The following is a 232,577-nucleotide window of genomic DNA, read 5'->3' as shown; positions in this document are numbered from 1 at the left end:
AGCTTTGGAGCAGGATTGAGTTTACTGCCAACCCCTCCCCCCTTTGTTCAGTGCAGACATTCCAAGCAGAAATGGAATTAAATATATTAGATCTCCATATTCATATCTATTTGAAATGTTTTAGTAGTGAAGGGTTACAATTCTTACAGATTTAGACACTAAAGTATCTGAAATGGCACCAGTCACCTTTTAAATAAATCCAAAGTTATGAAAATAATTCCCATTCCCTGATTTTCCTTGACCATTTCCTTCCATGAAGGTTTCAATAGTTAGCTGAACACCACATATTTGAGGATGTAAAAAAAAAAAAAACTTGGAGAGAGTGACCTCAGGATCCCTAGGGGGAAAACACAGTTCACCCTCTTTCTCCAGACATTGTTACAGAATCCAGGCTAACAGATATGTGGATAATAGCATTGGCGGTAGAAATCTGGTAGATGAGACTCTTTGAGCTGATTTGGGGATACTAATGGTGGTAGGGGCAGAATTCTTCTGTGGTTGAAGTTCAGTGAAGTCAAAGAAGTTAAAATGGGAGTGAATATGGCCTATTTCGCTTTGCTCTATGTCTTTCCGAAATCTAGTGATGTCTGAGAGTAGGATCACCAAGGGACTTAGGCGTTGCAACGCTGAGCATCCTGGCGTCTAACTTTTAGGTGCCTAGAAAACACTGGAATAGCAATGAGGTACACAAAACCAAGTTAGGTGCCTAGGCTTCCTGTAGAATACATGGGGAGAGATAGGCACCTAAGAACATGATCCACAAAAGTCAGCATGCTAGATAGCTCACTGCCTAAAACTAGCCAAGGGGAGATGCTGAAGAGAGGAGTATGTGCTAAGCCCCCACCCTGCTCTTAGACACAGGCACCTAGGTGGGGGCCATAGGGTGGTGATTATCTCAGTTTAGTGATCCACCACTGGAAACCTGTTGCCTGGAATCAGGTGACTTAGGCATCCAAGATGCTTTGAGGGAATGAATTAGGCATCTGCCTCACTCCACGCAAAACACTTGGAAGAAGAGGAGGTAGTGCTCGCCTTATCACTGTTAGCTCAGCAGTTGGAGCACTCATGTGGGATCAATTGCCCCTCTCTGCCAAAGGGGGAAAAAGGATTTAAACAAGATTCTCCCATATCTCAGGAGTGTTCATTAACTGCTGAGCTGTGGGATATTCTGCTGGGGAGATTCCTCAGTCACTCCAGGTGAAACCATTGCACTCTCAATAAATACTGGAAGAGGTGATTGGAGCAGGGGCCTGGACCCAGGGTCTCTCACCTTACTAGTGGGTCCCTAACAGCTAGGACTACATCATCATTCTCTCTCTCAGCCAATGATTATTTAAGTATTTATCCACAGTGGAACAGTCATTAGGACCAAGAGAAGAAGTGACACAGTCCACTGAGCGTTAATATTAACTCCACTCCTCATGGGAAAGTAGGCCAGGGATATCACTATTTTAATATACAAAATAGGCTTATTAGAATTTGATTTTTTCGTAATTGCAACAGATGCCAATTTTTTATTTTTATTGATTTAAAATTTTCACTTGCTGGAAATTTAATGACAGACACCTCATGCCTGCATTCAGACTGCAGGGTGACTCCTGCTTCCCAGTTGAGGTAGGGACAGATGCTCTCCATCAACTGTGGAGTAACTAGTCAAGCAGCCAACCCATTCAGAGTCTTTGGAATAATTTCAGCTGCTGGCTGGTTTCTTTGGCAGAAAGACCTCTCATATCTATTGGTATGCAGGTACACTTGTACCTTGGGCAGTTCCTATTGATCACGCTATGCTTTCCCCCTGAGGTAGCAGATACATAGTTAAGGGCATTTAATGCTAGTGTTTGTGGGAAGATGTATGTTTTAGTTTTGTTTTTGACCTGAGTTCTGATGCGAGTGGATGGTTAAGGAAGAGGATTAAGAGCGCATCATCAACACTAAGGAAAGGGCTGTAGTCAGTTGCCTAGGATCTCACCTGGATCAGAATCAGCATTTACATACATGTTCAGTAGCATTTACCACTTAACCCACAGAAAAGGCCATTGTGAAGTTGTATTCCACCCCCACCCCTTGTCCATCTCCCCTTAATTATCAGAGATAGCCAAACAGCTTAAGAATGGAAAACAGCATTTATTGAGAGTAATCAGTTGATCAATTCAGGCAGCAACACACATTACCATTCCTACCAATACCCACACAAATATCATTCACTATTATTGTACTCCAGTTGAGTGAGGACAATTGTTGCATTTGTACAATTTTAAGAAGTTACAGAACTTTCCTGCATGTAGTTTGGTTTGTCAGATGAGGCTGGTTACTCAATAAAGTGAAGGAAATAAAATTGCAGGTTAAGCCAGTGATGTGAAGGGCTTAATGGTCAGTGAGTTGTGTAGAAAAGTAATCAATAGCATTAAAATAGTTCCCAGCAAGACTAAAAACCCCTAGAAAGATGTTATAAATGTAGATATTGTTTTACATTGTAGATACATTTGCAGCAATTTCAGATGCAGAAGGATGCACATTCAGCCAAGCCCATAGTTAACAGTGTAGAATTGTAGAAGGCATTCCCCCAACTCAGCAGATATGCTCTCTGCATTACATCCCTACTTCATGGAACAGCCATATGAGCACAAATGCAATGGAAGATCAGGAATCTGGTCAACTGAGCAATATGCTTCTTTTTAAGTGGCAAAGCCCAGTCTGTCCATTTCACTCTGGCTCTGCTATATTTGCATTAGAGCCACTTACTGGACCATCAAACAAAGTGAGTCCCTCTGCTGGACCTGCATCCTCCACAGCCAAAGGAGGAGAGTCAGCCATGTCCCTTGACGGAGATGCTACTTCACAATTGATAGGTCTGGAGTCTAAAACTTGGGCCATTTTACCTTGAGTTGCAGGGGCTGCAGGAGTCTCAGCCTACCCTGGTCTTCTGCTCTCAGCTGCTTCATGCACTGGGGCTTCTAGAGGTGGGGAATTTTCATTGCCAGGCTGTGGAGCTTCAGAGGCCTCACTACTGGTGGCGGCAGGAGCCAGCATGAGCTCCTCTTGTTGTTCAGGAGCCAGTTGTTCCATTAGCTGCTGCGACTCTGGCTTTGCTACTACAGTAGCCTCCCTTTCAGCTGGCTGAGCATCCTCAGGAATTGCCAAGTCTTGCTCTCCTGCCTCATTGCCACCTAGGGCACTAGGGGGCTGGGAATCTGGGTGACTCTGCTGAGTCTGCTTTGCCTTCAATTCTGGGGTCTCTGCAACACAAAAGGTTTCTGTCTCCTGTGCAGCCCGTAAAGTAGGCTGGGTCTCTTCACTAGGGAGAGTCACAGCCTCCATTGTATCCTCTTGGAAGGCTCTGGGTACTGCAGAGATGACACCAGTGTCTTGGACAGTCAGCTGATGCAATGTGCACTCTGCAATAGCCTGCGGGGTCTCTTGCAGGGTCCATACAGCAGGTGGAGCCTCAGATTCCTGGGAAGCAGCATGGGCCTCAAGAGATAACTGCAGAGATGGTTGAGCTTCCATCTCGTCTGTAGCCCATGCTGTGGGCTGGGTCTTGATCTCATGTTCAATATGTGTAAAATGCTGCATCTTAGTTTCCTGCACAGTCTGCAAAACAGAGTCAGCCTCCCCCATCTCTTCCATGTCATGTGCAACAGCAGGGCACTCACCGGTTCTTTGGGTGGTGGCTTCTTGCAGCCTATGACACAGAGCAGTGACTTTTCTACCCTGATGCTGCATCTTCGTCTCTTGGTCAATTGCTGCTGCATCAGACTTTGCCACAGTTTCTCTAGTATTCTCTGCTGGGATCTCTGTAATGGGCTGGGCCACCCCTGTGCCTCGTGTGACCAGTACAGTCATCTGGGCCTCAGACTCTTGACAGATCTTCAGAGCAGGCTCAGCTTGAGCAGAGGAGCACTGAGTCTCTTGCACAGTCTGTGTAGGAAGATAGGCATCAGCCTCCTCTGTGGTCTGTGTAGTAAATTGATTGAGCAAAAGCCTGATGTCTGTCATTCCAGTGTGATGGGCTGCAATTCCTTGTACCATCTGCAGAGCAGGCTGGGTTTCAGGAATATGTTGTGCGGCACCTTGAGTGGCAGGTGCAGTCAACTGTCCCTCAGTCTCTGCTGCAGGCTGGGCTTCAATTTTGCTTTGTGCAGCCTGTATCTCTCCTACAATCTGAGTAATCATCTCTTGTACAGTCTCAAAAGCAGGCTCAGCCTCCTCAGTCACTTCTGCAGCAGGTAGGGGATCAGCAATCTCTTGTGTGGCCTTAGTGCGGGCAGCACAATCTCCATCATGTGGAATACCTATAAAAGGCTGGGCCTCAGTCTCCTGATAAGCCTGGAGAGCAGGAAGAGCCCCAACCACACTGGTAGCCACTGCAGCAGGTCGGGCCTCTTGGTTCTGTTCAATCATCGGAGTCTCAGCCTCTTGCACATGCTGCGGAGCAGGTTTGGTTTCAGCGTGGCCCTCTAGAATCTCTTGCATTGTCTGCACAGTAGTAGGCTGAGCTTTACACATCTCTTGTGTGACCTGTGCCTCAGGCCGAGTCTCATATGCAGGATGGGAAGTGTCTTCTGTGCACTCTCCTACAGATTGGGCTTCTTGTTCGTGCATCGTTTGGGCCTCGGGCTCTTTGGCCCATGTTATCTGGGAACTAGACTTGGCCTCGGTCTCCTGTGGCATCTTAGCATCAGGATGGGTGTCGCCCATGTCTTGCAGTGCCTGTGTGGCTTGTCTCGTCATCTGGCCCTCAGTCTCTTGCACACTCCACAGAGAAGGCTGGGCTCCTAAGTTCTCTTCGGTTGTCTGTGCAGCAGATTCTCTGTCCAGCATCACCTGTGGAAGAGGATCGCCCTCACCAGTGTCTTGCCCTGTCTCTGCAGCAGGCCGGGCCTCCCTAGTGTTGTGTAGAGTCTCTTGGGTGTTCTCTATGGGAGAATGGCTCTCACCAGTCCAAGTTGAAGCATCGCAAAAGGCCCTTGCAATAGGATGTGGCTGCGTAGTTGCAGCAGCTCCCTCCTTAGCCTTCTGGTCCATCACTTTCCCACAAGTCACACAGAACCTCTTCTTCTTGCTCAGTTTGTTCCCCATGCTGAGAGTCGATAGCAGCAGCTGGGGCAGAACCACTCTTAAGTAGCTTCAGTCTTTGGCACTGAGGGATAGTACATCCAAGGTCTTGGTTTAGTGGCAGATGGGTAGGGAACTGAATTTCTGCTTTGTGTCAGGAGTTTCCTAGTAATCAGCAATAAGCATCTCACCTGCAAGATAGCATGAGATTCATTAGAACACCCACACCTCAGCCCTGGTATGTGGGCCAAAGCCCATCAGACACTAGGGTCCTATTTACCTTTTGTAAGTCTTACTATGAGATTTGGACACTGCTACTACATCCAAATTGACAATATTTGAAAGATTACATGTGCAGAGCTGGTTGCAATTTTGTGATTGATTTTTTTTCCTGCTGAAAAGTTGTTTCTCACAAATTCTTTAAAGTTTCAAACCAAACATTTTAGTTTGAATTTTTGTTAGATGTTTGGGAAACTGAAGTTGTGTAGTTTTGTTTGTGAGTGTGTTTGCATCTTTTTCATTTTTACTTACTCTTTTGTAATGGGAAAAAAGGCAGGTGAGGAGGAATCCCTAAACATTAGTTCCCCCACCCCCGAAACATAGAAAAAATGAAATTTAAAGTCAAACATTCTTGTTTGAAAATAAAAATATATATTTTTTGTAGCAAATATTGATTTGATCAGTGTTAAACATGACCCATACATCTTATTTAGTCATCTCTAAGTAACTATGTGAATTAGCAACACTTGGTCTTCAATGATTCATAGTTATGGTAATTTACCTGATTAGTTAGTCAAACGGTTTATTTAAAGCTATAAAACTGAACACAAAGCTACATTTTTAATATTTTCTCTAATCGGAGCTTTCCTTTAAAAAAAAAAAAAGTACACAGGTGTAAAACACAAACACCCAACCCACCAAGAGGCAAAATAGGATTTAACTCACTCTTGAATGGTTGCATTGGCTCTGCGGCAACAATGAAGAGAGTCTGGTGTTTATGAAGCAATTTGGAAATTGATATTGATTCCACAATGTAAACACACTAAGACATAACATTAATCTGCCATTATGGAATGGTCTTTTCCTGTTTGAGGCTGGCTAATATTTTAAGAGCATTTAAGTTAAGTGACTTCATAGCTTAAATCCTATTGATTTTATGTGATACTTAGGCACTTCTGAAAATTTACCTTGAACCTTTGTTATTCAGAGAAGTTTGTATTCAGATAGGGTACTTTCCATAGGCCCATTAATGTTTAAAAATAATGAAATAAAGAAAGAAGATAGACCCCCTTTAATTTGAGACCAGTAACGGCTGCATCCAAGGTCTCACCTAATTGCTTTACAGGACTAAGAAGTGAAAAGCAGTAACCTTGTGATTATAGTCTATAAACTGCAAGAAGTAAAGAAAGTTTCTTCTGATATATACTGTTATTGCTATTAAGTTGCAATTAAGTTACACTTGCTCCCATTAAATCACAACAATAGGCTTACTACTGCCTGAGGATGAAGTTTGGCTCTGCAATACCTTGAGGAGAAAATAAAAGACACATTATAATAAATGATCAAGGAAAGTATAAGAACTTAAATGGAAAGATAATACGGATAAACAAGTATCTCCTTACCAACTCAATATGAAATTTCTTCCAAACAATTTTAATAGCTCTAAAACTACAGCCTATGCCAGTCCACAACACCTGTCTTGAAAATGTCAGACTGGTCTTAAACAGGGTTGGGTAGTCACACAGAACCCCTTCCCCCAGCTCCATGAACATTAGTTCCACTGAATTACTATTCCTTTGCAGCATGTTTCCTGTCTAAATGGTGAAGGAGCAGAATTCTATGGCTTTTGGAACATCCTGTGGCTCATCCCCTTAAATTCAGATTGTAGATTTTTGTGTATGTGACCACCGTGTATTTAAATATTACAAAAAAAGTAAAACTGAAATGCAACATGGTGCCACATTTGTCCATGCAAATCAATGACTTAACAATGCATAAAGTAAATTAACAGATTAGCGGCTGTACAACAGTTGATATGTAAGTGGGTTTATAATTAAGGGATGATGTTTGTGAAACTATAGCCTGTGGTTTTATTCTACCCCAAGGAGTAAGGATTGAAAATTAATCCCTGTCACCTGTTTTCTTCCATCTGAAAGTGTCAGAGTCATGTAATTATACATTTTACTGTGGTTGTACAATAGATTGACATCCCCAGCCTCAGATGATGGCCTACTATTGGATATGGCAGGATTGCAGATATCGCACAAAATTTAGGGCCTGTCTAGAGTTGATCCTGATTAACTCCATGTGTGAACACTCTTATTCTGGAATGAGAGTGATTTATTAGTGCTTTTATACCTTAATTCACTCTGAAAATGGGTTCAGCAGAAAAGAAACAAGGCATTGTTGTTCCAGAGTATGTCTCTCCACCCAGGAAGTTGCTCAGGAACAGCTATTGCTCTTTAAACATGTATCCTACCTTAATGTCATTTGCTATCAAGTGTAGACAAGCCTTTACTCTGTTCACTGGTAGAAAATGAGATGTAAGCATTAAGCACATCATATGTGAAAAATGCAAAGACAAATCTTAATTAAAAAAACAAATGAACCACAAATGGAAAAATGGAAGACAAGTCTTCCTTCCCCTCCACACTAAAACCAAGATGGATTTAGGAATGGGCTCCCAAAATGTGTGGTGCCAAAACTGATCTTAGGATCCTGCACAATCATTCCCTTTCATGACCCTTTGCTATGGAAATGTAGAAACAGGTTTCAAGCTATTTTTAGCCTTTATTCATCCCTACCCACTTCCTGCTTTCTGGTGTGGTTTAGAACCTATCTTGCTTAAAACCAAATGGGCCACCTGGCTCTAATCTGTGACTACAGTTGTTTTCTAGATTATTTTTGACACTTACTCAAATGCTTTTGTATATTTGCAATTGGGTTTCAATGTAATTGAAGGACAGAGTGAGCAGATGAATATGGAAAATATCTGGCAATTAACAATTGAAGTTACTTCATAGTTTGCTAAGTCTAAGGTACTGGTGGAGAATTCACAGAAACTGGAATAAATCAGCAGTTTGCAAAGTGTGGTATCCAGAGTACTGCAGGCCCAAGCAGCACTTAGTGGTGCTCTGCACAGAGCTGTTTGATTGCAAGGTTCTGGCATTTCCTCCTTCTTTCTAGCTGCTACTGCAGAAGTGCATGCTCTTCACAGAAGGGGGGAGAGAAAGTCTACAGACCTGTAAAACAAAAGTTGCAAAAATCTCAGGTTTCACAGCCTCTAGTACTAGCCACAGCTAAATTATAACAAAAGTGGAAACAGGAGATGCTCTTCAGGACTAAAGAAGCCAATGGATCAGTTAGAAATCATTAGAGCCCAGATCCAAAGACATTTAGGATCCTAACTTCTACTGAAATCAGTAGGAGTTAGGAGCCTAAATACCTTTGGGAACCCAGGCCAAAATACTTTCCCAAGAGCATGAACATGAGAGGAACACTGTCCATGAGAGCTTGTTTTTATGAGACACACTCTGTATTAAGATTTGGTCCTCACTGGGAAAATGTTTGAGAACTGCTAGATTAAATTAATTGGTTGACTATATATAGTTAGAATACATTGGTATGGTTTAGTAAAAAAAAAAGTTATTTATGAAAACAGTTCCTATAATAGCTGCTTTTTTTTTTTAAGAAGATCTCACAGTACATTATAAATAAGAACATAAGAATGGCCATATTGGGTCAGACTGTGCTGCTGGTGGGCCATCAGTCAGCAGCCGCCACTCTCCGGCTGCTCCGCTCTGAAGGCAGCAGTGCAGAAGGAAGGGTGGCAGGGTATTGCCACCCTTCCTTCTGCACTGCTGTTCGTGGGCTGCTGCCTTCAGAGCTGGGTGCCTGGCCAACAGATGCCACTCTCTAGCCACGCAGCTCTGATGGCAGCCCAAAAGTAAGGGTGGCATTATTATGATGACCCCCCCCCACACACACACAAATAACCTTGTGACCCCTTGCAACTCCCTTTTGAGTCACAACCCCCAATTTGAGGAACACTGGTATCCCCTGTGAAGACTGTAGTACAAGCTAAAAGCACACAGAAGACTAGATTTCACGGTCCCTGAGGTGTTTTTAATGGCTGTGAATTTGGTAGGGCCTTAGAAATACAACAAGGTGACCGGGTCACAAGTAGGGCTGCTCAAAAAATTGCAAATGATTTATTTCCTGGCAAAGTGAGAGACCACTCTCTCTGGGCAAGGTAGTCTGACTCAGAAGCCATGTCTAACAGAGGAAGCGTGTGGGACCTAGAAATACAACTGCCACATGGCACTATGACAGCTTCAGCCATAGACTAAGGCTACATATATACACACTGTGCCACACAGGTTTGTGAATTACAGAGTACATTTAAATGGTGCATTCTAACTAACCCCTATGGGCACTGCTGGCACAAACTCAAAGGTACCCACTTTGCATTAATTTAGTGCTCTTTTTTAAAAGGATGCATTAATGTGAACTAGGTACTTTTTAGTTTGCACCAGCAACATCCGCATGGGATACTTAAGAGTACAACATTTTGGTGCACTCTGTAATGTACACATACATACTCTGCAATGCAGGGCAGAGGAATTTTGAGATTAACGTTAATCTGTCCCAAACCATTCTGCTTTAGGAAAGCAGACATTTTGTTTAGGGAGTAAGTGTGTGGGGTGGTGGGTTGGAGTATTTTGAAATTTCTCCAATCAAGGTTTCCTGAACATTTTGTTCCTGGAAGAGCAATTGACTTTTCATCCCCTTTAGGAAGAAAAGGAATGTCCAAATTTCACACAGGAGGGAAACTTTTTCCCCCAGCCCCAATCATTACTAGTTAGACTGATGATGGAACAGTCATTGCTTTTAAAAACAATAAAGAATTCTAGCACTGAAATTTGCAGCAGTGAGCCATAAGAGATGCTTTTTGTTGCCATCAGAATTCAGTAACAGTAAGTACATGAAGTGTTCAGGTGTGATGCCAGCCCCATTCCTGATAGAAGCCTAAGGCAGAGTGGGATCACTTGGTTTGTAGTTTCATACATCTTAGGAACCAGCTACATTGTGTTTGCATGCACACTGCTCAGTGTGGAGGACACCTATGCCTTGTAGAGGCAGAGTTGAATGTTGTCACCTGCAGAGAGATAAGTGCTAAAGCAAACCTTCTCCCCCATTCTTCCCTTTCTGCCCAAGAAACCAGCTAGTGGCTGAAACTAATCCAGAAAGAAAGGAGTTTTTTTTTTTTAAAGCCCTTCTATTGGTAAGAGAGCACATGTTTGTATTTGTTAATTCTGTATATCCAGCTATCACATTAGAAAGGTCACAGCAATATACATGTTCAAGTACAAGAGACAAGAGACAAATTAAACATGCGATACTGAGAAGCAGGCACAAGCATTAATGATCAGTAAAGACATTTATTGAGAGTCAAACATTAAAATGTTACTTGAGATTGCTAAAGGATTTCTCCATTCACTAATACTGTATAGCAGCTGTGCAGACACCCCCCCCATTTGTACCACCTAAAATAAGTTAAATGGTTTTAATGCATCCAACAGTGGTAGTTTATTCTTTCCATATAATATATCTAACTATAAAGACAAAAGCAGACTCTCCTACAAGTAATGGGTTAAAACACAGAGTTATACCCCAAAAAACTTTGTTAGCAGCATTCAGATTAATTTAGATATTAAACAGTGAATGGGATAGGGGGAACAACATAAGGGACAAAAAAGCATTCCCTGACTACACTAAAGTGTGGATCTATAAAAAAAAACCCCACACAAACACAACACACCATTGTGTATGTGGATCTGATTGGCTTGGCCCAAATGGAAAACCAGGCTCCCAAATCCACATTAGAAGAGTGGAAAATGCAGGAAGATGCACTGCAAATTTGGACAGTCATAATAATTTACAAGACATTAAGAAACTATGGGCATTTCCCCTGTGGCATGCTTGATATCTGCCTCCCAGCCTTACTGTGTGGGACAATGGTTTTGAGCAATTATGGTTGAAGAGCAGGAATTTAATGGAGAGAAGTGGCATTAAATATCAGTGTTCAGTTTGTCCATTTTACTCTGACTCTAATTGTGATTCAGCTGAATCACAATTAGTTACTGGAACTTCAGGTGCAACAGGTCCTTCTGCATAGGCTATAGGGCTCAGACATGGAGTCAGTTACTTCTGTTCCCTGGGGCTCCTCTGAAGCAAGTGCAGTGTCACTGCTAGCTGTGGAGTCTGATGCTAGGGCCATTTCACCCTCAGATCCTTGGGTTTCTGAGGGTATGGGAGTCTCAGCATTTTCAGCCTCCTCTTCCCATTTGCTCTTGCATGCTTTGGGCACAGAGCTGTCCAAAAGCTGGTACTTTTCTACATGATTTTCAGGGACATGAGAAAATGGCAGTTCTTCTTGAGGAGGTGCCAGTTGCTCCACGTTCAGCTGCTGCTGCTCTGGTTTTGGTACCTCAGTGACCTCTAGTTCAGGTGCCTGATCTTCCTCCTCTTGAATTGCAGAATTCCCCTGTCTCTCCTTGTATCCTGTAAGATCACTAGGGGACTGGGAATCCACATCATTCTGCTGACCCTGGTTCTCCTTCAATTCTTTGGTCTGTGCAGGATGTAGAGTCTCCATCTCTTGTGTGACCTGCGCAGTAGGCTGGGTCTTTTCTATTGTTAGTTTAATAGGAACGGTCACAGGTTCCAGTGGACTCTCTTGAGAAGCCTTGGGTTCTGCAGGGCCCACACTAATGTCTTCCATAATCTGCATGTTTTTAGTAGTACCTTGTGGAGCCTCTATGGTCTGTATAGTTGGCTGGGTCTCAAGTGGACCTTCTGCTACAAGCTGGGCTCCAGTTTGCTCTTTGGTTTGTGCAGCAGGGTAGGCCTCAGCTGCATCCTGTACAGTCCAACTTTCGCTTGTACTGCATGCAGTGGTTTGGATCTGCTCCTCTTGTGCAGTCTGCAAAGCAGGTTCAGCCTGCTTAGTCACATCTGTGGTGCATGCAACCGACAGACACTGGGCAGCAGGCTCTCTGTCCTGTGTAACAGAATGGGCCCTAGACTCTTGTACTCTGTCTGCATCAGGCCAAGCCTCAGTTTCTTCTGTTCTCTTTCCAGCAGACTGAGTCTCACCAGCCTCTTGTTCAGACTCTACAGCAAGTAATACCTCAGTCTCTGAAGCAGGTTGGGTCTCCCCAGTGCCTTCCGTGGCCTGTGCAGAAGTCTGGATTTTTGCTCCTTGCAGTCTTTTTCTAGCAGACCGTGCTTCAAGAGGGTGATGTGGGATCTCTTGCATGCTCTGTGTAGTAGGTTTAGCCTCACCAGTGTTTAGTGCATCCCATGCAGCAGCCTGTGCCCCCTCAGTGATCTGTACAGCAGGCTGGTTCTCAGCAGTCTCTTGCTCAGTCTCAGATACGGGCTGGACCTCTCTTTCTTGAGCTGTCTGTAGAGTAGGCTGGGTTTCACCAGTGTATTGGGGAGTCTCTTGTATGTTCTCTGCAGTAGGTTGGACCTCAACAATCTCCGCTGTTGTCTGTACAGTAGTGTCCATCTTACCAGCTTCTTGCATTGCCTCAAGTGCAGGCCGATCTTCTATGTAGTCTTCTGTAATGCATGAAGCCAGCTGCCAGTCCTGTTTAACAGGTTGCCTGTTCTGTGTTACTTTTGTATTAGGCTCAGCTTCTCCCATCTCTTGCTCCATCTCTGCAGCAGGCTGGGCATCAGTGTCCTGGGAGGCCTTTCCTGTGCTCTGTGCAGTAGTCTGGGCTTCATAGCCTTGTACAGTCTGCAGAACAGACAGGATTTCTTCAGTGTCTTCTGGTGTCTCCTGTGAGCTGGGTGCAGCAGGCACCCCATCACACCTCATAGGCTGTGCTTCAACAGTGGCTTGCTCAGTGTCTTTCCTAGTCCCTGTGAAAGGCTGGCTCTCGGTGCATTCAGAAGCCTCCTGTGAGGTATGTGCAACAGCATGTGTCTCATTAATCTCAGCAGCTCCTTCAGCCTTCTGGTCCTTACATTTCTTACAAATCCTGCAGAACCCTTTCTTCTTACTGAGTTGGCACCCCATGCTGAACGCCTACAACAGCAGCACAGCTAGAAATATTCAGAAGTGGCTTCACTCTTGTTGATGCCCTCAGTACAGTGCTTTTCCTGGAATAAAGGAGGGTGTGAAAGGCTCTTGCTTTCCGTTCCAGAAGTATCCTAGTAGCCAGTCAACATCCCACCTGCAAGATATTAACAAATTCATTAACACCCATGGAGTTTGGCTACTTAGGCTTGCAAAATAAGATTAAAGTTTAGGCAAGGGTGAAATAGTCATTTAGTTCTTTTGTTTTATCCTTTTGCACCCCATGCTAAGTATCTTTGGGTGAATCAATTAATTGACCCAAACAACTTCAAAATAAAGCATTAATCATCTCCTGTCATGGGATCTTGGGGCAAAAGGGCTTACAGCTGTCAATTACTGGTGGGTTAATATGTTTAGTAGGTAAGAGGGCTGTAGCACAGAGATCCAATCTAAAGGGGTAGGATCACAGTTTCACCCAGCCAAAGGTGTCATTAGCAAAATCTGTCCCCAAAGGGATATACCTGAGAGGACCTAAGAGGGATTTCAAGCACAGTGTGGCCTGCAATTATGACCATTACATAGAATAGGAATGTGTTCACTGCCTGCCTCTCATCTCTTTAGCCCTCCCCCCCCCAAAAAAATTTAATCTGCATAACCCCTCTATATTAGAGATGCACTGTATCTAGTTATAGTCTCATGGATTTACATGTTAAGAGGTTAAAGCTTTAAACTAGCAACTCTTCCTGAAGAGTTTTAAACCAATCTCGGGTTGTCTCATAGCAAGATGAGCAATAAAGCCTGTGTAATTAGCTCTTATGATGCACTGAGGCTACTCTCCCACAGCTGAATTGTCTCTGCAGAGCCAACCCAATAGCAGTTTTGCGTTAAGCAAGCTGGGGTACTGTTTCACATGACCACTTCCCAAATGGCAGACAGACTGAGATACAGAGTTATTCTGTCATTGCACAGGATAGGGTACTTAACCTCAAACAGGAGCAAGCCTACATCATTAACATTAGGCAAAACATTTTCAGGCACAAGACATCAGTAAGGGCAGTTATAGTTAGCAAAGCAAGCTTAAGGAAGGCAACTCTTTATTTAAATATAGCTTTGTACATTTTTTCAGAATCTTATCTGCCTACTTTAGTGACAAGGAAGTTATTGCTTTTCACATTTCATCTCTGCAAAGTCAGTCCAGCTGAGAGGCAGAGGAATTGTCTGCTGGTTCAGGCAAAGAGGAACTTTTTAGTAACTTACACTTGCAGGAGTAAATTGTGACTCAGACAACCCCTGTACAAATCAATTTGCCATTTGGCAAGACAATAGGGCACCATGAATATAACTAAGCAGGAATTAGCTTTACAACCCTTCCCATTACAGAAAATGCATATGCCTCCCAATATTATATTTACAGAATCATTTTTCAGATAACCAGCCACACAACCAAGATCCTTTCTCACAGTGTCTAAAATACCACATATATCCACACATATTATTATTAGAACATTAGGCTTCAGACCCAATCAAGAGAACCACATCCAAAAATATATGCCTTGCCCCTTTTTAAATCTGTAATGAAAGATCTAAAGAAGTGCTTGATTAATCACATAAATATCCACTTACCAAAAGTTTCACCCTGTAAAATAATGATAGGCTTTAACTCTACAGTTTCAGTTAATCCCTCAACATCTCTCTGTCCCTCAAGCTGGATTTAAATAGGGCTGTGTAGCACCAAAATCACTTTCCCCCGAGTCCCTGAACATTAGTTCCTCTGAATGACTGTTCCCACACACCATGTTCCTTATTTGTGTATAGTCTGAAAATGGAGATGAATGTCCCATATTATAACCTTGTGTGGCTGCTTCTCTATGTTTAGGCTACAAAGATGGATCACTTGATGATTACTTGTTCTATTCATTCTCTTTGAAGCACCTGGCATTGGCAACTGTAGGAAGACAGGATACTGGGCTAGATGGACCGTTTGACCCATTATGGCCGTTCTTATGATCTTAAATATTTTTGGTCACTCTGTATTTAGCTTTAAAAGTTAAAAATGAAGGAAGAACAATATGTAACATGTACTGACATTCATACAGACTGAATGATGTTTGAAAACTATGCAAGGACACTGGCATGTAATATTGTCCTATGCAGGAAAAGCCAGTGACAATATCCTGCACCAAGCAGTTAGGTTTTCTGATCTCTACAATTGTCCTGTCTTGCAGAGTTAGGCCCTGATCCTGCAAAGCTTTAAGCACGTAGCTGAAGTTGCGTAACTTAAATTGATTTCCCTCCCGTACTGTAGACCATGCCTTAGTAACTCCTGTACTCCAGCTAAGGCTGTACACTATTTCTGAAAGCAGGTGAGTCAAAACATGTGGCCAAGTAGTCAAATCCATTTTTAAACTGCTCTTGGGTATCATTTCAGCTGCTAGGTGGTTTCTTTGGCAAGACAAGAGTTTCTTACCAGTGTTGTATTATTACCAGTGTATGCTCTATATCTGAAATTTTATATGCCCTCTTATGTGATGTTTCTAAGCTCTCTTTCATGGTACTACTTCTGATTTTGTGAATGTAGCTTAACAGACTGTTTTAAGGGATATTTTGTAATTTTAGACTTCAGTTTGGCTATATGCAGAGCCAGGGGCGGCTCTAAGAATTCGGCCGCCGCAAGCAGTCATGCCTGCGGGAGGTCGAATGGAGCCGTGGGTCCCGTGGCTCCAGTGGACCTCCCGCAGGCATGACTGCGGAAGGTCCGCCGGAGCCAGCTGCCGCCCTGCCGGCATTTTGCCGCCCCAAGCGCGCTTGGCGCGCTGGGGTCTGGAGCCGGCCCTGTGCAGAGCAAATGCTTATCTACAGGTTAGAATTACTATTTTGGTAGCATTATTAGAGCTCAGGAAAATGCTGCCCTCTGAGATGAGACAGGTTTCTTGATGTAGAATGACACCCCAGCAGCCCATAGGAATAGTTCTGCCACAGCAAGGTGGTGTAAGTAGGAGACTTCAGAGAGCAAATGCTGTAGGGAGCCATTTGTCATGACGCTACTGAGTGGAGTATTGGAGATGTGTCCCCTCCCCTCTTTTTAAGATCTGATTGTGCACTATAGACTCTCTCATATTTATCATTTGGACACACTTTTTTTCTTGGAAATGTAAACATGCTTAGCAGTGAGACAGGGGCTTTTAAGAGTTTCCTATCTATGCTTTAATTTCATATGTCCTCAGCATTCAGAAGTGGTGAAGTTCTGCTGAACTATGTGACTATTCAGCTTGTAAGGAAGAAGTTTCTGTAAGTTGGTCACTGTCTTTTTGCTGCCCATTGACAACCAGAACCATTGAAGTTTATTTCACTCTCTTCCTTAAACCACTCAGTAAGTGAGAACTTACAGAGACATTATATACTGAAGTGATCATAAAATAGTTATTGACAGTTTCAAACATAAAAAAGTCTCCAAGTTTTGTGACTCCACTACCCCTCATCCCAAAAATGCACAATGTCATATGAGGCCTGGCTTGTCCACTTCTAATCCCCCCAAAATATGAAATCAGGCACAGGACTCTGCATTTTTAGTCAGCTTAGCCGGTACTTGGCTTTAATCTGCACACCTTCTATGAGATCTAATGCCTGCCACAGAAAGTACTAAATCAGCTTCCCTATCTCTAGTATCTATGATGTCTCTAAAGAGCTCACCTAAATCACATGCCCATACTAAATGGGGAGAGGTTGCTCTGTAGGGCCTTTATATAACTCTTCTTCAAATGCTTTTATGTATTTGCTGTTGGGCTTCAATTTAAGCAAAGAATGTAAGCGGCAGATGATTGAAATTGACCACAGAATGCACTCTGCAATGAAAAGCTGAAATGGCCATTACCCTTCCCTGCACCCTGTCTCCCATTACTTCACAGAGAAGCCTTTCACTTTTTCACATATATTTCATTGAGATCCTTAACTCACTTAGACTTACTCAGGAAGGAAAGAAAATTTCACTTCCTTCCATATGATATTCTGATTTCCCCCAGGCAATGTGATATGATCAGTGGTGCAACAAGGTCTCGGTGCAAGAATAGATTAGGAACCCCCTCCTAATTCTGAAATCTGACCCCCACCCCCAGGCCAGTACCCCTCAACCTCCCAACACTTGTCTAGATCCCTGCAGTCGCAATCCTGCCCCGTTCCAGTTCCCCTCCAACTCTAATTCATCCCATCCACCCCCAACCCTAGCTCCTAGAGGTCATTCAAGACAATCCGCCATGCTAGAGAATAATTCAGTGTACCCCCCCCATGCCACTCAAATTTTGGCCTAGCCACTCTTCAGTCAGGCATTGTGACCAGGGGGTCGCAGCACCACTCACTCAAATATGGCCCAACCACCACACTGTCATGATGGAGGGGCAGCTGGGTCAAACCTGAGCTGTGATGTAACCCTGTGTGCCAGGGCACAATGTCTGGAGCAGGGAGCTGGGCCCAGCCCGATGGGACACAAGAGCCACCGCTATAGGATGAACGCAGGATGGGTTTGTTGCCAACTCCTGGGCCCAGATCGTCTCTGTTGGTCCCTCTGGGTGGGCACCCGTAACTTCTTTGATCTAGGCATGACTACACCATTGTAGTTAAGCTATTGGTGAAATGTTGTTCACCAGGAAATGGGCATAACCCCACAGGATCATGACCAAAGTATGTGACACAAAACGTAGGTGCTAAGTTCAGCTGGTAATGTGAATGAAGTAAGTGTAACTACACCAGGGATAAAGAGATACATTTATTATTCACTTTACAGATAGTTTAGTAATCAAAGAGATTATATTGTGCATCTTTTGCATTGACAGCAGCAGGGTCATTTAAGAGGGCTGGGAGTGATTATAACTTATGTGACACTGTGCACTGCAGGGCAAGTGTAAATATGTGAAATGAGTCATAAAATGCATTCCACTCTAGTTGGGTAAGCCATGATCAGTGAGGGAGTTCTTAATTTGGGGAAGTGGTGTTAACCCCACCACTGGCCACAACGGTACCCTTAGTCTCATTAGGTATGGGCATTTCAGCACCATCTACAAGCACAACCAATTAGAAGTTTTTGGCCAATCTCTTTGTTTCATTAAGCCCCATAAAGTAAAAGTCACTGGCAAACACTCTGGCCTAGAAACTAGAACACTAGACTAGGACTCAGGAGACCTAGTTTCTTATCTTTGTTTTGTAACTGACCTGCTGGGTGACTATGGGCAAGTCACTTCACTGCTCTGTGCCTCAGTTTCCCCACCTGTAAAATGGGGGTAATGATAGTGACCTCCTTTGTAAAGTACATAGAGACTTACTGATTAAAAGTGATAGATCAGAGACAGGTATTAGGAGTCTGAACAAGGATTCTTGTATTTATTCAGTGGGGACTTTGAGGTTGTTTCTCAAAAGCAGAGCATAGACAGATAACCAAATTAGTCCCTCTCCAGACTTGTCTCCTCTCTTTGGGTACCCCTCACCCAAGCAGAGGTGTCTTTGTAAATTTTGGCAGGGCAGAATCAGGCTATCAGCATTCTAAAGTGCCATTAACAGAGCACCATTGTATAAGCAACAACTCATCTGTTGACCCAAGCTACAGGTCCAAGCTCAGCAGTAGATTGTTTGGTATAAACAGCTAAATGGTTTAATCAAGCACACATTGTGATTTGCATAACAGTAATAGTCAACTTTCATTACAGAAAAGCCAAAGGATCCCAAGTGGGAATGGGGATCTATCATCCTGGGAGATGTACAGGGATTCTCTCCATGGGAGAGTTCACAACCTAAAAGACCCAAAGAAAAGTAAATTGGAGAAACAATTTATGAGAAAGACATATAGAACAGGTTACAGTACAGCCTCTCCACGGCTGGGGGGAAAAAATCTTTAGATAGAGAGAAGATAAGGACCTGTTTCAAACTAGCTAGGCAGCAGCAGAGCTTGAACTAGAACTCAGGGTCCGTGAGATAGTCCTCATGCAAAATTTGAGCCAACAGTGACCCTCAGGACTGACTGGGAAAGGAAAATATAGGCAGTAGGCATAAAATGACAATTATCAGGGGAAGGAATGAACTTTAACTATAAGCTGAGCAGCACTTGGGCTTGTTTCTAAGGCTGATAGCTAGAGCCAAGGAACAAAGGCGTATACAGGTAGAGCTTGGGGTGTGTGTGAGCGGAAAGCAGAAGTCAAGGTTTTCATGCTACGCTAGTACTGCAGAGGCAGTTCCCTTCCCCTTTAACACCACCACTCAAAAGACCTCCCCACTGAGGTGAGGTCACAGCTTCCGTGATCCTGGAAGCATACTAGTCCATCTTACTCTGCCACAGCACTGCAGAGCCAATTCAGTCAATGGCAGGGAAGAGTTGGGTTTGCACTAAATTAAGCCAGTTTGTGCACACATCAATGTTAACAAGAACTCTCCCTACTTCTGAATTTAAGTACAAGAAGATGTGAAGCACAGGATGTTGCACCATGGTGGCACATAATTCTAAACATGGAATTTCCTAAAGCCAAACTCATCAAAAGTAGACTGTTTGACCAATTGGCTTTGTGCTCCTAGATTACTTAAGGTAAGTTTTCTATATGTACTCTAGTGTTGCAACATCTAACCCCTAGACACCCCATTGCTTTGTGAAATTCAGTGTCATTTAAGCTCCCAGGCATGAAAGAAGCCAGCAAGCAACCAAATAAGCTAGGCATGAGAGTCAGAGGAAAGGATAGGGATCAGGGCCAAGAGCAATGGGAGTTCAGCACCAAGGTGCCAGAAAGACAGGTGAGAGAAGCACCTCCCTCCTCTCAGGACTCTCAGTCATGGAGGGAGACATGTAAAGCAGGTTGACCCTTTTCCCCAGGAAAGAGCTTGGACTGTCCCATAGTCAGGGCACTTATCTGGGATGAGTCAAACCCACCTTTGGATTCCCACTCTGCTCAATATGGAAGAGGGATTTGAGCCCAGATTCCCACCCTCCAGGGAGTGTCCTAAACACAAGGCTATTGAGTATTCTGGGGTGGGACTTGCAATCTCTTGAAGCTGTTCTACTTTGTGGAAGTATTTAAGTATTCCTTGGGCCAGAGGGAGACTCATGTTCAATCCCTGCTCCAAATCAGGCAGAGTCTAGATTCAAAGCAGGTCTCCCACATCTCAGGTGAATGCCCTAGCCACTGGGATATTGGATATTCTAGTACAGAAACCTCTCCCACCCTGGCTCTTGTGGGGAATGCTGTCAGAGCACCTACAGAATTAAGCCCCAATGGCAAGACAGGCAGGGAGACACCTAGTTTGAGAATTCCACTTGGAGGCCACCAGGAATTTGGCTTGCAGTATGGCTCCTTACAGCTTGTTAACTTTGGGGTGACATCAGAACTTGGGTCTTTGCAAATGCTGATGAGTGAAAATTTCAAGTGCCTACAGGGTTAGGCAGCAACTGAGCAGTTGTTCTAAGAATGTGGCTGCTGCCTAAACCTTGGCCCAAAGCATCTCTCTCTTTAGGTGCCTAAGTACCTTACTCATGTTGCCTCTTACTATCTATGTTCAGAAACACCTAGCTCCTGCCCCTATGTCCTACACCAGGCTGTGACTATGAAATCTGTTTGAAGACGACAAGGGTTAAGAAGATCTACAGACCTTATACATTGCAGCAATCATAAAATAGTATTTATTGGCAGTTACATTAAGACAATATTGTGACTTCAGGTTGTAATACATGATTCCATGCCCCATTACTCCACATACCCACATGCAGGGAATACAGTGTTGTCTGGTTGCACTATTTACAGTTGCATAGCTTCAATACACCCATTGTACATTATGCTCAGTGATTGATCATTTAAGTCCCATAAAATAGAGCCGAAATTGTCATGAACAGACCTGTTAACAGAATGATAGTAGATTCAGTCAAGCACAGCTACATGCTAACTCATGGGAACACTGCAAAGAAAATTTGAATGATATTGGTTTACAAAAGGAAGATTAGCTTATTTAAGTAATGTTCACTAAGAAACCCCTTCCCCAGTCAGCCACTGGTTTACATTATAGCATTATTTTAAGACCAATCCCCATCAGACTACTGTTAGATATTAATGGGATCATCTCAAAGGGTAAATTCAAGTGCATCATTCCAGTCCTCCATCATAACAGAAGTACATTCTCAGCAGCTCAGACACCAGGGAAGCTGCAGTTTAAGCTGGGACTTCATTTAAATAGTTAAGGTAACTCATGGTGCACAATGCATTCTTTTAACTCCTTTCCCCATTGCACAAGTTATTCTCCTTGGGAAGACATGTGGCTTGAGGTCAGAACTATGAATGCACAAAGTGCAGCTCATAGACATATTATTTTAAATGTTAGAGCTCCAGCTGTGCATTCACTGTAGCAGAGCCAGAGTGAAGTTTCTCAAATGGATTGAGTTCTGCTGGATTGCAGACCCCAAGTCTACAGGAATGAAGTCAAATACTTGGGTTACAGGGTCTGTGATGAGGGGAAAAAAAGCTGTTATTTCTAACAAATCTTGCTTGAAGCTGGAGTCTCTCCACACTTGATTCCTTGGGATTCAGAAGTTGATCTCTTCAGCCTTGCTTTGATCTCTGCTCTCTTCTACTTTAGGAAGAGTGACTTCCTGAGGAAGGGGTAGATCAGCCTCAATGTAAGCAGCAGAAGCCACCAGTTCCTCTTCAGTGTGCTGCTGCATCTCTGGCTTTGCATTTGTACTTCCCTCTGATTCCTTGCACTCTGCAGAATCTCCCCTGCTTTCCTGATCTTCCATCTGGGACTCTTTGCCACACTCTAGGTCTATGGACCCTGCTGCAGGCTGGGCCTCACCTGTATCTTTTGGTGTCACTTCTGCAACTTCTCCCTCATCCTTATGATCTTCAGCTGTCTCTTCGGTTGCCCTGATCCCCTTCTTGCCAAGTTTGCCTCCCATGGTTGGCACTGGAGCAGCACAATAGTTAGGAACAAAATACTCCACCTCTTCACAGCAGTACCAAGAGGTACAGAAAAGGCTGCTTGGCTTCTGTCTGTCAGGAATATTCTAGTGACCACCAAAAAGCATCTCAACTGTAAAGACAGAAGGAGCAACATAAGCAGCCATGCATTTTAGCTACTTAGCCCATATAACTCTAAGCAAACACATTACCCAATACTATACCATGCCAGTTAATAGAAGCCCACTTGCTAATGATGATTGGACAACTACTGCTGCATTTCCTTATTTCAGCAGGACCAGATAGAGAAAGCAGGTAATTATCTTTACAGTTAGTATTCAAATGACTAAAATTGCAGACAGAACTTTACTGCCACTGACCAACAGGTGTCCACACATTCTAACCCTTTAAAATTCAACTCCATCTTGGTCCTGTTATTGATAGCAACTTTATCAAATCAGAGGTAGTTTTCCTTCTGTTGTTATCAACAGCTCAACCAACAAACTAAACTAGGTTTTATAATATCACTAACCATAGAAGAGATAGCTCTCAAGTCAAAGACTGAATTATATTGTGACTACACATGGAGAGAATCTAGCCTTTTCTCCCATTACTCAGACAGCCCCTTATCCTACACACTTGCCATACATTCTTAGAGAAACAAGCTAACCCAAAAGTTCATCTTTTGAAAGTACAGCCTGCAGTAATTTAAGTTTCTTCTCCTTTTAATCTACAAGACCATTCAGGGAAAAATAATATTTTTGTTTTTAAAACTTTGTTTCAATTATACTGATTGTTAACAAAAACAAAAACCCCTACTCAGTCCCATTGTGCATTTTGTGTGTGTATATATAAAGATACCATTAAACTACACACAAAACTAACAAAAGAGCCAGGAAACATTTAAAACAGATAAATAAAAAAAGGAAAAATCTCTTACCAACCTACAAAAACACCAACATCAGCAACCTTGCAGTAGGTCCTCATGAACAATCTTCTTTATTAGGAAGGCTAACCTTATATAGAGCTAGGTGGCCACAAGGAAATACTTCCCCACAATTCCCTGAACTTTAGTTCCACCAAATCACTGTTCCATTTCTCTTATTGTTCATTGTTATATCATCTAAAGAATGAGGATGTCTGTTACACTGAATGGCTTTTTAAAACTTGTGTGGTTGTATCTTTTATGTGCAGACTTCAGACTTCTTTTGCCCATTCCTATTGTCTTTTGTTTTGAAATAATAATAATTAATAATAAAAACAAACTTAAAAAATAGATGGACCATACATATATAGATCCTGGTGCCCTTTCCTGTATTCTTGGCTGGCTTGCTTTTTGAGTTTCCAGCATGCTGTATTGTATGGTATTATATGTGTTCATTCAAATATTTGGCCTGATTTACAGCTCCTAAAACTCCCAGTGAAATCAATGAGAGCTACAAATGCTTAGGAGCTCTGAAATACTTAGCAACTAGTGTACAGGCAGATTGTTGCATAGTAAGATAGGTGAATATATAACTTACTCATGTCCCCCTTTGTGGAATGTGATCCACAGAGGGGACAAGTCTGTTACAGCTCTCACCTAGAGAGTTTGGGTGTTTAGTTTGAGAGGAAGAGGTGGCTACGTGTTCGCTAGTACAGTTACAATATTTTGGATACAAAGAGGCTTGCAGATTTCACCATCTTAAAAACGAACAAACAATTGAGACCAAGTTTCCATACAGTGTCCATGCTACACCTCTACCCCAATATAACATGACCCGATATAACATGAATTCGGATATAACGTGGTAAAGCAGCGCTCCGCGGGGAGCTCTGTAGCATAGTATAGCTAGAAGCCTACTGGGAAGTGGCCAATGAGAGCCATTTGCTTTGCTTTGCTTTGCGATTCACCAATTAATGCCTCACAAGACAGGGTCTTTGTTGAGGTAAGGAATGCAGGAGGGGAGGGAGAGGGGAGAAAAACACCAAGCTTCTGGTAAGTATTTCATCAATATCATGGCAGTTGGCAACATCTGACCTGAAAAATAGAGAGAAAAATTTATTATCACCCGCACACCTTAGCCACTTGATCAATGCAAGAAGTCACCTGGTGAATGGGGAAGGGTACATCAGATACTTGCCTATGCACATCAGTTTTAAGTGCTGATGCTCAGTAGTACTTGTGCCTCTCTGCTACTGCATTAGTCAGTATAAAATGGAATTTACTTTCATGCAAGTCACTTAACCAGTTGTTTCACATAGATTCCATGTGGTAAATCTTTTAAGATGCTGATATAGGAAGAAAAAGGAATTCAGAATATCACGAAGCTCCTTATTTATGCTCCCTCAGACTCAATGGGACTTTGCTAGATTTATGATTCATAAAGCTGATGGCTACTGGCAGCACTATAAAGACAGCCAGAACACCTGAAAACCAAGCTAGGATTTGTCTCTTACAGAACACTAGGTAGTGGAGATTCTACAGCAAGAGTTTGTCAGTTTTTGTTGTCAGGCAAGAAGATAGAATCTAACTGGGTCTTCCATAAGAGAGTTGCCTCTATAGTGCAGACAAATGAAAGCGTGTTTTTGGGTCAGCAAGCTAAGCAGGTGTTTCAGTACATCCAGTTTCCTGATCACAGGATTGTTAGGCTTTCACCTTATTATAAGCCTACACCCTGAACAGCAGGGAAAACTGACAGGCACAGATCATACCTTTATAGAAAAGCACTATCTATCACTATGTCAAAAGAGAAACAAACAAAAACCCACCAGTAAATCTTGCTTACTTCCCTCCCTAAGATACTGTTAGTGCAGCCTGAGAAGTGAAGCCATGGATATCTCCACCAGGGGATGAGTGTATATCTAGACCAGTGGTTCTCAAACTATAGGGTGGGCCTCCTAAGGGAGGCATGGGCATAGGCATCAACTCCATGGGTGCTCTGGGCCTGGTGCACCCATGGGGAAAAAGTAGTGGGTTCTGAGCACCCACCAGCAACTCCCCTATCAGTTCCCCTCTTCCCCCCAGTGCTTCCTGGCCCCACCAATCAGCACTTCCCCCGCACATTCCGCCTGCCACGATCAGCTGTTTTGCGGTGTGCAGGAGGCTTACGGGGGGGAGTGGGGGAGAAGTGAGGGTGTGGCATGCTCAGGGGAGCGGGTGGAATGGGGCATGAAGAGGTGGGACAGGGGCGGGGCCTTTGGGGAAGGGGTGAAGTGGGGGCGGGACCTGGGACAGAGCCACGGTTCAAGTACCCCCTTGCACATTGGAAAGTCGGTGCCTGTGGAAATGTGTCAAGGAAGATGCGAGCTGTGTGATTTTTTTAATGTTTTAAGAGCTGAGGTGGCTGAGGCTTGTTCAGATGGGCCATGCACACCCAGGAGGCGGGGATAACGGAGGCAGCCAGAGCCCTGCTGCCCCATAGCTGACAACCGGAGCCCTGCCACTTGGGCTTTGGCTCTCCTTCCCCTTGGCACCCCAATCCCTCAGCAGAAGCCAGCCCAGGCTCGGGCTCTCCTCTCTCACCCCAAATCCCTCACTTGGAGATGGTGGAGTTCTGTCTGTCAGCCCCAGGGTGGCAGAAGCAGCACAGAAGTAAGGGTCGCAATGGGGCACTAACTCTGTTGTGAAAAGTGGTATTGACAAATAGCACTTTTCACATTGGCTTCCTTACTTCTGTGCTGCTGCTGTTGGCATGACGCTGCCTTCAGAGCTGGGTGCCAGGCCAGCAGCCGCTGAGCTCCGCTCTGCCTTCAGAGCTGGATTGCAGTATATGTACTTGTGTGTGGAGGGGGTGTAAATGACTACAGACACAAAGAAGGGGGAGCATTTGAGAACCACTGCTCTAGACACATCTGACTTCTGGCGGTTTTGTACACTGAAGGGCAATTTTACACATGATGAGATTATTCCGCAGCGTGGTTGCTCCTTCTAGGAAGACATTTGTGGTTGTATGAAGTTAGAAGCGGTCTTTTAATCCATTGTTGAAGTGTTAACCACCCTGCTGACTGTAAAATAGCACCTATATCAGTGAAACTAGTTTTATTAGCTATAAATATCAATTAGTACAGTGCTGCAAAACTGTGGGGTCTGTCTGCCAATGTGTGGTTTCAATGAGTCCTGGGAAGAGAAATGCTCACCATGGGATACTGGCTAATCAGAAAAAAGTCCTTGAGTATGGTATCTCTGGATATTAATTCTTTTTAAGTAGAGAGAGGCAATAACAAAAGTGGGGACTGTTCATGAGCGTAGATGAGCATAACAGAAGGTACAAGAAGAAAAGAGCCAGTCTCCATGATTCCCCACAGCATTCTTGGACGGAGAATTCTCCATGGGGGACAGCCCACACTACTGGCACTGGGAGCCATCTGGTGTCCTCCTCTCCCCAGCCATGTGGACTTGGGGAAAAAGAACTGCAGGGAGGTGCCAGCCAGAGACTGAAGCTGGCAGTTGAAGCCAAGCCCATCAGACCCCCTGAAATTTTCCTCAATATTATCTTGCTTGTTCTAAGTGGCTGTTTACTTCACTCCCCTCCATTCCACTTAGCTAGTCCTCTGTTAACCTAACATCATAGAAAGGATTAAAAAAGAGTGGAATGAACATGACATTTGTCGCTATTGAATTGCTCACTCTGCTTGTATTTTCTGTCCCTTTCCTGAATTTGTCATTTTTATTTAGACTGTAAATTGTTCAGGGCAAAAGCTGTTTCTTATTCGGTGTCTACAGTGCCCAGCACTATGGTTCATAATTTCCATTTGGGCCCTACTAGGCACTATCATAATAGTGAGATTACAAAGGCTGCAGAACTAACGCAGCTGTCAGTAGTATCCACTGTTGTATGCAGTGTTGTTGAAACTGTGTTAGTCCCAGGCTATTAGAGATGCGAGGGACAAGACCTGAAGAAGAGTGCTGTGGAGTTTGAAAGCTTGTCTCTCTCACCTGCAGAAGATGGCCCAATAAAATATTACCTTACACAGCTTGTCTTTCAATGGTACCCAATGGATTTGTGTTATACTCACCAACATAGTATTTCTGCACCCTGGATGACAGGGAAGCTAGAAAGAAGAAAGTGAGCAGGAGGAAAGTATATAAGAAATTCTCAAGTTAAGCTTCTTGGTGGCAGGACGTCTATGAGGAGTCTCAGAAACAGCTGCATAAGAGAGATTGGATACTTAGAGAGCTACAGTTGGCAATAATCACAAAGGTGGAAATTAAAAACGTGGGAACATGCAAGAACATGAACTGAAAAGAGAATAAGAGGACCCTGAGGGCTGCCATTTGAATCAGGTTTGGGATCTTGCAATTTTATCTATCCATTCTGTGTTAGACCTCATCCTCAAATGAGGGTGGAGGAATAGCCCAGTGGTTTGAGCATTGGCCTGCTAAACCCAGGGTTGTGAGTTCAATATTTGAAGGGGCCACTTAGCGATCTGGGGCAAAAATTGGTCCTGCCTAGTGAAGGCAGGGGGCTGGACTTGATGACCTTTTGAGGTCCCTTCCAGTTCTAGGAGATTGGTATATCTCCAATTATTACCTTTTTTGGGGGGTTGGACTAGATGACCTCCTGAGGTCCCTTCCAACCCTGAGCTTCTATGAAATGCAAAGAAGTCTATGGTTTCCAGACTTAGAGACACCTTAATGGGCAGTATAGAATATATGGTATATGCCTGTCTCATGTTCTGGTCCAAAACATTCCTTGATTTATTGAAAATAAACCTATAATATAATATCTGTACCGATTCTGGCCATATGTCCTAAATCACTTCCTGCAAGGGCTATTAACCCACACTAAATATAAAGTTATCACAGATGTGTAGGTTTCTTGTGTAACTCTTCTGCAAATGTGCTTAAGTTTTTATTGCTGGGTTTCAGTTCGTTTAAACAGTGTAAACAGCAGACACATAATTATGTCATAGATAGAGCTGGCAATTAACAACTAAAACTGCGAACAAAAGAGCCCAATGTCATGCTTCTTCTCTGACTAAAAGAAGTTGACTTTTGTCACAGATATTTGAGTGAGATGATCAGTAAACCTGAAAGAAATGGTCTTGGGAATTCTGGTGGAGGAGCAATTATCTTTTATGTTATTGCTAATACACCATGGGAAAGCATGCACCAAAGAGTGGGCATTTAACACAGGATCTTAGAAGAGTCTGATGAGATTAATGCAGCCCAAAAGCATAATATCTAATGCACTAAATGTTTGGAGACCCAGTAACATACAAAGAAACTGATGGTACATAGTTTAATCATTTAGAAGGGCTGAAATTTTCTCATATTTGTTGGAAAAACTGTTCTTTGGAAAACAATTGCAAATTGTGTCACAATAGTCCTAACAAAAGTGAATGTTGGTTGTAGTGATATGAACCATTACCTTACTGCTGTGTACAAAGGAACCGCTCAGTCCAGTGAAGGCTTTTTGGTTGTTTTTTCCCTAGCTACAATTGCTATCAAACTACCGTAGCAAGTGGATGATAGTCCATCAAAGTTTGGTGGGTCGAGTGATTTTTGTGAAGCAAAATAGCAAACTGGAGGATACTAGTTGCTTAATAAGTCTCTGACATAGTATGTAGTTCAACTTGGATACCATTTATCTCACACAAAGATCAGACAAGCAGCCAACCTTATTACCAGTCTTTTCACCTCATTTTGAACACTATTAATAGGTAGGGGTTTCTCTGGGGTATTTGGTAGAACAAGATAAGGAGACTTGTACATGAATGTACACTCAGACATCCACCAATGAATAATTGACAACTGTGTTGCATGAGATGGTCTTTCTATATTATTGCCTTAGCATAGAATATCTCTTCATATCTGGCACATATGACTAAGTGGATGCTCTAATTTTAAGCTTGTGGAATGAAGAGTGAGTGTAAAGGTACAGGCCAGAACGATTAAGCTTTTAGGTAGCAACATTAACAATTTTGTTGGTTCTCATATAGAGCTTTAAGGTTAACAGCTAAGATGAGAGTTTAAATAAGAAGGCTGAGGAAACATCTGTGTATGAAAGATGCCAACATAGGAAAATACAAACTGGTTAGAAACTACCAGCTGCTAACCATGAAGGCATGTGAAATTGCAGTTAGGCTACTGACTAGCTAAAAGTTATGCCTAGCACTGGTCTTTGCTAAACAGCCTCTTATTTTTGTTGCCCAGTCCTTATTCTCCCCTCTCCAGTTTTCATGCCTTGATTTTTTTTAAACCTATAATCACCCTAGGCCAGGGATTATCATTTACTATATATGTGTACACATAACAGTCAAGGTGGTTGAAGATTACACACGGGACAGCATACTTGAGAATATAAATTACCCTAACACACACATTAGCATGACAAGAAGAGGAAAGGAGGAAAAAAAAAAGACAGTGATGGAAAATGGCTTAAAAGGAAAATGTATGGACCAAAATATCCATGTCACAAAGAATTTAATATTTTCATCAAAGCTTTGTGTGAATGATGGAACAATTTTAAAGGAAAAAAGTCTCAATTTCCAGGAAAATCCCAAACTATTTTCCTTATAGCTCAACTAGACAGATGCAATGACAGAATCAGTGGTGGGGGTGAGAGTATAGGAGCTTGACTTAATGACAAGGGACAAAAATCTTTCCCACATTGAAATAAATGTGGGACTTGCAGACTGATAGTTGCAAAATGGCAAAAAAAAGTCCATCTTTCTCTTTACAAGGGAAGATAACTTTATAGTGAAACACTTACTGGTTAATCCTTTTCTATTGGATTAGTGTATCATTGATCTGAGAATGAAGGTGGGATGGAATTAAGTAACACTAGTGGAAGACTATTGATGTCAGGAACTATGCTGATAAAGGTAACAAGTCAGAGGACAGTGCAGATGTCAGCTGACAATGAGACGATAGACTTCATACAAAACTCAGCTTGTTCCTTACACCAAGGCAATCTCAAGTGGCAACAGAGAAGCTAGGAGGGGCAACTGCAACTAGGGAAACACTACTTAGAGGTAGCAGCTGGAATTGTTACATGTAGTAGCAGGCTTCTTGAAGATGCGTTGCCCACATACTTTCAGTTAAACCAGCCTCAGTTGCGGGAACAGCCACTGTATTTATGAAGCCAAATGGATCTAGTTGTCTCAGGCAGAGCTGTATGGGTTTTGACTTTATAGTGAGTTTTTTTTTATTAAAAAAAAAGATTAGTAGATACAAGGTGTATAGAGAAATAGTCTGTGTGGGGGCTACTGCAAGCCAAGTGAGAGTATTCATTCTTACTTTCAGTCATGCAATTAAACTCTGTAATCTCCAGAATTCAGGATGTTGTGTTCTGAGGGCCTATTGAAAGCTGCATCCAGTTCAAGTATCTTACAAGTTCTAGTGCAAAGCTATTAAAAAAACCTCGGGGACTAACTACTTTAGTCCCCGTTTTAAAAAACCACCATGTCATCTGGGTGTTTAACATTTTTACTCCATACCTCCTCCTAGCTGAGGAACATGGAATGTAGATGCATGGTTCAGGTGTTTTATGTTTTTTTTTTAAACCTGGTAGTATATAGCCCCCCCCCCCCCAAAGTTATTCAGTTTGGGTAGATACAAGCCATATGAGAGACACTGCCATATTGCAATTATAAAATGAAGTTTATTACTAGCAAACATTAGAATACATCACTCACTATACCAGGCTACTGCATATAGACTGTCACAAGCCTCCCATGTCCTATTACTATACCTAGGAAATAGTAGTTCTGAAATTATGCTACTAGTTTATACAGAAAGACATTATATTAAATTTCATCTGTTACATGTTATGCTATTGGAAAAGTGTCAGCTAATGCCTCAAATGGAGCTGGAACTGTAGTTACAGACACTGGTAAAGCTATGTAACAACTCACAATATCATTACTGCATGCAGGACATACCCCTGTCAGATAACTCAGGACAGTGAAATACATGGGAAGCAAGTTTGGTCTTAAAGCTGCTTACCCCTTGCATGTATAAATATGCACAAAGATATCACATTAAGTTAAACAGAACCTTCATTAAACAGATAAAGATAGCTATGCACTGGAAAGTGCAATTATGACAGTTCAGGTATTGAGATGTGCTGTATTTTCAGACAGTCTAGACAAAGTTAAACGACTTTGGGCAATTCATCAGAGTTCCATGCCATCTTCATTCCCCATTCCTCTCCAGAGGACTCACATTTGGCTAAGAGCTGGGGATACAGCTCACCAGTGCTGATGGAACCATCCAAAAGAGGTAGTTTTTAATAGCACTGTTCAGACTGTCCATTTCACTCTGGCACTAGGGATCAGATAGTTGCTGGAAAGATTGAGGTGTTCTGCCAAATTGATTCTCGGAGGTTGTAGAAGCAGAGAGTAGGACTAGTGTTAGGCTCATTCTACAGAAGGTGCCTCTTCACAGAGTTTGGTCTTGAAATGGAAACTGGGGTAGAGTCACTTGGCATTCAGATGCTGGGGGATTGCATCTAATCAGCATCACCTTCCTGTCTGCTCTCAACACCTGTAGGTGCTGTGACTTCCAGAAGCTGGGAAGGGTCTGCCTCTGGAGATTTAGTGGTTTCCTCACTGATAGCCACCAGCTGCTCTTCATTAGGCACCAAATCTAGCTGCCTTGGTTCAGATTTACAGATCTCTTCTACACCCACTGCAGGGACTCCACCTCCTTCCTCATCTTCTATCTTATCAGCAAGGACCTGGGAATCTTTACCTCTCTTCTCAGTTGTGGGTCCCATGGACTCTGCAGCAGGGTGGGTTTCCTCTGGCTTCACTATAGCAGCCTCTGTAGCTTCTTCTTCAACCCTCTGGGCTGTTGGTTTCTCATAAGCCACACTGAATCCCTTCTTGCTCAGTTTGCCTCCCATGTTTGCAGGGCTACAGTAGTAGCTCAACCAAGAGTGGAAAAGGACTTGCTTCTTGCTGTGGGAGACAAGATCTGGGCTGAGGACTGAGCAGCCAGAAAGATCTGGAAAAGAAAGCTAATATAAGATACAGGGTACCTGAGTTACTTAATCATTAAAAGTTATTACTAGATATTCAATGAGTGATTACCCTGAACACCCAACCCATGTTAGTCAGTTGACTGTTGAGTATTGGTTTAACTTGTACAGAGCACTGCTATATGAAGCACCACCACCAAGAGATGATTATAAAACACTAATCGTGGGATGAGACTAAGATGACCCATGAATTACAGATTAAACAGCTAATGAGCTAAATGTCTTAACTGATCACAGCTTCATTAGTAGCTAATGCATCCAAACAAAGTCACAAGCACTACAAACTACTCCTGTAGTAGAGAAGAGGAAAGAAGAATACAATACACAGCTCAGTCTGTCAGTTATACATTGTTACAGTGCCATATGCTGGAGTAGTAAAGAAATATTCCAAAGCCATAACTTACTAAGAATTCCCTTCTACTCCAAGTACACACAGCCATCATCCACAGAAAGTCTAGGGAGAAAACCACCAACTACATCCCCCAAACTACCAGATTGGGGGCTAATAACAACATAACATATCTCCCTGCATTTAAAAACAAAACAAAGGACTACTTTAGCACACAACAAACAAACAAAGGAACAGTCTTACCAGCTCTCAGGCACTTCAGTTATTCAACTGATTAGGTTCTGATCAGTTTCTTCTTACTAAGCAGGCTGGCCTTATAAGGCACTAGGTGGTCACACAGAACTACTTCCCCACAAGTCCCTGAACATTAGTTCCACTGAACCAATGTCCCCTGACTCCATTATTCCCTGCTAAATTGTGTGAAGGAGAGAAGTGGATGATCCTTTGACATCTTTAGAATCATGTGATTGTATCTTTATAGTCACATTTTAACGGTTTAGAATATTGTACTGGGCTTTAAAAAGTTAATAATAAAATTAAAATCCATGGCCCACACATATATTCCCATTTCCATTTCCACATAACTTTACTTGGATTGGGTTTTGAGTTCACCATGTTGCTATGTATGTGTCTGTTCAAACAAACTGGGGGTGGCTGGGGCACCAATCCTGCAAGGACTTACTTTGATGTTTAACTTATACATTGTGAATAGTCCAATTGAAATAATGAGGTTACTCATAGTGTGCAAAATGAAGCATGCATGTTGATTCATACTCTTGCACAGCCGGCCAGGTGGAAGCAGAGAGCTGTGTCCTGGGGTGATGTCATTTAAACCAGTTGCACTAGCTTTGTCCAGTAACAAGCAGTTTGATGTGAAAACCCACCATTTATCCTTTTCTGCCATCTGAAAGTGGCTTGGATTTGCTGAGGTTTTATTGTGGCTGCAGATTGGATGGATATCCCTAGCAGGATCTGGGCACCTGCTATAGCGTATTGCAGAAGTGACTGTTGCTGCACCATTCATATTCAGATTTCTGGTAGGCAGTGTGATATAGGGAGGGCTCATCTACAAAATGGAAAGAAAAATGCTACCCTCCACCCCAATTAACCTAAAGGCAATGATCTGTTCTTCAGAGCCAATTGCATATAAGAATGATACCTGTTCATATTTTGCATATATGGCTAACATACATACCAACATGTACAACATGTAAATCCAGTCAAAGTAGACTCACATACAAAGGGACATGGGAATATATGTGTGGCCCGCTGATTTTCATTTTTACTTTATTATTAACTTTTAAAGCCCAATACGAAAATACAACAGGAACAGCTGAGAGTTTATTTAAAGAATATAAACAGCAGACACCTAAAATCATCCAATAGATAGAGCTGGAAATTTAAAACTGAAACTGCCAACAAAATGGCCTATGCTCTCTTTCTCCTTTTATCCTTATTTCCAATTAAAGAAGTTGATTTTTGTCAAAATGTGTGAGTGAAGTTACTAGTAAATCTGGAAGGAATGGCCTTGGGAATTACGGTGGAAATGCAATTGTCTTTCATATATGTTATTGCAAATGCATCATGGAATTGCATTTATCAAGGGGTGGGTATTTAACTTGGGGTTCTAGAAGAGTCAGATGGGGTGAATTTGGGCCAAAACATTGGATGCACAAAATGTTTGGAGACCCAGTGATGTGCAAGTGAGTAGATGGTATATAGTTTCCACTTTTAACAGGGCTGGGATAGTCACATAATTGCAGAAGGCTCCGTCCTCTGGAGAACAGTTACACATATGTACTAGATAGTCCTAGCATATGAAAACGCTGTTTGCAGTGATAGGAACCATTACCTACTTGGGGAGTTCCTAATCTATGGCAGTATAAATTCTACTGCTGACTGTAAAGGAACTGCAATATCCATCTGAGGTGTTCTTTTATTCCTGGTTACAACTATAACTATCTAACCACTGTAGAAAGAGGATGGCAGTTATTAAAATTTGGTGGGTCCAGTGAGTTTTTTGTATGAGAATAGCAAACTGGATATACTGCTTAGTCCCAAAATAGACCCCTGCATAAAATGTAGTTAAACTTGGATACCATTTTTCACAGGCAGAGAGTACAGAAAAGCAACCAACCTCATTGCCAGGTGTGTTTTTTTTTTACTTCCCTTTGGACTACCTTCATTTGACAGATGGCTTCCCTGTGATGTTTGGTAGAACAAGATAAGGAGGTTTCTATGTTAATGTACAGTGAAGAGCACATGGATGTATAATTGACAGCTGTGTTGGGTGAGATGATTTTTTTGTGCTCTTGCCTTAGAGTATACCTGTTTATATTTTGCATATGTGGCTAAGTGAATGCTCTAATTTTAGGCTTGTAGTACAATACGTGGGTTAGAAGTGCAAGTCAGGACGATTAAGCATTTAGAGAGCAGTATGAATGTACATTGGTTTATAAATACAACTTCAAACTTAACGCAGCAGAAGTGAGAGTTTAAAGGAAGCTGAGGAATCATCAGTGTAGGATGAATTCCTAGGTAGGAAAATAAAGGATGCTTGGATACTACAGTCTGATAATGGCTAGGGTAAGTGACAAACTGCAATTACTGCTACTGACTGGCTAAACGTTATAAATGGCACTGGTCTGTGCTAAGAATCCCCTCTTATTTTTGGCACCCTCACCACTTTGTTCTGCTCCCTCCTTTATTGCAGCTTTTCCTTTAGCCCATGATCTCCGTGGGGCAGAGATGGTCATTTATTATGTTTGTGTACCTACTACAGCCAAATTGGTTGTAGATTAATTGGTGTACATCACACTTGGCTACTGAATAAATAGGTGGAAAAGCCTCTGGCTGCTTCAAGCACAAAGGTCAGCATGACTGAAGACAGAAACCCAAATATAGTGGAGCTGATTGAAACCTTGTTAAAGTTTTGATTAAAAAGGGATTTTATGTTTGTTTTTTTTAAAGGGGGGGGCATTTTTGCAACAATTTTTCTTCACAAAGCATTTTGTATTTTCAAACACCTACATTTTTGTTATGATGAAAATCTGAAAAAAAACCTGAAGTAAAATTAACACCAAATATTTCACTGTTTGCCACAAAAATCTCAAATATTTCCCTACCAGCTCAACTACAGAGATAAAATTGCCAAAGCAGGTTAAAAGGGTGTGATTATTTTGTAGGACCTTGAATTTAAGGACACAAGGCCAAATTTTGGCCCATTGAAGTTAATTGGAGATTTGCTTCTAACTTAAATAGGATTCACCAGCAGAGCTTAACTCTTTGCCAGGAGAAAACAAGAAGTCAGTGACGGCTTTCAAAGGCAGTGCTGAATTGCAACAGTCCGTAACACCTTCAGAGAAACAGATTAATTTAGTGGTGCATTTTGAAGTGAAGTGATGAGAGGAAAAAAGGGGTAACGGATTTAAGAAATGCAAGACAAACCAGAGAAAGGAGAGGTACTGAGCAAAGACAATGCTGAAGTCAAGGGAGTCGGAGGACAGTGCAGAGCTCAGTTTTGATGGAAGCAAGGAAGCAGAGAGATTAGGAGGAAGTTCAGTTGGAGGGGGGGGGGACAGTTTGAAATGACAGCAGAAAATCAAGGAAGAAAATCCAGATAATTGGAGCATTGTAGTTGAAGAGCTGGAATAATCATAGGACAGAGAAGCCTGCAATGTAACTCCAGGAAGCATCTCTTAACTTTATGGATGTATTCTTCTCTGATTCAGAGCAATGTAATTAATCAGAACATGTCTCAAAACTACCAAGAGCACAGGAGAGTAAGGGAGAGAAGATGAGAAGGATCCTAATAGAGACATAGAGGATGCAGTTACAGATTGAGGTGCAGGAGAAAACAGTAACAGAAGGGAGGAAATTGATCAATGGACTGAAATCCGATAAGATTAAAAGAGAATAAGACAAGTGCTGTTTATATTATCTAAGAGATGGTTAGTTTCAGCACAGACAGAGTGAAAGCCAGGTTGGAGAAGAGGAAGATTGACAATGCAGTCAAGTATTTCCATGATAGAATCAGGTTGGTAAGTGAATGACGTTTCAGAGTAAGATAAGAGAGCTTGAGTCAGAAGTATCCAAGACAGGTAGCAAGTGAAAAGGTCATGTCTGAAAAGTCATGTCCCGACCCCCTTCTGTGTTCTCTTCTAACTGCCATTCTCAGCTTAGAAGCCAGAAACTCACTTATGGAAGAAGGGCCCTCTTTTCATCTTATTACAACAATCTATAGTAATACCTTGCCGAAGCAGACTAAAGACCTATCTACTTCAGCAGAGCTGTGTGGGCCCTGTCTTTACAAATGGAGAGTATGGAGTCAACTCTTACCAGAAATTCTATATGCCCAAAGAAACAGACTGAGTGCACTGAGACCCTCTTGAAGAATAAGTATACTATTAAGTCCTACAGTGTTATATTGCACTTAGAAAACTTGAGATAAGGCTCTCCACCCACAGAGAACAGGAGTGTTTGGCCTGTGGCCATTTCCTGAATTGAATCTGGATGTAGCTTTCATGTATCTGCAGAGTTGAGGGATAAGATTATCAATAAAGCCCAGGGCCCAGTTTTTCCAGAGAGGATGTAGTCACTTTGAAAGTTTTACTGTAGACTTAATCCTTGCTGTATAGCACTGAGTGCTAAGATGCAATATTTAATACGTTCATTGCTTTTATAGCTACATCCACTAGCATCTCCTCACTCAACATCCATGGGTGAAGTTCATTCACTGAAAAGTAGACACCAGCTATAGGTTTCAGACATTGAGTTATAAAATGACATTTATTGACAGCAAACATTAGAATAAACCAGTCACCCAGTCAGGTTAGTATACATAGACTTCTATAAGACTCCAGTGTTCTGTTATTGTACCTAGCAGGCTCTTCACAATGAGTATTGTGTAGAGCCTGCTAACTCACAAACAATTATATTAAACTTCATTACATATCCTTCAATTAGAGAAGTGGCAGCTGGTGCCTCAGATAGGACCTGGCACTAGTAAAGCTAGGCATCAGCTCACAAGATCTTTACTGTAGGCAGGACAAATAGTTGGTCACCTGAGAACTCAGGATAGTAAGAGGAATAAACGAAATCTGGTCTTCAAAAAGCCACTCATTTTTATATGTAAAAAAAAGTTACCAAGCCAAAGGATGTAAAAACCCATAGGAAATACATTAAACAGAGAGGAAGTGAGATTAGGTTAGTTCAAATACTGAAGTGTTACATACATTCAGGCAGTCCAATCCTAAAGATACAGGACTTCATGCAATTGTTAGAATACATACAGATAAATTCATGACATGTTATTTGCCTATTCCCCTTACAGAGCACAGAAATTTTAAGCATCCCCTTTCTGTCTGCTCTCAAACACCTTTAGGTGCTGTGACTTCTAGAAGCCGGTAAGGGTCTGCCTCTGGAGACTTAGTGGCTTCCTCACTGGCAGCAGCCACCAGCTGCTCTTCATTAGGCACCAAATCTAGCTGCCTTAGTTCAGGTTTACAGATCTCTTCTGCGTGCACTGCAGGGATTCCGCCTCCTTCCTTGTCTTCTGTCTCATCAGCAGGGACCTGGGAATCTTTGTCCCTCTTCTCAGTTGTGGGTCCCATTGACTCCACAGCAGGGCAGGCCTCCTCACTCTCTGCTGGCTTCACTGTAGCCGCCTCTGTAGCTTCTTCAGTCCTCTGCTCCGCTGGTTTCTCATAAGCCACATGGAGCCCCTTCTTGCCAAGTTTGCCTCCCATGTTTGCTGTGCAGTAAGTGGTTTGCTTCTCTTTCTGAGAACACTTGAATCTTGCTGAGGAGGTAGGATCTGTGATGAGTGTTAGTAACCAGCGGGATATCTGTAAGAGAGCTAAAGTGAGATCCAATGATAAAATAGCTAAGATATCATGTAAGTAAATATCTACTAGCAAAGGAGAAACTCTACTGAGTAATAAGGATTGGGTGTTTAGAGGACTGTACAACTTAGAAGAGTGCTCCAGCAGAGTATTTCTGTATTATTCTCCACCTACAAGAGCTGATTGAAACATTCACCATGGAACAAGAATAAAATGTTCCATAGATTACACATAAGACACCCAATGAGCTGAATGCCAAGATTGCCCACGGCAGGGCAGATATTACAGGCACCCAGTAAGACATGACAGCCTTTCAAGGGATAACATAGAGAAGTGCCTGTGGGCCTGCTACTTAACTATTTCTTTCAATGAGTCCTTGTCAGTTTAGGTTCACCCACATTATTAGCACATTATTGCCATTCTGATGACAAATAAGACACAGTAGTAAAGGAAGGACTCTCTTGCTTTTAACATTGCTGACTGAACACCAGGTGATCTAAACATCTAGGTGTTTAGCTAAAAATATTACTAATTCCTAAAGTGCAGGCAATCAGAACTCAATGAGAGAGAGTTGCCTCACTACTAGAGTTATACCTTCAATGACAAGTGGATTGTGTTTTAGTTGCCTCATAAAAGAAAAGTTTGAAGACAAGGGCAAATACTTCCACTCTCCAGATCACAAGTTTGTCTCATTAGTTAAAATAATACTAAGATGTGAGCAGTCAGGTTAATTTGTTACATTTGTAACAAGGGAGAGCATCAGACAGAGAGCAAAGCACACTGACATGTAGTTGATTAGACAGGCCCCCAATGCTACAAGCATACATATTAAATAGCATTGGAAACATATGGAACCTATTAAAGGTGACACCACCCATCCACTATACACACCCCAAACCAACAATCACATACAAATACATATTATTATTGCACCATACAGCCTACAAATTCAAGACCAGGGAAAGCATTTTTAACAGAACATGAGTTCAATAGACAATTCTTACCAACCCAGAAGAAAAAAACCTGCTCACTAGACAGCACTAATGGTACATCCTGTGCTGGCTCTTAAACAGCTGCCTTTACCCCTGCTAGGCTGGTCTTATATAGTAGTAGGTGGTCACACAGAACTACTTCCCCATGAGAACCTGAACATTAGTTCCGCTGAATCACTTTCCCCTGACACCATTATTTTTTGCTAGATTGTGTGAAGGATGGACATCCTTTAACTTCTTCAGAACCACATAGCTATATCTTTTATATTCACATAGTAATGGTTTCACTTGATTCACTTTGCTTTAAAAGTGAAAAAATAAATTAAAAATAAAAACCAATGGCCCACACTTACATATCCCCACATTCCTTAATATATAATTTTACTTGGATCGTGCTTTGAGTTTACAGTGCTGGTATGAATGTGCCTGTTTATGCAGGCTGCTGGTCGCTACAGGCTCTGGTTCTGCAAAGGCTTACTCGCATGTTTAACTTTACTATGAATAGTCCCCTTGCCAGCTTTCCTTTAATGAGGTTACTCAGAGGGTGTAAAATTAACTACCTGTGTATGTCTGTACATGATTATGATCTACACTTGTGTTGTGGAGTCAAACTCTTGCAAAGCTGACAGGGTGGAAGCAGAGATATGTTTTAGGGGTGATGTTATTTAACAAGTTGCCCCTGCTTCATCCAGTAATAAGCAGTGTGTTGTGAAAACCCACCACCATTTCTCTTTCTCTGCTATCTGAAAGTGTCTTGTCTTTGTAGAGATTTTGTTGTGGCTGCTGATTGGATGGATGTCCCTAGCAGGATCTGGTCACTTGGCATAGATTATTGCAGAAGATACTGTCCCTGCACCACTCATATTTCTGCTGCACAGTGTAATGTAAAGAGGACACATCTGCAAAATGGAAAGAGGAATGCTAAACCCCCTTAAATGATCAATTCTCACAAGCCAATTGCACATCAAGGCAGGATCAGATGGAATGACTCAAGAGATCATTTAAAGAATGTAAACAGCAGACACATAACATCAATAAATAGAGCTGGCAATTAAAAACTGAAATCACCAACAAAATGACCCATGCCCTCTTTCTCCTTTGCCCATTAGCTCCAGTGAAGGAAGCTGATTTTTAGTGACAAATATTTACATCAGATGATGAGTAAACCTGGAAGGAATAGCTTGGGAATTCTGGTGGAAAAGTGATGATGTGTTATTGATAATTCACCATGGGAAAGCATGCATGGAGGGGTGTGCATTTAACTTAAGTTCCTAGGAGAGTCTGACTGGCTAAATATTAGCAACGTTCGGAGATCCAGTAATATACAAGAGAACTGATTGTACATAAGTAATACATTTTACAGTGCTGGGATAGTCACATAATTGGACTATCGTCCAGACTAACGTTGGAAAAAACGTTATCTGGGGAGTAATTACAAATGTCTGTCTAGATAGTCCGAATGTATGAAACTGATCTTTGAAGGGATATGAAACATTACCTACTTGAGTAGTTCTTAATGTGCTATAGAAGTATAAATCCTGCTGCTGAGTGGAAACAAGCTGCTTCATACATCTAAGGTGTTCTTTTTCCCTGGCCACAATTATTATAGTCATACAACTATAGAAAGCAGCTGTCAGTCCATCAAAGTTTGGCAGGTATAGTGAGTTTTGTGAAGAAAAATAACTTGGGGGATAGTAGTCTAAATAAATAAAGATTCCTACATATAATATAGCTCAACTTGGATGCTTTTTTTTTATATTCAAAGATTATAGTCAACCAACCAACCTCACTGCCAGCCTTTTCACTTCCCTTTGGGCCACTTTTAGCTGGCAGGTGGTTTCTCTCAGCTATTTGGTAGAACAAGATAAGGAGGCTTCTGTATTAATGTGCAGTGTATGTATAACTGAGAACTGCTAAGAGAGATGTTTTTCTCTGCTCTTGTCTTTAGTGTACAATACCTGTTCATACTTTGCATAACTAGCTAAGTGTATACTCTAATTTTAGGCTTGTGGTACAAAGAGTGGGTTTGAAGCTACAGGTCAGGACTATTAAGCATTTAGATAACAGAATGAATGTACATGGTGGTTTACAACTAGAGCTTCAGACTTAACACAATAAGGTTAAGAGCTTAAAGGAGGCTGAGAAAGCCTCCCTGCAGGAAGGATTCCAAAGTAGGAAAACAAAGCGTGGTTGGAAACTACTATCTGCTAGCAGCTTAGGATAAGTAACCAACTATGATTACAGCTATTGCTTACTAAACATTGTGCATAACATGGCCTCTAGTTTAAAACAAACAAACAAACTTAAGTTTTGTCAACCCATCTTTCTTCTTCTTCCCTGTCTTTATTTTAGACTGATCTCTTTTCTGGCAGAAACTAATTTATTATATGCTTGTAGACCTACCTCAGCTATGCTAGTTGAGTATTAGTCAGTCTACAACTTTAATTTGGTAGATAGAAGCAAGTGGCCATTCCAAGCACTGTGCATGACAGAAGACCAACAATTGAGCTGGTTGAAACCTTAGCAAAACTGGGAAGAAAATGAGTGAGGTGTTGTTCAAATGGAAACTTTTGCATCTTGGGTCCTTTTCGTAAAGCATTGTGTGTTCTCTTCTATGCACCAGCATTAAGGAAAGAAAAACTGAAGAGTTAAAAAAAGTGTTCAGATTTTTTTTCCTGTAAGTATTTCCCTACCAGCTCAGCTACAGCTTAGTGGCAGAATCCAGATTACAGACATTTTAGAGTGGAGGGATGGCAAAATAAGTTTATAGTATGAGCATATATTTAATCAGTGATGATGAAAGCAGAGATGTACTTAAGAAATGAAAGAGGCATGTGACAAGGAAGAATATGTTAGACCATACTAAAGTCAAGGGAGTTAGAGAATGGAGATGTCAGTGTTGGTGGAAACAAGAAAGCAGAGCTAGCAGGAAAAAAAAAATCAAGTTCAGACATGTATGGAATAAAAATGGAAGAGAGAAAGTAGCCAGAATAGTAGATCATTTAAGGCCAACTGAAGACAAGGATACCACTACTATATTGTCAGTTACTTCAACTTAACTCCAGCAAGTATCCTCTCTTTGTAAGGGTTTCAGAGTTGGAGTAGTGGAGCCACACTGAATGTCTCCAAAAGCAGAGAGCCTATGACTGAGCCCTTAAAAAAAAGTGAATCCTTCTGATATTCTTCATAGAGACTGAAGATGCAATTATAGGTTGAAGCCCAGGAGAAAAATGTTATTGAGAAGGGAAGTGATCGTGAAATCAGATTGGACTAAGAAAGTCCTGAGGTAGGAGATGGTCAAATTTATCACATACCCAGTGTTGGAGCCAGGTTAGGGGAAGAACAGATAGTGTGATCAAGGATTCCAGAGGGGGAACTGAGATGGGGAGAAGATGAGAAAGGGTGTGTGTAAGTATATGAAGTTTTGGGATAAGGGAAGGGATGAGAAAGCTTGTGAACAAAAATACAACACTCCTTTGAAACAGCTAGTAACTAAGAAGTTGTGCAGTCCCATGACCCCATTTTCCATTCTAGCTGCCATTCTCAGAGCTGTCGAGACAGAGGTTCACTTTTGGAGAAGTGACTCTTTACTAAAACCCACCATTAACAGCAGTGCTGTTTACATCCTGCAGAGTAGGGGCCTTGTTATTTCAACAGAGCTGCTCAAGATGAGTGTTTCCACAGGGAAAAGTTACTATGGTAAAGATTTATCTAGTTAGAATGAGTACAAAAAGATTGTGCATGTACTGGTTCTCACCCAGCATAGGCCTACTATTAACTAGTGGAACATCACAGCTGTATGACTCAAGTGGGCTCAAAGCTTAAGACCAGACCCTGAAGCTGTTGAGCCCAGGAAGCCTGTCAGGTTCATGTCCTGAACTGAACCCTGAGGGAGCTCTTGTATGTTTGTGTTCAGGGGTAAGACTCACCAGGGCCCAGGATCCACATTCAAAAACCACTAAATTACTGGGGGTAGAGGGAAGAGAGACTCCCTCAATACTCTACAGCAGTGACAGTTTTGAAGAAGTCAAGATGCATTGTCTTAATTACATGAGTTGTTCATACCCAGTAGCAACTCCCTGCTCCCCATACAGCCTGTAATTAGAGTTTATTCAGTGAAGGTAGACACCAACTATAAAAGTTTCAGATGTTTGTTGCAGCTATAAAACATTTATTGACAGCCAACATTTGAAATCAATACAAGGACTTCTATAAACCACCAGTGTCCTGTTACTGCATATACAGAACAGATTTTTCAGAGGAGAAAAATTACTAACTTATAAAATATAAGCAATTACATTAGTTTCTTCTGGTTTTGAAGTGCCAGCTGAGCCCTCAAAATGCATCTGAATTGTAATTAACATGTGCCAGAAAAGCTAGTCATCGCCTCACATCTTTACTGCATTCAGGACTGCTAGCCACATCATCATGCAATGTAACACGAGTACAGGAAATCAAGTTTGTTCTTCAGAGCCTCTCCTTCATTGCATATAAGGGATATCACACCAAAGCCTTAAAACCCTTAGATACTGTTTTAATTACATTCAGTCATCTACATTAAACAGAGAAAGATGGCTATGCACACAAGTTAGTTTACGATAGTTCAGGTACTGAGATGTGCTGTACTTTTACAGTCTAGCCTGAGAGATACAGGACTTGGTGCAACTGGTAGAACACATTTCCTGTGCCAGATGCATGCCATCTTACTTGCCCATTTCCCTACAGAGGGCTGAAGTTTGGCTAAGAGCTGAGGATACAGCTCACCAGTGCTGAGGGAACCACCCAAAAGAGGTAGTTTTACTAGCATTACTCAGTCTGTCCATGTCATTCTGGCACTAGGGATCAGAGCTTGTTGGAAAGATGGAGGTGTTCTACCACAGCTACAGTCTCAGGTTGTAGAAGCAGGGAGTAGTACTAGTGTTCCCAGGCTTACTCTGCAGAAGGTGCCTCTTCATGGAGTTTGGTCTTGAAATAGAAACTGGGGTGGAGTCACTTGGCATTCAGATGCTGGGGGATTCCATCTATTTAGCATCCCCTTCTGGTCTGCTCTCAACACCTGTAGGCGCTGTTACTTCCAGAACCTGGGAAGGGTCTGCCTCTGGAGATTTAGTGGTTTCCTCACTGATAGCTACCAGCTGCTCTTCATTAAGCACCAGATCTAGCTGCTTTGGTTCAGATTCACAGATCTTGTCCACACCCACTGCAGGGACTCCACCTCCTTCCTTGTCTTCTCTCTCATCAGCAGGGACCTGGGAATCTTTGTGCTTCTTCTCAGTTGTGGGTCCCATGGACTCTGCAGCAGGGCAGGCCTCCTCCCTCTCTTCTGGCCTCCCTGTAGCAGCCTCTGTAGCTTCTTCAACCACATGGGCTATTGGTTTCTCATAAGCCATGTTGAGCCCCTTTTTGCTCAGTTTGCCTCCCATGTTTGCAGGGGTACAGCAGCAGCCTTGAGAAAGATCTGCAAGAAAAAGATGTAATGAAATGCAGGATATGTTAAATACTTAGTCATTGCAACTGACTACTTGGCAATGAAGAAACACCCAACCTACACAGTCCACTGGGGAATGTAAGTGAGACTAGTGCTACAACCCCACATTACTACATTGAGCTCCACCACCAGGAAATAATGGAAACATGAATAGGTTTACCATGGATTACACATAAGACAAGCCAAGAGCTCAACACTCAGAAGGAATATAGCAAGGTTGACATTGTTGGCATCCAGTAGGACATTACAGCATTTCAAAGGACAATAGAGGAAGAAGAAATGTGCCCTTCCAGTTTGTTTTTTCCTCCCAGAACTCCTTGTCAATTTACAGTTTCACTGTCTTAGCATATGGCCACTTAAATAACACCCAGAGGCAAAGAGCAGAGAGGAGACTCCCTTGCCAGTAATATTAACTGAACACAGCATCTGAACAGCTTTTAGCAGACTAGTTCCTAAAGGTCAGGCAATCAGAACTTATTAGAGAGTTCTTCTATCCTAACCAGATATTGGCCATACAGTAAACAGGAGACTGAGTGCTGGTTGCCTCATTAAAAAAGGTTGGTTTGTTTAACATGCCTGTGATTAGAAGACTGGCAAAGTTAGTATTTTAGCTAAAGAATAAGTTGTGAGCAATTCAGGTCAATTTATAATAAGTGAGTGCCAGACATACACCAGAGCACTGTGCCATTGGTTTGAATTAACAGGCTTACAGTGATATAAGCCTACATATTAATTAGTATAGGAAATATATAGATTTTAAGAACTCCACTCATCAATGATGAATGGTGTGGGTGTGTATGTGGATTATACATCTCCCAGAAATTATAGTATCATCCACTTTACATCAAAACCATGTCCTACTTCAGTAGCAACCAAGATAATGACAAGACATAGACTCTTATTGTTCTATATAGTCCCATAACAAAATGTCAGAGAAGCATTTTAACAAAGCAAGAAAACAAAGAACTCTTACTTACCTACCAACCTCAAACAATTCAGCAGCTGGTACTAGAGCAACACCCTCTGATAGGTTCTGAGCAAACAGATAGGTCTTATATAGGGCTAGGTGGTCACACAGAACTACTTCCCCACAAATCCCTGAACACTAGTTCCACTGAATTAATTCCCCCTTCAGACTACTATTGCCTATTTAAGTCTCTGAAGAACTGAGCTCAATGTAGCACATATGGCTATTTAAACATTCTGTGGCTGAATCTTTTATACTCAGATTCTCTTTGTTTTGATTTTCTGTATTTTGCTTTGCAGAGTTAAATAATAAAGTAAAAATAAGGAGCGGCCACATATATATTTCCATGCCCCTTTCAACCTAATTTTATGTATCAGCATCTGGGTTTACAGTATTGATTCGGGTGTACTTAATAAGGCCCCAGACTTGCAAAGACTGAAGCATATGCATGACTTAGTGGACATGAGTAGTTCTATTTTGCTCAGTGGGACTACTGTGTATGTGTTTAAGACTTTGCAGGATTGGAGTCTAAAATTGTACTGTGCAGTCAAACTCTTGTACAAGAGGCTAGGAACATGCAGATGTGTGCCTTAAAGGTGATGTTTGTTATTGGATAATACCATAGACTATTGTTTAAAAAGAAGTTTGGGGTGAGAACCCATTCTCATTTCTCCTCACTACCATCTGCAGATGTCTCACCCTTGCAGGGCTTTTACTGTAGTTGCAAGTCGAATGGATGTCCCTGTTACTAGCAGATCATCCACCACCGGGCATCTCAAGAGGCCACGGAACAATGAACACTGAATACGAGAGACTTGGCATTTACTTAAGGTTCTTAAATAACTGTTTCCTGTGCTGAATATGGGCCACAACAAACATACACATTAGAACTAAATATTTGAACACCCAGTAAAGTACAGTATGAGTGATTTGATTACATACATTTAACCACACATATGGTCATCTAGCAGGACTAGGACTGTTCTTAATTACTTGGGAAACTATGCACTGGAGGGCAGTTGCAAATATGTATCAAGATTGCCCTAACATACGTTTGTAGAGACAGGAACCAGTGGCATGGAGGTAGCTCAAACATGGTGTAAGCCCAATTGCTAAGAATACAGGAATCTTAGATTCAGTAATTTTATTTGCTAGCTGCATTTATGAATATTGTATCACAATGGGAGTTGGAGTTCAGTCCCTCAACATTTGGTGATTTCAATAAGCTCTAGGAAATAAATACAAGCTGATGAATACTGGCTAGACTGAGAAAAGACTCCTATGTACAGTCTAGCTCTATTTGGATACAATTTATCACCTGCAGAGAGAAGCTATAGACAAGCACCAAACCCCATTGCCAGCCTTTTCTCCTCCCTTTGGACCACATTCAGGTACAAAGTGATTTCTCTGGGATTTTTGGTAGCACAAGATAAGGATGCCCCCTATGTTAATGCACCATTAACAATGGACAGCAACATAATTGTCAGTTCCTCAGATTTTTATATGCTTTGGATTTAGACTACCTCTTTATCTTCTGCATGTGGTGCTAAAAGCATTTAGTTGGGCTATACAGACTGTGGTGGGGATCATCTCATTTTAGGTTCCAGTTTCATAGTACATAAAATAAGCATGACTATACAGCCTAGAATTATAAGGACTTTTGATAGCACCATGTATTACTCCTGATGGCATTCTATGCCAAAAAAATTAAAAATTCTGCTCCAAAAATTTAAAAATTCTGCAAGTTTTATTTGTCAATAAATAAATGTAGAGGCTCCATCATGGCAGTGGGGAGCACAGGCCACTGGATGCATGAAGGTGGGAGATCACCCTGCAGCCCCTCCACCCCCCAGCCCCAGGACAGGGGCTCAGCAGTGAGGCTGCACCCTGACCCTCATACAGCACAAGGCCTGGGCCTGCCCCAGAAACACCTTGGGGCCCTGCCCCTCTGCACCAGGTATGGGGCAGGCAGGCTCATCCAGGCAGAATCCAAGTGTGGAGGGGCTCAGTGTGGGGGGATCCAGTGCGGGGTGAGAGGATTCTGTGTGGGACAATCTGTGTATAGGCAGTTCGGGGGGCGGGGATTTGGATGCACAGAGGATCTGGGGGGGGGCATTTCCAAGTGCAGAGGCAATAGGACTCTGCAGGGGCTTCCAGGTGAAGGTGGTTGGGGCTCAGTGGAGGGGTCTGGGTAGAGGGGCCTAAGCGGGGGGCTCTGGGTGCTTAGGGAGTGGGATTTGGTGGAGTTCAGGTCTGGGTGCAGCTAATTGAGGGTCAGTGGTGTGGATATCTGGATGTGGGGGCTCAGGGTGGCACAGAGACGTGGGGCTGGTCAGGGTGGGGGTTTAAGTGCTGTCAGCTCAATGGGGGTGGTCTGGGGTGCAGGGGTGGGGGTCCAGAGGCAGGTGGTCTGGGTGCAGGGGGATCCAGATGCATGAATTTAGGATCAGTGGGGGTAGGGTTCGGGTATGGAGTGCTAGGGGGGTTCTGAGTGTACAGGGTGAGTCTTGGCAGGTGTGTCTGGGTATGGGAGGTCCAGATGCATGGGGGTTGGGTGGATGGGGGAGCAGCTCCCCCTACAGCGACCCTTCCCCCAACATCGGAGGAGCGATGGGGACAGGAAGCAGGGGAGGATGCTAAGCTTCCTAAAGTTGCGGAAGGTTTCTGGGGGCAGATCTGACACAGCCCCAGAAACTACTTGCAGGAGAAGAGGAAGTCCCATGATCTCCTGCCTCCAGCCCAAATGGGATGAGCAGGTAATCATGGCTCAGGGTAGGAGTCACTGGCTAGGGTGTCCTCAGCCCCATCGTTATTTCTCTCTCCCTAGCTGCACCAGGTATCTAAAAGAATGTATCTGCACTGCTAGGGAGTGGTGTGTGACTGCTCTTGCAGCTTCCCTTTGCTTCCCTGTCAGAAAGTCATTTTTTCTGCAGGGAAGTAAAGAAATCTGCAGGGGACATGAATTATGCACGCATGAAGTGGTGCAGAATTCCCCTAGGAGTATATGTATATATACATACACTGATTTTTAACTGAGCAATGGCCATTCCCTAAAGATGTAGGGCCAGCTTTTCAAAAGTTATTTAGGAATATAAAGTTGCAGGTAGGTGCTTTTGAAAGTCTCACTATGTGCTCCTCAACATCGTCAGACACCTAAATACCTCTGAAAATCCAGCCATTAGCGTCTGATATGAATAGGGCAATGCAAGTCTAGGAGGTTGAGAAAAGCACTGTAGGTGAGATCTCTAGAATTCCAGCATAGGGTAAGTGACAACAGATGAGTATTCCACACATTAATGTCAACATGATTGAAAGTACAAAACCCAAACTTAGCACAGATTGGGATAAAAGGAGTGAGATTGTTTAAAGCCTTGATGTTAATTCAAGAAGCTTAATTTATTTTAGTAATAGACAGGAAGCCATCACTATTAGGTAAAGACTAGAAAAGAAAGATATTTCAAGGGTACCATCTGAAGTGGGATGTTAGGAAGAAAAGATTGCAGTAATCACATCCCAAGGCCAACAGCATGGAGAGTGTTTCCACACTGAAGGATGGATAGAGGACTACTTACCGTTTAAAAATCAGAGGGGTAGCTATGCTAGACTATATCCACAAAAACAACGAGGAGTCCAGTGGCACCTTAAAGACTAACAGATTTATTTGGGCATAAGCATCTGAAGAAGTGGGTTTTTTACCCATGAAAGATTATGCCCAAATAAATTTGTTAGTCTTTAACATGCCACCAGACTCCTTGTTTTTTGTTTTACAGTTAAAAAAATATTCATAAGTGTTTGCAGGATCAGGAGCCATTTTGTTGTACATATTTAACTCTTTATATGGTTATTTCTCAAGACTAGAAGTGCCTACTCTCTGTTGCAGACTCCATGCATTAAGAGCAATTGTAAATATATAGAGTTATTGTCTTAATCTTTTCTCATACGCTATAGCCACACTATGAGCTAGAGGTGCGACTCCCCTGTGGATGTACACATACTCATGCTAGCTCAATGACAGCTATGGTGAGTACAAATAGTACATAGCTGCAGTAGCATAGGTAGCAGCAGCAGAAGTATTGCTTAGCTGCATCCAATATAATTCCACTTGGTGTGTACTCGGCCCACGTGAGTGTCATGAGCTGTGTATCTGCAACTACACTACTATTTATACTCCTATTAGCTTCATGAGAGCTACTCTCGCTGGAGAATCACACACCTAGCTCAGAGTGGAGATTTAGCCTTAATGTGAAGTTTACAGTAATAGGAGTGAGCTATTACCATTAAAATGCTTCTTAGCCTAGTAAGAGCCCCTAGAACCAGTTACAGCAAGTTTCTCTTTGAGTAACTATGAGTATTGCTGCCAGCAAAAAGAAAGCTAAAACCTATTCCTCCAAGCTTTCAGTGGTTCATAAATCCAAGGAAGCAAGTTATCCTCCAGGCAGATTTTGGTTAATTTGAAGGGGGAGAGACTGCAGTATTCAGCCTAGTTCAACATGGATGTCATTTCTCAAATGCAGACAGAGGCTAAGCAACTTATACCATCCCCACCTTCTCTTCAGATTTCTCCCAGATGGTTCCTTGGGACTTTTAGGAGGCTCGATAATCATGCCTATAAGTTGTTAGCAGCACATAGCTGTAGAGTGGAGAACTTGAACATTGCCTCAGGTTATTTTCCCCATGCTCTGCTTTATGCTATTTGCTCAGGTTTTTGCAGAAAGGCAGGCAGGCAGCCAGCCAGATAGGAGATTAAAAGTTGTATACAATAGCAGACCAGGAAAACAACCTCACCACAGCAATTTAGAGTAACATCAGCTCACAGGGTTGACTACCAAGATGCAAAGAAGGGCGTGGTAGCAGAGCTCATCAGGGATATTTTGACAAAAACATATTAGTAGAAAAAGGCCATTTCACTGATGCTTTATTTGGAAAAGGACCAGTTTCCACAGAAGTTTTTGGGGAAGAAAAGTTTCTCACGTCTGAGATGAAATTTCTGGTAAGAACCAGAGACATTTCTATCCCAGGATAGCCAATAGCCCAATGGCTAGGGCACTTAGCTAGGATGAGAGACCCAGGTTTAAATACTTGCTCTCTCTGTTTTAGGGCTTAGCACGTATGTGGGAGCTCCATGTTTGAGGGCCCCACCCATCAGGCTATTGGCTGTGCCAGAGTAGGCCTCTTCCTCCCCTTGCACGGAGGGGAGTAGAGAAGAGAAACAGTTCAGGGCAGGAAACATTTCCTGCCCATCTCTACTTGTCAGACAGACATAGCAGGATGGATTTTAAAAGAATTACCAGAGGAATGAGGAGGCAGAGGTTCACTAGTGTCCAAGAAACTAGACCTAGGTCAGACAGCCATAGCTGCACTGGAGCTGCCATCCTATGGACAGAAAGGCTCTTTAGTGTGTTGAGTAGTTGATGGGGGCGGGGGAGGAAAAATCACTCCCTAACCTCTTACTAATTTAAGTAGCTAGGTGGGCTACTTCAGTTACAGCAGCAACAATAGTATTGCTGCTGTAGGCTCAGACTAGTCATATAAATCTGACACTACTGGTTAGATTTGTTTTATTGAGCTCCTTGTCAATATGAAGCTGGCTCTACAGTTTTTGTACTACTAACAATTATGTTTATGCGGGTATAACTCAGATGTGCTTTCTACAACTCTAGCTCATTCTCCTTCCCAGGGAGGTGTAAGCTATGCTAGGATAACCACAGCCACACTGGAGAGGTGGGCCATGACATGGTTTTAAAATTACACAGGTATAATTAAGTCAGTACAACTTTTGTTTTTAAGATAAGCCCTGAAGCATTTGGCAAAACTCCAGTCTTGATTGAGGCAGGAATTTTCAGAGTAGCCTAAGGGCATTTGTTAATGGAAGCTGGCTTGTCCAACTCCCTTAGGCTGCTTTGAAAGTCCCAGCCTTTGCTACCAGGGAGCACCCAGGCCCCTTTCTAGTTTGGATTCTGTAATAGTACAAGTTGCACTCTCAATAGGCTGGTTAACATGCAGCAAAGCCTCCCTGTTCACGCAAAGGGCAATAGTTATGTAGAAAACAGAAGGGCAGACAAGATGAGCAATGTGCAGAGACACTGAGTGATGAGCATAAAATACTGTTTATTGACACAAACATTAAAACAAGTCTAGCATTTGACAGTACAATACACAGGCTCATGTCTCCTCTTCTCTGAACTCAAGTGTATCCTCTTCCCAACTGTGTGTAGTATGGATGCATGTTAACTTGCAATGGTTAGACAGTTACATAATTTCAGTAGCTTATTCTACAATACTAAGTGGCCTTTAGGTATCTGTCAGAAAGTGGACCTCAAATTCTAATGAGAAGTGAATGGTATGTGCATTAGCTTGACAGCTCTCTGTAGGCTAATTCAGGTGAGAATATTCATTACCCAGAAGATAGTGAGGGATTAAAATTTAAGTGTTCAGTGTTGTGAAGGGTGTAGGTAATAGGGAGAATGGTAATTAAGGTGTTAAAATATAGACTTCGGAGGTCCAGCTGGTATTCAGCCTTCTGCAAGGCATTCTTAATACACATTACTTAATAAGGGAAGACACTCCTACAGACAGCACGTTAACAGAAGTTTAGACACAGATGAGCTGTACTTTCAGTTGTTACCATCTATAAAAGATGAGATTAATATTGGCAGAATTCCCATTATACTATATCTGAATTCTACACAACCGCAGCTTCATGGGATGTTTTGGGCAAGGCATATAGCACAGCTCAGGTACAGGAACTCCGTTTATTTGTTTTGGGCTGCCAATATTGCTGGGATCCAGTTTCTCTTCTGCTGGGGATAGAAGCTTTCAGGCCATATGAATAAGATCAGATGCTTCTCTTGCAGAGATCTCCTTTGAAGGCACAGCTTCATTACCAGTAGGTCCACAGTCTGAATGTAGGGCCATTTCCCCCTTTCTGCCTTGAGTTTCAAAAGCTGAAAGAGTCTGTTTAGGCTCCCCTTGGACTCCTCTCTCATCTACTGCAGTCATTATGGATTCCAGAGGCTGGAAAGCTTGTGTCTCACTACTGGGCTCCAGTGTCTGAGGGAGCTCACAGCTGGCACCAAGAGAAGCAGATGGATCTTCTTGCTCAGTGTATTGCTGTAGCTCTGACTCAGCATCTACAGAGATCTCTGTCTCAGAAGCTTTCAGAATTTCTTCCTTGCTTATTGCTGCATGTTTCCCTCCTTCCTGGCCTGTTATATTAGTTGGGATTTGAGGCTCTTGACCCCTCTTAATCTTTAAATCTGTGGTCTCCATCAATGATTGCAGAGACTCAGCCTCTTCTGGGGTTTCCAGCACAGTCCTTGGAATAGGACAGGCTTCATTTTCTTCTGTGGTCTTAGCAGCAGCCTCAGTGGTCTCTTTAATAAACTTTAGAATGGTTAGTGCTGTTGTGTACACTTCAGCTGTCTGTGCAGCAGACTGCACCTCAGTCTCTTGCACATGCAGTCCAATAGGCTGCATCTCACTAGAGTCTTGGGCTAGCTCTTGTGTGGCTGGGACAGCCATGTGTATCACAGTCTCAGCAACAAGGGGAACTGCCATCTCTTCTGTGGCCTGCACAATAGGACGGAACTCACCATTACCGGCTGTCGTCTCTGTAGCAGGCTCAGACTTTTGTGCAATAGGTGCAGCAGTTTGCACCCTAGCTGCTTCTACAGTAGGCTGAGCCCCACCACCCTCTGGCATGCTCCATTCAGTAGATTGGGTCACAGTTTCCTTCATGGTCTCAGCCTCTTGGTGACTCTCCTGTGCGTCTGTGCCAGCAGCCTGTGCCTCCGTTGCTTCTCTGACCTTGGTGTTGGGATGGGCCTGGTTTTCCCCAGCAGGTGGAACCTCCTTTACTTTGGCAGTGTCTAGCACCATGTCTTCAGAAGATTTCCCCTCAGCTGCTTTTGCAGTCTCTCCAGTTGGCCGTGCACCAAGCTCCTGAGGAGTGTGTGTGTTTGGGACAGACGCTGCCTCAGTCTCCGGAATAGGATGGGCCTTGTTGTTCTCTGTGGTATTCTGGGACTCCGTCTCTGCAAGAAGTTGGGTCTCACCAGTCACATGCAGGATCTCTTCTACGAGCTCTACAACTTGCTGGGCTTCACCAGCAGGCAGCAGCTCTTGCAGGATGCCTTGCACAGCTGGCAGAGCAGTTGGTCCCTCACCAATTTCTTCTGTGCTTTGTACAGTCTTGTGGGCCTCAGTGTCTGGCTTGCCTAGCCTAGCAGGCTGGGGATCAGCCATTACCTCTGAGGTCTCAATGGCAGGCTGGCCCTCACCAGCCACTGCTTTGGTCTTTGGTACATGTAGTGTGGTAGGTGGTGTTCTAGTCACCTCTGTGGTCTCTGATGAAGGTTGGTCTTCACTGTTCTTGGCCGCGTTCTGTGCCTCAGCCACTTCTGCGATGCTAGGAGGCTCAATGGGTTGAGCCTCACCAGACTCTCCTGTAGTCACTGCAGCAGACTGTGACCCAATCATTATTTCTGTCGTCTTTTGACCAGACTTTTCAGGAGAGCAGACTTTAGCCTTCATGGTCTGTGCAATTCGCTGGCCCTCATTAGTCTCCTCTATGGCTCGTGCAATACTTTGCACCTCACTCACTTCTGTGATCTCTAGGGACTTCACTGCAAGAGGCTGGGACCCCTCAGTGTCTTGGAGGCTCTGGTACATGCTTGGGGAAGCAGGTTGTGCCTCAGTCACCTCCACAGGCTCTGCAGTAGAGCAGGCCTCAGCATGATCAGTTACTTTCTGGGACTCACCCATTTCAGCAAGTTGCATCTCACCTAGCTGTGTGTCCTGCACAACAAGCTGAGCCACTATCACGTCTGTGGAGGCTAGTGCAGTCTCTACAATGGACTCTGCCTCCCCTGTCATTTGTGGGGTCTGTGCAGCAGGCTCGGCCTCTCCGAGAGCCTCTTGCATGGTTGGCATTGCAACCGGCACCTCAGTTTCTTCTCCATTCTGTTCAGGAGGCTGGTCCTCCATCTTCAATACACTAATTTCAATGGGATGAATCTCACCAGCAAACTGGGCCTCAGTCCCTTGGTCGTGCAGTGCATTAAGTTGGGTTTCAGTCATCTCTGTGGTCTCTCCTGTAGGAGAAGGCTCATCGTGCTCAGTGGCAGCTTCAGTCTCATCTGTGGGATCTAATGGACTCTCCTCAACACGCTGTGCCTCACCAGTGTGTTCTGATGTCTCCATGTCAAGGTGGGTCTCAGTGATTTGAGGGACTGCCGGTGGCATCTGTACCTCTGGCTGTGACTCATTCCCTTTGGAGGTTTCTGCACTAGGCACCTCACTCACGTCTGTGGGTTCTAGAGACTTCTCTGCAAGAGGCTGGGACCCCTCAGTGTCTTGGAGGCTCTGGTACGTGCTTGGGGAAGCAGGTTGTGCCTCAGTCACCTCCACAGGCTCTGCAGTAAAACAGGCCTCAGCATGATCAGTTACTTTCTGGGACTCACCCATTTCAGCAAGTTGCATCTCACCTAGCTGTGTGTCCTGCACAGCAAGCTGAGCCACTATCACGTCTGTGGAGGCTAGTGCAGTCTCTACAATGGACTCTGCCTCACCCGTCATTTGTGGGGTCTGTGCAGCAGGCTCGGCCTCTCCGAGAGCCTCTTGCATGGTTGGCATTGCAACCGGCACCTCAGTTTCTTCTCCATTCTGTTCAGGAGGCTGGTCCTCCATCTTCAATACACTAATTTCAATGGGATGAATCTCACCAGCAAACTGGGCCTCCGTCCCTTGGTCGTGCAGTGCATTAAGTTGGGTTTCAGTCATCTCTGTGGTCTCTCCTGTAGGAGAAGATTCATCATGCTCAATGGCAGCTTCAGTCTCATCTGTGGGATCTAATGAACTCTCCTCAACAGGCTGTGCCTCACCAGTGTGTTCTGAAGTCTCCATATCAAGGTGGGTCTCGGTGATTTGGGGAACTGCCGGTGGCATCTGTGCTTCTGGCTGTGACTCATTCCCTTCAGTAGTCTCTGCACTGGGCTGGGCCTCACCATGCTCTGTAGCAGTCTGGATCTCAGTCTCTTCTGTGGTCCCTGGTGCAGGCTCTTCAGTGCAGTGGGCCTTGCCCATGACTTGGGTGGCATCTAGTGCCGTCTCTGCAGCAAAATGGGTCTCAGGTGACTTTTGTGGGGTCCCTTCCATCTCCATGGATGCCTTCTCAGCCTTCTGGTCTGTAGATTTGTCAGGTACACCAAGATGCTTCCTTTTGCTAAGTCTGCTCCCCATGGTGGGAGCTCTGCTGTAGCAACACAAGAACCAACCGCAGTGTGATGGAGAGGACTAACCCACCCTTTTGTAGGCACCAGCACTGGAGGCTAAGGGTCTTTACTGATATGAAGGAGACAAAGTACCAAGCTTCTGTCATGTGTCTGAAGTGTCCTAGAAACCAGTGACAAGCATCTCACCTACAAGATAAGAAAAACTTCCATTAACACCCACACATGCTAGCCAATTAGTACAATAAGCTTCTCTCTTCAGGGACAGCTGGCCCCAGCAGAACCCTAGGGTCAGTCCCTCCGCTGAGAGATTCTGTTCCCGTCCCTCTTATCTAGCCCCTTTGACCTACTAAATCATCCCCCTTTGCCTCTCTCCCCTTTTTATTTTAAGAATCTAAGCTCTGAACAGTCTCTTCCAGTTTTAGTGCCTATTGCATTATGTTTAAAGGACAAGTACATCAACCAAGTTCTCAGGTGACTAGTGATTTTGGACCACTTCTATAGGCTTGTACCTAATAGCAAAGTCTTAGATCCTTCTCAAGTGCTTCAGTCCTAGCACATATGGGATATATGCCTACATTTAAGTAGTTATTCAGCTCTTTTCCAGTTTACTACACTGAGCTAAACCCATTCAGGTGTGTCTGCATATAATTAAATCAATTTTAGTTACACTGATACATGTTTAATCTAGACAAGACTTGAGAACATTATTCTCTTCTGCCCTTCACCTTGTGTATTCATTTACACTGCAAGTGGAACAGGCCAAACAGGTATGCTCTACTCACATTGTAGCAACATACACTCCTTCACACGGGTGATCATGGTCAAAAGACAAGGCTGCAGAGAATCAAGCTTTAGGGATAGCCTTCATTTACTGCAACCCCCGGGGAAGTGTCATGAGTTACAGCCTTTAAAAGTGCTAATAGAGTAAGAAAATGGATTTAAGATACAGTATTAGTGGACAGGCTCCAGGATTAAGAACTGACTTAAGAAGAACAATCCAAGAGATAGTACTAGAAACAAAACTATGGATGTCTGCCACCTTAACTTAAGTTCCCTTTTACAGAAAGGCTGGCAAAAAAGCCCATATTCTCTGCCAGTGTAAGAGGGATTTAACCTTGAGGAATAATTCCATTTTTCATCCATTTATACTAGCAGAAAGTTTGTCCCAAAGCATCTATAAAACAGCACTTATTGACAACACAGGAGGCAGAACAGAATTCAGTCAATACTCCCATAGCAGTATTAGCTTTATAGTATGAACAGAAGAAAGTATACTGTCAAATCAAAGTGACACAGCTGTTATTTTATCTAGACACACTTTCAGCCCACCTCCAGGTGGAAGTGGGTTGCTTAGTTGCTATCATGGCTAAGCCTACTTTCCCCTAATCTAAGAGGGTGTTCTGGACAATCTCTCCACCCCAAAAAGAAAACCAAGAAGAACAAGTATAAGTTAACTTGACTAACCCCCAAAACAATCAACACACTTACTAAGATTAAGTTAACAATAATACTTCCCCTTATTTCAAAGCACTTTCATGCTTTGTCCATACTGAAGAGAGTAGCTGAAAATTAAAATACCCAATTGATCCTATTTTAATCTACACCTGTACAATCATAGACCTGGATAACCATCAAGTCTAATACATTAGGGGAAAAAATATATACCTACATAAAATGTAGTTCAAAGCAGTTCAAGCTCCTTCTGCTGGCACCTCAATAGCATTATCTACCTAGGCTGCCCTTAAATAGGATTTGGTGGCCACACCAAACTCCTTCCCCACAATTTCCCTAATCTTTAGTTCCACCTAATCACTGTTTTCTTAACCCCATTCTTCCATTTACCATAGACAGAGATTGATCCTTTCCTGCCCTGCACCTTTTGTTGTCATTCCCTGTTCTGGAAGGTAAGTATAAAAATCCAGCCAATCTGATATGGTAGCATTTTTACATTCACCTTGTACAGGTGTGAATGATGGCCCAAGATGGCAAGGGAGAATCAGTCTCATGATGGCTTATGGTTGAAATCCCAAGGAGCCCAGGTGATTAGAACAAACCAGCATTGCCCCACACTAATATAGATATTTCCTGGGTAAATACTGGAGGCTGTTGAGGTTGTTGGAGTTGGATGGATCAAACCTGCTAGCCAGATGGTAAGAGGTCAGTGTTCTCATTTAGACACCTGAAGAAATGGCCTGATTTTAGAAACTGCTCAACACCCAGCCATCCCCCCCCTGAGAACAGGTGCTCTTGGGAGCTGAACACTTGAAAATGAAGGTACATATTTAGGTGCTTAGATGTTGGGCATTGAAATCTTTTGGAAATCTATCCATATGAATCTTTCAGCCCCAATGCACTCCTATTCCACATACACACAGATTTATTTCTTTAAATATTTACAAGGCCCCTCTCCAGAGGCATCTATGTATTGTACAGCCAATCAAGATGAAACAGTAAACTCAGATTGAAGGAACAGTCAGCCAAGTATGTAGCTGACTATAACCAAAAGATCCAACACAAAGGCTAACCCTATTTCTCCTCAGGCAGAACACCCCATCCATTCAAAGGGAGCAGTTTAAGTTGTTCGGGCAATCATAAATGCAAAGGTCATGGGTATTGTGATACTGTCAGACCACTGTGATGCATCTACAGCCTTATTTAGCTTTCCTGTGTTTTTAAGTATGTGCATCACTCAAAATGTGGCAAGGGAAAATATGTTTTTATTAAAACCCTTATGCCCTCTGGCATGTTTATTTTATTTGTTAAGATACTGTTTTGTTTGAAGTCTGCAACCACAACTTTTTAAAATTCTGCTTTTTCTTTCTACTCTGAGCAGCTTGGATTTCAAGGCAGATATTAGTGGGAAGTAGGAATCTTTAGCAATCTAGGAAATCCCTGGGAAGATATGTGGTATAGCTGTTAGAGTAAAGAATGGAGAATCAAGTCACCTGGGTTTGTTTCTCAATATTGCCTATTCCTTTCTGTATGAACCTGGGGAAGTCACTTAACCGCTTTTTGCCTCAGTTCCCCACCTGTCAATTGAGGATAATAATAACATTTAGCTATTTTTAGGGACATTGTAAGACTTAGGTAATTAGTGCCTGATTTCCAGACTGCTCCAAACTCCATTGCAAGCTCAGGGTGCAGAGCATATTTGAAAATCAGGTCCCTAATATTTGTAAAGCACCCTGAAATTGTTGGTTGAAAGTGCTGTTTGAGGGTAAGGTATTATTATAGTCATCATAAGTTGGCATTAGTTAATTTGTATGTCCTACTGGGATATACCATATGAAAATTAAGTAATTTGAGAGTTTTCTCACATTTTAAAAATACTTTCTTTATTGACTGTATTATCATAGTTGTAAAATATGTCACTTTGACTACATCATAACCTTGAGATATGACTTCCTTCTCTCACTAGCTGGCAATCAGAAGTTGCTATATCAGTCCAATAAATTAGTATAAATACAGACAAAGGAATTGCCATCTGGCCCTTTGCAAATGGTTGGTTGAAAGGTTTACAATGGCATGTGTCAGTATGACAACTGCACGTGAGTTTTAATTAGGGTCACTACCCACTCTGAATTCAAATGATATTTTATATATGTACAGCATGTTTCTCCTGGAATAAACCCGAAATGCTTTATTACAAGATATATACCTACATCACCAATGAAATGCAGCCAGTTCTGGGGTGGACGGTGGCAGCTAACTAGCATATTATACAGAGTGGAGAACAATTAAAGGAGAAGGGGGAAGCCTGCAATTGCAAAACATGCCATGGCATCCATAAAACCTTCACAGAACCTTGTGTTTTATGTCTCATCCCATTCCCTACTGTACCCACATAAAGACTAAACCCACCATTTCTATACTGGACATGCCAGTTTACCCCTTCTATCTCCTTTCTAGCTTCCTTCCTCCCATCAGGCACAGCTCCAACTTCCTCACTCAGTGGGGTGGAATGTAAAGCTGGTCAAAAAGTGCTAGTTATTTTTTGTGGGAAATTTTAAATGTTTTTCATTTTCCTCAATACCCGCCCCAAATCTGAAACTGAAATCTGGTATTTGTAAAGTGAAAATGTGTAACATAAGAAAAATACTCCCTGAAAACCAAAAAAAGTTACTAATAAAGTTTTTAATTTTTGGTTCTCAGATTTCAATGGGAAAAAGAGAGAAAATTCAGACCAAAATTAATTTATTTGTAAAAAATATTTCAACAATAAATATTGACCAGCTCTAGTGGACAGATTGGCTCTTTCCAAGCCTGCTGTTGCTAGCAGGAGACACTACAAACACTGGACTATTCCTTCTTCCACTTGAACCATTCACTGGGGAATTGATCCTCTAGGTTGGCTGAAATCTCCTGTATCATGTGAAAATGGAATAGAATCGTGAAGAGAGGTAGCTTTCTTTTAACACCAAACAAGGAATTTTTTGGACTAAGTAAAGGTTATCTCGAGTTGGTCAAAAAAATTCTGATGGGACAGTTTTCCTGTAGGAAAATGCTTATTCAGTAAAATCAAAATGTTTTGCAGTAACATACTGATTTCATCAAAAATGTTGATGAAAAGTTGTGAAAATGTTTTGTTTCAATAAGGTTGAAGCACTTCGTTTCAATTATATTGTTTAGACTATAGTGTAAATATGATATAAGTAGTTGGAAAAAACCTCATCAAATTGTATTGCTTCAACCTTATTGAAATCAAGTGTTTTGGAAGTTCCTTTTTGATGTTTCCAAAACTAACATTTTTGGAGTTTTTGTTTCATAGGAAATTTTGATTTTTTTTTACTTTTCATTCCAATTCAGGATGAAAGAAAATTGCAAAATATCAGAATTCTGTGGAAGGGAAATTTTGAGTTTTGACCAGCTCTACTATTATTCTTAAAACGTCTTGCTCACACATACACACTCTGCTTCACTGAAGAGCTTCTGCCCCACCCCACTCCTGCCTAGCTTCCTGCTACAGTTTTAAGGAATCAGTGCACATCACCTCCCATCCTGGATAAATACACTGGTGTAAATCAGAAGTAAAGCCAATTAAAAGTCAGTAGAAGCTAGAGGTGCTCAACACCTCTTAAAATCCGGCCCTGAGCACTTCAAATTGAACATCCCAAAACTAGCGTGCTTATGAAATGTTTGGCCTAAGGGACAGATTTTTAAAAGTATTTAGGTGCCTAGAGATACAGACAAGCACCCTGTGGGATTTTCCAAAGTACCTTGGTACCTAAGTCCCCTTCCTTTCAACAAGAGTTAGGCACCTGGTTGCTCTTGAATATCCCACTAAGTGCATATTTAGGCACCTAAGTATATATGGCCCTAAGTGACCAGCAGCGTGCCATTTTGTTGCAAATTTCGTATTAGGATGAAGGGGTGTAATTTTCCCCAAGGAGTTACCTGCAGATTTGGGTTCTGATTTCCAGTCCTTCTCTACTCTCACCAGTAGACAATGCTACGTATTATAATAAGCTCAGATCAGTCTGAATTTCCTGGAACATTAATGACTAGATGGGGTTAACAGCCCAAAGCAAAGACTCGCAGAGGCAGTCATTAATCCCAAGAAAAAACACAGCTGGGTCTCTGCTGGCATCATTTAAGCCTCTGTTATTTCTCCTGTGAACTATCAGTTTATTTACCAGGAGTTGGATAAGCTCAAGCCCAGTTGATTGATTAACCCACAGTACCCAGGGCAGTGTCCCAAGCTGCAGATGGAATGGCTGGCATGTCCTGGCCTGTTCTTATAAGGGAGCCTGGCCCAGTCATGCTGGAGGCTCATGGTCGGTGAGAGATGGATTGCTGAAGGACTCTGTGCTTGGGTTCTTTTCTGCCAGGATTAGAGCCATGACATTGATTTGTAGTTCACATTCCTGTGATCAAATGCTCAGAATGAAGAGTTACTTTTTAATGCCTTCCATCACAAAGCCATGTCACATAGTTGCTCTCTGTGTGATAGGCAAGACAGAGGAAGCAGGTTTGGTCTCACTCCTTGCCAACATGCTTGGCTCTCATGAGGCTGGCATTCATTGGGGAAGCAGTGAGGGCCGGGGGAGGGGAGACGAATAACACACCCAGTAATAATTCTTAAGCGATTTATCAGAAATTAACTCCCCCTCACAGCCCTGCTGCCCCCATGAGGGAAATCATTGTCATGGTCTCCATTATACAGGTAGGGAAATTGAGTCACAGAGGCCCAGAGCTGCAGTGGGAACCAGCATAGTTGAGATTAGAATGCAGGAAGTCCTGACTTCCAGGCCCCAACTGTCAGTTCCTTTGTTCCTGGACTTGGGGCAGGAATAGTGGGAGGGAAAGGGAAATGGTGGCTTTAAGTCACCTTTGCCCTTTCTATAGTCTGTCTAGCTCCTGCTGTATGTTATAGTAGCACCAAGGCTGCTCTGACTTACATGCTTCTTCCCAGGGTCCCTGATGGAATGCAGAGAATAGCTGTAGTGCAGTGTGCTTTGACCACTCCTCTGCTCCCACCAACTGAACTCTGTCAGGTCCCTCTGCCAGGAGCTGGGCACAGGGGCAGCATACATGCCTTACACAAGCTCTACACTGGCTGGGAAGGACCTTGCTGCTTCCACCCACCCCTGCCCCAGCCACTTGAGGCTGCTTCCATCCACTTTAAGGGTGCCAGGATGGCATAAAGAGACCTTAGTGTAACTGAGAACCAGGCTCCTAGTCTTCTACCAAAGTCAACTAGACCACACTGCTGCACAGGGCAGAAGTACTTCCAGATCACATTAGTCTCTCTGTCGCCGAAAGGTGCAGGGGGTCTGTGTAATTCGATGTAACCACGCTGCGGAAATCAATGCCGAGGTCAAAGCTAACAGGATTGTGGAGTGTAATTCTGCAGTTTGTGCTCTGCTAGAATGATATGAATGGCTGGACGCCAGCTCTGACACCCAGCCAGGCCACTAATTGTGTTACCAGTCCCTGTACATCCTACAACATTCCTTAATGCCTCTCTCATCACCCCCAAAGGCCAGCAAACAGTGTCTTCTAGGAAAGCGGGAAGATGGAAGGGCTGTGGGAGAAAAGGGCAGATTGCGATATTGCTGAACTCCCTGTCAAGGTATGGATAACACCACTGTCAATGCAGCACTGTAACTATACTTCATGGAGCTCCATTCAGGCTGCTTGTCACCTGGTGGCATCATTTATACCTGGACTCAATGGATGTAAAATGCTGCCACGCTTATTTGAAGCACTTTAAACCCACTCTGTGCTTGTCTAAATGACGACACAAGATGTGGGGCAGTGGAGTGTCAGGCCCAACAGATCTGAGTCTCGAGACGGAGGAGGTGGTTAGTTCTCCTAGTCACACACCCCATTTAACTGTCCCTCTTGATCCAACTAACTTTGGGAATGTTCAGTTTTGGCTTGGAGTTTGTGAGGTCCATGTCTAATGAGAAGCTTTAGGGATCCACTTCATGGGAGAGAGGAGTGGAAGCATTTTGTTTATTCATCTGCATTGTTGTATCTGCTGAAATGGAAAAAAAAAACAAACCACATTTTCCAGTGATGCTTGGTAGCAGTATTCTAGAAACCCCACCACTTTGCCATAGGAGTCCAGCAAAAGAGGTGCCCAGGTCTTAAACCTCCTCTCAGGTACACCAGAGTCAGAAAGTGTGACCTCATTACAGTCAGGAGTGGCGCCAGAATTTCTGGCGCCCTAGGCAGAATTCGGGGGGCGGCATTTTCTGCACTCCCCACGGGGCGCGCGGGAACTTCTGGTTCCACTCCCATCGCGTCGCCGAAGAAGGACCCGCTGCCGAAATGCCGCAGGCGACAGCGGCAGTCATTGAGCTGCTCAATTGCCTGCCGCTGTTTTCCGTGGCACATTGGCAGAAGGTCCTTCTCCGGCGGCACGACGGGAGCAGAACCGGAAGCTCCCGTGGGCCCGGTTGGGAGCGCACAAAATGTCGTCCCCCGAATCCTGGCGCCCTAGGCGACCGCCTAGGGTCGCCTAATGGAAGCGCCGGCCCTGATTTCAGTCAATGGAATTGCATTAGTATAAAATCAGGGTGAGTGAAAGGAGAAAAAGGCATCCAGACCTGGATAACTTCAATAGAAAGTCCAGCCAACTGGGGCATGTAATCTTACCCAAACCCTGATGCTGTTACTTTAGGCAACAGAGCTCAGAATGGGCCACGATTGGGTCTGTGTAGGCCTAATATAAGATCAAGATGGGGTTCTGTCCCCTTACTGGCTGCTGGCTTTTACCAGAAGGTCTGAAACTAGAGGAAACTCCCTCTCCTGAGACAACAAGAGTCATGCAGGAAGTTGTAAATGGGGCTGTATCTCTTCCATGGGGTGTTCCTTCTCTAGCAGTAAAGTTTACTGAGGCTACCGGGACATTTGAATATTTACTTTTCTGAGTTACTATACCAGGAAGGTTTTTTTTTTAGCCTTATATGATTCAAATGCTATTTTAAATAAATAAATAAATACATTTTAGTGGTAGCTTTTTCCTTCACTATATTTGTGAGGGTAGGAGTGCTGGTGGATTGCTTTTAAGTGTTACTGAAAATGGAAGTATCAGGAATATAAATCACACTGTACAATGGAGTTAATGCAGTGGCTGCTCAATGAAGTCTGATACAGTGTGACACGGTAAAGCACCTCCAGGGCTTTTATCCTTCATGAAACTCATTTTGCATCCCATCCATTCTCTGAATTAGATCAGAAAATAGTTCTGTCTCTCAACGCTTCCCCCACCCCCTCAGTCTTTCCAAGTTTAGGGTGTTCAACCTGAAGTCCTTTAGCATATGAGCTAAAGTCAAATAAAATTCATCGCCCACTATCCAATGGTGTATGCCCTAGGAGAGGCAATCAGCATGTCCATAAGGATACGTGTGAAGTGAGGAGTGGAACAGCAGTCGCTCTAAGGGGGCAAGATAACTTGTTTGTATGTCATAGGAAGTCACATCCTTGGCCTAGAAACCTGACAGAATTGCTGGGGATTCTGCTCCTCCATGCCCCCAAACGATGCTGCTCATGTGTTTTGGGCTTTGTGCTAGTTTCCTGCTGTGATTTCTAGTAGCAGATTTCACAGCCAGCTGTGTTGTTTCTGCTCTTATCCTGCAGGCGCTGTGCTACGAAGTTCTGTGACATCGAGACGGCCATACTACTGGGGGTTAGTGGTCAAGGCAAGCAGTGTGCATTGGCTAATATCTGATCTGAGTTGTCATGGTCACCGTGGGCTCACAGCCAGGGGAAGTGATGGAATGAGGTCGCAATCACTGAATCCAAGGAGGGGTCTGCATGGTCCACCTTTCAGCAGTGCACTCTCAACAGTAAGTCGTGTTGATAGGATTCTGGCTAGCAATTGCTGAGACACTGGGATTCAGGGCTTTAGCAGGTGCTATGCTAACTGGATCCCAGAGAAAGAGCATTTTAATATGGATTAAGCTAAAAAACACACAGAGGGCCCAGCAGTGATGTACTTACTATCTACATGCCAAACACTCCAGTAGAATTGACAATACAGTCCTGATGCTTCTAGTCTCACCGTATGTCTCCACAAGGTGCAAAGCAGTAAGGAATCAGGCTTGTTCATTTTTATTATTAATAACATCACAATAGTGCCAGGGGACCCACTTGTGAATCCAGGCCCCATTTTGCTAGGCACTGTACACACACATAACAGAGATGATCCCGGCCATGGAGAGCTCCTTGTTCCCAAAACAATCCCAGGGGAAAAGATGAAAGGACAGGGTTACTATGGCTGGACCATTCAGGGTTGGTTCTCTGAGTCCTGTGCATGTTGTGCTGCAGAGGAGGTAGGAGTGGGTAGTGTGGGCTAATTGCTCTGTGTTGGGCCTTTGATACTGACGGGACTGGACAAATCAGGAACCATTCTCATCTGATGAAATGGGTGGTGCGTCCAACCCCCACTGGTATCTCCCGGAAACCTGGAAAATGCAAGGGGAGAATCTATCACACAAGCTCCTCTTTGTCCCACACATATACAGGTATACCATGTCCCCACACATGTATTTGGCATACCCAGAGATTTGCAGCAATCTGCCCCACATGTCTACCATTTGCCACATAGACGTGCCCCTGGATAGACTATATGAATACCTGGGGAGCTGGTGCAGATGTTGCTATTCTGAATTGTTTGACTCTCACCCCAGATGAGCAATGAGAATTTCTTTTGGATATTGCACTCCTTTTATCCCCTAGAGATGATGCTCAACTCCCTCACGCTCTCCAACCCCTTTTCCTGCTGCATGCACAAGGAAGTGTTAGATTGCAGCTTGCATTGGAGCCATTCCTGACTTTTACCATGCTTCCTGTATCCTCTGGAAGCAGCCTCTGTTTGTCTGTGCCCTCTTTCCTTAGCCTGGGAGAGGCACATAATCCTCAATAAACTGCCATTGCCATATCTAGTAGGGCAAAAATATAGTTATAGATACCTAGGGAGAAAAACCAAACCACACCAAGAACATCCCAGATGATTTCAGGTTCATTCTTTCAAAGTCCCAAAAGGTGATTTTGTTTACAAATAAATAAGCCAAGCTGCCACATGTTACACCACTCTGTCAGAATGGCTGCTTCCCCCCCTCTGAATTTATGCCCTGCTTTACAGTGGGCTGCAAGATCTATTGCTGCCAGAGCAGCCAATACCTGGGTTGGGTTTCTGGCATCAGGCTGGCACAATGCTGTTGCCTGCAATGGTCTTGGGGCGAGGGTGAAATATCTCTTCCAGCTGCCAGATTCCTAAACAAGCCAATAACTCTCCCAGCCAACAGCAGTGTCATCAGATTGCCTTCCTACTGTTCTTCATAAATTGGATTGTACAAACATTCCATCTGCAATTCGTGAGATCAATTTTACTGTTCACCTTCTCTCTCTTTCCATGTGTCTCTTTCACGATGCTCCCCTTTTCTATTTCTTTCTTTTCTCCAAGCCCCAATGTAGGTCCCAGTTCCGCCCTATGCCCATGCAATTTAATTTACTTGTAATGAGTTGCATGGGGTGAAACCAGAGCAGAATTAGGACCTTATTATTTAGAGGGCCAAAGAAGAGACAGACAGTTGTTCTCAGTGATACTAACTTCCATTTTTCCAAAGTGATATGTGGGGCTTTTGCCACATGACTCCCATTAATTAATAAGAATTAGATGGATAAAACTCCTCTCAGTGCTAGGAAAATCAATGATCCCCTTGCTATTTAACTTATAAAAGTTCGTGGCCCTATCCAGATGCTACCTCCGTACAAATCCTGGTTTTGATGGCAGATTTAGGGCACCCATTTTGAAGGCTGGGCTAATTTTTCAGTAATTCCTAGGGCTCAGGCTGCAGCGAAATTCAGAGTTCATAATTATAGATGGGCCAAATAGACTCTTTGTCAGGGAGGATAGTAGGTTTTTTAATTAACTTGAAACATGACCAACCACAATGAAAGCAAAAACAAAACACCCTGGTTGTGCCCATTGCTATAGAAAATTAGCCTTTTCCTTACTTCTGTAACTGTCAGTGAAAATAAAAATAAACAAACAACTCTGTATAGTTTCCCTTGCTCACTTGTGGCTTTTAAGCTGAAATGAGAATCATTTTCCTCTTTGAATGCTCTTTCATTCAGTGCTTCAATAGGTTGAAAATACAAATAACAACAAAGAAGCAAAAGCTCAACCAACTCATTTCTCTTATTTTCCTTCTTTCATTTCTCATTTTCATCCACCACACATTGGTGTTTGTTGGGAGTCTTTCCATTGACTTTATTGGGTGCTGCATCAGATTCTAAATGACTTAAGAGCTGGTGAAAGGTGGCGAGCTGGAGCTCCCTGGAGAATTAAAGGCCTGATTTTTATATACTATAAGGGTCCTTTACAGTTCCAGGACGATGTAAAGCGGCTTTAGCATACCTGACAATCAGGTACCTAGGCTGAGGCCACCAAACTCCCATAAGCCACTGCATGCTGTTTTGCTCCTCCATGTTCCAAGGAGAGCCTTCCATATGTCATTGTGCCTGCACACACGTACCCCCCTCCCGCAGATATTTTCTTTATGTACAAATTCCGGCTTATTAAAAGCTAAGAGTGTTCCTTGCAGCCATTGCTCCGTCAACCACATCACACCCATGTCTGAAAACATGCCTTCAAATCAGGCAATAGAAGCTGCTGCCACATACAGGAGATGTTCACAGGAGGGTTTTGTTAATTAATTTCTGCTTAAGGCTACAAGTGAGTAAACAATCCCTAAACATAATAACATTAAGAAGTAAGCAGCAGCCAGCAGTGTATAAGTGTATCCTTAAAAATGCACGTAATAATGCATTGAAGAAAGGCTGCACAGAACTACAATGGGTTTAGGCATCAAGATTTAATTCTATGGTTTGTAATTTCAAAACAATTGCCACCACCATGCAGCTTGGGTAATGATGGAAGCCTGGGCAAAAGAGGCCTGGTTCTTCTCACTGACACTGGTGTGAATCAGGGGTAACACCATTGAAGTCAATGGGGTTACACTGGTGTAACGTGACTAAAGTGAACAATGACAGAGTAGGTAATAGATGTGTTGAACGCAGCTGGTGAGCAGCACACCGGCTGGCATTGGAGTATATGGAATATTTATTGAATCAATCAGGATAGTGGACAAATTCATAAAATCACAGTGGCAATGGAACAAAAGGTGTTAGATTATTTGTTCTCTGTGAACCATTTACCCAGCTCTAAGCACTGACTGTGTGACAATGGAACGGCCAGTGAGAGCAATGACAAGACTTATCCAGGATCTAAGCCATCCATGCCCAGAGAGGCCAGCTGTTGCCAGCTTTTCCTTGCTTGCTAACGCCTCAAAAGATACTGCATGGGGCATTATAGATAAGCTCCTACACTTACAAGACCCCACATGCCTCATCTTCCTTGTTTGCTATGGGCCAAATCTATTTCTAATGTAATTCCTCCAAAGCCAATAGGTCTGCACCAGGGATTAATCTGGTCCAATATCTTTATCTCTGCAGAGTTACACACGTCACAGCCTCATTTTCTCTGCTGAGGAATTGTCTAGCCCACAGCACACTCCAGAGCAGTGTTTGATTATCCTTGATTTACAGGTTCAAGCCCTCTGAAGTACATTGCTAGGGAGATAACGCATTCTGTAGCACTTTACTGTGAGCAATGCAGGAGCTTTAGATTTGTGCACTAATCTCCACAATGCATCTGACAGGAGAAGGTCAACAAAAGAAAAAAATTAGGACTTTTCTGTTTGAAAAGAAAAAAAGTTTTTTGTTACTTTAACGCTCCTGAGCCAGGCTCACCCGAGTGTGGTAGAAAAGATTCTCTGGTTAGCACGCATTTGTGAGTATGAGTGCAATTAGGGACCTGGCTAAAGTGGCCCCCACCTGCTGAGAGTTTCTTTATCTGCGGGTTGTACAGAAGCTTCTTGCTCTGTGTATGCTTATTGTGGGACCATTTGATGTGGAGCTTATCTAAAGATGGGGAAACTGGGCCAGAGAAAATAAGCACTCCAATCCTTCAATCATAGCTGGAAATTGAAGCTTTGCGAGGATTCAGAAATGTGTGGATAACTTTTCATCAACATTACTTGTGTTCTTGTGTCGTACCTTTGTGCCAATGGCCTGATTCACATTCTCACCGAGGCACCTCTACACCACTGTAGCAGAGTAAAGGAGGCTTAAAGTGGGAATTAAATATATTTGCACCCACTTTAAGACCTCTTTGCACTGCCAGAGTGGGGTAAAAAGGCTTTAAAATAAATGAGAAGCAGACCCTTATATTTTACTTCAGCAAGCTACTCACATAGGTGCATAACTTTAAGCACACACATAAGCCTTTGCAGGATCAGGGCATCACTGCATGATGATGATGATGATTTTGCACTGAGGTAGTTACCTGAGGCACCAATTAGTATGCAGGGTCCTGTTGTACTAAAGCACAGGAAGCCACCATCCCAAGGGCTTGGTTCTTGCCTGACTGGAAGCATCAGAAATCTTAATTAGCCATTTAATGTTTGTTGAAATTAACAATAATGACAATAAATAATATACTTGGCAGTTCACAAAGTGGTACGTACAAGTGCTAAATATTTATTATTAGTATAAATGATAATCATAAATCTAATAAGAAAATCTGTTCTCATGAGTTTTCCAGTCCGACAGTCTGAAATCAAGTGCTTCAGATCATTTGTATAAAGCAGCCAAACACCTATATAGTTATTGTCTGATCTGAACAACTGGACCATTTGAGGTTCAATATGATGTGCTAGTTAATGAGGTCCAATGGTCAGATCAGGAGACAGAGAGTCAAGGGTTCAAAAATCCAGTTCTGCCACAGACACCCTGTGTGTCAAGCCACTTTACTTCTCCATGCCTCAGCATATCTGTCTGCAAAATGTGGACAATCATACTTATTTATTTCACAAGGCTGTCATGAGACTTAATGTGCTGGGGCAAATTCTGCTCTCGGTTATACTGGTGTAAATGTGGAGCAACTCTGTTGAAGTCAAAACAGTGTAGGCAATGCCCAACCCACAAAGAGGTCTGGAACTGAACCTCTCCTGAGTTCAAGGGGCTGAGAGGAGGGTCAGAGCTGGAGTTCTGGCTCAAGCCCACCTCTAGTTCTATGGCTTTTTAACCATACTAGTACCGAGCAAGGCCCTTCTTTACAGTGGGACACAGCTGGTGATAAAACATTCACTATGTCCATGACTCAGGAATTTACTCCCTTTCCTTGGTCCAACAGAGTCCGGATTTGTTGGCTGTGATGGCAAAAGGCAAGGCTTATCTGCTTTCCCAGGCTTTCCCTAGAGTGGTGGATTGAGGGTGGCATAAGTAGGTTGAGGAGGAAGAATTTTTCTTTCCAGTAAATTGGCTGATGGTAGGGGGTAGATGGCGGGTTTTATGAAAGGCAGTTGGCTGGGTGGAGGCGATTTTGGGGAGATCCAACAGAATTTGTATACTGTACAAGCACCTAGAGCCTTGGATAGGTACTTCCTAAGCAAAATGAATGAATACATTTGTTAAATAATAACTGTTTGTTAGCCGCCGTGAAAGCAAAAATTATCATCACCAAGGGCCTCATGAAACATGCCCTGTCCCAATGTTACAAGAACAAAAATGCTGATCTTCTTTTTAGATAGGTCAAGTGACCTCAAGTAGTTCTAGACCTAAATGAAAATCTGCAGCTGCTGCGCCTTCTTTAATATTCACACAAACCTGTCCCTCCTTCTGCTCAACATTTAATGGTCCAGTGAGCAGGACAGCGGCTTCCTAGAAGAAAGGTGCACTCATCCCAAGCCTCCATTCTTTACATTCTGTTGAAGTATTGCTAATAATAGACAGGACAAAGCCTCCTGTCCTAGTTTCTCTCACTCTCTCATTAGCACACCTTTAGTTTTCAGTGGAGCTGGCTGGTGTGCTCATTGGACCTTGAAGGGCTTAGTCAGTTTGCCTTACCTTTAGGTGCCTAAATACCTTTAAAATCTGGCCTCTTGGGACTCATTTTAACAGGTGCTGAGCCCCTGCAGCTCCAGGGGACTTTAATAGAAATCCCGGGTACTCGTTACCTGTGATAATCAGACCCACACTAATTGTCTCAAGTTGGGGGATACCCAGAATCACTGGAAATTTTGAAAAAAAATTGGTTTAAGTGATAGCCTCAGTGCTGTGCAGAATTAGGCCTTAAAACCCCAATCCAACAAGAGGCACGTAAGCACGTGTTTAACTTAAACACGTGCTTAAGTGCTTTGCTAAACTGGGGCCTAAATGAGCATTTCACACAACTTGTTTCTTTCCTTAAGAATTTGCTCTCCAAGAACCACTGGATATTGAAGTTTCAGATTCCCTCTCACTCAGCTCTGAATCCTCCGCCTCCCATCCTGAATGTTTGGTTTGAATTATCTGATTGCACAGACTGACTGCACCCTGTGAGTGCCTGAGATAAACCCATTAACCCCAGGATTGTCTGGAATAGAAATGCTTTCCAGGCAAAGAAGTCAGTCGCAGCCCCAGACAAGCCCGTGAGATTTGCTATTACTAGAGTAGTGTGGACATGATGATATACATATAAATAGAGCACAAGATTAACAGGTTTTGACCAGGCTGTATTTTCAGAGAGAGTTACACTCATCAGCTTCCCCCCCCACATTTCCTTTCACCCCAGATCAATATGCAGAATCAGCAACCTTGGCAGCAGCTCCTGATGGATGAAATCAATTTTGGGAATATGAACAAGTAATGCTGTGAAATACGGCTGGGATGAGGGCACCAGAGAGGAGGGAAAAGCTGGAAGCCTTTTCCAAGTCAGTGAGGGCGGGTTGAGATAGTGATGTTGGGGGAGGATGATATTGTGATCAAAACAGTGGAGTTGCAGTCAGGAGACCAGACTCACTATAGGCAACTAACTTTCTAAGTCTCATTTCCCAGGCTTCTCTTACTATATTTTATATTTCTCCTAGACTTTATCTTTATTGTTTACGTTGATTGCAGCAAGAACTGTCTCTTACTACGTGTTTGTACAGCACCTAGCACAGTGATTACCTGATCTCAGCTGAGGCTGCTGATTTCTGCTGTAATAGCAACTGAGATATAAACAAACTGCGATATAAATAACTGATGGCAATAATAATGAGTAGGGCTCCTCAGCAAAATGGTAAAATAAAGATCAAAGAAGTACACTTGAAATGGAATGTGGTGGGGATTGTGATGTTTCCTAGTTCCTGTGAGAGTTCATACCACAGTCTTGGACCAGCCCCAGAGAAAGTTCTGTCTCTTGCACAGACAAGCTTGACCCTGAGAAGGACAGTTCCATTGTGCAAGATAAGTGTAGTAGTGTGCACCTAAAGTCTTAGGATGATCATTTACTAGTGATGGGCAAAGTTCAAATGTTTCAGAGTAGAGCTGTGTCAAACTGAGCAAGGTTGGTTCACAAGGTTTCATGCAAACATTGTTGCTGGGTTTGATCTGTGAGGCATTTGATCCCTTGAGTTTTGCTTTAGATTCTGAGTATGAAGGAACCCAAAATCTCAAAGCAAAATGCTGTGGAAAAACCCTGAGTTTCATCTGGTTTCACATCAAAGCTATGGGAAGCCATTGACTCTTGTGGTTTTCACCTTGAACGAGGGTTTAGCTCAAAAACAGGTCCATGGGTTCACTTCAAAACTTTTGATAAACACAATCTGAGTTTCAAGTGTGTAACAAAACCAGGTTTGTGCAGTGTCAGATTTTGTTCCTAAATATTTTGCATGTGTTCTCATTCAGATGTTTAGTTTGGTTCAGATAGGCAGCATCTCCTGTGCTTGGCGGGGGGAGGGTGCCTGGCTTAAGTGGAGCCTACTTAAACTGGCAAGGCTAAGTTTAGGTAAGACAATATGCATTTAGCTTTTTGTTATATTTAACCCTTTCTTTCTGCTCGCCAAGTTCTTATGGATAAATAAATTGTATTGTTTTGAACAAGCGGTTTTCTGTAACTCCTTTTACCAGCCAATCATGGCTCTGAGAGAAGATAAATTCAAACTCATTTGGCACTGCTGGATGTAATACAGTTGGTAAATAGGGTTGTTGTGGCCTGTGTTCTAGTCCAAGAGTGGGGTGAGCCAAGGGGTTCCACCCTGAGAGAAGTGCAGATATAGGTGTGTCAGTTGAAAGAAGTGCCCATGGAGAGACTGAAAGAAAGATCACAAGTGCAACTCGCCCTTGAACTGTAACAACCAGCTACACCAAGCACTCGCAGCTCATAATATGTACCTTTCTGCTGCTGATAATAATAATGCTGATTTACAGTTTGTATGACAGTGGTGGGGCGTGACATTTTTAGCAACGCCTGCAATTCTACACTTGTAAGCAAAATGGCTGTGCAGAGGTCACCATTTTGAAGAACAAAATAACATTCTCCATGCATGTTCGGGGCTGGACCGAATTGTCCCATGGCCACAGCCAGTCAGAAAGTCATATTCAGGGGCCAGGGCTTTCATGGGCATGCAATACATGCCTTCCCTGTATAGATGACATGCCTGTGGTGTTATGTAGCATCCAGATATCCTAACTGATATCAGGTCCCCATTCTGCTAGGCACTTTACAAACACATCATAAGTGACAGTCCCTGACCCAAAGAGTTTATAGTAAATAGACATTAGAGTGGTAGGAGAAAGGAAATATCCCAATTTCACAGATGGGGAACAGAGGCACAGGGAGATGTGGGGACTGATGCTCAAGCAGGAGGAAAGATTTTTGAAAGGCAATTAAATAAGTGCCCAGAGACTTTCAAAAATTGTTCAACACCTCTCAGCTCCTATTGTGACACCTATATCCAGGTATTCACAGGAGCTCAGTAGCATCCAGCGTGCTGGGTACACATACCAGTACTGGATTTTGAGCTCTTTTGAAAATCTGCCATTCCTATGGTGGGGGCTGAGTAAATTTGAAAATCTGGACGTAAGTGACTTGCCCAGGGTCACACAGACAAATAGCAGTAAAGCCGGGAATTGAACCAGATCTAAACCCTAGTCCAGGAACCTTAACCACAAGATCTTTGTTCCACTCATTGCAAATCCAGTACAAAAATGTGAAGGTAGCATCACTTCTCAACCTCCACTCTGGGCTGTTTTGCAGGAATTTTGACCTAACTTTTTCTTTTTTCCCCAAAATGTACAGCAAAAAAATCACATTCTCCCATATTGCTGTCAGCTCTCTTCCTCCTGTCGCATTCTTAGAAACAATCAATCTGTTCCTCTCGATGCATTTTCCTGCTCAGTGTTTATCTTCAATTACTGTGTAAATATGTAAAATACACATACACCATCCACAGCAAAAAGGCATTAGGTGAAGCAGCAATGCCAGCGTCAAATGAATGTACTCCTAAAATTACTGTCTCAAGCTGGATGAGAAACAATATGACATAAATTACTTTAAGGAATGCCACTGCACTCAGCTGCCATAACTATTAACTGGTTTATGTTTTATAGGAAATAACAATTGTAACAAGGTTTGATGGAAGCAGAACATGCTTTTTAGTCTCAGTATAGTGTTCGTTATTTTTTGAAGTGCTTAAAAGGTGCAAAAGGTTGTTTAAATTAGATTTTTAGGATGTGGCAAATACTAAATGACTCTCTATCAGCCACAAATCATTGTAATTTTGTGCAAACATTTCTTTCCAATTGACACCTCTGATGAGAAGCAAGACATGCTTTCCCCTCTGCATTTGGAATAATTTATCAGGAAAAGTTCCCAGGGCCATAAAGAAAAGACCAGTTTTGTTCTCTTTATTGCCCACATCCATGCTTCATGGCACAGAATACAGAATGAGCAAAAAGGGTAGCATCAACTGTGTGCCCATCTGCCTTGAAGTGATTTAATATCAGTGACCATGTGTCCATCTGTGTTGAGATGCTTTGCCAAAGGTAACTGTGTATCTAATTTCCATCTGTCTTCAGCAGAGATGGGCCAGAATCAAAACTATAGGGATGAACTTCCCTGAGTTTGGAAAAGTTCTGATCCAGACCAAGATCCACATTCCCAAACAGTGCACCCAATGATAATCCTGTTCCAAGCAACCTGGAGAGATTCAAATATGAGCTTAGCTTTTGTCCCTTGGCTCTATAATTGGGCTAGTTCTGAACATCCTTGAGCTTTGTGGTGGGGATGGACTCTCTGCTGGATTTGGATTAGAGCTAGTTGAAATTTTTTTGCACTAAATAGTTTATAAATTGAAAAATGGTCTTTCTCCAAAAAATGAAACTTTTTGCAAAAACTTGTCAGCGTTATCAAAATTGTTGTGAAATTGTCCATGATGTTTTAATTGAAATATTTGCCATAATTGCTATTTAAGATTTTTTGTTTTGTTTACCAAAAATCATGTTCTCAGTGAAAACTGAGTTGTCAGTAAATGGGGAAACAATCAAAAACAATTCTGAAAACGATAGCAAGAAAAATTCAGAGAAAAAAAATCTGAAAAAAAAAATCACCTTTCAGCATAACAGAATAATTGTAATTGGAAAGGGAAAAGTCCTATTATGTCCCTCCCAATCCATCCCTCATCAGTGCAGGAGGCTTCCTACAGTATATACATTCTAGAGCTAAGAAAGAATATTTTAGAGCCAGATTCTGCCCCCACCCCCACCCACCTCAACCCCTGTACTCATGGAAAGTAGTACCTGACTCTGTGAGCTGCCCCATTCATTTCCATGGGTTAGGTTGTATTTTTAGAACCTACCCTGCATAAGGGATGGTACATGACTGTGTCAATGCAGGAGCATCCAGGAAAGGCATGCCTCAAAGGAGAATAATTCCTTCCTTGCTTCCTGCTTGTTCCCAGGGAATACTAATCTGCTACTTATCCTTACCAGTAGTGGTGGTTAGAGGCTAGTACGTTAGAGGGCTGGAGACTAGGCTTTATCTATTCCCCACTCCATCTCTACCTATTCCTTCCTCCCATTCATGGGGGACAAAGAGTGCCAGGTATCTGTTTACCATCCCCTCTATGGTCTGCAGTGGAGAAGTGGGGAGGTAGTGCAGGACTGTCAGATGGGATCTTACTTTCCCTTAATATCTTTCATGGCTGCACAGGTTAAGCCATGATCTCACCTAATAGGGCTGCTTGCAAAGTAAGGTTCACATCAGCTCACTTTGCTAGTGCATTATCTCTCTTCCCCCTACCCTGTGTCTGTCTTGTCTTTAGATTAAAAGATCTTCTGGCCTGGGACTGTCTACTACTCTCTGTTTGTACAGCACAATGGGCTCCATTCTTGGTTGGTTCCTAGCACTACCGTGGTCGGGAATTGTCCATTAGATATCACATCTATTCGGATGCCCATGAGGAACTGAGAAATATTTTAAATTATTTACATAAGAAGGAAAGTTACTGTCAAACATTTAACTTTACACTGCTTCCACTTATTTTTTGTATCCTGTCTGAGAAGCTGGATGAAGTGAACTGGGGCTGATGTTTTCTGGTCTCCTAGTCATAAAGGTGTTTCCTGTCTATTGAGTCCTTGTCATAATGTTTTATCTGGAACACCACTCTACTAAAATACATAACATAATAGTTTAGTGCATTTGAAAGCTCTTTTCTTTCCCTGCTTCTGCTTTTGAGCCTTGCAACAGGGGAGTAAAAGGCAGAGGAACAGCCAGTGTATGAAAGAGAAGAATCTCTTCTTTAATTCTGCAGTTTCGTTCTGACAATTTGCTAGTATGTAGTCTCTTTCTTTCCCTTTATTAGAAATATTGTACATTCAGGACAAGCGATAAAGAATTATGCAGCTAAAAGGATTTTAATTGGACATTTCAGATAAAATAAAAAGCAGAGAAATTAAGATTTTTGTGCAGAAAAGGTAACAATAAAAGCTAATGGAGTGTCTTCTCCAGAAAAATATTCAAGGGGAATAAAAAAAGGGTATAGGATTCATACATATCACAAAAAATTACCTTTTGTATGTCTTCCTATTTTTGCATCTTTGCTGTCTCTAGCTTAACCCAGAATGTTGCATTTTTCACAAGCTCTGAAATACCCATGGCTGGGTATGAATGAACTATTGAATCTTTAGACTGAGGTTTTCAATTCACCTAGGGGATTTAAATGCTCAATTCTATGGACATTTGTGGATAACCTGACTTGATCATTTTACTTTCAATGGTGTAATGCTTCCTATTACCCTCTGAATAGGAGACAAAGATGTGTAGCTCATTTAGCATCCTAAGAACAAACAGGAAAGAGTATAGTGTGTATGATAATCAATAGCATCTTGCCACTGAATTCCTGATCTTTTCTCCAAGCTCTCTTTACCTCCTTTTCTCTATCACTCTTGACAAAACCAGCATCCTTCCTGTTGATCAGCTCCATAACCTGGGAATCATCTTTGCCTCAGATACTCTCCCTTCTGTCATATATCAGCGATGTCATCTGATCTTCCACTCCTTCCTCCATAAATGCTTCCAACATCTTTTCTCTGTCTGCACAGCCAAAACCTTCGCCTAGGCCTCCATCAACTCCCATCTTGATTACTGCAAACTATTCTCCTCCAGCTTCCTGACACCCAGAATGACCCCACCCAACACATGCAAAACACAGCTGCTAAGATGCTCTTCCTTGATCATCACTCTGAGCACATCACTCCCATCTTCCAGTCCCCATCTCCCACTTTATCAGTTACAAGCTTCTTGTCCTAACCTCCAAAGCCTTTTACAGTTTTACTCTCCCTTACCTATCTGCTCTAATCTGCCATCACATTGCCCCTCATCCCACCTGCTTCACCGATTATGCCAACGTCATCTGCTTGCCTGTCCTCTTCTCTCACAGACATCCTCAGGCTTTCTTCTATGCCACTACCTGTACACTAAGCATCCTCCCTGAGCTCATTTGCAAAGCTGCTCCCCTCTTTTACTTCACATCCTTCCAGACCCGTTTCTGCAGTGATATGTATTAGAAATCAGCTGACATTTACGCAGCTATGCTGAGGGGCAGTTGTGAAAAGTCAATATCTATCTATCTATCTATCTATCTATCTATCTATCTATCTATCTATCTAAAAAAAGTATATATTTGATTTTCTCCCTAACTTCATAAGTTCCTTTCCTGCATAGACCCTGATCCAGCAATGACCTCCCCACAGAGATTTGCCCACGTGCAGTTCATGGCAGGATGAGGGTCTTAGATTGTAAGCTCTTCTGGGCAGGGACTTTGTCTACTTCTTGTTTGTACAGTGCTTAGCAGAATGAGGCCCCAATCTTGACTGGAGCCTCTGGGTACTACCCCAAAATAAAGAAAAAAATAGTTATCAAATAATAGATAGTAGATAATAAGATTAATCAAATCATTGAATATACAATAATTATAGACCCTGTTAGAGGCTTCTTTTCTTTTATTCACACAGATCAGTAAAATGCTCCAGTAGACCCAGGGACAGATTCTGCTGTCACCTACGCCTGATGAAACTCTGGAATATCTCCACTGATGTCAGTTACTCCAGATTTACACAGATGTAAAGGAGATCAGAGTTAGACTGCCAGTGAGCAGTTCCTCAGATTCACAAACAAATCATGTTTTATTCTCTTTCAGTTTCACTCCACAGAAAAGCTGTGTGATTGCTCGGCATTGCTGTGGCTTGAATTTCTATTCACATTTCTAACCCATGTTACTGAATTGTGAAATCTCCTCAGCGATGTGCTGATTACAGAATTGAGTCTTCGTGCTCTGGCATTTAGAAACAATTTCAGACATAAAACTGTTTATAAATTCAATATTTGCTGGGTCTGAACTCTAAATTCAAGGTGTATCATATGTGCATATTCTTTGGCATTGAGATGCAAAATGCTTGTATGCACAGGCAATTATACTGAATATACAGTAAGATACCAACTCAGATGCCAACTCAGAGAGATGTGTGTGCTACTTTATTCACAGTTATTCTGTGATATGTTTCATACAGTATAGAACATTGGAGGCATAGCTCGTGGTTTAAATAAGACATCAGTATCTTGTAAAGGTTGGTAGGTATATATGTATATAAAGAAAGAGAGACTATTGTGTGTATAAAATCATCATCCCCTTCCCCCCCCATGTGTGTGTGTTCATGTATTGCACTGGCAAGATGATGGAGTAGATGGCTAATTTCCCCTCTAATATATGTATACACACATATACATAGAAATTAAAGAGCAAATAATATTAAGCCATCTATTCCATCTTTTGGTCAGTGAAAAATTGATCTATATTATACATTGGCTACTATTAAATGCCCCTACAGCCTCCATGCTGTCATGGAGACCAAGGCCAGAAATGCATCATGGAGAGATGAACCTGCCATAGAGGGGATCAGTGGGTTGTGGGTGAAGTAGGATGAAGACAGGAGAGTGAGATTTTACTGAACCAATGAAGGAGGATGGGGATTGAGGGTAGGAGGGCACTGCTTATCCAAACCAGGTGGAGGATGAGGACCTCCTCTTCTGCTTTTAGATTCCTGGCTCGGATCCTCCACAGCCCCCTGACCCTCCTTTCGTCAGAAGATTGAATAGATCCTGTTTCTCATTGTCTGTTTGGAAGGTGTATGGCTTCCTGAAATCTAATGTCCGTTGTCTTGATGCATTCTGTAAATTGCAAAGTGTGGGGGTGTTTGTTTATCCAGGAATAGTCCCAAGAGTTTTCATTAAACGTAGAGCTGGTCAAAATTTTGTTGTGGAAACATTTTTCTGATTTTAAAAATGGCTTTTTGACCAAAGCAGTAGTTTGCATACATTTTTTGTTTTGTTTTGGCTGAGTTATACTCGTTTTTCAATTACAAAAATATATATTTTTTTAAAAATGGTTTTAGAAAGATAAATGTTTTTCAGTTCTCAGTAAATTTTTGGTTTTTGCTTTTCAAAAACAGATTTTTTTCAGGGGACAGGGGTTGGATTTTCAATAAAAAAAAATTAAAAATAGCAGAAAATTTTGGGAGGGAAAAATATTTTCCCCCCAAAGTTTCCCATGAAAAATAATTGGCATTTGTTAATCAGCCCTATTTTAGGACCTATTTAGGGAACAAGAGATGGAGAAAGGGATGGGGGAAAGGTGGCTAGGAAGAAAGAGTGATAGAAGGAAAAAGGTTTATCCAATGACAGGCATAATAGAGAAGGGATAGATTTAGCTTATTAATAAAGAAAAGATCCTTTATTATTGCTACCTAGACATTTCTGGTAGAAAAGTTTCATTTAATGCCCCTGTTCAGAGACGAAGGGTTCAATAGGGACAGTTATTAGGCACTATGAAAAGCTCACCAGTGACTTGTTAACTAACTGAGGAAGTTGAAACCAGCTGAATCATCTTAAGGGATAATCAATCAGATCACTAGAAGTGGGTCTGAGTCAAACTGTTTCTCAAGTCTCAGGACGGCCCAGGGGAGGAGGTCAGGGGATGAGGGATGTGTTTTAGAAGGGGTTAATGTGATCTTGGCACATTAATTAGATTACAGCCTTGTAGAGCTTGAAACAGTCTGGTACTTTTGTTTTCTAAAATTACGTATATATAATTACTGTTCCCATATGCAAACATGGATAATAGCTGGGTAAATCTGAGGGGGTTGGGAGACTGGACTCCTAGGTCCAGGACCTTCAATCTTAATAGATGTCCAGGAGGGTGCAGACCCGGAAGGTGTTCACACACTTTAAACCATCGTTGTGCTTCCTTGATCCTGGTCCAGCTTTGAACTGTGTTAGCCTCAGCATAATTTAGAACAGCCTTATGGCTGAACCTGAAGACTGGGGCTGTTTGTATTTGGCTGATTTCTATTACTGAACAACAGCAGGAAATCAAACCATGGGATTCCTTGGCCTTAGCCTGCTGGTCTGTTTTCCATAGCTGGAATGCAGCAGCATGCACTTGACAAGTAAAAAACAGACCCTGTGTTGGTGAGAAGTAATGACAGCTGCCTGACAGAGCAAGTCTTAAAAGAGAAGGTTCAGGAGAATCTTTCTCCTCTCCCCCTTCTCAAGCATTTCTTCATGTCGTCAACTGCGAACAAAAATAAAGTGTCCTATGTATAGTTGGTGCCACTGACAGCCTGGCCAGCGGGTGGCTGAAGGACTGGTTAGAACAAGATGACTGACATGTTGTGATCAGCACTTTCTGTGTGAGGGCTGATGGACCAATCGATCAAGGTGATCAAGGTAGATAGTTGGGAAAATACTGCACCCCACAGGAGCTGTCAAGCCAAAGGATGTGTCTGGGATGTCTGAAGGATGCCTTGGTCACTGTGGACAAGGAATGTCCCAGGTTTCATTCCTGGGGATTGGAGAAGTGATACTTCCTCTCTTGGTACAACAGCAGAATCCCTGGAAGCAAAGATGTTCATGGGCCTGATTCATATTTACAAGTCCAGAGCTCTGCAAAGTGGCCTCAGTGTAACTGAGAATCAGGTCCCTTGCATTTGAGACATGCGACTGGGATTCAGGGTCTGTATCCAAAGCCCACTGGCTTTCGATCAGAGTACCCAGAAGGTATGGGTACTGTGCCCAGTTCTGTTACAGATCAATCTCTCTGTGCTTCATTACCCTTCTGTAAAGTGCAGAGGCTAATAGTACTTACCTCCCTCTCAGTCCCAGGCTTTAAACTTAGCTACAGAGACACAGATAGATCCTTTATGCACAGGTTGGGGCACAACGGTTTTTTTAGGAGTTTTCTGGACCTCAATGTAGTTTTCGGGTGAGATTTTCAGAAGGGGCCAGAGTTGGTTGAACTCCACTAAAGGTAAAAGGTAAAACTCCTACTGACTTTGATAGAAGAAGTTTGATCAGAGGTGAGTGCTTTTGAAGGTTGCAGTCATAGTGTAAGTGGGACTTATCCATAATGTTTCTGAGAGTATAGCTCTTTCCTTTCGGACAAATTCTCCTTCCATTTACAACGGTGCAACTTCAGTAATGTCAATGGGGTTGCACCAGGGTAAAGGAAATAAGAACATTTCCAGTTGTTGTTTTCTTAGGTCCTTGTAATCCTGCCTTAGGAGAAGCAATAGCAGTACAAAGAATTAGCATTAATTTATCAGGAGCTATTTGTGGATGCATCTTGTAACCTAGAAGGAGAGATTCTGCAGCTTTGGCTTGTGTAACATTGTCAATCCATTAAAACAAATAAAATCTCTCAACCACCAAGCGAACAACCTTGCAAAAGAGCACAAGAAGGCACTAAGAACCCGGAGGGACCAGTTTAATTATTTTGGCATCGACAAGATGGGAAGGGTGTTAGTGTCTCTTCTGCCCCTTGGCTCTCTGTCTACAGAGATTAGTGCAGGTTAATGATAAAGGATAACAAAATGTGATACAGGAAATGCTAAGCAGGTTTGCCCCAGGCCTCTGTAACACAGTGTAGAGAAGTTCTGTTTTCTCATTTGTTCAGGGGATCTAATATAACTCGTTAAAAGAGGAGGGAGGAGCAAGGGGGGGGAAGAAGGAGAAGGTGAAATTGGCAAAGAGATAACACTGCAAGCCATTCACTTGGAAACTGACACATTTGTTATATACTATAATTCTACCACACAGAAGCTGTTACAAGAGCACTTCAATATAATTATAAAGGTATGCTGGTGGGCAGAAAGTGGGGAAAATACTATCTAGACATTCACCTGGCCAGGAATTCATTCTCTTTCATCCAGTGAATGAGCTCCCAATGCCTTCCATGCTCCAGCGGATAAAACCATGTATAAGAATGTATAAAGCCATCCTGAGAGCTCTTGCACTTAAATAATGTCATGTGTTTGTAGCAATGAGATACTGTAAAACCTCTTAGGTCCCTCCATATTGTCCTTGAGCACTCACAATGCTCTTCCCACCGTACATTCTCCACTTATTTTCCCAACTTAGTTTTCAACACTGGAGCAATGCTGCTTCCACTACTTCTCTTGACAGACTTGTGCAGTCTAACAGAGCTCCTCCAAACTAATCCAAGCTGAGGCCCCAATTCTACAGTCCTTACTCAGACAATGGGAGTTCTGCTTGAGAAAGGACAACAGGATCTTACCCTTCATGATTAGGCCACTAATCTGTCTTGTCCAGCTACTACACCTAAAAGATCATGTTTTGAAGAGGCCAGTGGGAAGACAATAATAGTGATCTTCTCCACAGAGGTGTTCTGAGGCTCAGAATAATTCCTTAGTCTTTGGAAAGCATCTTGAGACCCTCAGAAGCAAGGCACTATAGAAGTTCAAAGTATTATTGTAACCTATGGTAGCCCTTTAGAAGTTCTTTATCTATTCTGTGGCTCCATCATTTATCTCTATCTCTGTGTCTCTGAAACATCCATTTCAATAACTGAGTCTTCCATTCTTTCTCTTTCTCCCTTTTGGATACTTCCAATAAATGGAATGGGCCAGATCCTCAACTGGTATAAATCAGTGTAGTTCCAATTAACTTCAGTTTATGCCTGCTGAGGATCTACCCCATTTATGTCAATGGGACTTTTGATCTTGGCTTTCTGTGACAGATTTTAGACTTTTGGCAGTTAATTAGTGAGGCAAATGGGCAAAAAATAGCTCGGATGGATATTTTCAGAGATCCAGCGTACGTTTGTGTGTAACAGGGCTCTGAATGATCACACCTGGGGTATGTCTTTGTATCTAAGTCTGATTCAGTACATGCTTCTCATGACTGCTCATGGGGGATGGAGAAAAGGCATCCTAACCTGAGGTACCTAATTAAACAAGCACGTAAATGCCTTCTGCAAATTCCAGTCTCTCTGCTATTAACTTCAGTTCCCATTATTATCTTAATACATTATGAATTAGAAAGTGATTTAATTGGGTTCCATGTGCCAGGAAAAGAAAGGGGAGAGGAGAGGCGAGAATGTCATGCAGATAAGTGAAATGGAAGTATGCAAGGCACTTGTAACAAAAATGTTCACAGCCTTTAAATAGTAATAATGAAAGCAACATATTCTGTCAACACTTATGATTGACTCCTTTAATCCCAGCTGTTCTGTAGCTGTTCCCCAGCATCTGACTGTGAACATTGTTTGGTTCCTTGTTAGTAATAGGACTTGAGCCATTTATTTATGGCTCAGCATCTGAAAGCTAAATCAAAGGCATCGAGCAATTATCACCCCGTTGGTTCCAATACAATTTATGACTTCAAGAGGGTGTTGAGAATTTGTGATTCCCTCAAGCCAGACAGGTTTCAAGGCATCTAACAGAACGCTGGGTACATCACTGTGCAGCTGGCTTGGCAGGCAGCATGGCTAAAGCTCTAGAGTAGGAACTAGGAGACCTGAGTTCTAAATGATGCTGCTCTACCATTGACCAACTGTGTGGCCTCGAGCAAGTTGCTGCTTCTCTTGTGCCTCATTCCTCTCCCCTTTGTCTTGTCTACTTAGATTGTAAGATCTTTTTGGCAGGGGGGCATCTCTTACCGTACAGACAGTGCCTACCATGTTGGGATGTGGTGGTGCCCCTATAATATCAGTACTAAAAATAAATCAGTAGAAGTTTGGTAAACTGAATGGGCAGTGGCAGTTCCGAAGGAAACAATAGTAAAAATCAATTTGCAAATTATGGCAATTATCTATGTTTCATTTAATCTCTACAGATTGTGAGATGTTGAACTATGGTCTCTCTGAAGCAGGAAATGATTAGAGGGTAAAATAAAGGGGAAGGCAGAGGATGGGAGTTCAACTTTCCTTCCCCTGCTGAAATCAGAGGGAGAGGTCCCCCTCCTTTCGTGGGGGAAGGAAGTATAAATAATACATTGTTTTCACTAACAAGGGGCCTGGAGTTCTCAGGGAATTGGTTGTGAGCTACAGAGATTGTCACCTCTAGAGGCTAGATTTCCCAAATTGCTCAGGGCCAGATTTTCCAGGGCTCAGCACCCACAAATAAAATCAGATTTTCAGAAGAGCTCAGCTCCCATGTAGGCACCTAAATAAGGGCCAGATTTTAACAAGTGCTCAGGACCCAGCATCTCCCATTGTGCACCCCACCCACAGTATTGAGGTGTACTGAAAATCTAGCCCATGGTCGCTGTACAAATCCAACTTAACACGTCAATGGCTGAAAGCTGTCTGGATTTGCTGATTGTTTGGTGTCCCACATGAAATGTGAACAGACCATGTCACAAGCCACCACTGCAAGGCACAACGATCAACCCTTTCGTTGGCAGGCTCGGGAGAGAAGCTGAGGACTGAATAAGCAATAGACCCTGACCTTCACCCTCTCATCCTTGGAAATGGTGTCTCTCTAAGCACATTAGCTTGCGCTGTTGTTGCTCCTAACATACCTGTTCTCTGTCTCATGGTCTGACAATCTGGTACTATTCACCAGCAAATAAGCTTACTTTAAGGAGAATGCAGAGCAGAGGGAAATGGAATAAAAATAAGTCTGGATGCTTTTATTTTGTTGGGAAATATAACACCTGAGGATAACTAGCTCTATTTAAGAACATTTAGGGCATCTAGCCGGAGAGGTCCCAGGCTCGGTTTATCCATGTCCCTGGTGCGTCAAATACATCAATCACCCACAGTAGGAAAATTCCCCATTCTACTGCCTCCTGTCATCTTGCTGGAGAGCAGACTGTAGTGCTCGGGTTTGCTGTGTTTGTTTGTTGTTTACTTGTTCCTCTCTCATAGCATCTGTTTGCTGGGGAAGACACAGAAAACTGTCAATAGAAGCTTTTTAAAAAAAATGAATTATGTGACTTACTGGATAATCTTCCCCCCCACATTCTGTATTGATTGGACTAACCCCTCACTACCCAAACCCCAACCATATGTAGGGTAAAAGCAGCTCAATGTAACTTATGGAATCCTTCCCCCGCACTTGCACATACATTTTTTTTCCAAAACGGAGGATCTGAGAGGGCTAACCACAACCTGTCTACAGCAGGTTGAATCTTTCTCTTCTTGCCTCTATGATCTGTTTGCTCCCATGATGCAGAAAAGATGTTGAGAGAATGATGGTCACACAATAATAGTTGTGTTAGCGACTGGCAAAAAGATCAGATGCACTATGATGATGTAAATGGGCTGGGGGGTGGGGCTTGGGGAGGTGAAATATTCACAGAACCTGGAGAAATGCCAAAAAGTTCAAGATAGGGTGCATAGACCAGAAGGGGTCCAGTCCTGCTCCTGCTGAAGACAATGGGAGTTTTGCCGTTGAGTTCAGAGGAAGCAGAATCAGGCTCACAAGGAAGTGTGATACTGTAAATGATAGAAGGCTACGTGTATGGACAGAGAAAGGGGTCCAGGTCCTTGTGGATGAAATTCCCCTGGACAAAGAGCAACACCGGGCTAAGCACTCAATAGGGATTTAGTTTGTGCTAGCCCTCTGCAATGAGCAAATTTCCCTCTATTATTGGAGCAAGATCACAGTGGGTCAATTGCACCCTGGGGCTGTTCTACTTTTATTTTCATGGTTTTTATTTATCTTCTGGCCTGCAGGGTAGGGGCCAAGGCTCCTCTCTGTAGTCTGAACTGGTTGTGGGTCTCCCTAATCCTATCCTAAATTAGAGAAGTCTCAGGGCTGCTCTAGTTTATGTTCTGCTTCTTTTGCATCCCATGGACTGTGGAAAGTAGAGGATAACTGTAACACAATGTCCTCCAACCGTGCCCCCTGTTCATCACTGGCCTAAATCCTCTCTCCGCATATCCTCTGAAACAGGAGTTGAGAATAGATGTCGGGAGCCCCACCACTGCACCAGCCAGGCAGGCCTCCTGTGCAGGGGCTATTCTTGGTGGGGTATTTCCACCATGCAAACGGGGACTTAGTGTTTCTAGGAATTGGGCCCGCTGACTTTCTTTCCTTCCTACCTCAGCAGAAGGTGGTCATGGGTGTCTTTATTATTGACTGCTGATGAAAGAGTGTGTATGGGAAACCCATGGCTGTATTAGTATGGATTGTAAATTATTTTCTCATTTCAGTGGGGGGTGGAGAAAATGTTTCATATCACAAGTGCTGAAATAAGACAGATGGTACATTGCAAGAGGGGAAAGCTGGGAACAAATGCTAGTGTAGAGGAGATGTCCTGTTCCCTGGGGTGGTGTGTTTTGTGAAGAAACTGCCATAATGCTTTTGTTATTTACCTTTTGTTCTAACTGCAGGAGGAAAAGAAACATTTCCAACTCTGAGGCATGTCCCCAGCTACTTTGTTGTTGTTTTTTTTAAGTACTTTGGAATATGCGGGATGACAGATTGCAAGAGAAATAGATCTTTTATGATACTGAGACCAGGTTAGCTGGGGTGAAAGCACTGGGGTAAAAGGAATCCATTATGTGATGGGAGAACAAAGAAGAGGGGCATTGGGTGATCTGCCTCTCATCACATCCCTGTTACTGAGGCAAGTGTCAGGTATCCCTCTTTAATTAGCTACTATTATGTCAGCAAGACATTGACAAGGTACATTGAACAAACAAACAGTTTCTATCAACAAACTCATACCTGGGAGACTCTTTGAGGCTGATTAGTCTGCAGCATGATGTATTGGAGGATCTGCCCTATAGAATTAGCCCCTGAGTGGGATGTATCTGGCATCTGTGTTGTTTCCGGAATTTGTTTTTAACTGCTTAATCACCACTGTTCTTTTCATGTGAGTTTGGTATATTGTTTTAATTCTTTATCTATTTATTTTAACACATCTTTAATTAAATGTCTCAGGAACAGAGGATTTGCTGTATCAGTTCATTGATGCATCTAAGACACTGTTGTGCTTCTGATATTGGCTAGTAATAGGAAAATAGGAATTGCTAAACCAGATTAGACCAATGATCCATCTAGTTCAGTATCAGACATTGGCCCAGCACCAACTGCTTCAGAAAAAGGCACAAGAAATCTAGAAGTGGGCAGTTATGAAATATCTCTTCCTAGCGTTTTTTGAGAGGTTGTCAGATGTACTGAAGAATTTAGGCTTTAATAACTGTAAAACATTTTGAAAGTGGAATGATATATAAATACCAGTTACTGTTGAGGAAAATCCTAAAGTCCTTACTCAAGCCAAATAATCATTGATATTGACACTGAGTCTTGTGAGAGTTGGGAAGTCATCTCACCTCTCTGTGCCTCAGTTTCTCCATCTATGAAGCGGGGATAACAATAATCTCTAGCGGTAACAGTAGCTCACAGGAATGTTGTGTAGCTCAGTTCACTAATGTCCGTATCAGACTTTGAGATGCCAGAGGAAGGATGATCTTTTGATATGACATTGGGCTGGGGCACAGGAAATCCAGGTTTAAATCCCAACTCTTCCATACTTATCCTGTGTTCTCTTGAACCATGATTTTAATCTCTCTGTGCCTCAGTTCTGCATCTGTAAAATGCCTATCTTGCAGGGGTATGTAATTCATTAGGACCAGATTCTGCCACCCCAGTCCCTTTGAATAGTACCTGGTTCTGCAAGCATAGTCCTTGAAATGAATGGGAGTACTCATGGAGTGAAGTGCTTCTCTATGGGAGTGAAGGGTGACTGACTCTGCCCCTTAATGTTTGTGAGGCACATGGATACTACATATAAGTCCCTAGGTGGCTGGACAGATAAAATGTGCTCGGTATGATTGACCTTTTCTCCCCTTCCTTGTATGTGATGTAGTTAGATACATCTATGATTCTATGATCTATATACGAGTGCAAATTAGTATTCTTCAGACACTTTCACCAGTGGTAGCAGTTCACACTCATGCATTCCTTTTTTCACAGGTGTAAATGATCACACAACTTGCAAGGCAGTGGAGAATTAAGCCCAATAAGTATAAAATATTACCTCAATAACGTTCACGATACAACACATCATGCTAGAAAAAGGCCTTCTACCCTTATCCTTTTAATCTCTGTTAGATTAAGATTTTCCTCTCTCTGGCTTCAGATGTATGTTTCTTTTTCATCACCACATATATACTTCTAGCATAAGTAGGACAAAAAGCCTGTACCACCCTGTCCTTTCTTTTTCATATGCCACAAATTAAGTAGTACTCATGTAGGACTGGATAGAGGACGAAGTGCTTTATAAATTCTTAAAACCATATTTGGAACTATTTGAGTAATCATTACAATGCATTATTCAGTCAGTTAGAAGTACTTTGCAAGAAAAACATGAAATATATCTTCATTGTAAGTGCATCTGTTGTTTCTTGCAAACGATTAGCTGTCACCAAATCATAAATTTTCTTTTATTTTATGGCTAAGACCATTTGTTCTAATTAAGGACTATGTATGACACTGAGAGAAACTTGCCATGTTTGGTAGAACTAAGGTTTTTAGTCATGCTGTTTCCCAAATCCTAAATTGGAAGACAGTGAAAAATATTTGTAATTGTTATTTATATTGATTCTACCGATTGCACCTGAGATTTGGCCCATATTGTTGTAGGTTCTGGGCAGACAGACCCTATTTCAAAGTTTACAATCGAAATCAATGGTTCTCAACCTATTTAGCATTGTGGGCTGCATATGCTGCTTTCTATGTGTTATGTGGGCTGCATTTGCACACTACCTGTTTGGCCCTGAGGATGTCACATGGGCCACAGCTGCGTGCTGATTGGGCCGCAAGCAGCGCACAAACTGCGGGTAGAGAACCACTGATCTAAACAGACTAGATAGAAAAAGAGCCAGGGAAAGGAAGAATTATTATTAGAACGGGTCAATGTTTTTTCATCAATGCATTTTTTTAACAAAAAATTGGCTTTGCTACCAAAACAACAATTGTCATGGAAAACTCACTTTAGTCATTTTTTCCTCATTTTATTCAATGAAAAACAGTCACCAAAATATTTTTTGTGTTTAAAAAACAACAAACAACAACAACAAAACAGGTTTTTGTTTAAAAAAATGAGTTTGCCGTTTTTTTTAGCTTACAAAAGCTTTTTTTCCTGAAAATCAAAATTTCTTATTGAAAAGTGAACGTTTTTCAGTTTTCAGTTGTTTATTGGGAAAATGATTTTTGCGGGACATTTTAAAAAAATCTATAGCTATATAAATCAAAGGAAATATGATTTTGTGGTTTAGGCCCTGGTCTGGGAGTCAGGGTGCAGTTCTTAGCTGTGTGTGTGTGTGTGTGTGTGTGTGTGTGTGAGAGAGAGAGAGTAAAAGACGGAAAAGTTATAAATATATCTTATATATTGGTGAGAAATTTCAGAATGGAAAAGGCTGGAATCTTTAGAGATATAACCTCAAGGTAGATATCTAACTCCTATGCCTTGTCCCTCTATTAAGTGATGGATTAGGTGACATAATAGGTCATTTCCATCTGTGTTGTCTATGATTCTGTAATACCTGGGGTCACTGAAGGAACGGAGGGATCCTCTGTAATAGGAAAGTTCAAGTGCAAAAGCTACAATTTTCTTCTCCTCTTGACTGTATTGCAGGGTTTATTTTTCAGGCAGTCTCATTCTCATTAACTATTCCAACACATTGCTTGGTTGGATAATTCTTCCATGAGTTACACTGGAGTAAATCCAGTTACCCCAAATGTATAGTAGGTCAATTGAAATTTGCTCCAAGGGAGCAGAGGAAAAGGGAAGAGAGCAGGAATTTGAAGGGTGAGAAAACACAACTCATTATTCTCGCATGCCATTTGCAGTGAGTAGTAGCAGGCATTTATAGGGTGAGGGAAGCATTGTGAGAGGCGAGTGTTACAGTCAGGGGAGATGGGAGAAAGCAGTAATGAGGGAGAGGAAGGTGAGTGTTACAGTGAGGCAGGGATGGAAGGAGCAGTAGAGAGAATGAAGTGATGGGGGCTGGAGAAGCTAATGATATGGGGAGGGACTAGAGTGGGAAGTTTAGTGCCAGTCATAGACTAAAGGAAATAAGAAACATTTTCAAGATGAGATTCCAAGAATGGAAATTTCTCAAGGGCTTGGAAGAGGAGAGGGAACTCTAGGCAACTCACTGAGGGTGAAATCCACCCCTGTGCAGAGGCCTGGTAGAAGCCCATGAACCATTTAACCCCTCAAAATAAGGCTTAAGTGGTTCATAAACGTTGTACTGGCCCTTTTCTGGTAGAACAGACCAGAGAGTAGAACATCCATTTGATGGCCTCAAGGTGAGCTTGAAGGATGAGCTCTGAACTTGCCCATCCATCTTCCAAATTTGGAAGTGCTGATCGGTGAAATCTGCAACCTGCTTGCTTCTAAATGTGCAGAGACAAGGCTCTGTATATATGGGGTGTTCCCTGCTGCCTAGTTCCTCCAAATCAATATTCCCCATTGTTCCATCATCCGAGACCTCCATCCCAGCTATAATAATTGCCATGGCACTATCATCCTGTGACTAATCAGAGGAAGTAATTTTAATTATTTTCTTCTCGCTAAAACTTTTTTGTTTATTGAATGCCTCCCTGAGGGGAAAAGAAACTGCAAAGCAACCACAGGTCAATTTCTGTGTCTGATTGCCTGGCACAGAAAGATCTTTCATGGATGTTAGCTAAGGGTCTCAGGCTTGGTCTTTTACACTACAGACTTATGTCTGTATAACTGCATCGCTCAGGAATGTGGAAAATCCACACTGCGCTATGACAATGGGAGGGCTTCTTCTGTTGACATAGCTCCTGCCTCTCTGAGAGGTGGAGTACCTACACCGATGGGAGAAGCTCTCCCATAGATGTAGCTAGCGTCTTCACTCAGCGCTACAGCGACGTGGCTGCATCAGTGCAGTTGTGCCGGTGCAGCACTGTATGTGTAGACAAGCTCTCGGACGTTAAGTTCTTTCCTTTTGTTATGAGAGAAAATCATTGCTATCCGGAGAAAGGTAACAGGTTTCACTAAATGAAGTTTTATATTCAAGTGGGGGGTTGTTATTCTACAGGAAAAGGGCTCTTGGGAAGGTGTAGAGGTTCTTATAGAAGGCGCTGGTGGCAACTCCCACCTGAGTACAAGCTGGATTCAGATCTAAAAAGGAGAGAAAAGAACCAATGTACTAGTGTCTGTATGGCCTCAGAGTCTTAATGTTCTGCAGGTTGGGAGGCCTACATTTTCAAAAGTGATTAGTGATTTTGGGAACCTTGATTTTTTTTGGCGGGGGTGGGGGGCAAACTTAAGATGCCTTAAAAGGGCTCTGCTTTAAAAAAAAAAAAGGGAGAGAATCTTCCTTCTGAAAATCAGGCCCCATTTAAGATGTCTCAAGTTGGGCATCCAAAAATCACAAGTCACTTTTGAAAATGTAGGTTGTGTAGGAACTCACTTCTGTTCAGTGCAAATGACCCTGCTCAACTGTAAGTAAAACTGGACAAATACTGCAAAAAATTATCTGTGAACATCCATTTGAATCTTCACCACTATCCACTTAGCCTATATTCACATCTCTTTTGAGTTTGCTTTTCCATAAATATTCTAGCAAATAAATTTTCAGGAAATTTGGTGGAATTAGCAAATTTTAAGCATACACTGGAAAATATTGTCAGAAAGAAAATTTCAGATTTATAAATTCTGATTCTAGGTGTTACACTCAACCAGTTAGACAAACATGTCAAGTGATCTGTGTCAAATCAAATAGTTTTGTACAGCCAGTAAACTTATGACTTGTTAGTCTCTAAGGTGCCACAAGTACTCCTGTTCTTTTTGCAGATACAGACTAACACGGCTGCTACTCTGAAACCAGTAAACTTATGGAATTTGTTCCTGGACAATTTGCAGAGAAAACGGCGAATTGTACTCAATCCATTGTTCACTGTGAATAGTTTGCCCTACTGATCTAAGATTAATATTATAATCTAATTAAAAAAGCTCTTTCCGCTTATTTAAAAATTAGAGATGAGTCTCAGAGAAATCAAATGTTAAGAATCTGAACGTGGATCTGTTCTGAATATTACTTGTGGCTGCTTGCTGCTTCTCATCTCTATAATTGGACTAAACCAAAGCAAAGAATTTTGCAGATCGGGCACATTTCTACTAATTAAATATAGTGCCTTGCACCTTGTGTTGTCATTTACCGCTTTGCAAGGTGAGTGTAATATAGATGTCAATTGCTACCTCTGGCATAACTGAATGGAGATTACTAATATGGTAGCATTTTACACACACTCTGTAAATGACTGTAAGGTGCATGGCAGTGGAAAGTCAGGCCTATAGGCTTTTAAAAATATTTATTCATTATTTTATTTAGAGTAATTTGCATTTGTATATATTACTTTTCATCTGCAAAACTTTAAATATTTTTCAAGCATTATCCTCTCAACTCCCTCGGTGGCGTAGATACGTTTTATTATCCCCATTTTACTGATGGAGAAAATGTGACCCAGATAGGTAAAGTGACTTCCCCAAGGTCACACAATGAGTGAGGGGACAGCTGGGAAGAGAACCCACAGTCTTAACTCCCATTCTTCCAGTCTTACCTCTAGACCAGAAGTTCTCAAATAGGGGGACTATGAACAAGTGTCAAGGTTAATGACCACCTTTCTCTTTTCATGTTGCTAAATGGCAGGGTTGTGTTGGCTGGATTCCAGCCAGATGAAAGGCTGGTTCTGGGAGCAGGTCATGGTATGGGAAAGAGGGTTTCAATATGGGAAAGGTTGAGAAAAATCCAATGTTGTGAAAACTTCATTTTCTGTTAAAAAAAAAAACCTGACTGATGGAAAATTCCTGACTAGCTCTACTCGTAACACAAGAAGAAGGAGAAATTCCACTAAATTGAAAACTGGCGCATTTAAAACCAAAGAGAGGAATACTTTTTCCACACAAGATGTAATCAAACTGTGGAACTCATTGCTTAAGGGATGTCATGGAAACCAAAAATTTAGCAAGTTTAAGAAAGGGATTGGATGTTTATATGGCTAACAGGAATATTCAGAATTATATCCATTTACAGAGGCATACCCAAAATTTGTTAAAGAGGTATGATACCTCCTGCTTTGGGCCTTGAGTCTATCCCTAACTATTAATTATTAGAGATTAGAAGGAGATTTAGTATGGGAGACAGATTATCTCACATCTGCCTAATGAGAGGTTTCCTTCATTATCCTCTGAAGCATCTGGTGCTGCTCACTGTTGGGGACAGGATCCTGGACTAGATGGACCATGAGTCTGATCCAGTCTGGCAATGCCCATGATCCTTGGTGGATCAAGCCCTGTGTATTTAAATATATATGATAGGGTCTCTGTGATCCATTGCTTTTGCAGCTTATTCTCAGTTTACACTAACATATGTGAAAGTAGAATCTGGCCCTATATTGTAAACTTTTGGTGGGAGAAAAGCCTTTTTGGAAGATGTTAGCAATGTGCTTTCAGGTAGTGAAAACTAAAAATGTGTCTTATCTCACTCCTAAAGAATCTGGCTGAAATTTGCCCACTGGCGACTCTCAGCACAGGATCTATTACACTTCAGGCATCCCAAGGCTAGAAGACGGTTGGAAATACTTTGTTCTTTGCCAGATGCAGAAGAGCAGTGAATTCTTTGCTCTAACCTCATGGCAGGGCAGAACGTGGAAAGTGAGATGCTTTTCAAGAGGAAGTCCCCTGGGGGGCTTTCAGGCTGTGCGTATGAAAGCAGTCATGTAGAAGAGTCTGGCTCCACTATTTTGCTAGGTAATACATTGGGGAGAGAGAGAGACAGGCAAGGTAGCCTCTAGCACAAGAACATAATTTAGAAATACAGCAGGAGTCACATCCAGGTATTGTTTGTTACCAGATGATAATGGTCTCTTGGCAGGAGACCAAGACAAAAAGAGCTCTTGGCCCACTTTTATCCCTGATCATTCACCGCTTTTGTCATGTCTGTTATAAAGAGGCAAAGGTGGATTATAATTAAACCGGGCCACTCCAAAAACAAACAGATCCCACCAGGACCTCCAAACAGACTGTCTCTACCAGCTTCCTGCTATCCATCTGTCAGTCAGTCATATTTAAATTAAGTTAGTCTCCAATGCATGTATGATGCTACCAGCACTGTAGTATCTCGGTGCCCTGGAAAGCAGCATATATTCAAAGGATCATATTCATAACGACAACTTTACCCCTCCCAAGGGCCCTGAACTTTCACCGAGCTCAGTTACTTAGCCCCCATGATCTATCCTCACACAACTCTCCACCCTGCATCCGTCTCTTCCCATCAGCCTCTCTCCCCCTCTCTGACTCTTGGATTTTCCTGAGGCAGAATGGCCCTAGCTCCACATTTTTTCACCAATGGACATTCAGCAGATGATTCATCTCCTCTCTTGCTCTGACTCCCTGCTGCTTCCAGGGCCCACTGACCTGAGAAGCCAGGATCCCTGAGATCCAGCCATAGTCCAATTGTGTGCACGTGTGGTTATGTAATGTGGCCATTACTTGGGGGATGGGTGTAAGTAATGGGGCCAGGGTTGTGTGTGCAGGTGCATGTGTATTCAATGTGGCTGACACTAGGGATGTGCATATATGATGGGGCCAAAACTGTGCGTGTGTGTTTTCAGAGGGGCTGGCACTTGGGGGCAGAGGGAGTGGGTGGAGACGGGAGAACTAGAATATGCATTTATTATGTTATTATGGCACCAATTAACTCATAAACTCCTGCTTCAACGATTGACTGGTTCTCAGCATGAGAACAGCAGTCTGGATTTTGGCCTGCCAGATTATATATTCTGGACAAAAAAGACTCTACACTTTGGTGTGTGGAGAACAGAGACACAGAAAGAATTGTACACTGGAAATAAATAAATAAAAATTCAAGCCACATTACTATAAACATCTAAATTACATTCAGCTCCTGAAACATCAAGAGAGGAAATTGCTCCCTGACTTGCATGTTTTGCTTTTATTTTAATTGGAGTGCTATCTGAGCTCTTATTTATAAAAGACCCAAACTGGAAAAAAATGAAGTTGTCAGTTGGGATTTAGAGGGAACAGATGAAAAAGGTATAAAATATTTGGGGGCGGGGAGAGATGGGGAAATATGTGAAAAAGCTTTTGAAAAAACCTAATGAAAACCCAACCGTTAAAAATAAAATAAGGAACAGAAAACAGGTGTCTAAATCACTAATGGCTTCTCTGAGGAATTCCCCAGAGTGGGAAACATCTCCGGGAGCTCTTACCAGCTTCAGTCTCTACTGCATTGTTGCCTGTTTAGCCTTTTTCTCTGTTCTGATATATTTACCTTTAATTAATCATGTGTCTGCCTAAATCTCTCTCTCACTTCTCAACTTTCCTCTTCTCTCTCTTGCTTTCTTCTCCTCTTTGATTTTTTTTTTAGTGGCATTCTCTGGGATATTACCATCTGTTTCCCCAGGGAAGTGCTGAGATGTGGAATATATTGTAAAATCACAAAAAAGACCTCCTACATAACCAGACTGGTATTTCACAGGTGGCACTGGCAGAATGAGTTCATTGTGTTTACAGACATAACTCAACTATGTAGGTTTGTTTTCTTACCCCTTACTAGTAAATAGAATTGGCTGTAGATGCTAAGTGCCAAATCCATCCTTTATGTCACTTCACTGACCTCAATTGTATACACTAGGAATCATCTTAAAAAGTGGGCACTGCAGGTTCTCACAGGAATAACTGTAGGCACATGGACCATGTATTAGTGATGTATAGTGTCCTGCACCCACAAAGCAGAGAGCTGGTTTTTCAGTCTTGGATACCTGAGTTAGGGCACCCGGTTCCACATTTGGATGTTGGCTTAAGAGTGAAAGTCAGCCCTGTGTGGAGAGACAAAGAAGGCTGATGCACCAGTGGGATGTATGTACCTGGAGTTCTGCACAGGGCTGAATTTCACTCTCAGATTGCAAGGGGATAGGGACTGTACACCAGCAGATAGATATTGGCAAATAAGATAGCTATAGGTAGAAATGGATACATGGATGTGGATAGACTGATAGAGGCACAGATTAGACCACTTCTGACTTTATCAAAGTCTGCTTGCCCACCACTAGATCAAAGGCTTTGAGAAGATGGAAAAGAAACTTGTGCCGCTTTCCTTTCCTTGCCACTCATGCCAGAGCATTATCCAGCGGCTGCCCTTTATACCTATTGCTCTTAATTTGCCATCACTGGGCCTTTTAGTTTGCACTCGGAAGTGGAACAGCCGGGAGGAAGCTTTGCCATAATGTTTCTATGGAAACAGTTAGCTCTGCAGCCAGTTCTCCAAAGGGCACAAGCCGTGGATGCCTCTGAGTAACTGTTACATGAATACGCTCCTGAGCCTTATCCCTGGACACCAGCAGATCTCCGTAATGGTTTCCTAGGTGACCGTTTTCTCCACGTTGTGAACAGTAATAGGCAAGTTAGCAATGCTAAGTGGTGCTCTCTACCCTTCTTGCTGCTGACAGTGAAAGGCAATGTACTGGCAATAGATCTCAATCTGGTGCACTTCTATTCCTAGAGGAAACATGTTCACACAGACTTCTGGTGCCGGATGAATGGGTTTCTACAGGACCTGTGGCGACAATCCAATTATGTCCAGATCATACAGGATCACTGACATTGCTTTGCAAACCAACACATGGCTCAGTGTGCCCTAGTTAGCAGATGCATTCCATTTCTCTGGCCTGCATGGTATATTCCACATGCATGAGAATAGGAATGTTATCATTTGATAGCAGCTGACTATTCCCAGTATATGTATGGTAGGTGGAATGCACCTGATGTACATTGGATATTCCATGCTCAAGCAAATAGATTGCACCTGCTGTGCTGCTAAATATTCCAGGCACCTTCAGTTGGAATGGATTTGCTGTGCAGCTGACCACTCCAGCGTCATCCAGTAGATTGATCCAGGTGCCTTCAATTAGAACACATCTGCTGAGCTGCTAAATATTCCAGGTGCTTCCAATTAGGGCACAACAGCCATGCTCCTGATTGTCCCAGGTGCCTCTAATTAGAACACCCTGCTGCGCAGTTGAATGTTCCAGAACCTTTCCGCTTGAATGCTTCTGCTGTGCTGCTAAAGGCTAAATGCCCTACCATTTCCTGGACCCCGCTGTAGACTGAAAGGATGAGGACCTGCAGCAGCTGTGGTGGAAGACAAGCAGCATAAGGTCCACTGGTTTTAGTGAGTTGGTGGAACAAATGTTCAGTGTTTGGAAATTTTTTCTCTGATGCTCTCTCCCTCTCTCTAGGTGCAAATATAGGAAGGGAATAACTTCTTTTGAAAAGTGATCTTGTGGGTGTGCATCTCCATGAGGAGAAATAGCATAAATTCAGAGGTGATTAGCCAAATTCTGAGGGGACCGTGTAAATTAGACTTCCTTCCCCACCTTTGCACTTGAAATTCCTTAAAGCTACTTTCACCCACACTGCCAAAGTCTAAGGGTAAAGTCTAAACTAGAGTAATTTATATGTAAGGAACAGGAAGAAGGTGTAAATTAAAGTAACCTCCACCTTAATTTACCCCCACCTTCTGCTCCCTCTATGTAGGTTAGAGCAGTTACATCACTGCAAGTAAATCTAAGTTAGTGCAAGGGAGTCTAACTTACTGTAAGAGGGTGGTTTGCCTTTGGGCTGGAGAGCCTGGGGCTAAGCCAGCCCTCTGACTACAGGATGAGCCATATCTGGGCTAAGTCAGGTGATTCCCCCATATAAAAAGCAAGATGTTGCAGTAAGAGGGGGAAAGTCCAGGAGTCTGAGTTATGTTTGGAGAGACTCCAGGGAGCAAGACGCAAACAGAATGGAGATGAATTTAGCCATTTTATTCTCTTTACAACTGACCTCTGACAGACTTGATTTTTACAAATGTATGCATGATTTGAAATTGTTCCACAAAGTCTTTGCTCAAACATATTGCACCCTATGGGTTTTTCATGAATGGTACAGTCTGAGTATGTCTTTAGCTTGTTGCTGTTTGTTTGTTGTTCATGGTGTGTGATTGGTCACTGTCGTCATGTGGTGTTCTTGATTGGGTCAATGGAGATTCTAAAAAACACAAGCAGAGGCATGACAGAGATTTCAAGATGATGATAAGATGGGCTGGTTGAAATTTTCACACACAAAGTTGTTGAAAAAGTCCTTTTTTATAAAATGAAAATTGTAGATATGTGAAATTTTGCCATTTGATGTGAAATTTTCAGCAATATTTTTAGTATTTGTATCCAAATTTAATTGAAATTACTATTGAAACAAGTATCAAAATTATCAGGGAAGTTCTTCATTTACCAAAACCCCAGTTTTCAGTAAGAAAAAGGGTGGACGGGGGTTGCTAAATGAAAAATGTCAATAATTACAAAAATGCTCTCAGTAAAACATGAGTAAAATGCAATCAATTAAAACGCAGCTAAAAACATATTTTTTAAAAATCACTGAATGTTGCAGAAAATAGATCCATATGAAATGGAAACAACTTTGAGTTTTTTCACCAAATCATTCTCAATTCTTTTTACCAGCTCTAGTGTTATGCACACCTCCATGCAACTCATGCAAACACATAATACATTTTTTTTTAATCTTGCCTGGTGCAATTCCTAGTGGTACAGAGGATCAGCACTAGGTCTTTGTCCTGCTCAGTCATTGAGCTCTGAAGCAGTGCATTGACCTTGTGCTGATCTTCAGGGTCAGGGAGGTCTGATTTCACCCTCTGGGTCTTCTTGGTGTGAATACTTGTTAATACAATTGTCCAGTATTTTCTTAGTTTTATCTATTCCTGTAAAAGGCTGCACCATCATAATAATGTTTAATTTTAGTAGACATGATGGCAGCTTGACTTTAGCCAGTAGTGCCAATCTTAGGAGGACCCAGCAACACACAACCAAATTCTGTTGTACCAGCTGATTAATCTAGCTGTGTTGCGGCGGTCAGATATGTTCACAAAACCCCCCAGCATAGGCTTGTTGTTTCAGTGACGGGGGATAAAGCTCCATTTTTTTTTAATTCAAGACACGATATGTTTTTAATCTTGTTTTGACAGTTTTCCTTGGGCTGTGTGTTCCTTTGAAGCTACTTTGAACTGTGTGGGTTAATGGGGCAATTAGATATTAGTCTTGAAAGTAGGGTAATTTCTAAGGCAAAAATCTTTCAAAATATGGCATTCAGCTGCCTTAACGAGATCCTTTAATGTACTTGTAAACTTCAACATATAGGAGACTCATAAGGCTAGATTCCCCACTGTCTTGTGCCTTGTGTTGTCATTTTCACCTGCGCAAGATGCGGGCGAAGTACATGTATAATGCTACCATCAGTGTAAGCATGTGGAGAATTCTGATGTGGCAGCATTTTATACCTATTGTGCATGGGTGCAAATGGTTTCCAAAGGTACAGAGAAGTGGAGAAGGATTCTGAAGAAACTTACAAATCTGAGGCTAAATCTTGCTCAAAGTCAATGGGAATTTTTACCTGGGCATGGCCTGTATGATTTGCCCTTACTCCATATATACACAGGGACCATTGCTGAAAGGCAGCCACTACTGAGATGAAAGATGGAAGCCGTTTGACAGTTCAGGGCAACACTATATCAGAGCTTTATGTCAGAAAGTTGAAAAACACTTTTTTCAATTAAAATTACAGGGGGGATTTAGAGGAAGAATGTAGCGGTCCAACTCTGAAGCAGGCCAGGACACCTAGGGTCTTAATGGCTACAGATTTTCAGGACCACCTTGATTTTAGGACTCAACTGAAAAAGACTATACTTCTGCGCCACAACATTCACTAACTCCATACTAGGTTATTGGTTTCTGACTCAGAAAAAGGAATGCCAGCTGTTGAATCACCAGCACCTAGGTTGTCTTTAGCGGTTTCGCATCGAAATACACTGACCTAACCCAGTGTTTTATCCTGTCTAGTCTAAAATATTTCCAAGGGACTAGGCTCCTCTCACTGTCCTTGAGAGATTATTGAGCATTCTAAGAGATCTAAGAGCTAGATACAGAGGAGAAACAGCAATGAGAGGGATAGAATGCAGCATGTCCTGTCATGTCATGAAAGACGACGATGGCGGCACTTGTCCAGACAAGTAAAGAAGTGTATAGTGACTCACAAAAGCATGTATCTTTTATCTAGTAAAGTGCCTGAAGGCAGTATGTGATCAGAGTGGTGCTCCACACTTTCAAAAGAGCCCCAGAGGATCCCACTCTGTGTTGTACCTAATTGTAAGGGCGGGCAGGAATATTTCCGATGCATGGTCTGTGAATGAACACAAGCCTAGGGTTTGCTGATGCGAGATGAACCTAGTGACAAAGATTAAAATGCCAATACTATACATTTCAATAGCTCTACCCATCTCAAAGCATTTCATAAACATTGCATGCTGGAAACCCTTTATGCACCACTGAAATGCCACAAACTCTGGGGTGAAATATGGAAGCTGTTTAACAATCTACAGCAGGACTACACAATTTAACAATACACAGTAGTTTATAAGAGGAAGTGTAGACTATCTTATCAAGTGGATGCAATGAGCAGGATTCTCTGCTGGTGTAGATTGGAGTAGTTCCATTCAGTGGAGCTATGCTGAATTACATCATCTGAAGATCTGGTCCCAGAGTGAGAATTTTAGGAAGGCAGAACACATTTAACCAAATTTTGATGGCCCTTATGAAAAAGCCTTATACAGTTGAATGAAAATGAAATAACTCTGTGTTGACCTTTTAAAGCAACTTATAGAATTCTATAGCAGGGATATAATTCTCTATTACATTCTATAGTTTAGTTTTAAAATTCCATAAAAAGATCATGTTCGAATAGTTTTTTACAGTAATTTCTATACTACCCTATTTAATTCCTGTAGATCACTAGTGGTTTCATCCCCACTAAACTTTGTGGGAAACTTTCCATTAAGGGTCAGATAAGATAACAGGGTTAACTCTTCACTTTGGCACATACATGGCATTTTTAAAGACCAAAGGCTCAGTCATGTACAGTGCTGAAAATTAGTGGCAGCTGAGGGTGCCTGGCACTTTGCAGGATTAAGCCACAAGAAATAAGGTTTATTGATCCAGTGGACAATACTACCGCATGATCGATGTATGGGATGAATGCCACCTACTAAAACACTTCTCGTCCCACCCTGCATAGCTCATGCAGAATTTCTTTCTGAGTAATGATGGTGCTTGGTTCTCTTAGCTGATGTGGGTGTGAAATGCTACCAAACTTTGCTCTGTTGAAATAACCACACAAGTTTCAGGGTGACAGAGAATTAGACCCACTGAGTGTTTGCCGTACCTCTAGAATGACGCATTCCCACGGCTGTTTATTGGTTTCATGTAGCCCGTGCTCTGGGATGGAGGGAGAACACTCTTTTCTTCCATCATCTACTGGCTCAGAGAAATGCAAGCTCTGGCAGGGCCCATTAATTTTTAATTTATCCCTCTCCACATTGTACTGCTGTTGTGTTTTATGAGCACATTATGCTGAAGTGAAGGCTTGTAAAACAGAAAAATTTAAAGTTAAAAAAGCACACTCATTATAGCTAATATGCATGCTAAAGTGGAAATACACAGGTATTTATAGCCCAGCCCAGTATTAATTCTTCTTATTATTTATTATTATTTCATCCTTATAACTCAGCTGAAAATTGAGATATAATTTATACCAGAAACCCAGAGTAGTTAAAAGCGGATGCCTTCAATTTGCCAGGTTTCATAGATGCTAGGATAAACTCTGCAGATGACATGTGACATCTGCAGAAATATCAGTACCCTTCTATTAAGATAATTTCCTCTGCTACCCAGCTCTTCCTTCCCCCCACCACTACCAACCCTAGCACAACACATTTACTGTATGCGAATATGTCCCCATTCTGTCAGTCACACACAATGCCATGCTGAGATTGAAAACTTTCCCCATATACCTTTCCCACTGCCATCCTGGCTGAAAGTAGCTCTGCTCTCCAGGAAAGCAGGCAGTGTCACTAATGTATGCAAATGACAGTTATAGTCATAAAGCCCTGCTCATTTTATGTCCTGATGGTAAATATGCAAATGATATCAGGTGTTTGCAGCTAGTAGCCTCTCAGCTCTCTGGCACTGTCTTTTTACCTGATTTCATCTCTGGTTCACTTCCCTAGTATTCCATTAGCAGAAAGCAAGAAGGCACCAAACATATCTTTATTGATAAAATTATATCTGAGATGAAGGGATGGTGGGGAAAGCTCCTGACAGAAAGGTGACATTTAAAACCATCACAGGGGACAGTGCTGGTATCCAAATGCGTTAGGATAATGTGGGGAATGTAGACAATTGTGACCATCTTGTCTTGCCTACTGTCCAATCTGTCGTTGTTGTTGTTATTATTATTTATTATTATTGAATAAAATCATTGATATTATGGTAAGGATTAGGGCCCCTGATCATGGTTCAGGGTCCCACTGTACTTGGCATTGTACAAATACAGAAAAACAAGGATGGTCCTGCCCCAAAGAGATCTTTATACTCTTTTTCTTTACCATTGTCAACCTAGTTAGCTACTTCACTGCTGTGTGGTGTGGTTTTTTTTTTTTTTAAATTTACTTTTTTTTTTTTTAGCAGAAATATGCTGCCATTCTGCATTGCAGGCAGAGCCTTGAGTAGAGTGTTACCTCTTTTGTTATCATTGTTCCAGTCTGACCCCCAGGAACCTCCCAACTTTCTCCAAGTTCAAGCCACTGTAACTGGATGTGCAGAGCATGGGCTGTACTGGCAGAAGGGCTCCGAACACAGTCAGTGTTTCAAGGTTAAACACTTGCTCTGTTGTTTCCACCCAGTTACGGTGACAGGGGCAATGGGTCAAAGAATTGAAAATCACTTCTGTTACTAACCTGTGATTATTGGCCAAGATAATATTGTTGGTGAAATTTTGCTCTCAGTTAGACCTCAGGGGGTACATTTCTTCTATCAGCTACACTGGTGTAAATCCAGAATAACTCAACTGAAGTCAGTGGTGGTACTGGTGATTTACACTGGTGTAATTCCAGACAGAAATAGGACCATGACTGCTAAAGTCAGGGGATTGTGCAAGTGTGACTGAGAGCAGAATTCGGCTGCATATGAGCTGGTTCCTACCATTCCTGTTTTCTGAGAGGTGGGATTTGAAATGTATAGATAAGTAGAGAGCCTCATTCAGATCTCACTTACCAATTTGTAAATTTAGGGCCTGATCCAGCTCTTAATTCCATCCATATTCAGGAAATCACTGAGCCACATGATTAACTTGAGGTGTGTACTTAAGTCCCACTGACTTAAAAAGTAAAGCACGTGTTTCAGTGCTTTCTTAAACTGGGGCCCCTAAGTGACATTAGTGGAGTTCTACCATTGAAAAACCAATGTGCAATCAGAAGCAGGCCAAGAAAGTTCACCTATCCCTTTAAAACTGAAAGGTAGAACCTAACAAATAACACACAAGGGGCCAGATTTTGCAGTTAGTGACACTGGTGTATACCAATGAAGTTAATGGAGATACTCCAGGTTCACTCTCATTCACCCAATAAAAACAGACTATAGCTCAAGGTCTTCTTCACCTTCTTCCTTTGACTATCATTGCCAGAAGCAAGGAGGTAAGGGAAAGGTGGGCAAGGCTACAGCTTCTGCAGCCTGAGGCCAAAGGTAATTTTCAGGAGGTAAGTATTACATTAGAATTGTTAGTGAGCGCAGACTGGTACAGAATGTAGCGAGCCACATACCTTAAATAAAGAGAAGAAATAAAACAGCGTGGGCTGCACAATCCAAGAAGCACAGTGGAAAAACCTCTCCCTCCAGTCTTGCAAAACCTAACGTGATGTCTCCTAGCTTCTAGCTGCTTCTATCTAATGCAGTCTGAACTGCTGCAGCAGTCTTTTTTAGCAACATTTCAGCTCAGTGAGCTATAGGGAAGGAAACTGTGCAGTCAGGAAGGAGTTGAAGTGTAGAATTTTACTATCCCTGTTTGATACTGTCTGCTGTGGCATACGCAAGCCAGCTGATCTACTCTCTCAAACACTGCTCGGCTCTGAAAACAGCTTCTTAACAAAAATGGCTCTGACATCTGCAATATTTTCCCTTTTTGCTCTCACTAAACTTTCCCTCTGGCATGAAATTAATCCCTGATTGATCTTTTTGTTGATACTGATTTTCCTAAGAGTGATTCCTTGTGTAACTTCAATGTATTCAGTGGTCTATGAGGGGCCCTCTGTAGAGCTTTGACAATGCTGCTCTACCAGCTATCCAGACAAATACCAGCTTCATTACATGTTGTACAAGTGTAATTTTTCAGTTGTTCTATCATTTATCACATGCATACATAATCTCCAAGGCTATCTATCTTAAACTATTAATTTTTAATATGGGAAATTATTAATTCTGTATGCAAATAGGTAAAAAATACAGCAGGGTTATTGAAATAATAACAAATATATATTCTTAGGGCTGAATCCCGCAGTCATTATACAGAAAAAAGGTCCTTTGAAGCCAGTGAGACTATTGTTCTAGTAAGACCTGCAGAATTTGGGCCTTAGGTATTCATCACCGTTAAATCCAGGATGTCTTTATGGATTGTGAGCCGTCATATAGTTTGAAGGATATTGGGCTGCCTGGATTAGTAACAAACTGATTAGGTCCAGAGAAATGTAATAAATGGTGCCAGTGTGGGGGTAGGACGAACCTGACCTGAGAGAACCCAGGCTGTACCTGTCCTGGGGTTAAAACAGAGGACCCATTGTGCTGAGTGCCAAAAAGCTCATTGGAGCAAGGAATGCCTTTTATCATACATCTGCATACAAGCACTCAGCACAATGGGGACCTGCTCTGGGACTGGCACCTCAAGGTGCTACCACTACCCAAATACATAATACTGGGGGTGGAGGGCGGGGGTGGGGGGTAACAAAGGGCATGGAAATCCTAGGAAGAGGAAGGACAAGTATCACAGAAATAAGATTAGATTGCGGAGGTGGGTCAGTTGGGATTGAACCTAGAACTTCTGGATCCAAAAGCTGCATTCACTGGTGTGTAAGCTAAAGGAACAGCTCCTTTAGAGTAGAGCCAGTAACACTTATCAAGTTCTAGACCAGGGGTCAGCAGCCTTTCAGAAGTGGTGTGCCGAGTCTTCATTTATTCACTTTAATTTAAGGTTTCGCGTGCCAATAATACATTTTAAACCTTTTTAGGTGGTCTCTTTCTATAAGTCTATAATATATAACTAAACTATTGTTGTATGTAAAGTAAATAAGGTTTCAGAATGTTTAAGAAGCTTCATTTAAAATTAAGTTAAAATGCAGAGCCCCCTGGACTGGTGGCCAGGACCTGGGCACTGTGAGTGCCACTGAAAATCAGCTCGCGTGCTGCCTTTGGCACCCATGCCATAGGTTGCCTACCCCTGTTCTAGACATAGTCTAACCACTAGAGAGGGACAAAGAGCTACACTCTACTACTGTAGGTTGCACAAGTATGTGTGCATGTAAGTGCACCTCCTGCCCTCTCCCCCACCCTAAATATTATTCTCTCAATTCTTGAGATGGTTTATCTGCTGAGATTGCCAACAAGTGACTATTGTGGTAGTGAATGTTGTGTAATAAGAAACTTGTCCACTGAGAACTGGGCCAGGACCCACCAATACAATGCACATCAGCTAGAGCACAGCCATCAGATGCTAATCAGGCACTGACTTGTGCTGGATTTCAGTTGGCAGCCTATAGGAGTCTGTCACAATGAGCATGATGCTGTGGGATGCTGAGAGCTCTCAACTGCCATTGAAGTCCAATGGGACTTGCGGACACTCAGCACCATGCAGAGGTGATCCCGAAATTCTATTACTGATCTTCTGAGCGTGTGAAGATCTTTCATAACAAATCTCTGTTCAGTACCCCAAAGAGGCAGCAAATTAGTTGCAATTTTTGTGCACATGAAAATGATTCAAGTGTAATCTGGACTAAATTAAGCCTGCTACAATAAAGGCCATTTATAATGGAAAATGAGTTTAAAGTCATTGATATAAAGTGGGGCTAAATTCAGAAGTCCTTATTACAGTCTGATTCTGATTCCACGCTGGTGCAGATTCTCAACTGGTGTAAATCAGTGTAGCTGATGGAGCTACACTGATTTACACCTGCTGGTGGGATCTGGTCCATTACTATTTGCATTACTGCAGCTCTTAAAATCCTCAACTGAGATCAAAACTCTACTGTGCAAGGAGCTGCACATGCCCATAACAAGAGACAATCCTGGATCCAAAGAGCTTAAAATCTAAATAGATGAGTCAGTCATGGGGAGCATTATCAATCAGTTTTACAGATGGGAAAGCATCATGCACAGAAATTAAGTTATTTAGCCACGGCCAGTGAGGATGTCTGGGACAAAGGAAAAGAGCTCAGATCTCCTATAGTCAGTCCAGTGCCTTAACCATAAGGCCATTTGGTACCATCTCCAATACCGAGCACTGTAAATGAATTCAAGAGAGATCAGAGTCAGGCACTGAAGCTGGGAAAACTCTTTAACTGGGCAAAATGCCCATTTACTTTTGTGAGGGCCCATTCCTGCAAAGATTTACTCATGTGTTTAACCTTGGGCTTGAGTCTGGTCCTATAGAAATCAGTTCTTGTCCTGGGGCAGAAAAAGACCTTACAGTTAAGACGGGTTGAAAATTTTCCATCAGAATTTGGTCAGGGGCTGTAGGTTATTTTCTTATCTGCTTTCTTGAAACTTTTTCTTCTTTTCATCTAAAAGATGAAAATTAAAAGTTTTCATCTGAAAACCAAACATCAAAGATTATTTTTATTAAAATGCCAATATTTTCCTGGGGAAAAAGTTCCAATCATCTCCTCTTATAAGTAGCCCATAGAAATCAATCATTGACTTCAATGGGACTACTCACAGTGCATACATTTAAGCACATGCATAATTGTTAGAGAGATCACAGCGTGGCAGAGGACTTCAGGGTTTGCCCCCTACCTTTTAGCCTGTGAGGACAAAATCTTCCTGAAGAGGAATTTGCTGTGAGAAGCTTCTGTTCTCAGTGAAACATGCTGTTATTCTCAGCCATGTATATTTTATTGAGGTCATTCACAATATCAGATTTCTCCCTCTCCTCTCCCACCCTTCATGTAATACAATTTTATGAAACTGACATTTGTGACTCCTCTGCTTTAGAAAAATAAATTATGTGGGGAAAGCTGACAGCAAAATATTTGTTTAGATTTTATTAAGCATCAGGAGAAAAGCTGTATAAGATGCCAAAAGAACAAGATAAGCAGAACAAGTCTTGAGCCATCAGAGAGGCCCTCCCTTTCCCATCCACATGCACAGGTAACCATTAGCAAAGGGGGGGAATAATTTTAAAGCTTAGGAAATATTGACTGAAATGATTTCTACTAAGACTTTTATTTATTAAAAATTGTATAGTGTAATATAACAAATCTGTGAATACCTATGCTATTATATGTCTCACTGTGCCACACACTGATATTAGCATCACAATGACAAAGAGAGAATTCAAAACCACCTGATTCAGAAGAATCCTAAAGAATCTCCTTTAGCTGATATATGCATATTGCCCCATAAAACATAGTTGAGCAGATCTGCTTCTAGCCGACAGACACACACACATACACAGAGCTAATTCAGTTTAGCAAAATAATTCCTGATTCCTTCCACACTCCAAATATTTGAAATTGAGATGGGTCTACACTGTTTAAATAAAAAATTACATCTAAACTTTCTTTAAGTTTGGGAATATCTGTGTAAGGTTTATGTATTGGGCCATTAAAGCTAAAACAGTGAATTCAGATCCCTGTCTGCTTGAAGTTTTTCAGTTCAATCCTATCTCTAATTTTAAATTTACACATTTTTATTTTGTTTAGATAAATGACAAATTCTTAAGATGAAATCATGACCCCACTGGAGTCAACTGCAAAATTTCCTGAGACCTCAGAAGGGCCAGTATTTCACCATTAAATACAACACGCAGTGCTAAATACATGCACAAATAACTGAGAATCAGCTTGTATTGAAACTATGTTTATAAGTTGAATTCATTGAATTTAATTGGAGCTTTACAGCTGATATCAAATAAGAGCAGGATTGGTCCCTCTGTTTTTTTTATTTGCCTCTGCACTGGTGAGCAATTTGCAAACATTAAATAAATATGCAATCCCATGAAACAGACATTTTAGATGAATTTTATAGATGTAAACAAAGGCACAGAGGTGAAAAAACTTGCAAGTAAGCACAGTGGGTACAATGAATCTTCATCCAGAGGGCCAGCACAAATCCTGCACATCCCATAAGTTATACTTTGAGTGCTCACATCATCCATTGGCACTGAGATGTCCCTCTGGATAGAGTTGAATTTTGCACATAGGCACTAGGAATAGAGTGCAGAAGACCTGTTCGCAGTCTTCTGCTCTGACCGCCAGATAACACTCTATCCCAGAGCTAGGAATAGAACCCAGGAATCCTGGCCCCCACTGCATTTGCTCTAGCCACTTTACAACAATGCTCTGTCATCAGTTATGTGATTGGAAAGCTGCAGCATCAGACACATGAGAGAAAACCTCAAAGAGTAACGACAAGTTGATGCAACATCCTTCTGGGAATGAAAAGTAGGAGGACGTTTCTAGCCAGCAGATGATAATGATGGTGAATCAGGTTTCCCCAGCTAACTAACCTCTTGTTCTTAATAAATCCAGAAGCTCCATTCCAAGGATAAACATGGTCCCCATGTCTAACCAGACAGACACCTGCTGTCATTTTCCTTATGTCTGAACCTGCACAGCAGGACCAATTATCCAGCTAACACACAGGAGACGAATCCTGCACTTCGTGCCATCCAATCAGCTGGATTAAAGTTATCATGGATACCATGGCAACATTGTTTCAGATGCTGATGGGAGAATTAGTTATGATTAAATTATTGAGGGTCAGGTGTGTGGTGTCCCATCCAACCTTCCCCTATAGACTTTCCTGGTTATCACAGCACCTGGGCTGTGATTCCTTTCAGAAGCAAATCAGCCAATTAAAGACTTAGTGGATCCCAAGGACATGTTGGTATGTGAGATGCTACACAGGATGGGAAGGCCCTGCATGAAAGTCTCTGAAGCAGCTAAGCACCTTTTGCACATGTAACAGGCTGCAGTGAGGAGGAAGAATAGCTCTTGCCCTACCACAGACTGTTTTTAAGCCTTGGTCTTCGCTTTGTTGGATTCCCCCTCTACAAACACATTCTATGTGATGCAAGTGTAATGTGGTGCTCTCAGGTCAGCAGTGATGATGGAACTGATGATTTCTGAATCTAAAATTATGAGTGTCTATTGTCGGATTTTAAAGACCCTAGAACTGTTAGCTCAAAGATTGTAATATACTTCTAAACCGCTATGTTGTCCAGCCACTAGGAGACAACACAGAGTCAGACTGTGCATGTATGGGTTACTATGCAAGCAACAAGGACTGCTGTAAAATGGAAGCTGCCTATCTCCCTGGTAAGCTGTAAAACCAACATCTTGATGAAGGATTGGCCACAGCCAGAACTACTTACCTCCAGGATTCTCAACCTATTTTGAATCATGTCTCTATTAGCATTGTTTTGAGATGGAGCTCCTCCCCGCTCACAATAGCAAGAAGGATACTTACCTTGCCCTTTACAAAATGCTTCCTAGAGACCCACTTCTTTGAGGAGGTCCATGGGCACTAACCCACATATTAGTGTGTGGTGTTGTGACCATGTGAGTCGGTGGCCTTGAGCATGGATTTGCAACACCACTCAAATTTGACCCGGCCACCCCTGTGTCAAGTCAGAGGGGCAGCTGGGCCCCACTTGAAAGTTTGATGCACTTTCCCCCCCAGTTGAGAACATATGATTTAGTCAAATCCCGTCCCTGAAATCTGGGTTTCATATAAAATGGAACTTGGAGATGAAGGATTCTGGCCAAAGCCACCACTCATTTTGACTGAAGTGGAGTGGGCTCACACACAGACTGCTATGCCAAGGAATGACCAAGAGGAGATTCTCAACATGTCCTTGAGGGGAAGTCAGCTGAGAGAGTTTGGATGGAGACTTTGCTTGGAATGGAAATGAAGGCCCATTTCTAGTCCTGACCACTTGTGGTTATGCACAATCCTATGGCATTTATCTCAGTAACAGAGGTGTTATCCCTCTAAAATTCTCCTTCCAGTTTTGGTTGTATACAGGATTCCCCTAAACCAAGTATAAGATGTAGAACTTTGGTGAGTTCTACAATGGAACTTTTGTGGAATCAGTTTAACTTATGAGTTAATATATAAAAATAGCTTGCACTAGCAGAAGGAGTAAAGAAGAGACATTTCATGCAAGGGACCAAATATTGCACAATATATTCACTACAGGTTAATTCATCCTTGTTCAAATACCATGGAATTCATTGATAAATGCAGCCTTGGGTGCCTCAGGGCAAAGATCTGTAAAAGTCCATAGGAGTGGACAGGATCATGCTACATATGATGTCCCTTCGGATAGAGAAAAGTCAGGGCTTGGATGTAATGAAGGTAAAGGGGATTCTTTTCTGAGACTGCTGGAGATGGAGAGACCCTGTGGTTCTCTCTGGCTCTGTAGCTCCTGATCTGACAAAGACAGCCTCTTTTGCCTAATGTCTCCTTCTAGGGGCTCCCAAAGTCATGTTCTAAACTAGGAAATCTTGCATTGAACTGTTGACTCCTCTAGGCTACACAATGGACATCAGCTCCAGAGGGAAATGTGTGATGTAAATAGGGGCAGAAAAAAAGCTGAAACAGCTGCTGGAGGAAGGGCATTAGTGTATTTGAAAGCAATGGTTTTTAACCCTATGTCAACAGAGTTAAGAGGCCTTTTGTTGTTCATAGGAGCTTAAATGCCTCATGTCTGTCTTGACAATGCAGTGGTAATTAAAGCATACAAATACATTGAGGTAATAGAGGTCAGTAGAGCTGATTAAGCAACCTATTACAGGAGTCTGATGGTTGGGAGAGATCAAGAGGTCTTGCTAAGAGCCATCTAGTGTCCCATTCAATATCTGCTTTGATTAGGTTCTAGAGACATTAATGACTAGGAGCTCCCTCACATGGCCAGCAGCCCTGGCTGCTCCATGTTGAGAATTGCGCCTGTTAGCCCAGGAAGTTTGTGGGCATTAGCTTTGTATTTTATCCAAATATAAAGAGGCATTTAGTTTTTACCCTCCTCCCTGACCCTTGCTTGACTGCAGCCTGGGTAGCTGGAGATCTTTGTGATACAGTGTTTACAGCATCTGACTTTGTTGCCAAACAGTGATTTACTGCTGCAAATGATGCTGCTATTTACCTTGGAGCATTGGACTGGATGTCAGAACTGAATGGAGTGTTGAAATGTAGAGAAGCCTCTTCAAAGACTAGTGATGGGCAAACACTTAAGATATTGCCCTAAAGGCTCCCTGTTAATTAATCCAGGGAACTGTCCAGTCCAGAATGCTTAAGGAGTGAAATGCCCTGAGGCTTAACAACTCCTCTGAAGGACAGCACCCTTCTCTGTGCTAAGTTCTGCAGTGCAGAGTCAACACTAGAGAGGAACTCAAATTCCCAGTGTTCAGAACAAACCCACAACAACCTGCCTGCAGAGGGGTCAGATCTAATCTTCTTGGCCACGCTGACCTAGAAGTATCACTGCCTCAAGAATCAGAACAGGGCTAGGAAGACCCCCTAACTCCAGACACATAAATAATGGCATCAATCGAGCACCAGAAGACACCATAGCCATTGGGATGGAGACGTGATATGATAGCCAGACAACTAGATGATGCACAGTGAAGGAAAGCTGATGGAAGAAGCACAATCATGCTGGCTAGAAAAGGCACTGCTTTAAGCTAAAACTGTTAACCACAGGAGGTTGTGGGGGTAGTATCACCCCCCTTTCCTCCCCAGACACACTCCACATTTGCTAGAAGAGCTGGCACTAAGGGGGCAGGGAAGAAGTCAGGGGAGCACATACTGCACCTTCCCAAAGGGTGGCGGAGCTGGCACCCAAGCCTGGGTGCTCTGGAGCATCAGGAGGAGATCTAGCTCACTCAGACAGAATTCTTCCTAGGTTTCCCAGGGCAGGTCATTTCTTCCTACATCCCCTACAGCATGGGCTACAGCATAAGAACCTAAGCTAGCCCATAGTATGTCTAGTCTCCATAGGAACAATCAAGGCTATGGAGAAGGTTTTCAATGAATATTTTGTTGAATTATTGTTACTGAAGCCACACCCTGGGTAGGGGGAGAGATTGGTCCCAGACTGCAGAGCTTGCTTCCACTTAGAAAAGGCACTTGCAAGTGCTCACCAATGATTAGAACATCCTCCTTTCCTACGGCTAATGTGTCTCAGTGCAATCTAGCAGTCTTAGTACCCCTGATGGTTCCAGCCTGCCTGATGTGCATTGCAGCACCTTTGCGCTGCTGATAATATAAATGTAATTTGAGCTTGAGCTCTCCCTCTCCTTTTTAAAAATAACGTTTTCTCTATATTTATGTTTTATCCTTCATCTCACCCCCTCATGCTGAGGATGTTCTTGTCAAACACACAGAACAAGCTATTATTATACTAGGGTTTTTTGTTTTCTTCTCCAGAAGGAAAGTTAATAGAAAATCCGTCTGAAGAAGGAAGGCAACTCAGCTGAAGCTCTGACTTGTGTAAGGAAAGGACAAGCTCCATGGACTCTGTTGTGATACAGTTTATTTAACTTGATACTGTAGTGGTGAACAGTGCCAGAGTGACAGCCCATGGGACTAAGTTCCTGTTTACCCTGGAACTGAGTAGCACTACAAGCATCCCTCCTCCCATGCTGCTCCATCAGTGTAGTGCAGCTTTTCTGTAGAGAGGAGAGTCCGCTCTCCATAGCCTATTGAGTCCTGGGCCTCTGCTCAGACTGCCAACAAGGGGGATGAATGCGGCTGTAGGTTTGCGACAGTTGTCCACTATGAATTGGTCTGTGCCGACATATTAAACAGGTCAGCAAGTTACTCACCATTGTGATCCAGTAGATAGGGACTAGCACTCAGGAGAGTAGAGAGTCCCACTTCTGCCACTGACTTGCTTAATCATCTTGGGCTGAGTCATAGAAGATCAGGGTTGGAAGGGACCTCAGGAGGTCATCTAGTCCAACCCCCTGCTCAAAGCAGGACCAATCCCCAGACAGATTTTTGCCCCAGATCCTTATAATGGCCCCCTCAAGGGTTGAACTCTCAACCCTGGGTTTAGCAGGCCAATGCTCAAACCACTCATCTTACCTATCAGTGCTCCCATTTCCACATTTGTAAAATGGGGATAACATTCACAGCTTTGGAAGGAAAGTGTTATTATTAACTGCTACTGATCTCAGTGGGTTTGAATTGATCTAGAAGAAGAAAGGCTCTGTAGTGTAACCAGTGTCACACCTTGAGTGTAGCTGCTAATAGCTTTGTTGGAACAAAAGGCAAAGCTTCATGGGACTGTATTTAATTGCAGTGGAGCTCAGAAAAGCATATTATAGATCTTTACTTTGCTTCGGGCTGCTTCAGCAGATGAGAACTGTACTGATGCCTCCCGCTGCTTTGGATGTGTCCTACATTAGAGCAAATTGCATAAAGCGGACTGGGAATAGGAAAAGGCAGAGGTTGGACTATTTCCTCTGAGCAGGCATGTGGGCTAGAAGTTGATGCAAAAGATGAAATCTCTGTGCACCCACAATGGTCTGCAACATTGCCTTTTCATGGAGCAGCCTCACACCAGTATTAAGGTCTCAAATCTTTGCGCCTGGTCTTCCTGTTTGATGTACAACGTACAGCTGTGCAAAAAGGGCAAGGAAATACCTGCCTTCCTCCTCTCCCCCAAAGGAAAGTGAGCTACATGAAATCATTGGAGCTAATTATTAATTATCATTGTTATTTATCCATTATGCATGGTCAGTGTCCCAATTAAATATGATCTAACCCAAGGTGTTTACAATCTTTGGCTCTGATCCTGCAACGAGCTTTGCATATGGGTTCAGGGATTTTCTCATGTGGAATTTATTGCAGGACTGGTGCCTAAAAGACAAAGATTAAGGGATTGTCTACACAGAACATTTATACTTGTAAAAGCTAAGGTGTGACATTTTATCACTGTAGTTACGCTGGTATAAGCCCTTATGTGGACACACTTATTCGGGTATAAGAGGTTCCTTTTTGGTTTAGCTTATGTCACTTGGGAATAGCTTTAAGGTAAACTAAAAAAGTGGCTCTTACACCAGAATAAGTGTGTGTATGTGGTGGGTGTTATACCAATATAATAACTAAGGCTAAGATTTTGTCATGGATATTTTTATTAAAAGTCAGGGACAGGTCATAGACTTCTGTGAATTTTTCTTTATTGTCTGTGACCTGTCCCTGACTTTTACTAAAAATATTCATGACAAAAGGGAAGGGACGTGGCAGTTGCGGGGTGGCTGGGAGCTCTGGGGCCCCCACCACCCGTCAGGGCTCAGAGTTCCAGGGTCCCCCTGCCACCAGAAGCAGAGGGGAGCTGCAGGGTTCCCCTGCACTCCCCTGTGGTGGGGAGTGCTGTGGGAATTCCACTGCCATGGTGGGGAGCATCTGGGGTCCCCTTGCCCCCCATGGCAGCAGTGGGGAGCGGCTGGGGTCTCCCTGATGCCGTGAGGTGGGGAGCTGCAGGGTATCCCCCCACCCTGCCTGCAGCAGCTGGGAACTGTGGGGTACCTCTGCTGCCCATGGCAGCTGAGAGATTGGGGGCCCACTACTTCTGGCGGCGGGGAGACCTTACTGCTCCCTGCCGCTGCAGGACCCTCCAGGTCCCAGCTGCCAGGGCTGAAGTCACGGAGGTCTTTTGAAGTCATGGATTCTATGACTTCTGCGACCTCCATGACACAACCATAGCCTTAATTATAACAGATAAAACATTCCTGTGCAGACAAGCATGAAACAAAACACACTGGAAGAGTCAGGGAATGGTGATAACTTACTGCATTGCTTACAAATGCTTTAAAGCAACAATCTAGCCTGCCCTGTAATTGCTGTGGCTCTGTGGCCTCTGACATGTTCCATGTCTGCAAAGGCAGAGCCAGACTGGCTTCTTTTTGCATACTTTGGGGGTGGAGTCATTCTCCTTGATCACATTACTGTACACAAGTGGATGATAGGGGTCAATTAATTAGAAGAGTGAGGTGAGAAAACATATCAGACCTCTGCAACTATTGCTTGCATCCTGTAGTAATGTTTTTCCATGCCTTAAAGTGGTGAGACAACAGGATGGCAGACACAGCTTCAATGCCCACTCTAAAATGTGGCCTGTGACTGGTTTTGCTCTTTGAAAAGATGAAGAGCACTGTAATACTGAACCATTCTGCTGTCTGTCTGTCAAGTGCTCCAGCAAGCAAAAAGGGCCTTTTAAAAATACTCCACCCCCATCTCTCTCTCCCCCCCAAATGCATCTTGCAAATAGCATGTTTACCCCTAAGGGTTATGGAAAAAGCTCTTCAAATCAGCTTCCAGAGTAGAGATTAAAAATGGGTTCGCTTCACCTCCTAGGCAAAGGCAGATTGGAGATATATTGAAGGCATTGGAACAAGTGATTGTGGTCCAAAGGAGTCATTTAATATGGATGTCCCACATGCTAAATGGATTTTGCTTTTAAAAATGATCAGGAGGTTGAACAGTGAAAATATTTTGAGCCAACTTTGCATTCGATAGATGGTTTGGTTCAGATTCCGAAGCTAGGATCTGAGCACATGAACACCTCTCTGAACTGCATGCTGCCAGCAAAGATTAGCAATGATGAATTCAACCATTCCATAGAAGAGTTACTGATGAGACCTTTACCCTGTTCTGCATGCAACCCACTGAAGTCAATGGGGGCACAGGAATCTGCCCGTGCGCAGCTCATTGTAGGACAAGGGAGGGCCTAAAATCATTCACACCTCCCAGTGGTCCCCCATTTTGGACTTAAAAACATCCCTCTGTCCCACAGCAAACTGGCTTTAGCAAGAATGCTGCCTAATGACTAGAACAAGGGACTGAGAGTCAGGCAGCTGGGCTTCTGTTCATGATGCTCACTAAGCATTTATACTGTCCTCATCGCTGTGAGTTCTTTACAAATCCTGAATGTAAACACAAGATCTCTGTGGTGAGAGCCCATTCATGCCACTGCTTTGATACTGTGCGCTGTCACCTTGGGAAAGTTGCTTCACTGCTCTGTGCCTCAGTTTCCCCATCTGTAACGTGGGGTGTGGCAGGGTCAAGATGTTGTGAGGATTAACCAAGTAATGCTTGTGAAATACTCTAAGGTACTCAGATGAGAGGCACAAAGGAGTGCAAAGCATTGTGAATTATTGTGAGTTACAACACATGCAGCAGAAATTCAGAATAATTTAGTTGAGCTCACAGAAAATATGAATTATACTTGGGGGTTGAGAACAAAACCATCTCTGCTCATTTTTGAGTTTCCTCCACTTTGGTTTGTCTGTGTTCCTCAGCCTGAGCCATGAACAAAGGATTTACATGATACCTGCAGCAATGGTCTAGAGCTGAGCAGCACACCTAGCGTTAACCAGCCCGGCTCCTCACTCTCCTCCCAAGGAAAGGTAGGTTAGGCTGGCAGATGAATGTAATCAGACAGCTGATAGCTGAAAGTCCAATCCGCAGCTCAGAAGTCACTGCAGATAGAGGACAGCAGCATAAGGACTATGACACACTGTGAGTCAGTTCTGTTTTCATACTGTAGAGGGCTGTATTGTGCACATACAGCATCAGGATAATGACAATGTCAATGCAAAATCTCTTCGTGATATGAAGTTCTTCAGTTATTTGTTTGTCTAAAGATATGAACCAAAATTCCAGATTGGAACATCCTTGCAATCTGGGGGTATTGAGAATCCACACTTAACCTTTGCAGGTGGTTCTTACCTTTATAATGAGCTCACTCTAAAAATCAGGATCAGAACATCTCCAGCCCCTGAATGTTGAAGTTTTCCTAATGTGGGCCAGAAATGTATTCTGTGATCCCATCTCTAAAATGGCCCGTCTGTGTGGAAAATGTATTTTAAAGCATTCTTATTTTAAAAAAATGATCCTGACTTCTATGTGATGGAACTGGCAGAAGTGATGAGCTGCTCTTGCAGACTTCAGAGGATCATTCTGAAGAAGCCTCTGGATGTTAAGATACCTATCTGAACTGCCTAGACTTCTGAGAGCTGCATGACTTGTCTGGAAATCTCAAGAGAACAGACATTCTCAGAAGATTTCCACAGCATTCACATGTGTGTGTGATATCCTCTGCCTGAATCTTTGTGTTTCTCTGTAAACTCTCTGGGGCAGGACCCTTTCTTAACATAGGTCTGCAAAGTGGCTGCCCTTCCGGTAGGTGCTATAAAACAGCTTCCTGCTGTGCTAGAAATATAGGGATAAAAGTTTCCATCTTGGTGTTTTCCTTCTCTGGCTTCTGATCCCATTTGTCACTGGTAAGAGCTAAAGGCAGCACTAGAAATGAGAAAGCCAAAGGAGATAGATTGCAAGTTTAGTTAATCTATGTAAAGTTCAGTTTGGGTGAAGACTGAGTGTAGGTGGCTTGACTCAGTTTCCCTGTCCTTACCCAGTTCCTGCCTCTCCCTTGCTACATGTGTCAAACTCTACCTGACTTTCCTAACCTGTTGCCCTCTGTGCTCCTCCTGGGGTGGGGGGGGTAAAACAGGGCCCTGGGTGTCTCTAGTAGATACCAAAATAATTTCTTCCTTTCTTTTCCTCCCTGCCCTTGATTCAGCTGTGGTTAAAATCAAATACAATGATGAGACTGGCCACTCAATTTCCAGGGCTTCTGCTTCTCAGCTGGGATTTCAATTCTAATTTTCAAAGCTGCTGTGCATATAAATTGTGTCACTAGTCACCTCCTGTGTTAATTGGTGAACCGTGGCACTTTACGGTGGAAAATTCCTCATTGCCAGCAATCGAGTGGAAAAATCCCTGTACACTCAGCAGCACAAATGTGCTGGGAGGCTGGAGTGACGTGAAGGCAGATGAGCCTGTCACTCTTTGTTTGCACTGCAGATTTATCCATCCCTGGAAAAAGGTGACTTTGGTACTGTGGAGCCATTTTAGTACAATACGGACATTCTTGCTTTCCAGAGACCTCTTCACCCATCCCTGCCTTGCTTGGCCACTTCACCAAGAGAAGCAATGCTATGCAGTGACTGGAACCTTGAGACTAGGAACCCAGGGCCTGATATATTTTCAGAGGTTCTGATTGAGAGCTTGCTTGCCCCCACTAGCTTCAGCGGTACCTACAGGTGCTCAGGACCTTAGAAAAGGAGGCTATTGACCACGGTGCCTCAATTTCCCCACCTGTCTGAAGGGCGATAGTAATGCTTACCCTAACAGATGTGGGTGGGGGGATGGATTAGTCTGTTCAGTGCTTTGAGGATGTAAAGAGCTATATAAGTACAGGACACTAATACTGCAGGGCTAGTCCATGATAAATCTGTTGTAAATAAGTATGACTGATGGGAAGAGCTCAAAAGGTTGTGCAGTTTAAACCTCTCTGTTCCTACTATACAGGTAAGGGTGGAAACCTCCTTAGAACAGCTTTCTTTGTAAGATTTCCATTGTGTTTTGGATCTGGCTAGGTTAGGAATAGAGCAGAATAGCCTCTCTCATGATCTGCAGCTCCATTGGCTTCTGCTTGTGGTCAGGAACTGAAGAGGGATGTAAAATTGAAGTGTGTCCCAAACCTCATTTAAATGTTGGTTTACTTTGGATGAAGTCTTATCCATCCCATGTATAAATGTTGAGTTTTAGGAGAGTACTACGTTATTGTTCAGTAGAGCTGAACAAAAAATTGTGAATGGATAGTTCATTCTCCAAAAAATGCAGTTTTGAGTTGATCAAACTATATGCAACTTTGACAAAAATTTGTAGAATAGTTTCAGACTTTTCAGGGGGCTAGAGTCACCAGGGGGATTTGAGCACCATTCAAAAAAACGGAGGTGAAAGAAGTGGTACTGCCCTGACTACCAGCCTATATGGTATTCTGCGGTGGCTCTCACGCCTGTTGAACCTGTTCTGCTTTGTACAATATACTTCATTAGCCACTGGGGCAAAGAGAGAGACTGAATGACTCTCTAGTCTCGTGGTTCAGGCACTCATCTGGGAGGTGGGGACCTACCTGGGTTCCAGTCCCTGCTCCAATGAATAATTCTTTATACAATGTGGAACAGCTTCAGCAGGAGAGACTGAGAATAGCCCACCTCAAAATAGCCCATAGCCTGATATTAGAGCACTCAGCTAGGCAGGAGCAGACTTGGGTTCAAATCTATGCTCCAGACTGGAGATTTGGACTTTGTTTCCCACATCCTAGGTGAGTGCCTAGACTATTGTATGCAAGGGGGGAGGGGCGGCTCCACCACCCCCTTCTCCTCCTCCTCTTTCCTGAATCTAGCCCTTCTTTTCCATTGGTTTTATTTTAAAAAGTTAAAAATGCCTGGAAATAAAACATTTTGTTGGACTCAAAATGAAATGTGTAATGACCTTTTCGGCACTGCCAATGAACCGACAGTCATTCACCCAGCTCTGTTATTTAACACTTAATTTGCAGTAGCACTTTAACACCTCGGTCTAATCAGGGCCCTGTTGTGCTTGATGCTGTACAGACATGTAGTGAAAAGACTGCTCCAGTTTCAGAATTTGGAGTCATGAGGCTGGGTGACCCACCAAGTAGAGGACATTGGGTAGCAATTTGCAGGCTTCCATCTCAAGCCTTCTACTCTGTAAATCTGTGTTGCAGCTTCCTTTCCTTCCCCTCTCTAGAGACGGAATCCACTTCTTCTGCATCACCACTGAAGTCCTTTGAGTGACATCGGGGATAATTTCTGTCTAGCCCCTTATCTTTGGTATACTTGAAAGAACAACCTCCTTTATCTGCCTACAACCTCTCTCCTTTCCTGGTTTCCAATATCCTAGCTCCTGTCATCCTCTCTTCTGGCAGATCTAATTCACCATCCCCATTCCACACATCTCTGCACAGCAGCCTGTTTGACTAGGTGACTTTCAATATTCTCTGATCACTATTTTCCTTGTACTTTAATATGTGACCCATAAGTACTCCTAATACATTTATGTATGTGCTGTATATGTAACTGTAACAAACTGCAGTGAGCTAAATGTGAACCCCCTGCAATGAAACGTTTCATAAATTATCCAATGTAATGTGTGTATGCTTTACAGAATACTTCCCGATGTTATAAATATCTCCCTATATGCTGGCAGAGTGTGGGCTGTATGATTCATGGGGGGTTCTCGGATGTGCATGGGAACTGCTTTAGAACTGAGAATTAACTACTTTATCAAATTCATGCAATGTCACTTCAAACTCAGCAAAACTTTGCAACCCAAGAAATGTCAGCACTGGGGTTTTAATCACCACCACACTTTCCCTAAGTGCTGGCAGATGAGGCTTTGCGGGAGGGTAAATCAGCTGTCTATTGAAGTCATTGACATGGATGGAGAGCATGATGTGGTTCTAAATATGGGGCATGTTATAGGTGCGTGTATGTATCGGTTTGACTGACTATATTGCGATCCAGGGGCATTATCATTATCCGATAGCTCCGTATGCCCTGTGGGTTTCTCTGTCCTAGGGAAAGATGAACAAGGGGTGACACTGAATCGCCAAATGTTTATATACTGAAATGGAAGCAGATCTTGAAAACTCGGCTGCCCAAGTAATCTTGGAGTGTGTTTATAGCCAGAGAAGTGATGCTGTAAAATAACATCAGGGGGTTCCTATTACTTCTCAGTAGCTACCTAGATCAGATCTGTCCAGTATACAAGTCTATAGGTGATTATGCTAACCACTAGCTCTGCAGCTAGGATCTGAAATACCAGCCGTATTCCTCCTGCCTCTTGAATCACCATCAGAAAGTAATAAAGGGACTGCAGTCAGAAAGTTTGGCTGACCGCTTTCGAAAGTGTGGGCCCCTTACTGAATGAGGGAGGCAACCTAGTGACAGAGGATGTGGAAAAAGCTAATGTACTCAATGCTTTTTTTTGCCTCTGTCATCACAAACAAAGTCAGCTCCCAGACCACTGAACTGGGCAGCACAGTATGGGGAGGAGGTGACCAGCCCTCTTTGGAGAAAAAGGTGGTTCGGGACTATTTAGAAAAAACTGGACGAGCGCAAGACCATGGGGCCAGATGCGCTGCATCCGAGGGTGCTAAAGCAGTTGGCGGATGTGATTGCAGAGCCATTGGCCATTATCTTTGAAAACTCATGGCGATCGGGGGAGGTCCTGGATGACTGGAAAAAGGCTAATGTAGTTCCCATCTTTAAAAAAGGGAAGAAGGAGGATCCGGGAAACTACAGGCCAGTCAGCCTCACCTCAGTCCCTGGAAAAATCATGGAGCAGGTCCTCAAGGAATCAATTCTGAAGCACTTAGAGGAGAGGAAAGTGTTCAGGAACAGTCAGCATGGATTCACCAAAGGCAAGTCATGCCTGACTAACCTAATTGCCTTCTATGAGGAGATACCTGGGTCTGTGGATGAGGGGAAAACAGTGGATGTGCTATTTCTGGACTTTAGCAAAGCTTTTGATACAGTTTCCCACAGTATTCTTGCCAGCAAGTTAAAGAAGTATGGGCTGGATGAATGGACGGTAAGGTGGATAGAAAACTGGCTAGACAGTTGGGCTCAACCGGTAGTGATCAATGGTTCCATGTCTAGTTGGCAGCCGGTTTCAAGCAGAGTACCCCAAGGGTCGGTCCTGGGGCTGGTTTTGTTCAATATCTTCATTAATGATCTGGAGGATGGCATGGACTGCACTCTCAGCAAGTTTTCAGATGACGCTAAACTGGGAGGAGTGGTAGATACACTGGAAGGTAGGGATAGGATACTGAGGGACCTAGACAAATTAGAGGATTGGGCCAAAAAGAAACCTGATGAGGTTCAACAAGGACAAGTGCAGAGTCCTGCAGTTAGGACAGAAGAATCGCATTCACTGTTACAGACTAGGGACCGAATAGCTAGGAAGCAGTTCTGCAGAAAAGAACGTAGGGGTTCCAGTGGATGAGAAGCTGGATATGAGTCAACAGAGTGCCCTTTTTGCCAAGAAGACTAATGGCATTTTGGGCCGTATAAGTAGGGGCATTGCCAGCAGATCTAGGGACGTGATCATTCCCCTCTATTCGACATTGGTGAGGCTTCATCTGGAGTACTGTGTCCAGTTTTGGGCCCCACACTACAAGAAGGATGTGGAAAAATTGGAACGAGTCCAGCGGAGGGCAACAAAAATTATTAGAAGGCTGGAGCACATGACTTATGAGGAGAGGCTGAGGGAACTGGGATTGTTTAGTCTGCAGAAGAGAAGAATGAGGGGGGATTTGATAGCTGCTTTCAACTACCTTAAAGGGGGTTCCAAAGAGGACGGATCTAGACTGTTCTCAGTGGTAGCCGATGACAGAACAAGGAGTAATGGTCTCAAGTTGCAGTGGGGGAAGTTTAGGTTGGATATTAGGAAAAACTTTTTCACTAGGAGAGTGGTGAAGCACTGGAATGGGTTACCAAGGGAGGTGGTGGAATCTCCTTCCTTAGAGGTTTTTAAGGTCAGGCTTGACAAAGCCCTGGCTGGGATGATTTAGTTGGGAACTGGTCCTGCTTTGAGCAGGGGGTTGGACTAGATGATCTCCTGAGGTCCCTTCCAACCCTGATATTCTATGATTCTATGATGTTGTGTGAGGCAAGTTGTCTCTTGTAGCTGTAGGCTAGTGGACTGAACACAGGGCAAGGTGATGGAAGATCTAGACTCTGTTCCTGGCTCTGTCACTGACACACTCTGGCTTGGGGACACCTGTTCCTTGTGCTGAACTTCCAGTTAGTGAAGGTGACTTAAATATTAACAGTGTTAGAGGAGAAACAGCTGTCTCCATTATTCCCTCTTGTCAAGTCTATGATATTCGCTTGTGGTGGAGGAAGGACAAAAGATCCTGAAAACTTGTCTCTACAGTGAGAGAGGTAGGACCAGAATGCCAAACTCAGTGTTATGGGTTATATAAGAGCTAATGTCACACAATAAAAATGGCCATGCTGGGTCAGACCAATAGTCCATCTAGCACCATATCTGGTCTTTCAGCAGTGGCTGGTGACAGATGCTTCAGAGAGAATGAACAGAACAGGGCAATTTATTGAGCAATCTATCCCATCATCCAGTCCCAGCTTCTGGCACTCAGAGGTTTAGGAAGAATCAGAGCATGGGGGGTTACATCTCTGACTATCTTGGCTGATAGTCATTGGTGGACCTATCCTCCTTAAACTTGTCTAATTCTTTATTGAACAGTTATATATTTGGCCTTCATAACATCCTCTGGCAACAAGTTCCATGGGTTGACTGTGTGTTGTGTGAAAAAGTACTTCCTTATGTTTGTTTTAAACCTGCTGCCTGTTAGTTTTATTGTTGTTGTGTTCTTATGTTATGTGAAGCTGTAAATAACACTTTTTATTAACTTTCTCCACACCATTCATGATTTTATAGCCCTCTATGCTATCCCCCCATAGTTGTCTCTTTTGCAAACTGAACACTTCCAGACTCTTTAATTTCTCCTCATATGGAAGCTCTCTCATATCCCTAATCATTTGTATTGCCCCTGTCTATACTTTTTCCAATTCTAATATCTCTTTTTTTGAGACGAGACAACCAGAACTGCACACATTATTTGAGGTGTGGGCAAACAATGGATTTATATAGTGGCACTATGATATTTTCTGTTCTATCTATCCCTTTTCTAATGGTTTCTAACATCCTGTTAGCTTTTTTGAGTGGTAACAGCTAATTTAGACCCCATCTTTTTGTGTGTATAGTTGGGATTATGTTTTCCAATGTGAATTACTTTGCATTTATCAACACTGAATTTCATCTGATATTTTTTTATCCAGTCACCCAGTTTTGTGAGACTCCTCTGTACCTGTTTACACTCAGCTTTGGACTTAACTATTTTGAGTAATTTTGTATCATCTGCAAACTTTGCCACCTCACTGTTTTACCACTTTTTCCAGATAATTTATGAACACTTTGAACAGCACTGGTCCCAATACAGATCCTTGGGGGACCCTGCTATTTATCTCTCCACTGTGTAAACTGATAATTTATTCCTTCCCTTTGTTTTCTGTCTTTTAACCAGTTACTGATCCAGGAGAGGACCTTCTTTCTTATCCCATGACTGCCTACTTAACTTAACAGCCATTGGTGAGAAACCTTGTCAAAGGCTTTCTGAAAGTCCAAGGCATGATTTCCTTTTACAAAAACTGCATTCGTGACTCTTCTCCAACATATTGTGTTTATCTATGTCTGATAATTCTGTTCTTCACCACAGTTTGAACCAATTTGCCTTGTACTGAAGTTAGGCTTACCTGCCTGTAATTGCCAGGATCACCTGTGGAGCCTCTTTTAAAAATCAGCATCACAATAGCTATATGACAGAGGCTGATTTTAAGTGATAGGTTAAATACCACAGTTAGTAGCTCTGCAACATCATATTAGTTCATTCAGAACTCTTGGATGAATACCAACTGGTCCTGGTGACTTATTACTCTTTAATTGATCAATTTGTTCCAAAACTACTTCTATTGACACATGAATCTTGGACAGTTCCTCAGATTTATCACCTAAAAAGAATGGTTCAGGTTTGGGAATCTCCCTCATATCCTCTGCAGTGAAGACAGAGGCAAAGAATTCTCTGCAATGGCCTAATCTTCCTCGAGTGCTCTTTTAGCACCTTGATCATCCAGTGGCCCCACTGATTGTTTGGCAGTCTCCCAACTTCTGACATACTTTTAAAAAACATTTCCTGTTGGTTTTGTATCTTTTGCTAGTTGCTCTTCAAATTCTTTTTTGGCCTGACTAATTATACTCGACTTCCAGAGTATGTTCCTTTCTATCAATGTGTGGCTCAACTGGCAGAGCTCCCTGTGGCTCATGTGGTGGTGGTTTGAGAAGACTGTTTTGAATCTTACAGTGTGCATCCTGAACACTACCATAGCTGAGTCAAATCACAGAGCTGGGGTCAACAGGGAAACTTTGCTAACTGGTTAAGTCCAATTAGTGTCTGGTAAATGCAATATTAAGGCCACCAATCAGCATTGTGACATGCCTCTGAGGGCCCAAGGCATTAAGGTTTGTCATTACACTAAAATTTGTTCACAATGGAAGAGGATGGATGTTATGGAGAAGTCAGTATAGCTTGGTTTATCACCTGGTCCAGTGACTCATTCCATGACAGAAAATATCACCCTCTCTATGGCCTTCATACCTACCCTGTGTTTAGCTGTATGGACTCCTGGAATTTTACAGATCACAGATTAAAGGGTTTATAAGATTGTTGCTTGCTCTACAGGAGGGTAACTTTAAAATCAGATGAATTTTACACCCACTTTGCACAAGTGTGAATGAGGTGCCAGGCAGGCAAGAATCAAGCCCTGGCTTTTCCGGAAGTTCTCCCCACTACCCCTAGCTGTCAGTACCTCCCTGTTGACATTTTTTGATTGAATTGGCAGCGCGTCTCTTGAAAAACCTTGTGGAATATCTCTTCTTTATTAAGTTCCGTTGAGAGGAGATCTGGTATCATGAAGTCCACATCTCAGTTCCTGCAGCTGTAGTGAGGCAATAACAGTTTATTTTCCTGAATAGCACAGTGGGACCATAAAGCCATGTACTGTAAATGGGCAAAGCACAGATCAAAGCAGTTATAGGATGCATTTATTTTGAAATCTTCTTTCCCTTCGCTCTGTGTGTGTGTGTGTGTGCGCGCGCGCGCTTAGTTCCCTACAGAATGTCTGTTTCCTGTGCTCTTGTAGCAGTACTTTTCACCCTTTGTGTGACAGAAAGTTTGCTGGAAGACCTTGTATTAATTGTACGTAGGTCCATTAAACAACTATTCTGAAGTGTCCCTCAATATTTGTAAATTGTCTTGAGATACTTTATATTTGTATAGTACATTTCATCCAAGGATTTCTGCATTGTCCTCGATATACCTTCCTGTTTCAGAATCCAAGGCAAAAGAAAGGGTAACATAAGTCTTCATTTACACACATGCAACCTCACTAGTCACTGGGAAGATGCTGGGATAAACGAGGGTTGTGTTTGGCCTGCATGGTTTACTTCCTTCGTTTTATATCAACAATGGATGGCTCAGAGGTTTGATTCAAATCAACACTCAGATGTGGACTTTCCTATGAACTCTTTGGAGGCCTTGTCTTCTGAACTGGGCCAGGATGGAAACTCCATCAGGGCAACCTGTGTTATTTCTTCATGGTTCAACTTAGGAGTGCAGCAATGGCTGCAGAATGGAATAAAGTTACCTAAAACTTTCATGAGCTTCAAAGATTCAGACCAAGTTCAGTTTTCATTTTAGGAATGATTCCGCATCTTGTGGTACAGATCCAAAGTGATTGATTGTCTCTCCTACAGGACATGGCCTTTGTGCCAGTCAATGACATGGAGGATTGCTTGGTAAAGGTAGACAAGAGGCGCACCTTGAATGACAGCAGGCAAGACACTGATTTGCATACAGAAGGCAGAAGCTTTTATAAAGTGAAGATAATGCACATTGTAAAACAGTTACAATGACATTCACTGCAGCCATGAAAACAATTTTACAGCAGATTAAACACACTTAGAAAGAGAAAAGGGATGAGCGTGAAAGCAATAAGAACACTAATTTAGGGTTTATTCAGCAGCAGAGAGGGAACATATGGGAAAATGCTCTAACTGGCCTCTACTGCCCCATATTTTCCAAGCTGGGCAGGTTCTATTTTCTGCTATTTCAGTGGACGACTATTATTTTAATTTGGTTGCCTTGTTGCACTCTCTGAAATTACATGAATGCTAATGAAAACTGAAAGAACTGAGATGACCTATGGTTTGGAAGGACAATAGATTGAAGCTGAGAGGGGTTGGGTTTTTTTGCAGAGAACAATTTTATTCAATTAATTTAATAATTTCTCTTTAATTGTTTCTCTTCAAATCATCTGTGAACAGATGGACTTATTAAAGTCTGTTTCTCTGAATTGTCTATATAGGCATATTTCCACCTATAGGTCGCTTGCAAACTGTAATCATCCTGACAGTTGCTCTGAATGTTTGTGACTGATTATCTGTGTCACATGGTATTTTTTCTGTTCCCTAATTCAATGTCTCCCAAACTGAGCATTCAGAAAGGCTGCTAAACACTTCTGACATTAATACAATTATGAAGATTCACATGTTGGCTTACAATGCTTGCTGCAGATGCTTTAGTATGATCACTTGCTTGTACAAATGTTTGCAGAAAACAAGCTAAAGGGGCCACAGAACCACTGATACAAATTAATGTTTTAAAGTATTTGAATGCTCACGAATACTTTTTCAGTGTTCGAGTTCTAGAACGAATCAATAGACAATGATTAAATGAATTAAATATACGGAGGTCACTGAGGGATGGGTGAGAGTTTGTAATCTGGGCTATATCTATATTTATGGAAGGTAGGGTTTTTTATCATTAAGATAACAATTAATGAGAATCTTAATGAGAAGACCTAAATGTAATGGGTTTAAACTAAAATAATTGTTTTAGTTTTAGAGAATGCTATGAGAGCAGACAGTACTTTGCAAATCATGTAAAATCACAGTCTCTGCCCTGAGGTATTTATAACATAAACCTAACAAATGCAATGCAATGGACAACAATTCAAATGGTAGAAGGTGCAGGGCTATTGATGGCAAGAATTTTGCATCATCCTCGTCAGGATCCCCAAGTCATATTCTCACTAGAGATGGGAAAACAAGTTATAATGACTAATAAACAGCAAGGCATCATTTGTCAAGCTAAATGAGCACACTATAACTTATTCTCCAATTATTGATTTGTATAGTTGTAATGCTTAGTGAGGAGTGGAGTCCCACTGTGCTAGGTGTTGTACAAACATGAGACTACCCCTTCCCCAAATACCTCACAACCTATTTGTTGTTTTAGAATTATTGGCTGAATAAGTTCAGTGAATAATTCTTGGTCTCTAGCTCCTAATCCAAAATGTGAATGGTCTTGTTTGGCCACTTAGATTACATGGCACCCTTCTGATCCTTACTTAAATCACAGTAATGTTTAGGTGATTGCAAATTCAAAGTTCACTTTCCATTAATATTATCCATTACTCACTCAGAATTCTGTTTCCATGGATGTGCTTCCCAGAAGAGGTGTTCGCTATGATATTTATGGAAAGAGTGCATGAGGTGTGAAACAAATGCATCCAAAACCAAATTTGAGCAAATATTCACAAAGGTGTTTTATGTTGGCCCAGCTCTAGTTGTTAGCATGATCAAGCTCAATGGAGAAAACACTGTCTATAACTAGCCAAGGCTGTTCATTTCAGATTGACAGTTCAACTATGATAAGGGATGCATTGGCTCTGTGGATACAACCAAAGCACACTGCTTGCACAGTGCCTTGATTAAAATAAAATGGATGCTTAGTAATGGAAGAGCAGCCAAACATTCATGCAACTGACCATAAAAATAATGTTCATACTCCAGTGTGGAGAACATGAGAGGGGAATCTGTTGGGGGAAACTTTCAGAGCACAAGATTGTTAGGATCACCAGCTTTGTAGCCTCTTTAACGTCGCTAAACAATTTTGGTGTGTCCTGTCTGGGAGGTTTTTCTAAATTTGTGCAATGCAAGAAGAAGGAAAGTTTAACTTTCACACTCATTTTTGGGGGAAAATCAAACATTATTTCCACTCTTCTGCATCTTGCAGCCTTTGACAGCTCCTGAATATGTGAAGTCCCTTTGCATGCATTCAGCAACCCGGCTCTCAGTGATGACTTCAAAGCTGGGTTTCTTGCTTTAGCATGAACCTGACAAAGCAGAGAGCACAGAGTCCAACTCCCTGCACCTGGCTGTAACTTTCTGATTGACTTGATGGAAAAGAGTCACGGATACAATTGACTTAAAGGGTCATCTGTGATAGAGCAATGCAAAATTCCACACACATCCAGCCCTTTTCCTCCCACATCTAAAGATCTCAAACTGTTTTGCATGCACCAATGAATGAAGTCCCTGTAAGACAAGTCAGAATTATTGCCCCCATTTTATAGACAGGGAGACTGAGGTCCAGGGAAGGGACTTACACAGTGGGTGAGTGGCAGAGTTAGTACGCAGATTTCCCAATTCTCAATCTTTGTGTGACATACTAAATGATGGGTCCCCTTCTAGTGGCTGAACCACATAGAGGGTAAGATCCTGCCTATCGCCACTAGCTGATGGAGTTACTCTTAGCTCAGGTGACAGAGGCCTTTGCTTTTGGTGCTGAAGTCCTAAACTGAATCCTCGCTGGCAGCCCAAGGGTGGAAACCACTAAATTTGTGTTAACTGCTGGACTATGTTGCCTCAAGTTTCCATCCACAAGCCATTGGTTCTGCTTGTTACACAGGCGTTTGCTGGTTGACGGTGCAGGATTATCTGTCTACAGCACGTTCACAGGAACACAAAAGGGAGTATTCTTGTTAGAAACAGAGAGAGAAAAGAGAACACCCCGTCCAATCGTTAAACATTGTGTGTTTATAACCCACCTGTCAGCTCTGTTTAATTCAGCACACAGGTATGTGTCAGAGCTTTTATTGATTCATTGGGATTGCAGGGCATTTTTGTTGATATTAATCTTGTACATCTGACAAGCTACTGGCCTATTGCAGACACAGCAAAGTCAGCCATAAACACTAGAGACTACAGGGCCTAGTTCACTTTGTCTTACATGTATATTTGTTTTTCCAGCAGATCATCTATGGTGAGCATGTGTATAACAGTAATGTTTTAACTTGATGAACTAGTTAGTGTGCATGCACACTACTGCTCTCTACTGGATGGGTTCAAAACCGCTCCACTTCTTCATAGGCTCTATGCGATTTACAGTTAATGGAGACCTTCCTGTTGCTCAAGGTGGCAGGGTAATTCACTTTTGGAGTAGGAGGATCTGAGTTCTATCCCTGTTGCCTCAGTGAAGATCCAGTGGAGTAACTGTGTAGCGGAGTGACTGTGTAGCTCCTAGAAGTCTGTGGACATTATGGCTACTTACATAGCACCTTTTATTGGAGGCGTTCAACGTTCTCTACAAAGCTGAGTATCAATATCTCTATTATACGAATGAGGAAGCTGAGGCATCAAAAGGCTGAGTGACGTATCCCACCTTATTCCAAACCAGTAGGAGCCACATGAATAAAACCTGAGTCCTGCTGCAATCACTAGACCATGCTCTGCTGGCTGATGACATCTGGAAGTGGGTAGACAAGTCAGCCGGAAGCAGTGGACAATGATTGTGTTGTATCTGACTCCAAGAAGGGCAGGCAGAAGCCATTCTGCCTGCACCTGCCATATGTGGTACCATCCCACAGAGTAGGGTTGATGCATGCATGAGAATATCAGTATTTCCCTAGAGTCTCCCTGGCAAAGCAGATAGTTCGCACTAGTGGTTGGTGCGAAGGAACTGCTCAGATTGATGGGAAGCAGATTGTAAGGCTGCATATACCTGATTAAGCTGCTGCTGGCTCTGTGTGCATGTAGAAGATGGAACAAGGTGAACAGTCACTGTGTGCCCAGGTGAGAGCCACCTCTGTCTTCTCCCCTGGCTCCCAAACACCATTTTAAGAGCAAGATGGACACTACCCATCATGCTGTAGCTCTGGAATCTTCTTAAGTGGGGCAGCTACTGAAGGACCTTGTCATTCATTCATTGACACACATTCAATAAATGTCAGCTTCAGCTGTGTTCTGATGTGTCTCCTGCATTTTCCACAGAATCACCAGCTATGTTCCAATAGCAGAATCATTATAACTGGTGAGGATTTCAGAGGCAAAAATAACCCAGCCTCATTTTTAGATTCCTGGGTGTTTTGGGATAGAATGCTGTTTTGATTTATAAACTAATCAACTTTATCTGGAAGTAAGTTATAAAAATGGCTATAGCCTAGTGTCCTGTCTTCTGACATTGGCCAATGGTGCTTCAGAGGGAATGAACAGAACAGGTAATCTTCAAGTGATCCATCCCCTGTCGTCCACTGCCAGATTCTGGCAAACAGAGGCGAGGGACACTTCAGAGCATGGTTTTGCATCCTTGCCCATCCTGGCTAACAGCCACTGATGGACCTATCCTCCATAAACTTATCTAGTTCTTTTTTGAGCCCTGTTAGTCTTGGCCTTCACAACATCCTCTGGCAAAGCGTGCCACAGGTTGAAGGTGCACCGTGTGAAGAAATACTTCCTTTGTTTGTTTTAAACCTGCTGACTCATTTGGTTATCCCTAGTTCATGTGTTATGAGAAGGAGTAAATAACACTTCCTTATTTACTTTCTTCACACCAGTCATGATTTTATAGACCTCTATCAAATTTCCCACTCCTTGTCTCTTTTCCAAGCTGAAAAGTCCAAATCTTATTAATCTATCCTCATATGGAAGCTGTTCGCTAATCATTTGTTGCCCTTTTCTGTACCTTTTCCAATTCCAGTATATCTTTTTTGAGCTGGGACGCCCAGATCTGCATGCAGTATTCAAGATGTGGGTGTACCATGGATTTATATAGAGACAGTATGATGTTTTCTGTCTTATCTACCCCTTTCCTAATGATTTCCAACTTTCTGATAGCTTTTTTTGACTGTCACTGCACATTGAGTGGATGTTTTCAGAGAACTATCCACAAGGATGCCAAGTCACCAAAAGGGAAAAGACTTGGAACCTGTTCCATGCCATTTCTTTTATATAGGTAGTACGGCTGTGCTTTCAAGGAGGAACAACACATGGTAATTGAACACAAACAAAATTAAACCACTGATCAGACCTAATTCCCTCTAAGCTTCATGGCTGCACAGCAAGCTATCAAGGGCTGTGCAGGTGGGGAGAGGCAGGGAGAAACGCTCTCTTCCAGCACTGGGCTGCTGCAGTGAGAGAGGGCTAGGGGGATTCCTCTCTCCCCACCGCAGCCCCGGGGCAACCTGAACCCCAACCCCCTCATCCCTGACCCCACTCCAGAACCCACACCCCTATCCAGAGCCCTTACCACCTTCTCGCCCCCACACCCCAACCCTCTGCCACGGCTTTGAGCCGCACCCCAAATGCCTCATCCCCGGTCCCACACCAGAGCCCTCACTCCCCGCACCCAACCCTTTGCTCCAGCCCAGAGCCCCCCCACACTCTGAAACCCTTGGCAGCACCCCTGCCACTCATCACCTCCATATTGATGCACATAACAAAATTCATTCCACCATGGATGTAAAAAATTGGAAGGAACATTGGTCAGACACTTCCCAGTCAGACATCAGAAAAGTCATCATCCCAGAGATCAAGAGACCAGACAGGACTTTGAGAAGGAAAATACAATTTTAATCAACTTGTCAGCTCTGCTGCTTATTAAAATACTCCATGGCCATCTGAGACACAGCCCAATTAATGTCACTACCTAAAACATTATCTGTGTGACTTGGAGATAGATATTTTGCACCAGAAAGAAATGAAAGGGATATGTAAGATCTTCCTTTTGTAGGGTCTTTTCATTACTTCTCAAGCCTTCGTGGTTTAGGCTATTAGTTAAAGTAGACTTGAAGAGGAAGGAAAGGAGGAGCTGAGTTGGGATACTGCACCCCCAAGCCTGAGGAAAAACTTTACCCCCTCCTTTAGATCTATATATAAGGGGAAGGAAGGAAGCAGATAAAAGTTTCTGCAACCTGGCTGTATTAACAGGAAATAGGCAGATCTGTGACCATCTGTGAACATAAGTCTGTATCTTTTATACCCAATGTGTGGGTATTTGTTCCATGAATTGCTGTCGATTTTCATTCTGGCAAACTCCTAGAGGAATAAGAGAGCAAGAGCAACCTGGGACATTTTAATAAGAAGAGATGCCTGGTGTTGAAATTTCAATCCCTTTTTAATGCAAAAATGAGGACGTAACAATAAATGACAAAAAGGAAAAGTCAAACTTAGTGATGCCAGATCTGCTCACTTCATTCCCTGAAGTTGCATGTGATGGTATTTGCTGACAGGTAATGGACATGATCTAAATCATTCCCTCTCTTCCCACCTTCAGACACAATCAGTTAGCATTTCTAAAAGTAATGGATCTGCCAGACTAGAAAATCCCACAAGGTCCTGATAAAATCAACCTCTTGACTTTTATCTAACCTTCTCCCATCCTTGAGGAATTTAAACTTTTCTCACTATTCTGTCACAGGCTTTGTCACATACACACACATATTCTTGCATGTACACACACAGAGGACATAGGGATGTACATGCTCACACCCACTGAGATGTATACATTTACACCTGAAAGCACACATGTCTCTACATGCTCACCCACATGCTTACATAAGGAAAGTAAGTACATGCACCCCATCCAGCCACTGCAAGGGCTGTGTACGTGCTCCTTCACAGTCCGAGGGACATGCTTGCACCCATGCCACAGACCCAAATATGTACACAGGGACTCAGAGCTAAATGTATTCGCAGTGTAACCTCCCCTGTGCTCATTGCAGTTGCACAGGGATGAAATGTGGCCCAGTCTCTCTCTCCCTCTGTATAGGTGACTCTGTGCCTGTCCATGAAAGCTAGAGGGTGAGGGATTGAGGGCTCATCTTCAGCACATTTTCATGCATCAGAAACAAGTTAAACACAATTACTGTGATTAAATTTGGAAAAAGCTAATAAGGAATGGTACATATAGCTGAAGATTTAACAAATTTGTTAATTATCTACAAATATTCAGAAAAACCTCCAGCTGTAAAAGCAAGCGAATGGCTCTGATTAGGAACGCTCCTTCTTAGCAATAAGATAGTTTGTCCAGACTGCTCATTTATATTTTCAGTCACAGTGAAGATGTCAAGGTCTCTCTACCAATCTATTCCAAATACTCTGTAGCTGCAACTTTTCAATCATCGCCAGTCTAAGAACCATGGACAGCTCCTGCAGCTCAGCAAACACCATTCCTAGGTATTATAAGAATATGATTCCAATCACAGAGCCAGGCAGTGCCCTATAGTAACATTTCCCTAACCCACTTCTCTCAATCCCATTACAAATGTCCTTGTTTGGTGCACATCCCAAACAATACTTCAGTTGCTTGAATCTGGAGTATATTCTTATTCTTTCACATAATGGCCTAGGTGTCTCACAATATCTGCAAGGAATGCATTCTTGTTCCTTCCATGCAGACATAATGGCATTGCTAAAACTTTCCATTTCCCAGTATCTGTATGGATCGTGTTCTTATACATGAGAGAAATCACTCTCACAGTCATGTATTCGTTCTCACTAAGATCCTAAGAAATGTCCTAGTGAATGAATAGGGCACTGTGTTGAGAGACTTGGGCACTGTTGCCAGCTCTGACACCCTGTCTAACATGCAGAACACCCAAGATTCTGCTAAAGAAAAAAATGAAAACTCTATCCCAAGATGAGTTTTTTATTATAGAAAGGGAGAAGAGCCAGAGATCCCATGAAGTCCAGTAGGGACTTCATTGCTTTCAATCTTATATGGAAGGCACTTAGTGCCTTAGGAGAGAGAGCTCTGCCACTGACTGGCTGTGTGACCCAGGGGAAGTCACTTTACCTCCCTGAGCTCTTTTCCCCTCCCTCTTTGTCTGCCATCTCTATTTAGACTGTAAGCTCCTCAGGGCAGATGCTGACAGTGATTAGGTAGCTGGAGTTCTATGATTGCTGCTTTTTTTTAGTATTGTTTCCATGTGCTTCCCTTGTCTGTTTGCAACAGTCACCTGCCATCTCATCTTATACTTGGATATAAGTGCTCTGGAGGGCAGGGATCATCTTTTGTTTTGTTGTCTGTATAGTGCCTATGACAACGGGGTCCGATATTAATTGAGGCCACTAGGTGCAATATACATAAATGATACTATGTTCCTTGTTTCTCTGTTAATAGCTGAATTCCATGAGATTTTCCCCTAACCTTGTTTCATTGTAGTTTGGACATGAACGTTGAAAAAGAGAATTGACACTTCTTTGCAGCCCTCTTCACCGTGAGTAGACACTCGCATTTATATTGCTGCCAAGCTGACCTTTGCTACGGCGTATCTACTCCATGAATTCAATCTCTCAACTACAGTCACTGCAGCAGCAGCACTGCCTGTAGCAAAAACTGCCTGGCAGCCTTATGAGCAATAGAGGAAAGGAAAGCTAGGACAGCAGGGGAGAGAAAGAGAGAAAATATAGTACATCCAGTCATTATGGAGGCCCCCGCCACACACACACTCTTAGAATAACCTCAGGAGATGGGTGGTGTATAAGGCTGTGCTTCTGCATCACTACTTGTTGTACCTCCAGGGAATGGCGAACAGAGGTCATGATGCAACTGATTCCAGTTGAAATTTATACCCTTCTTACACTAGAATTGTCCAGCAATCTGGTGTTGGGTGGGGGCAAGTATTTTGCTCCCTGATAATCAGTAATAGCGGGATCTTTTATTCCAGTATTCAGCTACATTCTTTGCACTTCCTGTTCTTGTTTCCTCTCAAATCAGATTCCCGATCCAAGACCCTTCTGCCTTGAGAGCAGTAAACTTGAGCCAGCTTCCTACTGGAGCTGATCTACTAGTCCTTTTGACTGGGAGAAAAAAAACAAAGTGACTGGCTATCTAGGTACTTATACACCCACTTCTTGCCCCCTCAATCCCACCCATCCATTCATAAGAGTAATCTCTATGCCAAGAAGAAGGAAATGCCCGTGCAACACGTTGCAAATGGAAGGTGCGGTGGGAGTAAAATTAAAGATGATTCATCCCCAATCTTAAAAGTGGCACCTTCCCCCTCTTCACCTCTAAGATAAATTGAAGCGTACCTATAGGGTTACGTTTGGAGCAGAGAGTTAACTTGTAGAGTCTTGTATCATCAGTAATAGCTTCTACTTTCCTTCAGACACTCAGGAGATCGAAAGGAGTTCAATTCTTTGCCACGCACGAGGATATTCAAACCTGCAAAGTGGCCCCTCATTATAGGAAGAATACTGTTGCTCCAAAGAAGGTGTGATTCAGGGCAGCCAGGATAATTGCAGGCTTTAAGAATGTGTGTCATGCTGAAAGGTTCAGCACAATGGCTTATTAGAATACAAGGTGACCTAAGGGAAATATTCAAGATCATGCAGGGGAATTGGTTAAATTGCCTCTGAGGGAGGGAAAAATACAGGCTGTTGTATAAGACAGTAAATCAAGAAGGAAGGGGTGTACTCTAGCCTGACTTATATTTAAAATAATCATTGCAACATCCTGGATCTGAAATGGGTGAGAACCAAAACTGTGGGGCTGAACAACACCGAACACTGAGGAAGTTTGTACTGCTCCCAACTTTGTGCCAGAGGGCTATTTAATTGATGCATGGTGTGTGGCTTGTTTGTTTTTTAACTTTAAAAATATTGAAGCATGTTGTGACATTGCATTGCAATATTTACGTCTTGATGTTGTCTCATTGTGGCTCTAAGGAACTGTGGGTGAATGAAACATTGCAAAGCAAACATAATTTATTGTCAAGATGCCACACTGCAGATCACTTGTGGCTGCCTGTGTGTCTCCCTTACCATTGCCTCCTGCCCCACAACTTCCCTGGGTTAGAAGCACATCTTGGGACCTGACCAAACTCTCACTTACATCAAGCTTTCTATTGACCTCAGTGGGAGCTGGGGCAGACATTAATTTAGTCAGCGCTCTCTCCTGAACCACAGACTTCAAGTAGAACATGAAGGGATCTGTGTGGAGAGGGCCTTGAGAAGCATCAGGATGAGTGTCACTGTTAGACAACCCAGCCTACCCATCAGGGATGGGATGCCTTTAAACACTCCTGCCAGCAGAGTGACTTTCAGGCTATTTATGCCAAAGAGAAGACTGATAGTACTTAGCTTCAGGGGCCACCCAACGCTAATGTCTTACAGCGTACAGGCCTGTAGGTTCCTTGTATTACTGCTGAATATAATAAAGACAGAATATAATGACGGCAAGGCAGTGAATATAATAATGGCAAGCTAGCCCTATTGGGTACAACATCAGCTTCATATGCTTGTACAATCTTCAGGCAAATTTCTGTTTAGTTACAATGGTGGGAGGGAATCCAGGCCAATCCAGTGACTCTGATGGGTTTGCTGCAGTGGGATAAGTGAGAACCACAACCACTACCACTCCACCAGGCTCTGACCCATGGCCCTTTGAGGGCTATCAGTGCTCTGACAGTTGGGGAAGCTTATGACCAGCCCTCCCTGGGCCACTTCCTACCACCTCCCTGCAATTGTCCCATGATTGCCATCTGGGGTAAGGCAGTGTGAGGGCAACTGCCTCCTCCTGGGGTATGGCCCAGCCTCCTGGACCAGCTCAGTCCAAGCCTTTCCTCTGGTGGGGTAGCCCAAACAAAAATAAAGGGAATCAATCCAGTCCAGAGTTTATATGAGGGGACAATGCTTTACTCTCAGGTGACCTCTGCAGCAGGCCCTCCCTTCCCTCAGGGAGGGGCCTTTGGGCAGTTGTTTTGGAAGAGATTCTGCCTTCCCTCAGCTCATCTCCTTGGAGCTGCTGGTAGCAGGTCTGCTCTCCTCCCTGGTCTGTCCAAAATGAGCTGTTTTCCTGTCTTTTAGCTCCTTCTCCAGTAGGTCCGTTTGCTATGGGTGTGGCAGGGCAGGGCTGGCTGAGCCCAGCATAGTTCCTTAATCCTTTGTTGCTCAGTGTGGGGTTTGTATACCCCAGCACACACAGCCTTTGTCCTGCCTTCCTCTGCCTTTTTCCCAGCAGCCTTTTAGTCCATGGCCCTGACTGGTTCTGTTGTATTTAGGTTCAGAACTCTTCTGAGCAGGGCCCATATCTGTCCCGTTATTTTCTGCCAGTTGCCCAACGTATATTTGGGCACTCAAAAAAAAATAGCAACAATTTAGAGGATATTTTTTTCAATTATAATAACCCTTGCATTGGCAAGGGCTACCTGATATCCATACGGGAAATGCTATGTGGGATACTCTCCACTCTTGAACGAAGAGAATTAATGGAAGAAACTTATTAGATATCAATTCTTACTGCAAGCACTTGGCTATGGTAGTTGTTTTTTTAAAAAAAACAAGCTCTGGCATGATGCAGTATTCTGATATGCTAATCACATTTCCATATGGCGCACTATTTTCCTAAGTATCATTTGAACTCTGTAATTCAAAGCAAATACATATTTATGATTTGAAAATAGCTGACTGAATAAATTGGACATTTAAGTAACTTCTGTTTCCTTGTTAACAAAAAAAAAGTCATTATATTATTGCTACTAATTAGCAGTAGGGGAATTAATATAATTTTATGGGGATTTTTTTTTCAATTTCACTCCTTAAATGTACTTATCCAGATGCTGGGGGACTCAAGTTGGAAGAGGGGTGTGAAACATGGGCACTAGAAACGTGGATATTCTTTTGTATTGACTTCAGAATGGTAAGGCTATTTTAGCTTCATCTGCAGCTATAAAACTTCATGCTTTATTTACAGGCCCGTCCATACATGGATGGAGAAGTCTTTAAGGACCAGTTTTCAGATGAGAGAGAATCCCCACTCTCCTGAGTGCTTGTTGTTAAAGAACCCCTGGAACTCTTCACACACTATGGCCAGGTCTACATCACAGATCTAAATCAGTATAACTATGTCACTTGGGTGTGAGAAATCCACACCCCTGAGCAACGTAATTATACCGACCTAACACGCACACCCCACTCCCAATAGACAGCACTATGTCAACTTGAGGGCTTCTCCCATCAACCCAGCTACCACCTCTCATGGAGGTGGATTAACTATGCCAATGGGAGAAGCTCTCTAAAGCGCTTGCTACAGCAATGCAGCTGCACCAATATTGTGCTGTACATGAAGACAAGCCTTATTATGCTAGCCAGTTCCAGTTTGGGGGAATTACACAACACGTAGGTAAATTCTCTGTGTCATTTCATTGAATCCATTTTCTTCTCTGCTTCCCATCTATGTTCCAGGCTGCCAGGAGCTCCTTACTAGAGAGGTATTCTAAGCTTTGTTGATCATGTATGCACTGCATGAGTATTAATGCTGCACTCACTAATTTCCTCCAGCATCATAGGGATAGCTGTGTTAGTCTGGATCTGTAAAAGCAGCAAAGAGTCCTATGGCACCTTATAGACTAACAGACGTATTGGAGCATGAGCTTTCATGGGTGAATACCCACTTTGTCAGATGCATCCGACGAAGTGGGTATTCACCCACGAAAGCTCATGCTCCAATACATCTGTTAGTCTATAAGGTGCCACAGGACTCTTTGCTAATTTCCTCCAAATTCTGCCCCAATGTGCAGTGCCCTCTATGTAATACCTGGAAAGGACCATCAATGGCTGACTTTTTCTTTGGCTTTTCTAAAACTGTGGTCAGGAATCTGGAGGTCACTACATTATCCTGAAGCGTTGATGTGAACTATTTAACAAGCGACTGTATTCCAAGAGGTGGGTGAATTTGAGTTGTGAATGAACTACCTTGTGTGTGTAGATAACTGTGCATCCATACTTTTTAAAAGTCAGATTGCTATGGATGTGATGTGATACTGATTAATAAGTGGGGCTTGAAGTATTTTTAAAAGACTTTTTATGGGAATAGCTCTCTTAGCAATCAAGAGATATAAAGATATCCAGTTTAGTTGATTTCCTTATGAATTAAAATGGATAATATGCCTTGTGCTCAATATATTTTTGAGAGTATAAAACTTGTTTACAGGCTCTGGAGCTTGTAACACTGCACATCTGAAGCTTTATTTTACCTATGCGTATCTTATAAATATCAATAGAGAAGGAGCTTTGAACAGTAAATCAAATGATACAAAGCATTCATGTTTTTCAGGCAACCATGTGTGATGTAATTGTGTTGCAGAGACCAAAGAGTTGTAATCTTAGAGGCCTCTGGGGCCTGCTAGCCCATAAAATGTTGAGGGTTTTGGACTAAGACTGCCTTTATCTGTGCTGCAGCACCATATTAACATTTTATTCTGCCTAACGATAGTGGATTATGAAGTTAAATACGGTAGCTGATTGAAGATTCTTCATGGGTTTCAGGATAGTGCACATCTATTCATTTAAAATACCCTTGTTTTCTGCACTTGTAGGAAAGAGACAATCAAGTGATTTATTGGCTGCTAATGTTATACATTGTGAATTTATGTCCACCTAACCACAGGTTTTACAGTGCTTAGTTACTGCATTCATGGATGTTATGGGAACACCTGAGAGTATGTCTACACTGGAGCTGAAAGGTGTAATCTCCAGGTTGGGTAGGCATACCCATTCTCGCTAGAGCACTGAAAATAACAGTGCAGCCATGGCTGCACAAGCAGTGGGATGGGTTCGCGTCCTGAGGGTTTCAGAGGGTATTGTAATTGAGACAGTAGCCTGCCCCACTGCTGTGACTAGGAAATTACACCTCTAGCTCCAGTGTAGACATTACCCTAAGACAGACAGACACAGTTTGGCCAGTGTGGGATGTATGTTCCCGGTAAATTAATCTGGATTGATGGATATTGTGAGTATTTAGGTGTGTAGAGTCTGAATTAGAAACTGGCTAATGGTCACTGAGCTACAGGTAAGCAGTGCCATTCTCAGAAGTGCATTGCCCCTTTCAGTCCGTGTTAGAAAGTCGTCCTGACTGTGTATTGCTTTGGGTGGATTTGCAGCAACTGGAAGTCCAAGGAGCATCTCCATCCAGGAGCATCTCTGTAACAGGAAATGTTATCAGAATAAAGGATTGTCTGTCTCCTTGAAATCACTCTGCACTGCTGCTGCTGCAGCTCAGCAGTGCCATCCTAATTACTGAGGTTCTCTCTCACCCATATGCATATGGAATGGAAAGGAACCTCTCTTCTTCCTTCCATAATTCATTAACTTGGAGTAGGAGAAAAAGACTATGAAAGATAATGGAGGTGAATTTTGGAAGTGGCGAGGTTCTTATCATCCACAGCAGCAGTGAAACTGGGTTGGGGCGGGGAGAAAGACACCCTCTTTATGAAAAAGATGCCATTGGCATTTTAAAGTAATCTTTATTTTTGCCCCTACACATGAAACTTCAGAGCATGAAAATTCACAAACAGTTCCCGAAAATTTACTGAATATTTCATGGGCAGGGTTCATGAACCAGCCTTCTGCCAAAGCTCGGGCCCCATTGTGCTGGGTAGAATGAGTGAGTGAGAGTGAGCTGTCAGGACTCTGTTCCGCTTGAGTGTGCTCCTGACGGCTGCTCCTTCCTTTGTCTTTGAGGTGCACTGGCCTGATTCCCAAGTCTTGTCTTGAGCGAATCAGCATGCTAAAGATAATTTAATATTTAATATCTCTTACTTATTGCCCTTGGAGACTGTTAGCACAGCCTTGAATGATAAGATGAAACTTGCAGTGTGTGGGAGTATGCAAACAAGTGGCATCTGTTTCTTCTACTCTGGGAAGTCTTTTATTTCCTTTGCTCCCCACTGACCACGTCTTAGTCACCCCCTCCCCCATTTCCCCCCCCCCACCCAAGAGCTTTCTAAGTTGGAAAAGTTTACCAAGTTCATTAAGAGTTACGGAATGCAAACAAAAAGACATCTTTTTTTTCCCACCAGCCTACAGAGAGTATAAAGCTTTGCACTCTCCTTTAGCACCTTTCAGCTGGGAATCTGAAAGACCTTTGCTAATATAAATTAACTTGTCCTGGTGAGGTTGGCTAGTATTATTTCCCATTCCACAGGTTAGGAAAGTGAGGCACAGAGAAGTAAAGTGGCAAGCTCACCCAGGAAAACTACCACAGAACCAGGAATACAACCCAGATCATCTTAATCCTGCACTATGGTATGAGTGCAAGATCATCCCAGTTTGTTGTGTAGGGGAAGTTGGATATATAATCATCTCTCAACCAAATGGGTACAGAAACACTTCAAAAGGAATTACATATGCAGCTGTTGTGTAAATGCAGCCATTTCTGGTGTGGCAAGCAGCAGCTGTTTAAAAAGCAACACTCCCCCAGCAGTGAAACTTTGTGTAAGGTGAATGATGTGTTGGAATTTGGTAGGAGAAAGATTGAACATTCCTACTTGTAAGAAAATGGTCACGGTACCTTTAAGGGCCAAAAATAGTGAAGACCTTGATTTAAGAAATGTCCTCAACTCCCTTCTGGAGCATTTGTCCAACCATGCTTAGTTTAGGAGAACTGATACAGTCAGTGTGTAATGGCACAGCTGGTGGCTTTGCTGTTCACTGTTGATATTTCTCTATTTAAAATATACTTGCAATAGAAACCAAGTGTATTGAAAAGACGGCTGGTAGTATTAGGCTAATTACTGTTTATCATTGCTCACACAAGGAAAGGGTAAACATGCCTTTTGGGAAACAAGCATGGTAAATGTATCTATTCTTGTGAATAATGCAAGAGAAACATTGACAAGTGAACAATTGTGAGCAGAAGAAATTGGAGCCTCACAATACCCTTCATCTAATTAGATTACGCTGAATTCATGGTTGTTAGATAAGCTTGACTCAGTGGTGTTAGGACTGGGTAGTGCTTTATATTTCAGGGTATAAGGACCACATAAGGCCACCTTTCCTTACATCCCGTGTAATGATGATGCATAATATGCAGACAAGGCAGGAAAGTTTTAACAAAAAACAAAAAAGGGATCATTGACTCAATAGGTGGAGTCATTGACTCAATAGGTGGAGGTGGGAGATGGTAACTCCTAGCACAGAATTTGTATTGTCTATCCAGCCTGCCCATTCTTAAATTAAAAGAGAGAGAGAGAATTAATTAATTAATTAATTAATTAGAGAGAATGGTAAATAAATAAAAGCTTTATTGCTTAGAGGCTTCTATAACAGAAAAAGGAAATTTACCTGGTGTCCTGGGGATAGATTATCTGTTAAATGTAGATGATCTTTCCCCCCTTATATTATAAAATATTTGCATGGACTGTGTTTATCTTTGAAATTATTCTTTTTAATGAGTAGGTTTCAACTGAGGGTCATTTTAGTAGTGATGCACTCTTCAATTTTAAACAGCTTTAAAAATATGGTTCCTATATTTGGAGGTGGAGTGGTAAGGGACTCCTTTATGATCCAGGTGTTGTAGGTGTCTTTGTTGTAGTTTATTACAAGTGAAAGGTGAAAAGTGTTGGATTATAGTCCCAAAGACTAATGTTCGATCTATGGAGAGACAAAGTGTAACAGCAGTTCAAGCAGCCAGCCCTCACTGCCCCAGACAAGGAGCTTCAAACCTGACTGTACGGCTATCCCCAGTGGCCAATACCAGATGTCTCTGAGAAAGGTGTAAGGACACATTTGATAGATGAGGGGTATTCTGCCCCTAACATAGATGTCACCCTGGTCTCTAGTAGTTAGAGAAAGGCATAACTGAAACATGAGATTTAATATCCCTTTCAGGGTGGTTTTTTTTTTAAACATTAGTGCAAGGAAAGTCAAATAGGTTTTTAGTCTTCATTGTATCTAACAGACCACAACCTAGAGCTTTCTTTTAGCTGCAGCAGGCTGGTCTCTGTTCAGTTCAGCATCCAGAGCCCTGTGTTCCTATGTGGAAGGGTCACTTTTGAACTCTCCAGCCACACCTGTCATACTTATATAACAATAATAGCTGCTGTTCCACACACCACTCCTAGAGTGAACACTTCTGGTGGGGTGGTGAGAGGTGTATTAAATCTTGATTGACCATTTTGTTCTTTGGCATCTCTGCTGAGGCTGCTAATGAGTGCCAGATGTGCTGGATTTGTGATATGGACACCTTGCCCAACAGGATCTAGAATGAGCCTCACCAACTCGTTTCACGTAGTCATCAGACAGTGGTGTCTTTGTCAGTAGGATTTGAACCCATGATTTAGAAGTAAAAATGTTAATAATAATCTATTTCCAATCTCTTTAGTCCATTCTAGTTGCAGATCTTACCAGTGTGCAAGTGGAAGATAATGTCCAGTGATTGTTCTCCTGGGTTTGTGTTTATCATTGTCTGTTAGCAATGTAACCTCACTTTCTAGATCCTAGCCCAATTCCTGGATATGATTTTCACACCATGCACCATAATCTGGACTCATGTATTCAGAAACTGCCAGTGGTTTATTAATTTTTAGCACAAATAACCCACATTCAAATAACATTTTTTTCTCCAGTTTTTGCTAAACATAATTAATAACAAAACATTTGGGAGTTAGTGGCGAAGACATTTTACAGCAACACTTATTATGCAAATAGCTAAATGAATTGCATATATTTGCATCTGATTAAACATGATGTAGCACAAGTAGCTAAAATGGAGCCAGTTTTATAATCTGGTTACTAGAAAGGCCAAAGACTGATTCAGGGGAAGACACACAGGCTTAAAATGCAACACCTAACCCACATAAACAGCTTTCCCTTGAACCAAGGAGGCTCTGGGTCTCTAGTTAGATTTTGCAAGTTTTATACCAAGTGGAATATTATAATGGAGGAAGCTATATAGTGTGACTCCCTGGCTTTTCAAAGGGTCTTAATTTTTTTTTTATACTCTCTGCTTTGAGTGATATTGCATGCATCTGATGCCCTTCCCTCCATGCCATTTTATTGCCCCTTGATTAATTTATTGGCTGTTATGTTTTCTTTTAAAATAGAGCATCCCCATGTTATATATCTAAAACTATTGTTATCAAAGTAGTTAATGGATCCATTGCTACAGGACAGTTATATTATGGGTTCATAGCTGTTCCCACATCCTAGCCATTCTCAATTTCACCTGCCTATGGGGTGTGTTCACCACTAGCAGATTGTGAACTCTTTGAGGCAGGGGATATCTTTTTGTGCTGTGTTTGTACAATGCCTACCACAATGGGGTCCTGGTTCATAACTGGTGCTCCTGGGTGCTACCACAATGCAAATAATAGTGAGTATTACAGCATATATGGTAAGTTTATGAAATAGTTAAGTGTAGGAAGTCATTTGTGTCTCTTTCTTATACACACTCTTTCCCTAAACCTTCATTTCCACAGTTTTGCCAACAAGCAACTGTCTGTTAATCCCAGGAGCTCTGCAGAAGGTTGGAGGTGTCTGTGATTTCTCAGCAATGTAGTCTCTATGGGGCCTTGGATTTGAATTAAAACGACTTAATGAAACTTACAAGGTTCTGGGGGAGGGTGTAAAACAAATGACTGCAGATCTCATGCAGATAGGAGTGAAAAACAGGTGTTTTCTCCAGCAACTGAGGAGAACAAACAAGGCAGATAAAGTGCTGGGTATAAAATGAGACTTTAAGCCAACAAAAATGTGTGCACTCTTTCCCTGAGCAAGCAATGTCAACTCATGATTTGTGGTGAGTCTCGTGGCATTTGGTGTTGTAGTTAAAACCCTAAATTCTGGAATTATGTGATGTATCAAACTCTGAGCTTTAATTTAAAAGAAAATGTAAGTATCTAGCCCTCCTGGTTGCAAAGAAAAAGCTTGTACATGAAAGCTTCAGCACCAGAAACAGTCAATCTTCTAAGTTCTTTTGGGCAGGGACCAACTTTTTGTTCTGTTTGTACAAGGCCTAGCATGATGGGGCCCTGATCCCTGAGTGGGGCTCCTAGGTGCAACAATAATACAAATAAAAATAAGCAACTCTGGAAAATGAGGGCCATAGTTTGCAACATCCAAATAAATATGGGTGAGGCTGAAGATAGGTGATTTTGATAATGTTACCCTAAGTTCTACTTTCTGAAGTGACTCAAGGAAGTGTCATTGACATTCAGTGAGTCTTAGCCCCTCAGTACTTAAGTTACTTTTGAAAGGGAATTTGGGATCCTAAGACACTTACATACTTTGAAAGTGTTACCCATAATCTAAACGTGGCTTTCCCTACCCCTCTCACACTGAGCACTGAATCAGCCATGACTTCACAGACAAGAAGAGTCTTTTAGATATAGTTCCCCCATTCTGTCTCTTTCCTGTTCAATGTTATGCATGGCGTGGGCTGACTAAAATGTTGTTTATGGTGCTGCATTCAGTATGACTTGTTTATAATGACCATAATAATCACTGTAACTATTCACTTATTTCAACCGCTTTCCAATGTATCTTTTTAAGAGACCATTATACAGCTTGCCATGTTTCTGGACTGCTTATTATGTAAATCAGGCGACAAAGTGCTTTATGTTTCATGGGCAAAATGTGTTTTATAAGATAAGATGACTGTTCCCCTCCCATCCCCAACATGTCAGAATAAATCAACATAAATGGACAATTGAACTAGAAGCTCCTACCTATCACAAAAGGAGGTGTTAGGAATTCAGGACTAACACAGTAATGAGAGAAAAGTCTGCTCTATGACCTCTGGTTAAGTCAAGAAATGTGACCTCTGTGACCTCTGGTGGGAGTCAAGAAATGAGACTGGGTTTTCCCCCAAGAAAATCTTTTCTGGGGGCTAGAGAGGGGTATTGCTATTTGGTGCATATCAAACTGAATATGAATTACTCATACTTTGTGGAACAGGTTTTCAGATTAAATACCTTTAACTGATAAAGGCATAGTCACGAATACTACAGTGACATAATGGGCTTTATTATAGACTTCGCTCTAACATTAATGATTGTTGTAAATGGATTAACCTTCCTTTTTCACTTGCTACTTTAGATGTAGTGATAACACTTCTATATCAATCTGGCCTAAGTTTCTACACTGATCTTTCCTCGAATGTTCATGGGTGGCCTGCAGCTTTCTAGATTCTTGCATATCTTTTCTCTTCACACTAATTCCAGAATTTAATTTTAACCCAACTGTTAATCCTAGTCTGAATCTCAGTGATCGCACCCTCTAATTCTAAATTTAGTCAAGGTGCTTATTATAAATCCTGATGAGTTCAGATATTTTTCTACCTTTTAAAAATTCTAGGTGCAATGTTTTAATGATACTTTCACCACTAGGTGAAACATTGAGACCTTACGCTTAAAAAGAAACTTTCAACTAGCTGATTTCCAAAAAGTAAATATGGGGGGGGGTGTTCGATTTAAAATGGGAAAGGAGTGGCAGAGGGTACTTTATAAATACAATAGACATAAATGTATCCAGTCCTTTATTAAAAAAATAAATGAAAATAATTTTAAAACGTGAACCATCCTCATGGATGTTTTGAACCCAGACACAACAGCATTGCACTAGAGCATAAGAACCTGGAAATGAAACTGTCTAGTCTAGTGTTGGTATTTAACAAAGTGAAAACATTTCAATAGCATAAATGGTGCAATGTAATTTTAAATAGGGTGTATCTGCACAAACTTTTAATAGTTTCTAAGAAGTTAGAAGTAGAGTTGGAGCTAAGATACAAAGTTTGTATGGTCACCCAAACTTCCCCAAAGTTTGAAGGTTTTCAGATCTAGGATTTTGGTTTTGGGATCATTCTTGTTACTAGTAACAAGGCTTTAAAAACAATCCTCTCTAAGAAACACATTTAAAGTTGTTTAGAAAATGAAACTCCTAAAAGGGAAATAAACACACAAAAGGAAAGTTAATATGTTCATTAGCCATGACCAGACTCAGAGGCTAAAAAGGAATTCCCATGCTGGACATGTGTAAGCATTGTATGGCAGAACTATTAAACACATCTGCTTATTTTGGTCTGATCTTTCCCATGAAAGGGAAAAGGCAGTGTTCTGATCTCACTTGCACCATTGTAAATCGATTGACTTTACTGGAGTTACCAATTCAGCTAATCCCAAGTGTTCAGAAATGAGTCAGGCCTCAAAATCATGAGATTTTTTAAAAAAGGGAGTTGGTACTTTTTATTTATCATCTGGTTTCTGAGGTCATGGGATATGTATTTTCAAGCTTTTCTTCCTAACCATGAGGGCTAGAAATTACTTTTTAATGTAATTTGAAATTCCTACATAATCACATGACTTCAGGAGCTGAGGCTATAGGAAAGATACCAAATATTCCAAAACTAATGTTAAGACATCAAGACTTGGAAGAATGTATTTGCTCATGACTTACAGAAATATGAGTGAGAGAAGAATCATCCCCCGTATGTGCAGGGTGACAGGTCTCCCTCTCCTGCTGTAATTTTGTACCTTTCTGTCATGGGCCAGTGACTGGTGCAGGAGGTGGGGAGGGGAATTTGTTTGCATGTAATTTTATTTTCCAACTTTTTGCACTATTTTGACATCTCTTGGCAATTTTCCTAAGTGCTTAAATAGCACATTACTGTGAAGGATGTTTTTAAGCAGCTAGAAGTTTAAATTGGGTAAGGCTTATTTACCGTTTGACTTCTGGCTCTGCCTGCATTTATTTCTCTAAACGATTCCTGCCAAATGAGTTATTTTTCAGTTAAATTGAGCAGGTTCCCACACTTGCATTTTCTCTCTCATTTGCATGTTCTTTCCCTTCTGTCAGTGTCAGTCAGAGAGAGCTCCCCAGCCAAAGGATGCTTTTAAAAGTCAAACACTGCTTGACACCAAGCCAGGTGGAAGGGAAGGGGAATTGGGAACCAAAGGGTGGAGAAGAACTTGTATGTATTGAAGTATCTCAGTTGCTGTGCTGTATGAGGATTGCAGGCATTTTTCATCCCATCTCCCTTTGCTTTTTAATGATTGAATTTATTGACGAGGCAGAGGGAGAGGGGAAATAACATTATTTTTAGCAATAGGCTTTAGGATGCCAAGTCAAACAGTACTAATGCTGTGATCCTCTTCTGCATGCCTGAAATCCTCATTGCACTCTAATAATGTCAGTTGGGAAGGTGTATGAACAAATTAAGAGATGCCTAGAATCTCATCCCATAGGGCTGATGGAGTGGGGCATGCTTTTTCATCATTAAGGTATTGATTGGATAGCTGCATTGTGCACAGAGTTCTCTAGGGCATAAGATTGTCTTGGGGAGATCTAAAGCACTGGATTGGGACTCAGAAGATTTAGGGTATGTTCCTGGCTCTCCTGCAGATTCGCTGTATGACCTTTAGCAAGTCACTTAATCTTTCTCTGCTTCAGTTTCCCTTTATCTAAAATGAGAATAGTAATACTTAATAAGCATATTGTGAGGCTTCCTTTCCAATTACCATACAGCATGCTTTTGTGCTTAAAATTTAGGATTGGGAGTCAGGCAATCTGAATTATAATCCTGTCTCTGCCACGGAGTTCCTCCATGGCCATGGGGAAGTCACTTAAACTCTCTGAGTATCTCTACACTGCAATTAAACACCCGTGGCTGGCCCATGTCAGATGACTCAGGCTCATGGGGCTGTTTAATTGCAGTGTGGACTTTCAGAGTAAAACTAGCCCCAGTGCCCCCACCACAATTAAACAGCCTCACGAGCCTGAGTCACCTGACATGGGCCAGCCATGGGTGTTTAGTTGTAGTGTCTGCCTCCTTTTTCCCATTTGGACAACAAAGACAACCATACCTACTCCACAGGGATGCTACAGCTTCACCATTGTCCGTAATGTTGTGGTAAATGAAGGGGATGGGGGGTAGCTCCCTTTTATGGACACCCAGCCAGCCAGTAGTTATAAAATCCCTCCTAGTAGCTGATCTCTAATTGCCCTACCTGTAAAGTGTTTAAAAGTCTCTCTGCTATGCATAGATACAAGGAAGTGAGTGGGCACCTGGCCAAAAGAGCCAATGGGAAGGCTAGAACTTTTTAAAATTGGAAAAAGACTCCCCTTTTGTCTGTCTGTTGTCTTGTTCTCCCGGGGAGAGGTGGACAGGGCAGCAGGTATGCTGTGAGAAGCTTGGGCCAGGTATGAAAAATTCATCAGTATCATACCTAGAAACTACTCATTTAAAACCCCAGATATGTAAGTAGATCAGGAAATTCTTAGGAAGACGTGATTAGGTTTATCCCTTTTATTTCTTAATGGCTTGTGGATTTCTCTGTGCTAACCCCAAGTGCTTTTGTTTTGTGTGTAACCTTTAAGTTGGACCTCAAGGTGTTTAATACTTGTAGTTGCTCTTTTAAAATCTAGCAATAGCCTGAGTTCCCAGATCTATTTTCTTTTTTTTAAAATTAATTTACTTTTTTTAAGAACAAAATTGGACTTTTGTGTCGTAGGAGGTTTGTGCACATGTGGTTTAATTAGCTGGTGGCAACAGCTGTTTTCCCTTTTTTCATCTCTTCCCCGGTGGGGAGTGGGGGGCAGTGAAAGGGCTTGAGGGTACCCCACAGGAAGGAATTCCCAAGTGCGTCATCCTGGGCTCTCAAATGGTTTCTGCACTTGGGTGGTGGCAGCATCTACCCATCCAAGGTCAGAGAGAAGCTGTAACCTTGGGAGTTTAATACAAGCCTGGAGTGACCAGTATCAATTGTTAGAATCCTTGCAGGCCCCCACCTTCTGCACTCGGAGTGCCAGGGTGGGGAATTAGCCTTGACAAATGTCCTTCAGAATCGTCAGATGGGATGAGGTACAGACATGGAAATGATAGTAAGGCAGGACAATAGGGAGGCTCAGCAGTATGATGAGTTAACTTAATCTTGAACCCCAGTATTTACAGAGACCGTATGAATACCGTTACAAATGAACTGTTTGGAGGCCTCATCTTTGCCCTTTCTTAGATGCATGCCCCAGTCAGAAAACTGGAAAATTGATAGTTGTGATTGTCTTTTCAGGAGAAAACCAGGATTAAAATGACAGGGCATGGTTTAGGGTAGGACAAATGTGCAATGGCAAAGCTGTGTACATCCAGGACTGGTACAATCAGGGTGGGCATTACCTTTTAGGAATGAAGGCCACTGTCAGAATTGTTTGGAACAACAGGGAGTGCTGCCTGTCAGGATTATGGCACGTTGGTCTGTTCATGTGGTGGTCAAAAACTAGGATGGTAAGGGCTGCTGTGGGACAGGAATGAATTGGAACAGTGGCGCCATGAGGAGAAGCCCGGGACTGGAAGAGCAGAGGAAATTGAAGGTCAGGAGCAAGGTGCGTTGGCAGTTCTGTGCATGAAGCCTGCACAGCTTAAAGCCCAAACCGCATCTGGCTCTAACTGGTGCGATCATCTCTCATTTTCATAAGCACACAATTATTTTTGTTAAAGCCGAGAGCATTAATAAGATAATGAGCACGAATAAATTGATGCATTAGCAAAGGGATTTCCTGTTCATGAACCAAGGTGGTTGAACATAGCTTCATAAAATATTGTGAAGGGCCCTCAGAGAGCTGTAAGATTCTGAGTATAGGCTGAAGAGATTTAACCTCACTATGTACATAGCTTACTTTATTCTTTATTTAAAAAAACATCATGGAACCGGCTCTAAGCCACAAAGTATTTACTGAAGTATCTCTCTAATAATTATAATCTGTATTCTTTGGTCCCAAACATAGCAGGCAGGCAAACCAGTTCAGATAAAACAAGAACCTGCCTGATCCTGTTTCAAAAACTTTAATCACACTCAACCATAGAATAATTTTTGAGGACTGAAGGTTCTTACCTTCTTCCTCATTTTTTCATTTCTAGCACTTTTGATTATTATATAGAAGAGCCAAACACCCGTAAGAAAAAGGATCTCCATGGGTGCCCAACTTGAGGTGTCATTTAAGGGGGCATGATTTTCAGAAAGTGCTGAGCACTTGCCATTTTGAAAATTAGGTCTCTTAAATATGTCTCAAGATGGGCATCCAAAATCACTAGTCTCTTCTGAAAATTATGGGCTGGAGGCTCAGAGAAGCATCTGGATATTGGATAATTATGTGTTCCAATCTGTTTACCATTGCTGGAGATTTGAGCTTCCTGAATGTTGAAAGAACATTTGACCAGATTTAATAAAATGCACTTCAGTTGATTTTACTGCCAGGAATGTTTACAAAAGCAGGAAACAGCAAAGATACATTGGAGACTATTCACAGAAAGCAAAATTCAACTTCATAATCATGAACATTCACACTGGAAACCTGATCTTTAAGAGTGATGCTCATTGAACAGAAACAATACCGACTGACCTCTGTCTCCTAACAAAATGGCTTGAATTTCAGAGATCAAATTTTCTCAGGGAACATGGATGATTGAGCTACAGAACAAGAAGAACTTGCAAAAGATAAGTCAAATCCTACATATTTAAAGGAAAAATGGTCTCGAGGTTATGGCCCTGGATTGTGATGCCATCGGAGGCCTGGATTCAAATCCTGGCTTTGCTAGAGTCATCCTGTATGACCTTGCACAGGTCATTTAATCTCCTGGTGACTTAGTTAGTCTCTAAAATAGGATAAAAATTTCTCTCACTCTTTCTTGTCTGTTTAGCCTATAAATTCTTTAGGGTGGGGACTTATTACATTTACATACAATGCCTAGCATAACAGGGCCCTAGGCAGTTACCAGTAATAATTATACTCTGTGCACCTCTGATCATAGAGAAAACTAGAAAGAAGCTGTTTACACGATGAAACAATCTTATTGCTATCATTTGGAAACACTCTTTTATAGTCCTCAGATACCCCAATTCTAAAATACTGCCCTGTAAGGATGATGATATATTTGTTCAAGATGTGAAGCAACTGGGACTAAATAACATTGACAATAGCTGCACTATTTTCCTGGGCAAATTAAATGCACACTGGCACTGGTTTTGTAATATATCACAGGGCTTTTATGAACTCAATCCTCAAAGGACATTAATGGAAGATATAATCCTGAGTCAAAACAAGCTACCCTTGATCATTTATCTAACTTGAAATATCTCTCAAATATTCATAACATGGCTTGTTCTAATTAAGAACATAACAATAATTTTTATTAGATGTCATTAACATGTATAAATAAACATACTCTTTTTATGCTGTTATTTCACATCAGTTAAGCGGTTCATGTGTCACACCCAAAGAGAGAGGCGTGAAGTGATAACTTGATAAATCAGTTGGAAAATATAATCTTGTTTTATAGTTTCTGGCCTCAGTTGTTCTCTGGAAGCAGCAATTTCTGTTCTCATACAGTAGAGGTCTGTAGGAATTCATTGTGAACAGATGAGTCTGTTTCTGCCTTATGAACTGGATTCTGGTGACCTGTGCACTACTGAGGATGGGTAAAATAGGTTGGGTAAAATTCCTTCCCTTCCCCTTTCAGACTTGAATCAAACCCCCAAAATCAAAAAGTTCAGACAACTTCTCCTTGTGCACCCTATTATTTTTACTCCTGTGCTTTTTTGTCACTTCTGAATTATATATATGAGCAGACACTCCCACATATAGCAGGCATACTTAAAGTTTATTGTCATTCTATCTATCTGTCTAGGAACTTGTGTCCCCCATCACTGCAGGAATTATCTGAGCAGCTCAGAATTGTTAGTGGATTTTATTGTCCTTATAGCCCTATGAGGTAAGGAAATATTAACTCTAGTTTACAGAGACAGAGTAGATTAAGTGACTTGCCCAAGAACACACAAGAAGTCTGTGATGCACGTACAAATTTAACCTCGATGTCTTGGATAGCAATCTGGTGCCTTAGCCACCAGCCTATCTAGATCTATTGAGTGTCTCAGTTATGGCAATACTCCTTTTCATAAACATGAGATATTTCTGGCTTGTAGTATCAAATTTGAAGTTCTGATTATTGATTAAAAAATTCATTCTCTAGTGCTTTAGATGGGGGGAATCTGGACTAGTTCTGGCTGCATGTTCAACTTCTGTTCCTCAGTTTCTCCACTTTAAAATGGGAGTCTACCTTCTTCATAATAGGTTAGGATTGGCTAATGTTTGTAAAATGTTCTGCCCATGAATAACATGCCAAGAGCAATGAGGTAGGATTACACACACACACACACACATATTAGATGTGAAGGAATGAATGCACTCAGGTTGCATGATATAAGTGCAGGATTACACACACACACACACACACACACACACATATTAGGTGTGAAGGAATGAATGCACTCAGGTTGCATGATATAAGTGCAGGATTACACACACACACACACACACACTAGATGTGAAGGAATGAATACACTCAGGTTGCATGATATAAGTGCAGGATTACACACACACACACACACACACATATATTAGATGTGAAGGAATGAATGCACTCAGGTTGCATGATATAAGTGCAGGATTACACACACACACACACACACACACACACACACACACACACACACACACACACACACACATTAGATGTGAAGGAATGAATGCACTCAGGTTGCATGATATAAGTGCAGGGTGACTATCACCCCAGCACAGAGGTCCCATACAAGGTCTTTATGCACTTCTTAAGCCCTTACACTGGAACTGGTATGAAAACGCTTGAGTTGGGCCCTCTGAAACTGGGTGAATTTTGCCCTTAGTTACCTCTTTTATGTGACAATATATAATATGGGATGGGGCAGCTGGGATAGATGGCTCACAGGAGAGTAATTGCTGGGCTTCCAGCTGAAATCCAGCTAATATGTGAACAGGAGTCTTTACCGCATGTTGTGAAGGAAGCTCCCCACAGAACACACCCCACCAACTCAAAGCGGCACCAGACCCTGCCAGAACAACAGATGCTAAACGTACAGACAATGTCTCCTCTGCTACAATGATGATCACCCCCTACAACACACCTTTCAAGATCCAAGGGTTCTACACATGCCTATCACAACATGCCAGTGCACTAAATGCCCCAACAGTAACTATGAGGGTGAAACCAGACAATCACTGTGCTTTTGAATTAACGCACACAGGAAAATGATAAAAGGCCAAAACGTCCTGTCACTCATGGGTGAACATTCTTCTCAAAGCAATCACGCTATATTTGAGTTATCAGTCCTCATCCTCAACCTGCACAAAGCTTTCAAAAGATGAACATGGATGCTAGTGGCCTTCATCCTGTTGGAATTGTGCCACCTCCCATAAGCCACCCCACCTATTAGCTCTTAATTGACAGTCTAAGCAGCAAGGTCAAGGATTTGAATAGATCATAGAAACCAAACTAATACTGATGAGTGGCCTCATGTTTGTGGCTGAAGTTCACAGGCAAGGTGGGGTGGGGAAGCTTGCATCACTTTTATGCAGGTTCTCTGTGTTAATAATTCTTTATTGTCCAAGTATTTTTCAATCCCACTGATTCTAACTTCACACAAGGAAAAATAACATACCTATATATAAATGAATGTTAGATCCTTGGATGTGCTTCACATTTAAACAAAGGACATCTATGTTCCAGGCACTATAATAGAGTACCCAGCAATTCAGAATATATAAACACTGCAGCAGATCCATTGCCCCATACTGTCATCATGCCCATACATTCCTCAGATAGGACTGATATTACATGTTATGCAGTGGATGCAGTTAGAGAATGATCCATTTTGTTGATTAAAATGTCTGACGAAGGACCCAAAAGTATTCCTGATGATTGTCATAAGAAATGCTGCCTTGGAAATATTTCATGCTTGTCTTCCTCCATCTCTCATCTAAATACAGCCCTGTTACATCCTAGGACCCAACCTCTGTCTTAGCTCCCTCCTCCCCCCGAATGAAGCAAACTCCCACTCAGCCAAATGAAGCAGCATCACTTGTTCTCCAACCCTTCCTGAGCTTCTGCTGTTTCTCTTCTTCGTAGCTTGATAGATAAATGCCAGTAGGTTGCACAGCTTTAGGGGAGAAAAAGGTGTAAGTAGAAGCCTCAGCTTTCCTTCCCTCTTCTCTGCCCATATATGTACACACACAGTCATCTCCGTATATGAATTATATTTTTTTCAGGTGGACAGTAATGAGCCCTCTCATGCTTGCTGGTAGGTAGAGGTGCAGAGATCCATACCCTACTCAAGCAAAAGCTGGTGAGGATAAAAGGGAACATGCATTTTTAAAAAAACAGAAATAGTAAAATTCATAGACATTCCAGTGGGGTAGCTTCTGAAGAGCACGGATGCCTCTAATAAGAACACAGTGCATAGCTTCATCTGGGCCTCCCCTGGAGTTTCCTGCATTGGAAGTTATTTTATTTCTCCCTCTTGCCACTTCCCTAGATTCATTATCCATAATGGTTATTAACAGCCATTTCCTTTTCATGCTTCTATTGCGGGGGCTTTCCTTGAAGAGAGCTTGATTGCAAGACAGCGGTTTGGATTTGCATCCAATGTAATAAAGGTGGGCAATTTGAAAAGCTGTTTTACAGACAGTAGTTTCATTAGCCTTTGTCTGCGTCTAGTAAAGCAGAAAGCCTTGAAACCTGTGCTGTGATGATCAGAACAAGGCAATTAGGGCAGTATTCTAGGTGGGGCTTGGAAGGAGAGGGAAAGTGTTTCCCCTGTTAAAAGTAATTGATTGGGTTAATACAAAAGAGGGGAACTAATGTGGTGTCTCTTGTCTCTGTAAGGTACTGCAGAAGCCAAGGACATTATGCTGATCATAATCCCCTTCACTCATTTTAGGCTGGCTCTACCTAAATCTGATGTGGTCTAGTCGTAAGAGTTGCAGAGTGGCACTCAGGATTCCTGCATTCTATCCCCAGCCCTTGGTGAAGCATGTAGTCTAATGTGGGAGGGAAGGGAAGGAAGACTCTTCACTCTCCTGGATTATATTTCTAATTCTCTCTCTTACCTGCAGCAAACTACTTCCTTTTTCTGTGCTTCATTCAGCCACCTGTAAGGGGGGAGAAAGTGATCAGGAACAGTCAACATGGATTCACCAAGGGCAAGTCATGCCTGACCAACCCGATTGCCTTCTATGATGAGATAACTGGCTCTGTGGATATGGAGAAAGTGGTGGACGTGATATACCTTGACTTTAGCAAAGCTTTTGATACGGTCTCCCACAGCATTCTTGCCAGCAAGTTAAAAAAGTATGGATTGGATGAATGGATTATAAGGTGAATAGAAAGCTGGTTAGATCATCAGGCTCAGTGGGTAGTGATCAATGGCTCGATATCTAGTTGGCAGCCAGTATCAAGCGGAGTGCCCATGGGGTCAGTCCTGGGGCCAGTTTTGTTCAACTTCTTCATTCATGATCTGGACGATGGGATGGATTGCACCCTCAGTAAGTTCGCGGATGACACTAAGCTGGATATACTGGAGGGGTCCAGAGTGACCTAGACAAATTGGAGGATTGGGCCAAAAAAATCTGATGAGGTTCAACAAGGACAAGTGCAAAGTCCTGCACTAAGGACGGAAGAATCCCATGTACTGCTATAGGCTGGAGACTGACCAGCTAAGCAGCAGTTCTGCAGAAAAGGACCTGGGGATCACAGTGGGCGAGAAGCTGGATATGAGTCAGCAGTGTGCCCTTGTTGCCAAGAAGGCTAGCGGCATATTGGGCTGCATTAGTAGGAACATTGCCAGTAAATCGAGCATAGTGATTATTCCCCTCTATTCAGCACTGGTGAGGCCACACCTGGAGTATTGCATTTAGTTTTGGGGCCCCCACTACAGAAAGGATGTGGACAAATTGGAGAGAGTTCAGCGGAGGGCAACAAAAATGATTAAGAGTCTGGGGCACTTATGAGGAGAGGCTGAGGTCTTATTTAGTCTGCAGAAGAGAAGAGTGAGGGAGGATTTGATAGCAGTCTTCAACTACCTGAAGGGGGGTTCCAAAGAGGATGGAGCTCAGCTGTTCTCAGTAGTGACAGATGACAGAACAAGAAGCAATGATCTCAAGTTTCAGTGGGGGAGGTCTAGGTTGGACACTAAGAGGGTGGTGACGCACTGGAATGGGTTACCTAGGGAGGTGGTGGAATCTCCATCCTTAGAGGCTTTTAAGGTCAGGCTTAACAAAGCCCTGGCTGGGATGATTTAGTTGGGGTTGATCCTGCTTTGAGCAGGGGGTTGGACTAGATGACCTCCTGAGGTCTCTTCCAACCCTAATCTTCTATGATTCTATGTACAGTGCCTGCCTTGCCATGAGGGCTTTTGTCAGTTTTTGTGAGTGCTTTGAGATCCTTGCAATATATCTTTATCCTCCGGAACTGTGACTCCAGCACCCATCACTAGCAATGAATTCACATCCTCCATTATTATTCTTTTTGTCCTGGAGAAGGGAAGGAAACAAACTGGCTAAATGCATTATGAGGGAGCTGCACCTTTCTCTAATATGTCAGACACTGACTATTGTTGGAGTCAGGATACTGAAGTAGATGGGGCATTTGTCTGATCCAGAGGGGTAGAATTCTATGTTTCCACTGTTGGTGCTGATCAAAAAGATGATAAATATTTTGGACGACCAATGAAAAGATTTCCTCGCTCTCATTCTTTCCCTTCCCTTCTGCCTGAGACTTTCCACAGAACCAGGGGAAGGCTGTTGATTTTGTTTTTTTTTTAATTTTTATGCAATGGAAAGTATTCAGACAGCTCCTTTCATGCAACTTTAAAAAAAAAGCAGGCCATAACTGTCTGCAGACACTTCCAGAATATCAAATTCAACTGGCCTTTGAGGTGGGAAGTGCTCCCCCAGGTACCCTCAGCTGCAGAAAGATGGAAACTTGGAAAATTAAGTTCCTTCTGCTTATTCAACCCTTATACTTGAGATTCAAAGCATAGGCATGAGCACAGAACCTACTCCTGATATAAAGCAGTTAATTGTTGCAGACAGAAAGTAATGCAGGAATAGTAACAGTCCATTGTCACACTGGTGTTAGGAAACCAGGCTGGGTTTTGGTGCAATAAATAAATTTATACAAGTAGAAAGTGGAGACTAAGAAGACAGTCCATAGACAGAGCTTAGAGAAAGCTACAAGTGCATCAGTCTCTCGCTCTCTCTCACACACACATACACACACACACACACACCACGCCCAGAAAAATGTATGCCTGATCCTCGCCCAAGACTGCTGAGATATATTGTTAGTGAGTTGCTTTGAATTTATCAAAAGCTGTTTGAAGGAGCCATGAATCTCTTAGTGATCACACTAGATAACATGATACATTGTGAGCTGCAGTACTAGTGACGAAGAAGGAATTTCAAGACTATGGAGGGGGAGAAATGACACCTGGTTAACTGTACTGTTCCTAATCCTCCTCAAGTCAGCACATTCCATGTGCAAGCTCTTTATAGCAGCAGACTACAACTCCATGATGGGGATCTCTTGTGAGACCTAGCTGTGCACCTCATCCCATCCCCTTGTCTCTGCCTTTCACATTGCATTAACCTGTATTAATGCCTGTGTGACTTCTGCCTGCTTGGAAGCACCGGGTGCTTCTTCCTGATTTAAAATGACCAGCACATGTCCAGCAGCCTGTGATTAGGGATGAGAGGGAGATTGCCATGTTCCACCAACCTGTCCACTTCATTGTCAGTTCCAGTCAGCATCTCAGGCACCAAAGCAGAAAGGGATCAGCACCAAACAGAGTGGGGGAGAGAAGCAAGCTTACTGACAGATCAAATCAAACTCTGTGTGCCTGCCAAATACTTATGGCAGTAGCTGAAATTAAGTATCTTGTCCAGGGTTGATCTAGTCCAAATTGCTGCTAAGGTTGAGCTTTTCATTTTGCTGTTAACAGTGTCCTCTAAAATACTGTGGGAACTGCTCTGACTAGGGATAGATTACAGCAGCACAAGATTGGCTCTGCCTTTGGCAGATTGGAAGAGGGTGGAAAGGCACAGGTGCCTCTGTGCTAGGAAGCAGTTGAGATGGTGCAAGCACTGCTCTTGGCAAGGGGCAGGCTGGCAGAATTCCTGTCTGAAGGGTTATTCTTAATACTCCTGGTGTTATATGAGCCTTACATAAAGATTTTTTTATTATTTAAATCTGAATATAAATACCAGAGAGAGATCGAAATGGCATGGATTCCACTTTGGCCTTAAGGGTGTTACTTTGCCGTTGTTTTTTGTTGATATTTTGACATTCAGAAAAAATCAAGTAGAGCTAATATTTAAACAATGGATGCCACTGATGCTGTCACTGGGGATATAGCTGTCTGTCTCTCTAGGACATCCTTGAAAAAGCTCCAACTGGAAGTTTAGCAACACAGGGCACTGTGAACACATCATCTGAGTGTCCTTCTCTCTAACACTGGCTCCTGACTGAGTACAGTCCAGTTCTAAGTCTGTGTCCTGATTTTCAACGCCCTGCATGGGAGTACCCCTGGCTAGGTGGGTGATGGTTGCTCCTTCTCTTTCTAGGACCATGAACTCTCACAATGCTTCTGCTGCACCAGAACAATGCACTTCTCAAGAGATCTTGGAAGTCTCCTAAATGGTGGAGGGAGAACTTTATCAGGAACAGAAACTCACTCCTATAAGCAACAGTGGCAATAACCCCTGGGTACCACTTTTGACTAAGCTTTTTGTCAGTTATTTCTTCTCACACCCACAACACACCCACACAGAGATGAGCAAGCAAGCAAACAAAAATAGCCCTATAAACCAATCAAGCTGTTTCACCTACAGACTGAGAGAAAAGCGGGAGAGAGTGAGGACAGTGTTATTTCTGTACTGAAATACTTTGGTAGCACTTAGGATACAGTGGTGGTTGAAGACCAATAGGTATGTAGATAAATGCTAGGGATATATTGAAACATTGCTGGTGTTACTGAGATTGGCACATGGGGACTGTGCCATAACTCTCTTTATAGTTTTGATTCTGAAGCTGAGCTTTGCACTAAACATAAGCTAAGGAAGTGGGCTGGAAAGGTGAAACACTGTTGTGTTGGTAGCTTGCTACTATTTACTTATTTACTAGCTGGTTGAAATGTTTTGCAGTGGTGGAAATATGGGGAGAAAATTTTAGTTAAACTTCACAGCTAATTAAGGTTCTATTAATAACCCCTCTCTCCCACAAAGGTCTCTTTCCTTTTTACATTCCAGCAACCGGACTCCTTTGCTCTTGGGGAAAAGTGAAATCTGTGCCTACAATTTTTTTTTAATAGGAAGACATTTCAACCTTAATTTGTCTTCTCTGTTACTTTGTGTCAGCAGAGCCCAGCAAGGAAAATAATAATAATAAAAAAAAAGTCTTGAGATACAAGGATAGCAGATGGAGATCTACTCTGTGAGTCTTCCTTGTGCTCAGCTACATATTGGCTAAATTCAGCTACGAGGTGACAGGGACTTAGGCTTCTGCTCAATGTATGGGTCTTATCAGCTCAGATAGTCAGAAAGATGTGTATGCTGTCTCTGCAAAAGCCTTTTCTGATTCATGTTCCCCCACGATAACCTTCTGTGCAGACTGGCTCTTATTTATGAGTTCTATCCCTTCTTGTTCTTGCAAATCTTTGTTACTATAGTTTCAAACGTTTAGGAAGTCATTATCAGGCTTTGAAATGTCTTGAGATAAGTGTCCGGGCCACTTGGGCAGGCAGAGGATAACATCTGTCTGTCAGAGTGGAAAAATCCGTTGTAAAAATGGACCCCTTATCCCCTCAGGGCACATTAGTCTCCAGCCATGACCAAGGATCATTATTCAGAATCATCATTCTGACAAATTCCGGTTATATTCCTCCTTGCCAAATATTTTTGCAGCATAAGCACAGCTGAGGGTGTCGCCTAGCAACACTTCTCCACCAGAGCACGACGGAGAGCCTAGAGAACATGCAACGGTTTTGGAATGACCTCTTTTGCCCCTGAAATCAAAAGGTGAGAAAACCAGAAAATGGCAGGAAAAAGGAGTGTGTGTGTGTGTGTGTGTGTGTGCGCGCGCGCGCTGGGGACTGAGGGGGGAAACTTACATGGGTTTCCAAGGGCAGGGGATTGTGCTTTTACAAGCTCACCAGAGGCTTCAGACTTAAATTAGAGGCCCTTCCCACGCTGAATTTTGGACGGTGATTGAGGTGATTGACTGTACTTTGTGCAACAGCACTGCCATGCTTTTAGTCAGCTTTGTCAGAGCCAGAGGTGGCTATCCTGGGGACCCTCCTCTATTAGGCCTGCTCTCACTGAACTATGAACTTTACTCCAGATTCTTCACTGTCCTAGCTGGGCAGGTGCAAAGGGACCGTAGGACAACCATAACTCCCTGGTTTAAGGAAGCTTCTGCACCTAGAGTGCTAACAGGCCTTAGGACACATGTAAATATCTTGGCTGGAAACAGCACCTACACCCGGGCTCAGAGTCAGTCCTGTGCTAGTCCCACAGGAGCTGCAGGTACAGGAAATGTTCTGGGGTGGGGCAGAGAAAGGAGGAGCAGAGGCTGGGATGGATCTGCATCCCTTCAGAGGCCTATCATGGCTGGTGCAAGTCAGGACAGGGCTCAATATTAATAGAATATGAGGCCAGAAGGGGCCATAAGATTATCTAGTCTGACCCCCTGTATATCATGGGCTATTCAGTGTCGCCAGTTACCCCAGTGGTACTCAAACATTTGTACTGGTGACCCCTTTCACACAGCAAGCCTTTGTGTGTGACCCCCCTTATAAATTAAAAACACTTTTTAATATATTTAACACCATTATAAATGCTGGAGGCAAAGCGGGTTTTGGGGTGGAGGCTGGCAGCTTGCAACCCCCCCATGTAATAATCTTGTGACCCCCTGAGGCGTCCCAACCCCCAGTTTGAGAACCCCTGAGTTACCCCTATTTGAGCCCAATAACTAGTCTGAGTAAATCATGTCTTCCAGAAAGGCATCCAGTCTTGATCTCGAGACATCAAGAGATGGAGGATTCACTGCCTACTGTATTAGTTTGTTCCATAGGTTAATCACCCTTACTGTTAAAAAGTTGTGCCTTATTTCCAGTTTCAATTTGTCTGATTTCAGCTTCTAACTACTGGTTCTTGTTCTGTCTTGGATCGCTAGGGTAAAGAACCTTTTCGTACCCAGTATTTTCACCCCATGAAGGTACTTCTGCACTGTGATTGAGTGACCTCTCTCAACCTTTGTTTTGATAAGCAAAACAGATTGAGCTTTTTAAGTCTGTCACTGGAAGGCATTTCTCCAGCTGTTAAATAACTTCTGTGACTCTTCTCTGCACCCTCTCCAATTTTTCTATGTCATTTTTAAAATGTGGACATCAGAACTGGATGCTGCATTGTAATATCAATCTCACCGACGCCATGTCCTGAGGTAAATCCCCTTATTTACACCTACTCAGTCTCCCTTTGCTCCCCACCTAGCCCCTGCTGCTCTGTCCACTCTGCTCCCTCTATCTTCTCCTTTCATTCACATCTTCCTGCCTTGTTTCCTAGGATTCTTCCTGTGCTTGCAATGGCATCTCTCTTTTTTTCCCTAGCACAGCCCATCCCTTTTCCCCTGCTTTCCCCCTCTGACCTCCTCTCCTCAGCTGTTTACACCTCCCTTCCTGCTCTATCTCAGGGTCTCAGCTTTAAAATTTCAGAACTTGGATGACTATGCAGGGCTCCTTTTTATGGATTTCCTTTTTCACTTCCCCACCTTTGTTTATCTTCCACATTCCATTTAGCTTATCCCTGTTCCAAAGGCCTGACAATCTCCCTTAATTTTAAACCATGTAAATCGCCATGCAAAGTCACGGTGCCATATTAATGTTTCACAGTTACTAATGATAATGAATCTACTGTGTCCTGAAAAAGATACCCCTATGGCCCCACCTGTTGATGGGCATTATGCAGCCTTTTGCAGAGGATCTTCTTATTGCTTTGCTACCAAAACCCTAAGATCATCCTAGAATCAAACCTCTACCACACAGTCTTGGACATTTCCAGCCCTGAGCTTTCAATTACATGAAAGAAAGTGTTTGGGAGATGTATTGATCAAGGTTGACTTTGGCTCTGTAACAATCCTTGATGTGTCAAGAAGCAAAAGCAATCAACTCACTCCTACAGACTAACTGAGGTGGGTAAAGTGCAGAGAGAGATTCAATACCTGCCAATCCCCATGTGAAGCTAATTTGGATGGCAGTGGGCAGGGCCATCTTTCCTGCCCTTCTTTCTGAAATGTTTGAGGGAGAATATCCATTTTAGATAGATTTTGCAGAGCAAGTCACACCTCATCGAAAGCTGAGGCAGTGATGCCTGAGGTGGCTTGGGAGATGACCCTACCAGTGTCTGATGTAAAAGACAGATCAAGTGGTATGATTTCTGCCTTACATTTAAAGGACCGGGCTTTCTGTTGTCTAGCATATACCAAATTTGGTGCTGGATTGCTGGTCCTGAAGATGTAGCCCTGGTTGGGAGGAAAGATAATGTAGTGTATAGGAATAGGGTAGTATCCCTTTAAATGGTTTGTGAGCCCTCCATTGATACTCAAAATGTTCTGTGTTTTAGATGCTGCCAGGACCCAGCCAGAGCAGCAGTGTGTATGTGTAACTAAGCCTTGCATGTTGTGTACGTTCAGTAAAATCGGTCATTTGGGCCCCACCATGCTAACGTGGTTCCTTTGTATCATGCTTGTTGTGGAAGGAGCAAAAGACACAACAGATAGCTTAGTGGTTAGGGCGGGGAATGAGCCCTTTGGAGACCCAACTCTTATTTCCAGCTCTGCCACTGACTTGTGAGATCTGGCAGCTTAGTTGGGGTTTGTTTCCCTGTCTGTCTGTAAACTGGAGATGGCCCCTCCCTGAAGGGGCTGTAAGACTGACCTGGTGTATGTTTGTACACAGCTCTGTCAACCTTGCATAAAGGATGGATCTGTGGGGCACAGCTATTAATATTCAACCACAGAACAGGTACAGCACAGACAGCAGAAACCTCCCTTCATATTTACCTCCTACTAATGTGTCCGAACCTTACACTGGAGACACTGCCATTAGCGGGAGGGCAGTGGCTCATTTAGATGGTCTCCATGACCCATTCCTGTTGACCATGCCAACCAGGGTGCCAGGGATCATGCTGTTTACACTGAGGATACTGGTCTACTAAGAAATGCTCCCTTCACTCTTGGGCACACAGAAGGCCAGGCACCCTCACCGGGCTCATGTCCCTGCAAATGCCTCAGCAGAGTCAGATGGTTTTTCTGAGGCTTCAGTTGCGTGTGAGATTCCCCTTGGCCCCCCTGGGTTATTTGCTCATTTGAAATAGAGGAAGCCAAGTGCCCCAGGTCAGATCATCTTAACTGAGAGAGGGAGGAGTAGAAATAAAAGAACTGATAGGGTGGGTGAGGTAATATATTTTATTGGACCAACTTCTGTTGGTGAGAGAGACAAGCTTTTGAGCTTACACAGAGCTGTTCTTCAAGTCTGGGAAATGTACTCAGAGTGTCACAGCTAAATACAAGGTAGAACAGATTGTTTAGCATAAGTAGTTAACACACATTTCAAGGGACCATTCAAGGTGAAGTGGCCATTTAACTTTTTCCTGACTTATTACTGCTGCTGCAGCTCTGCTACAGCTAGGTCTGTCCCAAAGGATGCATTATCCAGGAATTTTCAAATGGTAAAAACAGGGATTGGGAATCATGACTTCTAGGTAGTAGTTCCAATTCTTCTATTGATTTGCTTTGTGGAACCTTGGGCAAGTCACTTCACCTCTATGGGCTTTGGTTTACCCATCTGTAAAATGATGTTTACCGGTCTCTCAAGGGGTTGTGAGAATTTGTTTGTGATGCACTTTGGTACCAGGCGATATTATTAAAAATTGGAGACAAGGCAGAGTCGTGAGAAGACATAACCGGGGTCCTCTTGCTGTGTTCATGGCATCAGAAAATGGGCTTTATTCTGCTCTCATTTATGCAGGTGTAAATCACAAGTAACTCTGTTTAAGTCAGTTGAGGTGCACAGGTTTAAAATGAGAGGAGATTCAGGGCCAATGCCAGGCTTTTGCAGTATAAATATTCAGCCTTTCTAGGAAAAGAAGCACTGTCCCTTTAAGACTGTATTGTTCAGCCGAGGAATATTCAAGTAGGAATTTTAAGCTAGCAAAATTGTGATACTTTGGTAATTGGAAGTTTGCTTCCAAACAATCAATAACAAATGTCATAAAGTACCAATCTATTCAGAGAATTAATTGGAGATACTTAGGAGAAATTAATAATGAATGTTCAAGTGATAGTTCCTTTTTAACCTTGCAAGAATATTAAGACAAAGTAAACATCAGAGGAATTACAGTAAAGCAGACAAACTCTGTGGGAAAATTACATATGCAAACTAGGGAGAGAGCTGCATAAATCTGCATGTTATTAATGGGAGATGTTTCCTGAAATTACCATACAAGCTGAATATTAAGCACAATAAACATAAAACCACAACAAAGAGCTGCTACATTGAGAAGAAAGATGTTAGAGTGTGTAGGGGGGGAACTATTGCAGTCATCCTTCAAGTAACACTCGCTTTTCATGCTAGTTTATATTAATATATGTGAAGGTGCGCGGCACTTTGAGATATGCACTGTATGCCACATTGTACACTCGGAGGGAAAAATCTATGTAAAATCAGGACTGGAATAATGGTGGAAAAGCCATTACAATTCTATATAATCACATAACTATATTTTATCATGCTTTAGAATTATATCCTTGCTATAGAATTCTATAGGATGGTTTAAAAACAAGCAAAAAGTCATTTTCTATTTACATTCTACAGCGTTTGAGAGCAATTTCTATAGGACCTGATCAGTTTAATTCCTGCAAATTGTATAGAACTTTTGCTTAAGTTTAAAAACATATATAAAGATACATCTTGGATTTTATCACTCTAACAACAGAAAAACATATATGATGAAATTCAAAGTCAAGGCTAAAACTGGGGAGTTTGCCCATAATTGGTCCATTTGGGTCTGAACCTGTGAAATGCTAAGCAACTGCAAATTTACTATGTTAGAGTTCAGGGCTTTCAATACCTCTCAGAACTGAACCCTTTGCAATTTTGGTATTTCAGCATCTAAAAACCTCCTACATATCTGAGCTGTTTAAATAGTGGAAGTGATTGACTCATAATATGAGCTAATACTTTGCCAAACTGTATTTTTAAAAGGAAGCCACATCCAAGGAATGGTGTAAAATGCGTTTTTTAGAACTCATTAAATTTAAAACACCGAAGCTATTCTCATATATTCTCTCTCATGCTGCTTCATGTGCATGTGTACTTGTAACAGATCAGTTTCTTGTGCTTTCAACATCAAAGAAATGACTTCAGAGCTGACTTAGACAGAGATTTGATATCAGCTGCAAACGCTCAAAAACCAAGGGATTGAATAAAACAAGCAAAATAATATGAGAAACAAAGACAGCAGGGCTCTCACTTGGGGTAAATTCTGAAGTCATTACTCAGGCAAAACTCCCATTGAGAAGGAGAGCTAGGACTTGGGGAAGGGACCATATGCTCTTACACTCCAGTTGAGCCAAATGAATAATTTGCAGTAAACTTACTTGACACACTTAGCTTCTCTTTCTGCATGTGAATTATCAAAAAAAAAGAAAAAAGCAAGTTCTTGAATGTATTCACTGGGGATTAAATTCTCCCCTGTGCAGAAGACTGGCACAAGAGCAATGCACCTATTTAAGTCTGACTTGAGCCCTCTTTTGAGGACTTCAGTGATGCATATGTCTTGTGCTGGCAGTCTACACCAGGGTGAATTTCACTCTGCTTGGAATTATTTTGCCACATAATTTCTGCAAAGAATGGTTGATGAGTAAAATAAATGCCACCATTTGGGAATAGTTGAGGGAAATGAGAGGTGTTGCAGGGTTATGATTTGACACCTACATCCCATAGTACTGTTTCCATTCCTTTAAAGGAGGGAAGTAACTCTCTGAATTGGATCTCTGGTGTGACTTCAGAAATGTCACTATTCAGCCTTCACTATTAAGGAATGTTCTGCAATATTTAAAATTTGCTGCTGTTGCAGACAATGCTGTTAATGAATTCTGGGCTAGAACACTCAGGCCTTGTCTACACTACAAGACTATTTCGAATCAACTTAGTTCGAATTTGTGGATTCGACCTTATGAAGTCGAATTTGTGTATCCATACTAAATACACTAATTCGAATTTCTGAGTCCACATTCACGGGGCCAGCGTCGACTTTGGAAGCGGTGCACTGTTCCCGCAGTCCCCGCAGTCCCCGCTGCCCATTGGAATGCTGGGTAGAGCCCCCAATGCCTGCTGGGGGGAGAAATGTGTCGAGGGTGGTTTGGGGTAAGTGTCGTCATTGAACCGTCAATCACAACCTCCCTCCCTCCCTCTTTGAAAGCGCCTGCGGGCAATCTGTTCGTGCACTTTTCTGGTCAGTGACAGCGCGGACGCCACAGCACTGCAAGCATGGAGCCCGCTGTGATCATCGCCGTTTTCTCCTCCTCGCACTTTATCGTCCACCTCTTCCACAGTCAGCTGATGAGAAATTGGGCTACTTTTCAATGGTGCTGCAAGCACTGGGGGACCATAGGGGACGTTTTACAAACATCAACGTCGGGTGGCCGGGCAAGGTTCATGATGCGTGTGTTTTCAGGAACTGTGGGCTGCTCAGACGCCTGCAGGAAGGTAGTTTCTTCCCGGACCACGAAATAACTGTTGTGGATGTGCAGATGCCTATAGTCATCCTCGGGGACCCAGCCTGCCCGCTAATGCACTTGCTCATGAAGCCCTATACAGGCGCCTGGGACAGCGACAAGGAACTCTTCAAATACCAGCGAGCGAGCAGCGTGACCTGTGACTGTTCAGTTTCTTTACAGAGAAGCTGAACCTGCCCCTGTTTCTTTACCCAGTTACTGTTGACTCTCCTCTTCGGTTACATACCCCGTTCACCCCGTTACCCCCACTTCCAGCACACGTGTAAAAATAAAATACATGTCCCATTATTACTTAACAAAGGTTTCTTTATTCATGACTTTTCGTGAAAGGGTTGAAACTGGGACGCAGGCTGTGCTGGGTAGGGTGTGCGGTGATGTAAAGACCGCCTCTAAACTCAAGGAATGACAGGCTCCTGCTCCTAGAGCGGTCCGCAGTGCCGGAATGCTTCTTTCAACGGAGCCTGCCATCCCTCTTTATGGAATTCTGTGTGCGGGCGGATATGTGACCTTGTGGTGGAGGAGGACGGATACAGATTCCTCAGCTGCGTGACTCAGCGGTCCAGGACAAGGACCGCTGTATAAGATCTGTAACCGCCCTCCCCCGCTGCAAAGTCACATCTCCCCCGCCCACACAGATCCTGGAAAACACCTCCCATACCGACCAGGGTGCCTACTGACTGCACCGTGTGTGTGACCCGCTGCTGATCCTGCCCCCGTGTCTGTACCCTGGGAAAGGTGACTGTCCTATGCAATTAACCACCCCCTTCCCCACGCCCCCCATTCAAACACAGTCTTCTTTGAAAAAACATAACGGAAACAGTAATTAACAGCAAATCATTTTTATTAATTAAGTAGACAGTTAGGGGATGGGACTGGGATTGGGACTACTGTGAGTCTGGAAGTGAAGGACTTTGGCAACTGTAGGGTATGAGAGCTTTTGGGTACTTGAGCACTGTGCTGTGGTGCAGTGACAGTATTCACGTCCCCGGCCGCCCCTCCTCCTGATTATTTTCGGTGAGGGGGGTATGGGACTTTGTGGCGGGGGAGTGCGGTTGCAGATACACTGCAGGGTGTCTCTGTCCTCTTGCGGTCCTGCAGAACATCCACAAGGCGCCTGAGCGTGTCCGTTTGCTCCCTCACTAGTCCAAGCAGCGTTTCAGTCGCCTGCTTCTCTTCCTCACGCCACCTCTCCTCCCGTTCGCTGCGTGAGCGCTGCCACAGAGAGACGGTCTCCCTCCACTGGCTCTGCTGGTCCGCCTCTGCTAGGTAGCAGCCCATACGTTCCTCGAACATCTTGTCCCTTGTCTTTTTCTTTCGCCGCCTAATCTTTGCCAGCCTCTGCGAGGGGGATGCTGTGGCAGGTCTGGAGACAGCGGAAGCTGTGAGATGGGAAACAGGGAGTGAATTCCTTGCAAAGATACATTTTTGCGAACAATTAACTGAGTCTAGCCTGTGTCTGTGAATTCTGGGTTGAGACCCCTGTGCCTGCTGGGGCACAAATCATTTTCGCGGTGGATTCTGGGTAAATGTCGCCAGTCATTACTTCCTCCGGGAAAGCAACGGCAGACAATCATTTCAAGCCCGTTTTCCCAGAATTGCCCTGGCATACGACATAGCGTGGCAACCATGGACACTGTTTTGCCTTTTGTGTATGTCACCGTATGTGTACTAGATGCCGCTGACAGAGGCGGGCCAGCAGCGCTACACAGCAGCATGCTTTTGCTTTTGCATGACAGCTGAGATGGTTACCAGCCATATTGTACCATCTACCATACCATAAATTGGTAATAAGATGGTAATAAGATGGGCATGGTTACCTGTCCTTTTGCACTGCCCCATTTGGTGCTGTCATAAGTGCCCCTGGCCGAGCAGCCAGGGGCGCAAAAGCAAAAATTGGGAATGACTCCCTGAGTCAATCCCTCCTTTTTGGTATCTAAAAATAGAATCAGTCCTGCCTAGATTATGGGCAAGTGTACTAGAGAACCACTGTATCATAGAACCAGATAGCACAGCTGCTCTGTGTCCGATCCTGCATAAATTTGGAGCTGTATGCTATTCACAAGGGGGTGCTCCTGCAACAACACCACCTGTTCATTCCGGCCTTCCCACAGCCTTCCTGGGCTACCATACCATTGTCCCACCACTTGTGTGATGAAGTAATAAAGAATGCAGGAATAAGACACAGTGACTTGTTTGTGAGAAATGAGTGGAAGGAAGCCTCCAGCTGCAATGATAGTCCAGGAAGGACATTAATTACTGTGGATGAAGGAACCCATCATCCCTCTGCTAGTCCAGGGGCAATTCAATCTTTTCTTTACACAGGAAGGGTGGGGGCTGATGGAGCTCAGCCCCCTGTTGCAATGATGAGGACGGTTAACAGCCATACTGCACCATCTACCATGAAAAATTAGGGCCAGGCGCCCTTGATCAACCTCACAGATGCTAGTACGCATGGTTACCAGTCCTTTTGCACTGCCCCATGTGCCAATAGGCTGATGTTGAGGACGGATACCCATCTTTTTGTACCATCAGCCATCCATAGCGTGGGGGGAGCAAGGATGTTGGTGTTGAGTGCTGCACCATCGCGTCTATCTGCAGCATTCAGTAAAGATAGGGTGACATGTAAAAGAGTCAAGAGAGGATTGTTTTCACTTCTGGTGGTGGGTGGGGTGTGTGCGCAAATTGCCGAACTATGCCCTGACCCACCGCAGACACTGTGTTTGACCCTAGAAGCATTTGGAGCTCATCCAAGAATGCAAATACTTTTCGGAGACAGCAGGAACTGTGGGATACCTTGCGTCCTCATTCCCCCCTCCCTCCATGAGCGTCCATTATATTCTTTGGCTTTCCGTTACGCTCGTCACGCAGCTGCGTGCTGAGTCTGTGCTATGCCGTCTGTCCGTAGATTTTTTAAAAATACTTTGGACCAGGCGTAAAATTACAGTAATTACCCTAATTAGATGCAGGAGTCTCCGAGCGAGATCACCCTGAGGAGGGTCACTGAAGGAGATAGAGAGCGCATGCTTTATGAAAGCTAGCACGAACCAGGGCCCGATGCAGCCGTGCTCGGGGAGGCAGTGCTCCCTGAGTACCTCATGAAAGCCTTGCGCGGAAAACTGTGCTACCACGGAGCACCCAATAAGGCAGCTCTCCCCAGGAACCTCCTGCTGATGCTTTTCGATTAACGCAAGGAGAGCTTCGTGGAGATCTCCAAGGATGATTTCTGTTCTATCCCCATATCTAGAGAGACCTCCTTTTCACACAGTTAAGATTCCTGTTATATTAAGAATAAAAGTTAACATGGTTAAAGCACTTACCGACTGCTCCTTCCCCTGATTCAGGGTCCGGGTTAATGGCCGGGGAGGGTTGTTGGGGGATCTCCGTGACGGTGATGAATAGATCCTGGCTGTCGGGGAAACCAGCGTTGTAAGCGCTCTCGCCTGCCTCGTCCTCCACAAACCCTTCCTCATCTTCCCCGTCCGCGAACATCACTGAGGAACTGGCCGTCGACACTGTCCCATCGTCAGAGTCCACGGTCACTGGTGGGGCAGTGGTGGCAGGCTCCGTAGCGTCCGTTTGCCGCTTTGATTTTTTGGTAGCCTTGTCTGGGTCCTTGATTTTCACGCGGCGCTGCGTTGCATCCCGCCTGTATCCTCTGTCTCTCATGGCTTTGGAGACCTTCTCGTAGGTCTTCGCATTCCGTGTTTTGGAGCGCAGCTCCGAAAGCACAGACTCCTCGCCCCACACACCGATCAGATCGAAGAGTTCCCAGTCAGTCTATGCTGGGTCCCTCTTTCTATTCACAGATAACATGAACTCCTCTGCTGGAGAGCTCTGCATCGTTGCAGGTGCTGCGGAGCTCGCCCCGATGTCCAGCCAGGACGTCAGATTCAAAGTGCCCAGACAGGAAAATGAATTCAAATTTTCCCGGGTCATTTCCTGTGTGGCTGGTCAGAGAATCCAAGCTCCGACTGCTGCCCAGAGCGTCAACAGAGTGGTGCACTGTGGGATAGCTCCCGGAGCTACTAAGTTCGATTTGCATCCACACCTAGCCTAATTCGAGCTAGCCATGTCGAATTTAGCGTTACTCCACCTGTCGGGGTGGAGTACCAAATTCGAACTAAAGAGCCCTCTAGTTCGAATTAAATGGCTTCCTGGTGTGGACGGTTGAGCGGTTAGTTCAAATTAACGCTGCTAAATTCGAATTAAAGTCCTAGTGTAGACCAGGCCTCAGACAGTAAACACAGAAGTAGCTTAAATACAACAGAGTGAATATACCTGTGTGGTGATGGCAATACATAGGTATTTGCTTGGCCTTTTATATCTTCATGTCCTCATCTCATTTAAAGGGTTTCAGTTAACAATTCTCCAATCTGAATTTTCCATTATGGCAAATCATAGCTCAGATCCTATGGGGACTGTATCTGTGGTTTGGTTTAACATGCTCAAAAATTCAAAGATGGGGCTATGCATGTGCTTAAAGTTGAGCACCTTTCAGGATCAAATCCCTAAAGAGAGAGCAAAACTATTTCATAAATCTTTGTATGTTACATATGCCACTTCCCCACTGTGCACAATAGAGAGAATTTTGACCAATTAATTACACAATAGGTGTGTCTTCCTGATCTTAAAAAAATGCATCAAAATCAAATTAACAACCACATGAATCAGTTCCTTGTACGTTAGATGGGTAGTAAAATAAGTGTGTATTAATCCTATGGGATTTAGGAATACATTGTGGAAACCACAGGGTGAGATCTTTGATCATATATTCACATTTGCTCATTTCCTTCTGCACTTACTCTCGTTTCTTTCAACTTACATTCACCTTCTGCCAGGGAACTGCTGATTTCCAGCATCCCCTGCTTTGATTCACTCTGTCCCTCTGGGAAGGGATGAGTCCACATGTCCACCCTAATGAAAATCTTGTCTATCTTCCTTAGCAAAAGCCAAATGTTCCTTGGCAAAAGCCAACTGGGAATCCTGTTGCAGAAGAAAAATCAGAGCCAGTGTGTGCGTGTGCCCCAGGGACATATGATGGATTACTTCAAGAGAGTATTTATTATATGCAGCATCATTAAGTTATCACATAAATCGTGCTTACATTGCAGTGCTAGATGTTTAATTGGTATCATGCCAGCAGATGCTGCAGGCCAACAATTGGTTCGCTCTCAGACACTTATGTTGCGTGAAAGGGAACTAGCTGCAGCCATTCTAGAGGGGAAGGGTTGCTATGGCTGATATTCCTGCTGGAGAATCCATCGCCAATAAGACTATGGGCTGCTATTGGAAGCTTAGTGGTTAACTCTGGGACCTATGTAAAGATTCTTGGGTTCTGTTCCCAGTACTGCCACTGACTTATTCTGTGCCAGATTCTGTCTCCTGTCCTTATTTAGAATAGTACCTTTTATTTTGCAGTTGTTACCATGGTCTCAATGCAGACCACTCAAGGAAGAAGGTATTAATTAATATGAATAATAGCAACATCATCTGCTTTTCTGTGATCTTAGAAGCAGGTTGCTTTATCTCTCTGTGTTAGTTTCCTTATCTGTGTAATGAAGATATTAATACTTACCTACTTACCTATAAAGAGAAAATGTTGTCAGTGTAGTTTTGGAGATGATTTTATTACTGCAGCCTTGCAAAAGTCCACTTGCTACCACAAATAACTACTTTTGGTGGGCAAGTGTTTAAAAAAAAAAGTTTGAGCTTGTAAAGGTTCGATAAGTAAATATAGGGCCTGGGCTGATTATTCATGACCATTTTACAAGGCTACAGTGAAATCCTTAGATATGAAGCGCAGGGTACCTCTTGCAACATACAACCACCATTTAACAGAAAACTTTAAAGTATCCTGAAATTTTGCAGGACCATGTTATTTCAGCTCTGGTTAAAGACCATCCATTCTAGGAAACTGGGTTTTGCTGGACTTTTGGGACAGTCACCTAAGGCCAGTTTCAGTGTAATTCTCTATTGCAGTCTCCACTAAAATATTTCTTAGCTTCTTGTAATCTCTGTTGATCCTGACGGACCCAGCTGACTTGTCTTCCCTACAAGTACAATCTAGGCACTATCTGTACAGCTTCCATTCATATTTCACTTTTCCTTCTTCCTGTCTGAGGGACAAAAGCCTTGACTGAAATTCTCAAGTATTTCAATGAATTTGGGCTTATTTTCCACCCATCACCTTCCTGTAAAGCTGCATTACTCATCTGCTAACATCCTCCTATTTATCATGTGCAAATATGTTCTTCAGTGGATGCTCAGTGTGAGGTAGTGACAATGAAACTATCACACTTATGAATTACTTCTAGTGCACTATTGTTATTAGGAAAGATTGGGTTAAATTGATCCTCAGTGTAATTCTAACTTTGTGATGGAGTTACCCCAGGGCTGAACTTGGTTCTGTTTTGTGTGCACAGGAAATTCAGCCCAAGAGGATATGTTCTACTCTCCTATATGAATTGTAATTGAGTGGGCCTGCTTCTTTTCTCACCCCATTATAAACTCCATTGACTTGATTGGAGTGACTCTTGATTTAAACTAGTGTAAATGAAAGGGGAGTCTGTCTCAGTGTCTAATAGGAACTCGATGCACAGAATAGTGGCAGTACTTGCCCCTTGTTATCACATAAAAGAAAATTTCTGCCATGCTGTAGTATTTGTTTGTTTTGGGGACCAGACACATGTGTCTAGTGGATGTATGACCGGGCTGACCTCTAGCCTGTCATTTCTACCTCTCAAAGAGCCCTTGCATTTGGTATAAGCACTTTGCGTTGAAACTGTATATTATCTGTATTACAGTAGGACCCAGAGGCCCCAGCTGAGATCAGGGCCACTTTGTGATGGGTGCTATACTAATGCATAATAAGAAACAATCCCTGACACACAGAGCTTACTGTTTAAATAGACAAGACTGTATTATCACCCCATTTTACAGATTGGGAACTGAGGCACAGAAAGATTATGATTTGCCCAAGGTCCCAGTGGCAGCCTGCAGCAGACATGGGAACTGGCCTCAGGCCACCTCCTCCCGCTCCCCTCCTCCCCACCCAGTGCACTTGGTTTTGTCCTAAAACAGGATGAAATGTCAAACTATCAAAACTTTTCACAATACAGAAAGTTTAAAAAAATGCAGATTATGAAATGTTGAATCTAAATGAAATGTTCCATTTCAAAATGTCAATTTGAATTTCAATGTTTCATTGCCTATTGGAAAATGTAGTAAAAATAGACATTTTCCCCTTGGAAATATTTTTGTTGGGGAAAAATAATTGATCAAAATGTCAACCAGCTCTATTATTGGGGAAATTATATTTCGTCCTTGCAGAGAGATAACCTCAGTGATCTCAGATTTGGCCATTCATTCCCATCTCTAGACACCATGATCCTGTGACATACTTGAAATACTCAAATGAAAACAATGTTTATTAAAGTACCTCCTGGAATTTAAAATCTCCCAGTATGTATGTCACAAAATAACACATGGAAATTCCATTGAGGTATTATGCTGACCAAGTACACAAGCTCTGCTCTTCTTGATTAATGGCTTCACCTCATCCGTTGATGGTAATGATTCCATCCAATGATGGTAATGTGACACAGCTTGCCTGTCTGCTGTTCATACTGTATTTGTTACAGTGAATGTAATGCTAGTAAAAAGCCATTTAATTAAATATATTGCAAAAAAGTACACAGCAAATGTCTGGTTTCTGATATGATCATTTATAACTGATCAAATCTCCACAATATGCAGTTTCCTCTATTAAATTACAAGTATTATTTTCATTCTTTAAATATATATTAAAAATAAAACTGAACCAAATTAAGGCTTGACTGAACTATTTGGAAAATCTTTTTAGCTTTGTGCATTTTTAGAAAAAAAAACAAAAAACCTCTTTGAGACACCATTATAATTGATTAAACAGGAAATTAATCTGTGGATACATTGTATTATGTATGAATAGATTTAATTTCTCCTGTCACAGATTTCATAATGAGTTTGAAATATGACAGCATTAACGATATTAAATAAAATAACCTAGACGATGGTGAGTAAGTGTTTGCCATGCCAGGAATTTGTGAGAGAAGAGGGGGGGATACTGATGGATAGTCATTAGGCCTTTTAATGGCTCAGATATATGAAATAACATAAAGTGAAGTTGCAATAGCCACAACATTAATAGCTAATAATCCAACATGCCATCCCAGCAATTAACTCATTTCTGAATGGCGCCTTGGAAGCCCTCAATATCATAATGTTGGAATCAATGGGAAATGTAGAAAGGTCAACATGCCGGGGAAGTTAGGGGGACAATGATTATAACTTTTCAGTTTGTCTAAATCATAAGAATCCAGGTAGTAGTGTTTATGGTGGCAACGCTAATGGCTCTGTTGAAACTCTTGAATGCCAAAACCTGAGTGAGAAAGGAAATGGCAAGTCTTGGGGTAACAGTGTTGACGCAATAAATTTGCCAAACTGGAGTGTAACTTTTTCTCCATCAAGGATATTGGGCCGGTACTGAGAAGGGTTAGGTATTGGAAAAGGACAGTCTTGGCATGATGATGTGTTGCTAGTCTGGAAAATCAGGGAAGACAAATCCATAGCATTACAAGGGGATCAGATAGCAATGAGATGCAGGAGGTGGGTTAATTAGTCGCATTTCAGTTTTATTCCTATGGTGCCGTAGATGTGTATGGTGCTTTATAGACAAAGGTCTTCTAAAATCTCATCTAAATAAGGCATAACGCAGTATGTGTCAGACAAATTCAGATACAGATGGAGCAGATTAGGGGGGAGGTGTACGAAGAGGGTGGAGGGGCAGTGGAGCGGAGACAGTGGAGGAAAGTAACCTTCTGGCAGTTCTGTCACTTTATCTCCATCTAAAGAAATCCAGATGCCAATTTCTCACCCTAATCTTAAAAAAAAAAATTCTTCTCTCTGGGGAATTGTGCAAGGGCCTGGGCCATGTAACCAAGACTGAGGTAATGAAAGCCTGTGTCCCTTCAGTACAGAATGATCTATAGAATCCAGCTGCTAAGGTGACGGCCCATCAGCTGCAGTGATTCATTGCACTCTCTGAACTTCAGACATTAAAAATAATGTGAGGATGTCACAGCAGAAGTTGAGCTATCATTGCACTGGCAATAAAGCTCAAAGAGAGAAAGGGCTCTTCGTTCTTCTTTAAAGGCCACAGCTCTGGAGATGCTGTTCAGTGTTGTCATTGTGCATTAGGGAACGCTTCCCCAGCACAGTGCACACAGTACATACCTAATCCAAAACCCAGTGGAAGATTGTCTTGTGTGGGCTCTGGATCAAACCTCTGTGGGTATGTCTATACTGTAGCTGGAAGCATGCCTCCCAACATGGGTAGACAGACACACACTAGTTCTGCTTGAGCTAGCACCTTAAAATAGTGGCGTGAACATTGTGGCAGGGGCCATGGCACAGCCTAGCTCTTCGAGTACAAACTTACCCAACCCCCAGGGTCCAAGCTCAGATGACTAACCCATGCAACTGCCCAGGCCTCAAAGTCTACACTCTGAGATAGTGCATGTCTATCTACCCAGGGCCAGGAGGCGTGCTTCCAGCTGCCGTGTAGACATATCCTATGTGCCAATTTGACTATCACTTTAACGTGGCTGTGTGATCGCAGCACGAGCACTGGAAGAGAGCTCTCCCCACAGGAGGGGAGTAGCTACCAGCACTGGTGCACTGTCTACACTGCCACTTTACAGCGCTGAAACTTGCAGCACTCAGGGGGGTGTTTTTATGGCTTTTTACAACAATCTATATTTCACTGACCCCCTAGCCCACCACCCTCTTCCCTCCATTGCTGGAGAGGTACTAACTGGCCACTTCACCTTGAATGGTTCTTTGAAATAGTGTGTTAACTACTAATGCTAAACAATCTGTTCCAACTATATTTAACTGTGATGCTGAGTACATTTCCCAGACCTAAAGAAGAGCTCTGTGGAGCTTGAAAGCATGTCTATCTCACCAATAGAAGTTGGATTACCTCACCCACCTGGTCTCTGAAATATAACACCGACTAATACAAAGAATGATACACAATTGTGTTTCAGAGCCAGTTGCCAAATGGTGCACCCTGGATCCCTCTCCCTTCATGCCAAAGGTGCTGCCCTAGGTAATCAATCTGCAGGTTACTATGCTGAAAAAGGTAGAACAAGAAAATGTAGAGTGTTGACCATGTTTTACATGCTGCTTCTGCTTCCCTTGCGACCTCACCATTGCACCTAATGTGTCTGTAAACGTGGGGCTGACCCTGGGCTTGTTAATTAATGGTTTTGCTTGATCTGAGTAGCTGGCCTCCTGCTTGTCAGGTCAGATCGTCTGTAATATCTGGCAAAAAGAGCTGCCTTTCTAATGAACTGTTTAGAATAAGTACCAATTAAAGCATTAAACAAGTTCTGCTCATGAACCAGCCAGACATTTCTCATTGCTGGGTTTTAAATTAGAAACAGCATCTGAAAAGCCATTATCGGGCTGCATTTTGAGCTCAGTGGCTCTGCTCCTCTTTGTCTGCAACAAAAAATAGACAAGAAAAGCTGCAATATTGTCTCAGGAACAGGGTGTTTGGAATACGTTTAGCTCTTAGCATTGATGGCAACTGAGGGATGGGGAATGGAGAGTACTCATACCACAGAAGTGGTAATGGGAGCCAATTTAAGACCCTGGATGGATGGTTAGGGGGCCAGACCCACAACTGGTGTACATTGGCATGGCTTCATTATGGAGCTTACACTGATCTACGCCAGCTTCTAGTGTATAGAACCCAGATCTCCTGACTCCAAGTCCAGTGCTAAATCCAGGCCCTCTACATGATTGGAATAAATTACACTAATTAGATATTTGGGGTTGGAAAGGACCTCAATGGGCCATCTATAGAGCTATGTGGAATATGTGGAAAAATTCCCAAACCCCATGAAATTCACCTGGCTTTGCATTTCATTACATGCTCAAAACTCCAACCAGGTTCACTAGAATGTTGTCGGAAGTTCACAAATCTTTACAGCAAAGCTAGGTCCAATTGCAAGCAAGTCTGGGACTGATTGACAGAGTCACAGTGAAGCCATGAAAAATGCATGGGTAAAGATAGCTCTGCTGTGAATTCCGCTGATGTGTGTCAGTTTCAGTAGCATTTCATTGAGAGTTCTTGGGTGTGCTGAAAGCAAAGGGAAGGTGAGAAATGCAGGATGCAAACCGCAGGCAGATTTTTGAACCAAGGAAATAATTTAGTTTGCAGACTGAAAGGAGGCTGAGATGTCCATCCTCACTGAAGAATCATGGCAAAATACTGTTCAGCATGATTTCATCTCCAACGGCTAATTATCAATTTCAGCATTAGCTACTCTTCAGTGATGGTGATTCCCTATCTTTGTGTTGCAGCCTGCTCCATTGTCTAATTGAACTTGTAGCTAGCTGGCATTGCATTATGCTCTTCTGTAAGCTAATAGCTCCTGTTCTTGCTTCCACGGGTAATTGTCCTTCATCCTTAGCTAACTTTACCTCTGGGACCTCATAAGGACCCTTTCTGGCCAAATTTTATCTCATTATTTATATACTAACTCTGTAGCAAGTTGTTAGCAAACACAGAATTGGTTTTCTGTGCCGTGCTAATGATGCACAGGTGTATTTCACTGTTAAGCCCTCTGTTGATTCAGATGTCTTGCTGTGGTGAGTCCTGTCAATTGGTTATTTAAATACCGGATAAGGGGTGGGAAAGAAATAAAAAATTTCTCATCTGTCCAGCTCGCTTCATATAAAGAAGCAAATTCTGATTTCTGAGCTGTGTGAAATAGAAGGGCCAGTTTATGTAGTTCATTGGAGTACCATCTTTTGGTTAGAGCTCTCCTTGGCACTGTGCATAAATCCTCCTACTTGTCTTAATGGTGTGTGTGTGTGTGTGTGTGTGTGTGTGTGTGCATATGCACTAGTCCCCAGTACACTGTGGCTGTGTGTGTATGTACATGATTCCCCAGTACACTGATTGTTTTCAAAATGTATCTGATACAGGAAGGATCTACAATCCTTACTAAAACATAACTCCCACCATCCCTGCAAAATTATACAGATGAGTCAATGCTATAAAGTACAGTGGAATCTACTTCTATAATATTGCAGTGTGTAATAATTTGTGCTTGTATCCTGCCTTTCCACTTAAAAACATTGGGCCCTCCTCTTCAGAGATGCAGAAAGTCAAACTGCCTTCAGTGAGAGTTGCAAATGCTCTGCACTGCTCAGTGTCTTGAGTAGGCAAGTATCATTATTCCCCTTTGATGGATGGGGAACTGAGGCACACAGCCCAAATGACTTGCCCATGGCATTGTAGCAAGTTAGGGGAGACCAGACAAAAACTGAGAAGTCCTGACTCCCAGTTTCCTCTTGTAATGCTGACCAGAGCCCAGTGGTCATTGTCAGTAAGGATCGAACCTGGGACTTAGGATGTTTAGTGTGTGAGCCTCTACTGCATGAACTAAAAGCCACATACCTCCTAGCCCAAGGCTGTAGCAGGCTCATCAATTTCTAACTGGGCTAGGTGCCACTAAAGAGGGACAGAGTGCCACGTGGGTTATATAACCACTAGACTTCTTGACTCTATAACGAACTGTCATCAGATGAAATGCCGTTTTGAAAAATGTGTCTTGAATTGTTTTAGTGCATTGCAATTTGCAGATGGAAACTCCCATTAAAGCAAACCTTCATTTGCTTGTGAACTTCCTCTGCGGCAGGGAGGGAGGAGTCTGTGAGAAGACATAGCTATAATAGAGGTATACAAAGTACTATTGTCCTTTCATTTTAACTTTATTATCTGGAAAGCCATTGCTTATATTGTATACAAGATTGATTTTCTGTAGCTCCTTTTACTCCTAATGTTTATTTGCATAAAATCTAATAAATATGTATTCGCACAGAAAAAGTAATTGCAGATAAATAACAGAGCTGAGCTTTCCTTTCTTTCACTGACACAATATCTGTGAAATTATGGACTGTGTGAATGTTACTGAAGCAGAATGCTTAGTTCAGGCCTTTATTATTACAAGAATTGATTATCGTAATGCTTTGTTCTCTGGATTGCTCGATAATTTGCTAATGCCGTTCCAAACACAGCAGTGTATCTGACTGCAACAAGGAAATATGGGCACATTCCACCTTCTTTAGCTTCTCTTTGCTGGTTACCAGTTCATTTACGATTGATTTCCACAATTCTTTGTGTTTAAATCCTATTCTGGTACTTGTATCCTTCTATTTATCTCAGCTGGTCGTACCTTGTGGTATTACTACAAATCCCTACATTTGTCAGCAATTGACTCTTTGAAATACCTTTTTAACACCAGTGATGGGCAAAGCTCCAAAGGCCTGGTTTGAAGACAGAAAACCTAATAGGTCTTTTCCATGCCGAAGTATACTGAAATTCAGCGTTTGCTGGAATCTCAGTGCGAGCTATCCAAACGGTGAGGCTACAAAATCTGAATACGAAATGCGGTGAGATTTCTGCACAGTTATTTTTCTTGTTTCTGGTTGGGAAAGAAATACCAACAAAACCAGAACGTCCATTTCTGGACCTGAGCTAAACTGTGAAGAGCTAATCCCCACTAGTCCGGGACTTGGGAGACCTAAATTGAGTTCCATTCTCTGCCACAGACTTCCTTTGTGACTTTGGGCAAGTTAATTAATCTCTGTGTCTCAGTTCCCCTCAGTAAAATGGGGATCATCAGACTTCCCTGCCTTGTGGGGTGCATGAGGATAAATACATTAAAGATCATGAGGCACTAAAATACTACAGAAAAAGGAGCCATATAAGTACCTGAGAATGAACGAATGAACTGGCTCACCCAGCCTCATGTGGGACTTACTAAAAGCACCTAAGAATCAGTCTTGTTAAATGTATACTTTGCTTCCAGTCTATCGTAATTTAACCTAATCTGATTTTATCATCTCCTAATCCAAACGAATCCTATCCTAATCGAATTTTAGCCTATCTTGTTTTAATCAAAAATAATCTTTGCCTATTCTAATCTTATCATAACATATATGGCACTTCATTCATCACTGTGCTATCTAGGGACAACAAGAGGTGACTATTTTACTCTGTTTGTATCATCCTCTCTCTTTGTGCATTTGATTTTGCATTTATGCAGCACTAGGGATCCAATCCAAAGCTCAGTGAAATTAATGGACAGACTCTTGCTGACTTCCATGGGCTTTGGATAAGGACCCCAGGGACTAAGCTGTTGTAGAATGGACATTTCACAGCACAGAGTGTAAGCGGGTAGGTGGATGTTAACTCTGAGTCAGGAATGAAACCTGTATTGATGGAGACATCGCTGGCATACCAAGTGGAGTGGGAGAAGGCATGCAGTTGGAAGTGGAGGAGGAAGGCTTGGGGAGCAGTCAGGAGAGAGTCTTGGTTGGAGGATAGGGAGCAGTGGAACTGGAGAGGATGCAGCTGTCAGCGGGTTTAGGTAGAATTCTTGATTCAAAGTAAATTCATCTCACCACCATTTTGTCTTTTATTTCTTGGTTCCTCTTTCAGTGTTGCTCCTTGTGTGCATTGCATTTCCTCCTTTTCTCTTTAATAGCATTAGCCACAATTTCAGACCTTTTGGTGCCTCATTGGCATAGCTACTGGTTTTAAAGGGTGTTTGGAGGAATCTCCACTCTCTCTTTGGCTGGGATGGGAATGAGTGTGATGAGAATGAAACACAGTTTAAAGATCTGCCTGAAAACTAAATTTTGAATGATGCTGTTAGCTGGAAAGTGGTAATACTCAGCTCCCACAGGTGCACACATGGTTGCCCATCAAATCCCAGAGAGCCAGTTGGGTAACATGAGCAAAGCCTAGATCAGTAGATGCTGGTGATAACTGGTAACAGGTAGACAAAATGGACATGTGTCCATCAGAGCCAGTTTACGGAAGTGGGTGAAGGTCATTAAGAGCAGGGCACACGGTGCCCTTCCTGGCTATCCTTAGGGGCCTACCCATGTGCCATCTGGCTGTTTGTACAGGGCAATGCATAAAGAAGGGAAAGGTGGTGAAGATGAGAGAACTCATCCCATGCACAATGTGAAGTATCAGTTAGGTAGAAGCTTCTGTGTCTGGATCCTGAGAAAGGCAGCTCTGGGAACTGAAGCTATCATTTTCCTTTACAAAGCGATAAAACACTCCAAATGACACTGCTGTGTTTAATCTGATCGTCTTGAGTGTCTCTGTCGATTCAATTGTCTGTGATGCTAGATCTGTCAAAAGGTCAGCGAGAAATACCAGGTCTCTTGCTGCACCAGAGGAAATTATGAATGCTTTAGGATTGGTCTAAATTTGGCCTGTAATTCCGTGGTTGCCCATCTTCCTTCACATGTTGTGTTGGCTGCCTCGTGTTATGCTCCCAACATCAGAGCATAGATACTCTCTTCTTGGCAATGAGAGAAATGTGTTGGGTATGTGGCTGAAGGACTCCTGGGAGGACAGGCGGGGGTTGGTTGAAGACTGGGTGAATGATTGCTGTGCTCACACAGTGAGGTTGCAGGGTGGACTTCTGGCTATATGGCTGCAACACTGATAAGTCTGGAGCTGTGGGAAAAAAGATTGGCATTCTGTCTTGTAATAATGGAGAAAAAAAAGAAGTTTTTGATACTGCATTCAGACTGGCCTGGTGTCTGCAGTAACTGGCAGCTCCCTTGTGAGGATCTGCAAAACCTGGCTTTGGTTTCACACTTCCTCTTCCTCAGCTTATATCTACAAAGGGCAGTAGTTCTCTTTCCAGGGTGCCTTTGTCTGTTTTGGTGTGGGGAGTGCACATAAACTACCAGTATCCCGGGAGGCCAGGGCAGATTTTCAAATATATTAGTTGGGCTCAAGTGATATTGTAAGAAGTACTGAATGCATATGAGAACAAGCATCGACTCTAGTCCTTCAGTATTATTCAAAGGCACAAGCTTCCACTGCCTATAAAGATTTGAAAAGACATTCTCCAAGAAGCCAGCTCTGATTTTTCCTGCTGTGTTTGTCTGAGCCTCCGAAAGAACCTGTTTTGAAGTTGGGTCATTCTCCTCTCCCGCAAGCTCTCTCTTTGGATGGCTTAAGAGGGTTTGGGACTCTATTCTGAATCTTTTGTAGTGCACCTCATCCCTACAAAGATAAGGGAGCCGGCCTTCCAGCAACTCTAAACTGTCTCCACTCTGAGCATAATTTAATACACTGTTTCAATATTAAAATGACAAGTGACAATTTCTTTCACTGAACTCATTTTCACTCTGAAGCTGACCAAACATAAAACCTCTTGCCTCACCGAGGAGTACACAAATGGAACTCTTGTGATTGCATAAAGAGCCAAGAATGCTTTGCCCTTCTGCATCGACTTTCATTGGAAGATCTCAAAGAACTTTACAAAACGTGAATCTAAGCCTTGCATCTCTATGCAAAAGTATATCAGATCATCAGCTGGTGTAAATGGATGTAGCTTCATTGACTTAAATGGAGCTATACTGATTAACACCAGCTCAGGATCTGGCCATCACAGTTCCTTTTACCTCCCAACACCATTATGGATTCCAGCTATCAAAAGGAGTGGAGGGTAGAATCATGGAGATGAATGAGCAGTGACTAAGGAACATGCTGCATCTCTCCTCTAGGGATGGTGAAGCTGCTATTCCAGCATGTTTAGCTACAGTTCCTCTTAGAAGCTATAGCCACGTAGCCCCCCTATGCAAAGTTTTGATTCAGCATTCATGGGATGTCAAAGGCAGTATCTTGCCCCATAAAAAGGCAATGCAAGGCTTCACATTCCCATGTCACACAATTTGAGGGCTATCGAGAATTCTGTGTGGCTATTAGAGAGAATTTCTCCATGTTAGCAGCAATGCAGAGCACCGTCTGGAAGAGGTTTTGTCTGTTGGGGTGACCACTCAGTGACTCTGAATCAAGCATTTGCCTGTTTCACTTCATGTTGCTATACTCTCCAGGGGCTCTTTCGATGATTGATGTTCATTCCCAGTTCCCTTAATAAGATTGCCTCCCACACCTGCTGTGACATTCAGAAAATACAATAACATCTTTCTCCTGAACTCCTCTCCCCTATCTCTCTCACTTCTTGTTTTGAGGAGAGTTTGTACATTATTTTTTTTTCCTTTCAATGCATTTGCTCGTGAAAGTGGCTGGTGGCAAAACTCTCTCAGTGCTTGAAAATAAAAACCTAGGAAGAAAACAAAACGCATCCCTCCGCATTGAAAATGGCTCCCCTGTACCTCTCAGTGAGTGTAATTCACTCTCCCAGGGATCCTTCCTTGCTAAGATTTCATGGACATGATTTGCAAGCCCACATTTTGCAGCTTTTGTCTCACTGTGGCGCTCTCAAAGCCATCAATTAAGCCGCAATTCAATTTCATGGAGGGTCTCAGTTCCTGACCTCCTGATGATTACAATGTCAAAACCAAGTCAGAATATGAAAACAAGCAATTGGAAGCATGAATCACCATGGCAGCCCAGCCATCCAGCATTAAGTCTCCAATATAAGCTGGCACTAGAGCAGGAGGAGGAATGGTGATTCCATTTGTTTTAACATTGGCCGTCTAACGTATTGTCTACTTAAGACATTAAGGGACTATGTCTGTAATGTAGATTTCTGAATGCAATTCCGCAGCTAATGTTGTTCTTCAGAAAACAGCAAGTACTTGTACAAATCAGTTTACCTTTCTGTTGAATAACTCATTCTTTTCTTGCTCTACCACCCATCACCTGCCATCATTTTTTCAGTTTACTACCTGTGACAGGGAAGAAGGATGGTCTTGTGGGTATGACACTGAACTGGGATGCAAGAAATCAGTGTTTAATTCCTGCTTCTCCCACAGGCTTCCTATATGATCTTGGGCAAGTCATTTAATCTCCTAGTGTATCAGTTCTCAATATGGAAAAAGGATATTGGCAACTCCTCATCTCACAGGTATGTTGTGATGATAAATGCATCAATATCTGTGAGATGCCACAATAATGGGGGACACAGTTATTCTTCTAGCTAGTTTGGAAAGGGGGAGGCAATTTTTTTCAGTACTTGTACAGCTGCTCAGATAAATCTCTGAATACTGCACAGATTCCATTCAGTGCCTTAGACAAGAATTGATTTATTGCACTGAAAATAAAATCCACACAACTCTGCATCCTTCTACACTATCATTAGCTAGTGGGAAATTCAGGACTCTTGCCTTATTGTGCAAAAATTGATGTTTTCCAAATGCAATGGGGAAAGGAGACTTTACGAAAGTTAAGCAACTCTTGTCCTTTTCAGGGATTCCGTTAGATGGACAGCCTCTGTAGATATCAGATAGCTCATTTGGAACCATTATAGGGCAATGCCTTCCTTGCAATTCTTGATAATGAGCTCTATATTTATGTTTAAAGGTCAGTGCATTATGTCCCCAGCCTGCTTCATTCTGCAGGCCCCAGAGAAATGAAGATGTAATTGAAGATTGTTTGTATTTGGATAATGGACAGAAGATAAATCTGACCCAGTGGCCTAACATTACTGAAGGGAGATGTCCAGGCTTCCTGCCTGTGCTTGATTTTTTTGTTCCACAAGCTGACAGAGCTGAAAAAAATGGGAACCTCATCTGGTTAGAAAGGGAGGCAGGGAAGTGCCTCATCTTATTTCAGTCACAGCTTCTGATGGCTGATTTAGGGGCAGAAGGATGAGATCTGAGGGGTGAGCTCTTGAGTTGTGCTGGAGGAAGCTCTGTCATACAAAACTTTCTTAACAGGGAGGAAGGAGAGTAAGAGGTATAGAGAAAAGTTGATTCCTGAAGGTGCACTGGCTCCTCTTAGTATATCCACTGGACTCCTGGAATTGCCCTGTTCTTGGAAGCAAGCCACAAGATGCAGCTGGAGAGTTGGACTGATTATACAAGGTGTGACAGACCCAGGCCAGTGGGGACAGGAGTCTGGTCGAGGGCAAATATACTGGTCACTGGATGAGTAGTTTCCTGTTCCCTGAGTGACCAGAGCAGGGGCTGCACTAGAGTAATCAGGAACCTGCTAGAACCAATTCAGGCAGACAGGCTGATTAGATCACCTGCAGCCAATCAAGGCAGGCTAATCAGGGCACCTGGGTTTAAAAAGGAGCTCACTTCAGTTTGTGGTGTGCATGTGAGGAGCTAGGAGCAAGAGGTGCAAGGAGCTGAGAGTGAGAGGGTGTGCTGCTGGAGGACTGAGGAGTACAAGCGTTATCAGACATCAGGAGGAAGGTCCTGTGGTGAGGATAAAGAAGGTGTTTGGAGGAGGCCATGGGGAAGTAGCCCAGGGAGTTGTAGCTGTCATGCAGCTGTTACAGGAGGCACTATAGACAGCTGCGATCCACAGGGCCCTGGGCTGGAACCCGGAGTAGAGGGCGGGCCTGGGTTCCCCCCAAACCTCCCAACTCCTGATCAGACACAGGAGGAGTTGACCCAGGCTGTGGGTTCCACCAGAGGGGAAGATCACTGAGGTGTGCAAATCTGCTAATAAGGTAGAGGAGAAACTTTGTCACAAAGGATGGAGGCAGGGTCAATAGACTAAATGTCAAACTTATCTAGCTAGTTACATATAGAAGGTCCTGTGTATGGTATGCATCAGAGAAGTCAAAACGCAGTAGACGGTGAAAATATATATTTTTTCAAACTGCTTTTCATGTTCAATGGTTAACTTGCTGTAAATCATAGGAAAATGTCATCCATCGTTGTCGTAAGCATTTGTCATTATCAGAACAGACCAATGGCTTACCTAGGCCGGTATCATATGTGTGATAGTGGCCAATGCTGGTTCTTTCAGAAAAAAGGCAATTTAATCTTCTCCATCCCTGCTCAACACCCACTTCCTGTCCTCATAATACACATACAGTAGCCATGTTTTTCTGTATATGGGGTATGTGCTTTCTTAATTTACTATTGATTATGAGAAAATATAGATTGCCTAGGGATTGGTAACAGGCCTAAAATCCTGAGGTTCCATGGGGCACGGGTAGTGAAAGGAGCCATACTCTATTGAGAGGAGGTGGGTGGGAATCAGAATTCTTGATTGGTGCAGTGATTGATCAAGTGTTGAAGAGAGAAGGGGATAATATTGAAACATTAATCAAGCCAGATGTTATTGGATTGAAACTGGTGTTAATTTTTTCTTCCATCTGCTGGTAGCTTTTCCTGGAGCAATTGAACACATATGGGAGATTGCTCATCTTGACTGAGTCTTGGAAGGTGTCCCTAGTTCTCATGATGGCAGCAGAAAGAATGGAGAGATGAAGAGGCCAGATTTCCCTTCAAGAATTGAGGTATGTGGAACTGGGAAGGGACTTCTTTATTATTACAGGAAATAGCAACCCAAAGTCCCAAGGTCAGGCACATAGCCACTGGAATTCTATCTTTTATAAGGAAGCCCCTTAAATGGGACAATTTCAAACTGAACTGAACCAAGGACTGGAGAATATACTGTAGAGGCCACTCCTGCACTGACCATGAGGGTTAGATTTAACAGAGCTTTTCCATCTTTGTGGTTTCTACAAGAGCAGGGAAGTTGATGCATGCAATAATTGACATGGACCAAATAAATTCCTGATGTAACTGTATTGATTTTAGTGGAGTTAAACCAGGGATGAATTGGAACCCTGTGAATATAAAAGTAAAAAGCTGTATTAGAATAACTGGAAAGAATGAATGTGGCTCCTGCATGGATTATTGGAGAGAGTCCTTTGTTTCTGAATTGTCTTGTTAGGGTGAGTCAGATGTAGCACTTTCCCGAAATGTCTGCTTTTATTGTGTCATAATGCCTCAGGCTCCCTTAGCTCTGTAAATTCTAAATACTTTTCTTCCTGTCTTGAATTGCCGTGTTTTGTCACATAATGAATCTCACTGATTTCTACATCAGCAAATATTTCTCACCCTCTTCCATTCATGCTGTAGATGTGGGCCAATGCACATTTTTACTTGTGTTCTTGCAAACTTCTTAGACATAAAGAGGCAGATCCTCAGCAGGTGTAAATCAGCATTGCACCATGAATTAATTCTATGCAGATTTGCACCAGTTGAGGATCTGACTCTGAGCCCCATGAATTTGTAGAGAACAAGAACTCCCTCCGGCATGGCTCATAGACACCTTTCGAGTGTTCTGTCTATGTCAATCACAAGGAATGTGAGATGCTGTAATATTCAGTGGCTTTACATTGAAACACTCATCCTGTTGCTGGGTTGTGATAGTCTCACAGGCTCATATACTTTAAGATCAGAAGGGACCATTATGATCATCTAGTCTGACCTCCTGCACAACACAGGCCACAGAATCTCACCCATCCACTCCTGTAACAACCCCCTAACCTATGTCTGAGCTATTGAAGTCCTCAAATCATGGTTTAAAGTCCTCAAGGTGCAGAGAATCCTTCAGCAAGTGACCCGTGCCCCATGCTGCAGAGGAAGGCAAAAAACCTCCAGGGCCTCTGCCAATCTGCCCTGGAGGAAAATTCCTTCCCGACCCCAAATATGGTGATCAGCTAAACCCTGATGTGGGCTTGGATGTGGGCAAGACTCACCAGCCAGCACCCAAGAAAGAAATCTATATAGTAACTCAGATCCCACCCTATCTAACATTCCATCACAGGCCATTGGTCAATTTACCACTAATAATCAAAGATCAATTAATTGCCAAAATTAGGCTATCCCATCATACCATCCCCTCCCTAAACTTATCAAGCTTAGTGATGACTGCAAACAAAGGAGCATACCCCTGGCTAGCCTTTTGTCCCACCCTCTTCATATACTCTCCCCTAGCAGTTGAGAATTAGATAATTTTATCTTGTTTTCAATGTTGTCTGAATTATCCTTCCTGCATTTGGAGATGGGAAGATTCTCCTTCCTGTATACTAGGAGTAGAGTTGGTTGAAATATCAAATGTTGATAATTTTGAAATTTAAAAAACTACGGGCAAAATGTCAACACAAATTTCTTGATTTTTACACACACACACCACAAACTACCTGTAGACCTTTAACCGAGAATAGCAATGACTAATTTTGACCCATAGGAGTTTGGGAGAATGCATTCAGAGGTTGGGCCTAAATACAGTAACTGCTGTGATTACTAGCAACAAAGAGTCCTGTGGCACCTTAAAGACTAACAGATGTATTGGAGCATAAGCTTTCGTGGGTGAATACCCACTTCGTCAGATGCATGGCATCACATGCATCTGACGAAGTGGGTATTCACCCACGAAAGCTTATGCTCCAATACATCTGTTAGTCTTTAAGGTGCCACAGGACTCTTTGTTGCTTTTTACAGATCCAGACTAACACGGCTTCCCCTCTGATACTCGTGATTACTAGAGCACACAAACAGGATTCCCTGGTGCAAGGTTTCCATTACCCATTGTTCAGATTGCTTGGTTCTTTCTCCCTGCTTCTGCTGATGCCTCTGGAACATCCAGACATATCCCTCTTTTTCTCCCTGTATTTTCTCCTTTAGAAAAGGTACATTGACCTGATTCGCCGCTTGCCTTTCACCTTGTTCCATCATTTATACTTGAACAAAGGGAGATGTAAGACGCCACAACTGGTGTGAGTGAAGAATTCTGATTTGTGTTCCACCCACTTTGTACAGCTGTAAATGGCACATAATGCCAGGCAATGGAGAACCCGGCACTGTATACTGTCCTTGGCAATCTTCAGCTGAGAATATAGATTCTGAGCCAAAGCCAAGGGAAGTAAATTCAAGTCTTCCCATTGACTTCAGTGGGCTTTGGGTCAGTCTCATAGAGAGTAGGGCAGGGAAATTACTGCAAGGCAATATTTGTGAACATCCCTATGAGTACAAAGCACAAACTCACTCTGTGTGTGTCTCCCAGCCCCCACTAGGGTATCATGTAATTTTGCTGCTTTGCAGTGCTAGTCATCCTCCTTCCTGTGGACAGTCAGAGATGAGAAAAGAATGATATCAGCCGGAGGGCTTCGCCAGTCAAGTGCTGCTGGCCCCATAACTTAAATCACAGCAGATGAAATTGCTGATGTTTTGGCCCAGCAGTTTCCCTCTTCTAACAAGAGCCAAACAGCATCTTACTGCAAAACATATTGTAGCATTTCTATGGCAACTGCCTCATCAGCTGTGAAAAATCTTCCTGACTCTCAGAGTGGGGACTGCCAAGCAGCTTCTTTTCTCTATTGTTCTGGAAAATGGATGGGTTTGCCAAGTGTTGTTCTTTCCTTCCCCACCTCACCCCCCCGAAAACCATGCTGGACTTTATACAAAGCTGATTGGCTGTTACTTAGAAACCCATGACATCACTGGCACCATTGACAGCCAGGCACTCTTATCCTTCCAGGGCTTGATTCTGGTTCAGACAGAATAACTCATGCGGATGTGAACCTGGGGAAATGTGAAATGGCTTGATCATTTCAGTGGGGCAAATGGAAGTGCAGCTGATATTAACCATTGTTACCTTCGGGGTGGGGGATGGACGGGGTGGAGAAGAAAGGATCATTTCAAATGCAGAGGAAGACAACCGGTGATTAATGACATTTGGACAGTTTTGGGATCAGGTTCAGAGGGTATGTGTGAAAAGGTGTAAGTTGTGCTTTGGTACCTGGGTGCATGAGAACTATGGGAATCTAAATGGATATAATCTCCATGTCAAGGATCTGGAAGAGAGGGGTCTAGAAGGAAAAACAAGTCACATAAGAGGGTAAGAAGATCTAAGTTAGAGTAAGACCACTACTTTGTTAAACCGCCTTCGAATCCTCTTGAATGTAAGTTACACCAACTCAGCCTTAGCCGGACTCCTTTACACACACTTACCAGTGATGAACTTCTACTACCTTACAAACACCCTCTGAATTTGCACCTTTTTTTCTTTAAGCTACACTGCATCTGTCGGTGGGTTCAACTCTTTTGGGCAGGCATTTTGTTTTGGCTCAGTATATTTCACCCATCATAAAAATAGGGTCTGATGTTATAATGTATGTAAATAGTAGTACATGCATAGTAATGAAACTGCAGCTTGCTTATGGTAGATGAGACACAGTGAGGTTAGATCAGGAAAGCATGAGCCTGGAATTCTAGGTTCTATTCCCAGTTCTGGGAACGTTGGACAAGACACTCAACACTTCTGTGCCATATGTTTACCCATCTGTAAAATAAGAATGGTGATATCTCACTGACCTTATAGAAGGGCGGTGAGACTTAAAGAGCTATGAGATCCTTGGATGAAAAGAATTAGAGTGTTGTCAAGGGTGGAAAATGCTTAAACACCCCAAAAAAGGTGTATAATCAATTCCACAATAAAACTGTGTGCCAGCCACCCCTCCTCTTCAACACCCACCCAACACTATCAGATACACAATGTTCTAGTGAGAACCTCTTACCTGGCCTTCATTTTCATTGCACAGGCTGATTGGGGTCAGATCCAGTTACTAAAAGGATATCTGTAATTTGCATGCAAGACTGGACAGTGTAACAAATATATAAACACAGAGACAGATAAAACAAACAACTCAAAGCTCCAGCTGCTACCAATAGGAAAGGCACCTGACCAAAGAAGAATGGAATCTTATTTCACACTAGGGCTTCACTTCTCCTGATCACACAGCACACTCAGCTGGGTTTAAATAAAGATCTAGAGAAGTTAGGCTCCAGGTTTGGGTCCAAATTTTGGCAGCTTGGGCCAATCTCCACTTACTAAAGTATGAGCCAATCTTCCCAAGTCTCTCAAATCTGAAGGAATTCTGCAGTCTGTTAACTTCTACAGCCATCTGACAAAGGTGAGGCAGTGGTAAGTAGTGAATATGGCTACTGAATACCTGTGAATTGTGCACACAGCTAGTCCAGGCTAAAAACTTCCTCCTGGTTCTGTTAACACATTCTCCACCCCACTGTGCCAAAACAGGGTTTTGTTTCCTCCACTGGTTATGTCTTGTCTTTAGATTGTGAATTCTTTGGGGGCAGAGCAGGCATTATCACTACGTGTTAGTACAGAGCCTAGACCAATGGGGCCCTGACTTGGTTGAGGCCACTAGGCATTACTGCAGTAGAAATGATAGATAATAATAGACATTCCAGCCACATGCAAATCTCCTAAGTCCTTTTTCACATCGTAGATAGAATGAGCCCCTCCTTGCTGTATTCTATCATTTTCCAAAGAACGCACAACTCCTCCATCAACCCTCTTTCTTCTGAGTCCAAAGTGGGATCCAAAATGTACATAACTTGTTGCCAGTTGATTCCACTGGGTCCCCTGGTATTGCTAAATAGATCCAGCACATTGCAGGATTCCTTCCTTTCTGGATTCTATGATGTCCCAGAGGGAATAGAACACATTGGATAGCCCATTTGCAGTGTCATAGCTGTGGACTGTTTGTTTAAGCCCAGTAATATACGGCTTTCCACCCTGATGTGTTGTTCAGTGGTATATTCCATGGTCAAAGGAGGAAAGAGCTATCGGATAGAAGATTCTTTTGGCTCCATCTAGGAAGGTAATCAGAGAAGCTTGTGGGGAAGGTTAGCTGCAGGGAAGAGATTTGCCACGATGACACTATTTGGGTATTGGCAGAGATAATAAATATCTAGTGACTGAGCCAAATGTGTCTACCTGCCTCATGTTAATATGAACTGCTGCAGGCATGAAGACATTCTCCATTGAAAGAGAGACAAGGCTCTTGAGTTTGGCTGGTCCTAGTTGCATTTGAGAGCACCGTGGCTTTAGGACACAGCTGGATGGATAGTCTTCTTAATAGGAGCAGGCAAATGAAATGGAGTTGCTAAGCAAGGCTAGAAAAAAAAGGGAGGAGGAAATAAAGAAATTAATAAAATATTGATGCCAAACTGCCTGAAGAATGCAAATTGCCTTCAGAAGGGGGAAGGAGCGCATCACTTCAGAGTGAGAGTGACTGGGAGCTGTCAGATTCTTGCCTCAGCCTTAGAGAGGCTTTGGAAGGGAACCTCTGCTGTTAAAATTGCTAATTACTCCTTAACAGCTACAAACATAACTCAAAGCACGTTCATCTGCATTTGAATTAAATTGTCCAGACTAGTTGCAATAACTCAGTCTGCCCTTATGTGCGTTTGGGGATGGGAAAGAGAACAATAGTTTTAAATATATCAGGGGCATTGTTCAGAGGATATTGTTTGTATGGAAGATGAGAAGAAATCAAAAGCCATCATCTTGGGGACAGAGTCATACTTCTTTTTTAAAAACCAGAAGGGACCACTATAGTCAGATGGTTAGATTAGGTGCCTGACACAAGCCATAGAAGTTCAGTGGGTTGATTGCTGATGCAATTGAAGGAGATGGGCTAAGCTGATGAAGGGTCTGAATAGACACAGTGAAATTTTCATTGTGACACTGAAATGCCCAGTGGAAATGGGGGCCTCTTACAAGAACAGAGTCTGGATCTATGAGTCCCTTGTTACTCGCCAATCTCTACTAATAACCTGGAAGGTGGAGGCCGTGTACTCCAGCGAGGGGCGGACGTCTGTGGAAGTCAGGAGATCTGAGTCCTATTCCCAGCCTTGCCAGCAATTTGTTCATCTGTAGAATGCTGACTATGAAATTGACCCACCTCCGGTAAAGCACTCTGAGGTGTAAGCCTATTGCATGAGAAGTGCTGCTGTAGAAGTGCTGTATATTGCCGCCCAGCATTAGGAGACTTCTTCTTTATAAGGCACTTTGAGCATCTTGGAAGAAAAGGTGCTCTTTGAGTATGAAGTGTTTATTGTAATCCAGCCTTGCTGCTTTTTGCAGAGAAAGAAGAATGAGGCTTAGAGGGGAGGATGAGAGTAACAGCTGTGAAGAATAGACCTTTTGCCACAATATATCATTAAAAAAAGAAGAGCGAGGGAGTTGATAAGAGGTTTCTTTCCACTGACCTTCCCTCAGGAAGGACACACACAGAAAAATGTATCAAAAACCTTTTCACTGTGGCTGGTTTTATTTTCCTGCTTCATTTTAAAGTTGTTTATGAAGTGATTGAAAGCAGCTATTTATTCTTTCCAAAGGAAACCTCGGCGAGGGTTCATAGGCCCTGCTGGGCCAATACTGCATTCTCCAGGAAACTAATGTAACCTTTGTGTTCCTTTAATACCATAGTAAATGGAAGGGGGGAAAAAGAGAGATGGCAGTGTAAAAAAACACACCCTCCCATGTGCCTGGCAGTCAGCAGAATCCAGCTTGAAACCCCATTGATCTTGTGTCTGTTCCCTTTAATGAGCCCACATAGCCCAGGTCTGCAGCAGCTCTCTCTAGTGCAACTGTAAACCAATGGATCATTTTATATTCAGATCAATTTGCTTTGTTTTAGTGGGGAATAGGCTTGCTACTCTTATGCAGAGCCTGTATTTCCTCCCTCATTGCCAAATATCTTCCACCAAGATAGTTGAATTTTTTTAGTTTGGCAATTATCTTGAAAAAGACAGCAAAGAGTCCTGTGGCACCTTATAGACTAACAGACGTATTGGAGCATGAGCTCATGCTCCAATACGTCTGCTAGTCTATAAGGTGCCGCAGGACTCTTTGCTGCTTTTACAGATCTAGACTAACACAGCTACCCCTCTGATACTTGAAAAAGACAGTCACTGGATGCCATTTTATGTTTTCTTTTCCGTGTTCCCAGTATACTTGTATAGCAGGTTGCAGACCAAGGCCCAGATTTTTTAAAAATGACCAACGATTTTGGATGTTTCCATTATTGAGGGCTCAACCTGAGACACCTAAAAGGGTCTTGATTTTCCGGCTGTAGCTGCTCAGCACTTCCTGAAAACATGGGCACCCAAACTCATTAGTCACTTTCAAAAATATTGCCTTCCAGGAGCAACTAAGCCAGTGATGTGCCCAAAATGTCAGGGTAGAGGTGATATTTACCAGGGGCATCATTTTCAAAGCATCTAATTGACTTAGGAACCCAAGTCAAACTTTCAAAAGAGACTTAGACACTTAGGACTAGAGCCTAATTCTCACTGAAAATCAGTGGGTCTTAAGCATCTAAATCTGTTGACATTTTTATCCCACTCTTTGGGTGCTCTTCTTTCATCTACAGCAAGGAGAGTATCTCCCCAAAACATGGGAGGGGTCTAGGCTGAATTATCCAGAGCCACCTTCAGAGGTAAGCCTAAAAGGCAATAGGGCATCTAAACTGATGTAACTTACACATCTTGCCAGTCTCCTCAATGTGCATTTTGTGCCAACTTTATCTGGATTTTCTCATTCTCAAGGGCAGATTCAGAGGTGATATGCGAGTTAGATCACCCTTCACAACTTTGACTCCTTAGAACTACATCCACCTATCCTATCCGTGTCTAAGGGGGTCTAAGTTGGTGTAACTTAAAATCAAAGTTTCTGGAAGAAGGGACAGGTTTGGCTCTACTTAAACCTTCTTCAAGCACCTGGGCATATGAATTACACCATCTTAGATGCCTTTAAGAGTAGATGGTAGCATAAGTGTAGGAAGCTGTAGGATAATCTAACTTAAAATTACCTGTGAAAATGGTAATTTTCACAGGTAAAAGCTTCTGAAGCCCTCTAGTCCATCATCCAGCTTTTGCAAGACTTTTTCTTGTGTGCAAAAGTGTTGTCCAGCTATGGTATTTAAAGTCAATTAAAGCCCTGCCTTTGCCTTAAACTCATGTATACTGTTTGTTTTCCCGGTCTGCTTCCTTTTGACAGAATATTCCATAATCCAGTGACTTTCTGGAAGAGAACCTTCTTCTATTATCTAGTCAAACGTGCTGGCTCTTAAACAACAGCAATATATATATATATAAGCAATTTCATGCTGGTGAGAGGGGCTGGATCAGCAGCCCTGGATAATGAAATCGTCTATAAAGCCTCAGGACACTGGGTGTAGGGCAAGCTTCCCCCATCAATGTGTCTCAACTCTGACCTCAAAGGTTCTCCTCTCAGGCTAGACCATTCTTAACAGTCCATTTAGTCCTTGGCTTCTCTGCTGAGGCTGCCAACAAAAGTAACAGCGGCAGTAGTGATCTGAACAATTTCCACCTGGGAACCAGCATGAAGACATCATATTATTTCACGCAACCATCAAATGGAAAGAACATTTAGTCACTCTCAGTGGGCTCCCTTCATACCCGTTACCTTCCTCTACCATGTAATCCCTCCCAAAATATGTCCTCCTTTAAACTTCGAATTATTTATTAGATGCATTACACTAGCAGCTAGTGTTCCTCAAAATGAGAGCATGGGGCTCATTCTAATCTATTCAGGTTTTTTATACAGCCATGACTACCATAGCATCTGAGCACCTCAGATTGTGCTAGGTGTTGTACAGACACAAAGTATGAGACAGCTTACTAAACAGACCAGACAAATAGAGGACTGGGGGAGGGGCAAGAGAGGCACAGCGAGGGGAAGAACTTCTGCCAAGCCCGCCCCGTTGTGCTTCTTAAAATTCTCCTTTCCTGTGATGCCAACAAAAAACGTAATGATGGTTAGGCAACACAGGTGTGCTCTGACTGCTGCTTTTTATGCCTGACCATTTTTGCCTCACTGTTACCTTGTGTTCCCCCATCTATTGTCTCTTTTCTTAAACTGGAAGCTCCTCAGACAGGCATTGTCTTTTTCTTACATGTTTATAGAGCTCCTAGTACAATGAGGTCCTGGCCTATGAATAGATCCCCTAGACTATAAACTGTTTGGGGGTGAGGACTGTCTTGTTGCTCTGCATTTGTCCAATGCCTAGCACAGTGGAGTCCTGTTCATGACTAGAGCTTGTAGGTGCTACCACAATACAAATAAATTAGTGCAGATCAGATCAGAGCTAGGAATAGATGCCAAACTCCTTAGTCCCAATCCAGTGCCCTAGCCACTGGATAACCCTTCTTCATGCTACTTATGGCCTCTAGCCTCCCTCTTCGGCATCTTGAACACACCCTGGTAGAAAGGAAGAAAAGAACCCTGCAAGAACAGAGATAAGGAATTTACAGGAGATAAAAACACTGCAGCCTCAGTGTCCTTCATTTACACAGGAGGCGATCTGCCGCATTGCAATGCCCAACGGATTTTCTAATAAAGGAATGAATAGAACAGGAGTTGATTTTTAGTGTGTTGATGTGTATGAAATTATCTAGTCAGAGAGAAAAGAGATTGAACTGATTTTTTTGAGATGTAATATCACACTCTGTATATTGAAAACCGTAGTAATTTGATAACAGCTGTCACCTCCATCCCATAATCTTCTTCTACTTAAATAAACTGCCATGGAACAAGAGGCCTGTCTTTAATTTGATCTGCTGGGCCTTGTTGGAAATGAAACACTCATAGCTGGCAGTGGCTGACGACATCTGCCCGTGGAGATACTGTGTTACTGTCTGCTTAGGCAGAGTCCTTCTTTGTCTCTTGCTTCCTTTCCATATTGCTCCAAGGACAGGTCAGCCCATTGGACTCAGACACCTCTCAGATAGCTGTGAAGGAAGATGCTGTCTCATGCTCTAAGGAATGAGCCAACCTCAAATTATTGGGGGTTAAGATGAAACATTCCCTGTGGGCAAGTTATCCCATAACTGTAGGGTTTCTTGTAGCTTCTTCTGAAGCTTATTTTGATGTCAGTTGGAGACCAGAATGTTGGACTAGTTGAACCACTGATCTAGTCTAGTCTGGCAGTTCCTATGAGCAGAATGGCTCTGGCATTCTGATATGCTGGTGGTTGTTGTGTATGAATCTAAAGCGAGAGGAGTTAATCAGTGGGAGAGTGTTTTCCCTGGACATCAACACTGTCTCATGGCAGGAATTAGATTAGCTACTTTTTCTTTGAGATTCTTGTTTACTCCCACTACTCTGTCATTTTACACCACACCTTATTCTTGCAACAGCCTCTCACTTTATGGATGCACAAAATCCCCTTCCATAAAACAGTTGGAGGAGGAGCATTAAAGAGGCCTTCACTCTGAAGTGGGTTGAAAACGGTTTGTGGATGGACAGATGGGACCTCTTGCCCTGGGAAGAGCTGAGAGTGGTTGAGACAGATGGATGGGCAGGAGACAATGCTGAAGAGACTTTCACTCTGCAACAGGGCAGGGGATAGTGAGAATGGAGACAGGAAACACACTGAAAATATGTTCACCCTGCACTGAGTTCAAAATAGTGGCAATGGATGGATAGGCAGGAACAATGCACAAGAGGCCTCTACCTTCCAAAGGTGCGTAGACTAGATAATAGCCTGATCTTCCTATTTAACACCAAGAATTGACTGCTGTACCTTATGTATCCTGCACTCTCTGATTTCAGTGACTAGGGAATATAGAACAAAGCAGAGCATCTGTTCCATGCATGATGCTATTTATGAGTGTCTTTGTATGGAAATTCTGAAAGCTTGTTGTCAACATTTTCCCCTTTGTCCCAAGTGATGTGGTTTGTGGTTAGTCCTGCTTATCAGTGACTTAATATTCATCCATTGAACAATGCTGACACGGGGACTCAGAAGACAATCAATAATAAATAACTGACAGAAGAAACTTACCCAGGAGTTGAAGTCCTCCCCCATCCCCAAAACTGGTACATTGTTCATGAAAGCTAGACACTTCTCCACAAACAGTATCCCATCCACAGGACATAGTTCTTCCCTCAGCTATGCTGATGAAACTCCATTTATAGCAGTGAAGTTACTCCTGATTTCCCTCTGTCCTCCCATTAGTGAGATCATAGAACCCAAGGGTTAGAAGGGTCTGCAAGGTCATCTTCAAGTCTAACCCCTCTAAATATGCAGGAGTTGTTACATCTAAACTATCCAAAGCAATGGATATCCAGGCTCCTTTTGAAAACCTCCAGTGAAGAAGCTTCCACAACCTGCTGAGGCAGTCTGTTCCATTGCCCTACTTTTCTTACAGTTAGGAAGTATTTCCTCAGTTTAATCTAAATCTGCTATGTGGTAGTTTGAACCCATTGCCTCTTGTCCTACCCTTGGTGGCAAAAAAGAACATTTCTCCATTTTTTATGGCTGCCTTTCAAGTATCTGAAGATTGCTATCAAGTCCCCACTTAATCTCCTCTTTTTTCAAACTAAACATACCCAGTTCCTTCAGCCTTTGCTCATATGTCTTGCATTCCATGCCTTTGATATTCTTTGTCACTTGCCTCTTGATCCTTTCCAATTTCTCTACTTCTTTTCTATTCATTGGTGACCCAAATTGGACACTACTCGAGCTGAGGCCTAACCAGAGCGGAGTGGAGTGGTACTATCACCTCCTGTGACTTGCATGCTGTGCCTCTATTAATGCAACCTAAAATTGCATTTGCTTTTTTTTGCAACAGCATCACATTGCTAACTCATGTTGAGGTTGTGATCCACCACAACTCCCAGAGCTTTCTCAGCGGTGCTGCTGCCAAGCTGGTTTCCGCCATTCTATATGTGTGCGTTTGGTTTTTCTCCCCTGAAGTGTATCACGCTACATTTGTCTTTGCTGAATTTCATTTTGTTGTCTATAGCTTAGTTCTCCACTTTATCAAGATCCCTCTGAATTTTAGCTCTGTCCTGCAAACTACTGCCCCCCTTCAGCTTTGTGTCATCTGCAAACTTGATCAGTATGCTCTCTGTACCTACATCCAGGTCATTAATAAAGATGTCGAAACAACACTGAATCCAGAACAGATCCCTGTGGAATCCCACTTGAGACCTCCCACCAGTCCGACATTATTCAGAATCAGGCCTCCAACAGTGCTGCAGCCATGTAGAAGGGGAAGAGAGAGAGATCCCTTTATCTGCTCTCCAATACAGAGCTGCCCTTGGGGCACAGAAGATGGCATTGGCAGCAAACTCGAAGCATGGGGTGAGGATGGGAGGAGGTTGCTATCCTCCAGTGCATTCATGTGGAATGTGCAGGCAGATGCCATGGCTACTATTGGGCACGCATATTCAGCTTGTTGAGAATTGGCAGACCACAGCAAGCATGGCTGGGTAGCATAACGCTGGGTAGCATCTGGAAAAGCTATCTGCCACACAGTGTAGAATTCTTCCAGTTGTCCTGGGTTACAGGGAGCCCCAACCAAATGCATCCTCCTCCTATGATTCTATTTCCATCAGAGAGAGCTGATAAATAATAGGACACAGATAGTGGTCTGGACAGAGAGATTTCTGATGAAGAGCAGACAGTGACAAACTGATTTTCCCCCTAATTAAAATAAAACTAGGTAAGATAATTACTACTTGATTCAGCATTTGTACTTAATTAATTAGGATTGAGAGTTTCTTTTTTTTTTAATTGTGTGTGATTTGTTTAGGCATTTTTTAATTGCAGTATTTGGGCTAACTCTTTCCTCTAACTAGTAAATAATACTTGAGACACATTTTCGGAAGTGAGGACTCCCTTACAAAGATGCTGTTTCACCTGCAACTGAGATTTAGGACACACATCTAAGGGTTTGCACCTCTAACTAGCCAAGCAGAAATCAGATGCACAGTAGTGCAAGTCCTTGGGTTTCTGCATGTCCTTCTAATGCTCTCCATTATCGTTATTAAAGACTATGTGGACAGCACAAGACCTGGTCTTCACTCTGCCACTGACTCACTTTGTGACCTTAGATAAGTCACTGAGGCCTGCTCTAAACACAGTTTTTGTTCTGATTGAACTATTTTGGTTAGGGGTGTGATTTGATACCAATATAGTTAAAGCAGTACATCCCCTAGTGTGGATGCAGTTAAACCACTATAGCTTATTCCCATACATTTACATAAACTGTGTGTAGGGGTTGATTCTCATAGGCACAAGGAGTCAGAGCCAAACAGAAGCTGGGCATCTGGGTGCTGTTTAATACCTTTGAAAATCTCCCCCCTTAATCTCTGGTCTTTGGATTTCTCACCTGTAAAGTGGTAGTAATGATTCTGACCTGCATTTAAGAAGCTCTGTGAGGGCTTCTGAAGATGCATGCTAGGTAAGTGAAAGTGTTATTTTGTTTTATTGTTAAAATTTGAGCTTCACAATACCCTTAGGAGGAAGGTAAAGTAAGTACAGCCCCATTTCACCAAGGGGAAATTGACACAGAGTGAGGTTACAGCCAATGCTTTCAAATGTCCCCTAATCTTGTGTGTGTCTATTTTTGAGTGTCCAACTTGAAGCAGCTAGGTCCTCAGTTTTCAGAGTCACTGCCCCGACTTCACTTGCAGATGCATGTGCTCCGCCCCTCTAAGTCAAGCCCTCGCTGTCTCAAGTTGAGTACACACAAAACATAAGCACACAAAAGTAGGGGACGCTTCTGAAAATGTGAGCCTAAGTGACTTGCTCAGTGCCCCAGAGGAAGCTGGTGTCAGAGCAAGTTACAATAATACCTGTCTCTTATATGGCACTTTTCATCCATAGATCGCAGAACCCTTAGCAATGTTAATGTATTTATCCTTACACACACCTGTGCAGTAGGGCACTGCTGTTATCTCCATTGTACTGATAGGGAATTGAGGGACAAAGAGACTAAGTGACCTGCCCAAGTCTGTAGCATAGTCAGGGATAGAAGGTGGCTCTTCTAGGTCCTAGGCTACTGACCTAACCACTGGATCATCCTTTCTTTCATGTTAAACTATTGAATGTGTCCAAACCATTTGTCTAGATTCCCCTGCTCAGCCAGGAGATCATATAAGAACCTGAGATTAACAAATATGTGGGCTGTATTGAGGAAGTTATTCCAGGCATCATATGCTCAGGGGGAAGTAGAGCAGGAGAAGGCTGCTGTTTTGATCCGTAAATCAGTACAGAGCTAGTCACTTATTGTCTAAAATGAGCAGGCTTACTGCACCTTAGAACAGTGCACAGCAGTCATGGGAGTGGGGGCAATTAACTGTACTTTGCAGAGGCCTCCGCTCTCTCACAGCAGCAGCCATCTAGTCCAGCAGTTCTCAAACTGTGGGTCGGGACCCTGTTTTAATGGGGTTGCCAGAGCTGGCGTTTTGCTGGAGCCCAGGGCTGAAGCCAAAATCTGAGCCCTGCCGCCCAGGGCTGAAGCTGAAGGGCAGCAGAGCTCAGGCCTCAGCTTTACCTCCGGGCAGCGGGGCTCGGGCTTCAGCTTTGCCTCCGGGCAGTGGGGCTCGGGCTTCGGGCTTCGGCGCCGGGCAGCGGGGCTCGGGCCTCGGCTTTGGCCCCACTGCCATGCTTCAAACCCCCTTCCTGGGGTCATGTAGTAATTTTTGTTGTCAGAAGGGGGTCGCAGTGCAATGAAGTTTGAGAACCCCTGATCTAGTCAAAGAACAGCAGCCAAAATGCCCACATTCTCCTGTGTAACCAGCCCTGAGGACCAGTTTCTGCAGGATGAAGGATGTCTGCCCCTGTATTACAAAAGGGGTGGAAGGAGGAATTGGAGGATGAAAGGAAGAAAGCAGGGGGTGGTAGAGAAGACTGCAAAGAGGGTGGTTGGAAGATGCTCCCATTGTGATTCTAGAGATGGATGGATCTGAAAAAGAGGTTTTGTTTAGGTCAGAGAAGCACCTTACAGGGTGGATGCTCAGCTAGAATTGTTACGTTAATAAAACCTTGGTCCTCTAAAGATATTTATTTTGTAATCTCTACTACTCCCTCTCTCCCCCTGTATTTCTCTCTCTCCCTTAGCCCCTGGTATTTCTCAATAGGCCAGCTTCCTTCCCACCCCCTGGCCTCGTGGGAACACACTCTTGTTTGCTGTGTTCTATCACGCCGTGATTTTTCTAGCTCTCTATTTTCAGGTAACATTATTACATACAGGGAAGGTGGGGATGGAAATCCCTATAGTTGCACTTTCCGAGTGGCTCATTGCTGTGTATTCACCACAACCCCAGAACCAATTACTTATGCCGCTCCTAATGATGATAATAATTTGGTAATAATGATAGGAGCAGTTATAATAATAACAATAATAATAATGACAAATTACAGCCCATTAGGCAGATGCGCATATGGATGTGGATAATGGCTAGGAAGGCCTGTTTCCATGTTCTTCCAGGGAAATAACAAAAGGAGATGAGCACCCGTGTCTCAGGGGAGGGGGAAGGTTTGGATGGGGTCAGTACCCAGGATGCACAGCACTGGCAAATGTCAGCTATTCAGAGGGCTCTCCTCCTGGTGGGGAGTAAATTTGCTACAACAGTAACTGATACACAGGGACTCACGTGCTGACCTGCTTCCTCCCATACTCTCCGACTCCTAATTAGATCTTGTGGGATTTGGGAATGAGAGGCATGAGGATTTTTAATTGTCCTGCATCTTGTGCCTTATCTCGCTGCTGTGGCAACATGGGAAACGATCCATGTAGTGACTCAGACTCCTTGCCTCCTATCTGGGGGAGGCTGAATGCATTTAACAGCCTGAATGCTGGTGTACTGCAGTGCACCGGCATAAAAGAGGTGCTTCTAGGGAAAGAGCTGTATCTCAAATAGGCGAGAGTCCCAATACTGGTAGTGACCTGCAGTGTGATTTGTCCCCAAATGCTCTGCAAGCTGCACACATACGTACACAAACCTTTTCATTCAACTCTTAAAATGTGGCCACTGCTGGGAAGGAATACAGCAGCTGCTCAGCAGCACACAACACCATGGAGTTGTGCCACAGGTGACTATAAAAGCCTTTGTGAGTAACAGGGCATCACTCCTCTGCAGTGCCCCGTAGTTAACCAGATACCCCATAGCTGTAGCTCTGTGATGCTGATTGTCCCAGTAAGAGGCCCCTGTGACATACCACCCCAGCAGTGGGAAATAGCTGAACTGCTGCATCTCATCTGTTGAGTGCATCATCATCAGTTACAGTCATTCTTTTGATCCTGTGCCTCTATCCAAGCCATGGAATGTTGGCAAAAAGTCTTACAACATGGGAAATATCTAAGACCCATCAACTCAGCTGTGGTGAAATTTCCCTTCGCGAGTAATGACCCAGTACAGGCTAGTAACATGGCATGAAAGCTCAGCTCCACCCTCCTGCCCCTCAGAAAGATGCTCTGGAGTAAACCTGAATTGCATGTGGTTCTTTCTGAATAGCACTTGTGGTGGCTTTTCCTAGTTTTAGAACAGAAACACCACTTGGTAACATCTACAGCAGTGAAATCAAAATGCTGCTCACAGTGCTGGCTTCTATAGATGGATGACATGCAATTAATTGTCATAGTATTATAACTGCCATCTGTATGAAAAGTCCAGGCGCCTCTGTCTCCCCCCTAACTGCCTTCTCTTCGTGTGTGGTGGTGGTTGGGGTTGTCACAGCCAGAACTGTTTTTAGCTGGATCTCAGAATCTTTGAATCAACTAGGTGCTTTAGTTTCCCCACTGACCTTAACCAGAGCGACCACAGGAACATATCTGAGGACTCACTATACTAGGCCAGTTGGCTGGTCTGTCAAGCTGTGTTTTGTTTCCAGCAGTGCCAGTGCTGTTATGTCTTAGTTACAATCCTTAAATCAAGACCCTTGGTACCTGATTGTGAGGTACGTAGCTGAACTGTATTGATCCTGTCGGCACTGCATAAGTATCCGTACAGCACTCATTAAACTCCCACACTCCTGCTTTGTCCACTGGTTCAATGTATGACCTGTTACCAATTATTTTGGGGAAGCCTGTTCATTGGTTGGGTCCTAGGAAGGAATAGCCCTAGGACACTGAACTACCTGATGCACCAAAGAGTGCCAAATGACCCTATAATGATCCTGGCCAATTTTGCAATGCCACCCATGTTCATATAGGTGGAATTGGTGGGGGTTTAAGGAGATTCCTCCCTCTTTATCTAAATAAGAGGTGGAACTTACAAAGTATGCAGATTGATATATTGACAGGCTATACCATTGGTAACCCCTCTTAACTGATTTGAATGTGTCCGCTGGGATGCACTAATGTTGGCTTGTTGAAGCTGTGGGATCAGGCAGGGTGGCATAAGTATGAAGTCAGACATATGTCTTTCCTATCACATTAGCTGCCCTTTTTGTTTTCAAGCTTGGGTAACTTAAAAAAAAACAGCTCAAAGGATTTTTTTTTAAATGGTATTCATCCACAAAAAAACATCAGTTCTGGCTGAATCCAACCATGACCAATTTCAGCCTGGGAGGTAATTTTTCTGCGGATGTTGTAAGCAACTGAAATGGGGGTTAGAATGAAAATTGCTTCTGAACGGGACTCTGTCAAGATAAAAACCATCCTCAGTGCAGTGTGTGCAAGGAAAGCCAGGCTCACGTTCTAGCTCTGCCACTGACTAGTGGCATGACTTTGGACAAGTTACTTACGGCCTGATTTTGAGAGGTGCTGAGTACCTGCAGCTGATGTGAAATTCAACAGATATTACAGGTCTTCAGCACCAGTGAAAAATCAGGCCGTTAAACTCTCTGTGACTTAGCTTCCCTGCCTAAAACGTGGGCTATTCATACTTCACCACATCTGTAGAGTGCTTTGAGATCCACTGATGAAAAGTGCTATGTGTGGGCATGGTATTTTTTTTTATAGTTGGTTTCACTTACTGGTTCTCATACACCAACCAATCCACTGCTTCTGTGTTCAGGGAAGTGTTTATTTCTCCCTCATCCCAACCACTGCCTGAAAACCCCACTGGTTGTATTGAAATAAAACAATAATGAAAAGATTTCTCATAAATGTGGACTCTAAGCTCTTTGACACTCTCCCTTCAATGCAATTGACACTCTCCCTCTAATGCCCTAATTCTGCAGTACCTACGATGGCACTGGCCTCCCCAAAGGCTCAGCGACCCGCTTTATAGCCTATTAAAATAGGAGTGCTGCTGCAGGTAAATTTCAACCCCCTCCTGTTAATCTAGGGGTGGGAGGTGATACTAAAATCTCTGTATTGCCCTCAGTACACCCACACAGCTTCCATTTATACTCCATATCGCCCCCGGGAGGTATATTTATTTATTCCTCTTGATTCATAGCTATAAAGTATATAAACAAGTCTCTCTTCTGGTCCCTAGCCACTTCTGACTTAATTAAAGGTACAAAGAGACCAAAGCTACAATCAGCAGTTTTCCCAGCACCAGTAAACTATCCACCTGGGCTAACATTGGCCCCACCGCTGCATTAGAGAATCCACACATAGACCCTCAAAGTATGGTCTTGTCAGCTGTCTTATACTAAGTAAAGTTGGGCTTGGATGGGAGACCTACAGGGAAATCATGACATGCATCTGACAAACTACATATTCACCCACAAAAGCTTATGCTGTTAGTCTATAAGGTGCCGCAGGACTCATTGTCGCTTTTTAGGGAAATCATAGATGCTGCAGGCTGACTGGTCCAGTGCCTAAGCATAGATTTAGGGGGCATTTTGCCATCTTTCAAATAACATGTAAAACTGAGGATGAGGTCATGTGTAAACCCATGGCAATTTTGCAAGTGTTAAACCATGGTATCCTGATCAGCTTCCATATAGGGTATTCTCCCTGCCTACATTCCCCCTGGCATTTCATCATTCCTTTCATTTCTATCCTAAGCTGTAGTGCTGCCGAGTGGCTGCACTTGCATAGCGTGTTTGTACAGACTGAGCACAACTCCTTGTCTCCACAGCTTTTGTTATATGTCAGCCACAAGCTGCATCTGATCTGCTTATAGCTGGAGTAGAACCCACAAGTTCTGCATAGGCCCTGATCATTCTTCTCCAGCAGCACACACTGCAGTGCTGAGCAGCTGCTCCTCCCGCAAGAGCACCAGTGCTGGTTTCCCACCACTATATTTCAGCACTGGGATCGAAATGATAGCTGCCCCCTGTGTGAGTGCACAGGACTCTTAGTGCCCCTTCTCCAGCCAACACAGAGGCACAGGGTGATCCATAATTTGGCCCTGTGCTTTTACTGTGTGCAGCTGACACAGAAACCAGCAAAAGCAAAAACCATTTCAGACAAGTGACCAAGCGTGTGTCTCTAAATTCCCCTGGTCATGCTTCTGCAGTGCGTGTGCACGAGAGATCAGTGAGTGCCTCAGCTCCTGGGCATAAGCTGGGTGAGTGAAGGGTGTAGATTCAGGCAGCTTTGACTTTTAAAGCCTGGTGAAAGCATAGCTCACGAGGAGAAGGTGCTAGAGCTGTTTTCACCAGATGACTGACTGACTGACTGACAATGGACTGGGTAAATACTTGGCTCTGTATTTTCCCCTGTTCTATAATGGTGGAATTAGTTAATTTTTCACCCCCAGCATTAAAAAATGTGCACTTCTTTAACTGTTACTGAGCTTGTACTACTGGTGGAAGATGTGAGGTCAATAGCCCAGACAGAATGGCATCAGCAGTGCACGCTTCCCAACAGACTTCCCTCTGTCAAGGTAGGAGAGGGGATCTCCGTCTCTGTGATCCATTCAGTCCTGGGCTTCTGCTCGGGCAGATTACATGGTGATAACAGTAGTTGTTATAAAGACACCCTGTTCACTCTGAACTGGATTGAGAACCCCCAGCCTCATTTCACATAAGCTGCTGAACAGCTCCCACCTGGGAATGACTTGAGCCATCATTGTGAACTGGTTCTGTACCTGTGTCACAGAAAAGAAGACACTCTGTATCCCATTAATTACCAGTCCTCTGAGCCATTCAGTCCCCAAAGATACATTCTTTTATTACCCATTCTAACCTTGAATATGGTGCATAGCTTTGATCACTCCATCTCTGAAAGGACAGAGAGGGAAAAGAGCCTACAGAAGGGCAACAAACTGATTTAGAGGCATCATGCATGGAGGGATTCTTGTATGAGGAGAGATTTTAAAAGATTAGGATAATTTAGTTCAGATAGATGAATAAGGTGATATGAGAGAGGTATAGAAAGCAATGACTGGTAGAAAGGTCAGTCAGGTGCTCCTATTTATCCTAGTTTGCAATACAAGAACAAGAGGACAGCCAATGATGTTTAAAAGGCAACAGATTTAAAGCGCTGACAAGAAAATGCTTTTTTTGCTTTTAATCAAACTGTGGAACTCACTGTGACGGGTTGGACCCCTTGGGAAGCCACCTGATGTGCTGAGATACCACGGAGTCTACCTGTTCTGCCAGCATGGGCCCCTTTTAACCTGTTTTGCTGAGCCAGGCTAGTAAAGCCTCCTCTAACACACACACAGGCAGGGCCACCCCCAGCTGCTCTGGGCAGACTCAGTTTAAAGGACAGCACTCAGATGTCTACCTCCCTTGGAGTGCAGACCCAAAGATATATTATGAAATCCCCCCTCCCCCAATGTGGAGAGAGGTGTGCAGGCTTCTTGGCCCCCAAGTTAAACATTACATAAACTGGGTTTAATACTAATCAAAACAAATATTATTTTAAGTGATAAAAGAGGTAACAAACAGAACAAAGCAGATTACTAAGCAAATGAAATCAAACACGCAAACTAAGCTACTTTCCCTAAAGAAGTTGGTTACAAATAGTAGTTCTCACCCTAGATATTGTTGCAGGCAGTTTGAAAAGCTTCTGTGGTTCAGAGATCCAGTTCTGTTCCTTTTCAGACTAGACCCCTGTCTCAGTCTCAACTCTCCCTCCCCACCCCGCCCCTTTTCTTCCCTTTTGCAGTCTTTCTTCTTGGGCAGACAGGCCATGGAGAGGAGGAGGCCTGTTCGCCTTCCTCCGCGCCCTTAAATAGGATTTACATAAGGTGGGAATCCTTTGTTTCCCAAACTTGACACACACACACTCCCCTTACAGTGGAGAGTTACAAAAAGTCCCAGGTAATATTTTAGTAACAGGTGACAAGACCACCTGACCGTGTAGTATCACAGTGACCATGAGTCAGTGGCAGTATGGAGCGTCCACAGGAAGACCACGCTTTTCACGACTTATTGTCCTCGCTGATGTGCCATCTGCCCTGTCTGGCTTTTCCATTGTTTTACCTGAAGTGTTAGCAGTGGGTGTCACCCAAAGTAGCATAGTGGAAATACAGATACATAGTCAATATTCCTAACTTCAGATACACAAATGATACAGGGATATAAACTGGATAATCACATTCAGTAAATCATAAGCTTTCCAATGATATCTCACATGAGCCATCTGGCATTAAGTATATCTCAGTTATGTCATATTCATATCGTAAGCATATTTTCATAAGGAATATGGAATGCAATGGCACACTCACTGCCACATGATAACATTTAGAGAAAGATACCACAAAAGGACTAGTCATGTCTACTTACATACATGTGTCCATTACATTAAAAGACTTTTTTTTTTAATTACAGAGGCTATAAACCCTCTGACAGAGCCTTCTATCCATCTTTTCTTTGGTGTAAGTGTAACATTCAACTCTTTTTGGAACAGACCCTGTAGCTCAGAGTCTGTTCTGGTTTGGGGGAGTTCTAAACTGTATTTCCTCTGTCTACTAGGCACTATGGCCCTTGAGATGAGTTTTGTTCTTCCCTCAAGATCTGATACTGGCTTTGTTTGATCCCCCCTGGGTTCACTTAAAATGGGGCTTCACCACCCTGTGAGTAACACTGGTTTACATCATAGACTCTTTCCATGAACTTGGCTTAAATTTTGAGGTCTTATGGAAACCTGAGACCTGGCATATTTTGCCCCGTTTGGGCTCGAACCAGGAACATCTTGCATGGTTCTAGTACTTCCTGCTCTCACAGAGTGGTTTGTGTTGGTTGATTAGTAACACTGATAAAGTGTTTTGAGGTCCTTAGATTAAAAATGCTGGAAAAACACCCAGAGTCCATGCTTTCCAACACAGACTGATGATTCACTTTCTCTCCACCCCCATGCCCCAGCTCTTATTTTGTTTTGCCGCGTCTCTGCATTTGTAAATTACTTGGAGACCATCTTGGGGAAAAAAGGTGTTATGGCTGCTGAAAAATAAAATCAAATCCCACGTCTTTAGCAGACAAGAACAGCTTGCATGGTGCACATTAACGTACAGCTGTGTGTTTGTTTGGCTGTGGGGGGGGGTTGTTTTGTTTGACTATGGAGAGGTTTCAGATGCTAAAAGTGTTTTGCAGTTGCAGCCACTTGAGGAGGGCGAGAAGAACACTCTTTTTCCTTCCCTGGCTGGGAAGCATCAGTAATTAGCAAGGCATTCTCTAACCAAGATCAAAGCACAGGAAGAGACTCTGAAGACTGCAAAGGAAGGAGGATGCATGGATGAACTCTGCATCCCTCTTGTTCCCCAAAAGACTGATTACAACAAGCAAAACAGGGCAGATAGGGGAAGACAGCTCTCTGAAAAGATACATCTACCATCTTCATTCTTGTTTTCAGGGACGGAGGAAGAGTCTCGCACTGCTTTAGAATGGAACAGCACAATTTGGTTAAGAATCCAAGTGCAAACTTCCCAATTCTGGATTCATTGAGATCCAGGCTTTTCTGGTTATAAACAGCCTGCTTTACAAAGGTGCCCATTCAAGTCATCTTTGAAAATTAGGCCATTAGGGCTCATCTCTAATTTTTCCTACTGCAGAGTGCCATGTACATAGGGAGCATCACATAAATGATAGGGGGAGATTTGCTCCTCCCTGCTTTATTTCTTTCCATTATATGGTTTCTCTTTTATGTTACCTTGGAGATGGAGGCTTAATGTCGTGAGCCTCCAATTTGAATCTCATTTCCTTTTTTCTCTTTTTGTGGTCTTCGCTCAGCCTCCACACTTAGTTAAGAAGCTGGTGGTATGTGTGGTACCCAGTACTTGTGGCCAGTCTTATACCCATAGCCTGTATCATTTTATTATGTTGGGGCTTAAACTTTGTAAATTCTGATGTCCATGCTGTGGGTTAATTCACAGTAGCCCATGGGAAGTCTGGCTTCAGAAGTGATACCGGTACTTCTGCCAGCCATACAGCAGTCTCATTACATGGTTATCATGGATCGCTCCAGCAAAAGGATGCTGGAAATACAGTTGTGCGGTAACTTCTTGTGATGCAACTGGGCAGGCATGAGGGTCTTTTAGGAGTGGTATTTGTAAATATATTGTGGGGTTTTAGAGCAGCTCACCTATATGTTTCCTATAAACTATCCTCTACTTAGTATCAGGGGTGAAAGGAAGGGGAACTAGGGAGAGCATAGATCCCAGTGTGTTGCTAAAAGCAGAGGTGGGGGAGCTCCCCTTCTTTAGATAAGCAGCACTCACCTAGAGTTGCCTTTCCTCCTTAGCTGGAGCAGTGAGAGCTTCCCCTGCTGTTTCAGTTTTCTTTAACCACTGCATGGTAGAGTTAGAGAAGGTGGACTATGGAGCTATGTCTGTGGGATGAGATCAGTACACACCAACATCACAATTTTAGCTTTTTGCTCCTGTCTTCACTAGAAAGTAATAGTGAGTTAGCACAAGACCTTGAGGAGTCATGATAACAAGCAGGGTGCTGATTACAGAGCTAAGTCATGGGTCAACATCATGTCAGCTACTTTTGGATACGTATTCTGATGCAATATTGAACACAATTTTCCCATCTATAGTGACTGTAAAAGTAGTGGACAGCAGGATGTTAGCTGATGTGACTGCTCAAGTTGTCCTCTAACTAATGGAGACTAGCCCTTAGTTTTGCTTTTACGGTAGGAGCTTAACTTGTAGATAGTGAAACACCATTTTGTGTAGTGAGCCACGACATTCAGCTCTGCCCTGAGTGTTTGAATGTAAGGTTTTGGTTGTGCCCAGTGTAATCTTTAGCATCCAGATCCTCATCTGGTGTAAATCACTGTATTCTAATTTATGCCAGCACAGGATCTGGCCCTAGATATGTAAGGTATGATATGTATCTTCTGCACCTTCTAATCTCACATCAATATCCGATCTGCTGTGATGCCTATGAAAAGCTAACCACGGCTAGGCTGAATGGCAATCAGGGAAAACTGACACTACTTATCTATTAATAAAAGGTGGGGGAACCTTTCAGGTGGTTTGGAACCATTAGTTTGTATGCTAATGCTCTGATTCATCAAAGCACTTAAGCACATCCTTATGTCTATCCAAGTGTGACCATACGTCTTGTTTTGGCTGGGACAGTCCCTTTAAGCCTTATCCCAGCTGTCCTGACCTTTTTAGCAAAAGTAGGGTGTGGAGGAACATGCAGGAGGCAAGCGGTGATGCCAGCCCTGCGTGGGGGGCAGACAGGGCTTGGGCAAGCAGCAATGCCAGCCCCACGGGCAGTGGGGGCTTGGATTAACCGCACACGGTGTGCCATTTTCCCTTTGGGAAATATAGTCACCCCAGTCTAATCCCCATTCAGTAAAGCATACATTGACTTCAGTGGGACATAAGCATGTATAGCCATTTGATCTTATCTCCATTACGTCCCCTTCCCTCACTCCACCTTTCTCACCTATTGCTTGTTACTCTCACTTATGTTTTCTTTCAAAATGTGCCATGATCCTGCAAACACTTAGGTACATGAACAATGTTACATATGTGAGTTAGCCTCATTGAGCTCCATGGATTGCATATACATGCCAGTAAATTTATGCACATAAATATTTGCAGGTTGGAGCCTTAAACTGTAAGCCCTTTGGAGCAAGGACCATGTCATCCTGTGTGTCTGTACAGCACCCAGCACAATAGCTCTTGGATGTTGAGGGAGCCTAGGATGCTACTATAGAACAAATAATAAAGCTAATTTGAATCCAAGTTTGGATTCTTGACTTCGCCAAAGTTTAGGCCTGTTCCAATCTGGCTCTGGGCTGTCTCTAATTTATGGTAAAATGAAATGAAAGTCCCTTCTGGATTCAGTGCACTGCAATTACTATTTAGTTTCCAGGAAGCTGAAGTGATTCTGTGAAAATAACTGGTATTTGCTTTACAATGGAAAAAAACTCTTTGTTTCTTCCTTCTTTTATTCAAAAATGCATTTGATACACCACAGCCTAGCACACTGGTACCTTATTGATGTGATATAAAGCTGTATTGCTTGAATACCATTTATGCTCCAGCTCAGACACCACAAAGTGCTTTTGTTAAGTAGTTTAGTCAGCCAGTAATCCAGTCGGGCTCCAAGCCCAAGGAGTAATTATTGACTGACTATCTCTCCAAGCCTGGTTAGACTGGGAAACACTCCCAGGGTCAGTCGGTTATCTCTAAATCCCCTTTAGAAGCTCTTTTTAAATGTTCCTTGGCTGTAAATATTTTTTTTTTAAAAAGAGTATATAAAAAATGGCATCATTGCAACAGATACAGTGAACATTAGTTGTAGAGATTCCATGTCATTACTACTGATCAAATAAAAATGTTTAGATTCGCATCAGACATGTGACATTATCAACATTAAATTTAACTCCTAACAAGTCCAGCTCTTCATCACAGACAATTTTTCTAGTGAATAGGATTCTTGCTTTCTGCTTTCACCATGTTTGCTTTTGAGGACATTGCAGCAAAAGTGTAACACGTTATTAGAGCCATGCAGAACTCTGTGGTTTGTTTCAGTTATATGTTTATATAGTAGGCCTTTTCCTCAGCTGGTCTAAATCCATGTAGCTCTATTGAAGGCCCATTAATTTAATCAACCCTAGAGGTGAACGAAATATTTACAAGTGAAATTCAAAGGGCTTGTCATTTTAACATGTTCACCGTGTTATTGTTGTTGTTTGTTGCAAATTACAATCGTATTCGAGTTTTGTGAAGTTGTTGCAAAATGCTGGCGCTGAGAGGCAATGATTATAGTGAAAACAAGCCCATTTTGGAATAGGCTTGTTATCAGCACAAAAACTATGCACCTTTGTGACTTATCACAGGCAACAACCATTTTTGTGAAATTTCACAAAAAAATGATTATTTGTTATAGCTAAGCTTTTCAGAAGTGACTAGTGATTATGGGAGCTTCAATTTTTGCATGCCCCCTTAAAGGAGCTTAATTTCCAAGAGGTACTCAGCAACCACTGTCTCAAAATCTGGTCCCTTTAAGGTATCCTAAGGTGGGTACCCAAAACTGAGGTACCCCAAATCACTAGTCATTTCTGAAGATGTTTGTCTCTCCATATTACAGTAGTGCTCAAGAACCGCATTCGAGAGATCAGGATCCCATTGTTCTAGGTGCTATATAAATAATTAAACTGGTCTCTGCCCCCAAAGAGCTCAGAGTCTGTGTATGGGTGCAAACATAGAATCATAGAATCTCAGGGTTGGAAGGGACCTCAGGAGGTCATCTAGTCCAACCCCCTGCTCAAAGCAGGACCAAACCCAACTAAATCATCCCAGCCAGGGCTTTGTCAAGCCTGACCTTAAAAAGCTCTAAGGAAGGAGATTCCACCACCTCCCTAGGTAACCCATTCCAGTGCTTCACCACCCTCCTAGTGAAAAAGTTTTTCCTAATGTCCAACCTAAACCTCCCCCTCTGCAACTTGAGACCATTACTCCTTGTTCTGTCATCTTCTACCACTGAGAACAGTCTAGAGCCATCCTCTTTGGAACCCCCTTTCAGGTAGTTGAAAGCAGCTATCAAATCCCCCCTCATTCTTCTCTTCTGCAGACTAAACAATCTAGTTCCCTCAGCCTCTCCTCATAAGTCATGTGCTCCAGCCCCCTAATCATTTTTGTTGCCCTCCGCTGGACTCTCTCCAGTTTATCCACATCCTTCTTGTAGTGTGGGGCCCAAAACTGGACACAGTACTCCAAATGAGGCCTCACCAGTGCTGAATAGAGGGGAATGATCACATCCCTTGATCTGCTGGAAATGCCCCTACTTATACAACCCAAAATGCCATTAGCCTTCTTGGCAACAAGGGCACACTGTTGACTCATATTCAGCTTTTCGTCCACCGTAACCCCTAGGTCCTTTTCTGCAGAACTGCTGCCCAGCCATTCGGTCCCTAGTCTGTAACAGTGCATGGGATTCTTCCGTCCTAAGTGCAGGACTCTGCACTTGTCCTTGTTGAACCTCATCATATTTCTTTTGGCCCAATCCTCTAATTTGTCTAGGTCCCTCTGTATCCTATCCCTACCCTCCAGCGTATCAACCACTCCTCCCAGTTTAGTGTCATCTGCAAACTTGCTAAGGGTGCAGTCCACACCATCCTCCAGATCGTTAATGATCTTTACATAGTGTAAAGAACGTGCAGGAAAATTCATACAAAAATTGAGAGGTTTTTCTTCTATTTCACACACTAAATTTCACACTTCTACTTTTTCCAGAAGAAATGCATTCAATTTTTCCCCTTCATTAGGAGGAAGTCATCTTTATTTCTGGCCCTGTAAGTTGCAATGAATTCTGCCTAGAGGCAAATGAGTGCCTTCCTCTCCCAGCAGAAGGAGAGGTTTAAGTATTGGATAAAGTCCCCTCATGGCAAGCATTCTCTGCTTATATATAATATATATAAGCAAGAGAATGCTTGCCATGGAATATAGGATTCACTTGACTAACCCAGTGAATTCAACTGGAGTCCCAGAGTGCTATTTTGTATCACAGTTCAACTTTCTGCAGTGGGCCACTTGAGCCAGTCCAAGCAGTTACCATGTCTTTGAAATGACAAAAGGTTTCATTGGTGACCTTCAAAATATAAACATCCATGTGGGTAAATTGCTGCATTAAATGGTGGGATTAGACAGGGACAGGATGATTGCAGAGTGACCTTGAGTCACTGTTTCTAGCACAACCGTTTGCAGAATCATTTGGATAGCAGTCAATTAATTTTATTGTTATCCTTTTCCATTTAAAGAAAAACAACAAAAACAACTGCCAGTAGATCTTAAATGAAATATTAGAAAATATACAGTATCTTTCTGCCAACATCTCTGACTACATTTGTCTGACAGTGAGATTGTGATAAAGAGAGAGAGAAGGATAAAAGAATACAGATGGTGCTAGGAAAAAAATGTATAGGCTCCATGGAAGCAACCATTAGCCTGACACCATACTGATACAGGGTCTAATTCGGAGCCCACTGAAGTCTTTCCATTAACTTCAATGGTCTTTGGATCCAGCCTCCTAATGAATAGTTCTCCTGCCACTGTGCAAAATAAATCTCTGTCCCTCTCTAAATGGCACAATAGAAAAGGCTGCAGTCAGTGACTGCTATGGGAATAGTGTTGCTTGCTAAAGGATATCTGTCCTAGTAGTATAGTGTCATGTTTTTGGGGTTTTTTTAAATCATATGAATCAGGGGAAAATATATAGATATGGTTTAATGCTGGTGGGAAAAATACAGTTAGTGATAAAATATTTGCTTTGGGCTATTTGCCGTTATTGTATTTTTTCCTTGACTCAGTAGAATAATAACTATCAATACTCTAAACTTGCATCTTTCCTCCAGGGAGGTTGTTTATGTTGTAATATGGAAATGTAAGCAATACAGTAATGCTGCTTTCCTCTGTACCAGTTGACTTCCATCTGAAGATATGAAAATGCTCTACCAATATTAATGAACGAAGCCTCACTGTGAATATCATTATCCCCACTTTGCTACTGAGGAAATTGAGACACAGAGTGGAGAAGAAAGCCTGTGCCAGAATCTCAATTTTCCATCTCCAAGTCCTGTGCCTTAACTATAAGACTCAATTACCTGAGAGGAAAGGCCCTCTGCAGTTAGTTCACTGACTAGAGTCATTCTTCATGTCTCAGGGCATCATCTAATTACTAGCTGGAGACAGGATGAATTTGCCCCAGTACCCATGGTATACAATTTCATGGTTAAGTTAAACTATTATTAATTGAATTTTGGGGGCCATTCAGGATTGACCACTAACAAAGGCATAGTACTGTATTAAGTGAATTGTTCTATTTTGTCAGATCTTATATCCCCATAATGAGGTGTGCATTTAATGCCTGATTCTGCACCACTGAAATCAATGAAGGCTTTGCCATTGACCTCAATTGGTACAGGACTGAGCTACTAATGCTGGTGAAAGGTTCTGGGCTGACAACCACGGGTGCTGGCTTTTTCTCTTTATTCATAGCTGGTACAGCACAGAGAGCAGTGTGAGCTTCTAACACTGCCCTGCAAACAGTGATGTGCCTCAGCTCTGATCTGGAAGAGGAATTAATTTTCCATGGCCTGTTCAGCCCATGGCACCTCTTCTGAATTTGACAACAAAATTTCTTATTACTGTCAATTGTGGGGTGGTTCAATTACTCTTGTCCACTGGAAACTGTACTCAATTCACATCGGCCACCAAACAGCCATAGAGGGTAGCAGCTTTCAGTCACAACTGCCTTGGCTAGATTCACACTGATGACCATGTGGTTAAAAGCTATATAACCCAACACCAATCACCCGAGCCATTTAGTCTCTACCTATAAATAGTCCATACGCATAACAAAGCCTTTTTCCGCTACACCGGCTGTAATATCTGTGCAACCAGAGATAGCAAAGTGCAATTCTTCCAGGTATGGAGAGCTTGTGATAATGGGATTGGAAACATGCTGTATTTTCTGGCTTAGAAAACTGTTAGAAGGCAATACCAATATGAGGCAACATCAATATGACACCAAATGCAGCTGCATCTTGCTTGGGTTCTGAACTGGTCACACAGGACAAGACCAAGTAAAAAGCCATACTGGATTTTCTAATACAATAGCCACAACAGTTGTGGACATTGCACAGTACGGTGCCAATACCTGCTTGTGATCTGAAACAGCTTCCAGAGCTATTCTAAAGTGTTTGTGGAAATTCAGTCAACTGAGAGATATGATATCCTTTCTATTTATATAGGATGTTCATCCATAGAACTCAAGGTATTTTACAAAGTTGTGCATGTGTTGTTATCCCCATTGTACAAATGGGGAAACTGGCCCATGGTCACACAGCAAGTCAGTGTCAGAGCTGGAGTTATAAACTCTATGCCATGCTTCCCAGTCTTGTGCTATGATCACTTGAGCAAAGACTATGAACTCGCGTTGACAGAGCTAGCAAAAGGCCCTATCTCCCAGAGCCAGTTACTCAATTAGCTAGACTGCAGATGTCCCCTAACAGGGATCATCTAAATGAGCCCAGATATTTCATAGAAGAACAATAATTAAAGCAATAAACATTCTGAATACAAATTGTATATAGAGATGGTTGGGAAATTACATTTCCCCCCCTGGAAAATCTTTGACATATCTTCCTACTGTATTTTCCACTGCATGCATCCGATGAAGTGGCTGTAGCCCATGAAAGCTTATGCTCAAATAAATTTGTTAGTCTCTAAGGTGCCACAAGTACTCCTGTTCTTTTGACAACAATGAAAAACATTTTTTTATTTTTTTGAAGATGAAGTGAGAATAATTTCAGATTATCACTGAACGAGTGAGAAACTGAAAACCCATAAAACCAATATTTTTTAATTTTAAAACAAAGATTTTGATTTTCATTTTTTTAACAAAAACACAAACATTTTCATGAAAAACAAAAATGTTCTTATGAGAAATTTTGTTTTTGACAAAAATCCACATTTTCCAAAAAAAATATGTTAAAAACGTTTTGTCCAGCTCTGATTGAAAGTACTTCATGTAGCCCTGCTCTCATTGGGAGTAACTTGAAGAGTACCCTGCAAATGTTCCACTGCTGCACTGATGGAGCGAATCAAAGCAATTCTTCCCCAGCTAGGCTGGGCTGGGCTGTAACAAGCCAAGTTGTCTCTGGCTGACAGGTCTCTTGTCCTGTCAGAGACTAGTCACCATTTTGCCACCTCTGAAAAGCTCAGATATCACATGCCATGTGCAGTGACTGACTCTGGAGAGAAGCAGTGGACAGGGAGCCCACCAAGGGCAGCCGTAATTTCTCCTTACAGCGCTATTTTTGAACCTGAATCAGGCCCTTGATTACTCATAACCAAAACACCTGATTGAAGAGCTCCACTTACAAAGGGACAGATTCTACCACCCTCAGTCATGCTGAGTAGTACCTCACTCTGCAAGTAGCTGCACTGAAATCAGTGGAACTGTTTGGGAAGTGAGGGTGAGTTAGGGTATCAGGAACATACAAATTGAAGAGGAACAGGCAAAGGCTGATTTACTGGCTGTTGAAGAGAACTTCCAAAGCAAGTACTCTGTCTGTCTGTGTGTATGGAAAAACAAGGCAGCTTTGAGTGTCTAGGAGAGCATTCATTACTGATAGATTTGTGCAAATGTTTCTGTGAATAGATCTCAATTCATTTGCATGGTCTTTTACATGGGAGCAAGGTTCATTCATAGGTTCGGACCAGACAGAAATCCAACTGTGTGAATTTTCAGTGATGTCAAAGTAACGGGGGAATGAAGAAGAATTGAAAGTGGATGGGAAGAACCAAAGAAGAAAGGCTACATGGTCTCAGGAGGAAAGAGAAGAGCAGAGTTCAGAATCAGAAAGGAGGAACAGAAGACGTTCTAATAGGAAGGGTTAATATAAGGAAAGTGGGGAAGGGATAAACAGAAAAGATTTAAATACAAACAGAAAAAACTAAAAGCAAGAGAGAGAAAACAGAAAACAACCAGACAAAGCCACAAACATCATAATAAGCAGGGATTAAAACAGAGCACAATGTTGGAAAGTACAACACTAAACAGGAAAGCACCCAAAGGGTGGATTTACTTTACAGGCAAGATGAGTCAGAGTTAAAAAGAAGGGGGGAAAAGCAACTCAAATGGAAAAGAACACAGGCTAGGGAGAAATGGGTACTTAATTTGCATTTTAATATAAACACAGAATTATAAAGAGTGAAATCAAAGCAAACAAGATTTGAAGCAAATAAGCTGATAAGGCATGTGACGTGTTTTGCTTTTATATTGCATCCTTTTTTTCTCTCTCTCACACACACACCTGTCTTCATCTCACACACCTCTCTTCTGCTGGATTTTGACTATTTAGAGCCCTGCAAAGACTTAACTAGGTGAATGACCTTACTTATATGAGTAGTCCCAGCCCTCACCAGCAAACGAATAACTTTAATTGCATGGGGAGTTCTACTGAAATCAAGATGATTACTCATGGGAAGGTTACTTACCTGTTTGGATGCTAGTAGGATCAGTTTCTTAGACTGACATCTCTTTAGGGCAGGGCCCTGGGTGATATCTGTTAGTGGGGGCTTTTTTCAATATTTCAGATGAAAGCTTAACAAGATCCAGTGCCCGGAAATTGAAGTTTGACATTTTCACCTTGAAATAAGACATAGTTTCCTAGCAGTGAGGTTAATTAAACATTAGAACAGCTTATCAGGGCAGTGGGGGACTCACCATTGTTTGGAGTCTTTAAAACCAGAATAGATGTTTTTCTAAGAGATAAGCTTTAATCCATCTTCTGCACCTTTGCATACAGGAAGTCATACTATATGATCATGGAGGTTCCTTCTGGCCCTAGAGTCTACGCATCTACCAATCTGTGAAATCCTGGCCCAAGTGAAGTCAGTGGAAGTTTTGTCATTCACTCAGTGGGACCAGGATATAACTACTTGTCTTGCTGCATCTCTGCACAGTGTTCAGCTCAGTGTGGGTGCTATATCAGCACTCTAGACTATTTCCTCTTACCGCCCAAAGGTAGTTCTAAGCATAAAGAGCCCCTAGATCATGTACCCTAAGCCTGAAGATTGTGGATGTCATGTTGTTACTTCCCCCATGAAGGTCTGTCTTGTCCAGGAAAAAAAAAAGAGAGAGAGAGAGAGAGAGATCTACCCTCTGGGCCTAGGACCAAAGGGCATTGATTGAATGCCAGTGAATACTAGGGAGAAAAGACTATGACAAGGCCTTCTACGTGCAATATAAAATCAGCCTATCCCTGTATACTGATTCCTCCCACATCTTCAGTTTGCTGGATATAATACACCCAATTATCTGTCCCAGGTGGGTCCCTGTGCCATGAGCATGGCAGGAGACTTTATTCCTGATCCCACACTAGATATGAAACAAGTCCTTTCCCATGAGAGGGAAGATCCCCTTCCACTGTTTAGACACTGAGGCAGATCACAGCCAGCACCTAGCAATCATTCCTAATGGGAATACAGAGAAATATAGCCTAGACAAACTTACTATAGGATTGGTGCACAACTTGTTGGAAAAGCATACTCAGAGAATAGTTATCAATGGTTCACAATTGAGTTGGAAGGGCATATAGTGTGGAGGCCTGCACAGATCTGTCCCAATATCTTCACAAATGATTTGGATAATGGCATAGAGAGTAAACTTATGAAGTTTGCAGATGATACCAAACTGGGATGCAAGTGCTTTGGAGGACAGGATTGGAATTCAAAATGATCGAGACAAACTGGAGAAATGGTCTCAAATACAAATACAAAATGGCAAATGACTGCCTTGGAAAAAGGACTGCAGAAAAAGATGTGGGTGGTAGTGGTGGTGGGGTTATAGTGGATCACAAACCAACTATAAGTGAACAATGTAATACAGTTACAAAAAAAGGAAACCTCATTCTGGAATGTATTAGCAGGCATGTTGTAAGCAAGATATGCAAAGTAATTCTTCTACTCCACTTAGCATTGATAAGGCCTCAATTGGAATACTAGTTCTAGGCACCACACTTCAGGAAAGATGTGGACAAATTGGAGAAAGTCCAGGGAGAGCAACAAAAATGTTTAAAGTTCTAGAAAATATGAAAGGAAAGATTGAAAAAACTGGGTTTATTTAGTCTGGAGAAGAGAACACTGAGGCAGGACATGAAAACAGATTTGAAGTACACCAAAGGTTGTTATACAAAGAGGGTGCTAAATTGTTATTAACCACAAAAGACAGGACCAGAAGTAATGGACTTAAATTGCAGCAAGGGAGATTTAGGTTAGACATTAGGAAAAACTTCCTAACTGTCAGGGTAGTCAAACACTGGAACAAATTACCTAGGGAAGCTGTATAATCTCCGTCATTGGAGGTTTTTAAGAACAGGTTAGGCAAACACCTGTCAGGGGTGGTCTAAATGATACTTAGTCCTGCTTCAGTGCAGGGGACTGGACTAGATGACCTATTGAGGTCCCTTGCAGTCCAACATTTCTATGAGTCTATATCTCACCTTGCCATGCCATCCATCTTTTTCAGATAAACTGATGTTACCTCAAAACAAGCAAACAAACAAAGCAGATATAAAAACTAATAAGGGAGAATATAACTGATCTAGTGACAGGCGATGGTAAAGGCTTGTGTTTGACAAAGTTGTAATAACACTGCTGATAAAAGGGAAGCTGCAGTTTAGTATAGACTTCTCAAACACTGCAAATTATACAACAAGGGGGAAAAAACAGAGCAGAATTAATCACTACCTGGAAAACAATTTCACACTAGACTAAACAGAGAAGAGATAAAAAAAGCAAATGTTTGTGTGGGACAGTTAGGAACCCAGGCCTTGATTTAAAAAAAAAAAAGTCAATTAACTTTAACTGTGACTGAAATTCACTCTATAAATTAAAAAAAAAACTTTTGTCAGGGTGTGGGAGAGTTTGAATTACGTACGAAGTGGGGGATGATGCCTTCTGATTATAAATTTATACGATAATGCTGCAGCTTACTGTAATGGTATCTGAGGGATGCCTACAACGTGGATGCATTTGAGTGAGCTGGAGGAAAGGACGGACAACAGGAGTATATCAGTAGAGGGAGTGAATGGGAGAGTATATCAGTGACTTGCAGACAAGGCTGTAACATAAAGGAACCAAATGTCTGCACAGGCATTTAAAATAAATAAAATATACACACTGATTCTCTGTAAGACTGATCAGATACACTTATTTGACAGGGTGGTTTATCCTTTCTAAAGCTCACCTGGAGTGTACGAGGCACAAAGCCAATGAAGAAGCTTTGTGGATTTCAAGTTCATGGATGGTGAATGGCTTTGGGGCTGTGGAGAAATCACTTTTTAATAGCCTTAGCAGGCTTTAACCTCCAGCCATTCAATTAGATAGCATGGTTCAGTGGATGAGGCACAAGGCTGGGCATCCGGAGAAACAGGTTCTGCTCTTGATCGGTGGCTAGGTTGCTAGGCTAGGATTCAGAAGGCCTCAGTTCAATTCCTTACTCTGCTACAGACATACTGTGTGATCTTAAGCAAGTCATTTAGTCTGGCTATCTGCCTCAGTTCCCCAATCTGTAAAATAGGGGCACTATTACAGCTCTACTTCACAGGGGTTTTGTGGGATGCTCAAGTACTATGGTGATGGTATCCATATATGTAAGGCTTTGATAGATTCAGCTGTATTATGTTGTATGAGTCACTGGTTCCCTGTGTGCCTCAGCTTCTCTATTAAAAGTACTGTATTAAAGTTCAGTAATCATTACTATTTAGCACACTTTTCTTCTTAAACATTTAGAATGGATGTTTACCAGGAGAAAAAACCCAACACTAATCATTGATGTGCATTCTCCCACTCTGCCTTCTATGATGATAGAGTGACTTAGTAGAAAAAAAGAACCGAAGTCAGCACAGGCTTGGCTTTGAAGGGATAATGTTTTTAACAAGAAAGTCAGAGCAGGCCCTAAGGGCAGTTGTGGAAGCCACATTACTTGGGTAGTTTGCAACCAGACTGGACACATTGGACTGTGTGAGGAACAATCCTGCAGAGCCTGCTAGGTTTGGGACTGTTCTTCCAAAAAAAGGCAAGAGGACTCAGAAAAGCAATGGCAGAGGCTGGCAGCAGCAGCAGCAACTGTTAAAACATGTAAAGCATTTAAATTCAAGTAACTTAAAAATAACTCTTTGCACATCTTCCATCCAAAGATCTCAAAGTGCTTCCTCATTATTAATTAAGCTTTGCATCACCTCTGTAAAGTGGGTATTGCTTGTTTTCCAGACTGGAAAACAAAGACACAGAGAGGGGAAAGTAATAGGTCAACCTAGCCTACATAGCTTTTGTATTAGTATAACTGTGTCACTTAGGAGTGTGATTTTTTTTAACTGAGTTGGTTATACCAGTACAACCCCTAATGTGGACTCAGTTGTACTGGTATAAAGGTGCCTTTCATCAGTATAACTTATTCCCCTTCCCTTACTAAATTAACTATACTGGTATAAGGACATGTCTACACTGGGAGTGTTTTACTGGTAAAGCTATATCAATATACTGTACCAGCAATGGTGCTCCTAGTGTGGACTCAGCTTATACCAGCAAAGCTGTGCTTTTACCAGTATAGCCATTCCATCTACAATAAAAGTGCAGTCTCATCAATATAACTGTGTCTACATTAGGGGCTTTTGCCACACAGCTATGTCAGTCAGGGATCACACCTTTTTACACCCCGACTAGGGGCTATGTCTACACTAGCACTTTTGTTGGTATAACTTATCTTGCTCAGGAGTGTGAAAAAACACCCCTCTGAGCAACATAAGTGACACAGACAGATGCTCCAGTGTGAACAGTGCTATGTCAGGGGGAGAACTGCCCCCACCAACAGAGCTACCGCTGTTCGTAGGAGGTGGTTTAATTATGTTGATGGGAAAGCTCTCTCCCATCAACATAGAGCAGCTATACGAGCGATCTTACAGCGGCACAAGTGGCATCAGTACAGCTGTGCCACTGTAAGTTCACTAGCATAGAGCTGGCCTGAGATAGCTATGCCAGCAGCAGTCTGTAATGAAGACATGGCTTAAGGCACCTTTATACTGATATAAAAGCATCCACACTAGGGGGATTGTACCGATATAACTATACTGGTATAGTTAAAGTGGTACAATATTTGTGAGTTGACAAGTCTTACATGACCCTCATCACCACAGCATCTGAGCACCTTCATCCAAAGATACCAAATGAGTCGGTAACAGAGGGTACATCTACACAGCAGCTGGAAGGATGATTCCTGGCATGTGTAGATAGACACACGATAACTCTACTCAAGCTTACATGCTAAAAATAGCAGTGTGTCCACAGTGGCAGCTCAGGGTAGTTGCTTGAGTACAATCACTCCTGATCCCTTGGGGACATACTTGAGAGGCTAGTCTGAGCCACTGCCCATGCTGTCATGCCCATGCTGCTAATTTTAGCATGTTAGCTTGATCAGAACTAGTACATGTTGGTCTACCCATGTGGGAAGCACCCACTCAGCTGTTGTATAGACATTCACAGAGACAGGAAAAGAATCCCAGAGTCCTGGCCCCCCAGGCCCTATCTCTGCCCAATATATGGCCAGATTGCACCATTTCTCACACTTGCAAGTGGAGGAGTGTATAAATTAAACCTACAATAAATATCCTGAATTGTTGGAATTAATCTACATGAGGTAGATGCATCCTTCGTAGAAGAGTACCCAAGAGAGAGTAATGGTGGTGCCAGGACTAAATCTTGCAAATGTGAATAAATCCTGTGCTGCCTGCAGAATTACAACATATTCTGTGTCTGTGCATTGGGTTAGTATTTTACATTGCACATGCATATAAAATATTTTCTGTCTTTCCATTAAACTTCTGAGGAGTTCTGACCAGCCTTAAGTTTCTCCTCCAGGGGCTAGATGGACACGTCGGCTTCATCCGTCCTGTCCTGTGAATAACAGAGCCTGCAAGAGGCTGTTCATCATTTTAATGGGATCCTCAGATTCAGAAGTTAGGCGCCTCTAATTTATCGGTGCTTTAGGATGAAATCATTACCAAGTGCCTCTGACGGGTTACGTGAGGTCCTTTAATGTAACACTTGGAGCTTTTGATTAATCATCAGCCTGGTAGTGTTTTTAAAGCCTGAGCTTTTTTTTTTTTTTTTTTTTTGCTTTCCAGGCTCCGCTGAATGAATGCATCTTCTTCCCCTTTGTGTCCTGTTGTTGGCACATTGGTCAAACCTTTCCTTTCTGTGCTTTGTCACAGATACTGCTAGTTTGTCCTTGGAGACTTTTAGCCATGGCCCATTTCCCAAGGGACATTCTCTTGTAAGCTCTTGACAAGATTTAAAAAGTCTTTCTTGTATTCACTTTAAGGCTGATTCTGTCTCCAGGGTAAGTCTGAGCTGTTTTTCAAAAAAAGAAACATCCATTCTTCTCAGTGGGGTGACACATTCTCTCCAGGTCCTTGGTTTCTGTTTGTGATGTTTGCATTAGGTGTCCATTGCTTCAGTACCTGCACCACCATAGGCTATGATCTTTTCATCTCTCCTGAACTAATAGAGTGTCAGATGTGATCAGTACTTGGATGGAATACCTCCAAAGAAAACCCAGCTGGTGTTGGTTATTCAGTAGGTGATGCACACTCGTCCTTCACAGTGAGTAGCAATCTAGTTCTCCAGCATGGTACTCTGCGTTGATGGAAATGACATCTTCCAGATAAGACATGAATCTGAGGCTGTGACCCCTTGTAGTCATTAATGATTGTGTGGCACTTTTTGCAAGCGTAGGAGTGATAATTCTAGTTTCCCCTGGCACTACTTGCTCTGCGCTGTTGTAAGGTGTTGCTCTGCTCTGTTAAACAGATGCTACATTTCACCATGTTGTTAAGAGATTTCAGGCTATTTACTCCATGCAGAGATGGAAGGAGAGAGAGAGAGATAGAAACATATTATCTAGTAGCTAAAACTCAGGGCTAAAAATTAGGAGATCTGTATTCCCTTTCTGTGTCTGCCACGGGCTTGCTTTGTAACCCACAATAACATCAGATGGCTGATTAACCACATATCTTACCTGTTTTAATCTTTCATTTTAGTTGTTTGGTAGCCATAGTGGTCTACTATCATACTGTGTGAAAAAGCTAAATTTAGCTCACTGTTACCTAGGAACAAGAGAATTGCCATAGTAGATCAGATCAATATCCTGTCTCTGACAGCGGTGAGTATTAGGTACTTCAAAGGAAATTGCAAGAACCCCTATTCTGGGCAATTCTAGAATAACCTGCATTTAGGGGACATCCTTTCCTGTCCTCCAGTATCAGTTGGTTTATGACCCAAAGCATGAAGGTTTACATCCAGCCATTACTCTATTGACATAAATGTAATTGTGTCTATTTACACCACATGCAAATTTGGCCCAATGCAGCTAACATCCCATCCATCTGTTAAACTACATACCCACCAATTTAGTTACCAAGGACCATAGCAATCAAACAACACATATAATCTTCCCAGGCTGGAAATACAGTGAATGTGCTTTATTGGCCTAACCTTGTTGTTGAAAGAGTTCTGTCCATTTACCTGTAAATAATTCAGCTTGAAAGTAAGATTTATCAGAGGGCAGTGTTGAAGATGCTCCAGTTAAGGGTCTGCCAGTGTTTTCCATTATAAATTCCTATATTCAGATGTTTTATCACTCAGCTGTTTTAAAAAATTGCTCTATGCTGCAACTCAGCAGACAAGGTCTCAGGAGCTGAGAGGAAAGCTATTGCTTTTTATAAAATTAGAAAAATCTGTTCCATTATATTTAGGTTACGGGAGTTCAACAAAATAAGAAGTTACTGGTGGGCGGGGACACGGCTGCTTTTGTGTGCCTTTCTATTAAAAAAAAAGTCCCTCTACTTTATTAAAAAAAGAAAAGAAAAATAATTCCATAGGATAAAATTATATCAAGGGGAAATTTAGGTAGCACAGCTAAACGTTTGAAAGGCAGGGAATGCCAGTGCTAAGGTTCTGCTAACTCAGAGTGTGTTTGTGTCACAGTCAGAGATATTCTGGCTGGAAATTCTGACATTCTGGCTGAGATATCCATGGTGGATAGTGTTGTGAATTTAGGATGAAATTCACCTGTGTACAGAGGACTTGCACTAGGCCTTGGTACCACTTAAGTAATCTCTGCACTCCCCTAATCCCAACCTATCCCAGAGCAGAGCTGGTTCTCCAGAGCAATTTAGATGAGCACATCATGCCCTGCTGCCTGCAGCTCAAAGGAGCTGTTCCAGCGGCTGGGAATAATTGGGGTGATCCTGTCACACCCCTTTTCCCTGTCCACACCCCCTATGGTGGGCACTGGGGGATGAGTTCATAAACCAGCATTAAACCACCCAAAGGAAGCCAGCTTTCGGTCTGCTTTGCACCAACTACAGAGCATCACAAAGGACTGGGGCCTTGGGACCAACACAGAGAAAGGGTAAGTATCTTGTCCAAAGTCATGAAACAAACTGGTTTGTTTTGCCTGGCTTGTGGTAAAGCAACAGAACCCCATGGTATGCTGATGTTCCAAAGTGCCAGCTTTGTGGCTGGTTTTGTCCTAGGCTGGGATGGACACAGCAGGCAGTGGAGCTGTAGCTGGCCCTGTTTATTACTCAGCATGCCCTTAAATATTTCTCATGGCCTTTCCGCCAAGCTCATTCTACATTTATCCTGGTTCCTCTCACTAATTCCATCATCAGGTTGATTCAGCTGCTGAGCACTGGCCCAAATTCCTTTGGGTTCATTTCCAGAAGAGTCAGCTCTGATTCACTGAGTTTACAATCCCATCATTCTACTGAAGAACTAAGCAGTAGCAGTAAATCAACATCCCTGAATACATTTTCATCTATTTATTTACTTTTGAGCAATGCAAAAAACACATTTATTAATTCCTCTCCTTATCCCCCACAGGCCATGTTTAATATTGCAGCAATGGAATCTTTAGAAGAGAACATGAGCTCTTTGGTGTGATTTCAAATCTGCTTTTTGGCAACAAATCCACATGCAATGCTAATCGAGCTCCAGAGCTGCCTGCGCTGGATGACACAGCAGAAAGTGAAAGAGCTGACGGGCAAGTAAGAGCAAGAGGGAACTGGCCTTTCCAATCCATTTCTCCACTAGGAGAAGGCACAGAAACACAAGGTTCCTGAGAATCTCTCGCCAGAGTATAATTTTCATTAATCGCAGTGTAATTATATAATCACTTAAGCAAATGCTGCTTGAATCCTCTCAGTGCACTGATATTTAGAGAGTGCCGACGAGATGCCAATGCAAATATATTCAACTCTGGTACATGCATTCTGATGCTGTGGAAGCATGGCCTGCCCCATCACAATGTCAGTGGGCAGCCACAGAACAAATTCCACTCCTAGTTACTTTCTGCTGGGAGTCTTGATTACTGGGAGGCCCACTGGGAAGGTGCATATGTTTGTGATTTGGGGTGTGATGGGAGACAGCACCATCTACATGATAGGTCACAGGGCTAGTAGCCAGAAGTAGAGCTGATCAAAAACGGTTTTTATCTTCCACACACAAAAAATGGAAGAAAATAAACATTGAATGTTTTGGTTTTCAATTCTTTTGTGAAAACTTTCAACAAATTCTCACAAATTTTTGTGTCCGGTCAAAAGCCATTTTTCATCAGAAAAAAAGTTTAAATAATTTTTTTTGAGAGGCTCATCTAGTCAAGTCTGAGCTCTGTTCCCAGTTTTGGTGCTCATTTGAGTTGACTTTGCTGTTCTGTGGTTTTCCCTATCTATCAAATGGGTTCAATATAGTGTAGTGTTCTAGTCCCAGCCCTGCCATTTTCCGGTTGTATGATTTTTTTTTGTCACGTTACTTCAGTCCTCTTCACCTTTATTTTCCCTTCCATCCTTTATTCATCTTGTCTACATAAATTCTAAGTGATTTGGTGCAGTGACTGACTCTTGCTATTTGTATATTGTAGCCTGGTTAGGTTGGGTCCTCTAGATGCTACTCATAATAATAATAAAGTGTTATTATTTGTAATAACTTATCTGTAGCCTTTTTACATGGGAGCTGAAATATGGTGGACCCTTGGATCCTGGCACTTATTTAATTCCAGTAGCTCTTTACACATGCAAAGCATCTATCATGCCATGCCTCATGCAACTTCAGTGATGCCACCATTGCTTTTCAAGGTCCAGTTTAAACTATCCATCTTTGACTTGCTCTAGCTGTCTCACATATCTTGTGTGAAATCATGGCCCCATTGAAGTCAATGAGAGTTTTGCCATGGACTTCAAAGGAGCTAGGATTTCACCCCTTGCGTTTTTCTGCCCACCTCCCTGCTCATTCTGCTTAACCTGGACTGGCCTTCTTGCTTCATCTGTCCCCAGCCATACTGCTTTGGTTCCTACTGCAGCTTGCTCTCTCTGGTAGGGGCTTTCTCTAGTTCTCTGTCTCATCAGCTCTCCATCTCAGTTCAAGTCCCATCTGAAAACATCACTCTTGTATATACCCTTTAATTTCTCTCTCCTCCTGCAGCTATTAATCTCTGTAAATCCATCATTTAACTTTGTAACCTGGTGGGATAGAATTTAGCATGCAGATGACTGTTCTGAATAAAATGATACCTGTAATTAATTTCACTACTGCAGTTTCTCACAGAAAAGAAGGAACTTTCATATCTTTGGGAGAGCAGGCTGAGTTTTAAATGTGTGGGTTCGCACCTTGGCTGAGGTGATGCCTGCATGTGTTTAACAAGTCAGGGAGTTGCCCTTTCTTTGAACAGCATAGTTCTTGCCTCTAGCACCAAACTTCCTCTGCTGCTATAAAACGTTAAAACAGTAGCTGTACTGCTGTGTTGTCTGTGGTTTCTAGAGTGGAAGGTGGGTTTGTGGGAGTAGGGGTGGGGGTTGGCTACAGACCTGTCTCCTCTTGCTTCTGAGGTGTTGACAAATCTTTCAAATTCACGAACAATGAGCACAACAGTAACCTATAAACTGGCATGAAA

The 232,577-nt window shown here is 42.6% G+C and overlaps 3 protein-coding genes and 2 long non-coding RNA genes across 11 annotated transcripts; 1 reads left to right on the top strand and 4 right to left on the bottom strand.

The window, feature by feature from the left end:
• Nucleotides 1-2,127: 2,127 nt before the first annotated feature.
• On the bottom strand, nucleotides 2,128-6,810 carry LOC123354584. 2 transcript variants are annotated; one of them, XM_044996704.1, is made up of 2 exons: nucleotides 6,678-6,810; nucleotides 2,128-5,246 (listed from the first exon to the last, which is right to left on the bottom strand). In XM_044996704.1, exon 2 carries the CDS (start codon nucleotides 5,077-5,079, stop codon nucleotides 2,911-2,913), a length of 2,169 nt encoding a protein of 722 aa, XP_044852639.1. In that variant the 5' UTR covers nucleotides 5,080-5,246; nucleotides 6,678-6,810; the 3' UTR covers nucleotides 2,128-2,910. The 2 variants fall into 2 exon arrangements, with proteins under 2 accessions (XP_044852639.1, XP_044852640.1); XM_044996705.1 differs by lacking the exon at nucleotides 6,678-6,810 and adding an exon at nucleotides 6,001-6,086.
• Nucleotides 6,811-10,476: 3,666 nt separating this feature from the next.
• LOC123354586 (fibrous sheath CABYR-binding protein-like) lies at nucleotides 10,477-14,894 on the bottom strand. The gene is made up of 2 exons (XM_044996706.1): nucleotides 14,771-14,894; nucleotides 10,477-13,304 (listed from the first exon to the last, which is right to left on the bottom strand). The coding sequence occupies exon 2, from the start codon at nucleotides 13,145-13,147 to the stop codon at nucleotides 11,207-11,209; it is 1,941 nt and encodes a 646-aa protein (XP_044852641.1). The 5' UTR covers nucleotides 13,148-13,304; nucleotides 14,771-14,894; the 3' UTR covers nucleotides 10,477-11,206.
• A 36,351-nt stretch (nucleotides 14,895-51,245) lies between these two features.
• LOC123354583 (A-kinase anchor protein 12-like) lies at nucleotides 51,246-57,876 on the bottom strand. Of its 5 annotated transcripts, none has more exons than XM_044996703.1 (2): nucleotides 57,856-57,876; nucleotides 51,246-56,087 (listed from the first exon to the last, which is right to left on the bottom strand). In XM_044996703.1, the coding sequence occupies exon 2, from the start codon at nucleotides 55,906-55,908 to the stop codon at nucleotides 52,486-52,488; it is 3,423 nt and encodes a 1,140-aa protein (XP_044852638.1). In that variant the 5' UTR covers nucleotides 55,909-56,087; nucleotides 57,856-57,876; the 3' UTR covers nucleotides 51,246-52,485. The 5 variants fall into 5 exon arrangements, with proteins under 5 accessions (XP_044852638.1, XP_044852637.1, XP_044852634.1 ...); XM_044996702.1 differs by lacking the exon at nucleotides 57,856-57,876 and adding an exon at nucleotides 57,744-57,764; XM_044996699.1 differs by lacking the exon at nucleotides 57,856-57,876 and adding an exon at nucleotides 57,571-57,723.
• Nucleotides 57,877-58,015: 139 nt separating this feature from the next.
• LOC123354588 lies at nucleotides 58,016-232,059 on the top strand. 2 transcript variants are annotated; one of them, XR_006574783.1, is made up of 4 exons: nucleotides 58,016-58,051; nucleotides 64,989-65,197; nucleotides 189,493-189,626; nucleotides 230,513-232,059. It is a non-coding gene; the product is annotated as an uncharacterized LOC123354588 (long non-coding RNA). The 2 variants fall into 2 exon arrangements; XR_006574784.1 differs by having other exon boundaries at nucleotides 58,019-58,058.
• On the bottom strand, nucleotides 98,894-103,051 carry LOC123354587. The gene is made up of 3 exons (XR_006574782.1): nucleotides 102,986-103,051; nucleotides 102,358-102,557; nucleotides 98,894-99,120 (listed from the first exon to the last, which is right to left on the bottom strand). It is a non-coding gene; the product is annotated as an uncharacterized LOC123354587 (long non-coding RNA).
• Nucleotides 232,060-232,577: the final 518 nt, after the last annotated feature.

The sequence above is a fragment of the Mauremys mutica genome, chromosome 22 (genome assembly GCF_020497125.1).
Source record: "Mauremys mutica isolate MM-2020 ecotype Southern chromosome 22, ASM2049712v1, whole genome shotgun sequence".
Taxonomy (NCBI): domain Eukaryota; kingdom Metazoa; phylum Chordata; order Testudines; family Geoemydidae; genus Mauremys; species Mauremys mutica.
This window is presented reverse-complemented; position numbering and strand designations above follow the sequence as displayed.

Excerpts from the sequence above, each read along its gene's own strand:
- LOC123354584 (XM_044996704.1), bottom strand. The coding sequence starts at position 5,079 with ATGGGGAACAAACTGAGCAAGAAGAAGAGGTTCTGTGTGACTTGTGGG.
- LOC123354583 (XM_044996703.1), bottom strand. The coding sequence starts at position 55,908 with ATGGGGAGCAGACTTAGCAAAAGGAAGCATCTTGGTGTACCTGACAAA.
- LOC123354586 (XM_044996706.1), bottom strand. The coding sequence starts at position 13,147 with ATGGGGTGCCAACTCAGTAAGAAGAAAGGGTTCTGCAGGATTTGTAAG.